We start from the raw sequence: 268,772 nt of genomic DNA, 5'->3' as shown, positions 1-268,772 counted from the left end.
AAAAATCAACTGCCCTTTTTTTCTCTCTCTCTCTCTTCCCTCTCGAGTTAACTGATTTTTATTAATCTAATTGACTCAACTAATTTTAAATTAGTTTGACTGATAATTTGAATAGTAGAAAAATGACTTTAATTTTACTATGATCATTAGCTGCAGCAAAATGTATCAAATTCGTAGTAAAAAAGCTTTTGCTTCGCATTTGCTACGAATTTGCCCCGTAGCATATACGGGCGTGACAAAACTTTGCTACGGTAAATAGCCGTATCAAATACTTTTTTGCTACGGTAAATCCTAGTATTTACTACGACTTTAAAATTGTTCCGTAATAAAAAAGTACCTTTTATTACGGCTTTTTACCGTAGCAAACAATTTCGTAGTAAAAAGCAAAATTTCTACTAATGTAAATTGAGTTAACTGATCGATTCTACAAATGAACCTTGCCCTAACACGAATATGCCACTCAATAACCGAAACGACTGTTTTAAAGACGTGATTAGGGTTACTTAGACCGTTAGACATGACAGTTAGCTGAGAAATATCAACCAATTTGAAATTAAAGATATAAAATTAAGTGATGATAGCTGCATATATTTATATATGGAATGACAAATTAAGTTAAAACACTCATCTTCACGGCTCAAAGGGTGGTCGACATCGCGTTCATTTATGTTACCGTGATTATGAAGTCGATATATATAATGCATATTGTATATGATTTAAAGTTTAAAAAAAAAGAGCTCTTAAAGTTAGGCGTGTGAGTTAGAAATCGGACGAAATCGAAATTGGTCTTTTACGGAAAAGAAATAAAAATAGAAATTCAAATATGAACAGTTCAGTTGAGTTTTTTTATTTAATTCAGAAGTTTAAGAAGATAAAAATCTATTCCAATTCTGAATAAAACTTTAAAAGATTTGGAGTTAATGTAACTTTTCAACTTCTATAATTTTTGGAAATTTTTGAAAATGAAAGAACACTTGTTTCAGTAAGCATCAATAACCACTGGTATGATCAATTATAACATTAAAGTAAGGTTAAATATAAGAATTCCAAACGCATGCGACACTCGTTTTTTGATAACGAAGTATTGAAGAGTTTTTGTTTGACGAGAAATCACGAATAGTTCTTTGTGTGTTTACGAGTATTGAACAATTTAATTTGTGTGGCAGCCTGAAATCTAGTCTAAGAACAAGGTCTTGAGCCGTGGGATTCAAACTGTGTTTGGTTGAGCTTATAAGTTGTTAAAAAGAGCTTATAAGATGTTTAAGAGCTTACAAGTTTTTCGGAATTGTTTTTTTTTTTTTTTAAAGTATCTTAAAATTTTAAATATAAGCTACTTGGGGTTCATAAGCTCATTATCCAGACACTTTCAAAATCTTTATATATAAAAGAAAGAAACGCTATGGCAACTTAAGAAACCCTAATAACATATTTGTAAGAAGAAAAAAATAATTTATATATATATCTCCTATTTTCCAATCATTTTCTCTAATTATTTTCACATCAAATTTCGACTTGCACAATTATAATTAGTGTTGTTCATGGGTCGATCATACCCGACAACCGACCCATTATCTGCCCGACTATTCTGGCCGATAATTGCCCACCAACCGACTCATTTTGGTCAGGTTGATAATTTTAACCCACCCATATTGTATAGTTGAGTCCGATATAGTTTCTAATTATTGAACAGTCGGTTGGTCGATATTACCCCACCAACAAACTTTTTTTTTACCTCTCTTTGTGTTTTGACTGACCATTCAATTTAATATTTAATTTTTGACATTTCGGTGAAATGAATAAAAGTACATAACTAAAAAAGCTCTACTTTCATTTTTCCCTTCTCTTCGACTCTCGTCTTTCTCTCTATCAACCATAGTTGCCAATGTATCTCGTGTCTTTCTCTATCACCCCATCGCCGCTGACACGCCGTTGCTTCCTCCAAAGATTCACCTATAGCCCTCTCTAGTTCTTTCTGGACTCTAAGGTACATGCTTTTCTGTTTCTCTAATTAAAATTAAAAAAATCAGCATTTTGTATTGTGAAAGTGTGACTGGCCGAAAGTAATTCATTTTAGTATTTTGAATTATTTCTGGAATTTTAATTTGTAATATGTGATATTGTTGAAACTTAATTTTGGGCATGAAATATTGAAATGTCTATTGCTGAATTTTGATTAAGGAATAGCAGGAAATCTTTTTTTTTCTTTCTTTTTGAATGTGGCCGATATTGACCGATAATTTTCAACTGACTTGTTTCGACAACAGACAAAGTCGATTTCCAACCATTACTCGACTCACAATAGACTGGACAATGCATGATTTAAGTTTGGGGGTGAGTTTAGCTCATTTTGATTTGGTCTTTTGCATGCGTATAATACTATAATTTAGTTTCGTTTATGTATTTCGATTTCCGTAATTGTGTTATGTTTGTCACATGCATCTCATTTAAGATCGAGTGTAAGTTGCATTTCCGGATTCTATTGAAGCAAAGCAATTAATGAATTAGTAGACTGGCTAGTTGATTTTAAAATTGAAATTGTGCATAATTACCAGCTAATAGTAGATGAACCTTCCGACTGCGTTTTTGCAACTTGTGTGGATAGCCTTTCGAATCATTTTCGATTAAGTTTGAGCGCACTTTTCTGAGGGATATAATAGTCTGAGGTTTTGGGGGCGAGTTAAATTGAATTATGTGTTCACAATTCGAGTTGTTGGTTAAAAGTTCTATCAATGGTCTTTTCGTCTTTATGTTATGTTATTGTATTGTTAAATTATGTTAAAAAAAAAAAGAAATTATTTCATATTGTTGTGATTCACGCTCTGATTTCCCAGCCTTTCTGACTCGAGCTTAACCCGTTTGGTGCACCTTGTCGCCTAGTCTCTCGAGCTGTCAAGCTTGGGGGTTTCTTGGACTAAAGTTCGATACATGGGTCCAAGAGATAATACAATGGTATCGAGCCTTGCACGAGTCACGATTATTCCCGTTTCAAAAAAATTGGAAAAGAAAAAGTTGTGATGAAAATCACCAAAAAAATTGTTGTTGTCATTTTTTTTCTATTGAATAAATAGACCTACTTATGCCCAACTCGAGTTTCTGAATTTCAGAATCAAAACTTACTTTTCATCCACATTTCTACTCAAAACCCTCGATGATTGTGTTTATTGTTTAATTACGGATTCTTGAGTCTATCTTTCATTTTGGTGTAGAAACAACTAATTGCGTCGGTGGGAAAGTCGAATATCAGAAGCCGTATGCCATTTTGAGATTTTAGGTTATCTAGCTCGTTTTATCTTTGAAATTAATTGCAATGCTTTGACTAATCCGACAACTTTGTGGGCGTGTTGTCTGAAAACCCTCACGAGACACAACTAGTCCTTTGGCGGCTGACCGGCGGTCTCGGACGGTGGCGGGTCAAAATTGGATAATTGGTGAAATTGGGCTAAATTGGGGTGTAAATCATGAAATAGGAGTTGAATTAGAGTTTCAAGGAATTGAGCTAAAAGAGATCTGCTTATTTCCATATATGTTTGAATGAACTGGATTTATTTGGAAGAAACAAAAGTTTGAATTAAGTGCCCTTGTCATGACCATATATGCCATTTACCCTTAATATATATTCCAGTTCCAGTCCAAAAAAAAACCGAAAAATTGGAAATTGGAATTTTTGGAATTCAGAGTGAAAAGTTTTATCCAAAAAATGGGAAAATTTCAGACCCGAATCTGTGGAAATCAGATATCACGCTCCAATTTCCAACCCTAATCGGGTACTAAAGTAACACAATCACTTTCATAAATAAAATAAAACCCTCATTTATAAATGTGTCTAAGTATGTAACGATCGACTTACCCAAAGAAGGCCAACAATGGTGTCTTCACTGAGATCGTACTTATCTTTAAGCGTCAACAAAGCATCAAAAAAATGTTGCTTAGCGGCACCTCCACTTTTTTGGCGGGCAAGAGTGTGCTCTTCCATTATATCCCGTGTGAGACTGTCTCTACGGGCCCCGTGTTTGGCAAACGCCTCTTCGTCGAGCGGGAACATCCAACGGAGCCATGGGATATGCTCTGCCATGGCAAGAGATGCACCGAGCTTTAATCCATTTGCAACAATGGCCTTAAACTCTTGTCCTTGTTTGTCTATTACACCTTCGGAATTTACAAATCTTTTTTCCGAACGCAAGTCGAGTAATGTTGTTGAATGCTACAGCAAATCCAATTAATTTCAGTTCCAAAAAAATCGGAATTTCAAAATTCATTCCAATTTACGAAATATCTCGGAATCGACGAAATTTCGGAATTTTCAGAAATTGCATTAATTCTTAATTTTTTTGTTCCAGAATCAGAAATAATGGTAATTTTTAGATTTTTTCCCCAATATTTTCGTAATTTTCTAGGAAAATGCAAGAATAAAAAAAGGTCAATAAGATGAAATGTAAACAGGTAAAAATAGCATAATTAGTTTATAAAAGCAAACATAGTTCTTGCAAAACATAAATAGAAAAACAATTCAGCAATACAATATATATATATATATATATATATATATATATATATATATATATATATATATATATATATATATATATATATATATATCATAAAGTAAATTATAAAAATACACAATATCTATATTTATATATGATATGCCTAATACTACAAGTCATATTCTCTCAATTACTTCCACAATCTGCACGTCTGACTTGAGCGCCAGAGGGGTTTCCGTCGGGTCAACCCCCGGCCTAGTTCACGTGTGTGTTCTCTGTTTGTAGGTATCTCAAGGTCATCTAGCACGTGAGCAGTGATCCACTTTGCTCTCCCAGCTCCATCTATTTCAACTACTTAAGGTGATCTATTTCTAGCATCATCAATATACATTATATATTTCGGATATAAAATCGGATCGGAAATTGAAATGAGAAAAATGGTTCCAAATTCGAATATTTTCGGATCGGAATTGGTGGAATTCGGAAATTTCGATTTAATTTCCACCCCTAATTATAGGTGAAGAAAAAAAAAGCTGGAATTTACAATTTTCACAAATTCCGATCCGAAAAATTCTGATTTCGAAACATATTTTTTCGTTCAAATATCCATCCGATTTTACCGATTTATTTTGGAACGGAATCGGAATTACATTTTTCTACAAAAAAATAAAAAAGAAAATAAAAAATCCAAAAGGGCTAATTAGTAATTTCAATCCAATCCTTCCAATTTCCCCACTCCATAAAAAAACAATGTCATTTTCTCAAGCACTTGAAGTGCATTAATTTGCAGCCCAAATTTAAAAACATTAAAATAACAAACTAGAAGCTGCTAACAAACTCAAAATCAAACGGATCAAAAATATAAATTTAAAAAAAAACAAAAAAAAAAAAACAGCAAAAAACATACCTGCAGGATCAATGCAGTGTATGTAAATGGATTCCACCATGGCAGTAACTTCATCTTCCCTAATTGGCCTCAAAGATTCAAGCCTCTTCGCTGAGAAAAGCTCCACCGTACAAACTTTTCTCACCTTCACATAGTGGGGCCCGTAATCGGCCCATATCAGATCCTGCCCTTCTCTGCTGAACTTCGCCGTTGACCGGCTGCGGTGGCGGTCGGCGAGCTGCTGATCCTTCTCCTTCAGAACTTCCTTCGCTAATTCCGAGTTCGAAACGACGACGTTTAGCGTCGATCCGAACCACACCGAAATGATTGGGCCGTACGATTGGGCCCACTCTGCGAAGCACCGGAAACGAATGGGTTTGACTTGGTAGAGGTTTCCGACCACCGGCCATGGTCGCGGACCCGGTGGGAGGCGGAAGCGGAGGCGGTGGTAGAGGCTGTGGAGAAAGAAGATGAACGGAAAGAGGAGGAGGAAGGAGAGAGCCATGGCGGAATGGCGGTGGAGAGAATATGGAAGTGGAGGGAAGTTTACATACAGTAAGTTCGGGGAGTTGGGAAGGGTATTTTGGTCTTTAGCTATATATTTGATTCTCACATGTATATAAATATTATTATTATTATTTTATTTATTCTTTTTTTATATGCATTTTAAAGATAGTTGTTACGTTTAATTACTTCTTTACTATTTAATTCGTTCAAATTTCTGAATCTTCCGTTGGGATAGGAGTGATCGCAAGGACGAACTTAGGTGAGTGTGTGGGATGGACCTCTCGCTGCATTAAACAATCTCTGGATCCCACAGCAGCAGAAGCTCAAGCGGCATTCATGGCGGTCGAAATGGCTCGAACAAATAATTGGAGAAGAATTGTAATTGAAGGTGACTCGATGGAGGTTATTTGCGCAGTCTGTGAACCTGCAATTTCCGAAGCTCCGTACGTGAATATTATTGAGGATATTAAGCGGAAGAGGGAGTGGTTTGAGCATTTTCAGATACAACACATCTTCAGAGAGGCAAATCAAGTGGCTCATGAAATAGCAGCTTTGTCAAAGATGGAAAATTATGCTCTTGAGGATCTTCCTGTTACAATATGTAACATTATATCTGCTGAAAAGCACGTTGAATAAAATTGCAAGCTTTTTCTTCTAAAAAAAAAAATAATTTCTGAATCTTCCGTTGACGTAGCATTTGTTTTTTCTTTTTTATGCCTCGTGATCCACGATTCATAGCATTGAAAATTGATTAATTGTACCAAATTAATTATTATATTTGATAGTTACACTTAAGATATAAATTATGAAGCATAGTAAAATAACAAAAAAACTAAAATGGTAGTAAAATGTAGCTTATTTAACAACCGATGTATCTCTCATTTTTAGGTGTACTAGACAGGTGCACGTACGTTGCATGTTTCGTATTAATTTTTCTATGCATCTTTCTATGCATGATATTTATAGTACTTGGGTATAATATTGTTGTTAGTGTGATAATAGATATTTTTTTATTCTACTTTTTTTATATATGTTTAGCACTTATTGCTATAGAAGTTGAATATTTTATTTATTTATTTATATTTGATATGTATCGCATTAATAATGGAAATATATATTAAATTTAGGGTAATAGCACTTAGGCAATGTTTGGAAGCGTTTTGTAACTTATTTTGATTTCATTTTGAGGAAATGTGTTTTGGGGAAATAATTTGAGAATGAAAGTAATGTTTGTTTATGTTTTGGAAGGAGACAAAATACACTATAGCAGTCACATCATGTTTAAAGTATTAGAAAAATGTATTTTAGAATACAAAAATTGAAAGATGAAGTGATATTTATTTGTTTTTTAGTGAAGACATTTTTTTACTGTAGCAGTCAAATCATTTTACTGTAGCAGTCACATCATGCCTGAAGGAGAGATAAACTTTTGAGATTGTTTTGAAAAAATTATTTGAGAAGTGTAATAAATATAGTTTTATTTTGGGGAATCAACGAAAACAAAATAGAAATGTTACCAAACATTGCCTTAACCTCTTGTGGTTTCCGTATTTTACGCTTTACTCCCATGTGGTATTGATTCGATGGCTTAACCACTTGTGGTTGTCAATTGGCACACTATGTCTATTTTATTAGCATAAATATTAGAATAACTATGTTGTGTGTATGTTTTTCAATGACAACTATGTCCTGCAGGGGTTTTTTTAACTGAACTAAACTAATTTTAAATTTATCTTTGGTACTTGAACAATTATAAAGAATATTTCCATATTTACGAGCTATTCAATAATTGATCAATTTGGCTATCCCAAATTAATACGTGAAAGTTGGTGTATTTAATTTATTGATAATTTTATTCGGCATGTCACGGTTTTGCTCTATCTCCTCCCTCCATTTGCAAGAGATATAGAAACATAGCCGAGTGAGTAGTTGAACTAATTAAATATTTGTGCTCATGTTACAGAATAATTAAAATAACAATTAGTAGCCTCAATTATGGTGTTTTTCTATATATAATTCGGAAGAAAATGTCAAACGCTGGGATAAGTACAGGTAGAAAGTATGGGGAGTTATGGGGTGACATGGCTCCACGAATATTTCTTGAATCACCCATAACTCTTTGTTGTCTCCACCACTTCCTGAAACCAATAGTCCGTTAGAACTCTATCGTAATAGCGTATCAAATGCATTATCCCATTACAGTTTATAACTACGTTTCAAGGGGGTGAGTGTAATTATCGATACCACAGGGACCTTAAAGTTATTTAAGCATACCTCAGGGGTGTGCGTGTAATTTACCCTATTTTTTAATGTATGTTTTCTTTAAAAAGGAAAAAAAAAACTATAGATGCATCTTTCTTCCAAATTAGAACCCAAGAATAAGTTTACAGACAATAAAATAGGATATATATTTCTTGTATTTTTTTTTTAAATTTTACCTATAATTATAATCACTTGTCAATGATAGAAAAATAATTGTGTAAGTACAAATAATATAGTTAAGATATTGAACGTTAGAATAAATCTAAAAAATAATTGTATGAGTTCAATGGATGCATATTGTTGACAACACTAAACATTAAATTAAACCACATCCAATTAAAAAACACAATATACTTAACAAAAAAGGAAATACTTGAAGGTCACTTGAATTTAAAGGGCACTTATTACTTATTATGGGTGATGCAAAGAGCCTACACATTTAAACTACGTTACAAAGAAAGAAATGATATAAATGAAACAATTAAGTATGAAGAATGTAAATAAATGGAAACTATGCGGTAGGGTTCATATGTTTCAATTTAATGGTTTATGCATCTATTACTTAATTAGGATATGACTAATGACATCTGTGTGTACAAGAGTCTTGAAAGAATGCAAAGAATATGAATATGAAAATACTTGAACATAATTAATTAATTAATATCAAAGAATAATATGTAACGAATAACTACAACATATTAAATCAACTATTATATATTTATTTACACAAGTAACCTTCTAATACAACCAATTGAAGGGGCATTTTTGTAAGCACAAAAAAAGGAAGAAATCTTACCTAACATTTATACTTTTATAGACGGTATAGATAGATTGGACGGGAACACGTAAGTAGGTCCCTGTACATGGGTAGGTGATCTAAATTAGGTTGAAGCCTCTCAGCGAGCCTGGACATTAAACTTGCAAGATAAGAAAATGTGAGCTAAGCAGGGTGGTTCCGGTGGAAATCCATCTGACGCTCAAGTCAGCTGTGTAGGCAAAAAAAAAAGGATAGGTAACACGGATTCTAGAGAGCTCGTGTGAATAATCAAAGCGTACATTTTCCAATGGGTCGAGCGGTCTATATATAATTAGGTTGGAGGTAGAGCCTTAGTTAGAGTCTAACTCTAGTCCCCCCTTAGGGCATAATTCTAATAGAGGCGGGAGCTTGTATTGGGCTCAAAGCCCTCATGTTGGCGAGCTCGTGCTATCATTATAGTTCCCTTATCCGGGTTGGTTTTTCTTTTCTTTTGTTTTTTGAATTTTAACAATATTTTGTGTATTTCATTGCATGAAATATGGTTGGTCTAGGCTCAGTAGATATGTAGAGTGACGATAATTTTGATGGTGATGTGGTCCGAGGTAATGAATGACGGAATCGCGGGGGTGAGTGGGTAGGTGTGTCAAGGGAAAATGTCTGGATTCGATTTCGTGGTGGTAAGGTTGAGCGCAGCGGTGCACGCGAAGGTGGGGAGCCGTTAGGCAACGCGGCGATGCTAGATTAGGGGTGGTTGCGTCGGGATAGTAGGCTATGCGGCAACTTTGGGCAGGGGGTGGTTCCCATCGGTGGAGCGTGCGAGGCCGCCTGGATTGTGCCGCTGAAATAGCCAGGGGGTTAGGGTGCTGCTGAGATAGCCATGGGGTTTGGGTGGGGCTGCTAGGCCGAGTGGCCAGGGGGTTTAGGCTGGGTCTGCGCGGCCGATAAATGTGTGAGGCATTGGGATTGGAGTCCCGAAAGTCCCTGGCGCAGTTGACCTGATTGTGGATAGGGCCTATTGAGGTGACCCGCGATGATGAGACTTATTCGTCCTTATACATTTGAGTATCTATCCCATTTTGAGTCATATACACTTAACTTACTCTCGTTTTCTGACTTTGTTGAGTTAGTACTTAGTGGTTTCTCATTCTTCTTTTAGTTGGAGTTGATGGGTATACCCACTCCTGAGCATGTGTGGCTAGGATTTTATTATGATGTTTAGACTTATTTTGTTGACTTTTTAATCTTTCTTCGTGGTACGGAATCTATTGAAATTTCATACAAAACATGATTGCATTAGTCAATTGTTTATCCATACTTAGCGAGGTTTTTGATGTACTTGAGGAGGTGGTCAATCTCCCAAGATTTTGTTTTTTTGGTAGTCATGCACTTAAGTTTAGTCTTTATAGGCTAATCCTTTTATGAGACTAGGCACCCATTATTTCGACGCCTTTGACCTGCTTGAGTTAGTTGCATGGAGTATGAAGTTTTTCTTTTCATGCGCAAAGTAAAACTCGTTTGATTTGACTCTTTTTTTTTTGTATTTACTTGTTCTCGAATAAGTATGTGTGGTTGAATTGCTCATTTGGAGCATATGAGAGAGTTAAGTTTAGGGGAGTGCGAATACCCTTTGAGCAAGAAAACCCTTCCATTAATGTAGGAATAGTGCATTATATGCTCGGAGATAAAATTGCAAGGGGAAAAATATTCTACTTCTACCAGGTGAAACAAAAATCTAGTCTACTTGATGAGAAAGCTGTAGAAAAAAACCACTAAGTCCTTCAGATATAATTAGTTATTGTAGGAAAAACAACTAATCGCTTGAAGATAAATTGTCGTTTTAGGGCGTTGACTAACTTGAGGTAGAAATTTTTCCCATTCGTAGAACTTGAATTTTTTAGAAGGCTTCATCAAACCACGTGCATAATACTCGCGAGCTGTTTGATGGTCCCTATTGACCTCTCCCACTCCTAAGGAGGTAGGGAATTTAACCTTCGTATGGTAAGTTTAAGGGATGGCCTTGACAGTGTTTAAGCCTAGCCTTCCTAAGATGATGTTATATGGTGATGGTGCTCCAACTATCAAGATCTTTACCATTTTGGGGGCTCTCAATGGGCTAGACCCTAGTTATACAGCAAAGTGACTTCCCCGACAGCCGATACCACTTTGCCGCCGAAAGTGATTAAAGGTTCGTTGACATGTGCCATTTGCACATTATCAATGCCTAGTTGGGTGAAAGTGTTATAAAATATGATATTCGCAGAGCTTTTATTTCTCTCTAAAATTTTCTTGACAAAGAAGTTGGAGACTGATGTCGTGATAACTAAAACATCATTGTGGTTAACGCAAGATCCTTCTAGGTCATTCAGGTTGAAACTAGTTTCGTGTTCTATTTGTTGTATCTAGCAGACTTCTATGGCTAAGCAGTTGTGTACCTTATCCCCGAGCGGCCCTTGCTAAGTTACGACCCGCATTCTGGGTGTCTCCGCTTGAGGGTCCTCCAACTATCATGGAGATAATGTCATGGGTAGGTAAGTTGTCGTCGTCGTCGGGTTCTTCACCCAAGCAGGCCAGGGGTTATGGTTACGTGTAGTTTCTTCCTACTTCCTCCGTTGGGATTTGTCCACGAACTCACTCGGGTGTTCTTGTTTGATCAATTTTTTTATGGCCACCTGGTGTTCAATAGAATGTCCATTATCCTTGTGGAAACGACAATATTTGCCAGATTTATGTCTCTTAGGGTTGTTGTGCATTGGGCGAGACGGTTCCACTGAACCTTTCTGCTCAGCAACTTGAATCACTTCACTTAGGAGGGCGTTCAAGGGGGTAAGTTAAACATGACGCAGTGCGATTTTTTTTTATTTGTTTTTTTAATGTCTTGGCAACTTGTCCTCCCTCCTTGTTCTATGGGTTCAAAGCCCCAAGGTCTCTTAAATGGGCAAATACTTCTCTTCACGTTGTAGTAACTCTTCTAAACTTGTTGGTGGTCTACATGCTATTGATTCTTTGAACTGAAAATGTTTCAAATTCTATTGGATTCTATTGATTCTTTGAACCAAACGTGTTTCAGATTCTATTGGATTATTTCAGTTGCGACTTCGTGGCCAATAATGTGTACATCTTGAACTGCCTGCACGGAGCGTTGAACATAACGACGTAAGAACTCTCATTCCTTCTGAATGATAGTGAATAAGTACGCCATAGTCTTAGCATACTTTTGTTTATGGCGAACTGGTCAATCAAACACTAGCCATCAGATTCGAGATCATAAACACCCTACAATGTTTAAGATTCTTAAAAAATGTTTGTATTCCAATACAAAACATCAGATCGGGACATCTTTGAAAAAATAACTTAAATTAGTCTATTTAAGTAAAATTTTATGAAAACTATAGTTTGTTATAAAACAATATTTTTTTTTTTGATAAAATGAAAATTACTATTTCAATATGATTATAACTCAAATTAGGCATATGATGAAATTGCAATTCATGGGAAAGTAAAATAGCAAAAATAAACACTTAATTCGTCTTCACGAAAAATAAACAAAATTACATATCGACCGCCACACGCTTGTATAGAAACTCGGGCAATCGAGGAGTAGCCACAGCCTCCAACGGAGTCCTCATATACGTCACTAGACCAGGATTCTCACCCATATCAATCTCCTCCGCAAGCATACCCTCATGCGGGGCCCACTCGAAGTGGTGCAAAAGATGCCCGATCATAGATGTCACCAAATTAATTCCCAATTGCGCACCAGGGCAAACTCTTCTCCCAGCACCAAACGGGAGTAGTCGAAAATCGTGGCCCTTCATATCAACATCTTCCTCAATAAATCTTTCGGGCCTAAATTCCAAAGCATTCTTCCATATTTTCGGGTCCCGCCCTATGGCCCACACGTTGACATGGACGTTGGATCCCTTGGGAATATCGTATCCGTTGATTTTGACGTTTGCGTTGGATCGGTGAGGGAGCATGAGAGGAGTTGGTGGGTGCAATCGCATTGCTTCTTTGGCGATGTATTGGAGATATGGAAGGTTTGGGAAGTCGAGTTCGGTTATTATGCGTTGGGTTCCAATCACACGGTCGAGCTCCTCGTGGGCCTTATGTTGGACCCGCGGGTTCTTAATTAGTTCCACCATGGCCCACTCCACTGATACTGTTGTTGTGTCCATTCCAGCAGTGATCATGTCCTGTAATTTCAGGAATCCAATTAGTTGACAAAATTGAAAGTAGTAAATTAGTTTGGGAAAGCATACTGTCAAAGAAAATTGATAATATGGAAGCACATTTTACACTATCAGGGCTAGGGGTGGAAAACGGACGAAAATTAACACTTCCGAAAAAAAAAATTCTTTTTTCGGGATGAAAACCCAAATCTAATCTCGTACCGAAACAAACATTCAAATAAATAAGAAATTGGAATGAAAAACTTGTTCCGAAACTGGAATCTTTTGGATCAGAAGGAATTCGGAAAATTACAATTTTTAGTTACCTAAAATATAGAATACGTAATAATATTTATATAATAAGTGTAGGATTCAGAAAAATAAAATGAAATTTTCGTAATTATTTGCAAAAGTTAAAATCGGATCAGAAATCGGAATTTAATATATGGGCGAATGGTAAAGATGCCATGACAGGAGACTTAAAATGCACATATGTTCAGACAAAAATTAGCATTGCAAATAAACTCATACCCATGTATTTTGTCTAAAATACCCTCCATCATATAATTTTTATCAATTCCATCCATTATATTCTAACTTCCTTAATATTACACATTGACCCCGAATTTGAACAAATATATCACATTAACCCCCATTTTCATAATTTTTTAAAATCTGTTTTTTCAGAAGATAATTTTTTTTGCCGGCCAGATTCCGGCGTTGACTATTTTTATAACACAACTTTTTTTTTCCTATATTTTTTTCCAGCCGGTCAACGACATTGACTTTTTTTTCCTTAATTTTTTTATCTCTCTAAATTACTATGTTAACAACAAAATTATTGTCAGAAATAGTAATATTGAATAACAAACAGTAATATTACTAATCTTGCTGTCCGAAACAATAATATTTCTAATCTTACTATCACAAACAGTAATATTATTGCATGAGACAGTAATATTACGGCCGGAGACAGTAATATTACAATCGAAGACAACAAAATTGCAGGTCAAGACGATAAAATTAATTAATAAAGTAAAATTACTGTCTCAAATTTACTCTCTCCAACAATAATATTAATTAAAAAAAATTCAAAAAAAAAATTTCAAAAAATGAAAAAGAAAAAATTATGTCTCCGACAGGACAGTAATTTAGCAGCCAACAAAGTATTATTAGTTAAAATAATTTTTTTAAGAAAGAAAATTCAAAAGAAAAAAAAAATCAACGGCGGTTGACCTGCCGAAAAAAAAAATTCAGAAAAAAAAAAAGCCAACGTTGGAGACCGGCGGTTGACCTGCCGGAAAAAATTAAGGAAAAAAATCAAAAAAAAAAAAAAGTCAACGCCGGAGACCGGCGGTGGCGGGTCAAAATTAGAAAAATAGTCAAAATTGGAAAATTAGTGAAATTTGGCTAGATTGGGGTGTAAATCATGAAATTGGAGTTGAATTAGGATTTTAAGAAATTGAGGGAAATTTTGGTATATATAAAAGGGTTTTCTTTATTTGCAAATAAGTTTTAATAAACTGGATTTATTTGAAAGACAAAAAAGTTGAATGTGCTTTTTTTAATTAAGTGCCATTGTTATGACCCTATTTGCCATTTACCCTTAATATATATTCCAGGTCCACTCCAAAAAAAAGAGAAAATTAGAAATTGGAATTTTTGGAATTCAAGGTGAAAAGTTTTGTCCAAAAATGGGAAAATTTTAGACCCGAATCTGTGGAAATCAGATATCCCGCTCCAATTTCCAATCCTAATCGGGGCCATTACATACACACTCACTTTCAGAAACGAAATAAAACCCTCATTTATAAACGTGTCCAAGTATAACGATCGACTTACCCAAAGAAGGCCGATGATTGTGTCCTCGCTGAGATCGTACTTATCTTTAAGAGTTAACAAAGCATCGAAAAAATGTTGCTTAGAGGCACCTCCACTTTTCTTGCTAGCAAGTGTGTGCTCTTCCATTATATCCCGTGTGAGATTGTCTCTGCGGGCCCCGTGTTTGGCGAACGCCTCCTCGTCGAGTGGGAACATCCAACGGAGCCATGGGATATGCTCTGCCATGGTAAGAGATGCACCGCGCTTCAATCCATTCGCAACAATGGCCTTAAACTCTTGTCCTTGCTTGTCTATTACACCTTCGGAATTCACAAATCTTTTACCGAATGCAAGTCGAGTAATGTTGTTGAATGCAACAGCTCCCAAGTATTTCTTCACTAGCAGGCTCTTTCCCGAGTTAGCTGCAAAGATTCAAATCCAATTAAACTCTGGTTGTTAAAAGTCGATTTTTCATTATTTATTGACATAGTATCTAAGGTCAATAGTATTTCACATTCATACAAGAAGAGAAGTTCATATCTAAATATCCCAACTTAAAGTGTTTTGTAAACTTCTTTCCCACACAAATATGTGCTTGATATGAACATACTATTCTTCAAGAACCGAGATTCCTTTCCGAGTATCCTAGAAAGAGGTGGAAATTTGAATAAAACTTTAATATTCTACCGATTCCGATCCGATTTTTTCAATTTTGAAACAATGTTTTCCATTCCAATTTTCGATCCAATTTTAATTTTCAAAAATAATTCCGATTTTTTTTTTTTTTGTAAATTATTATTATTATTATTATTATTATTATTTATTATTATTATTATTATTATTATTATTATTATTATTATTATTATTATTATTATTATTATTATTATTATTATTATTATTATTATTATTATTATTATTATTATTATTATTATTATTATTATTATTATTATTATTATTATTATTATTATTATTATTATTATTATTATTATTATTATTATTATTATTATTATTATTATTATTATTATTATTATTATTATTATTATTATTATTATTATTATTATTATTATTATTATTTTATATTAAGGGTTTTTATGCATAAGTCTCTAATCAACCATCGTTATTTTTCTTGGTTCAGGGACTATTTTTCTTTCCCCAATAACCTCATCCGTTTAATATGTATTATAGCAAAATTACCCCAACCTTTTAAACTCAATTCATAACTGTAACCACAATTTAATTCCGATTTTATCAATTTTGACCTTTTGTTTTTAAAAAAAAATATTTCTCTTTTACCGCGGTTTCCGGCGTTGACTTTTTTTTCTTTTTTTCCGCCGCCAGTTTCTAGTTGATCATCGGTCTCCGGCGTTGACAATTTATTTTCGTAAAATTTGTATTTTTTGGCTCTTTTTATTTTGTTTAATTTTGTTGAGCAGTAAATGTAATAATATTACTGTCGTTGACTGTAAAATTAGTGTAAACACAATATTATTACTGTCAACCACATCAATATTTTTTTTGGCATTTTTATTTTGTTTGATTTGTCGATCCATTAACGTAATAATATTACTTTCTATTATAGTAATATTACTGTAAAAACAATAATTTTACTTTGGTTCACGATAATATTACTGTAAATACAATAATATTACTTTAGTTAACGGTAATATTACTATCGTTCGAGAGCTTTCAGAAATTGAATAAGATCATATACATAGCCAATGTTCTTGGTTAAAATGTTGTGTATCTATAAAGATCGTGTTTCTATAATTTTATATCTTCAAAGTATAACAAATTAAAATTAACGGTAGAGTACCATGTACCGATATATCGTACCGAAAGTAACGATATACCACAATTGTTGGTACTAGGGTGGTAAACGAGCCGAGCCGTCTCGCAAACTCAACAAACCAGCTCGGACTCGAACTGCTCGAGCTCGAGCCCAATTTTAATTGTTCGACAGCTCACGAGCTGTTTTTTTTCAATATATATATGTTATATTTTTTATTATAATTATTAACTAGATAGTAATAGGCTATAATAATAAATATTTATAGTATTTAAATAGAAACATATATCTATATAACTTAAATAATTCATAATAATATAAAAATTAAAAAATATATCTAGAGTTCATTATTTTATAGTTTTTTTCATTTTACTATAGATAATTTTTAATAAAAAAAATTAATAATTAAAAAAAATCTAAATGAGCTCGAGCTCGAGCCAAAAAAACTAAGTTAATGAGCTTGAACTCGGCAAAATGGACTCAAGTTCGAGCTCGAGTCGGCCAAAACAGTCGAGCTCGATTCGTTCACACCCCTAGTTGGTAACGGTATCAATTTTTTCAATACTATATAATTCAATTCAGTAGGTACACGGTATTGATCAAAATATTCAACAACCGTACCGCCGCGCCTCCCCCATAGTCGCCGCCACCATTGCCATCCCCCACCCCCTTATGCCACCACCAGAGCCATAGTCGATTCCATCACCATAGCCACCAACTCCGTCAACCACGGAATAGAGTGGAGTTGTGGAGAGAGAGAGAAGAATTAAAAGGAAAAGTAGATCCGAAAGAGAACCCAGAGTTATAAGATTTTTTTCAATAACAAAAAAAATAGCATAAAACATATACCTGCAGGATGAGTACAGTCATTGTAAATGGATTCCACCATGGCCGTAACTTCATCTTCCCTAATTGGCCTCAGAGCTTCAAGCCTCTTTGGGGAAAAAAGCTCCACAGTACAAACTTTTCTCACCTTCACATAGTGGGGCCCGTAATCGGCCCATATTAGATCCTGCCCGTCTCTGCTGAACTTCGCCGTTGACCGGCTGCGGTGGCGGTCGGCGAGCTGCTGATCCTTCTCCTTCAGAACTTCCTTCGCTAATTCCGAGTTCGAAACGACGACGTTTAGCGTCGATCCGAACCAGACCGAAATGATTGGGCCGTACGATTGGGCCCACTCTGCGAAGCACCGGAAACGAATGGGTTTGACTTGGTAGAGGTTTCCGACCACCGGCCATGGTCGCGGACCCGGTGGGAGGCGGAAGCGGAGGCGGTGGTAGAGGCTGTGGAGAAGGAGGAATGTGAACGGAAAGAGGAGGAGGAAGGAGAGAGCCATGGCGGAATGGCGGTGGAGGGAATATGGAAGTGGAGGGAAGTTTACATATAAAGACTAGAGTAGTTTGTGGAGTTAGTGAAGGGTAATTTGGTCTTTTTTTATATCTGATTCTGACCTTTATATAAATAAATTATATTATTATAATTATTATTATTTTATTTATTTATTTTTTGTTGGCATTATACGTTTCATTGTATCATGACATCACACAACTTTTTTATATGCATTTTAAAGATAGTTGTTTACGTTTAATTACTTATTTACTATTTAATTAGTTCAAATTTCTGAATCTTCCGTTGATTTAGCATTTTTTTTCTGGCTCGTGATCGACGATTTATAGCATTGAAAATTGATTAATTTTGGTTTCAATTTAATAATATGTCTCCATCCATGTTTCTACAATTTATTATATTTGATAGTTACACTCAAGATATTAATTACGAAGTATAAGTAAACTAACAAAAAACTAATATGGTCGTAAAATATAGCTTATTCAACTGATTCATATCACTCACCTTGGGTGTATTCGACGGGAACACGTAAGTATGTTACTGTACGCAGGTAGGTGATCTAGATTAGGTTGAAGCCTCTTAACGAGCAGTGGGATGCATGGGCATTAAACCTGCAAAATAAGGATAAATAAACTAAGTTGGGTGGCTCCGGCAGAAACCCTTCCGACGCTCAAGTCGGGTGTCTAGGCAAAAGAAAGGGTACGTAAAGAGAACTCATGTGAATAATCAAAGCGTACTTTTTCCAATGGGTCGAGGGGTCTATTTATAATTAGGTTAGAGGTAGAGCGTTAGTTAGAGTCCAACTCTAGTTCCGCCTTAGGGCATAATTCTAGTTGAGGCGGGAGCTTGTATTGAGCTCATAGCCCTTATGTTGGCGGACTCGGGCTATCATTATAGTTCCCATGTATCCGGTTTAGAGGTTCAGGCCCAAGGTGGATAGTATCTATGTGGCTAATAGGGTCAATCCACTTAGCAATATCATTAAACCCCTACTCGAGTCAAACTGATGAAATTGAATCGTGTCGAGAGTCGTACTTGTCCGGTTTTGTTTTTTTGTTTTTATTTTATTTTATTTTTTTTATTTCTTTTGAATTTTATCAATATTTTGTGTATTTGATTGCTTGAAATATGGTGGGTCTAGGCTTGATAAATATGTCGAGTGAAGATGATTTTGATGGCAGTGCGGCGATGCTAGGTCATGGGTGGTTTGCGCCGGCATAGTGGGCGAGGGTGGCATGGGCTAGCTATGCGGCAACGTTGGTCAGGGGGCAATTCCCATCGGTGGAGCGGGTGAGGGCCGCCTAGGCTGTATGGCGGAGATGGCCAGGGTGTTAGGGTCGGGGTGCTTGGCCGAGGTGGCCATAGGGTTTAGGCTGGGCTGCGCTGCGATGGTGTCGTGCGGTAGGGGTGGTGCACCTAGCGGTCCCGCAGAGGGTGTGCTAGGGCGGGCGTCGAGATAGTTGTTGCTGTTGAGGTGGCCCGTGATGATGAGACTTAGTCCTTATACATTTGAGTATCTACCCCATGTTGGGTCCTATGCACCTAATTTACTCTCGTTTTCTAACTTTGTTAAGTTAGTACTTAGTGGTTTCTCCTTCTTTTTTTATTTGGAGTTGATAGGTATGCTCACTTCTCTGCACGTGTCATCTAGGATTTTATTTTCGTGCATGGTACGGAATCTATTGAAATTTTAGACAAAACGTGATTGCCTTAGTCGATTGTTCCTCTATACTTAGTGATGTTTTTTGATGTACTTGAGAAGGTGATCAATCTCCCAAAATTTTGTTTTTTTGGTCGTCATGCTCTTAAGTTTAGTCTTTGTAGGCTAATTCTTTTATGAGGCTAGGCACCCATTATTTCGACGCCTTTAACTGCTTGAGTTAGTTACATGGCGTATGAAGTTGAGTTGTCTAGGCTCTTTTATTTTCATGTGCAAAGTAAACCTTCTTAGGTTTGACGGTTGTTTTTTTTTTTTTTTTTTTTGTATTTGCTTGTTCTCGACTAAGTATGTGTGGTTGAATTTCTCATTTGAAGCATATGTGAGAATTAAGTGTGGGGGAGTGCGAATACCGTGTGAGCAAGAAAACACTTTAATGTAGGAATAGTGCATTATATTGCTCGGAGATAAAGTTGCGAAAAGAAAAATATTCCACTTCTACAAGGTGAAACAAAAATCTAGTCTACTTGATGTGAAAGCCGTAGAAAAAACCACTAAGTCCTGCAGAAGTAATTAGTTGTCGTAGGGAAAGCGATTAAGTGCTTGTAGAGAAATTGTCGTTTTAAGGCGTCGACTAACTTGAGGTAGAAATTCTCCTCGTGCATAGAATTTGGATTTTTTGGAAGGCTTTCTCAAACCACGTGCGTAACACTCGCGAGCTGTTTGTTGGTCCCCATTGACCTCTCCCACTCTTAAGGAGGAGGGAACTTAACCTTTATACGGTAAGTTGAAGGGATGGCCTTAAAAGTGTTCAAGCATGGCCTTCCTAGGATGATGTTATATGATGATGGCGCTCCAACTATCAAGATCATTACCATTTTGGTGGCTCCAAATGGGCTAAACCCTAGTGATACATGCAAATTGACTTACCCGACAGCCGATACCTCTGTGCCGCCGAAACCGGCTAAAGGTGAGTTGACATGTGCCATTTGCATTTTATCAATGCCTAGTTAGTTGAAAGCATTATAGAACATGATATGGGCAGAGCTTCTGTTGCTCACCAAGATTTTCGTGATCAAGAAGTTGAAGACTAATGCCGTGATTGTAGTTATCGGAGGATCCTTCCAGGTCTCGTGTTCTACCTGCTGTATCTGGCATGTTTTTGTGACCGAGTAGTTGTGCGCTTTAGCCCCCAATCGACCCTTGCTAGGCTGCGACGCACATTCTGGATGTCTCCATCTAAGGGTCCTCTGACTATCATGGAGATAACGCTATGGGTAGATAAGTTGTCGTCGTTGTCGTGATCTTTCTTGCGACCTCCTCCGCCACCAAGGTGGCCAGAGGGCTATGGTCCTGCGTAGTTTCTTCCTACTTCCTACTTCCTATTTCTTGTTTGATCAATTTTTTGATGGCCACCTGAAGTTGAAAACAATCTTCAGTAGAATGTCCCTTATCCTTGTGAAAACGACAATATTTGTCAAATTTATGTCTCTTAGGGTTGTTGTGCATTGGACAAGGCGGTTCCACTTAACCTTTCTGCTCAGCAACTTGAAGAACTTCACCTCCGCCGGCGTTCAAGGGGGTAAAACGGGAGTAAGTTGAAGATGACGCATGGCGATTTTTTTCTTTTTTTTTTCTTTTTTTCCCTGATGTCCTTGGCGTTCATCCTTCCTCCTTCTTTTATGGGCTCAAAGCCCCGAGGTCTCTTCAATGCGAACATACTTCTCATCACACTGTAGTAACTCTTCTAAGCTCGCAGGCAGTCTACATGCTATTGATTCTTTGAACCGAATGTGTTACAAATTCTATTGGATTATTCATGTTGCGGCTTCATGGCCGATATTGAGTACTTCTTGAACTGCCTGCACAAAGTGTTGAATGTATCGACATAAGACCTCTTATTCCTTCTAAATGATAGTGAATAAGTACGCCATAGTCTTGGTATACTTTTTGTTTATGGGTGAACTGATCAATCCAACACTAGCCATCAAATTTGAGATCACAAACAACCTACATTGTTTAAGATTCCTTAAAATTATTTTTATTCCAATACAAACATCAAATCTGGACATCTTTGTAAAAAATAATTTAAATTAGTCTATTTAAGTAAAATTTTATGAAAACTATAGTTAGTTGGGGTTGTCTAGGGTCCGAGAGGGTTGTACTTCTCGGACCGTAAACTATTTAATCTGGTGCATATAAAATAATTAAAATTGAATCTCAACCATCAATTTTATGTACAACCTATGTACAACCTAGTACGATACTAAAGATTTGAAAATTAATGTACGACCCAGTAAAAACACACCGTACCCCTATTGTACACACATTGTACTTTATATAAATTACTTAATTAGCCTTCATATTCAAATGAATTAATTAAAATCCCCATTAAAAAATATTATAATAATCATAAGCAATTAATTGTTCTTCCCAAAAATTAAAATGTCTGTTGATCGAGATTAAGCAAAATCGAAGGTTTCTTCGCTGTTTCATCGTCTCGCCGGCCCTCTGAATCTTTTTTTCGATGGCCAAGAGAACCAAGAAAGTTGGAATCGTCGGGAATATGGTGTGATTTAGGGTCGTGTTCTTGCGATTTTGTATATTCAAGCTGAGATTTAGGGATTCCCCTCCCACTATCCATGGGGCAGTCGGGTCTTCTTCACTTGTAACTACTAGTTTGAATTTGAAAGATTCCAAAGAAAACATCGAGGGAACCCTACAATGGCGGGCGGATTCAGGTTACTTCCTAGGTTATATGAACTTAAAAATAATGAATCATCTCGTAGGACTTTGGGTTGTTCTGATACTGGTTGAATTTTAAAAAATGTGTGGAGGAAGGTGAAATATCGGTAGTCAAAGTGTTCGAATATATGTCTCACAGAAAATGAGGTCCATAAGGGAGGAAGTACAACCAAAATTCATTGCCTTTTAAACCGAGCCTAGCTTTGCCCATTATAATGATTCGGGAATTTTAATGATAGCAACAACAATTTTAACCGAGCCTAGCTTTGCCTAGTTATTGATATGATCTCTGTTCATTTTGTTTTTTCAATTTCTTAGTCGTATGGTACCAGTTGATTTATGGGATGTTTTCACATCGGTTAGTCGAGTCTACCTTAACGCTTCTTTAGGTTTGTAAATTTTTCTTATACATCTCTGCATAAATTCCTAGCTGCGCTAGAGGCGATATGATACGTGAAAATGTATCGCCATTCTTCTAGTGGCACACATGCGAGTTTCTAAATTAGTTATTGGTTTCAGTTTTTCAGCATCAGTGATCTTCTACAAGTTTTGTCCTCTTGTCCTAGAAAGGAATTTTTCAGCTGCAAATACGGGAACCGCTTAAGGGTATGAATTACTTGGTCAGACTGCATATATGGTTACCGACTTACTGTGTGCAGTTTACTCAAACTTAATCTTTTTTGTACGTTACATATGAACAGACTTATTAGTATGGCTTGAAGCTGTGTAATCGTGACTTTGGCAAAGCAAGTTGAACATCTGTTTTTTTTTTTTTCTTTCTAAAAGATGTTTCTCTGTCATTGTTATTTCATACATCATCATTGAATTTTGATTGAATTTGTAAATTAAAAGTTCATATAAATGCAGGAAATGTCATTTAAAGTTGTGAAGCTGCTAATGACAAAGTTGGGCAGACTTATGAGTCGGCAAAAGACACTATCTTCGAAAACCTTGAAGCGGCCAAGGATAAGTCACTCGATATTAAAGACAATATGACTGGCTCGAATAATAATCGGAGTCATGATGAGAAGCTGTGAATTTATAATTGCATGGATGATGAGTGATATATATAGTACAAATCGATGTAATCAACAACTTTTAGTCCCAGTAATTGTTTTTAATATTTATACTCATCATCACGTAGTTGACTTTTTTTTTTATGATGGTTGTTATGGCTATTCCCAATAGTCTTATAGTGCTGGATTTGAATTCATTTTTTCATCAAAAAAGAAAAAAAAAACAAAACAAAAACAAAAACCAGATAAAGAGAATTTTGTGAAAAAAATGGCAAATGACTAAAAGCTCTGACTTCTCTCATACAAAGCTTTTATCTTCATTTGAATGGAACACTTTGACTATAACTCATCATACTTCTAAAACTTGAAAGAATAAGGAAAATTCATCTTTAACCAAGTTTTAACACATATAACAATATGTTATCCTTCTATTCTTTTGTAACAAATTGTATCCCCATCAAGAAAAGAGTCGTAACATTATGAAAACAGAGGACATTGATTTAACTGAAATCCCCTCTGAATTTTCACTCCATATTTCTCTCTGGTTTTTGCCATGGTAGTATCAATACTTTAGAACCCCATCGCCATGGCCTTGTTATCAGTCCCTTCAAACTTCTTATCCTCTTCAACAAGCATTTATCCATCAAAAACTTCATTAGTGCTTGAATTTTCTCCACAAACTCATTCTTTAAACAACTTCAGAGCTTGACAAGTGACATGCTGTCAGCAACCCGTTCAACTTGACAACAAAACCGACCACAAGATTACTCTTGTAAAGAAGAAGAGAAATCCCTGATTAAGTATTCTCGAACAAGTTCAGAACAAATTGTCAGAACACTCGAGGCAATTATTTCCTCAACTCTATCACAGTATCCTCAATGAAATAGTTACTCAAACGATATCTGTTGCAAAACCATTAAGCAATATAGACAGCTCTAATATTTGCATTGACTCAAGAATTTGGCAGAAGGGCTAGAACTGTAGAACATAAAATTCTATCAAATATCTAATATTATTTCTGCTTAAAAAAAAGTATTAAATAACATCTCCATAACCCAACAATAGTGGTAACAAAGAAACTTTTAATTATAGAGTAATTTTATCAAACACCTTGACTGGCGACACCCACAATTGGATTTTTGTTTTTCGTATGCATACAAGAGTAGATTGACTGACCATTCTCTTACAACGAATGTCAAATGCCTAACAGAAAAATCACATGCTGATTTATTACCCCAAATAAGTTTGCAAGAAAAGGAGTTAACAATGGATGATGATTTTTCTAAACAAATGATCGATGATTAATATTGGAGGAAAAGATCGAACAAAAGAATCACAGGATGATTTCTTGCACCAAAAAAGTTTGCCACAAAGAAAGTTACGAATCGATGATGAGTTTTCCAAAAAATAAAATGATCGATGATTAATATTGGAGGAAAAGACCGATGATGAATCCTGGTAGTTTTTTCTTAGAGGAACGATTTTAATGAATAAAGGGGATTAATGGAATTAGATTTATAGTTTAAGAAGAAGAATAATTAGTTTTGACGTAATGTTGTATCTTATTTGATATAATTTAAAATTTGTTGATTTATAATTAACTTTTAGATTATTAATTTTTCCATTATGTTTTAAGTTTAATTGAAAGGGAGTTTTATGTAATTTTAATTGTAACCCATGGATCGTACATTTGTTTGCTAGGTACGTTGATAAGGAACGTCAAATTGGATTCGTGTTGCAAAATAACTATTTAATTCGGAGAAGAGTTATTAATGGGCATTGGTGGAAATATCGAAAGAAATTATGGGAAAATAAGGGTTTTCGACGAACTTAAATCGTAGTTGAGTATGAAACGAATTCTATCTCAAGTAAAACGGCGTAAGGAACAAAACTCATGAGCAAAGCTCATGAATCACGTCAAATTTCAGCAATCCGTCAAATTTCAGCAATCCAAGGTCGTTTAGACTCCCAAAAGTTCGTTTTTGCTATTTTAGGTAAGTTTTAGAAAATTAATATCAAATCATAGAAAAATCGGATTAGGATTCCGTAAATTGGGTTGTTCCCAAAATTACGAGATCTACTAGAATCAGACTCTAACTCGTTTTTGCCGTTTTTGGTAATTTTTAGTATTTTCTTAGTTTTATTAGGGTTTTTAGTTTTTTAGTATAAATAGCTGCCTTAGGACTTTTATTTTTGAAGAATTTCGAATTTTAATAAAATATTTAGAGTTTTCTCTATTTTTCTGGTGGATTCCAGAGTTTTCGGTGGATTCCGAATGTTATTTTGTTCTATAGGATTAATTCGTAGAAATTAATTCTTTACCGTGCTTCCGTTCTGCGTCAGTTGGCATCAGTAGCGAGGTTTTTCCTGGTTAGATGGCGAAAGGTGCGAGACATGGAGACAACAACTACGTTGGCGATGACCGCGGGGTTGAGAAACTGCAAAATCTGCGGTTGGTGCGCGAGGGATTTGCCCTTGACAACAACAACAGAAGGACTGAATCTAACACGATGATTGCCGACGGTGTAGCCCGAGGTGCATATGTTAGACACAATTATCATGGACCTGTTCAACTTCAATCAAGGTATGAAGACTATTCAAAGGGAAGCGACAACTCTGATTTTGAAGAAAATCCGCCTAGAAGGAGGCAAAAAGATCGTGATAAATATTGGGTAAGAGCTGAAATTCCTTCTTTTAGTGGAAATTTTCTTGAAGTTGAGGATTTTATCGATTGGGTGTCAGAAGTCGAAAATTATTTTGAATTGATGGGTATTTTGCCGAATAAGATGGTAAAATTGGTTAGGTGTGAGTTAAAGGGTTGTGCAGCCGCATGGTGGGATGAAATACAGAGGAAGAGAGCTAGACAAGAAAAATTTCCAATCCAATCATGGAGGAGGATGAGAAAAATGTTGATGGATCGTTTTTTACCCCTAGGTTATGAGCAACGTCTATTCCAACTATATCGTAATTGTTCGCAAGGGAGTAGATCTGTTAACAAGTATACTGCTGAGTTATGAGACTAGCAAACTTAAATAACCTGCAAGAATCCGAAAGTATGGAAATTTCAAGGTACTTGCAAGGATTGAATATTTCAATCCGTCTTAGGATAGGGTGGCGCGCAATCGACTCCCTTGAAGAGGCTGAGGAGTTAGCATGGAGCGAGGAATATTATCAGAAGCGAAATAGTTCTTCTAGAAAAATCAAAGATGTTCTACCCGTTGCCAAAGTTAAGGAGGTACAAGATACTTCGTTCGTTATTCAAGCATCCAGTTTGGTGGAGGATCATGGCGTACGAGTTAACAAAGTTGAAGAAGAAATTGTTGATGCAAAAGTTAAAATTAGCGTAGCTATGATTAACGATGACATTAACAAAATCAAGGTGAAAGTCAATGAAGTTGAAGGGGGAGTCAACGAGGTTGAAGAGAGCATCAACAAAGTCGAAGATAGCGTCAACGGGGTAGAAGAGAACGTTAGCAAGGTTGAAGAGGGAGTCGATGAGTTTCGAGAGGGTGTTAAAAATAAATTTGAGGAAGAATTTGAAGTTGTAAAAGAAGAGGAAGGTGCACGTGAAGAGAAGGAACAAGTGGATTGCGTTGAGGTATGTGATCTAATTGTAGATAATGTTTGCTGTGAAGTTCCTGCATCGGCGAAATTGGTGGAGCCATTGAGATTTTCGATTAAGAAGCCAATTTTTCCAACGCCTCGTTTGGATAAAGATTTTGTAAGCGAGATTTTTGTGCCGGGAATATTGGTGCAGCACTTGAAGTTGTTTCGAAAGAAATATGCATCGCTATATTTTGATCATAGCTCGAGGTCGAGCTCTTTTGAAGAAGAGGAGATTGATAAGGAACGTCAAATTGGATTCGTGTTGCAAAATAACTATTTAATTCGGAGAAGAGTTATTAATGGGCATTGGTGGAAATATCGAAAGAAATTATGGGAAAATAAGGGTTTTCGACGAACTTAAATCGTAGTTGAGTATGAAACGAATTCTATCTCAAGTAAAACGGCGTAAGGAACAAAACTCATGAGCAAAGCTCATGAATCACGTCAAATTTCAGCAATCCGTCAAATTTCAGCAATCCAAGGTCGTTTAGACTCCCAAAAGTTCGTTTTTGCTATTTTAGGTAAGTTTTAGAAAATTAATATCAAATCATAGAAAAATCGGATTAGGATTCCGTAAATTGGGTTGTTCCCAAAATTACGAGATCTACTAGAATCAGACTCTAACTCGTTTTTGCCGTTTTTGGTAATTTTTAGTATTTTCTTAGTTTTATTAGGGTTTTTAGTTTTTTAGTATAAATAGCTGCCTTAGGACTTTTATTTTTGAAGAATTTCGAATTTTAATAAAATATTTAGAGTTTTCTCTATTTTTCTGGTGGATTCCGAATGTTATTTTGTTCTATAGGATTAATTCGTAGAAATTAATTCTTTACCGTGCTTCCGTTCTGCGTCATACGTACTAATCTTATGTGTCATGTTTTTATTGGCTCATAGTGGTCCAAAAAGTACAACCCTCTCGGACCCTAGACAACCCCTGGTTTGTTAGTTATAAAATAATATATTTTTTTTCATAATTGGAAATTACCATTTCAATAGGATTATAACTCAAACCGGGCAGATGACGAAATTGATATTCATATGGGCAAGTAAAACAGCAAAAATAAACACTTTTTTCGTCTTCCCGAAAATCAACAAAATTACATATCAACCGCCACACGCTTGTACAGAAACTCAGGCAATCGAGGAGTAGCCACCGCCTCCAACGGAGTCCTCATATACGTCACCAGACCAGGATTCTCACCCATATCAATCTCCTCCGCAAGCACACCCTCACGCGGGGCCCACTCGAAGTGGTGCAAAAGATGCCCAATCATAGAAGTCACCAAATTAATCCCCAATTGCGCACCGGGGCAAACTCTTCTCCCCGCACCAAACGGGAGCAGTCGAAAATCGTGGCCCTTCATATCAACATCTTCCTCAATAAACCTCTCGGGCCTAAATTCCGAAGCATTCTTCCACACTTGTGGGTCCCGCCCTATGGCCCACACGTTGACGTGGACGTTCGACCCCTTGGGAATGTCGTATCCGTTGATTTTGACGTTTGCATTGGATCGGTGAGGGAGCATGAGAGGAGTTGGTGGGTGCAATCGCATTGCTTCTTTGGCTATGTATTGGAGATATGGGAGATTTGGGAAGTCGAGTTCGGTTATTATGCGTTGGGTTCCGATCACACGGTCGAGCTCCTCGTGGGCCTTATGTTGGACCCTCGGGTTCTTGATTAGTTCCGCCATGGCCCACTCCACGGATATTGCGGTTGTGTCCATTCCTGCCGTGATCATGTCCTGCAATTTTTCCCCAAAACGGAAGTTAGCACAAAAACTTTCACAACAATGCTCAAGATATCTTCATCAATAACATAAAGCTAACAAAATAGAATATAGCAAATTTAGTTTGCCGAAACATATGATACATATTACACTATCGGGGCTAGGAGTGAAAATCGGACGGATCAAAACGAAATTAGCACTTTCGGCATTTTTTTGGAAGTGAAAAACCAAACCCAATCCCGTTTATTAGAAGAAAAGAATTCGAAAAATCGGAAATTAAAAAATTGAATCGGACATTTTTTGATCCGAATTGACGAAATTCAAAAAATTCCAATATATAGTTGCCTAAAATATAAAATACATTATTAGATTATAAGTGTAATTTTCGGAAATTAAAATTGGATTGATAATGGAAATCTCGTATATGATCCAATCCCAAACCCAAAAAAAGATCCAAAAAAAATGAAACTTGGAACTTTCGGAATTCAGAATGAAAAAAATTATTGTTCCAAAATCGGAAAATTTCGGGTTGGAATCTGCGGAAATCGAATATTTCATTCCAATTTTGAATCCTAAACGGGGCCCATTACAGTTCATCAAATCTTTATAGTAACACACACACACACACACACACACACACACACACACACACACACACACACACACACACACACACACACACACACACTCACACACACACACACACTCAATTTCATAAACGAATGAAAACCCTCATTTATAAATATGTCAAAGTATAACGATTGACTTACCCAAAGAAGGCCGATGATTGTGTCCTCACTGAGATCGTACTTATCTTTAAGAGTCAACAAAGCATCGAAAAAGTGTTGCTTAGCGGCACCTCCACTTTTCTGGCGGGCAAGAGTGTGCTCTTCCATTATATCCCGTGTGAGACTGTCTCTGCGGGCCCCGTGTTTGGCGAACGCCTCTTCGTCGAGTGGGAACATCCAACGGAGCCATGGGATATGCTCCGCCATTGCAAGAGATGCACCGAGCTTTAATCCATTCGCAACAATGGCTTTAAACTCTTGTCCTTGCTTGTCTATTACACCTTCGGAATTTACAAATCTTTTTCCGAATGCAAGTCGAGTAATGTTGTTGAATGCTACAGCGCCCAAGTATTTCTTCACTAGCAGGCTCTTTCCCGAGTTGGCTGCAAAGATTCAAATCCAATCAAGTCGGGTTCTTAAAAGTCGATTTTTCATTATTTAAAGCCTCATTTTTAGGAACACAGATCATTTTCCGGGTTTCCTGGATAGTGGTGGAAATTGGAATAGAACTTCAATATTCTACCGATTCCGATCCGATTTTTTTCATTTTCGAAACAATGTTTTTCCATTCTGATTTCCAACCCGATTTCAATTTTCAAAAATAATTCCGATTTTTTTCTTTTTTGAAATTACGCTTACATTATCAATATCATTATGTATTTTATATTATAGGTGATCCGAAAACTTCTGATTTTGAAACATGTTTTTTCATTCCAATATCCAAATATCCGATTTCCGATTTTACCGATTTATTTCGGAACCGAATTGGAATTACTTTTTCCTTCAAAAAATTAAAAGTAAAAGCCGAAAGGGCTAATTAGTAATTTCGATCCAATCCTTCAGATTTCCACTCTTGGACAAAAGATTTCCCCAACTTAGGGGAGCCCACTCCACTCCAAAAAGCAATGTCATTTTCTCAAGCACTTCAAGTGCATCAATTTGCATCCCAAATTTAAACATTAAAATGACAAACTAGAAGCTGCTAATATAAATTCAAAATATAAATTAAAAATATGGATTCTCCATTTTTATTCAATGACAAAAAAAAAAATAATAAACATACCAGGATTAGTACAGTCTTTGTAAATAGATTCCACCATAGCCGTAACTTCATCTTCCCTAATTGGCCTCAGAGCTTCAAGCCTCTTCGGCGAGAAAAGCTCCACCGTACAAACTTTTCTCACCTTCACATAGTGAGGCCCGTAATCGGCCCATATAAGATCCTGACCGTTTCTGCTGAAATTGGCGGCTGATCGGCTGCGGTGGCGGTCGGCGAGCTGCTGATCCTTCTCCTTCAGGACTTCCTTCGCTAATTCGGTGTTCGAAACCACGACGTTCAGCGTCGATCCGAACCACACCGAAATGACTGGCCCGTATATTTGGGCCCACTCCGCGAAGCACCGGAACCGAACGGGTTTGATGTGGTAGAGGTTTCCGACCACCGGCCACGGACGCGGACCCGGTGGGAGGCGGAAGCGGAGGCGGTGGTAGAGGCTGTGGAGAAAGAAGATGAACGGAAAGAAGAGGAGGAGGAGGAAGGAGAGAGCCATGGCGGAATGGCGGTGGAGAGAAAATGAAAGTGGGAGGGAAGTTTACATATAGAAAGTTCGGGGAGTTGGTAAAGGGTACTTTGGTCTTTTGTCTTATCGATTTGCTAGTTTTGGAATACTACCATATATATCCTATTATTATTATTATTATTATTATTATTATTATTGAAAATAATGCAATTACTGCTTCATCGAAAATTTAAAATGACAAATAATTTTGGACATAAGAAAACTCGGTAGAAAGACAAATAATTTGAGTGAAATGGAGTATTTAATTAGTTCAAATTTATGAATCTTCCATTGACTTAGGACATCGTCCATTTCTTCTTCTTTTTTTCTACTTCGAGATCCACGTTTTTTAGCATTGAAAATTGATTAATTTTGGTTTAATTTAATTATAATTTATCCATCGTCGGTATTTTATTATATTTGATCGTTGCACTTAAGATATAAATTCTGAAGCATAATAACGAAACTATGCTCGTAAACTGTGATGTCGTACATTGTTGCGTAACACAATGTAGCTTATTTAACGTTTTGCAGGAAACAATTTATTATCGAAACTACGATTTTCTCAATTTATCCTAAAGAATAAATTGAATCTCCAAAATAGACATAGGTTAAAAGAAATGTTAAATTAAAGGTTGTGGATACATGTACAATTAACAACCATGGAATGTAAGTAGAGTAGAATTCTTTTTGGTTGATCTTCATTCAAAAAATAAATAAATAATTATAATAATAAGGTTTGGTTGACCAAGAGTGCATGTTTGGTATAGTAGTTGGTCAAAAGTGGAAAATGGATTGTCGAGGTGGCCATAGCATATTATGGAGTTAATTGCATAGACCCCCCTGTGTTATTTCTCGGAAGCAAAAAACCCCCCCGGAAAAAAAAATTAGCATATGACCCCCTATGTTGTGTTTTAGTCAGCCCACCGCCCCTTTGTGTGCACTGACTCGTTGACTTACGCGAAATGACAAAAATGCCCTTCAGATAAATATATCCAACCTCTAGAATTTTATGACTCAAATGAAATTTTCAAAATTTTCAATTCAGTCCCTAGCACTTTCAATTTAGCCCTCTTCTCCAATTGAAAAAAAAAAAACAACGCACACTTCAATTTCAATTTCTCAGCTCATAGCTCAACGGCAGCTGTGTTTGAGAGGATTTTGCGATGGGCTTTGCTATTCGTCGGAGAATTCGGCGAAGTGTAGCTCGCCGGACCTCGATTGGCGACGACTTTAGAGAAGATCTGAACTCGCGGCGGCGGCAGCGGCGGCAGCGGCGGCGGCAGCAGCGGCGGCAGCGGCGGCGGCAGCAGCGGCGGCGGCAGCAGCGGCGGCAGCGGCGGCGGCAGCAGCGGCGGCAGCAGCGGCGGCGGCGGGGATATTTCATTTTTCTGATTATTACCGCGTCAAAATAAAACCAGTATTCAATTCATATTAACTCCGATTGAATGCAATACCGTTGCCGAATTTCTCTCTCTTCTCCGTCGGAACAAACTGTAGTTGATTTCTTACTGTTTCAAATCTCCGTTGCTATCGGAAGCGAGTTTTGATTCTCTGTTTTGAATCTGCTTTTTCGTTTTTTTTTTCCGGCGAATATTTCGCCGTTTTCCTTATAATCCAGCTGAATCGGCAGTTTTCATATGCCGATAAACATTGTTCTTCACCGGCGTGTCGATTGAAACGTACTGCTTGTGACGAGCACGTGGTTTTTATTTTTTTGATTTTTTATTTTATTTTCAGTGAAGTGTTTGTGTTTTTGAATTTCCTAATTTCGTGTTTCTATTGGCTGGTTTGTTTGAGGAGGTGATTTACTGTTTACAGTTTTCAATTTGAAATATCCAAAATTTAGTTGTGAGTTGGATGGGTGGAGTGGTTCGGTGGTGGGTTGGGGTAGGGGGAGGCGGCGATGGAGGAAGGGGGTGGGGATGGAGGAAGGCGAGTGGTTCAATTATTTGGGGAAGAAGACGATTTATTCTTTTTTTTTTTCCTGTATTCTTTATATTTGTTTTGACAATTTTGATAATTACAATTTAGTCCTATAACTTTAGATTATTTATAATTAAATAAATCTGGGTTTTTTTCCTCTTACAAAGGGTTTTTATGTCTTTTCCTGTCCTAAAATGTCCTAAAACGCACGCCCAGCTGCATGAACCGCGAGTGTATCCCACGATTCGCTCGTAGGGTCCTTATTGTCATTGACTTCCTTTCATAGGGGGGTATTTGCTAATTGTTTTATCCGAGGGGTTTTTTTGCCAATTAGAGATTTCACAGGGGAGCCGAGTGCAAATACCCCCATATTATGGTATGAGCAAATGAAAGAGTAGGTAAAATAGACCCACTAAAGTTGGTGGGATAGTTGGTGAGAGAGACAAAAGGTTTTTATTTAACATATTAAATATTTATATTTTTCATTTGTTTAATCATTTTAAATATGTTATGTTGTATTAGAAGACGAAATCCCTCGCTCATAGGACCTACATCCGAGTCAGTATTGATGAAGGATGTAAATTATGTAACTCGACGATCTGTTAGGGTAGCGGATTTAGATCCCATAAGGAATCAACATCTATTAGAGGTGAAATTTCTACACTGGGGCTGCCAGTACTCGATTATAGGACCTTGTACCAAGTTACTACCCGCGGAACCAATCGAGCTACCCATGCGGGCACTCAAATATGTTATCTTGTTTGCAAAGGCATTAGAATATCCTTAAATGTATGTCTTTAAGAAATCCCTATTTTTTTTTCTTTATAATTATCGTATTTGAGCATTATTTAAATCAGTCCCCTTACGAAACTTTCGCTATTGGATTAGCCATACAATTCACATATTTCTAGCGATTCACATGACATCAGCAAATGATATAAGTCTTGGATAAGAATCTACAACGCACTAGAATGCCCTCGTTGATGATCCCTTACTCCGACAGCATCTAGAATTCCTCGAACAACGTGATATCTTACACCGGGTAAATCCTTAACCCTTCCCTCTTTTATTAGAAGAATGTTCTTGTAAATTATGACAATATCATATATATATATATATATATATATATATATATATATATATATATATATATATATATATAAAAGCAGTGATTTCAAATCCAGAGGTTCATCGTACTCTGGTAAGTTTACGTAAGGCAGAGTTTGTTTTTTTAGGGGTGATAGGGGAAAAGTTGACAGATAAGTCGCCTTTACTGCAACTATACAAAACCGTATATCAAAGAGCAAGAAACGTAGCCATTTTTTGGGGGTGATAGGGGAAAAGTTGACAGATAAGTCGCCCTTACTGCAACTATACAAAACTGTATATCAATTTCTAAGAGCAAGAAACGCAGCCACTTGAACGAAAAAACTATAACACACAGCACCTTCAACTGTTTTAGTACCAACATTACTTGTATGTCAACTAATATACATACATTTTACTTACAAACATCGTAACTCTCATTAACGAGAGAAAAAAGAAAACGAAAAAAAGGAGGTATTACAATTTTCACAACATGGAAAGACAACAAAAAGGGCTCGATTGCAGTGGGTCCCACGCTTCAAAACTAATTAAAGTTTTACAGCCGAAGCTGGTTCCACATAAAAACGACCGAAGGCAAAAAAAAAAAAAAATGTCTCCTCATCCCTCGGCTTGACTGCTAACAGAGCCCCAAAAATTGCATAACCCCACATTGCTCGAAACGTGAATAAAAGAGAGAGCTCCTAATTTTTTTAACTCTTCTACTTTCTTTTGATAAAAACTATCTTTGGACTCGGAAGAAGCTCTAGAATATAGTTATTCATCGTAGGTTTCGGGTTGCTTTCAGATCCTGATTGAAGCCTTATCTGCACGAACAAGTCAAATAAGTGTGGGAGAAAATCCGAAAATCGTAATTTCGGAAATTGAAATAAAAAAAAACATAATAATTTCGATATTAAAAATTTGGAACTCTCGGAAATTAAAATTGGATCGAAAATTGGGCTTTTAATATGTAATCCAATTCTGTTCCAAAATTAATCAGAAATCGGAACATTTAGAATTCGGAATGAAACATTTTTTTTTTCTTCCAAAATCGGAAATATCGTTCCAATTTCCAACCCTAGAGATTCATATATTAGCAGATATAACAGGAGAAATTTAGAAACCTCGTATTGTCCTAAGAGAGCAGCAAACAAGGATGAAATTCCACGGACAGCTAACTTTTGTCCAATACATGCACGTGCACCATATCCAAAAGGAAGAAATGCTTCGAATTCATCCGGCTCTTTCATAGCACACGAATCGAATCCTGACATAAATAACAACTTAAGTTTATATTACCTGAAGATGTGTAAAACATTGCTCAAATCACAATACTTAACAACTATTAAAAACTGAGTGATGAAGCTTCTATATCAATTTAAAAACATGGCATAGAAAAATATACCTTCTAAAGATTCTTTTACGTCGGAAACTGGTTCAGTTGGCAAAACAAATCGATATGGATTGAACTTGTCAGCATCTTTCCCCCAAGTTTCAGTGTTCGATTGAACCAATTGAACTGGCACAACAATAATTGCACCAGCAGGTATCACTGTCCCATTCTTTAGATTCAAATCTTCAAACGAGCACCAAAAATGAAGAACACAAAATTAGCCGCGACTTTTGAAAGAAAAATTTATAAGTAAAAAGATATTCTAAAAGAGGCTAATATCATTTATAGGTGATGAAACCACAGTCAAACTTCACATTTCTTTATCATTTACTAATTGCTACTCATTTTCAGTAAATAAATCTCGGGGCAAATTACGGCCACCCCCTGAGGTATGGTAAATTACGAAAAACTCCCTCCTGTTTGGGTAATTACAGCCACTCCACTCAACTATGTATTATCTTACAAAAAAACCCCTCCAGAGGTAAATTTAGGGATGTTAAATCGGTAAAACCGCACCGAAATTTCGGTACGCCAACATCACCATATACCGTACTGAATATATGATTTGGTTCACTAAATAACCGAATTACATAAACTTTTATGTAAAAATATTTAAAAGGAGGGGTGGCTGTAATTACCCAAACAAGAAGGGTTTTTTTCTATTTTGGCCATACCTCAGGGGGTGGCCGTAATTTGGCCATAAATATCCAATACCATCCGAACTTAAAGAAGCACTTTTGAGTTTTAAGCAATAAATACATTGGTTTTTAGATTACCATGATGGAGAGAGCATCTTTGCAATAAAGGTCCAGCTGGAAGAAGACGAGCTGATTCATATACAGTTGCCAAGAGTTTGGGCATCCCGTCGACATTCTGTTCATATGTTTTTCTCCTAACTTTTTGTGCCATAACTACCTCTGAGTAAATCTGTCAATTTTATTACAACAAAAGAAAAGGTTCATAGTGATATCAAAATAAACCAACTTGAAATTAATTCTCGCAGTTGAATCATAAAAAAGAGTAGCAAATAAGTATTTCTTCTCATATCAATAATAAATCATTAAAGTCGAAATCTTGAGGCTGTCACGTAATTACAGAAGCATAGACTAAGTAAGAGATAGCGTAAAACCTTCAAATGAAACATTCATGCATCGTATTACAATACACTGGAATATAAATCTACCACAAATTAAGAATTCGTGTCAAATCATGATTAATTTTCAATCTACGAAAACAATATTTAATAACTGCTGAGCAAGAAAACAAAAAACCGAACCTCGTCCTGTATGTCTAGATGTGTAACAAGCCTCGTCAAAATATTTGCAACGAGCGCAGCCATTGTCAAAGAACCGTGAAACATCAGACTTATTAGTTCTCCACACGGTTCAAAAGCCCACAAGAATTCCGTGTTGCAATTTTGTCTGCATTCTTTTGCAAGCTCTTCGGTTAAGAACTTCAACCGAGTGCACGAATCTTGATACTTCCAAAATTCTTGTTTCCAGAAAGGGGTAACACTATAAGATCCCCAAAAGCATGCATCTTTAGCAATCTTCATTAGCAACTCCTTGTAGACAATTGCCTTAGGCCAGGACAAAAATACGTCTCCAAATAATGTGAACCCTAGGATAGAAAAAGCTAGGCTCAGCGAAAAAAATTCACATTCGATACCTCCTTTGGTCATTTCAGTTTGAGCTCTTTCTATGATGGAACAAAATATTTTGTCGGGAATCGAACTTGCTCTCTCAAGCAATTTGCCTCCAAGTTTCACTTCCAACAATTTCCTTTGGTGTTCCACCTGCAGAGAAAAGATTAAAACAAGTACTCGAAAACTTAGAATAATATAAGTGGGCTTACCTTCGGTTTATTTAGATACAGACAATAGGATTATTAAATTCCTCAAGATGCTTTACTTATCAGAAAATTTCACAATCCATACCTCTTAAAGTGCATATCACACTCTCACTAGCATATACTTCTTTCATGCAATTTCGGGAATTTAAAGTTCTGTGTCGAGAATTTATATCAAACAAATGAACCTTATTAAAGAATCTTCCCCTTTCAATGCAATTACTTAACACGAGCAAAGAGAAACTTTGAGCAAAAAATATTTGATAAATAACGAAAACGAAAAGAATCCCTGTGAGCATAGCAAACCTTGTCAAAAGATGAGATAAAAAGGCTTGATTTCCCAAAAGCTAGACGAAATGCCCTCCCTGTCAAAGGCAACTTATCTTCAGCCTTCCATAATACCTCTTTGATAAGTTCTGAATCCTCTATCGAGACCAAAAGTTGAGTGGGTCCCAGCCAGAGTTTCACCACCCTTCCATATTTCATGTGACACTTGTAAAGGATATCTGAAATCACACAAACGCGAAAATAGAACAATCATAATTTTTTTCCTAGCATTTGCAAATCCAAATAATTATACAGTTAACCAATGCGAAAATGATTAAAATAGTATGCAAAATATTATTACAAATTCAAAAAATGTAATATTAAGTTATTACTATTATGTAAAATATGCTTTGCCTCGATTCTTGATTTATTTAAAGAAAAATTATAAAAATTGGAAATTGGCGAAACACTTACACAGCAGTGCCACATATTATTGAATATTCAACTTTGTAATATCCAAATATTCCATTTTCCACAAAGCTAACATAATAATTTAAAATTAAAGGGAAATGAGCAAGCAGTCGGTGAAGAAAAAGAAAAAAAAAATCAGATCTAAACAGATAAAATTGTGGACATAAGATTAATCCATTGACCTAATCATAAGATGGGAGTCAAAAGTTCTTAGTGTTTTCCTAGCTAAACATGTAAATATCGTCCAAGATTTACAATTATTTTTTTCTTTAATTTAAAGCTAGTTTCATGCTATACTATCAGCACAGGCAATTGATCAAACACTTGTTAGGCAAAACTGGAAGTTCCCAATAAACAGAGTAAGAAAAAAAAATTGAAGGAAGTTACAGACCGGTGAGATTGGAGCGGGTGATGAGGTGGCCGTGGCCGTAGAAGGAAGGGCAAGGAGGGCCGGGTATGGGTCGGGCTTTGATCCACAGCCCGAATATATTTGCTAATTTGACAAGCAAAAAAGCGGTGACGGTTATCAGAGATACCCATGAGATTGCATTCAGTTGGCGTTCAAAGCAGGATGCCGCCATACTTGCAGCTGAAGAGCATCTATTTAGAGAGAGAGAGAGAGAGAGAGAGAGAGAGAGAGAGAGAGAGAATTGATTGTAGAGAGAGAACTGATTTTTTTCTGATTCGAAGAGACAAGTGCAGTGAATGAATGATTGGAAATTTTGACATTTTCTGTGCTATTTATGGAGTCGTCAAAAGTTGACTCTCAATTTGTCAACTATCTCAATTTTACCGTTTCAGTCCTTTATATTCCAAGTTCCAACTGTAATCGTTAATAAAATAGGGTAAATAACACTTAACCCCATGTGGTTTGAGTTTTGTGCACATTAGCCCTTTATATTTTCAATATAAACACGTGACCTCTCCTGTAGTTTGAATTATGTGTGCATAACTCCATTGTACGTTAAATATAAACACATAACCCTCGTATGGTATTCTACTTCACAAATAGGCAAAATGAGTTTTTAGTCATGTAAGTTTATTAGTTGAGAGAAAGTCCATCATATTTAATTTAAAATCATAATTTTAGTCATGTAAGTTGCAAAAGTTAAGAATTTTGGTCCTATTAGTTAGAGATTAGTTAGTCTTATTTCCTTCATAAACACATAAGTCTTCTATGGTATTTTACTTAATCATGCTCATTAGGAAGAAGAAAATTTAGAAAGTACAAGGGGATTATGTGATTATATTAAAATATATATAGAGGTTATGTGCACAAAGTTCAATCTACATGAGTAAGTGCTATTTACCTTATTATTAATTAATGAAACTTCGAATGTCTTTAAAAAATAATTAAATGATGAATTTTAGGGGTAATTGTAATATAGATTGGAGTTATGACATGTTATAATTAGAAAATTTGAAAGAGTAAAAATAAAAATATTAAAAAAGTAAGTACACACAAAGTTTTCTCTAAAGCATATAGAAATAGTTAGGTGTACAAATCAGACGAATCTGATCGAAATAAGCACTTTCGAACAAATTTTTTTTTTTTTTAGGCAAATTATGGCCCCCCACTGGATATGGCCAAATTACGATAAAAAAACTCTATTTTTTGGGTAATTACAGTCACCCCCTCCTTTTAAATATTCTTTCATAAATTTTATGTAATTCGGTTATTTACCGAATCAAATCGTATTCAGTTCGGTAAACGGTATGAAATGCTGCGTACCGAAATTTTGGTTTGATTTTACTGATTTAACATCCATAAATTTACATGTGGAGGGGTATTTTTGTAAGATAATGCATAGTTGAGGGGTGGCTGTAATTACCCAAACATGAAGGGGGTTTTCGTAGTTTGACCATAACTCAGGGGTGGCCGTAATTTGCCATTTTTTTAAAGTGAAAAACGAATTTCTATTCCGTTAAAAAACTTCAAAAAATCGTTACTTTAGAAATCGGAACGAAAAGACTCATTCAAAAATTGGAAAGTTCCGATTTCGTGATCACCTAAAATATAAAATGCATAATAATATTGAAATTATAAGAGTAATTTTCCGAGATAATATTTTTGGAAAATTAAAATCGAATCGAAAATCAGAATCTTATTTATATTTCAATTTTGATAAAAACAACAATTATAAAAAAAGCTCGGAATCAGATTTTTTGACATTCAGAATAAAAAATATTGTTAACAAATCGAAAAAATTCGGTTCAAAATCGACAGAAATCGAAAATTTCGTTCTAGAGCTTCCGTAAATTCCCCCCTTACTGCCAGTGGTCCATATTCAACACCGGTGAATGTCTAGTAAAATATAGACATATTGAGAAGCCAAATTCCTAGGAATCCATGTAATTTTTAATTTTTTTAATTTTTAAAAATAATTTTATCGATATTTTAAGCATTTATTAACTTCATAGTGTACATGGTCCAACCCTCAATAAATATTGTCCCCCTATACTTAACTTCTCTTAAAGACAAAGAAATGAATCTCACCTCATTCTTCCTTCATATATTTCTCTCCAAACTCAAACAAAATTCACATTTCCTCAAAAAAAATAAAAAAAAAAAAAATCTCATACATCTTCTTCTCATGTCTTCGATTAGTGCTCCGAATTCCATTAACTGCGTTAGCCTCGGCTACGGCATAGCCGTTGCGGTTAGTGTTTTCCTTCTCATTTTCATAATCGTACTTGCTTCTTACATTTGCGTCCGATTCAAAACTTCTTCTGACGACGAAGAAGAAGAAGGGCGGGATGACTTGGGGCAATTTCAAGAGCCCGTAATCAAGATGGTGTTGGGCTTGGAAAAGCCCGTTATAGAAACGTACCCCGTTATTGAATTGGGCCGGAGCAGGAGACTGCCCCGGCCCAATAACGGCCCGTGTTCGATCTGCTTGTCTGATTATTGTGTGAAGGAGAAAATTAGGTGTTTGCCGGAATGCAACCACTGCTTCCATGCAAGATGCATTGATGAGTGGTTGTTAGTTAACGGGTCGTGCCCTCTCTGTCGGAATTCTCCGGCCGTCACTCCGTTATCGAAGTTTGTACCGCTAGCTAATTATCATTCTAGATGACACTTTTTATTTAATTTTATTATAATTTATCGTATATTAATTAATTAAAATTTTCATTCTGGTAGATATATCACATATAATTGCATTTGCAAAAGTGAAAATTTGTGTTGGTAATAGGACTTAGGTCAATGCATGTTCAATCATATTTCTTGGCGCAATAAATATTGTGTATGTGACAACCTAACATATTCTTCGTTGTAACAACTTATTCCATGGTTGGCATGAATGTAATGGAGATGAATGGCCACGTAATTTCCACGTCACACATTATTATTATTATTATTATTATTATTATTATTATTATTATTATTATTATTATTATTATTATTATTATTATTATTATTATTATTATTATTGTTGTTGTTAGAGAAAATTACGATCACCCCTGGGTTATGGTCAAATTACGAAACCCCCCTCATGTTTGGTTAATTACAGCCACCCCCTCAACTATGTATTATCTTACGAAAAACCCATCCACCAGAGGTAAATTTAGGGATGTTAAATCGGTAAAATCGAACCGAAATTTCGGTACGCCAACAGTTCATACCGCTTACCGAACTGAATATACGATTTGGTTCGATAAATAACCGAATTACATAAATTTTATGTGAAAATATTTAAAAGGATGGGGTGGTTGCATTGTAATTACCAAAACAAGAGGGATTTTTTCGTAATTTGATCACACCTCAGGGGTATATATATATATATATATATATATATATATATATATATATATATATATATATATATATATATATATATATATATATATATATATATATATATATCTTGTACGGTAAATTGTACCTCTAGAATAAATAAATGAACTTAGGTTCATAAAGATCATCAATATGATAAATTATAGTCTTTACTCCACCTCTAGTCACAATTTAAAACAATTACCCAAAACAATAAATCCATATATATATATATATATATATATATATATATATATATATATATATATATATATATATATATATATAAATGTAATATAAAAGTTCAAACCCTAACAAAGAAGATGCTGAGTTCCGGGCCACTATTCCCATCCGGGTTCATCATATAATACGTTTCCGAGTCTTTGGACCCCACCACCTTCTCAAAGTGGGCCCGCATATAAGTCAGCTCCCCCTCTGCCACCTCCCCTGCCGCCCCGCCGCCGCTTTCCCCGGCCGGCAGCACTCCGGCCCCCATCGACACGGCATGCAGTACTTGCATGACCTTCAAGTCGTCGTCGGTGGGATCCCTCTTGACCGCGTACCCGACTTTCCTCCCGTTGCAGTACATCGTCCATATGGGCTCGTCGATGAGCTTGATCTTCTCCGAGGGGTTCTTCTCGCACTCGAGCGCGATCCTGACGAGTCCGAGCCCCATGTCCTGGAGGAGCTTCCCCGTCTGGATCGACAGCTCCAGCACGAGGAGCGGCAGGCACCGCGAGTTCTCCTGGATGGCCAGGTTCACCCGGGACTTGCGGTGCCCGAACAGCGTCCCCGTCATCTGCTTCCCGCCGTGGATGTGCCCACCCTCGTGCATGCGTCCCCCCGTGTGCATCGAGACCGCGGGCATCTTGCACGGCGGGCTGATGACGGGGAACGACCTGAAGACGGACTTCATCCGGCGGAACAGCTTCGTGGACTTCGACGGGTTCCCCCCGCCGCTCTTCTTGTGGGGGGATTGCTGGAGGGACGCGTGGGCCCGGGTGGTCGGGGAGTTGTCCGGGGCCACCGCGTTCGAGGAGGGGGGCGGCGGCGGCGGGGGTGGGCGTTTGGGGGTTAGAGGTTTGTGCTTGGGTGTTGGCATTTTTTAATTTGTATTTGAGGAATTCCTTTGTGTTGAGGGTATTCTATTTATGTGTCTTGTTAATCAATTGTTTGTGGAGGGAGTGTATTAGAAGATTGAGTTATGGAAACCACGTTTTTGAGTTGAATTTGGTTATTTTTATTTTATTTTATTTGTTTCAATGTTTGGTAAGTTTTGTTCATGTTGTTATATTTAATTGAATTTTCAAGTGGTTTTGTAGTAGTAGTGTTTGACAAAATGTTTTGGTGGTTAGCTAATATTTGGGCAGATAAATTCGTGTAATTGACCTTTGCACACGCACGCCTAAATACATTGTCGGTTGTTGGTGCTTTGTAGACATGCATTTGGCGAATAAAAAGAAACAAGTAAAAATTTTAGCATGAAGTTCTAATTAGTTGAGTTGATTAATATAAAATCAACGGCGACAGTTCGTCGGAGCTTTGATTTGTTGACTTTGATTTTGTTGTTCGGAAGTGCAAGATGATATCAACTTTTCCGGGGTTCTGTAATTTGTAATTTGTTGTACGTAACTTACTCGATTGTGATTTTGTGAGTGGATTGCGATTATCATATTTTGTAGCAAAAGTTACTCATGATGTTCCACGCTTCCATAATATTTGTCTCTTTTATATATTACTTTACAATTTCAATGCTAAATTAATTACATATTTTTCAATTATAGCATTATTAACCCTCCAACATTATTTTTGCATTAGTTAGTAAATAAGGGTATTTTGGCCTATCACTACCTATTTTCCTAAAATCAAGACATATTTATTGAAATTCTTATAATGTATGTTAATGTGAAAAACACACATATTTAGAAGCGGAGGTAATATTTTGTAACTTAAATTTCACATATAAATATTTCAAGATTGGTGTAATGTTGTGTAGCAGGAACACGGAAACAACAATACAGAAAACTGGGAATGTATTTGCTTCCACACAAATATATTCAACATAATATTATTATCAACTATCGATTTGCAAGTGATCACTAAATCATGTAATTAATTATGGAAGCAACAATTTTTTTTTTAATTTCTTATTCAAACATGTTTCTAACTTGTAAGAAATTGTAAAATGACCTATAAAGTGTCCAGCATGAGTCCTCGATGGACACAAAACGTGTCCGAAAAATAGAAACGTTAAGAAATTGAAGTTTTTCGTGCCACATAGATGTAATATATTTCGTATTGCAATTTATTTATTTTCCTTTTGGAATGCAATAGATAACAACTTTGGGTGTGATCGTGCAATAATACCTTTTTTTTGTATATTCGCCAGAATATTCATCTTAAATGGTTAAGTGAGTCAAAATAACGAATTTAGCAAATTATTTTTGTTAAAATGATAAAGTGCAAAAAGGGCAAAATACAAATGGCAAACTGTAATTAAACCTAATTCTTATTGTTTGGTGATTAAAGAGTAAATTGCAAATACCACCCCATTGTAATACTTAATTGTCAAATAACCCCTGTAAAAAGCAATTCACTCATACCTCCCTGTATAATATTTATCAAGCACACTGCTGACTGCACCAATTGATAGTTTAATTGTTGACCAAGGGTGAAAGGACAAAAGGAGGTCTGAGTGAATTTTTATTTGACAAGGGGGTATTTGAGAATTAAGTATTCCACAAGGGTGGTATTTGCAATTTACTCGGTGATTAAATAGTAAATACTGTCACGATCATCACAAATTTTCCCGCCGATTTTGCTCGAAGAATCAAGCGCACAGATTCTCAATGAATATATTTGTTTCCATAACTATTCTTCCCCAGTTCTCGTGCATATTAATTACTTTATTCACATTTTTGATTCTTCCAACCCACGAAACTCGGTGGGTGGGGGAAATTAATTACAGAAAAAAGAAAAAAAAAAAAAAAAAAAGTTCCATTTTTAGGTCTAGATTGAATCACGAATCACGTGCTGCGCGAAATGGAAAAAATCCCCAATATCTTTTACTGCGATGCAATTAGCTGTCGTCAGCCCACCGCTGAAGAAGGTAAAGTGAAATTGATTTTTTTTTTCTCCCCCAATTAAATTAGTCCAAACCCTCGTGTAAATCAGTTACCGATTGATTTGTAATTTTTTTTTTTTTTGTTTTTCATTAGGGCGGAGAAAAATCGACAATGGCGGAGCGAGAGATTGAGGTGATTCACTTGTGGTGTACGCGAAGGTCTGCGAGTACCAGTCTCATGTATTCTTTTGCTCAGGTACTGTGTGAATTCTCTCCACTGTGTGTGTGGTTTCTCAGTTTCTACTTTCTGCTAATTTTTAGTGGTGGTGGAAAAAGGTGTTGATTGAATTGGAATTAACACTTTTGGTGAAGTTACAGTTTTTGTTTTTGGAAGTGGATAACTTATCCCAATTCGAAAATCGGAATTTGGAATTTCTGAAATTGGAACAAATAAACTTGTTTCACAGTCGATTTTTTTTTATAGGAGTTGGTGGAATTTGGAAAAATTCTTATAAAATACATCATATTTTGATACTACAAGTGTAATTTTTCGGTGAAAAAAAATTGGAAATTAAAATTGGATTGGAAATCGGAATTTCGTAGGTATTCTAATTCAAATCCAAAAAAATCGGAAAAATCGGAATTGGGAGTTTTCGGAATTTGGAACGAAAAAATGTTGTTCCGAAATCGGAATTTTTTTTATCGAAATCGGCGGAAATTGGAAATTCGGTTCCAATTCCCACCCCTATCCGTGTTGGTATTTTTATTTACTTTTATTGTTTTAGGACATGAACACCAATGCGTGTGCTTAACTCCTTATGTAATAATTAATATGATACTTGCATGTATGTCAATGCTACGATGTTCAATGATGTTTTCAATTTATGCAGAATTTAATTCATACCACCTTAATTTTCTTGGTTTTAGCCATTAATGAATGTTGCGAGTCTGAATTCCTATCGAATGATGAACATAAAAGTGAATATATAAATATGCAGGAAATCGTAATCTTTAATTTTTCTTGCAGAGAGATGATACGGAAGTGCTAGACGAACCCCTTTATGCAAATTATTTGCGTGTGACGGGAGCTCAAAGACCTTACCGAGAAAAACTCCTGTCAAAAATGGTGAGTCGGAATGTAATACTAATATCCACCCATTGAATTTTAACGTTTGTTTTTCCGGAAAATAGGTATATAACGTTTCTTGTATATTATGTTTCTTAAATGTTATTTTATGTCATGAATAGGAATCTGATGGAGATAAGGTTGTGAAAGACATCATTTTCGGACCCGGACAGAAGAAATACAGATTCTGCAAGGTAATTGGTAGTTTTTGGTCAACTCTTAGTCAGAGGGGTTTTTTGGTGATTAACCGAATATATAAATATCAGTTCACGGTTTTTTTGGTAACTTACCCTCAATTGTATAATTTAGCAAATATAATAACTAGGCTTAAGACTTATAATTTTTCGCCTTTTTTCTTCATACAGCACATGGCTACTCAGCGTCTGCATGGTCTACCAGACGACTTAATGGAAAGAGGAAAGCACTGCATTCTGATAAGAAATCCCCTCGACGTATTGGTAAAACGAGCACATTATGCATATATATATATATATATATATATATATATATATATATATATATATATATATATATATATATATATATTTCGTTGACATGTGTTGCATGTGTCTCAGACATCATATGACAAGGAGACTCCACCATCGTTAAGTGATTTGGGGTACGATAGCTTGGTCACCATTTTCAGTGACCTTCATAGTCGAGGAAATACCCCTTATGTCATTGATTCAGATTTACTCAGAGAAGATCCAAAGGTTTCGAACACTTTTCAAACTTTTTACTTACTTGCATGCATGACATGGCGAATCCAACATTTTAGTTAATTTATTACGAAAAACAATAGGTAAACATTTAATAGGAAAAAAATGTAAAAAAATTAAAGTTTACGGTTTCTTTTATACGAATATAATGTTTAGAATATCTTTCAATGTAGTTTCATTTCTTGAAAAATATCCATCCTTTTTCGTGAAAAAAGTGGTATTGAAGAAGATAAATTATTGGCTGGACTGTATATCTTGATTGGACATTTTTTCGTGCATGCAGGCTACGTTACGTGGTCTATGCGATGATCTTGGTATACCTTTCCAGGATGAAATGGTCAAGTAAGTTCGAGTATATAATATATATAATTATATATATATATATATATATATATATATATATATATATATATATATATATATATATATATATATATATATACAATGTTTTACTTGATTGTTTTGCAATTTATTTCAGATGGGAGTCTGGACCGAAACCTTTTGAGGGCGTGTGGGCCTCCTATTGGTATAAAAATGCTCACGAGTCTACAGGTTTCGAACCACCAAGAAAGTATACTTCGGTAATTAAATGATCTCTGCATGCGAAAAATAATTGATTTTAATATATATATATATGTGTGTGTGTGTGTGTGGTGCCCAATTATGTTTACAAACCCTCTTTATACAATATTTCTTCAGGCATTTCCATCGTCTTTGTACGAATTATTGGAGCAAAGTATGCCCTTTTACGATTTTCTAAAGCGCTATGTGATAATGAACACTACAAAAGCTCTCAATCCAAAACTTCCCGTTTTCGCTAATGCCAAATTGCTTGCTTGGGTCGGTGATGAGATTGTGCCACGCGAAAGTGCAAAGGTAGGATATGACTTGATTGACTATATAATCAAGGGTTTGTCAAAATTGTTTTAGTTTTCCGAATTTTAATCAAGCATATGAAGAATATTTAATCTTTGTATTGCATTATTGTATTATGGACAGTGTAATAATCCTAACTAATTACTAACTGTCACTTCCTTTTTTTTTTACGCAAAGAAAATGTTTATGATGTTCGTGCAACATATTTTTCAGGTCTCTGTTTTCGACTCAGTTGTGCAAGGTGGCGATGCAGTTTGGGAGGGCCTACGAATTTATAACGGGAAGGTATTTAAACTCGAGGAACATTTGGACAGGTAATTCTTGAAATGAAATATTATTTGTGCAAGTAATTAGTGAAGTTTTATATATATATATATATATATATATATATATATATATATATATATATATATATATATATATATATATATATATATATATATATATATATATATATATATATATATATATTATCAGTGTAAATATCTGCGTTTGTCTAATTTCCAGGTTGTTCGACTCGGCAAAAGCTCTGGCTTTCAATAATTTACCAACTCGAGAATATGTAAGCTGTTAGCTAAAATCATTCACTCTGCAATTCATTTTAGTGTATATTCTTTCGAGCGACGTATAAATATATAAAATGACGTGTTGCAGGTGAAAGAAGCTATCTTCAAAACACTAATAAGGAATGGAATGTTCCATAATGCCCACATTAGACTAACATTGACTCGCGGAAAGAAGGTATTTCCAATTTTTTTTTTTTTTGTTCCTTAGCTTTTACTTTCGATTTTTGTTTATAATGAAAATAAATACTATTTACTCGTCCCAATTCTTAGGTGACCTCGGGAATGAGTCCAACATTCAACCTCTATGGATGCACTTTGATTGGTACAATGCATTTTTGCATCTTTTAGTCATTAAATACGCTATTCGTATAGTATATGTATTATATATATGTATAGTATTTATAAAAACCAAGCAATATAGAATAACATAAATATGTATTAAATATTTGTTGTATATATATATTTCCGGACAGTCCTTGCTGAATGGAAGCCGCCAGTCTACGACAATGAAAGCGGTATAACTTTGGTTACAGCAACCACGCGCCGTAATTCACCTAACGTAAGTTCTTAAATAATTGTAGCTACTTGGTTTATTTAAATTCATTTAATTATTTTATTTTGTTTTTACACTTGACCTATTCGTTCTTGAGGTGTTATTAATTATATGGATGTTGGTATTATTATTCCTTCGTTTTAGTATTCCAGTACCGAAACTTGAAACCCGTTCTTGATATATATTATCAATTGTATTATATGAAATATAATTCTTATTTAACATTGGATGAGTATGGCATTTTTGTAATTTGTGCAGAATTTGGATTCGAAAATTCACCACAACAACCTTCTTAACAATATTCTTGCCAAGGTACAATCATCGTAATCAGTTTATTCCGTTACCTTTCAAAAAAGTTAATGATAGAAGTGATTTCTCGAAGAATTGTCATATTTAGGCAGTTCTATTTAATTGTGAAAATAAATTAATAAATAAATTGACTTAGTGCAGATTGAAGGGAATAATTCATACGCGGATGATGCAATCATGCTCGACAAGGATGGCTATGTATCGGAAACGAATGCCACAAATATAGTAAGTTCTTTTGGATTGTGATAAATTATAAATCATGCTCATGCATTAAATATTATATTTATTACAATTATTGCTCATGGAAATATAATAGCAAACTGCTTTTTTTTTTTTTTAATTATTCACCCACCCGAAATTGCAGTTTTTGGTGAAGAAAGGCTGCGTTGCAACACCTCACGCCGATTACTGTCTTCCAGGAATAACACGAGCAACCGTAAGTTTTTCTTGTGCACATCACTTCGAAAATTGAACTTAAACCTGTATTTATTATATTATTATTATAAAAAATTAATTAATTTTTTTTTGGTAGGTGATGGAACTTGTGGTGAAGCAAAATTTGGTTTTACGAGAGCGACGAATTAGTTTATCGGAGTTCCATACAGCAGACGAGGTCTAGTTTTTCTTATTATTCTTCATTTTCATCTCAAATTTACTGCATCATGAGTCCGATGTCGTTTAAGGTTTCGGCACATATATTATAAAAATATGACTAGGAGAAAACTATATAATATGACTAAAATACCCTTCACTCGACGAAATTAGGATAATATTTCTAAAGTAACAACGGAGAACCAATTTTTCTCATTATGCCATTGTTCGACTATTTTCGCTACAGGTGTTCACAACCGGATCCATGGGCGAACTCAGTCCGGTAAGTAATCTATTTATCAAATAAATATCGATTAATTAATTGATTTTGATAATTAATTGTAAAGTAATGGAAATAAATTTGTAATACATGAAAAAATAAATAAATAAATAAAAATAAGATGCTGCTAATTTTGAAATGTTTTTTAGGTAATAAAAATTGATGGACGCACAGTTGGGGATGGTGGAGTGGGACCCATTACTAACAGATTGCAATATGCTTACAAAAAACTCACTGAGGAGTTAGGTGTTCATATACCCACTTATCAACAGTTGTGAAAAATTAGCTAACTATTTTTCATATTTAATTCTGGATTGTTTTGTTTATTTATTTCTTTAGAATTTTATTAGTTTTTGTATTAGATATAATTGTTAAATTAATCTAGATATAATTGTTAAATTAATCAGAGAAAGGTTTTTTTTTTCATTTTCATCTTTGCAGCAAGAAAGAAAATTCTTTTTTTTTTATAGTAATTAATTACCACTCCCGTAAGAAAAATATTTTTGTTCTAGAAATGGAAAATTAATTCGGTATCCGTTCCAAAAAATAGGGATTTTTTTGAAATTTTTCGGTTCGGAATTGGCGGAAATTGACCTCTTTTATTTAACTATAGTCTAAAATGCATATTATTATGATATATAAGAGCAGGTTTTTTTATAAAATGGAATTCATAAAATTATTTTTTAACTTTAAATTTAGAATGGAAATCGCCATGTATTCCAATTCCGATAGAAAAAAATGAAATGTCAGAATTCAGAATTTTTAGAATTTTAAATGCAAATAACTTTTAAAATTTAAAATTATCCGATCGAACTAGTCGAAATTGAAATTTTCATTCTAGTTTCCGATCTTACTCGAGACGATTGACATATGCCTGGATGAAGACAATGGTTAGGTTTTTAATAAGAACGTCTACCCAATATTTAGTTTTTCAATTTGATATCCTTCTTCTTAGATAAGTTTAAGTTGTATTTCTTCCTTGGTATTTAATTTCCTAGGCCTGTCAAAGTTACTGCCAATTTTTACATGTTTTCAACTTTTAAGTCAATTTGACAAGTTCTTTGTCATCAATCAGCCAAATTTGAGTTGTTCATTGCCATTATTTATTAAAATACTCGATGTTGAAAAGTTCACGACCAATTTTAAGTCAATACTCATAATACATAAGTTCACTGCCAATTTTCAAAAACTCACTACCAATTTCCATAAGTACGCTCTCAATTTTCAGCCAATTTTCAAAATTTTACTGTCAATTTCAGGAAATTTCATAAGTTTGCAACTATATTTTATTTAAATACTTAATGGTTAAAAGTCCCAATTTTCACCGTTTTTTCTTTTTTTTTTTCTTTTTTGTGCAAGTTCGTTGTCAATACTCATAAGTTCATTGCCAATTTTCAGGCAATTTCGTAAGTTCGTAGCTATAATTTATTTACATGCTTATAAGTTTATTGCCGTGTTTTGGAAATTCACTGTCAAATTCGTTTTTATCACAACAATTAACAGTAACACATACTGAAAACCACGTTTTATACTACTTGGTAATGTAAAATTTTCTTATTGTTTTCGCACATGTAAAAGTGAATGAACAATCGATCTTGCCTCTAGTATTTTAGGGTAAATTACGGCCACCCCTGAAGTACAGTTAAATTGCATAAAAAAAAAAGGCCGCGACTATATGCAATCCAAAATTTACTTAGGGCAAGACCAAATAAAATTTTATATCAAATTAAATGTAAAAAGACTATAGTGACCTTAGTAAAACATAAACAAAATAAAACATAATTACACCAATTACTCTTGCAAGACCAAATTAGAAAAAAGAAAAGAAAAAAGAAAAGAAAAAGAAACCCAACGCAATTGAAGAACGGGAAGGAGAGAAGAAGAGAACCATTTGCAGATTCGCCGGCGCGCCGTCGCCGATGAAGTCGACCACCACCGCCGTCGTCGTTGCAGTCGACAGTCGCCACAAGTCCATTTAGAACATAGGGTATGATTTTAGGGTTAGATTCCACCACCACTGTTGAAGGAATTGTGTTTTTTAAAATATCGACCTGTACTTGTCGATTTTTTTGTAAAATTTCGACATATTAGTGTCAAAATTTTCACTAAATTTCGACAATAAGTTGTTGTCGATTATTTGCATTTTTTCGACATTTGTGTGTCGATATTTTGTTCAAAATTCGACATCAGTGTGTCGATTTTTAGCACTTAAAACGACATGCTGGCGTCGATTTTTATGAAACTGAGAAAATCGACGTTGTAATGTCGTTTTTATTGCTAAATATCGACCTGTAAACGTCGAATTTTTGTGTACGCGAAATTATTTTCGAAAAATGAAAAAACGATCACAATGCTAACTAAAGTACAACATTTCTTATCTCGTTGTGTTCTTCGACCTTAGAATCATCGATATTAATGTTTCGTGTGTCCATAATGTCGTTCTTTTCAAGTTTTAGTAAGATTTGAGGGTTTTGTTTGATGAGGGTTTTTGGAGAATATGAAAGAGTTTTTTTGTGAAGAAGAAGAGGTTGGGTTTTGTTGGTGAAGAAGAATGGTCATTTTTATTTTTTTATTTTTTTGGTCTTGCAATAGCAATTAGGCATTTTTTGAATTAATAATATTAAAATTAATATTGGAGTCATATTTGTAATTTCCAGTCTTGCTCTTAGTAAATTTATATATATTTTGGTCTTGCATGAAGTAAGGTCTTGCGCTTAGAAATTTTGAGATTGCAAAGTGCAGCAAAAAAAAAACCTCAGTTTTTAGAAATTACAAACAACCATTCCCTTCAACTATGTATTATCTTACACTCCTCCCTTACGGTGTCAAATTTACCTATTGAATGAGGGGTTTTTTCATACATAGTTGAGAAGGGTAATTGTTGTAATTACCAAAAAAATATGGAATTTTTTTATAATTTGATCTTAGATCTGCGGTGATCGTAATTTTATCCAATATTTTATTTCTCACACAATAATATGCTATAGCAATAACTCCAGGTAACAATTGACTAACTTCCCAGTTCAACTCTGAATCAAAAAAAAAAATATTCGAACGCCGAAAATACATACTATATAAGCATCATGCCGATATAGCGCAATAATTTGAAATCATTCAGTCACATAATTAATAGCTTGTCCAAATCAAGTCCCATTGCATGACTAAAAAAGCAGAGCATAGATTGACCTATATAACACAACCACCCTAACAGCAAACCTAAGTTTGCCTCCAATTAAGAAAATAAAATTAAAAATAAAAATCCAGAGTCCAATAAAATTCTTTATACAAGATTGGCAATAAATTAATATATCACCAAAGAGATTCCCTGTTTTCCCTTATAAGTAAAAAGGTCACTGAGAATCCCATTCAAAGTATTGGCAAAGAGCACCTCTAGCAGCAGTCCAATTTCCACACCCGAAGAAGACGCTCCCCTGTTTCGGGCCCGGTTTTCTAATCATTCCTTTCCCACTTTTCACCCCACAGTAGCAGAAACGGGTGTGCTCCGTTTTCTGGGCTTGTTGTGTCGGGACGAAAATCGGGCTTTCTTGGCTCGGTTTACGCGTTGAGTCATTCTCACTCGATTGAGAAACGAGCGAGTTTGTTATGGAGAATTTAAACCCTCTGTGCATGAGCAGAGCGAGCAGTCGGGCCGTGTTTTTGGCGTCGTCGAGTCCACAGTGGGCCCGGCCTTGCCACGTCAGCCCGGACTTCTCGACCGCCTCTTTCAAGTTGCATCTCTCGCTGCCAAAGACTTCTTGAAATGGGAGTTTCAAATTGATCCATCTGGGCGAAAAAGGTGTTGAAAATATATCATGTTAAAGATTTTTTTAATTTTTTTTTTTTAAATGTGGGATTATTGTTTACAAGGTTTTCCAGTATGTACCTATTGAAATATGGGGGTTTTCTGATCTTTTTGATACGGCATTCTGTTTCCAGCATCACACGGCAATCCCAATCCGACCAAGTTACGACCGCAAAGTTGGCGTTTTTTATTCCCTTCATTTCGAGCCATTTGTCATGTCTAAGAAGAGCTTCACTTAGTAGAATTCCCCTGTCAACCTATAAAAGACAAAAGATATCTATATCAGGTACCTCCAAAGAACAAAACGCAAGTTTAAGATATTAACAAGCATATATACGGCTGTGTTTTGGATCATTTTCATCCGTCAAAATGCAATTTAACTCACTAATTAGCATTCTAATTACATTCACCATTTACCAGTCTTATCAGCAATTGAACTCTCTGATAATTTTCTGTTCAGTTTATCAGCAATTTGAACAGGCTTTTGAAAACTAAATTTTTAACAAATTCTACAAGAGATGGACAGTGGGAATTTTTCTTAAAGCACCGCATATAGTTAAAAGCTTGTCCGTTTATGGAATAAAAGTACTATTCATCCACAGATCAAGAAATGCATATTACAACTTTTTTTTCCTGCAACGACTCTGTAATAATAACTAAATCAATATATTGAAATCTACACATCATAGAAACATCCACATATGCATAAAAACAAGGGGTGAACGGATGCACAAACCTGAGTTTGCTCTATTCCAGTAAGATCTTTACAGAAATCAGTTAGAAGTTGGTTGCATGTGGGCTTTACGTACGTCTGAAAACAAGCCTCTAACTGCCCAGTAATGCTGCTGACAATGACAGACGGGAATTCGATGATTTCTTGAGGATAAGGAGGTTTCCCCTTGTCACAAGTCGCCTCGAAATCGATCACAACAAAATACTGAAAATCTTGAAACTGATAATCGTACGGATAAGCTTGAGCCACCATGTGTACAGGCGCACACTGGATTCTATGTTTCACCGCATAAGGGTTGAAGAGGCCATGAAAAGGGTTTGCTTGGCAAAGAGGGGTCTGATTAGAGTCAGAGTAGAGAGACCATGTTCCAGAGTTGATTTGATAAACGGGCCTTTGTGGAGATTCTCCGGAACATTCTAGAAGCTCGCTGTTTAATGGGCGCTCTGGTTCTAGAACATTCCCAACCGATTGAGAAGCATGTGAGGTGTCTTGAAAATCGGGGAAGCATTTAGAGTAGGTTATGTTATGTTGTGGTGTGAAGGGGCGAGCTTTTGTTTGGAGGCTTATTATGGATGCCTCGTGGTTCCTCTGCATAGTAACTGCATATCAAAGAATTCAACTTTTGAGACGTGTATTTTATAGCAATATATAAGTATTCACCAATTAGACTGAATTACACAAATGTAGCAATGTAAGAATAACAAGATGAGTTATTTGATACAAAATTAAAAAAAAAAAAAAAAAAAAAAAAACCGATGACAAGTTCTGGAGACAATAATTTATCTATTATATGGACGAATCAGCTACCCTATAGACTAAAGAAAAGGCCTCAAGTAGCAGGCATATGATGTTGCATTAACTGAAAAAACTAAAAATATTGTCGTGTGTGACAGACATATTTCATCGAACAATGGTGGCAAGCGGCAAGCATAGGACTAATCGAAATCTAATATTCCCATCTCAGGACAAACAACAAGCCTTTACTGATATTTTCTAATTTCAAGTTTTGTGTTCCATTAAAAGACACATGAAAGTTGTTTCCGTTTACTTCTATCACAAGTCTCTTATGATTCTAACACGAAAAAAGATCTGCTGCAAGTAAATATATAAATCAGCATTGTCCTCGACTATCTCAATTCACACCTTTTCAGACAATATATCATACGAACCAGGGAGAAACCGAGCAAACAAATACCCGTTGTGCAACTTCAACCATCCACAAAAAATCGAAAAGTAATTATTTAATTGCCAACACCCAAACACAAACACTTGATCAAACTCACAAAATATATGTTTTTCCGTGAGAATTTCACAAGTGTTTTGATTACTGACTACTCATACGCACATTAGTTTCGGATTATACTTACAAATTAGATACAGACAAGTCTACCAGAAACACAAGCCCCATGATTTCAAGCCGAAAACCTAACCCTAAATCCCACTCCCCAAAATCGCCAGTAAAAAAAAAATCGTAGAAATTCATAATTCCCCTAATTCCCAATTTAACACAAATCGAAGAAGAAATTCAATTCAATTCAATTCAATTCACTCAAACGATGAACAGTAATGTACGGAAAAAGAAAAAAACTAACAGAGAAAAACAAAATTACCTTTTTGCTCCAAAGAAATCATCATCAACGTAAAGATCGGCAAACAAGTACATCAAAATTCCCCTCTTCGAATCCCTTCGCCTCTAGTTAAAGTAAAAACACAGCACAAAATCGAACTGTATTAGTACACAATATACACCGACAATTAATATATATGTGTGTATCTATGTGTGTGTGTATATGTGCGTGTAAATATAACCTGTGGTGCGCCGGTGGGTAAGAAGTTACCTCTGCTGCGATTTGGGTTAGAGAGAGAGAGAGAGAGAGAGAGAAGTTATGAAAGGAGAGTTTTTTTATTTTCGAAAAAGGTAAAATATGCAGTTATATATTTTTTTTGGCATTAATAGATTGTAATTGGATTCATATTGGATTCTTTCCATATAATAATAACAATTTAATAATATATAAAATAATAATATAATAATTAAATTGTGTGTGAATTAAATTGATTTTGACTAAAATTCAAACAATCACGACACCCAAGAGAAAATCTGAAAATAATCTGCCGATAAATTTTAGATTTTATTTATTATTAGTAATTTTATTTATTATTTATTACAAAAATTAATGGAAAAACTCTTCAAAAATCAAAACTATTATGAGTGATCGGTTATTGAGATGATACACCAGGTCATATACATCGGATGATTTTTAAACATTATATGCAGATCAACGATTATTTAATCATCCGCGTTCTCTAACTGAGTGTAGCATCAAATAAAATGAGAAATTTACTAACTATTTTCTTTTTATTTTTTTTAGAAAAGAAGTTTTTTTTATTTGAATTCTTCGAAATAATTTTATTTTGCCGATTATAATTCAAATACGTGAAGAACACAAAATCTTATTTATTTTATTAGTATTATTTTATTTCGAATGAATTTATCCCTTATTTTATTTTATTAGTATTTATTATATTTTTTAAGGCTATGGTGATAATCCCTAATTCCCTATAAAGGTGCAAAAATAAATTCTGATTTTTCTTAATGGGCGTTTTAATAGTTATTATCTTTCTCTTTCATTTGCACATTGATTAAATAAATGACACATTCAATGGATTTTGTAATTATGATAGCTACTCTTAAGTTAGTTTAAATCTTATTTTCTATTTTTTTTTATTTGTAATCTCTATATAAAACAATTAATATGTACACACTTTTTTATATTTCACTAATCAAATAATTTATTTTAAAGATTAAATTTATTGATATATGTGGCTCACTCAATTAAAGAAACTCATTTGATCAATAATTCATATGATGAGAAGAGAAAAATAATATTATTCATACACATTGAGCAGCTTGATAATATTATTTTATTGGCAAAAACTAGGGATGGCCATGGGGCGGGTATGGGGCGGGTATCGCAATCCCCGCACCCGCCCCGTTTGGAAAATCAAGCAACCCTCACCCACCCCATACTCGTTGCGGGTTGGAATTGTCGAACCCGCCCCCGCCCCATTTTGCACCCGCGGGTACCCGCCCCGTTTGACGACCCGTTTTTTTCTCTCTTCCATTTTGGCTTTTCCTTCTTACTTTGAATATTAAAATCAATTTTAGTTATGTTCCTTAAATATATATACTTGCTAATTTCTAAATACGATTAAAATATAAATGCAAATCAACAATCATTTTATAAAAATATAATATACATTATATTAAATATGCATATAGGGGTATTATACGTAAATAAAAAATATGGATGGTAAACGGGTCGGGTACGGGGAAAATTTTACTACACCCGTACCCGCCCCTTACCCGTTGCGGGTATAAATTGTAATACCCTTACCCGCCCCAATCCTTAACGGGACGGGTATTACCCGTCGAAAACGGGGCGGGGAGGGGCGGGTACCCACCGGGTCGGGTAATATTGCCATCCCTAGCAAAAACTGCGCTATAACTTAAAAACATGGGGTAGTTTTTTTAACAATTTAATATAATGCATGAGTTTATAATTAATGAATCTAAAATGTTAAATATCGTATTCGATTTTACTAATATTGTTTTGACTTCGAACGTGATTTTGATCCGCTATGTCTTATTGTGCTAAAATTAGAAAAGGCAAAAACTGTAGTTATTTGAGTTAGCTCTCTAATCTAACTTGAATCAACAAGATTTAATATCGTATGGCAAAGTTACATATCAATGAATTACGATAACTCAAAACATCAAAGTTGTGAACACGGTTCATTGATTCTTCAGTATCTTTCTCATTCAACATACAATCTTTATGACTGAAGTTGAATTAGAAATTCAACTTAGAGAACTACAGATTTCGTGCTTTAACTTTTGTCAAATTCAAACTCGAAAATGGTCAAACTCACTTTTGAAATTGAAACGTTATTATTAAAACTGAAACAACATTTATCACATACCAGATATCAGCCGTCACTCTTATAACTTATTAGATCACCTCAGTATATAGATATGCCTACTTTTGCTTTTCTTTAATGTGATTCCTTTTCTTTTGAATATTCTTATCCTAAAAGAAATTGGAAGAAAGGGTCAATCTCAAATCCAATGTTGCCGGAACCAGATCAGACAAGCCGGCTGAACCGAGACCCGGTCTTCCGATTCATCAACATTAAGAAGGGAAAAAAAAAAGTGAAAAATCTAAACGAAGTGTTGAAAATTGGACTGAATCGAGTATGACCAGACATAAAATCGGGTTTTTAACCTAATAAACTCAAACAACCAACTCTTACAAAGCAAATATCAATAATATTCTCGTATTTCGGATCATCGAGTTAGACTCGGAAGTTATTTCACATCATCATCGAGTTCATGAACTATGTACTCTTATTCTCATAAAAAAAAACTAAAAATATCGATTTTTCGTTTCTTAACTGATTGGATCAGGCTGCAAAGCTTTCTGGACAAGTTCGGTTTGCTCTTTGCCGTGAACTTGGTAAAAGCCAGTAGCTGTGGCGGCAGAAGGAGCACGACCGGCATACTTGATGTCGTCAAATGTTCCTCTACCGAGTGCCTTCATTGCAGTTCCCAGTCGAACTGAAATGTAGTTGTATGCACCCATGTTCATCGGTTCTTCTTGACACCACACTATCTCTGCATCTGAATATTTTACAACAAAAAAGAATATATTAATTAATTGATCAGTTAATTTGAGGACCTTGTTTATAGTCTTAGACCTCGCTTGGTTGCCTAGATAAGATTATGCAATTTTATTACTAGGGCCCAAATTGAATAATTGGAACTAGGGAAGTCCAATATACGTACAGTTCAGCTCGTTTGGTTGCAAAGATGAGATTAACCAAGATAAGATAAAATAAGACATCATAACATAATATTTCCGGGTCGACCCCAGGAATTATTGTGTTTACCAAACATCAAACAAAGTCCGATTATTTAGTTAATCATGGCTAATCTCCCCAACCAAACGAGACCACAGACCACAGACATCAAATGAATCATTGTCTTAAAAGTAATTATGTGGCTGGAGTTTCAAGTGCCACATGTCAGGTCCTGAGAGGATATTGTTGTAATTGAATTTTTCGAGAATATTTGTTTATGGCTAGTAAGTATCCATTTTGAGCAAAAGAGAACAGTCTTTCGTGTTCGACTATTTTATTTTAATAGCATAATCGTATATTTGCAAAATTGAAAGAGACATACTTGGATATCTCTTCAGTTCACGCTGGATGAGATCGTAAGGGAAGGGAGAGAGCTGCTCAACCCTACAGATTGCAACGTCGTTTCCGTTGACTTTTTTCCTCTCTTCGTCAAGCTCGTAATAAACCTGCAAAACAGACCGCAAAAAATGATGACCTTAACAACTATATCTAAATTGAATCCATGATAAGAAGTTCGAAAATAAATAACATTTCTTAGAACATTAAAACCATTAGGAATATATTTCACACCTTTCCTGAGCAAAGAACCAAACGTCTAATACCCTCTTCAAGATCTGAGTGAGCATTTTGATCCTTAATGAGGCGTTTGAATCTCGTTCCTTGTTTGTCAAAACCTTGGTGGCCTTGAACATCGTCAAACTCCGACAGATTCGATTTGCATTCCTTGTGACGAAGCAGATTCTTTGGTGACATCACTATGAGAGGCTTACGGAATTCCCTATGTATCTGTACCATAAAAAATTGCAACACAGTGAGATAATAATGGAGGCAGCTGTGAGAATAGCAGCTTAAGTGAAGTCAAGTCCGCTTACTTGGCGCCGCAAAACGTGGAAATAATTTGCAGGGGTCGTGACATTCACCACCTGCCAATTGCATTCTTGAATCTGTGTCCTGAGGGTGGGGTCCATCTCAGGAATAACATAGGGGTTATCATCATTCATCTGCAAACACAACATGAATGTCGAATTCACTCTCCTTGATGAAAAAATAAACGAAAACGAGACATATTTTAAACAGAACAAGAAAAGAATGAAAAAATAAACCAAGACATATTTCATTAGTAGATGCATATACAATGGACAAAATGAAGGATACCTGAAGAAAACGTTCCATACGAGCACTTGAGTGCTCAGGGCCTTGACCGTCATATCCATGAGGTAGAAGGACCACCAAACCAGTTTGACGCAACCATTTTGCCTCCCCACTGCTTAGAAATTGGTCAAATATCACCTGAGCTCCATTGGCGAAATCGCCAAATTGGGCTTCCCAGAGTACAAGAGAATTGGGGTTTTCCATCGAGTAACCTAATTCAAAGCCCAAAACTCCAAACTCTGAAAGCGAGCTGGATACAAGCAAAGAGTAATTGTTAGAACAAACATACAATCCATATAGAAGTTTCCAAGAGATTAGAAAGGAGTTGAAGAACCCGAATTATTTATGGTGTCAAATAAGAAGCAAAGAATAGGGGGGTAGAGGTTGGCTACTCCATATCGGTAATGCAAATAAGTGTAAACGAAAAAAATAAAATCAAACTTTTAAATGCAAACAAATAGAAAATTATCAAGCCCAGAGCATAAGACAAACAGTACTACGGAAACGATAAGCAGCAGATATCATCTTAATCAGCTTACAATCTTGACAACCAATGCAGTAACATAAAAGTTCAAAAATGTATTTAAGCCTTCTCTATCGATGTTTCAAGAGAAAAACTGAAAATTTATGGATCGTAAATCATAAATCATAATTCATACCCCTGAATGAAGAAAACAAGTTATTATTACTAAAACATCCAAGTCATTCGACAAACAAAATCTTTAATCGATCCTCCAATATTCAGAAGTCAGCATTCCATTTGCACAAAAATGCACTCGCATAGAATTGATCGAGAGCTTTTGCATCTGGAAATGCAGGATAATTATTCATTGTTCTCAGGATTACAAGTTAAAACCCTTGCAAAGCACATTAAGTACTAACATCCCTTCTTTGGATCAGTTGTTGAAAAATCTGAGGAAAATCGAAGAGTGTGCGATAGAACAAGAAGTATTTGACATGACGTGGTTCGGATACAGAAATTAAAACACACAAAGATATTCTCACAGGCATATCCAATCATACAAAATTTGCACAAAGCAATTATCAGAATTATCTCCATTTCAAAACAAATATCCAAATGTGTGCTTGTGCGTGTGTGTGTGTGTGTGTGTGTGTGTGTGTGTGTGTGTGTGTGTGTGTGTGTGTGTGTGTGTGTGTGTGTATATATATATATATATGTGTGTGTGTGTGTGTGTGTGTGTGTCGGAGATAAGGAAAAGAAAATACCTATTACTCACTGTGAACATCTCCTCGTTTTGGTTCATCATAACATGATCCAAGGGGCAGTATTGTTCCCCTGTTTCCTGGTCATGAATAACAGAATGTCTATGACTGAAAGTACCTCTCTCGACATCCTGCCCACTCAACCGTACATGATTTCCTTCTACCAGCAAGGTTGCAAAAGCGAGTGCTTCTCCCACCGCCCAGTCAATGCCCTCACCTGTCTCAATCATCTTTGCACGATCCTCAAAAATCCTCTTCACTGCTCTATGTGGTTTAAAATTTTCTGGCAGAACTGTGATAGCCTTGCCAACATTTTTTAAGATCTCCGGCTTGACTCTGAAAAATAGAAAGTGTTCAATGCCCCCGAACAAAGTTATAAAGAGAACTTCACATTATGATGAATAATAATTTTACCCAGTGTTACGAATACGTGAAAGCTGTTCAGGAGATTTGAAACCAGACCAGTAAGCTGAAAGCCAGTCCCTTCTTTGAGGCACGTAATCTTTGCTGGCCAGAAATTCTTCGTTGAGAATTGAAAGGACTTTGCTGTTTATCTGATCAATGCCTTCTTTTGTAACCTGGCCGGATTCCAGAAGTTTGTTTTGGTAAATCTGAAGCGCCGAAGGATGGTTCCTGATAACCTACAAAAACCATTCAAGTAAACAATATAAGAAGCTTCTATATACTATAAACGAAACAGTACGTGGTGAAGCAACTAAACAGCACCAACCTTATACATCTTAGGTTGAGTGAACGACGGCTCATCAATTTCATTGTGTCCGAATCGACGATAGCACACGATATCAACCACAACATCCGTATGGAATGTCTGACGCCACTCAGCTGCAAGCTCACAGACATGAACAACCGCTTCCACATCATCACCATTAACATGGAAAATCGGAGCACTCAGCGCTTTCGCAACATCTGTACAGTACTGAGAAGATCTACCCGATCTTGGGTCAGTAGTAAATGCGACTTGATTGTTCACCACAATGTGAATAGTGCCACCAGTAGTGTAGTTTGGAAGAGCACTAAGATGCAACGTCTCATACACAACGCCTTGCCCAGCGAAACTGCCATCACCATGAATCAAAATACCCATATTCTTTGTTCTATCGACATCATTAGAGTAGTACTGTTTGGCTCGAGTTTTCCCAATCACAACGGGGTCCACAGCTTCCAAGTGGCTAGGATTTGCAACCAACGACAAATGAATTCTCTTACCCCCTCTTGTCGGCCGGTCATAAGAAGTTCCCAAATGATATTTAACATCACCAGTTCCAGTGTAAAGCCCAACCTCATCCACAGGTTTTGTGCCGCCACTAAATTCACTAAAAATCTGCCTGAGAGGTTTCCGGACAACGTTACCAAGAACATTCAGTCTTCCTCTATGAGACATTCCGATCACTATATTCTCTACCCCAAGATCTGCTGACCTGTCAAACATCTCCTTCATACCAGGAATTAACGTCTCACAACCTTCAAGCCCAAACCTCTTTGCTGCAGTCCATTTCGCCGCCAAAAAATTCTCGAACTGAGTACTCCAAATAAGCCGATCAAGAATCACCTCACGCCGCTGTGGACTGTACTGAGTTGGCGTCGGAGTCTCGATTTTGTCCCTCAACCAGTTACACTTCTCACGGTCGGCGATATGCATGTACTCGTACCCAATATTCCCACAATAAGCCTGTTCGAGTCTTTTCAATATCGCCCTCAATGTTTGCACCGGACGATTCTCGGACAAGAACCCGTGAATTCTCCAAACACCAACGAAGAACTCTCTATCAAGATCAGCTTCTGAAAACCCGTAAAGGCCAGGATCAAGATCATCGGGTATAGTCCTCTCTTCCAAATCTAACGGATCCAACTTGGCCTTCAAGTGACCGTACACCTGGTAAGCTCTCACGAGCAACAACAGACGCATACTTTCCTGAATTGTTTGCCCCGAAATTCCGGGTGAGGTGGCAGCCTGACCAACGAAGTTTCGGAAGAAATTATCCCATGATTCATCCACACTACTAGGATCCTGCTCCCACGCTCTCTGGAGCTCTTCGATGTAAACACTGCTGGTTCCATCCAAGAAGTTATCAGTCAATCTAGAGAGCGGAACGGCACGAGGTACAGGTGCAGATTGTGCCTTTGATCTAAAAACTGTGGTGTGGAAATAGCGATTCTGTGAGGGAGCGATTCTCGTCCGTGTAACGTACGAACAATTTTGCAATAAATTTCTCCTAACAGCAAGCTTTGCCACGTTGGACCCAGCCCTGAACCAGGCCATTGTTCTGTGACAAAATCAAAGAAAATAATCCTTCATATCCAAAATTCAACACTTGATCAACAAAAAAATTATGCACTATGAGCTTCCATTCCGTCTCCAAACCACCATAATCAACAAACGAACACCAATAAATCCACGGAAACATCAAATACATAAAAACAAATTCCAATTTCATGAAAAAATCATTTATATCCGAACAAAAAAAAAATACTCAGTAGCGATTAACATGCTGCTATCGAAACTGTCTGTAAACAACATGAAACAAAACAAAAAAATTGAAATCGACGAAGGAAAAATAAAATCCGATCCCTAACAGAAGATACGAGAAAATTACTGGAAACGATCACAGAAACTTTTGCAGGCAATTATTACTACAAAAAAAAAAAAGGAAAAAATCGAGCATCGACGATCAGATTCATACCTGAAGTGAAAGAAAAATGATGAAGACGAAGAAGAGATTGGAGCGACCGTATATGAGCGAAGAGTTTGCTGTTTCTCCGATTATTTTGGGGTTTCAATTGCCATTTTATTTGACTGAAGTTTCCATACTTGGCCTTTTCCAAAACCTTCTGGAGATACAGTTACTTTATTTACATTATTTTTCCTTATTTTATATTTTCAGATTATTATATTATTATTCAAAAATTAAAAAGACAAAGTCCAACAATATTATATGGTACAAAGCAAATATATATAAAAAAAAAAAAAAAAAGTATGCTTGATTAATGATTGACAATATATTGTGTAAACAATGATAAGTTGATAACTTTTATGAAATTTTTGTACTTAGAATCAGTGGCGAGGCCAGAAAGTATGGTGAGGGGGGGCTTAAACACACGGGGGTTCGGGGGCAGCGCCCCCGAAAAAATTTTGCTACGAAAGAAATTTGATATGAATTTTTTTTTTCCTTCACTTTCAGAATATAATACCAAAACGAATCGCGAAAGCTAAATTGCTATGAAAATTTTAAAAAAATGAATATCAAGTCGATTATCAAATTGACACAGAGAAGTTGTCAACTGCTAAAACGATCGTCGGTGGGTGGCAATTTAATCGCTATTAGTGTGACGGTGGGAGGGAACAAAGTTTTTTTTTTTTTTTCTTCTTTCAAGAAACGTAATGATAGTTGAGAAATAGAAGATGGGGGCTTTGAGTAAGTGGACTAAAAATAAGTGGGCTTAAATAATATAATTAAATAGACTAAAATATTAAATAGAATATATATATATATATATATATATATATATATATATATATATATATATATATATATATATATATATATATATATATATGGGGGCTTTGAGTAAGTGAACTAAAAATAAATGGGCTTAAATAATATAATTGAATTGACTAAAAAATTATATATATATATATATATATATATATATATATATATATATATATATATATATATATATATATATAATAGAAAAAAATTGGGAAGTGAGGGGGGGCTTGAGTCCACCTTAGCCCTTGGGTGGACTCGCCCCTGCTTAGAATGTGTTATGAATTAATACCACGTGCATGTTTTCAGTTTAAACAATAAAAAATAAAAAATTCTTGCAAAGAAGAAAGTGCAACAAATCATATAAATCCAATTGATAAATCTCGAGTCCTTGACTATTGTTTTTTTTTTAAATGAAGGAACTCGCTCGACCTAGTAATTGTTGTTAGGAGGATTCGAACTTGAGTTGATTGACATAAATTCACTTGCGCCAATCGCTAGATCGGACCTTACGGGACATAAATATCTTTTGTTGCTGCAACAACAATTAAATGGTGTTTTGCAAAATTGTTTATTAAATAAATCAATTAGTTATTTATAATACTTATTTATTTATACAAATTGGTGGTTTTTGCAAAAGACAACTTCAAATAATTAATTTAGAAGTTAATTTGATTGTGTTTTTTTTTTTTTTTGTTTTTCGGCTTGTTTTCGCAATATCTCAAATATCCTTATAAAATAGATTTGGATTAAAAAATTTGAAAAAGTTGGTCAAAACTCCTTAAAAAATATTTTATATAGCTACCAATGGATTAAAAAATTTGAGAAAGTTGGTCAAAACTCCTTAAAAAATATTTTATATAGCTAACAATCTTCGTCTACATATTTTGGCCACTTTTTCAAGTAAATAAAGCTCATTGGTTTTCCGAAATTATAATATGTAAATTGAATATATTTTAATTCGTGTATAAAAATAATTCAAACTTTTAAACTAAATAAAATATGGTAGAACAATCGTGTATGTCAATTTTGGTAAAATAAATAAAAACGACTTGACTTTGTCTATGATATAGTGTGCATAAACTACAATTATAAATAAATATATTTTTTTCAAGAAATAATGCTTCAGCCATCATTTTTCCCAGGAACAGAACAGAAAACAGACAAAATTTCAGTTCAACCACCACAAGATGATAAATAAACAAATCAATTCAAATTAAAAATCTGCGCCGGCCAATTACGTTTTTGCCCCTCAGCCCCAAATCCCGTCAGCTCCATCGAAATGTCAATGCTGCGATGCTTCGAAGCCCGTACGACACTAATACGAGCATGTATTCTGACAGCTGGACAATCGCTCGTACCAACTTCACCCGATTTTTCTCCGTCACTAATTGACGCCATTGCAATTGGTTCGCGGAAAGTGAGGACGGTTTGCGACCAGTGTGTGCTCGGTTCATAGGGAGACGTGGACAAATTAACGGGATTTTCGCGACAAAATCGGTTGGTAAATCCAGTCTCGAACCAGACAACGACTCCGTAACACCAAGTGGGTTCTGGTTTAGAATTTGTGGGATTGTTCGATGTAGAAACGAGTTTTGGCTCTAAGTCGATTTCTGCTGTGAAATCCATTTGTTTAGGCTGCATCGATACTAGGTCAAAGTTCTGAAAAAGAAAAAAAGTAGACTTCAATCAGATTGCAAAATTGGTAACATAAATCATAAATCGAATCAAGAATTGTTTGCTAAATATAAAAATCGGAAATCGGAAATTTTAAGAGTTATATATTTGTTTCAAAATCACTTAAACAACAGTATAAAAAACGTAATAAATCATGGAATTAACTAATGTGGTCTGAAAAAATCAAGATTTATTTATGATTTGAATCGAAAAGTTTAAAACTCGAAACAAAAAATAAAATTGAAAATACCAAAGACAAACCTGGAGAACTTTAGTGGTCGTAACAATATGACAACTGTCGATGACATCAACGATAGGAAAACGAGCAGCATCCTCGACAACCTCACGACCAATAGAAGACATATTGAAACCGTAAACATTCTCCCAAAACGGGATACTGGTAGCTCCTCTTCCAAATCCCGCTGCAAACTGAACAAGGAAATATCAACAACCATTAGCTCTTAGTAGTGGAAATTGGAACAGAATATCCAATTTTCCGACCATTCCAATCAGAAATTTTCAGATTTTGAAACAATATTCTTCATTCCCAATTCCAAAATCTGATTCCAATAATTCCGATTTCAATTTTCGAAAATAATTCCGTAAATTCTGTTTTTTTTCTCTCCGAAGATTACACTTATAATATAGTTATTATTATGCATTTTATAACTTAAGTGACTAAAAAGTTGGAATTTTGCCAATTTCACCATTTCGGATCAAAAAAATTCCTATTAGTTTTTGGAATGGAACTGGAATTAGTTTTTCACTTCCGGAAAAATCGGATTTTTTTCGAAAGTGCTTATTCTCTGTTCTAGAAAAAAAAAATCGGAAATCAAAATTTCTGATCTTGGAACGAGTTTTTTCTTTCTAAATCCTGAATTTCCGATTTCCAATTTTCCATTTTTTTGGAACGGAATTGGAATTAGTTTTCACTTCCAAAAAAAATTGGGATTTTTCCGAAAGTACTTCTCCCGATCCATTTGATTTTCACCCCTAGATAGCTCTACTATAAAATAAATGAAATTCAAGTAGAAAACTAGGAAACAAAAGTAAGGGTAGTGGGGCCCACCATAGTAGCTGTGTCGGGGAGCATGGCACCTCCGATCTTCAACCACTTATCTCTTGCAAAGAGTACAGAGGTGAGCATTGACTCGTAAAGCAGGCAATAGCCCATCCATTCGCTCACTAATACATCGACGCTATGTGGTTGGATATGGTCAGCATTTTCGAGCTCTTCAACCATGCCTTGAACCACTTCAATAACCCCGTTTCTTTCACTAGAAATTCCGTTCTGCAGAAGGTTGTTATCTTTTGCAATCTGCAGGAAATTTAAATCATAGATGATTAAAAAATACTTCTCAATAAACTATGAAGAAAGTTAATAGCCGATCCGAAGTTATACCTGGGTAGCCACTGCAGCCATCTTGTCGCTAGCTTCAATTGCAATAACTCGAGAAGCTCCTGCTCGAGCTGCAAATAGGCTAGTAAAAAGACCAAAAATAAATCAGGCGAAAAAGGCTATAAACATCTGCAAATAATGGGAGCAGAATAGGAAATCGAGGAAATGATTGATAGTTTACTAACTACATAAAAAGAGTTTGAGGAAATATAATCAACGAATTTCCATGAAATCAGACATAAAATGAAGTGTATCTACCCACCTTAGAATCCCAGTTCCACAACCAACATCCATAACGACTGCATTTCTTACAAGAGAAGGATTTTCTGTAATAGCTTGTTTGTAAGCATCGGTTCTAACCTGCATAACGACATAATATAACATCCTTCAGACCACCATAGTAATATGACCAGGACTTAAATGAACGAATATGGTATAAATAAAATTATGTTACAAAAGGGTACCTTGTCACTGATCATGTCTCTGTGGATGCCGAATGAACTGTACGCGCCAAAATAATTCTTATTGATATCCTTGATCTCATTTGCTGCTATTTTCAGTGACGAACTTTTACACACCCCGTTTTCTGAGTGAACTCTGGCGTCGACATCTATTGGAGTTTTTGAAGTGTTTGCGGTATTCGTATCCTTATTAGAAGATAAGTCAGCATCTTTTCCTCCATTTCGAAAACCATTAGAAGAAGCACCTTCATCATGTATATCTATACGCTCAAACTGGGACAAATAAGACGCCAGTTCCTTTGTGTCGACAGACATGGCATCGGCCTCGTCGTTTTCTTCTTCTTCATCCTCGTCAAAACTGTATAACAGTGAATCATCTTGCAGAAAAGGGTGGAGGTACCGATCGTCATCCCACGGAAAGCTGCTTCCATCAAAATTAACCGCCGCGTGCAAGTGTTTTTGCATGTCTTCATTGGACGAACATTTGACCCCACAGCTCCAACATTTGTTTACTGCCACCTGATAATTGAAAGCAAAAAATATGAAATAACCTACATAGTAACTTAAGTTTAATAATAATGTTGATGAAATAATCAAATGGTAATATTATCCCACTGATGGCTTCAATTGAGACCTCGTTTTAATCAAAGAGTAGGTAAACACACATAGAAATCAGGGAACCTCTCTATACACCAAATACTACTCGTTTTCCATTCTCTACCACAAACTTTTGTCTTAACGAACTTTTTACTGCCAAAACGACAATCATCTATTTCGGAAAAAGACAATTGCATATTAATTCAAGATGTGGTAATGTCCGCATCAATTTTCTTCACCTCTAACAGGGCAAAGAACTCTACTGAAAAGGGGAAGCAAGTTTCAACCCGAGACACGAAAACAAATCGTGAATAAGAATCCACTGAATATACCCATGAAGCAAAAAAAACCACGTTTTTTCTCCTGTAAAATCCCAACATAAATTAAAATGATAACAAGACATTATATAAATAACTACATATACTATATACTACCAAGAAACGACTATTTGTAGTCCAAGCTAAAATACAATCAACAAAACACCCTTGTTCCTCAGAAACACACACATTATACTTTCAGAAAGAAAAATTAGTTCAATCAATTCAACATAAGTACCTACGAAATCAATTAAGCTGGGCACAGAGCAAAATAGTGTTACTGAGGGAGAATTAGCAGCATAAACTTTCACAAAATGAACAACAAATGAAACCAATTAACACATACTTGCTAAAACCTACACAACACAAACAAAACAAATAAAAAAAAAGTATATTTTATGTATAATACCTGAGACCTAATGTAATTTATGAGCTTGAAACACTTGTAGAATTCCAAGCTATAAGCTTTCTTGATTCCGCCATAATCGAACAAGTGGGCCGAAGCACAGTGCTCGAAAAGGCAACTGCTGGAATCGTAGTGAGAGTCGCAGAACAGACAAAGCAATTTAGGGTTTAGGTTTTGGTCCTCAACGGCGTCGTTTTCGTCTTCCCAATCGTCCCAATTTTGATCGTCAATTTCTTCTTCTTCTGAGTCGGAGTCGGAGTGATGTCGTTTTGAGTTTACTTGTCCGCCGTATTGATTGTCTTCTTCTACACGGTGAGTCGCCATTGGCAATTGCAGCTTGAAGAAAAAATGGCGGAATTTTTTTTTTTTGTGAGGGTTCGATTTTCTTAAACCCTAAACCCCTCTTTTGAATATTACGGGTTTGGACTCAAACCGGTTCGGTTTAGGACAAATACCATCCAACCGGACAACTTGCAGCATTCCTTGTTCGATTAATTTAATTGGTAAATTACAATTTACAAATTTAAAAGAAAAATCGATGGGTAATTACAACTATCTCTTCAGCTACGAATTTTCTTATATGTTCCCCATATGGTGTCAAATTCAACATAGTCTTGTAGATTCCGTGGAATGTTCTCTAGTTTGCACTCGTTTTATGCCAAAATGCATTTTTTGATGCACCATATATATATATATATATATATATATATATATATATATATATACAAGCCGAAAAACGCATCATATGATCATCTTGCTTTTAAATATGGAGCTCGAATGAGATAAAATGGATACAAACTTGAGAGTATTCTATAAAATTTAAAAGATTCCACTATATTTGACACCGCAAGGGTAAACATGTAAGAAGATTCATAGTTGATGGGTGGTTGTAATTACCCAAACATTCGCATTTTTTTCGTAATTTGACTTTACTCCGGATGTGGTCGTAGGTTACCTTAATATAATTTTTTAAAAATAATTTAGAAAATTTCATATTTTTTTTTACCGATAAATGTCATGTAAATTAAATTAAAATGTCAAAAGTTTAATATTTTATGTATGAATGTATATATTTTTTATTTTTTTTTTGACTAATTATGAATGTATATATAAGTTTATACTATTTAGATGCATTTTAAGTGTTTGATGAGGTAATCATTATTCATTAATTTAATCTAAAATGTCACATGTTGTTTCGATTTTACGGATATTATTTAGACTTCGAACGTAATTTTGACATTTTTCCTAATTGAATATTGGCAAAGTTCAAAATACATAAATTGTTGGCCTTTAGGATAACTTTCTCCACAACTTAAATCAACTAGATTGTCGCGTGACAGAGTTATGCATCAATAAATTTATTTTGAATTTTAGATAAATTAAAACATTAAAATTATGGAAAGTGTTCATTGATTCATGCATATATTTCTCATCGAACATCCAATTTTGACGATTCATGTTCGATTAGAAAATTAACTCAAAGAACTAAAATTTTGTTTTTTGAGTTTTGCCAAATTCAGCATGAAAAATTTGTCAAAATCATACTTGAAGTCAAACCGACATTATTAAAATTGAAACAACATTTATCGCATCCCAAAAATTAAAATATTATACATTGTTCAAATTTTATCTAATCCCACCTATCATTTATCTTCTAAAATCAATTCAAGAGTTGTAATTAAATTGAATAAGTATACTTTCCCTTCTCTTTTTTTTTTTGAAGAATATAATTTCCCTTCTCATTTCGTTAAAAAAAAAAAAAAAGTGTCTGGTTTAGTTCAATAAGCTTAACCTCGTAGGTAGAAAAACAATTATTTTTTTTACAATTAATTGTTGTCCAAAAGGAATATGCACGATAAATCAATTTCAAATGTAATTTTGATTATAATTAAGTCTGAATTTGATAAAGTTCAAAACATCAAAATTTTAATATTTTTTGTTGATTTTGTAATCCAATTTCGATCAATTATATTAGATGTTGGATAAAAGCACTGAAAATACATAGCCCCAATCAACAATCACTCGACTTCAAACTTAATTTTAACCATTTTACAAATTCAGACATCAGAAAACTTAGCACATCAAAATTGTATGCTTTATATATAATTTTCAAATCAATCTGAATTAGCTAAATCGGAGTTTGGATAAGAGAGTTATGTAAATTTTAGAGGTTTTTTATTTTTTTTATAAACCATATTGATTAAATTGAAACGAAATTTAGCACCCAAAATATGGTATCAATTTGTTTTTTTTAAATCATCTTTCCAAGGGGCAAATTAGTGAATATAGCACCAAATATGGGTGAAATGACATTTCTACCCATAGCCAAGTGAATAACGAGGAAGAAAGAGGAGAGAAAGCCCCATTCTCCAGTTGCCCCACTCCCTCCCCGCATACCCTTCATTTCTGAGTCATAGACGGAGGCGCGTGAGCGCGTGACAGAAATTAAAACCAAATTTCCCCCAAAAAATGGCGTCGTCGTTGAAGTTTGTGCGCGTGCCGCCGAACTCGGCGAACATAGCGGAGGCGCGTCAGCGCGTGTTCGAGTTCTTCAAGACGGCGTGCAGATCCATCCCCACCATCATGGATATCTACAATCTGGACGACGTCTCCTCCCCTTCGCAGCTCCGCTCCACCATCTCCGCCGAGATCCGCAAAAACGCCCACGTCACCAACACCCAGGTGTTGCTCCATTTTACTCTCTTCCGTTCTCATTATTGCCATTTTTTTTTTCAGCTATTCAATTGAGGATATTTTGCGTATTTACCCGGTGTTTGGTATTGAGGAAATTGATATCTTTGATTTGGAATTAGAATTTGATTTGGAATTATTGATATTGAAATTGCGATGATTTGTTTTCGTCGATTCCTATTCGAAGAGGTCAATTATGTGGAAGGGATAGTATTTGTTACCATACATTGGATGTGTGCGAATAATATTTGCCGATTAGTTTGCGATTGAGCTTGTATTTGGTTAGATGGATCGACTATAAATAACTTTAACGAGATGCGACGTTTTGCTCTGGGATCGTTCCGTAATATTATTTTTAACAATTGTTGTTTTGGTTGTGTGATTCCATCCGATATAATTCGACTGTTAGGGAAAATTAGCTTGACCCTGCAACGATGGCAGGCAGAAGTTGAGGATACTCTAAATGCGCAAAGTTTAAAGCAAACGAGAATGTTTTCGACATGTATGGGTCGAAAAAGTATAATTTGGTAAATATTGATATGATAGTAGAATTACATTTGTACAGTTGTTCGAATTAAACATTAGAGTCAGCCCAGGTTCAGTAGTGGATGTATACTTAAACATAAAGAAATAAGAAGAATTACTAGAAAACAAAGAGGTGACGAGATGTCTGCACCCAGCTTCTATCGTTACTAAAATAAGAAATTAGTGTTCTACTTTTTCGGGTCTTATGGTTTCAGAAAAAAATAAAAGAAAACAATCATGAACTCTAGAAGTTTGGATGATGTTTAAACTGGTATTCTTGCTGCTGGACTCATCTTCATATTGGTCGTCAATTCGACTAGTTATAACTGAACACAGCAGTGCAATCATTTCTGATTCTTTTCCATTTCTCGATAGAATTAGTGCATATTGATATACTTTTTTGATACATACATGCTAGTCACAATGCAGCTATAGGAAATGTAGTATAGTAGCAGATACAGCTTTATCCAATTCATGGTTAGAATGTATACTGCCACATACATTGTGTTGGTTCAAAAGCGATGCAAACCGGATTAAATAATTTGTATGTTATTGGCAATTCTAAGTGATGCTGAAAGTGATCTTTGGATCCTCGTACATATATTTATTGGGTAATTACAACCACCCCTGAGGTATGGTCAACTTACGAAAACTCCCCTCCTGTTTGGGTAATTACAACCACCCCTCAACTATGAATCTTCTTACACGTCCACCCTTGCGGTTTCAAATTTAGTGGAATCTTCGAGATTATATGGAATATTATCACTTTTGTACCCGTTTTATCCCATTCGAACTCTACATTTTGAAGAAGATGATCATAATATGTGTTTTTTGCCTTGTATATATTAGATTGTGGTGCATTAGAAATTGTATTTTTACACAAAACGAGTACAAACTAGAGCACATTCCACGAAATCTAGATGATTATGTTGAATTTGACACCATAAGGGTGGAGATGTAAGAAAAAATCATAGTTGAGGGGTAGATGTAATTATCCAAACAAGAGGGATTTTTTCGTAAATTGACCATACCTTGGGGGGCGGTTGTAATTTACCCTATATTTATATAATATATGCGTGTATAATGTACGTGTACTTTTTTGGGCCTGTCTTGATTTGGTTGAAAAATGATATGACGGTAGTATCAAGAACCTTTAGTTTCTTCATATTGAATTACTGAATGTAGCCTAAAATTAATATCACAAACCAAACAGTTTTTTCTCTTTATAACCACCTTGTGTAGAACAAAGATTTTTTTTTTTTTTATGGAAAGTAGAAAAAATAATTAAAGTGTCTACAAAAGTGGCTTCTTTGACTGGAATAGAACTTAGAAATAAGTGCCCCTAGACTTTGCTATCATAACGGCATAACCGAGGAAAAGCGTTGAGGATAACCTACTAACATTGTCTTTTTTGGAAGATAGCACATAAAAGAACCAAATTGTAGTTGTTAAATCTTTAACAACCTAGTTAAACATACGTATTTCCTTATTCAAGAAATTACTATACTCACTATTTTGGAAGGACATCCCTCTATGTTTCTGTTTAGCCACATAGAGTGCGATTTTGAAGAAGTTCAATACGGATAACCTTGTACCTGATACAAATGATGCAAGTTTAATGTGTTGAGTTCTTAATCTTCTAAAAGTAATTTACTTCCGAATTTTAAAAGAACTACCCCGGGAAGAGTTAGAAACAGGAACAAGGGGAAGCAAGAACCACTGAAACGGAGTAATCTATAATATCAGTGTTGAAATTTTTAATTTCCTAACGAGTAAATTTTTGTTCCGAAACAAAGATTTACAACTTGTGTGATGTGAATTCACCAAGTAATCAACTAGGGACGAATCTGTATTATTGATCGTTGATACTGCTCCACGAGACGAAGCGAAATTTGGAACAAAATTCAATTTTTCTAATACTTCTCGCTGACTGTGCGTGCAGGTGATCGATATGCTGCTCTTCAAGGGAACAGAGGAGCTGAGTAATATCGTGGAGCATGCAAAGCAGAGACACCACATCCTCGGTCAGTATATTTTACCTCATGAAGAAAGTCAAGATGTAGGAACCAAAGACCAGGGCGCATCCGATTTCTTGAAAAACTTCTACAAAGGCAACTACTTCTGAGTTCTTTCGTTTCCATGTGGATCTGCCTTTTAGTGTTGCTGCCTAGTTCATCGATCGGGTAATAAAGAAAACTTTGGCTTGTATTTTGTCATTGCTACAATTGTTGGACAAGTATTTTTCCTTGTTTTTCATTAAAAATTCATGTTGTGAATCGGTGTGATTTAACTAAAGAGAACCGGGAGTTCGATTTATTTTAGTTTTGGGCGCTTAATTACATGTGTGTTGAACTCAACTAAAGAGAACCGAAAGTTGATTTATTTTCTTTTTGGGCGCTTGAATACACACTGTAGGACTAGGTTGGAGTATGCGCCTTTCCAGTGTATTAATTTGAAATGTGATACTAGAGGATGATGACACGTAAAAACATTTGTTAGCATCTATGATGCACGGAAACTTCTACCCACACACGTTTACATGTTTCGGAAATTGAAACTCCATGACACCTTGCAGAAACGTTTTGGGGCTATTTCCGTAAAGATTTAAAAGTTTTGGGGACATTTTTTGTAATAAGGAAAGAATGAAGCGTTTCCAAAAAAAAATTCTAAACCCATTTTAAATAAAAATTCGGAATCACATACACTTAAAAAATTCTTTAATGTTATGTCTATTTTTTACTTCTAGTGGTTATTCTAAGATTCTTTTTGTAAATGCTAATTCCATACCAAAAAAATTTATACGAGGTGAATGTAATTTGTGGAATGATAATTCGGAACGATAAATATATAAGTGTAAACATTATAATACTTTTTAGAAATTATGAATCTATCCATATATTTTTAAAATATTTATACATTTTCCCACCGTTTCTATATCCAACTTTTTGGAAAATGCAGTTTTCCCATTTCACCGTGTCCGTGTTCCCGTGTTCGTGCTACATAGGTTTGCATATGTAAAGTAAAGTGTATTTTATAATTTATTATATTTCATAAATTTAAAATATATATTGTGAAAAAAGGTCAAACATCAAAGGGTAATTTCAAGAATTTACTCAATATCACATATATATAAATATATAATCACGAATTGAATTAAAGTTGTTCTAGAAAAAGTTGAACCAAAAACAAAACATGTTTACCCAAAGACGAAATTATATAAATAAATAGAATTATCCATTAAGCATTAAGGGTCCAATTATTGAGCAATATAATAATAAATAAATAAAAAATACAATAGTCCAAAAAAATATATATTATTATATCATCCAACCAATAATATTGCGCCACGTATTTTTTCTGCATAGATTTTTTCCCCAAGTCCCGAAAGGCTGCGCACGTGGGAATTAAAATATCAACAATTTCTTCAAGTAATGTCCGTTGGAGTCAATTTTTACCTTATTCATGGTCAAAGGACAAAAGGTATCACTGTCTACTCCAAATCATATGATTTTGCCTACAAGTTTTAATATTAAAGCTAACTTATTTCATAACTATTGTTTTTTTTTTTCTAATTTATTTTTTACTGATTGATAGTTTGACAGATATATTGTATAATTATAAGCAATAATACAGAGTTTTTCTTTTTTTTTTTTTTTCTAAAAAAAAGGGTAAATTGCCCTTTGCCCCCCCCCCCCCGAAAAACGACTCTTTTGCACTTTACCCCCTCAAAATACAGAAAAACTAGATTGTTCCCCTTGGAAATATACAACTCGGTGCATTTTGCACCAAATGTGTATCTCCGGTCGAATTCTGGCCGGATTAAGATTAAAGGTGTATGAGTCATTTTTACTTCTCATGCTTCTTTAAAATCCTCCTTTCATACTCAGTTACTTAGGGTTCCAAAATTTAACAAACCTCATTTCCCAAATCCGACGAAATCCTCTCCAAATTCGATATAATTTGTTCTCTATTCTTTGCACCATCATATCCCATAAAAGCATCTTTGATAATTTGCATGATTTTCTTTCCCAATTACTCAAATCCGGCAAGAATTAGATTGGAAATACATAAATTTGGGGAAAAGTGCATCGAGTTGTACATTTCAAGGGAAGCTAAAAAGTAGTCTAGTTATTGTATTTTCTTTTAGGGGAGAAAGTGCAAAAAAAACATTTTTAAGGGTGCAAAGTGCAATTTTCCCTAAAAAATTGAGGTTGCGGGTCATCCAAGTACTTTTTAGAAACTTCTATTTATCCCTATTTCCTCCACCCTTCCCATTTCCCAATCAATCAATTCTTTTTTTTCCAAATTTTGTTCATTATATTCAATATTATCTCCTTCCAAGAAACACCCTTTATTGCATTACCTAAGTATGTCCACATATATACCTATATATACCATTCATCAACTTATGAATTTATTACAAACTTCTGTTCTCCTTTTTCTTCAACAATCAATTACCAAACAAAAAAAAAAAAAAAAAAACCTCACTAAAATGGATCAAAGAAAGAGCCAAAAGAAGAGTGTGAAGAGAAAGAACAACAACTCTCTCAAAGTGGTGTACATCTCCAGCCCGATGAAGGTTAAAACTAGCGCCTCGAAATTCCGGTCGCTAGTGCAACAACTCACCGGTAAGAATTCCGACATATCGCAGTACATGGAGGAGAGCAACAATATCAACAATGAAGTGTTTAGAGATTTCTGCGAAATTGATCGGTCTTTGACGAACGACAGCGATCGAATGTTCTCGTCGATTTCTCCGTCGGACGAGACCACAACTAGTTCGGAATCTTTATTGGGGCCTTTTGAAGATGTTTTCACCTCTCAAATGAAGGAGCAATTCGAAGGGATTTTTTCTTCGGATTCGTTTTACGATCCTTCTCAGATAGATTTATTAGGAAGTTACGAAGAGTTATTGTGATTTTTAATCCAAATTGTGCCTTTGTCAATTTGGTTCTTACATGTTTGTATCATATTTTGTTTAATATATATAAGGAGAATTTTTAGTATGTACTATGTTTTGGTGGTTATTTCTCTGCCATATCTGGTGATTCTTTGACCGTCGATCTACACACACCAATATGGGTGTGTGTGTTTGAATCTCTGAATGGTAAAGCTCTACGCGGTGTATCATAAAATAGACCATATTTTGGTATGGCTAGGAAATTAGAATTAAGTAGGTGTTCTTACATTTATGTTTTGAAGCCTTTTTTTTCCCAAGAATTAAATCAAGATATTAGGCGCAGCCATTGGAAAATAGAATTATTAGTTATAAAACTTTACTTAAATATCTTTTGTAATTAAAATAATGTAACCGTCAAACGACCTACGACACAAATGCAGACACTAGGTTAATGACTCGTTGGATTTGTTTCGACAATTATTCTTCGACGTTCAAGTCATATATCGTTTTTTTTTTCGGAAGAAAAAAAAATGTAGAGAGCTTGTCGAATGCAAGTTAAACTTGCCTTCAAATGATGGAAATAATGTAGAGTTTACAATTTAATCATTTAATGATTATGAATTTTTTTTATGTGGAGATATTTATGAGAACATGGTTTTATTTTAGTGTGTTTTGTTAAAAAAAATGAAAATTAAATTAAATTAATATAGGAGCAGAATTGCTTATTTTCAGCCTTTTCGTTTTAAATAAATGAGTACACATTTTGGATTTCTTGAGAGGTTCGGTCCAGAACTCTATTGGGCTCGTCCCATACATATATATTATATATTTGTTTTTCGCTCTTGGCCTTTTGGCTGTCAACCCTGATGTAAGGTTAAATTACGAAAAAAATCACTTACGTTTTGTAATTACAACTACCTCCTTCAAATATGTACTTTCTTACGAAAAAAACTCCTCCTTATATAGGGGTGCAAGTTGAATGGAAGTTCCAATCTCCGCCGGTTACGATCCGAAAAGTTCCGGTTTTGGAATATTTTTTTCATTTCGACTTCCTAAACTCCGATTTGCGAATTTTTTGATAGGGATGAAAGTCGGACGGAATTAGTTTTTTCGGAAAACTTCCAAAAAAAATCGGAAGTGCAAAATCAATTCTAATTCCAATTTCAAAATTTTCGGAATCTAAAAATTTATTTCAATTCCAAAAGGTCAGGAAATTTTGGAATTTCGAAAAAAAATCGGAAATCAAATAAGTTTTAAAAATTCAAAACTTAACGGATATTTTATGAAAATCTCTTAATTTTCAAAAAAAAAAAAAAAAAAAAAAAACATCCACGTGGATAAAAGTAAAACTAATAACTACTGAATTTCAGTTTTAAAAAATAAAATAAAAATAAACCACATCATAATATCCAATAAAACTTCTGACAACAATTCATTGTGTCAAAATCCTAAAACAAAACATAAATCGAATTACCGTTTCACAAAACAATTTTTTTTAAATAAGTATGATATAGTATACATTTATATGTGTTTTAATTTGACATCGTAAGAGTTGATGTGTAAAATAATACATATTTGAAGGGCGATTGTAATTACCCAAACATGGGTGCTCTTTTTTTCATAATTTGACATTGCCTTAAGGGGTTGGCCGTAATTTGCACAAAATTATATTGAGAGTATAATTTGTGTGCAAAAACTGTTTTTTTTTTTAACTGGAAAAATCAATAATAATAATAATAATAATAATAATAATAATAATAATAATAATAATAATAATAATAATAATAATAATAATAATAATAATAATAATAATAATAATAATAACTAAAAAAAAAAAACTTTTATATGACAGCAAAAGTTTGTATTCATTTATTTTTATCGTCATGGGATTTAGAAACAATATAATCAATAACATTATGCTTGTGTTAAAAAAAAAAGAAAAAAAAAAGAAAAAAAATAGCGTTATGCTTTATTTATTCCATAAAATTACTTCATTGGGCACAATATATAATTAATATTATTTACACCGGGTGATTATTAGCTATAGACGAGGTTAAATAATCATCTACTAATCATACATAAACACGAGTGTGTGTAATTATATACAGATCGACGGTTAACATTCACCCAGTACAAATAATCAGATGTAACATCTGATTACCCATAATTAGATGGAGCAGTGTGAGTTGACCATTGATTAGACTAATTTAAATTTATTTAGAACGACTATAGTTGTTGGTTCGATACATCATTAATCCAGAGAATAATAATGTACACTATATATTAATCTATAATTAAGATATAAAAATTGCACTTATGCACCTAATTAGCTGCTGGGGGACCTCAAAGTTAGTAGACGCTACCAAACCTAAGCAAAAGATGAAAAAAGTTACAATCAGCCCCGAGGTATGATCAATTTATAAAAAAAAACCCTTATTGTTTGGATAATTACATCTACCCTCCTCAATTATGTTTTTTCTTACACCTCCACCCTTATGGTGGCAAATTCAACATAACCATCTAGATTTCGTGGAATGTGCTCTAGTTTGTACTCGTTTTGTGTAAAAATGTAGTTTCTCATGCACCACAATCTGATATATACAAGCCAAAAAACACATATTATGATCATCTTGCTTTAAAATGTGGAGATCGCATGAGATAAAACAGGTACAAAAGTGATAATATTCCATATAATCTCGAAGATTCCACTAAATTTGAGGAATTGAGGGGTGGTTGTAATTATCCAAACAAGAGGGGGGTTTTCGTAATTTGACCATACCTCAGGGGTGGTTGTAATTTGCCCAAAAAAAATAATTATAAATTTGCAAAGAAGTGATCCCCTGTATAGGTGCACTATGCGATGGTTAAACCTACACTCTAGTATAATAGCTTGCAAGTCATACGAGAGACATAAATTGCAATAGGCTAATCATGCGTGACAAGCTCCACCTAATGACCTTTGGCAAGAGAATTCGAACTAGGGTCGATTGACAAAAGTTCACTTGCTCCAACTGCTAGATCATCTCTGAATTAAAACTATTTATTTTTTGCTTTTTAACTAAAACTAATTTACATGTGGTAAATTACGAAGAATAATTTACAAAAAAAAATAGAAAAATATATCACATATTTATAATACAAAAAGACCCTGAAGTTTGTTACCGACTTACATCGTCTCGCTACAATATTAATTTTGACGGGATATTTTTGATTTTATTCATACATAAAATACCAATTTTACCCTCAAGAGACTAATTGTAATAATATAATTATCCTACGAGGTCGTAATTGTAATTTTTGTATTTTGGTATAAAAATGACTGTTTTGTACTATCGGTCGCATATGAGAAGTTTTGTTGCAATGCTCGTTATTCGAAGGAGAGTGTTGATTGCAATTTTTGAGTGTTCGATCGTATGTATAATATATCAAAAGTATTTACAACACACAATGTATAGTTCAATTTCGTTACTTGTATGAATGTTCGAGTTGGTAGAGCGCGACATTTAAAAGACCCGAAATACCGAACATTCTTTTAATCTAACTCGTTACACAAAAGCAAGACTTCAATACTAAGGTTACCTTTTTTTTCTATAATGCACTAAAAGGCCCTTTCATTGCAACAACAAAGTTAGTGCTTCATAAAGTTTTTGGCCTTCATAAAAGAAATAGCAAAAAATAAAATATTAATATTGGAAGAATGTGCTAAAAAGATGCCTTTCATTATCAAACAACTACATTAAAAAAAAAAAAAGGAATAAAATTGAATGTTTGCTTATGATTGGCTTGAAATTGAACGTGTCAATTTCAATCACATTTTATATAAATTACTAAATATTGAGATTATGTTATTAAATTCCTAAATAGTTTTGACCCTCTCTCTCCTTTATATGTAGGAAATAAAATCAAGGGTAAATTACAACCGTCTACTTAAAATAAAATCTAAACAAAAAAATCCCTAATATTTTTATAATTATATCCAGTTCGGCAATCCGTATAATTTGTAGAAAATTCTTACGTTAACAACTCTTTGCAGGGATGGATACAAGAAATTTACAAACTATAAGGAGTTGGATGTAATTTTGCAAAAAATATGGGTATTTTCGTAAATAGACCATCATTGTATTTCTTTGGTGAAACAAGATTGTGTTGAACACGAGCAATTATAAAATTAAAGTTACCAATATGATAAGATTCTATTGAATGATGTGAGCGAATTTGATATAACTATTATTAGTCAAAGTAAAAAAAGTTATTTGGTTAGTTAGGGGTGGAAATTGATAGAATTTGCAAATTCTGCATAAAAAACTTTATTTAATATTATTCATTTTTTATCCAAATGATTGGGATCCAAATTGAATTATCAAAAAATGAAATTTCGATTTCCAAATCCGTTTTAGTTTCCGAAAATTTCTGAATATTGTTACAATATTACAAATTTCATATGATATATTTTGAATATAATTTGTATAAATAAATAATATGTAATTTCATGTATTAAGTACTCAAGTGGTATAACGATCTACCGCTTGTTAATAGTTTATAAATTTTACATGGCTAGAGTAAATAAATAATATTTTATTAAAAGAAAATATTTGACAAAAAAAATGTAAGTATAGAAGTAACATGTTTTCTAAAAACTTTGAACTTTTTCAAAATTCGAAACAATTTTCAGTTTATGAAGTTTTTGGAATCAAAATTAGAATTGACACTTCATAAAAATTAAATTTTTCAATCCGATTTTCACAACTATGTAACTTAGGGGCTCGTTTGGCTAACCTTATTTTAAACAAACTGATAAACTCTTACATTTGATAAGTTATTTTTTGAGCTGTTAAGTTGTTACGTCTTATGTTTAAAATTAATTTTTAAAGTGTTTGGATAATAATATTATAAGCTATTTAATATTTGTTCATTATAAAATCTTAAATAAAAACTTGGGGGTATATATACTTTTTAAAAAGATCTTATTTGTCCTTCATGAATTTATTTTTTGAATTTTTAAGATCTTTAAAAAAATACCAAACATTTTAAAAGAGCTTATAAGCTCTTAAACATCTTATAATTTTTTTTTGCAACTTATAAACTGAGCCAAACACCTTCTTAATTCCGAGCTCAATATTGGATAAAAGAAGTAAAGAACCATTTACTATCCAATTCTTTTTTTTTTTAATATTCTTTTAGGCAAATTACGGTCACCCTTGAGTTATGGTTCAATTGTGAAAGTCCATTCTTGTTTGGGTAATTACAGCCACCTGTCTCAACTATGTATTATCTTACGAAAAGATCCCTCCAAATGTAAATTTGCGGAATTCGGAAATTCCATTCCGATTGTCACCACTACTGAATAAAAGTAAATATAATTTATTAGAGTAATAGGACTTAAAAAAGATTAGGGCAAATTACGGCCACCCGGAGTTATGGTCAAATTATGAAAACCTCCCTCATTTTAGGTAATTGCAGCCACACATCAACTATTTTTATCTTACGAAAATACCCATTAAGTGGTAAATTTAGGGATGTTAAATTGGTAAAACCGAACCGACATTTCGGAACGCCAACATTTTATACCGTTTACCGAACTAAATATACTAAATTACATAAATTTGGTTTCGGTAAATAACCAAATTACATAAATTTTATATAAAAATATTTAAAAGGAGGGGGTTACTGTAATTACTCAAACAAGATGAATTTTTTCGTAATTTAGCCATACCTCGGGTGGCCGTAATTTTCCCTTTTTTTTATAAGAATTTACCTATCCAATTGTTACTTGATAATTTTATTCAAATATTTCATATAATATATTATAAAATCACATTTCTACCGGATTGGGTGCACAAATAATTCTATATTTTAAGTCAAATAGAAACCATGCTATATAATCATTTCGGGTATAAAATAATATTAGAATGTGTTAAATATTCTCAAACAATTAAAAATGTCACAAACAACAAATATATATATAATAGTAATAATAATAATAATATAATAAAGCAAATAAAAAATCCGAAAACAAATCCAAAGCTATTAATTAATTATAATAATTAATTACGTTAAACAAAAGTCAGGAGAAAAAGAAAAAGAGACAAAAGTGAAAAATCAAAAAAGATAATTAAAGAGAGAGAAAAAAAAATGAAATTGTAAAAAAGACAACAAACCAGTCTTGGGTTCTCTGCTCATTTGTTCCATTTTCTCTGCTTCTCCTACCCACCCCCACCCACCCACCTCCGATCTCCGCCGCCCGCCGCCGCCGCCTCCATCTCCGAGGGACAATTTTCCGCTCTCTGTCGAAAACAATTAGGTGAGTAATTTTTTCTTCCTCAACACACACTGTTACTCAACATCTGGTCACACGATTCGGCGATTATACTCCAATGTTGGTGTGGTTTATTAGGGTTTTCTGTAATTTTGTGTCTGGGTTTTTGTTACTCGGTGTTGATCGGATTATTCCCGATGTGGATTTGGGCTGAATTTCAGTCGTAGTATTTAATTATGGCTTGTATTTCTAAAAATCTCAATTGGGGTTTCTTTTATTGCTTGGCTAGGATTTATTTTTTTAGGTGATTTAATTGAGATTTTTACTTTTGTGGCTCTAAAAATTGAAAATTCGGCGAAAAAAAGAAAATGATTAATCTTCTGGTCAGCTATTACAGAAAGTGTGCCTCCTTATTGTGATGGAATGATCAGCTCTATTCGACAAGATTACGGCCTTTTGTGTTTAAATTTAATTTCTTGTGTTTTTGTTAATTGATTGTGCAGAATTTTATGGTTTGCACTTTACTTTTAAGAGCTTTTAGATTGTTGATAATATTGTGCGACTGGGTAGTGGTTTTGATTTTCGATACTGAAACAAGGTGGTTATAATACTTAAACTAGCTTAAACTGCGCATCATTTTTAGGTGAATAAAGTCTTGTACACAACACAATTAGTCATAAAAGAGAATCGAACGAACTACCTTGCAATAGCTACATATTAAACTCCAAAAGAATAACAAGTAGTTAGCCACTATCACTACCACTACCACTTGACAGTTTGGACTGCTTTCTTCACTACGTATTTTGATGATGATTAAATGTTTTTTTTTAAATAATGCAGGTTTAGTTGTTATGGTGAATTTTTATTTGGACCCTGGATTATCTGCCCCTTGGATCGTATAACTTTTAGATTGTTAGTCACCCCTTCTCTTCCACTATCCCACATTTTGTGCTTAAAAGTCGATATGCAGAAGAGTGGAAGTCTATCCAAGAACAGTTCTTTGAGGTTGTCAACTCAACAGTCTCTTCGTCGTTTGGGCATTTGCTCTCAAGTAACAACAGGACAACAGACTTCTCCAGTTGTCTTTCCAGAAAAACGTAATAGCAGAGGAAAGGCTGCAAAATCTGGCGATCTAAGTATCAATAATAATAATGGTCCTAATGAGGCCAAGGGGGAGGAACACAGGATCGATGTCGGAGATGAACAGTCTGATTTACTTGGATACGAAGTTTTGTCGGGAAAACTTTCCTTAGACAAAAGAAAATCGAGTAAGAATTCTGAGATACAAACCTCGGAGAATGCAAAGTTGGATGCGATCGATGCTAAACTCACTAGCAAGGCTTTGATTTGGGGTTCTAACATATTGCGTCTCGATGATGTCGTTTCGGTAAATTTGATTGCTTTGGATGCATAGGTTACATTTTCTTGAATTTATGCTAATGACTACTTGTTCTTTTCGTTTGGCAGCTGTCCTGCTGTGTTGGTCTTAGGCATTTTACGGTGCATGCATATCCGTTAAAGAAAGGTGGCGTTTTTGTAAAAAGTGGGAGAAGTCGTAAAGATTTACGGTTCTTCGCTTCAACATCAGAAGATGCAGTTCTGTGGGTCAATGCGTTTGCAGATCAACAGTGCTATGTGAATTGCTTGCCTCACCCTATGGCTTCCAAGAAGCAGAGTACGGAATTGATTTTCAATGAATTTCCTCTCGAGTCGTATATAAGATGTAAAACCCCACCCAAAATGCTTGTCATTTTAAACCCCCGATCTGGGCGTGGCCGCTCGAGCAAAGTATTTCATGTAATGGTTGAGCCTATATTCAAAGTAAGTTTTCTTCTGGTGCCTTTAAATATATATATATATACTGCTACATGGCCAACAACAGCACAATTGGAACGAACAAATGCTTGTAATTGACCAACGGGAGATTTTTTGCATAACAAAGATCGTGTAGATGACAAAAACTTCCAAGTGTGCTATCTCTGATCCGTGGCAAAAGAATTCAAAAACATATAAAAGTGGGCTATCTCTGGATTTCGTTATTTATATTAAAAAATGAAAACACATAAAAATGTGACGTAGTTCTCTATAAAGGCTGTGGTAATGCTTCCACTTCTAGTGTGACAAAAGAAAATTATAGCGTTTTCATAATTGGGGAAATACATGCCCATTTGGACTATATGTTAGCTGCATTCATGTTAGAGATGACACCCAAACTCATTATTATAAGTTTCTATGCGCATAAGCCGAAAATGGCGAAGGTAGTTATTAAGATTTTCATTTGTCTTTTTCCCCTTGTTTTGAAAGGCATTTTTTTTTGCTCTATAGGCTGTTAGGCTACATGGTGGTTGGCCATAGTTTCTTTTATTTTGACTAAATATTAAATTAACGAATAATTACATGAAAGTACTTATCTTTAAACTTCTAGGGATATTTTGCTATTACCTAATTGACTGGCTGACGTATCTTTATTGCTGTGGTAGGGTCTAATAATTACTTTTCTCTTCATGCAATGAATTACAGCTTGCAGGATTTGAATTAGAGGTTGTCAAAACAACATCCGCTGGTCATGCTAGGAAACTTGCAGCAAGTGTCGATTTCAGCACATGTCCTGATGGTACATTTATATATATCTTTTATACTTTTTTGCAACCAATGTATATAATTGTGCTCGTTCATTTGACTATTTACGCCTCCGTCTACTGTCCTTGCAGGTATTATATGCGTAGGAGGTGATGGAATCATAAATGAGGTTTATACGAGACTACGAGTCACTTTTTTCTCCTTGTTGATTTGCTGTGCAGTAGTTGCTTATATTTTATCATTGCTCAAAAGTTTCATATAAATTTAGGTTGTTACGACTGCTCTAGAAGATTCCAGAACTTTATCACCTTTATTGGGTTGTTAAAACGTGTAGCTTCTGAGCATCTATGCGTTTTCTTTTCAGCAATCAATATGCTCTTTTTACTTTTTTTAATGTCTTTCAAAATGTCACGAATTTGATTTTGACGATCAGCATAACCTGTATGATTTTATTATAAGCAACATGGTTTTATGAGAAAATTGACTAATTGTCATTCAGAAGTATGATGGAGTTCGAATTATAACGTTAACACTGCTAATAAATCTCTAACTCATTCATTAATCAGTGGAATTCTCATCTCCAAAAAATGCAGGTTTTGAATGGTTTACTTAGCAGAGAGAACCAAAAAGAAGCAATTTCAATCCCGATTGGAATAATTCCTGCTGGTTCGGATAATTCGTTGGTCTGGACTGTTCTTGGTGTTAGAGATCCAATATCTGCAGCTATAGCAATTGTTAAGGTAGCTGTTTTAACCCTCTTCACATTTTATTGCTTTGTTATAAAAGTACATTGAAGGACTCAATAGAGAATGTTCTGAGTCTTAAGTCTTAAGTCTTCTTTTTGTTAACCTACTTAGATTTTGTGTCGTTCAATTGATTCCATGCTTAAGTTGCCTTTTCTTAATTCAATATATGGCTCCTCTATATAGAGGTTCGCCTGATATCTTGGACATGAGTTTGCCACACAGAATCTTGGTCCAGAAATCCCTTCGTTACACATTATCTAATGAACTCCCATTTCAATGATATCTTCTCGGTTATAGTGTGTGAATAAGTTGAAATTCATAAATTTCAAATCTTGAACTTATAAAATGTCTGCTGCATTTTTGTGGGTTTTTTTTTCAGGGTGGTCTTACTGCCACCGATGTTTTTGCCGTGGAGTGGCTCCACACCGGAGCTATTCATTTTGGCATGACAGTTACATATTTTGGCTTTATAAGCGACGGTAATTCATTCGCACCTTTCAGTTAGAAACAGTTTGTCTCAAAGCTAATGTTCGGAAAAAAAAATTATTTTAAGTACTATTCATCTTCTCTACTTTGCTGCAGTACTCGAACTCTCCGAGAAATACCAGTCACGATTTGGCCCCTTACGCTACTTTGTAGCCGGTGTTTTAAAATTCCTCTGCCTGCCCAAATACAACTACGAAGTCGAATACCTTCCAGCAAAAACAGAATCCAACGAAGGAAAACTCTCGCCCGATCAACAAGTCATAGACATGTCAGAGCTCTACACAGATATCATGCGTAGGTCAAACAAAGAAGGCCTCCCTCGAGCCTCCAGCCTGTCAAGCATCGACTCGATAATGACACCTAGTCGAAACTCCGGTGCGGATTTCGACACCACATGCAGCAGCACCGAGCCTTCGGATTACGTTCGAGCCATCGATTCGAAATCGAAACGGTTATCGATTGGAAGAAACAATAATGTGAATGCAGAAACGGAAGTTGTACACCATTCGGTTAATACTCCTAATTGGCCAAGAACTCGATCCAAATCAAGAACTGATAAGGGGTGGAGTGGCTTGACTAATGATTCCTCCACTAGGAGTTCTTGGGGAAATAATAATAATAATAATATTAATAATACGATGACGGCGTACGATAAGGAGGATATATCATCTACTTTATCGGATCCGGGGCCCATTTGGGATGCGGAGCCCCGTTGGGATTCGGAGCCGAAGTGGGATTTGGAGGGCCAACCGGAGGGCGGTGAAGGTGGCGGTGGTGGTGGTGTGGAGAAGGAGGAGGTGGTAGAGAATTGGGTGGTGGCGAAAGGGCAATTCTTGGGGGTTTTGGTGTGCAATCACTCTTGCAAGACGGTGCAGAGTTTGAGTTCTCAAGTGGTGGCTCCTAAGGCGGAGCATGATGATAATAGCTTGGATTTGTTGCTTGTTCGTGGCTGTGGGCGGCTCAAGCTTTTGAGATTCTTCTTACGTCTTCAGATGGGGCGACACCTGTCCTTGCCGTACGTCGAGTATATTAAGGTAAAGAGCTTCTCCCATTTATTTGCATACACTCACACATGAACAACCAAAAAAATATATCAATTGAAATGTTCAGTGTGATTAATCTAGACCCCTCGGGTTCGGAAAATTGAACAAACCTCAATCGAGGTTTGATTTAGATTGCATTTGACCATTGACTTGTTGGAAAGTTCAATTTAACCTTGATTAATATTAGTAAATTTGTAACCAAGTCAAATACGTAATATTTCAAACTTGAAGGGTGTTTAGATGTAAATCCGAGACGTAACTTGGAGACGAGACAGGGTGGTGTAATTTACATTAAAATCAAATAGTTTGGTAAGGGTAAAAATGTCATTTACTAAAATTAGGTTGGATTTGTAATCTTTATTCAATTTCAGTTTGAAGAATACGAAACGAAATTCCTACTGAAAATAAATGCAGGTTAAATCAGTCAAAATTAAACCCGGAAAGCACACGCACAACGGATGTGGAATCGACGGGGAATTATTTCCCGTAAATGGGCAAGTGATGTGTTCATTGCTTCCGGAACAATGCAGACTCATCGGTCGTTCTCCATCTTCGAACAAGTAATGCTCTGCTCTGCTTTTGCTTACACTTCTCCTATGTTTGCTGCAAAAAGTCAAAAAGAGGCAATAGTTTACTCGGAAATTTCTGTCGGTCCTTGTAAATTTTTTATCGGTGTTTTTTTTTTGGTTGTTTCCGACGGAATTCGAGGGTCCTTGTAAATTTTTGTCGCCTTTTATTCTTTCTAAATTAACTCTTGTGAAAATACATATATATCATATATATGTATCCTTTTGCCAGTTGATGTTTTACTATGTTATGTCCAAACTGGCTTTTGTATGATGGGAGTGTAGTACTCTGAAACCTATATTATCTGATATGTATTTTATACCAATTTAATGCTTTTTTTTTTTTTTTTTAAAAATCCTTTTTGTGTATCTTTTTTTTTTTTTTTCATTTGGAAAGTTGATTGATACAATGTAATGTACTAAAGAAGCCTTGATACTTGGTGTTTTTATATTGGGTTTATTTGTATGTACATCTATGGTGAAGTTCTATGGTAATATATGCATATTTGATATACATTAATGTGTATATATATAAAGTTGGGTAAAATTACGGCCTTACCCCTGAGGTAAGATCAAATTACAAAAATCTCTGATGTTTGGATAATTACAATCACCCTTTCAACTATAAATTTTCTTATACGTACACTTTTATGGTGTCAAATTCAACAAAATCTTCTAGATTCTGCTGCATGTTCTTTAGTTTGTACTTGTTTTTTACAAAAACACAGATTCTGATGCATCACAATCTGATATTTACAAGTCAAAAGGTACAACTTATGATTATCTTGTTTTAAAATGTGGAGCTCGAACGGGATCAAACGGGTATAAATTGGAGAATATTCCATATAATCTAGAAAATTCCACTAATTACTCAAAGATGAGAAATTATTTTTCGTAATTTGACCTTACCTTATGATGGTCGTGATTTACAATTACCCTATAAAGTTTTACGGTTATATATTATAAGTTCGCTGAGTAGTTTTCCACCTTTAATTTTACATACAAATTTTCACAATGTGTATGAATCTATACACGTGTCTTCAATTACCTAGAAAAAAATTGAGTTAATTTGTTGTCCAAAAAATATGATCAATTATTGTGTGATTGTTTATTTAGAGCTCTATAGCATCTTTTCTTTTCTTTATAATTGCTTTTATCTAAAACTCATTATCCAAAAAACTGTATATTCTAATTTAGGGGTTGTTTGGTGTTCCAACCATTATCTAATCTAATGTGTCTATTTCATTTATTCTATTTTTTAATTACACTTGTTTCACATATTTTAAAAGGGGATGAATGTTGATTTGAGATAAAATGGATGTCGCAATCAGCTGGAATTATATTTAATATATTTATTTAAATTAACAAAGGATAAAAAATATTTAAGAAGTTGTATGGAAACTAGGACTGAAAATCATAATAACGGAATTTTCAAATTCCGCCAATTTTGATCTCAAAACATCAAAATTTGGAGCCGTATTTTTATATGATTTTCAAAGTTTCGATTTCCGATTTTTCTGAATTTATTTGGAACGAAATCAGAATTGTATCTAAAATTATTAGAAATTTCGATTTCCAATATGATTTTAGTTTTGTATATTTCGACTTTTTTCTTAAAATATATAATATAATTTTATGATATATTTTGTAATTCCATAATATAATTTATATTATTTTAGGAAAAATTACGGCCAACCCATGAGGTAAGGTCATATTACGAAAAAACTCTTCTTGTTTGCATAATTACAGTCATCACTCATCACCCTCAACTATGTATTACTCGTCCACCCTTACAGTGTCAAATTTACCTAGGGTTGTTCATCCGGCCGGTAACCAACCGAATTGAACCGAACGAAAATTCGGTACATGTCGATTACTGAACTGATTATTAAAAAAATTCAAAGTAATTTATATTTTTAATAAAATTTTGGTAATTCAGTTATTTACCGAACCAACGCTAAACTGTATGAAATTTTGGCGTACCAAAATTTCAGTAGAATTTTGACCGATTGAACGCTCTTAAATATACCAACTAGAGGGATTTTTTCATAAGGTAATATATAGTCGAGGGGCTGTAGTTATGTAAACAAAATGAGTTTTTTCGTAATTTGACTTTTTTAACTCAGGGGTGACCGCTATTTACTCTATATTTTATATGAAAAATATAAATATTAAAAAGGCAAGTTAATGTGATTTTGGCATCAAAGACTCTTTGTTGCATTTTTTTCTTATTAAAAAAATATTTGTTCCAATTTGTTGTTGTACATGTAGTTTTATTTATTGCATTTTGTTGAATTCTTTTTAGATTTTCTTGCATTTTACTGTAAAATTTGAAAAAAAAAAGAAGAATTATGAAAATTATATTATATTCGAATTTGATACAAGAGATTATCAATGTAATGTTTCGAAATTCTACCGATTCAAAAACTTCCAAAATCAGAATGAATTTTTGCATTCAGAATTTTCTGGAACGAAAATTGGAATCCACATTTTACTTTTGAAAAAATTAAATTTTTTTTCTAATGGAAACAAATTTCATTTTTTTCAACCAAAATTGTGTATGGAATAGAATAGATAGTCAACAAAGTGGGCTTTGCGATTTGACTATTTAAAACTTTGATTGCTGCATAGAGAAACTGAGAAAGAGACATGTAATACTATTTTTGTTTTATTAATTCAATTTCGAAGCATAATATATTTATTTATTTCTTATTTTAAACAAAAATAAATTTGGTGTTCGAAATAGAAAGGGATCAAGTTAATATTATTTGGTTGACGAAATTAATATTATATAAAAAATAAAATATCTTGTTGTTGTTTAGATATGTATAGTATTGCATAGAAACTAAAACATTTAATAACATTACATTTAAAAATTTGGCAATAATTATACAATCATACAAATAAGTAAATATAAAAATTTAATGGGAAAATTAAGTCTTTACTCCTCATCTCTCAAGTTTGCATCAATTTCACATTTGATCCCCTATATTCACAAAAATACACATTTGATCCCCTATGTTTCGATAATTTAACATCGTTGATCAATTCTGTCAATTTGCCGTTACTCCGTCAGTTAAGACAGTGTAGACACATCCTTGATTCCGTTAGTAGTAATGTAAAATTGACGGAAATGACTAAACATATTGAATTTTGGAAATATGAGGGACCAAATGTGTTTTTTTTTTATAAACACGAGGAGGGACCAAATATGAAATCATTGCAAATTTGAGGGATGAAAACTATATCTTTCCCAATTTTTAATTTTGACTTATTTATATATTAGTTTAAAACTTTTAAATGTTGAATTTTTTTTTTTATATAAAGTACATTATCATAGTTTTATCAAAATAAGTACAATTAAATATTTATAATTAAATTTATTATTAACAAAATCAATTAGTCGGATAATTGAAAGTTACGACCCATTCATACATGGATCGATTAAAATTATTGGTCCGACGCTGTGTGGTCCGTTAATCATCGACCGCCGGCAATCAGTGCAAGACAAGATTTTGTATCACCATTTATTGAAATAATATCAAACTAATATATTGTTTTTCACGAAGCTACATAGAACAGGAGCACAATTTAGATATGCATTGATGATACACATGATATAATAAAAATTACTATTGTATGTATCATGTTTCATAACCATAGTTTCTAAGCTCCAATTATCTAATACACAATTTCAATTTGTATGTACAATAATATATGTATTATATATTATTAATCATTATACTATATATATATATATTTGAAATCATGTTACATCTCAAGATCTGATATAATTAAAGGTCCGTTTGGCTAAGGTTTTTTTAAATAGGTGGTACGCTCTTATGTCTGATAAGATGTTTTAAGAGCTGTTAACTTTTACATCTTATTTTTAGAATTAATTTTTAAAGTAATTTGGATAATAAGCTTATTTGATATTTTTATTCTCCAATAATTTATTTACAAAAAAAAATTAAGATATTTAAAAAAAATTGTCAAACACTTTAGAATAGCTTATAAGCTCTTAAACATCTTATAAGCTCTTTTTAACATTTTATAAGTCATAGTATGTATACTTCTTAATAATTTTAGAAGTCATAGTATGTAACTATGTATAGTTCTCAATAATTTGTAAATAACATAGAGTTAATATTTTTTAATCACAATCTATATAGATATGCCTTAGTATTGTTACTTTATTTATTAAATGCATTTAATCAATTCTATTACCAAATTTTATATTATATTCAAGTATTTATAACATTTATAAAAAAAAAACAACCTTAGATTCATCTAAAGAAAATCAAAAAAAATAAATAAAAAAATATTAAATCTTTTTACCCTATTAAAAGTTGAAACCACTGTACTGTAGAATCTCATGCCTAAAGGGCAAAAAGAAAAAATAAAAATAAAAAAGAAAAAAAAAGAAGAGAGAGAGAGTAGAGAGTAGAGAGAGAAAGAGTTAAGAGAGAGGAGAGAGAAAGGTACACAGTGAGTCTGGAATCAACGACGGCAAAACCCCTCAATCAAGCTTTTTTTCTTTTTTCCAATTTCACCTCCGAGCTCACCCTACTTCTCCAACCGCCTCTTACTTTCTCTCTCTAAAACCCTCGTCCTCCATGGATCTACCACTTTCTCTCTCCGCCATTTCCTGATTCCGCCACAATTTCTCATTTCACCGCAAGCTTTTCATTTTTCTCACCTCTTCCGCTTGAAAACCAAAAAAAAATTCAATCGGCGCAGATTTTGGCGGAAGGAGGAAGAAGACGAAAGGATGAGGGTTCCGTTGTGCTCGGTCTGCCAGAACAAGTACAGCGAGGAGGAGCGGTGCCCGCTCCTCCTGCAATGCGGCCACGGCTTCTGCCGCGACTGCCTCTCCAAGATGTTCGCCGCCTCGCCGGACTCGTCGCTCTCCTGCCCCCGCTGCCGCCACGTCTCCACCGTCGGGAACTCCATCTCCGCCCTGAAGAAGAACTACGCCGTCCTGTCGTTGATCCAGGGCGGCGACGAGGATGACGACGAGGACGACGAGGAGGACGATGCTGACGGTAGTGAAGCCGGCGGCGGTGGCAGGAATTTCGCTGCTGGTAGTAGTAATAGTTGTGGAAATAATAGTCATGTTAATAGTAGCACTAGTGGTGGTTGTGTTTATAGCAACGGTAGTAGGAGAGTGGAGGATGCTGTTAAAGGTGGGATGATAGATATGGCGGTGCACAGAGAGGTCAAGATGGTGAGGAAGATTGGAGAAGGAACCAGTCGGCGGGCGGGTGTGGAGATGTGGGCGGCGGTGGTTTCCGGTAGAGGGTGTAAGCATAAGGTGGCGGTGAAGAAAGTCGCTTTTGGGGAGGAGACTGATGTGGTGTGGATGCAAGGACAAATGGAGGATTTGAGGAGGAAATCGATGTGGTGCCGGAATGTTTGCACTTTCCATGGAATAACAAGGATGGATAGCAGTCTTTGTTTGGTGATGGACAGGTGTCACGGGTCTGTGCAGACCGCAATGCAGCGGAATGAAGGGCGCCTCACCCTTGAGCAGATCCTCAGGTTTCATTTTTTCTTTCCTCTACGTTTTGAAAATTATGCTAAAGTAAGATTTTCTTGCTTCGTTGTTTATGTTCTTAAGATGCTGAAATGGTGATTTATTTTTCTATGTATAGTGGATTCTCATGATAACTGGAGACAGATATAGGAATTAGTGATTGGGTTATACTTAAGAAATCATGGATATCACATGATTATTAAATGTTTAGATTTGGTGTCGATTCATTGTATATAGACATGGAAACTGGAAAGTATAGTTCTTTGTTCATCTTTATGGCGTCCAAGTTTTGGCCTTTACTTCGGTGCGACATAATTCACTGTTTGTCCGGTTCCTCTGATCAATGAGACCTTCATTGCAAAATGGGCCTCTCCAGAATTATAAGGTCTTCATGTAGTGGCTGACTCGTGTTAAATAGTTGTATGACAATTTGCTTGCGTGCTGTAATGTGTGATGAGCCTATTGGGGAATGTGGGCCCACATCGTTTTGCTGGATGCTAGAACACGTGGAGTTACAAAAGATATTTTGGAGGCTTATAGTCATCTCATTGCCATTTGTTCAATTACGGAGATAAGAAATACTCGTGTTAAATGAGAGACTTTGGTACCTCGATTCCTTAGCCTGCGACAATTATTTTTCTCCTTTACAATTCAAATCTTGTTCCAAGGGGAAAATAGGAAAGGGGCAAGGTTTGAACCCTAAACTTAGCGTCTAATAGCGAAGGCTAGTACCAATTCTCTTAGTGACGGTTGGTTTAGCTTAGTATAATTATGTAACACGTGTCCTTATCTAACCAGGTAAAAAAGCTGTAACTTTTTCTGTCGTGTTGCCTGTAAAAACAATTTCGTAGTTAAAAAGATCTTTAGCAATTAGCTAGGTTGTTAGGGATTATTACTTTATCAAAGAATCCATCTCTAACCTCCCACAATATCTTTCATATCCTCATTATCATACCCTTCACAAATATATATAACCTCTTGTAGACAAATTGATATTGTAATATATATCTTTTTTTATTTTTTTTTGGCAATTGACCCACCTCTTTGAAAAATATTTATACTGCTCATCATTATTAGTACTCCTATTTGCAGTTAAAAAATGATTTTCAATGAGACAAATTATATATATGTATATAATACACCGACAAATGGAGAGCGAAGTTATGCGTAAAAATATTCTGGTCGGAAGCTACAAATAGGAAACAATGTAGCGTGTGTCTAAAACAAATATTTAATAAGAATGTAAATGCTGAAGAGGTCGAGGGAACATCTAGTTGTGGAATACAGGGAAAGTTAAAAACCAAAAAGAAACTGAAAACCTGGTGTTGGTTCTTCTGGCACCTTAATAAATCTCTACCACTCTCTTTCTGTTTGTAGTGTTCTTAATTTAATTTATTGTTTATTGTACTTGTGAAATATTAATTCTGTGTGTGTGTTTGTGTGAGAGAGGTAGAGAGGGATAAATGGCAACCTTATTTTGTTCGACATGCATTGCGGTTTAAGGATGATTTGTTCGGATTGAGCGAGAGAGAGTTCGCCCCTTCATATTTTTAGGCTGATTTTGGAAATAGATCTGTCAAGAGATGCTTGTTTAATGTATATTCTGTGCCCCATTTAGCAGTTCTACTCGTGAAATAGAATTTTCACAGGTCTTGTAACTTCTAATTCTGTAAATTAATTGATGTTCCCAAGTTGGATATAAAATACTTGGGGGTAGATTTACTAGATTCTTGTAGAAGAGCAGAGATTGGAGTATATGTTTTGTTTCATTTTGGGGATTGATATTCATTTCATTTTGGGAAAAATGTGCGCGTGTATGTGTTAAAAAAAGTTGGCTTTATGATGTGGCCTTATAACACATGCACCCAAAGGAATTTGACCCCCAACCTCTCACCAAACCCCACCAAAGCCTAGTGTGGGAGTGGCTCGGATACTACTTTGGCTAAGCCTTAGTCATTTGGAAAAAAAGAGCTGTTTTAGGAAAATTATTTAAGAATGCATTACAGATTATATTTCTGTATCCTATTTGAATATTAAATTTTCTGTTTTTGCTTACATGACATAGGTGAGGCGTCCTAGGGAGAAAATCGCACCTACCCAGCTCAAATATAATTTGTCTCAAGCACTTACCCAAATATAATAATTTTTTTTATGCTGTCTAGAATTTTCCTGTGCCTTAGATAGATAAGACCTATTAATCTCAAATGTGAAATTACCTAGCAGAGTCTAGTTTCTTGGGGTTTTCTGCAATATGAATTCCTAATTTGATATTCAATCACAGCCCCAACTGTTTAAATCGCCTACATTGAAGAATTGAGGTGAAGTACAACTTCTTTAATAGGTGAATATACCATGGTGTCCTCAGCATAAAAAAAGTTCTACATTTCTACTACAATATCCATGTGTCAAAAATGTACATGAACATCAAGTTGCTACAACACATGAGTAAAATAATATTTTGTGATCCAATAATATGCACAATTTTTATTGTTTTATCCATGAACTGCAAATTACTGTAGCTTTAACTGAATCTGCACTATCATTTTGATTTATCGTTCAAACCTTAAATGCAGATATGGAGCAGATGTTGCCCGTGGAGTTGCTGAACTTCATGCAGCTGGTGTTGTTTGTATGAACATCAAGCCATCCAACCTTTTATTGGATGAAAGTGGTCATGCTGTGGTTTCTGATTATGGGTTTCCATCAATTTTAAAGAAGCCTGACTGCAGAAAATCTGGAAATGAGGTGGAATCTTCAAAGATCCATTCGTGTATGGATTGCACAATGCTGAGCCCAAATTATACTGCTCCAGAAGCATGGGAACCAGTAAAAAAGTCGCTACATCTTTTCTGGGATGATGCTATTGGCATATCCCCAGAGTCTGATGCATGGAGCTTTGGTTGTACATTGGTAGAAATGTGCACAGGATCTATCCCGTATGTGAAATTATTTCTATATTTTGTCCTGGATAACTTCCCCATTATTATCTCTTATTTTCTTGAAGTAGAATCAATGAAAAAACAAGTAGGTTTCTTTTTATGCAGGTGGGCTGGCCTAAGTGCGGAGGAAATTTATCAAGCTGTTGTCAAAGCTAAACGGCAACCTCCTCAGTATGCAAGCGTGGTCGGTGTTGGAATACCTAGGGAATTGTGGAAGATGATTGGTGACTGCCTTCAGTTCAAGGCATCAAAAAGGCCAACTTTTCATTCGATGTTAGCAATATTTCTTCGACACTTGCAGGAGATTCCTAGGAGCCCTCCCACAAGCCCAGACAAGTAAGAAGCTGAATTATGTGTTCGCTTATGATATAAAAGTTCGTATATTGTTGTTTTTTGCACAGTGACATCATGTCATTTGATTATTTGATTTAAGCATAAAGAACTTTTCTTTGTAGATCTTGTCATGTCACATTCCTTAGTGTCATTTTTGGTGTTTATTTTATAGGATATTCCTATATTTTGTACTTCATTACTTTTTTAATGATTTGGTTGTCCATCTTTGCACCATCTTGTAATCAGTGACTTGCCTTTGAGCCCTGTAATAAATGGGATAGCACCCTCCCCATCAGCTGAGCTGGAGCTACCGCGTGCAGATCCCAACTTTCTACACCGACTCGTCTCTGAAGGCAATGTCAATGGAGTTCGGTTGGGCCTCGTTGCTTTAGTCATTTCTAATACTCCTAGATTCTCTTCTCTTTAAGATTTACATTTCACTACCTTGTTCTACAGAGAGTTGCTTGCAAAGATTTCTTCAAGATATGGTCAAAGTTTGTTACACTCTCTACTAGAATCACAAAATGCTGAAGGCCAAACTGCTCTTCACTTGGCTTGTAGACGGGGCAGTGCTGAACTTGTTGAAGTTATTTTGGAGTGCAAAGAGGCAAATGTTGATGTCCTTGACAAAGACGGCGATCCTCCTCTTGTTTTTGCTCTAGCAGCTGGATCACCTGAATGTGTTCGGGCACTCATTAAACGAAATGCTAATGTCAGGTCCAGGTTAAGGGAAGGTCTTGGTCCATCAGTTGCTCACGTCTGTGCCTACCATGGCCAACCAGACTGCATGCGAGTATGTATCTGGCCCTTGTTTAAATTTTCATAGGTTTACTGAATATTGAAAACATATGGAAACGTGAAGCAGGATGCACCTGGTTCGATTTCATAATTCTATTTCCATGAAACCGCATGGATACAAAATATATTGTATTATTTATTCAAGCTATTCAGTTTTGATTTTTCATGTACTTATTCTTTATTTCTTATTCTTGAATGTCTATAGGAGTTATTATTGGCAGGTGCTGATCCAAATGCAGTGGATGATGAAGGTGAATCTGTGCTTCACAGAGCTGTTGCGAAGAAATACACCGACTGTGCTATTGTCATATTGGAAAATGGAGGGTGTGAATCTATGAATATCCTGAACTCGAAATATTTGACGTAAGTGTAAATGCGTCATGTAGTAAAGTAACTAGAGAGTTTTTCTTTGTCACATGCTCTAAGCCTTTTTATTTGGCAGGCCACTTCATTTGTGTATAATGACATGGAATGTAGCTGTTGTCAGTAGATGGATAGAGCTTGCATCTACGGAAGATATTTCTGAAGCTATTAATATTCAGAGCCCCGGGGGAACAGCTTTGTGCATGGCTGCTGCCTCGAAGAAAGATCATGAATCTGGTAGAATATTGGGTCATACTGCTCAGAAGTTGTTCAAATTATGATGCTAATAGCCTTTTGAAACGAAATATGCCTTTTTTCGTCTAGAATGTTTTGTGCTTATGTTGATCTTTCTAATGGTGTAATGATTTAGAGGGTAGAGAACTTGTGAGGATACTGCTAGCTGCTGGAGCAGATCCAACAGCTCAAGACACCCAACACGCGCAAACTGCTTTGCATACTGCTTCTATGGCTAATGATGTCGAGTTAGTCAAGGTAGGCTGAATGAGTACTTCATGTGTACCTGACTGTTCTTTCTGGAGTTAAAATTACTTTCGAATACCATTTAAGTTCAATGTAAGATATTTGAATATTTTGTTGAATTTTTTTCTTTTGTAGATCATATTGGAAGCAGGTGTTGATGTAAACATCAGGAATGTGCAGAATACCATACCTCTGCATGTGGCATTGGCCAGAGGTGCAAAATCTTGCGTTGAATTGCTTCTATCAGCTGGGGCAAATTGCAACATGCAGGTCTCTTTTTTAACTTCCGATCTTCATCAGAATATCTCACCAATGCAGATCCTTGATAACTTCTTGCGAGGATTCTATGATTTCAATATGTCAAACCATATTAACAAAAGCTGGGATACAAGGGAGATACTTGATTTTTGGCTAATAAAAGGCGGATCTGAGTAGTTAGATCTTGTGGACATGTTTAGGAAATACCCATTCATGGTTTTGTAAGAAGCATTAGATAGTATTTTGTTGGTGATAATTGACTCGAGATTTAGATTTATTCTACTCTACTTTACCCCTATGAACCCCTTTTTGATGGATATATTCTGATACTAAATTGATGTTTCTGGGACTTTTTACCCAAAGATGGTCGGACATACTTCTGACTTTTAAGATCTTTTTGTCTTAATTTTCTTCAGGATGATGACGGTGACAATGCTTTTCATATAGCAGCTGATACATCAAAGATGATACGTGAAAATTTGGAGTGGATCCTTGTTATGCTTAAATATCCTGATGCTGCAGTTGATGTTAGGAACCACAGGCTAGTTCTTGATAACTGCGTTTTTTTGTTTTATATATATATATATATATATATATATATATATATATATATATATATATATATATCTGATATTATTAACGCCTATTTGAATTAGATGGACTTCTGTTTCCATGTGTAACAAATAAATGTAATAAGTGCTGCTAAATGTGATAGATAAGTGTCATGATGCTTTGCAGTGGTAAGACATTACGAGACTTCTTGGAGGCTCTTCCACGGGAATGGATTTCTGAAGATTTGATGGAGGCACTGGCAGAGAAGGAGGTCAATTTGTCTCCTACAGTGTGCGTAACACCACTACTACTATGTCCTTTTCTGCTGTCGAAGTTTTTTCTCGTAATATCTTTGTTCAACAACTTTGCTGTGGCTGGTTGTGTATTTTGGACTTTCATGTTGTCAAATACTTTTCAGATATCAAGTTGGTGACTGGGTGAAATACATAAGAAGCATTAAGGAACCAACTTATGGGTGGCAAGGTGCAACGCATAAGAGTGTTGGCTTTGTGCAAAGTGTACCAGATAATGACAATCTCATTGTATCGTTTTGCTCTGGAGAAGCTCAAGTACTAGCAAACGAAGTCATAAAAGTGATTCCTCTTGACAGAGGACATCATGTTCAACTTAAGGCTGATGTCGTAGAGCCAAGGTATGATTTCTCTGACATCAACACAAAATAGTACATCGTTTTTTGAATCATAAGATTTTACTATTAATTAATTCTTGCGTTTATATTGACATGATCTTGCATATCTGGCGATTAATTTGCGCTTTAGCGAAATCTACAAAAATTCAATCTATTTTAAACGTGAGCTTACATTCGTAGGAAAATAATTACATGTCTTGGTTTGACGATGCACATAGCCCACTTGAGGATTTTCTAATCTTAATATGTGCAAGTCTTGATGAATGGGAATATTTATTCAAGAACGATTGACATTTTAACATCTCTGATTGCACACATTTATCATTGTGCTTGAAATTTCCATTCGACTGTTTTTTATCTGCTTACATCTTTCAGTTATGCTGCTAGCCCTTTGCAAGGGAACCTTTTGGAAGATATATAAAACTGCATACCGTTATCTTTAATAGTAGTTAGTAACTAGTAAAGGATGTCTGTTATAATACGAACCAAACTGCTTATAACTTCCTCAACATCCACATGCCATGCACTAACTAATCATTTTCTACTATTGCAGATTTGGGTGGCGTGGCCAGTCCCGTGACAGCATTGGAACTGTTCTATGTGTTGATGACGATGGAATCTTGCGTGTTGGGTTTCCTGGTGCATCTAGAGGATGGAAAGCAGATCCCGCCGAAATGGAAAGAGTTGAAGAATTCAAAGTCGGGGACTGGGTTCGTATACGTCCCACCCTCACCACAGCTAAACATGGCCTCGGATCTGTAACTCCTGGTAGTATCGGTACAGTTTACTGTATTAGACCAGATAATAGTCTATTATTGGAACTTAGCTATCTTCCTGCTCCATGGCATTGTGAACCTGAAGAGGTTGAGCATGTCGAACCCTTTAGGGTAAGAGCATTCAGTTGAAATCAATGCACTTAATTCTGTAACGAGGTTTCTTCAATTTTTTAATTTTTTAATTTTTTTTCTTTTCAAGATTGGTGATCGTGTTTGTGTAAAGCGTTCTGTTGCGGAACCTAGATATGCTTGGGGTGGCGAAACTCACCATAGTGTTGGAAGAGTCAGCGAGATAGAGAATGACGGCCTTTTGATAATCGAAATACCGAATCGGCCTATTCCATGGCAGGCTGATCCTTCCGACATGGAAAAGGTGGATGATTTCAAGGTAATAAATACTATTACCCGTGTAAGTTACGAGTTATGCCTCTTCACTATTCTAATTTATTCCACAAATTGCACAGGTAGGAGATTGGGTTAGAGTAAAAGCTTCTGTTCCCTCTCCAATATATGGGTGGGAAGATGTTACGAGAAACAGTATAGGTATCATTCACAGTTTGGAGGAGGACGGTGATATGGGAATCGCGTTTTGCTTCCGTAGTAAACTTTTCCGCTGTTCGGTCACAGATGTTGAGAAGCTCCCGCCTTTCGAAGTGGGAAAGGACATTCGCGTAATTTCATCCGTCACTCAGCCTCGGCTCGGATGGTCAAACGAGACACCAGCTTCTGTTGGAAGAATTGTGAGGATTGATATGGACGGTGCCTTAAATGTAAAAGCTTCATCTTATCTTCTATCCTTTGTGTCCCTAAAATGTTCTTATTCAAGATCGTTCCCAACGTTGACTTGCGAATTTTCTATATTTTTAGGTCAAAGTTGCTGGAAGACGTAGTTTGTGGAAAGTTTCACCAGGCGATGCAGAAAGGCTTCCCGATTTCGAAGTAGGCGACTGGGTGCGTTCGAAACCAAGCCTGGGCGCAAGACCAAGTTACGATTGGAGCAACATCGGTAAAGAAGGCCTAGCAATCGTGCACAGCGTACAAGACACCGGTTATCTAGAACTCGCTTGCTGCTTCCGCAAGGGACGGTGGAGCACTCACCACACTGACGTCGAAAAAGTCCCCGCATTTAAAGTCGGTCAACACGTCAAATTCCGAACCGGACTAGCCGAGCCAAGGTGGGGCTGGAGAGGAGCACAGAGCAATTCCCGCGGCATAATTATCAGCGTCACAGCCAATGGTGAGGTGAGACTATCATTCCCCGGCATACAAGGGTTGTGGAAAGCGGACCCCGCAAATCTAGAAATCGAGCAAATGTACGATGTGGGAGAGTGGGTCAGATTGAGATCGAACGGTAGGGTGGGCATTGTGCAAGGAAATGCTTACGAGGAAAACGAGCACGACGTGGCGGTTGTTGGATTCTGCGGCGAGCAAGATCCATGGGTAGGGAGTATAGCCGATCTCGAGAGAGTCGACAAACTCACGGTTGGAGAAAAAGTCAAAGTCAAGAACTCGGTCAAACAGCCGAGGTTTGGATGGTCGGGGCACACACATACGAGCATTGGCACAATCTCGGCCGTTGATGCGGATGGCAAGCTTAGAATCTACACACCGTCCGGTTCGAAATCTTGGATGCTCGATCCCTCGGAGGTCGAAATCGTGGAGGAGAGAGAAATTCGGATAAAAGATTGGGTTAGAGTGAAGGGGAGTGTGACGAACCCTATACATCAATGGGGGGAAGTTTCTAGTTCGAGTATAGGAGTTGTGCATCGGATAGAAGAGGAAGATGTGTGGGTGGCTTTCTGCTTTATGGATCGATTGTGGCTTTGTAAAGTGTGGGAGATTGAGAGAGTGAGGCCGTTTGGTAACGGAGATAAGGTTAGGATTAAGGAGGGTTTGGTGGGGCCCAGGTGGGGGTGGGGTATGGAGACGCACACTAGCAGAGGTGAGGTCGTCGGAGTTGATGCGAACGGTAAGTTGAGGATTAAGTTTAGGTGGAGAGAAGGGAGGCCGTGGGTCGGAGATCCTGCTGACATCATGCTCGACGAGAGCTGACATCATCGACCCGAAAACCTAACTTAACCGGTGTAAATAGAGCGTCGGAAAAAAATGGGACGAGGGAGTGTGGTCGGTTTGCGCGTTGGAATTATCAAATTAATCGTCTAGAAAGTTGTGACCGTTGTGGTGTAAGAAGTTTACTTGGGGGTCTAGAGTATATATACAAATAAATCTGGGGAATAGTTTTGGTATTTATTCAATTTATATTTGTATGTATGATATAGAACACTTTCACTGGATTAGTTGAATTGTTTTTTTTTTTCTTTTATTTTTTAATTTAATTTTATAGTTTTTGTGGATTCTTAGATGTACGAGTTTTGAGTAAAGTATTCTTATGAAGTTTATAGAGATTTATTTTTATTATGTAAATGATAACTATTGAGAGGTCTAATGATGCAATAGTCTAAACATATCTGTGTTTTGGATAGGTTTTGTGTGCGATATTCGAAATACTTATTGGACACCTTATGGGCTATTTTGCAATTTCTAAAAATTCAAAACATTTTTCAACATTAAATTATCAATTTTTTTTTTCTTCCTTAATTGTTTACATGTTTAATGATATTGCAAATTGATAGTTGATAGAAAATTTTATTTTGAATATGTTTGTATGAAAATATATAAGAAGAATTTATATATAAATAAAAGCTTATATATGTTTATATAGCTTATTATAAATATACTTCCATACTTTTAATGTTTACATGTTTTTCTAAGCTCCCATATCCCCATTTTTGGGACATGCCATTATACCGTATTCGTTTTGCCGTTCTCCATATCGTTGTTTCCATGTGCGTGCTACATAGGTCTAATCATACGAAACCATACTCCTCAGCTTAACAATAATTGTCTCCATGTCCGTGCTACATAGGCCTAATCATACGAAACCCTACTCCTCCGCTTAACAATAACTGTCAGTTTAAAGAAATATGTTTGTTTCATATTATCTATTACTTTAGATTTCCAATACTGTAGTAAATGTATTTTTTTTTCCTTGTTTTACCCATATTTATTCAACTTCAAGTATTAATTATCTCTTATCACATTATTAAATGTTCAAGGTTATTTTAGTCTTTTTAATACGTTTTTTCCCCCATAAAATCAACGTGTTTATTAAGATTCTTAATACACGTGCAAGTGTGCATAGATGAAAAACAACAATTATTGAGAAATGGAGGAAGAAGTAGGCAATTATCCGTGTTTAGAATGCTATCCACACCAATCGGTTGTTCCTTTGTCTTCATCATATTCATCATTTTGTTTCTTGATTTTTTCTTAAATTCAGATGCCACGATAACTTTAGGTTACACTCCTTAATCACCGAAGCTCCGATTTACGTTTCTCGTATTTTTATTTTTGTAAAAACAAAATAACTTCAAAAAAATAAAATAACATTGATTTTACAATGTGGATCAACCTCAACAATCTCTTCCATTGAAGCATTCAATAGAAAAATAGAACCAAAGAAAATGGAATCATTGGAAAGATTCTTTTTTCTTTTTTTTACCATTTCGAAATCCAAGAATGCTTGGGCAGAATCATGAAAAAGCATGGTCATATGTTAGGATTAGATGTCCCAATTCAATGCATTATTCTTTGATGCAGAAGATATATTACAACTATATCCCATATTTATGCTAAAATAACTTTAAGATCCCTATAGTATTGGTAATTACAGCCACGCCTCTAAAACAATAATCGGAGCCAAGATTTCATGTTCTGAGGACTGATATGCACTATATTTGTTTTTTGCGGGTCCATTAATGCTACCATAGACGAAAACTTATAAACTTCATTTTAAATAATGAGGAATTAAGAAATACTGGGGGAGCCATGTCACCCCCATAGCTCGACGTTGTCTCCACCACTATCTGAAACTAATAATCCGTTAAAAACCTAACAGAACAACTTATCCAATGCATTATTCCGTTAGGGTTTCTAACAATATTTCAGGGGTGATTGTAATTACCGATACCACGTGACCTTAAAGTTATTTTAGCATTCCTCAGGGGTGTAAGTGTAATTTACCTTTTATATATATATATATATATATATATATATATATATATATATATATATATATATATATATATACCCATCCAAAGAAGAAAAAGAAGAAAAGTCCAAGTGACAGAAGTATTGTGATTGCTTTGTGTATGGAGAAAAGAATATTATGGCAGGTTGGGTGAAATATAAGACTCCCACATCCTAAGTTTCAGCTAAGATTCATTGCATTTGAACCTTTTTTTTTTTTAATGAAATTAAAACATATTATTATATTCTAAAGTTTTATTTTCCCAACACCATATACACATAGTTGTAGGTGTAGATATGTTTTAATTTGGTACCCTTCTAATATTATTATTTTAATGGTTACCACTTCAAAGATGATTTTCTTGCTACCAAAACCTTTTTGGGACTTCAGTCCATTTGACTAGTACTATTTTTTTTTTCTTTCTTGGGATTTTGTTTTTATTTATTTGATTAGTGTTCTTAATTTGTGTGCTTTGTGATTGTTTTATATAACTTTCCAGGACTATGGGCCATTTAATTATTTTTTTTTGAAGAAAGTGATGAATATATATATATATATATATATATATATATATATATATATATATATATATATATATATATCTTTTTATAAATGAATTGTTCAGTCTTTAATTGATTAATTTTGGATCAGTGTTCCTCCTGATCGCCGTCGAGGCACAACAGTCTGGACATTAAATACTTTCATCGGTGTTGAGGCGCAACCGTCAGCATATCCGCCGACATCGAAAAGTCTGGACATCAAGACACCTTCACTGCAGTCGAGACACTACCGTATGGACATCAAACACCTCCACCGTCGGAATTGAAACAACACTCCTCTCATGTACTGGCAACTTCCTCCTCTACGGCCCCGACCAACGCATCGCATGGCGCAACTTCTCCCATCCATTTGATACGCTCTAGTTTTTCTGCCATTAATTTTAGTATTTTTATGTGACGGTTTACGTAATCGACTATAGTTAATTAATGCATCAACTATGTTTTTTTTTACAGTCAATTTATTGTTTTTGTTTCTAATATACGCTTTAATATTTTAGTTAACTATAGTCGAAGAATAAATCAACTACACAAACAACGTAGTTGATTTACGTCCACTTTAATCTATAATTTTGCAAAAATACATAAGGAGGGAATTTTCACTAATTATTTTCAAAAAATAGACCGATCTCAATGCAATTTCAAAACGGACAACTTTTCACTAATTTTCCCTAATTCTTATTCCGAAATCAAGAATTCCGATTTTTGATTTTGACAATAGAATAAATGTAGTCAATTGTCAATATAAAAGAAAAACAAATTAATTTTTTCTTAGAGTTTTAGGTGTATAACATAAGCTTGGCATACAATATAATCATTGGGATTAGGCAAATCCTGATTCTGTCAGATTGTGAATTATTATTATCATATTTCAATTTAAAGATTTCCCGACAATAATCAATTTCATTTCATTATCACACTCCCCAACTCTCTCTCTCTCTCTCTCTCTCTCTCTCTCTCTCTCTCTCTCTCTCTCTCTCTCTCTCTCTCTCTCTCTCTTATCTTGTGTTTATTTTTTCTCTTAAAATATAAATATATAAATATATAATAATAATTAAAAACCCGAAATTCATTCTTCTACTATATATATATATATATATGTACACATGCCATAAAACAAGTCAATTTACTTCCTCATATATTCTTTCACAACGTGACTAAAAAACCAAACAAGATATATATTCTCAACGTAAAAGAAGAGAGAGAGAGTTTAGAGAGAGAGAGAGAGAGAGAGAGAGAGAGAGAGATGATAAATAAAGGCGGGGCGGCGAAATGGAGAGGAGGAGTGGAAAGAGGGAACTTGACAATGGTAACAACAACAACAACGACGACGAGGTGGTGGGTAGTGGTGGTTCTGGCGGTGTTCACGGCGTCGCTGCTGCTTCTGCCGCTAATGCTGCCGCCGCTGCCGCCGCCTCCGATGATGCTGATGCTGTTTCCGGTGGGGATAATGGCTCTTCTAATGGCTTTGGCTTTCTCTCCAACTACTACTAATGCGGCCGCTGCTGCTAACATTGTTATTTCTTCCTCCTTCTCTAATTGATTAATATAATTAATTAATATTTCTTAATTAATTTTACTCTAGTGTTCCATTTATATATGCAGTCTAGTTTTTACTAATTACACATAAGGAAATTTCTAGGATAGTTCAACATAGTGCAATTTTTACTTTCAAACAGATTTTGTTGAAATACTATGTTGTAATGAATTGCAGATAAATAATATTTGGTATTTATAATTTCAAATATATATATATATATATATATATATATATATATATATATATATATATATATATATATATATATATATATATATATATATATATATATATCTTATGAGGAAAGTCATATTAATTACTATGAGTAAACTTCAAAGAATACCCCTGTATAATCTCTAAATAGCAAAAACCCCTATGTGATAAATAAACTAGGAAAAACCCCTATGAAATTATTTATATAGCACACTCACCCCATTATTCATATGAGTCTTGACTTGATATATAAAATGACACAAATACCCGGGGTTTTACAATTAATAAATTCTTATATTTTTTAAACATTTTAATTATTTTATTTTATTTATTAATATCTTAATTAGATAATTTATTATTCTATTTTTATTATTAGATAATTTATGTATATATTTTAAATTATCCCTATATTAAAAGAAAACTTAAATTCCATTATTATGTATTTCTTTATTTTGTATTTAAAATATCCTATACTTATTTGATTACCAAATTTTTAATAACTTTTCAATTTAATTATTTACTATTTAAAAAAAAAATTAATTTCTAAACAATCAAATTAAAAAGAACATATATATCCATATAAATACATTTTGAGGGTCAGTTTTGTCATTTCTCATCTAAAAACCAACTCCTAGTCGTGTATCCTGTGAGTGAACCACACGAAAGTCAACCAGGAGTTTCTATCTTTGACTAAATTTCTTATTTATTACACAGGGGTTTTTGCTATTTAGAGATTACACAGGGGTTCTTCTTACAATTTACTCTAATTACTACATGTATTATTATTTAATATAAATAATTTTAAAATTTCTATCTCTATTGAAAGACTTCAAAGTATTCTCTCTCTATACATAGATCTTTGTTTCTCCACCAAAAGATAACTTTGTTGTCCGGTCATCTAACTTGAGTGTCAGAGTGTACGTTTTCATTGAACTCAGCCCGCGGTGTTGTAGGTGTTCTGAGCTCTTCCGATGATCGAGGAAGCGTGTTCGAGAAAAAATCTTGAGTGAAACCAATTGCATTAAACGTAATATATTAGCGATCAATTGAGTTAAATTGCATTTAAAACTCCACAAAAAGAAAAAAAAAATTACAACTATTATGTTTTACAATTTGTGATATTCATTCTATATCATTGTAAAATTAAAATTGAATTAATTTTTGTTGGATTTTTGAGCCTATTATTGAATCCGGCCCATTAACCTACTCTTCTTTGAGGCGGCCCAATACTCAAAGCCCAAAAACATAAAAGCCCAAGTAACCGGTCAAATCCCGATAACTCTTTATATCCTTCAATTGTCACCGTTGGTTCTCTCTACTTTGATCTTCACCATCCATTCGAAGGTATTTTAGTCACACTATATATATATATATATATATATATATATATATATATATATATATTTTTCCAAAATCGATGCATATTTATTAAATTTCTTAATATGTCCCAACAACCTGAAACAACATTTATTTCGAAATGGAGGAAATATTATTTCTAGATTTTTTTTTTTGCATAAAACTACATTATATAGAGTACTCAAATTGAATATTTTAAAATCGATGAAAGTACAATACTACAGAATAAATCAACATATCTCATAATCATAATAATCATAATACAGTAGAACCTCGATAAATTAATACTATCACGAATTCACCGTCAAATTCATAACCCAAAATTAACCGAAGACTTGAAAAAGAAAAAAAAGAAAAGCAAATAAATTAAATCAATCAGCCAAGCTAACTGCAAACACATCTAGCTGCACGCCTCACGCGCCACGCCGAGCTTGGAGTTGGGGAGGTCGATGAGAACGCGGTGGTTCTGCTGCTGGAAACTGGCGATGACGTTGAGGACGGAGTTGACTCCGGCGTCGGGGGCCGCCGCCATCGCCAGGCAGGAGGTGGTCCCGGCGCTGCTTCGGATGAGGAAGTTGTCCTGAGGGATGCTCATGTTCAACCCCGTGAACATGAATGTTATGGTTGGAACGGTGATCGGGACCGTGTAGCACGTGTCGAAGCCTCCGAGCGTCGACACGACGGCGGTCCCCATCTGGCGCCGGACCTCGTCTCTCATGGCGGTGTAGGCTGACTTCACGAGGACGCTGAACACCGTGCCTGTTTATAATTAGCCGTATATTATTTATTTATTTATTCTTAGTGAAATGTATCATTTAATAGTAGTATCTACAATGCTTGCACCAAGGTGAAATCTACAATGCTTTTCAATCAAAGTGAGGGGTGCGGTGTAAATAAATAGAATGTCGGGGGCATTTAATAAAATTGTGGAAAAAAGACATACAACAAAACCTCGATAAATTAATAACCTCGTTTAATTAATACATTTTCTCGGTCCCAATTTGAGGACGTGTTAAAAATTACTCCCTATGTTCCACAATAAGTGTCTCTTTTTAAAAAGAAATTATTTCATATTATCTGTCACTTTAGATTTTCGATATTGCATTAAATGCATTTTTACTGTTTTAACCTTATTAATGCATCTCTAAATATTAATTTTCTCTTGTAAATATTAAATGATAAAGGTTGTTTTAGTCATTTTTATGTGATTTTCCTAAAATCAAGCTACATTTATTGAATTTCTTAATCCTTATGAAAAGTGAAAAGAGACACTTATTTAAGAACGGAGAGAGTATATCATTAAATTAATTCAATTTAGTTGATCCCGACTGTATTAATTTATAAAGGCTTAAATGTACCTGAATCGAAAACGGTTCCAGCTCCAGAAGCGGGATCAAAAGCAAAAGCGCTAGGAGGGATAGTGACAACTCTTCGGCCGACCCGAATACCCACAAGATTGACATAGTAGAAAGACGATCGTCTCGGGTTTTTCAACAACTGGGTGGTTCGGATCTTCTTGGGCTGGGAAACGGGTCCCAGTCTCAACGACCCGGTAAAGTTGAGCGATTTATAACCCGGCAGGCAATAAGAGAATATGGATTGGTAGAGGGTTGATGTTTGTGACAATAGAGACGATGGGCCTCGGCCCAAGCCCAATAACCCTTGTGCCGGAATAGATGAACCGGTCGCTTTTTGGATGCAGCCGAAGGTGTACGCGGCGATCGAGTCGGTGGCTAAGGTGATGTTGTCCTGGACCAGGGTGGCGGAGATGGCTGAGCCGCCGTATGTTAAGTTGAAGCCACATGTGGTGCCTCCGCAGCTTGGATTCGGTACCTTTTATTTCAAATTCATTGTCGAGTGTTAGAATTTTCGGAGGAATTTTTTTTTTTTGAAAGTTCAAAACTAATTATTCCAATTCCGTTACGAAAAAAATTCGGACGAAAAAACTCTTTCCAAAATCGGAAATTTTCGAATCTGAACGGGCGGGATTCAGAACTTCAAAAGTTTTTAGTCAAATTAATTATAATTAAATGCGTAAAAAATATTAATATTGTAAGTGTAATTTTGGGAAAAAAAATTCAGAATTTTTGAATTATTTTTGAAAATCGAAATCTCATATTTATATTTCAGTTCCCATAAAAAAATGGAAAAATTAGAATCGGAACTTTTGGCATTCGTAGTGAAAAATACTGTCTAAAATCAGAAAATTGAGATCGAAGGCGGCGGAAATCAGAAATTCCGTTCCAATTTCTACTTGGAGTCAAGTATAATCTTTTATTTATCTTATATATGATTTATGTTTACTTTTTTCATATACATTTTAAACACTCTTAGAAAACTCGAAAGGCCGATATGTCTCGCCCTTAATTTCATGAAAAATCGAATCACAATTCCGAAAAATCATGGCCCCGCCACTGATTCTAAAACGTTATATTTTCATTTTCAATAATGTAATTATTATTATTTTTTTTTTAATTTTGTATCTAATAAAAATTATAAATATTAGTGGTTTTGTATTTTTTATTTTTAAGATCTACATTTATTAAAATAATATACATAATTACATAATGAATTATGACATAATGTACTAAAAAGTGTATATATATATATATATATATATATATATATATATATATATATATATATATATATATATATATATATATATATATATATATATATATTGCTGAATAATTCATATTATTCCCTTTCAAGTACTGTTGTACTCGTGAAACCAAAAGCTAATAACCACCGTCAATATTGTTCTCTTCACGGGTCTATATATATATATATATATATTAATGGAGCTCCAGAAATGGACAAACACAAGAAGCAGAGGATAAAGAGACAATGAAACACACACACACACAGCAGTAGCATGTGAAAAAGCGCACACACACACACACAAATACACACACTGTACGTATAACGCGTATATAAATATATACCTGGCTGCACTGCGACGCGCCGCAGGCGACGGGCTTGAAGGTGGCGGACTTGGAGGGGTTGAAGGCGGCGGCGGAGGAGCAGCCGACGCAGCCGGCGCATGGGACCCAGGCGGCGTCGTTGCTGGTGTCGACGGCCATGAGCAGCGTCTGCGCCGGCGTGCCGATCTTGGCCCTGACAATGTACGTCGGGTTCTGCGTCACCGCCCTGCCGGAGGCAATCGGCACTATTGTCCGTGCGGCGGCGCCGACGACGAGGCTGGACAGGAACTGGAGGCGGGCCTGGTCGGCGGACTGCATTTGGAGGACGGAATCCTCCCACGATAGCGGCGGCGCGTTACGGCGGAAGGGGGAGATGGGGCTGTTGGCATGGATGAGCTGGAGGTTCGAGCCCTGGTTAGGGTTAGGGTTAGGGTTAGGGTTAGGGTTAGGGTTGTGTAACCCTTGGGTTAGTGTGAAGAAGAAGAAGATGGTGGAGAGTGAGAAGAGAATTGTAGCCATTGTGTAATTATTATGTGGTGGGATATTTTGTATGAGTGTGTTGTTATATATTTATAGTTGCAAGTGTGTGTCAATGTGTGTAATTGTGTGTATATATTAATATAATTGTTGTATTTTTTTTTTTTAAATTAATAAATATATGTAAGACTGAAGAGGCCGACAACACTACACTACTCGAAAAATAACAAATATAACATATCAGACGATATTATTCACATTTTTCACTTTGCGAAAATTCAATATTGTTGTGTGGGCCAAACGAGGCTAAATAAAAGAATCTAATTATGTGTAGATCTACGATTAACAATTACTCGAGATTAATAACCAGGTGTAGCATAGAATTTCGGATCGTACACACTTGAATAATGTTGTATGGAGTTATTTGATAACAGACTGTATTCCATTTGCTTTTGTGGTATATGATATGATAGCAATTATTTCAGTGGTATGTAGTCTTTTCTCCATTAATATTATTATTATATAAATAATTGAGTGAGAGAAAACTTAATATATATAATGCTAATTGTTCCCCCTCATTTGCAATATTTTATTGCACATCAATTTTGAAACAAAAGAATTTAGATTTGGAATATGGGGAACTAATTAATTATTTAGATTGTCGACAAAATAAATAATTAAAAAAAAAAAACAAGGTCATTTAAGTAGCATGTTGGTGTTGTCGAACGTATTGTGCTAATTATTTATTTTAGACAATTACTGGGTGAATTTGGTCGGATATTTCTTTTTTCCAATATCTTAATTATATTATGATATATATATTTAATTTTTTTTGGATTGTGTTTTGTTAAATGGCTTTTTATTCTGGAATTTGACATCCGTGCATCGGATGAATGAGATACTAGTTCGTTCTAACGACAACATCTTCAAAATTGACAACCGGGAATAATAATTAGAGTACATATAAAAAAAAAATTAGAGTACATATATATGTCAAATGAAAAAATACCAACCAATTAAATTTCCTAAATAAGGGGAAAATATGATTTATGATGACCAAAAAATGTAGGTGAAATTATATCAATTAATGCAGTAATATTGTAAAGGGTAAAAATATATTTAAATAAAAAAATAAATAAAACATCAATATAATATGTAATGTGAAAAAAGAAGAAGCTAATTAATTATGAATATAATATAGATGTATAATTGTGTTCGGTACTTCTGTGACCTTTGTTAATTATAACCGAAAATAGTTCTCATATATTAAATTTAGCATATAGTTCATGTGATATAAAATGAAGGGCAACAAATAAAATGAATGTAGTAATTAACTCTTGGAAATATGTATATATGAATATCTTCACATGGGTCTGAAAACCATTTCATATTGTGCAAAACTGAAATTTGTGGCATGGATACAATTTTCTTTTTCTTTTTCTTTTTTTTTTTTTTGTTTTTTGTTTTTTTTGATAAATTAGCATGGGATTGAACTTTGTGCAACAATAAAGAAAGAATATTGTGAAGAGGAATTAACACAAAGAAAAAAGAAAAAAAAAAGTAAAAAACCCATTACCTTGTTTGGGTGATGTTTCAAATTAGGGGCCGAGCTGGCTCGACAAAAGCTCGAGCATTCCGACGAGCTCGATCCCATTTTTAGTTGTTCATAAGCACACGAGCAAACTCACGAGCTTTATATATATATAAACAAAATATAAGATGAGCTGAGCTCGAGAGGCTCGGCTCGACTTGAGCTTCATCATATGAAATCATTTCAAGCTCGAGCACGAAACAAATGGTGAGCTCGGCTTATTCACACCCTTATTTCAAATTGTTTTGCGAAATAAGAGTTATTGATTGTGTGTAAAAGTGAAATAATTGTTTATTTTTTAAAACAAGAAAGATGAAAACAAATGTACTAAAAAATAAATAACAAGCCAATTAAAAAGCTCATAATAATCTATTTTGAAAAAACTCTTACAAAAACCACCTTAACATCGTTAAACTATTTAACTACATTCAAAATAATTAACTAAACTTACATATTTGATTGCAAATCAGCATTTCCTCCCAAGATTAATTATTACTTTCATCACTAATGAAACTCTTTTTTTTTTTTTTTTTTTTTAATAATAATTCAAATCATGTTACAAATAATTTGAAAAACACTATAGAAATTAATAATTCTATGTCAATATTACGTAGGGATGATATCATTTGTTTAATTATGTTTATTAAAAAGAAATTCAGTTCTTAATGGGGAGCAGATTTTAGAGTATGAAGTGAGAGAAAGAGAAAAAGTAAATCCACTTTACAGCACCTTTCCCTGATAAGCATGTTATTGAATTTTATTCCATCCCACATCGAAATGTTGTACCACATTAAAAAAATAATTAAAATAAAAGAATATGGTATTTTTTTTTTAAATTAATTATTTTAGAAATATATATAAAAATATCTAGAGAGAGAAAGAGGAGAGAGAGAAAGAGAGGGGTCAAGATCAGATCTGACTTTGTGGTAGAGTTTTGGCAAATAGTACGAAACACAATGTGGCACTACAGAAATAATTGCATGTGACTATTTTTATCTAATTAACGAGTGTGACACTACAAAGAACGTCACTCCAAATATCATTTAATATAATGTTTTCGTACATCTATCTATTTCTCAAATTCTTTTTTTATATATGTATATAATTTAAGATCCGATTCAACACTTTGGTTTATTATTTTGTAGTTTTTCAATTGGGTAAATTGCAATCACCCCTGAAACGTAGTCAAATTATAAAAAAAAACCCATCATGTTTGGTTAATTATATATACTCCCATCAACTATGAATCTTCTTACATCTCCACTTTTATGGTGTCGAATTCAGCATAATTATCTAGATTCCGTCGAATGTTCTCTAGTTGGTACTCGTTTTGTGCAAAAATACAGTTTCTGATGCACCACAATCTGATATATACAAGCCAAAAAACACATTTTATGATCATCTAACTTCAAAATGTGGAGCTCGAATGAGATAAAACGGGTCCAAAATTCAGAGTATTCCACTAAATTTGAAACTGCGAGGGTGGACGTGTAAGAATATTTATAGTTGTGGGTGATTGTAATTACCCAAACAGGAGGGGGTTTTCGTAATTTTACCATGCCTCAGGAGGTGGTTGCAATTTACCCTTTTCAGTTTGATTCTTGGATAAAAAAATTGGTATTGTATGAAAAATATCATTTTTCAACTTTTTTTTTTTTTTAACGATTCAATCGATTTTTAATGGTATCAATTTTAGCATCTTATTAGAACAATTCGGAAGAGTTAATTTTACTTGAACCCCCTGTTAGATAGTTAAAATTGCAGATTCACCCTCTCATAGTAAAAAAAATACCCATACTTCATGTTACATGTCTCCGCTTAGTGGCATAAGGGAGCATGCAAAAAAATCTTTTTTACCATCACTTTTACAAAATTATCTTTCAGGCTTAAAAAAATCAAATTATCTTATTAGCGTTTTTTCTTCTCCTTTCTCTTCTTCTATTCCACCGTCGGCAATTCATTGCAATTTCTCTCTGGGCTTGAAGAATCTAATCGATTCTTCTGAGTTAAAGTTAACTTCGGTTATTTCTTGTGTGTGAGTTAGATAATTTCGTCGTTTTTCTGTCACTGCAGCTTTCAATCGATTTATTTAACATGGTCCATTTTGTGTTTCATATGTTCTTTATTTTTCATACTGAGCTCGTTTTCAAAGAATTTTGTTGTTCCGACTACATATGGAAGTACACAATGAAATATATGACATTTTGGTGCACTACAAAATTTTAGTTAGGACATGGTTCAAATGTTTGATTAATAACCCTGAAATTGAAATCGATGGGTATAAATTTGACACCCCTTATATATTTATTTAATTACTTTGATACCCCTCTACGATAAATTAACTGTAGGGGTATTTATATTCATAAAAAATTGTCAGAGTAGTCAACTTCGCTGAAAAGGGTAAAATTGGAAGTTCACTTATTTTTCTTAACGACTTCATCAATTTCCGTCCAAAAATTGGACAGAGGGACCAATGGAGTAAACAAAAACATCTAACATGGGTTGTATTGACAATTTTTTGACTAGAAGAGGGCGAGTCTACAATTTCATTATCTAGCAGGGGGTCCTAGATAATTTAAACAAAATAAATTATAATTCTTCTGTGATAGAAAGAATAGGTGAACTTACAGCAAAAAAAACTGCACATTTTACCTCTCAAATTAGTCTACATACAAACTCTTGAAAAGCAAAATTTCTTTCTTCTTTTCTTCCTATAATATATATTTTATAAGCCCTTTTCAAGAATCCATATCGTCATCACGAAACGTTCGTTGTAAGATTAGCAACTTCGCCTAATGTGTCCCAGTTCGGAATATTCGCGGTAGCCTCGTTGATCAACTTTATTAGATTCACCTGAAAAACGGAAAAAAAAAATCTAGTTTGAGTAGCCACAAGAGTTACTAGAAACCGAGACGCAATTAAAGAAATTACAATATCGATCACTGATCTATCCGATGTTCGTAAAAAACGGGATAAACTTTTTTTTTAGAACATGCCACAAATTTACAACGAGAAAAATTCGAAAAAACGTAGTTAAGAAAATAAAATACAATAAAAATTGCGAATGTACCACATCTTGAGGAGCTCCTTGAGGGGGTAAGGACAAATTTCGCGGTGGGGGGTTATCGAGATACAATCTCTTATCGAAACGCCACTCTCCGCTTCCATCGTACATTAGCTTACCCTAATGGCGAACGATATATCAAGATTAAAAAAAAAAAAATCAATATATCAAGAAACTCAAGTTTTCTAATTCTTGATCAACTTACCTTTGAGTTGTAGTTACACTCGTAAGTATAATGAAGAATATATTTTCCGGGTTCGAAGTCCCACGGGGGCTGAAATCATGGCAAAATTCAATTTAATTCGCTTCGATTTTTATATACAAAAAAAATAAAATAAAAAAATAAAAGTGTGACTTAGTTATCAAATTGAGAAACAAAAAAAACCTGCAACATAAAATCTTTCCGGAGAATATGCTGAACACCGTGAAGAGCCGAGGCCACAGCGTATCCATACCTACGACCAAAAAATAAATAAAAAAATATTAGAGATCGATAAATAAACGAACGTAAATATGAAATATGAGATATTCGCTCACATTTCTAGCACCCAACCGAACTTCTTATCGGTCTCAGGGTCTTTTTTCATTGCCAACGAGACATTCATCCACGTAGGCGCAATTTTTTGCAGCACATCCTGAATATCAAATTCAAAGTAAATAAAATTAATATATATACATCATTTATATTAAAACAAAGCAGAAACAAAATTAAATAGATGCACCTTTTTAATTATAACCGGAGAATTTCCGATCGGGTCAACATTGACAATGGGGCCCATCTCCTTCGAGAAATACTTGCGTATGATCTTCTCGTATTTTACGGGCTTTATGTAGAAAAACGGAAAAGCAGCCGGATATCCTTCAAATGCTAAATTCGGTAGTGGATGTATGAATATGTGATCAGGCTCTGCCATCAATATGTATCTGGTAAATTAAAAAAAAAAACTAAATATTAAAAATAAAAAAAAAAATTCGGGTATTGCTAATACGAAAAAACCGTGTTAACATATGAAGCGAGCTTAATTACTCTTCTTCGATTTTCGCCTTTTCAAGCCATTGCACGAAAGCCCACGGTCGATTAAGAACGACGTAGCCCTGTTTATATCTTCGCAAATTACATTAATCAACGAATAAAAGAAAATTGTTTTAACTTATTTAAAACAAACATTTAGCTTAACACGAGTTCCCGTAATAATTTGGCGAATAATGATTTCAAATGACTCGCTCGAGTCATTTGAAAACATAATATAACCACTAATTCTCATTAGTGACAAATTTTTGATTGAATGTGACAACTTCTATTGTTGAATGAAACAATCGAAACAAGATCATAGGATTTGTTATCGTAAATTTGAATTTTTTTTTTTTCCAAATAATTCCATCCAAACGCAACATAAAGAAATGTAGGAAAAAATAAACGAAGGAAGAAATTTCGAACCTGATCGACACCTTCGGGCAGAGGATCAACGACGAAAGTAGGAATCTCGTCCATTAAATTATCGGGATTTCCGGAATGAAGTATCCTAGTGAATTTTCCCATATCCGATTCCGGCAAATCTTTTTTCTTCTTATAAAAATAGTACATTATTCGGCACTGCCATTGGCTATAAGCGTAATCCGTGGCTGTAACTGCAATATGAAAGAGCGACCGTTCTTTCTTCGTTGCTCGTTTCGCATTCTCGGGCATTTTGATCACTGGATCGATAAGAAATTGGCTGTGGCGTTTATGTAAATAAGTCCGTCTTCTATGAGCGACGATTAGATTTCGTTTGTGATGGTTGTGTTGTTGTACATTCATTGAGATGAAGTTACCGAACACCACAAAGAGCAATAGTGCCGCGAAAAACGATATTGCTCGTCTCATATTTTTTTTTTCCTTCAAAAAAACGAAAAACGGATTAAAACGAAGTGATTAGTCTTTGTTTCACTAGAATACAAAAATCACAATGGATATATAATGTAGAAACCCGAATTTCGACAAACTAAGTTACGATTCACTAACACGATGCGAACTGTAATAAATTATTAACCAACGAAAACCCCCATTAAATCAACTTGATCTAAACGAAAAACTAGAAACTAATCATATATTAATAATTGCATATATATTAGCTAAAAGTCAATCCAACGATTCGTTTGATCAGTGGCTGAGACAGAATTTTGTATTCAACGGAACCAAATATATACTAAAAGTTCTTTAGACGCCCACTATTCGAAAAACAATAAAATATTTTACATAAAATAATAGGCTCTATGCTGGCTTCGTCACTCAATTTAAATTAATCATCATCAAGAAAGATACATTGTAAAGAATCCTCATGAAATATATATATATATATATATATATATATATATATATATATATATATATATATAACAACAGAAACGTATGATGAGAATCAAACCTTGGATTCCGAAATTGAGACGAAGAGCAGAAAATAAACCTAAGATCAGAAAGTTAAGACGAATGAGAAAAGTGTGGTTAATTACTGCATAGTAATTAATATGAACACAATCAATAATTAAACAACGCGCGCGCGTGATTTTTGTCAATCTTTCTTTGTATTGTTTGATTGGAAGAAGAATGCATCGAGGGTTTTACTTTTTATAAGAAATATATATATATATAATACAAGTATTTGCCAAAAGGAATTTGAAGTTTAGGAATTAATCGAAAAAAAGAGAGGGGCCGATCCACTTCTCCAAGGAAGGGATTTGAATATAATGGGATTGTAATTATTTGCAATGCATAAAAAAGGAAAGGACTATTTTGCCCATATAATACTACAAGTTAGAATATGATTAGTGCTACACTAGGAATATAATGAAAAATCATATTTAATCCAATCTAATTTTATTCAAATTCATCTAATGTAAGGCATATATATATATATATATATATATATATATATATATATATATATATATATATATATATATATATATAATTTTGGTGTATAGACAATCCAAAATGTGATTGATATAAGAGCCACAGGAGGAATGACCTAGTTGGTGGAATAAGATATTATGGTGTATGGAGCACAATTAAATTACTTAAGTTAACCTTGTCAATGTGTTTTTAAAGTCGAGTTTGTCACGTATATTTTTGTCATAAATTACTTGTCACTTTACAATTTGAATAAAAGATTAACTATACTATTTTCAGTATTATCATTTACCACTCTTAATTAATTCAATGAAAATTAATTAATCATAAGATATTTTAGTGATTTCCTATGTATTTTGCTGTAATCTATGCATATTTATTGATTTTTTTAATATATTGATAATAAAAAAATGACATAAAATGGGACGGAGGGAGTAGCATGCTATGCATGTTCATTATAAAGAAAGGTGATATAAGAATCTTTTAAATTGAAATGTTATGGATAAATTATGACTCAGGCTCGAGCTCAAAAAAAAATACTCGAAGAGCTCGAATTCGTCAGAATGATTTCGAACTCGAGTTAGAGCTCGCCAAAACAGCCAAGCACGACTCGTTACACCCCTAATTTATATTAGCAAAGGTAATAAAAGCCGACAATTTCATTATTATAAACTATGACTTTTGTCTTAGTTAATAATTTAATGTTGAAATTTAAATCCAGATCTATTTTGAATGAATATTTTACTTTGAAATATTCAGTTTTATACATTTATAGTATTGTTATTATATGATAAATATTTTGCAATGTTTTTATTAGTTAGTCAAATATATTATCTTACAATACGATAAATGAAAACGATTCGATAGGATATTTTTCACCATAATTTTTGGGCCCCATTTGATGAAAATCAAAATTAAAACCCACTAATCAATGTTTCCCGTAGATTTAATTAATTAATTAATAATTGATTCTTTAATTATCGCAACATGCCTTTTTGCTTCCCACGTAAAAAGGGACAAAAACCGGTGAAAATGCCTTTATTACTATATTTTTTTCTTTTTTGCCCACTACCTGTTTGACTTATTGCTCCAGAGAGAAGAGAATAGCATCCATGGCGGCAATTGCACCTACTCCGGTGATCAAAGTCGCCGCCCTCTGCGGTTCCCTTCGCAAAGGCTCCTACAACGGCGGCCTCCTCCGCGCCGGTAATCTCTCTCTCTCTCTCTCTCTCTCTCTCTCTCTCTCTCTCTCTCTCTCTCTCTCTCTTTGTTGTTGTACATTGCACGTTGTTTGGTTGTACCCAATTCCGAATCAAACACAATTGAAGTTTTCAGCTTTGATCATGGTTCGCTAAGAAAAAAAAATTATATTTTACATTTTTTGTTATGTAATTTGAATTAATTTGTTGATGAAATTGTAATTCAGTATGTGGATATTTCTGAGGTGAATTTTTTTTCTTTCTTCTTGTTTTAGCTATTGAATTATCGAAATCGATTAACGGATTGGAGATGGAGTATGTGGACATATCACCATTACCGTTTCTGAACACGGATCTTGAGGTAAACGGGACGTACCCGCTCGTTGTGGAGGCTTTTAGGCAGAAGATTCTTGCTGCTGATAGCATACTATTCGCTTCACCCGAGTATAACTACTCCATCACCGGTACGAAATCATAACCTTTAATTTATCTCATCGAAAATTTTATTTTTATTTTTTCGACTTGAAATTATGTATTCAATGTTATGCTCTGTGAGTTGCTACTGAATTTCTTCTAATAGAACTTTATCGTATTTACTTTTACTATGGTTAATGTTTCGTTGTGTTGGTTGGGAAGGATTTAGACGAACCTATTCGATTTGGGAGATTGCATTTTAGTTCGGTAAATCACGAAAAAAAACTCTCATGTTTGGTTAATTACAATCACCCCTCTACTATGAATCTTTTTACATGTCCATCGTTGCAGAGTCAAATTTAGTGAAATTTTTTAGATTATGTGGAATATTCTCCAGTTTATACCCGTTTTACCCAATTCGAGCTCCACATTTTGAAACAATTTGAAACAAGATGATTATAAGATGTGTTTGGCTTGTAAATATCAGATTGTGGTGCGAAACTGCATTTTTAATGCACAAAACGAGTACAAACTAGAGAACATTCAATAAGAATGAACACGTAAGAAAATTCATAGTTGAAGGGGTGGTTGTAATTACTGAGTTTTTTTCGTAATTTGATTCTACCTCAGTGAGTGGCCGTAATTTACACTTTTGTTCCAACGGTTATGTAGAGTGATCCCGAAAAGTGGTTAACAAAAAGAAAGAAAGAAAGAAAGAAAGAAAGAAAACAGACCGACGACCGGTAATTTGGTAGTGATCTGCTGCTACTCTTCCCCACTATTAATTAAAATCTCCTATAAAGTTGATGACAATAAAACAAAACTTAGTGGAAGCGCCTTTTTCTTTTCGTTTTAAACAACTCTAAAGTAGCCACTGCAGCTGTATGCATAATGATTACCGAAATTATCGAGGGTAATTTGCTTACGAGTATCTAGAAGTTTCCGGAAGACATGATTAGTTTGCTCCAGTATATATGATCTGAAAGAATCCGGTCAAGCCTTACATCTTTCGTTTTCTGGATAGTTTGATGTAATTAGTTGAAGATAGATAAAAACAAGCAATCATCGTTATATGTGTACAGTTGCCGGACCCTGTATCGTAATATTGCTTTTCAAATACTATATTTTTTTTCCGGCAGAGGTTCATTCAAGAAAAGAATTGAACCCGAATAGAAAGACAAATTATATTTCTTTGAGAAATCTTGTCGGACGAGTTCTGTAACAAGCTCAAAATATTTTATGACGAAACTATTACGTAAATGATGCCAATTTTCGGTAGTTGCATAAGCAGATCTATGCTTATGTATTAGTTCTGTTAATGTGGATTTGATTTTATTAGAAAAGCATCCGTTCGAAACTTTTAAGGATAAAATACAACCACCTCCCTGAAGTATGATTAAATTACAAAAAAACCCCTCATGTTTGGATAATTACAACTATCCCCAACTATGTATCTTCTTACACGTTCACCCTTATGGTGTCAAAATTCAACATAATCTTCTAGATTCTATGGAATTTTTCGTAGTTTTTACTCATTTTGTGCAAAAATGCAGTTTCTGATGCACCACAATCTGATATATGTACAAGCCAAAAAACACATCTTATGATCATCTTGCTTCAAAATGTGGAGCTCAGATGTGATAAAACGGGTACAAAATTGAGAAAATTCCATATAATCTAGAAGATTCCACTATATTTGACACCGCAAAAGCGGACGTGTAAGAAGATTTATAGTTGATGGCAGGTTGTAATTACCCAAACAAGAGGGGTTGTTTCGTAATTTAACAATACCTTAGGGATGGTTGTAATTTACCCAAACTTTAATACAAATTTGACTTCACTTTTTTTTTCGCCCTTCTTTTATAGGACCTCTGAAAAATGCAATTGATTGGGCATCAAGGCCCCCGAACCTTTGGGCCGATAAAACGGCGGCAATTGTGAGCGCCGGAGGAGGTTTTGGTGGGGGCCGCTCTCACTACCATCTCCGCCAGATCGGAGTTTACATCGACCTCCATTTCATAAATAAACCGGAGTTTTTCCTAAATGCATTTCAACCTCCGGCGAAATTTGACAGCGATGGTGAATTGATAGATGATGCAACCAAGGAGAAGTTGAAAGCCGTTCTCTTGTCCTTGTACGCGTTCACACTGCGTCTCCAAGGTAAGTCGTAAGTCTTGGTAGTATATAAGTTCGACTGTATTTGTGCAAACTTATTGAAGAGTGTTCGTATACTACTGCTGTATTGAATGTTCAATAAATTTGATGACAATGTTAATTCTATTGGTGTGGGGTTTGGATTTTGTTGGTGAAATTTTATAAATATTGAAATTTGACAGAGGTTTGTTTTCATGTGAATTTGCATGCACATGTTTGAATATTAAATCGAAAAATAATTAATTGCCAAAATTGAAACAAATTTGGTGTATCCCACAACAATGGGTTTGTTTAGGGTCAATTTTATGCTGCACCGAGTAAAATACATCAGGTAGATCTTTACCATTCATATACATACAATGCACACACTCACATTGGTGTGTGTAGATCAACAGTAAAAAATCAAACGGTGTAGTCTTCATCGGTGTAGCATAGAAATAATTGCTTTGTTTGCAATTATTAAATTTCTCTGATCTACAAAAATGAATGGAGAAAAAGAATCACGCAAAACAATGAAATTAACAATAATATTGATATTTTAAGTGTGACTTTTTTAAAGAAAACAATGAAATTTTTGGAATTATATTCAAAAGATTTAGTAAAAAAAAACACACAATTTAGGAAACATGTGTATTTTCAGAAATGAAAGAATGATTAAGATTTAAGAATTTAGATGATTATGGAAATTGGGGGCTTTTGAAATTAATGTAAAAGTGTGGGGTAGAATTTCATCAATTAGCTAAAGCTTATTTATGGAAATATTTAAATAAAATATCTTAATGGGTTAAATACACTATCCACCCCTGAAGTATAGACTATGTAACACTTAGCCCCTTAAAGTATCATTTGTAACACTTACCCCCTCAACATCAATTATTTTATATTCTAAAATTTAAAACATAACAAACATAACAATCTAAAAGTTATTGGATCATAAAAAAAATAAAAGTAACTAAAATTAAATTATTGGAAAATAATTAAAAAGTAATATATATTGTTTATAATGAATGAAAATATATTTTAAGAAATTAATGAACTAAAATAAATTTAAATACTTAAGATTACTTTTAGGTATGTATTCATTTCTTAAAATATATCGATATGAATATATTCAATTAATTGGTCGAACAACAATTAGTTTTTATTTATTGAATAAGTACTGAATGCAAGATAATATTTTAAAATTTTAAATATTGCATTTTTTTCAATATATACTATTAGTTATATAATTTAATTATTATTATTTTAGTTATTATTTTCAATAAAAGAGAAAATTTTAAGGTATTAGAAATTAAAATGGAAATTAAATTGTGCTTGAGGGGTGTAAGTATTACAAATAATACTTTAGGAGATAAGTGATACAAATAGTATAATTTAGAGGTGTAAACTGTATTTAACCCTATTTTAACTATTAATCTGGAGGTCACGTGGTAGCAACCAATTAAAATGCATATATTGTCCGGATAATTGGCATTTTGTACCCTTCAATTATGCTCATTTGACACTTGGCACCCTTAAATTAAAAATATGGCAGATAACACCTTCAAATAAGATTTACTAGGCACATTGCACCCAAGACACTTTTCTGCTAAAAGTTGCGTAGGAAAAAAATGATTTTACCATAATTCAATGGTCAATTATTGTTAATTAGATTTGTGAACGAGGAAGAATATAAATATTTTCTGTAATTAAAAAGGTTGGTAGTGAATTTATTCACAATTTGACCCTTTCAATTCCCTTCCCCCAAAGTCATTTTATTCTACTACTTTTAGGTTCTGGGGTGCATTCCGCCAAGTAAATCTGAATTTGAGGGTGCAATATGCCATATTTTTAATTTAAGGGTGTAAAATGACAAATATGTAGAATTAAAGGGTGCAAAATGCCAATTACCCTATATTGTCCATGTGTGAAATTGAAGGCAACCAAAAGGGTGAAAAACGTCGGCGCGACGAGGGTTGAGAGAGAGAGAGAGAGAGAGAGAGAGAGAGAGAGAGAGAGAGAGAGAGAGAGAGAGAGAGAGAGATGGCAAGAGGGAGACCCTATATTCCGAAAAATAGAGATGGCAAGAGGGAGACCCTATCTTCCGAAAAATTAGAAACCCTATATTCCGAAGAAAACTAAAAACTTATGAGAACGCAGACACGGTGAAACGAGGAAACCCTATATTCCGAAAAATTAGATACGAGAACGTGGGGAAACATGTAAATTAATAGTATCCACTTTGAACCAAATCTTCTATCAACATTGGTTGTCTGCTTGTATCAACATTGGAGGCGGAAATAGCACTACTCTAATTTATTAGGCAAAATAAGATAGATTGCAATGCAAGTTATTAATTTGTTAGGCAATTTCTTTTTAGAAAGTGTATTAACCGAAATAAGTCAACGTCCCTATTTCAGTGATGTAGTTCTACTTTGCAGTTTGCATCCTTGAAATAAAGTATTTTTTGTACTCGATAAAATTAGTTAATGATATTTTGTACCATTGAAAAATAAAAACTCATTCACATTGCACCCCAGATCATTTTCTTTAAGTTTAGGGGGTAATCTTGTCTTGGTACCATTTTTTCATGGTGCAAAATACCAAATCAGTATTTTGTTTTCCTGCTCATTCAACCTATTTCTTACAAGTTGAGTGGTAAAAAAACACGAAAACAAATATCGTCTCAAGTTACTTGAAAATTATTTTTTTTCAAAATAATGTTTTCACGATTTTTTTTCCCAAACTTTTCGTTTGGTATGTCTTTTTATCACATTTGATGAAACTAATAGGTGGAATGTGTATATATTGTGTTTGAGGGTGCAAAATTCAATATCACAAAGTACGGGTTGGTAGACCGACCGTATTAAGCCTAAAGTTTGATAGCCTCACCGTACATACCCCTAAATAGTAATCTTGCCGAAATACATATTATTCTTTTCTATTTTTTGAAATCGAGTCAAAAAAATATTTGATTTTCTAGTTATAAAGTATGAGCTACTCCTCGACTGCTGCAACATCTCATAAAAAGAGTTTCCCTTAGACTACGAACGGGAAGGATGAAAGAGAGGCGGTGTGCTAATTCCTCATCTGCAAACCACCCCTTCCCGTAGCTTATTTTCTCAACAAATAAAGAATTGTAGGAGTGAAATTTTGATCTAATTTGAAAAGCAAACAACGATTCGAAGACAATAAAATAGGAAAAATATGTATTTTTCTTATTTCGTAGATTAAACAAAACGATTCTCAAATAAAAATGCTAATGCTACAACCAATCCATAAATTGTTAAAGCTTCCATAAAAGCTAGACTAAGCAATAGAGTACCGCGTATTTTTCCTTCTGCCTCGGGTTGTCTCGTGATACCTTCGGCTTGGCCCGCTGGTATTCAAATTAGTACTCCTATGTTATATCGTATTGCTAAAATACAACTACATATTATTTTATTGGAAAAATACCCCTATCATTTATCTTTTTTAGCAATTAGTACCCCTAATTAAAAGGTGGTGTGCGAAAAAAACTTAAACACAGGGGTTTTTATGCCAATAAAATAACAAATGGTGGGTTTTTAGCAATTCGATCAAACACAAGGATACTAATTTTGAATAAGCCCTCCATTATTTATGTTAATACAAAACAATAATTCGAATTCAAAAACAAAAACTATAGTATCTATACTCACACTTATGGAACAAGAAACGACGAGGATGGCGAAGCAATGGACTTAAAATGGTGATTATTGCGAAAAATTGAACGGAATTTGATATAAAATTTTTATTAATGAAAAATTATACGAAAGTTTTCTGTTTATAGTAGATGCAAATTAGACAAAAAATTTCCATTTATATAATAAAGGGTAAATTCCACTTCACCCTCTTGTACTTTGGCTGGATATCACTTTGCCCCCTTTACTCTCAATTGCATCGATTTGCCCCCTTGTACTCTCAATTGCATCGATTTGCCCCCTTGTACTTTGGTTCGATATCACTTTACCCCTTCTACTCCCAATTCATCGATTTGCCCCCTTGTACTTTGGTTTGATATCACTTTACCCCATTTTACTCTCAATTGCATCGATTTGCCCCATGTACTTGAAAAATTGTCTCAATGTGCCCGTCGTCGTTGGTTTTCAGACCTTTGACCTTATCACCGTGTGATCTAAGTTTGAAAATCAAAAAAAAAAAAACCACTCCTCCTAGTTTAAATAATTATTAATAAAATAAATAAATAAAATTGTGGCTAGCGTCGTGGACTATGTTTTCTGATTTTTCGTTGTCTTGATTTTTTTTTTTTTTGTTTTTTTTAATTTTTTTTTGTTTTTTTAATAATTATTTAAACTTGAAAGGGTGACATTTTAGTAATTTTCAGACTTAAATCAAACGGTGTTAAGGTCAAAGGTCTGAAAATGGTGATTACTGCGAAAAATTAAACGGAATTTTATACAAAATTTTTATTTATGAAAAATTATACGAAAGTTTTCTGTTAATATATGCGGAATTAGACAAAACATTTCCATTTATAAAATAAAAGAACCAAGATATAAATGTCGCAAGTACATATAAAAAATTGTTTGAATTGATTTTCATAAGAAAAAAAATTCTTGCTCCCAAAATCATGCATGTACTTGATTGGGCAGTTTAATAATTACTTCAAAGTTTAGGGGTCAACAACAATATTATCCAACCTCCTAACAACTACAAAAGAACGTCCCTCTTAGTCTTAGCTCATTTCCCTGCTTCTGAAAAAAAAGGTGATATTTCAATTTTTCTTTCTAGAGTTTACAAAATTTCTCGTTTACATCCTTTGCTTTAATCACACACAATTTATGTGTGTTTGTGTGTGTATGGAGAAGTAAGAAATGTATTAGGCAACCCTGTTTCTCCCTATTTTCACATTTTAACTTTATTGACACACGTTGATGCGTGTTTGTGTGTGTGGGGTGCATACATTTGTGTTCACAATGGGGTTTTGCAGTTGAAGGGTTTTACCCAAGGACGATTTTGATGTGTTAGTATATATTTTGTATGTATAGTTGATTTTTAAGGGTTTTCCCCAAATTAAACAGGGTATAGATTTTTGGTTTCCAATTCGATGTGTGTGTGTTTTGTGTGTGTGTGTGTGTGTGTTTTTTTTTTCTTTTTTGTGTTTGCGTGTGCGTGTTTGTGTGTGTGGGGTGCATACATTTGTGTCTACAGTGGGGTTTTGAAGTTGAAGGATTTTACCCATGGACGATTTTGATGTGTTTGTATATATTTTGTATGTATAGTTGATTTTTAAGGGTTTTCCCCAAATTAAACAGGGTATAGATTTGTAGTTTCCAATTTGATGTGTGTGTTTTGTCTGTGTTTGTGTGTGTTTTGCGTGTGTGTGTGTGTTTTGTGTGTTTGCATGTGCGTGTACGTGTGTGTGTTTTGTGTGTTTGCGTGGATTTATTCATCCATTTTTTTTTCCTTTTTTCAGATTGTCCAAGATGCTTAGGAGGCCCATTCCGCCGTGTTTTTGTTGGAGATCGCTTACGAGCGTCAAAAGTCGTAGTCAAGACGACTACGGTACGTTCTTTCATTCTAATTTTTCTTTTTCCCAACCTTAGAATCTATAACAAGCATCTACATGAATATAATATACACATACATATGGTTGTTGGGCAAACGCACCAGGCTTGTTGCTCACGTATCAATATAAAATCGAAAATTGGCAAGTGGCAAAGTATATGACTGATGAAGAAGTGGTAGCGTCGGCCCAAGAATTGATTGATCAAATTCCAAATCACTCCAGGAATGTTGTGAAGTATGATCCCACGATTCCAACCGGCGAAGATTCCGGTCATGTTGAGTACTTGCACACCATGCCCTAATTGAGGTACATAAAAAACTTCGGCCTATCTTTGGTTTCCAATTTGATGTGTGTGTGTGTGTGTGTGTTGTGTGTATTGTATGTATCTCAATGGTTATCATCATCTGGTTAATGTGATTTCTATTTTAGTTCATCACTTCTCAATTTGATGTGTGTGTGTGTGTGTGTGTGTGTGTTTTGTGTGTATTGTATGTATCAATGTTTATCATCCTCTGGTTAATGTGATTTCTAATTTATTTCACCACTTCTCAATTTGATATGTGTGTTTTGTGAGTATTGTATGTATGTATTTCAATGGTTATCATCATCTGATTAATGTGATTTCTAATTTATTTCACCACTTCTCAATTTGATGTGTGTATTATATGTATCTCAATTGTTGTCATCCTCTGGTTAATGCGATTTTTATTTTAGTTCATCACTTATCATTTGTTTCACCTATACTCAAAGCATATAATGAGCAAATTCCTTTCAGTTGTGATTTCTTGAGTAATGCAAATCTCGATATTATGTAAATCGATTAATGTCTCTATAGGTACAAGATATACAACATATTAGTTATGATTGTATCATATGGATGATGGCAGTATGTGTATACATACTAGTTTTGATTGTTCATATAGTTAAACTTGCCTAATTTATGATGTGTACCACTTAATCAAACAATCTATTAATATTTAATCGCCTCACGTTATTCGTAATTTTCATCGAATAATTGCTTTATTCATCTATTCATTTTCCTTTTTATTCATTCATCGAGTAATTTTCATCGAATAATCGCCCAACCACACGACATGTGTGAATCCTTGCAAGACAAAAGAGAACATAATCGCTCTTGCTTTCGTAATGTGTCTTCTTTACAACATCTTCTAGTAGCTTTTAGAAAGGTTTAAATGACACTCAAGCATACACACTACGTAGTGTGAAGACGGTGACAGATTTGAGATAAGGTTCATGACTCATTTCACTTAAAAACGTTACCAGGCTTGTAAAGTAACAACTGAGAACCTAACATAGATAGATGATGCTGGTAGCATGTAAATTTTATAGAAAAGTAATTACACATTGCTTACATAGTAAAATCTAACATCGATCAAGAAAATTTAAATCATGATGTGAACCCAATCAATAGAACTTGAGATATTCCATCGGCAATGCAAATGAGCATCATTTTTAGTTCTAGATTATTTTAGGTTATTCACACTTCAAAACTAAGCATACCCTGTTGGAGAGTGAGTATTAAACATCAATTACATAATATAAGTTCAAAAAATATCAACTACCTACCAGGTGCAGTTTTTGAACATCATTTGCATTGAGCAAAATAAATTGACAAATATAAATAATAATAGAAAACGCCCGCAAATCATGAGTTTGAAATAGCAATTTAGCAAATAGTCTAATTAGGTTCATGACTCATTTCATTGAAAAACGTTACCAGGCTTGTAAAGGAACAAACGAGGACCTGACATAGATAAATGATGTTGGTAGCATGTAAGTTTTATAGCAAAGTAATTACACATTGCTTACACAGTGAAACCTAACATCGATCAAGAAATTTAAATCATGGTGTGAACCCAATCAATAGAACTTGAGATGTTCCATCAGCAATGCAAATAGAGCATCATTTTTAGTTCTAAATTATTTTAGGTTATTCACACTTCAAAACTAAGCATACCCAGTTGGAGAGTGAGTATTAAACATCAATTACATAATATAAGTTCAAAAACTATCAACTACCTACCAGGTGCAGTTTTTTGAACATCATTTGCATTGAGCAAAATAAATTGACAAACATAAATAATAATAGAAAACACCCGCAAATCAGGAGTTTGGAATAGCGATTTAGCGAATAGTCTAATTAGCATCTATGTAGTTAAATATTAGGAACTCACCTTTAGGTGTATCCTGAACATGAAGATACAAAATTAATGGTGTTTCTTAATGATATAATCAAAGCATGCATGTTCGAGTTGGGCAAAAAGGCCTAACCAAATCAAACTTATGATAACTTAATTCAACAACAGTAATAATTATTGTTTACAAATATTTCATGACAAATTTGAAGTATGATACCAGCAAGAAGAAATAGGCCTAACTTTTGAGTTCACGAGAGTCCGTCAAGAAACACGTGGGTGTCAGTTGGAGTAACGCATTTTTCTATAAAAAAATCGTTATGTCTTCAAGAGATTTCTTAATAATCATTTCGAGCTAATGGTTTCTATATATGTTATGTTACATACAGATTAAAATTTTGTAGAGCGGAACTAAATATTATTTAGAGATACTACCTTCCAACATATATATAGGGTCAATTGCACCATTTCTGGAAGTTGAAAATTAAAACAACAGTCCAACAATTGTTAAACATTCGTTGATCCCATTTTAAAGAAAAATATATTCCATCAAAGATGCTAACATATATTGATATAAAATGGAGTATTCCGCCAAAGATGTTAAAATTTAAAATATATCTAGTAATTAGTAACACACAGAAGATGCTAAAAAATAGTTGAAGTACTTAAGTAGCTAAATGCATGTTTTCCAAGTATGTTATGGAGTAAAGAGTAAAGACATTCTATAGAATGAATATTTGAAAAATAAAAAGAATTAACAGAGGAAATTTAGAAAGTAAATAAAAAGAAAGGATTAAATACAAAAACCCCCTACCGTTATATTTTTCCAGAATATGACGAATACACCCCTGCTAAAGCATATATATATATATATATATATATATATATATATATATATATATATATATATATATATATATATATATATATATATATATATATATATATATATATATATATATATATATATATATATATATATATATATATATATGGGTTTGTTCGAGCCATTTTCTAATATATTTTTTTACCATTTTCAGTCAATTTTACTTGGGAAATTTTGATATTTATATTTTTTTTCTCCAAAACATCTAATTGTTTAGATTTTTTTTAATTTTCTGAACAAAACCTTTTATTTTCTTCATTTTGAATTTCTTCATTTTTTTTCTTAAATATCCGGTCGTTCAAACATCCTAAGATTACAAACATCTTTAGAATCCTATGATTGTTGAGAATTTGAACTACCGCAAGAAATTTAAGAAAAAAATGAAGAAATTCAAAATGACAAAAATTCATAAATTAATAAATTATTAATTAATATAAATAATGAATTATTCATTTATCGATAAGTTAATATTTTGCTAAATTAATAGAATTTTGATGGTCTCAACTGTATTAATTTATAGAGGTTTAATTGTGTGGATATATACAAAGTTAAACTGTGTATATAAATAAAATATGTATATATATTTATCATTATTAGTGTATATTTTAAAGAAAAAAAATTCCGAATTTTTGGACTAACTTCGAAAATTAAACCGTACCGGGAATCGAAAATTCCAAATATTTTATATCTGATTCAAATGCCAATCCAAAAAAGTCGAAAATATCAAAATTGAGAATTTTGGAAATCAAATGAAAACAGTTGTTCTAAAAGCGGAACTTTTCAAATCGAAACCGGCGGAAATTGAAATTTTTGTTGAAACTTTCACCTCTAAAACAAATGAAGAGCACCCATCCACGATGTGTAGTGAGTGAATGGCAAATTTTGTGTATCACATCTCAATCCACATTAAATACATCTCCAATTAATTATTATGTTATAAATAGCACAACCAATTGTCTCTTAGAGAGCTAACAATTTGAATAGACAATACAATGTGACAAATTGAGTTTTATTGGGACATACAATAATGGGACTTGTTAGCAATTATTAATGTTCTTGTGATCTAAAAAAATGAATAGAAAATTGAAAGAATTAATTAGTACAATTTTGCATAATGCCAAATAGAGATGTCCATTCAATTTAGAGTCCATTTGGGATTGAAATCGGACTTATCGTATCGGAATAAACGCTTCTGAAAAATCAAATCGAAAGTGGAAAAACTAATTTCACTCATGTTCCAGAACAATCGAAAAAGTCAGAATTTCAGAAATTTGAATGAATTAATTTTTTTTACATACTACTAACCTACCGGCCGGAATTGATATAAGCAAAAAAAGGAAAAAAAAAAATGAATTTTATTTTGTTCAATTTATTACTTACAAAAAAATAATATGTCGATATTATAAGCGTAATTTTTTTAAAGAAAGCAATCCAAAATCAGATCGAAAAGCAAATCTTATATATATTTCCTAATATCGAATTACATAATGAAAACGGTATTCCAAAATCAAAAGATGTTAGAGAAATTCCAATCAGATTTTCACCACTTGTTCCCATCCAATTGGTTCTATACATGCTTGATTCTTTTACCGTTACTCCGTCAGTTAATGAAGTAATAGGCACACGCTTGATCCTGTTAGTACTAACGAAAAATTGACGAAAATGACTAGAATTGTTGAATTTTTTGAAACATAAGGAATTAAATGTGTTTTTTGGTGAATTTGGGAGACCAAATGTGAAATCGATACTAATATAAGTGACCAAAACTGTATTTTGCCCATAAATAAAATTCATATAAATTTAATGGATTTGAAATTCTCACATCCAAATTCGTTAATTCAAATGGATAATCGTAATGAGGGTTGTGGGCTGTACCTAAAAGAGCTTCTAAAGTAATTAAGATGAATTTCGTCATATTTATGAAATTGGAAATTAGTTAGGGAAAATTATAAGGGTGTTCATTTGATAATACAGTACCGGAATTTTGGTAAACCGAAATTTTGGTACTTCAAAAAATTGTATTGTTTACCATACTGAACGATTCGATTCGATACTTTTTTCAACAAATTAATTAAAAAAAATTAGTTCGATACTGGTAAAATTGAGATTATATTTTAATAATTTAGACAATGTAAAAGTATATTTAAACAAATTAATTATTGAATTAGACATTCAAATTTCGATAATTGGCACTAATAACAAAAATTGATTACCAATAGAGGCTAATCCATAGACAATTGAAAAATGTATCATTCTAAAAGTAGCTTATAGTTTGTTACAACGTTAAAAAATTTAAAATAAAAGAAAAATAAATATTTATTAAATATTCCGGCATTCAGTACGATATATATATATATATATATATATATATATATATATATATATATATATATATATATATATATATATATATATATATATATATATATATATATATATATATATATATATATATATATATATACTGAACATCAATACGGTACACCACGCCGAATATGAACCAAAATATTTGTTTGGTATTTAACACGTATCGAATTTTCTTTTCAGTTAATTTACCGACCAAGTGAACACCCCTAGAAAATTATCTTACAGTTCACTTTTTTTCCGGAAGCTAAAACCTTTCACGTGGAGTGCCATTTCTTGTATTAATTAAATAAAGTGATACTAATACTTACTTACCACCTAAGGAAATCAAAACTAAAGTGATCAAATATATTAAATAAATTAAATGTAATTAGGAACATACTAAAGTGGGGTCACCACTATTATTGTCCTAATCAAATCCAAAGTAAAGAACAATGCTACTTTTAAGCTTTGTTTGGTTCAATAAAGAGATATAATCACATGTCCTCTTTGTTTTTATGTGAAATTTAGGTGCATTACTTTTAGGTATATTATATTATAAGGGTTTAATTTGTTCTATATTACTAATATTCTCTAAAGTTTACTAGATGTGTAAATATCTACATACGTATGTTAACTAACACGAGTCAGAATTTTAAGTTTTGGGGACCGAAATATTAAAAATATTCCAGAGGAGGTCGTTAGTGCTATTTATTATACATTATCTTTTTTTATTTTTATCTATATAAAATAATAGATATTTGAGAAATACCGAGAGGAGGGTGATGGTCCGGCCACTGTGTATATTTGTTAAGTAATTAGATAAAAATAATTTGATTTTAATATTGAATTTTATGTCTATGTTTAGTTTAATATATTAAGAAATAAACCTCGAACAAAATTTTGACAGTCGCTTTCAAATTAAGTACTAAGGAATTTAATTTCTTTTGAGTCCTAATCATGACACGATCTACCATTTAAAAACACAATCGATTTGATTTTTTTTGGCCAATTTTTTCTTTTTTATAAACAATCGTATATCATAATTAATTAATTATGTAGTAAGTGTGAGTGTGTTCCCTATAGAACAAGTGTCACCTTTTCATTCAAGATTCCAACCTAAATAAGTCCCTCGTTTATTTTATTTATTTAAATATTTATTTAATTATGTATTTTAAAAAAAAAAAAAATTGGTTTATCAATTCCACAAGGTCAATGGTAAGGCTAGCACGATTAGCTTCTTTAGACGCGTTTACACCAAATTATTTTTTTTTTCTTTCAATTTTTCGATTATTACTATGATTAATAATGTTCTCTCAAATTTAGATTATTTTATTTTGTGTAATAATTATTTGTAATGGAATATAATTTATTTCACTCATACATTCTACGTTTCAAATTAATTGTTATTTTTTATGTTTGTTCTATACCACTATCGGAGCAAGAACTTTAAGTCTAAGGAGGGCTATTAATACTACTGCACAAAAAGAATTACAATTCTATATTATTTGTTCATATTTTAAGTTATCATGATTTCTTTTTAAAACATTTTTTTAATTTGTGACATTATCAATTATATAAGAAATAACATTGAGGATAATACGAGGAGGTTAAGATATATCATTAAAATCATACTATGAAATAGCAACTCGATAAAAGTGGTGTTTGCAAAAACTTTTAGAAATAGCTTATGAGTTTCTTTTTTGTTTATAATCTGTTTTTAAATGTTTGTTAAATCAACTTTTATTTTTACTTCTATTTTAGTTGTTTTAAGTTTCTTTTCTTTTTACAACAGCCCTAAACTTTCTTTTTCTATTTTAGTTTATTTTTCAGAATATTTGCAAACAACTCTAACTTAAAAATAAACAATTAATAGATACTTAATTCACAATTATTAACTTTTGATTTTAAATAAGTTTTTGCAAACACTGCCATTATCTATGTAGACGATGTAACAAAAACAAATAGAAAAGAAAAAAGAAAGGCATTAAAATTGCTAGTGCAGATGAAATTAATCAATAGTAGATTGGATTAATTTAAATTAATGGTTTAAAGTGAAAACAATTTAAAATAACAATCCAAAAAGATAGTGGACATAATTGCACCTTTAGTTGGTCATAAATGTAGAAGGAATGTTTTGAGAGTTCGGAGGAGACAGTGGCCCAGATGTTTGTTAGGAATATTAGAAAAATTAATAAAAACAATAAATATATATATATATATATATATATATATATATATATATATATATATATATATATATATATATATATATATATATATATATATGTGTGTGTGTGTGTGTGTGTGTGATATCATTGGAGCTCCTTAGTTATTAGGGTTATGTGCTCACAAAATATGTGTGGATTTTTTTTAATGGAATACATTAAGCATTGGATGGCGAAAAATGAGATAAATTGAATAGGTTATGCAGACATAAATACTTATTTATACAAATTAAACAAATGAAAGTATATAACAAACAAACATCTCGTACGAGATAAGAGTGACCTAATTAGTTGGTAATTATAACGACTCGAGTTCAGTTCCACATAGTTTGTCTAATGCAATTTGCAAGCTATACAGTATATGAGAGCGATGTTGCACTTGTTGGTTCATTTATAAAAAGAAATAAATACAAAAACAACAACACTATCTAAATCATTTTCTGTATAAGGGTAAATTACGGACACCCCGTGAGGTGAGGTTAAATTATAAAAAAAAAATAAAAAAAAATTGTTTGGGTAATTATAACCACCCCTTCAACTATGAGTCGTCTTATACGACCATTCTTATGGCGTTAAATTCAACATAGATTTCGTGGAATGTTCTCTAGTTTGATTGCACCACAATCTAATATTTATAAGGCATGAGACACATTTTATGATCATCTTGTCTCATAATGTGGAGCTCGAATGGGGAATAAAACAGGTACAAAGGGAGACTTTTCACTTAATCTATAAGATTCCACTAAATTTAATACTACAATGGTGGACGTGTAAGAAGATTCACAGTTGGGGGTGGTTGTAATTATCCAAATATGAGGAATTTTTTCGTAATTCAACATTACCTCAGAGGTAGCCGTAATTTACCCCTTATATATGTTTTGCGAAAACCCGAAAACCCGAAAACCCAGCACCTAAAAAACCTGAAACCCAACCCCGAAAACCCAAAACCCAACCGCCCAAAAACCCGAAAACCTGAAAAACCCGAAAACACAAAAACCCGAATAAAAAAAAAGGACAAAAAAGTTGGTGGAATATTGAAGCAAAAGTTTGAAAATGGTAAAATAACAAATAAAGGTAAGTGTGTGTGTGTGTGTGTGTGTGTATATATATATATATATATATATTAGCAATTAAATAAATGTTGTGTGTGGCGGGTACACAAGAATGTGCAAACACATCAACCCACCATGTCTTTCCCACCATCCTCATTTCTTACCCAATTCTGGAAACCAGGAACTATGTATTGTCCGATCTCTCTTTTTTCCTTTTTCCACCCAATCACTATTTTTTATTAAAGAATAATAATTCTTTTAGAGAGAGAGAGGGAGAGAATAATTCTTAGAGAGAGAAGAAAAACCCTGTTAGAGAAACAAGAAGATATCTTTTTGTTTTGACAGGAAATATATCAACAGTATAGAGACAGACAGGCCAAACTATTTTCTTTCAAGAAATTCAAACAAACAAATCAAGAAATCAAGACTAGAAGGTTCTTGTTTTCTTCTTCTTTTTATTTTTTTGGCGGGTATTTTTTCTTCATCAATCCAACGGTCACCTTCTTATATCCTGTCTGGAAAAAAAAATGGTCGCAAATCTTATCTTAGAGCTCATATCCATGGTGCAAAGGAACATGGATCTGGGCTAATTTTTAAAGCTCCCGATAAAAAAAAAAAATATATATATATATATATATATATCAAAAAAAAAATAGAGTCTTTGAAAAGAATATGAGCAGAGATTTTAGCAACAAAACAGAGGCGACGAAATCGAAACCGAAACAGAAACCGAGTCATCCAAAGAGATACATCTTCGGATCAATGTCTGTAGCCCACGTGGACGACGAATATGACAATAATACCCCCGCCGGCGAACCCTACCACGTCGAAAAACTCTTCCCCAACGGCGACATCTACATGGGCCAGTGGGCCCACACCCGCCCCCACGGCCACGGCAAGTGCCTATGGGAGGACGGATGTATGTACGTTGGCGACTGGCTTGCCGGAAAAGCCACCGGAAAGGGCAAGTTCAGCTGGCCCTCCGGCGCCACCTACGAGGGCCAGTTCAATAACAACTACATGGAAGGCGAGGGCACGTACACCGGGTCCCACAACGACACCTACATCGGTAAATGGCGCCGGAACACGCGCCATGGGAAAGGTGTCAGGACGTACGACAACGGCGACTTCTACGACGGGAGTTGGAAGATGGGCCGCCCCCACGGCAGGGGGCGGTACCACTGGGCGGCCACCGGGCACCAGTACGACGGGTACTGGCGTCAGGGGGCCATGAGTGGTGCCGGAACGATGGCGTGGGCCAACGGGACCCAGTACGAGGGCTCCTGGGCGGACGGGTTCCCCAGAGGTAACGGGACTTTCCGGTGGGGCGACGGGAGTTGCTACGTGGGTGTCTGGAGCGAAGACCCGTCGGAGCAAAGCGGGACCTACTACCCGTCGAGTTCGAACACCGGCGGCGGGTTCGAGTGGGACCCGCAAGAAGTGTATTTGGTGAACTTGAGTGATTGTCGGATAAGCCCCGGCGAGAAGATTCCAATTTTTCCGTCGGAGAAAGCGGTGAATTGGGATTGCGAAGAGAAGGTTTACGGAGCGAGGAGGGCGACTTTGAGGAGGCTTGGCAATGGTGGGGCCCACAGCTTTGGTTCGGAATCGTCGGATTCGAGCGACGAAGGGGGTGGGATTAGTACTAGTACCGAAAGAGAAGTGGAAAACGGGGGCGAACAACAATTGTCGTTGGATGTTTTACGAGGGTATAGGCGGCCCCGTTTGAAGATAAAGCCCGCGAAACGACAAGGACTTACTATATCGAGAGGTCATAAGAATTACGAACTCATGCTCAATTTGCAGCTAGGAATAAGGTAATCTAATTTTTTATTTGATTCGGACGATTTTATTTTTGAGTTTATGATCGAAATAATTTGTTGGATGAAAAATCAGACATTCGGTAGGAAGACCCGCTCCGGCTACGTCGCTCGATTTCAAAGCGGCGGCATTCGATCCGAGGGATAAAGTATGGACGAAATTTCCGCCGCTAGGATCGAAGCATACGCCACCTCATCAATCGTGTGAATTCAAGTGGAAGGATTATTGCCCATTGGTTTTCAGGTTATGTACATTTTGATTTGTTGACTAATTTCAGTTTATGTACATTTTGATTTGTCACTAATTTTTCAGAATTTTTTTGTTTTTTTAATTTTTCAGGACACTTAGGAAGCTGTTTAAGGTGGATCCCGGAGATTACATGATGTCGATATGCGGAAACGATGCCCTACGCGAGCTCTCGTCGCCCGGAAAAAGCGGAAGCTTCTTCTACTTGACCAACGACGATAAATACATGATTAAAACAATGAAGAAATCCGAAGTCAAAGTGAGTTTCATTTTCGATAGATTCAATATAAATACATTTCTTTTTCGATTTTTTTTTAATAAGAAACTTCATTATTCGATAGCAGGTGCTTAAAAGAATGCTTCCGGCTTACTATAACCACGTCCAGGCCTTTGAAAACACGCTCGTAACCAAATTTTTCGGCCTACATTGCGTGAAGATGACCGGTACTGCACAAAAGAAGGTACGAAAAAATCGAAAAAAGAAAAAAAAAATAATTCTATTATCGATTTGAATATTGATCGTAAGAAAATCAAGGCCTCTAAACTATTACAACACTAATAAGCAGGTTCGGTTTGTGATTATGGGCAATTTATTTTGTACGGAATATGCCATCCACAGACGCTTCGATTTGAAAGGCTCGTCGCACGGTCGATTAACCGTGAGGCCCGAATCCGAGATTGATTCGGCAACCACACTCAAGGATCTTGATTTGAATTTTATCTTCCGGTCGCACAAATCTTGGTTTCAAGAGTTTTGCAGGTAAAGCCCTATGTTCGCTCCGCCATTGTATATAATTGTCCTTGTATGTATATTTTGAGGGGTAATTTGTAAAATGTTTTAATTCCGCAGGCAAGTGGATCGAGATTGTGAATTTCTCGAGCAAGAGAGGATTATGGATTACAGTCTTTTGGTTGGCATTCACTTCAGAGAAGTATCGCGATCTGGGGAACCACTAATCGCTGAAACCAGTTTATCTAGAGGTGGATGACCTAATCGTACATTAATTTTTTCTTCATATTTTTTTTTTCGTTGATTTTTTTCCGTATCTTACATGAGAAAGTTTGTGATGAAAACTTGTGTAGGGAACGGAGACCAAACTAGTGAAGGAGTACCTCCTCGACTCTCCACCACAGATTTGAGTCTTCACTTCGATAGTAATCGGTAATGAGTTGCTTATATTTAATGGTGAAGTTGTTACAAAACTCGTGCTTTATTATAACTCGAAATTGCTACTAAGGTTGTGTTTGAAAAATTTTATGAGCTTATTTTGGCTCATAATTTGTTTTTGGATGTTTGCAAATGCAGTTTTTGTTTTGCAAACATGTCAACTTATAAAGTTGACTGTTTATAGTTTATTCGACATCTGCAAACACCTTCAACTTTTAAAAATAAACATGTTTTTCAAATTTTAGTCACAACCACCATTGCTTTTTGCGAACACCACTTAAGTCAATCTAATTTTTTTTTCAGGTTGGCTTCGATCAAACTAGGTTCAAACATGCCCGCACGAGCCGAACTAACCATGAGAAAGAACGGTGGAGAGGCTCAGCTAATAGGGGAGCCAACGGGGGAGTACTATGACGTCATCCTAGTATTCGGAATAATAGACATACTACAAGAATACGACATCGGAAAGAAGCTCGAACATACAATCAAGTCCTTCCAATACGATTCGACGTCAATATCTTCTGTGGACCCCAGACAGTACTCCAAGCGTTTCCGTGATTTCGTATTCAGAATCTTCAGAGACGACGTTTGAAAAGACCGGTAAAAAAACATTTCCACTTTTGCCCCTAGCAAGGCCCACATTGTACAGTTTGGGTTCGGGCCTAGACGACCGTTGCTCATCGGGCCATGAAAGAAGGCCTTGTCCGATGATGGTGCCTACATGCTATAGTTTGTAGATAGCTTTTTTTTTTCTTTTTTTGTATTAATTGTATTTATAGATCAAAATAGGTTACGAAAACGAGTAATCTACCGTATAACAATGAGAACGGTGAAAGCTGAATCGGGGTCCATTTTTTTATACCGATTTTTTGTCCCGGAAGGTGAGAGAGTCTCCGGGGTTCGGACACGGAATAAGCTTGTATAGAAAGAATTAGAACTAAATCAAATTGATTCCTCTTACATATATATATAGTTTATGTTCAAGTTGAGATTTTTACACTCATTCAAAACCTCAACATTGCAATGTGTACACACAAATGGACAAAATCATAGTCAACCAAGGTTCCAGCCAGTCAAATCTATGTCTCTCACCTACTTCGAGTATATCGTAAGTCGTAACTATACACGTCACACGCCGATACGAATGTTTGTTCTTTTTTTCGTCAACGATTGATTATGATATGATATATTCGGTGTAGATTAGAATAAACCGTATCACAACAAAAATAGAATTAAAGTAAATCCACCATATATATATATATATATATATATATATATATATATATATATATATATATATATATATATATATATATATATATATATATATATATATATATATATATATATCCAAGTAGGCAGAGTTGCTAAGTCAAAATATGCAGGTGAGTATATTGTTTCGTGCCTGCATGTCTTAAAGCTAGTAATAAGCCCCATCTCCATTTGGTCGGCCGAAAGATCAATTTGTGATTTACAAGAAAAAAAAAAAAAAACAAATGACTGCTCAGCACGTTTGGTTTGGTTTTGTTGTGTTTAAATTATGGTACTTTTGTAATTTAATATATAAAATATGTTTATTTAATAGTTCCCACATAAAAAGATTGTTAATATTTGATAAATTTAAAGGAGAAACAATAATAATACAAAATATGTTTAAGAAAGTCAAAGTTTTAAATATTTATAAAATTGAAGAGTATGGTATAAAATTGAAAAGGGTAAACTACGGACACCCATGAGGTAGGGTCAAATTACGAAAAACCCCTTATGTTCGGATAATTATAATCACCCCTCAACTATAAATCTTTTTACATATTCATTCTTGCGGTGTCAAATTTAGTGTAATCTTCCAAACTATGTAGAATATTCTCCAATTTGTACCCGTTTTACCCCATTCGAGTTCCACGTTTTGAAACAAGATAATTATAAGATGTGTCTTTTAGCTTCTAAATATCAGATCATGGTGCATTAATGCACAAAACGAGTACAAACTAGAGAACATTCCACGGAATCCAAAAGATTCTGATGAATTTGACACCATAAGGGTGGACACGTTAAGAAGATTCATAGTTGAGGGGTGTTTATAATTACTCAAACATGAGGGGGGTTTTCGTAATTTGATCTTACCAGAGGGGTGGACGTAATTTACCCAATTGAAAACAAATGGACACTAGTATTTTCCACATGTCTGTATCTGTATTTGTCTGTGCCCGTGTGATGCAAGATCATTTATAAGGCCAATTTTCTTTCTAAGATTTTAATTCAGGTATCTTGAAAGCATATTTACAAGTGAATAACATTTTTTCTAACACCAAACTTGAATAAATACATATTTAGACCTAAGTGCAGTAGACATAGTTAAGAAGGTGACCTGTTTGTTCGACTTCACCCGACCATTTTTTTTGTTGTCTCGTCCGAGACATCTTTCAAGAGACACCAACCCCATGAAAACTGCATAACATAAAACACGTGAAAAAAAATCACGAAAAAAAAACATGGCTTTACCAATTACCAGTATACGTGAAAATATGTAACGTACATTTACAGTTGATATTAGAATGAATCGTGATTAGAAGCACGAGATACGATAGTGAAATCCAACAACAGCAAGCTCGTTCGTACTAGGCAAAAATATCAACTTTCCACAACTTCAAACGGATCGATTACGAGATCGATAATATCAATCTTGATCGATTGGCACATTAGCTTCAAGTTGAAACGTTCGATCATTTACACCACCCAAATCGTTCGAGTCGGCATTTTCTTGATTAATAGCCCTACTATTACTCCCCCTCTTACTCCTCAAAATAACAACCGATTCCTTCATCAGATCAATATACTTCTTCCTCACATTCGACAGCGGATGCGGCTCAACAGCCACCTCATCGCAGTACGCTTCTTTCAAAATAGCCGTACACGTATTATTCTTCATCGACAGATAAAAAATATGAGGGTGCCTCTCAAAACATTTGTGAACCTTTTGAGGCAAACCCAAGTATTTTTTCAGACAAATAAAGGACTTTCTCTCAGAAGCATGCTCCACAAACAGCGACAACACCTCGTGCAGCAAACCCACTAACCGTTTCTCCGATACATCACTGTCTGGATTCAAACACGAGGAATCTTCATAAGGGGACATATAAGGAAGCTTTTGAAATTCAACCAGCCAATCTTTTATCTTCTGCTTTAATCTCAGCCCCTTAGACGGAAACAGAGGAAACGCAATCGCCTCGTTTTCACCCCCACTATATACTCCACTATTCATCGCATTCTTCTGTATAGTTGAAAATATTTTACGTTTATTTCCATTATTAGACTCTTCGAAAACAGACAACCCTTTCAACCCATCTTCTATATCCACAATTTCGAAACGCCCGCATCCTTTAACATAATCCAACGGGTCCTTGAAAAACTCATCGGGCAAGCCTAGATACCAACGAAAGCCCTTGATTATCTTCAAAGGAAGCATCTTTCTTGTGCCACTCATCAATATAAACTTCTTTAACCTAGTGACTATATCGTCTCTAAATTGTTCGGAGACCAATCTTTCCTCTTTATCGAGCTCGACCGCTTTTTGGGTCAGTCTAAACCAGGGTAAATTGTAAAGTGGGCCCTCGAACTCCTCGAAGAAGGAAGGGTAGTTCCTCAAGAACCGTAAAACTCTGATGCTTAAGCCGAATTCCGGTCCTTTTTTGGAGACGGACGAGATTGGAATAGAATAATTATCGTGCGGAGAAGAGGAGGACGATATGAAGAAGTTTTTGAGAGCAATGACGGGCTTCAGTTCGAGGGACTTATGAATGGAATCGATAGAGTCGAAGTATGGATCTTTTTTCCGTTTCATGTACACCTCGACATAAGTTCGTATATGACAATTGGAGTGAGGAGGGGAGATTGTTTTTCGAGTAGAGTGAAGGAGTTTACATAGAAGGATGTTGGAGTTTCTTCGTAGCTCGGTAATCATCGATGACGTGGCGGTGATAGTGCCTCAGGTCGGGTACTCAGCAGCTCGTAATCCTGTTCAGATCACTTAATGTAACTGCAAATACGAAGCGCAAAAAAACGGAAACGATCACAAGACTGAAATTAATTTCAACATGTAATTGAAAAAAAAAAAAATAGTACAATCGGTCGGAAAATTTATCTCTAATTCCAAAGAATGAAATTCATTCGTCAAAAAAATAAAAAGCAACTTACATATTTTTTTGAACATGAACGGTGGGCTATGGCCTATGTACAACAACAGCATCCAATGAACAGAAACAAATTTATTTTTACTTCAACACTGTGTAATCAGATATTACAAAGAGAGAATACAAAAACATAATTCAGATAAATTTATTTAAATAAATACACACCTTGCACTGAGCTTGCAGCTCGAAATCAGTTGAAACGGAGTAATCTGTGGAGCGGAAACGCTGCAATGTAGTGGAGTTTTAAACACGATGATGATTGTAGAGCAGGAGTTTTGAGAATTTTCAAGGATTTGTAAAGAATTTGGGTTAATTTGAGTGTTAAATTAGGGTTTTAAGCCGGGGTTTTGGGGATTCATTTGGGTGAGAAGGAAACAAACTAATAAATGAAAGGGTAAATTACAAACACCCCCCTGAGGTATGGTCAAATTAAAAAAACACCCCTCTTGTTTGTATAATTACATCTATCCCCCTCAGCTATGATTTTTTCTTACACCTCCACCCTTATGGTGCCAAATTCAACATAATCATCTAGATTCTATGGAATGTGCTCTAGTTTGTACTCATTTTGTGTAAAGATACAGTTTCCGATGCACCACAAACTGATATTACAAGCTAAAAAACACATATTATGATCATCTTGCTTCATAATGTAGAGTTCGAATAGGATAAAACGGGTACAAAAGTGATAATATTCCATATAATCTCGAAGATTCCACTAAATTTGAGGAGTTGAGGGGTTGGTTGTAATTATCCAAACAAGAGGGGTGTTTTTGTAATTTGATCATACCTCAGGGGGTGTTTGTAATTTATCCATTACAAAAACCCCTGAACTTGGGCTAAATAACAGAAAATACCCCACATATTCGTAATTCCAAAAACCCCCTTAGGTTTGTTTCCGTCGTACACCAACCCCTACAGTGTGACTTTTCAGGAATTTTTTTTTATTCCAGGAATATAGACATTACACAATTTCAGCAATTTTCTTTTATTTCTCACATATTTAACATAAGGTATAATAGATTGTACATCTTTTCTGTTAAAAAAATCAATCAACAATTAATCAGAGGGGGGTTTTAGTTATTATGGATAGGTAGGAGTATTTTTCATTATTTAGTCTAAGTTCAGGGGATTTTCGTTATTTACACTAAATGAAATGCGACTTTAACACTCAAGGTGGGGGGTTTTGGGGAATTACATAAACACCCTTAACCCCTAAAGTCTGCATTTGGTTCAACAAAAGTTCAAACTTGAGCTTGAGCTCAAGCTTGAGATTTTTTCATATTTGTTCATCCTCTCGCCATCTTTTATTTTTATTATAAATATTTTAAAAAAAACATATAAAAAATATAAACAATAAACTACAATTCGTTAATTAATTTGTAATACTTTATTATAATATAATATTTTTTTAAATATTAATTAAAAAAAATGAGTTTGGCTCGAGCTCGGACTCCTCAAAATCAACTTAAGCTCAAGCTCACAAAAACACTCTAGCTCGAATTTGACTTGTTAACAGTTTAACATCCCTAATTTTATATATCTCAATTCTCACGTGGTCAGTGGTTTGCAAGGTATTGCATGAGACTACAAGAGTAAAGATTAATTCACTATACCTTTATATTTGGCTACATTGATATAATTAATAATTAGTTTAATTTATTAACGAATTAATACAAATATGCGCGAAACAAGCAAAGCAAAATGCGAAATTATATGTTACATCTGGTTATTTGCATCGTATGAATTTGAACCGTAGATTTAATTAAATAACTATATACTAAACACATATATAGGTGTGTGTGTGTGTGATTATATGTAGATTTACGATTCAAATTCATCCAATGTAAATAACCACGTGTAGCATCTGATTTCTCAAGTAAAATATAGTTCCTAAAATAAGCAAAACTCTATGGTCCTCCTATTTTCATTCATAACCAAAAAATCAGGATCCTATTTTTATTTTTTTCTTGCCACAATTTCCAGAGCTAATCTCATCATCTTCCAGAAACCTCCTCTCTCCTTCTCATTTCATCATTTTTTTATTTTTTTATTTATTTTTTTATTTATTTGGCTGAGGAAAGAAACAATGGAGGACTCAAGGAGGCCATTAGCCTACTTGATAAGGATGATGATGGTTTGATCTCTCTTTCCTTTCTTTTTCTTTTTTTCTTTTTCTTTCCTTTGTATTGTCTTAGTATAATTTTTAGGATAAATTACTGTCAATCCTGAGGTAAGGTTAAATTAAGAAAAAATTGTTCATGTATGTTTGGGTAATTACAACCATTCGTCAGCTATGAATCTTCTTAGAAGTCCACCCTTGCGGTGTCAAATTTAGTGGACTCTTCTAGATTATATGGAATATTCTCTAGTTTGTACCAGTTTTACCCTATTCGAACTCCACATTTTGAAACAAAATGATCATAAGATGTGTCTTGGCTTGTAAATATCAGATTGTGGTGCATCATAAACTGCAGTTTTGCGCAAAACGAATACGAACTAGAGAACATCCCACGGAATCTAGAAGATTATGCTGAATTTGACATCATAAGGGTGGACGTGTAAGAAGATTCATAGTTGAGGAGGTGGTTATAATTACCCAAATATAAGATGGGGTTTTGTAATTTAACTTTACCTCATGAGGTGGCCGTAATTTACCCTAATTTTTATTATATGTGCATGAATATTATCTCCAAAATGTATTTTCTGATAAAATGAGAATAAGTCCCAAGAGTTTTCAAACATTGCATATAATTTCAATACAAAATGATTTGATACTTCTTATTACCGGTTTTGATTTTGTTTTTATCTGAATTTTATTACATTATTGATGTGACAGGTTTGAAGAGGAAATCGCAATATTTTTTGTTTTGAGAAGAAATGGGAGTTGAATTATTAAAGATTGAAACTAAAATGAAGAAATTTCCAATCAAAGTTTGTTTCAGATCAGTTTGCAGCCATCCATTCCTTGTGTGCATGCTCTGTTTCTTGATCTTTATCCACCGATCGTTCCCTTTCGTGTTTTCGTTGTTCGTATCCGCCTCCCCTGTTCTAATATGCACCGCTATCTTACTCGGGACCCTCTTAAGTTTCGGGCAGCTTAACGTACATAAACTCGAAAGAGACGAGACAACAACAGCGGACGAGGTTGTCCCGTTAGAGACGGGGTTGTCGAAATCGGACGCCGTTGTAGTTGAGGAGAATAATAACAATTATTACGTCGATAAAACGGAGGAGGAGGAGGAAGAGGATTCGAGTAAGGGTGGTGTTAAGAGTAATTCGGACGATACCCCTCCGTTTGTCGAGGTAACTCCACCGGTGGGCGAACTGGAAGGCGTCGAGATTTTAACGACGAAAATTAGTGACGGAAATCTTGAAACGGACGACGATGAGAAATCGGTTGCGGATTCGTTTGATTCTGAGAGGGTGAATGTGGATTGTCTCGATTCTCCACCACACGAGGAGGATGGGGAAGAGGAGGTGGAAGAAGAAGAAGGTGATGCTTTAGACTCTGGTTCCGATGGGGCCGAGAGTTCCTCACCCGACGCATCGATGGCCGACATAATGCCGATGCTCGATGAGCTCCATCCCCTACTAGACGAAGAAGCCGCGCAGAATGCTCAAATATCCTCCCGCGACAACTCCGACGACGCAATGTCGCAGCATTCTTCTGAATCCACCACCACCGCCAGCACCGTCAGCAGTCATCAATCGGGCGACGAAACCGAGAATTGCGACGATTTCGACGACGACGAAGAAGAAGAGGAGGTAAAAGAAGACAAGGAAGAGGAGACAAAGTCCGCCATTACGTGGACGGAGGAGGACCAGAAGAATCTCATGGATCTCGGGAGTTCCGAGATCGAACGGAACCAACGGTTGGAGAATTTGATCCTGAGGAGACGGACACGGAAATTCAATAGCATGGTTCCGGAAATAAACTTGATCGACTTGGAAAGTTCCGATCCTCCATTCAACGTGGGCCCGATTTCCACATCGAGGCAAAATCCGTTCGACTTCCCCCACGATTCATACGATAACTACTCGGGACTACCTCCGATTCCCGGTTCGGCTCCTTCTATTCTATTGCCGAGGCGTAACCCTTTCGATATCCCTTTCGACTACAACGCAACAACCGAAGAGAAGACGGGAGACGGATTTCGAGAGGAACCTTTCTTTAGAAGGCACGAGAGTTTCAACGTGGGGCCTTCGATTTTCGGACAGCCGCCACCGAACAAGAACGACGCTAAGTTGATGAGGCCCTATTTTGTTCCGGAGCGGATGGTCCCGGAAGAAGAATCGAGCTATTCGAGCGAAAAGAGCGACTCCAAGGTGAGTTCCGTTCATGAGATGGAATCGGTTTGCTCGGTTGAGGATCTCGAGTACCGGAACCTTCTAGAAGAAGAAGATGCGCCTCACGAACCGGAGCTAATCTCGGAGATGGAGCATGTTTCCGAGCATATTGGACATGGAAGCCAATCTTCGGAAGAAGAAGAGGAAGAGGACGCGGAAGAAGATTCTGTGGAGGTGGGCCCGGTCGAAAAGAGAGATATTGAAGATCATTCCGAAAAAGAAAGTACCGGAAATCCGTCAGTTGACGAAATTCCACACAAGGAACCTGTTTACGATTCTAGCCCAACTTCACGAAAGAATTTCTCGTCCTCGTCTAGTTCTTCCGACGTGCATGCAGACTCTGATTCAAGATTGCCACATGTGAATGTCAAGAGGACAATAATCGAGATCCTACCTAAGCAAAAGACACTTTGTCGATCGGATGGAAAGGAATCTCTAGAGAATCTGAATCCCGATTCTTGTGGAGGTGATAAGATATCGGTAGAGGAAGCTATTGTGGATAAACACGAGCACGGTCAAGATCCTAGTTCCAGTTCCGATTTCGATACTCGTGCTCAATCAGAGAAGGAAAAGTGTTTGTTAATTCCGAAACTCGAAAAAGATGATACGATCGACAAGGGCAAGAATGTTGGTTCGCCGAATTCCGAAGATGAGTTTCAAGAAGCGAATGAGAAGTTAATTACTACACCTTCGGCCGGAGGAAGTACGCCTCTCTTTTACGATATCCGAATGCATGATAATACGGAGTATGAACATCTCGATGAAGTGCAGGTAACTAAAACGATAGGTTTATATATGATTTTATTGCATTCAGCTTCTTGTGTTATATCGAATTGCTAAAAACCTCCTCATGTTATGAGTATCGGCAAAAAAAACCCTGCATTTTTAGGTGTAGTTGCTAATAATTATATAGGGAAAATTTACCCCCGAGGTGTCGCCAAATTACGAAAAAACCCCTCTTGTTTGGGTAATTACAACAATCCCTCCTTTTAAATATTTTTACATAAAATTTATGTAATTCGGTTATTTACCGAACCAAATCGTATATTCAGTTCGGTAAACGGTATGAAATGTTGGCGTACCGAAATTTCGGTTCGGTTTTACTGATTTAACATCTCTAAATTTACCTCTGGATTCTAGAGGGGTATTTTCGTAGGATAATACATAGTTGGGGGGAGTGGCTATAATTACCCAAACAGGAGGGAAGTTTTCGTAATTTAACCATAACTCAGGGGCGCCCGTAATTTTCCCTCATTATATATACATAGGTTTTCTTGATTTTTTCCCTTATTTCTTTTAACTTAAAACTAATCTTGCCTCACACAATGCAGGTGCCAAATACACCGGTTGAGTCATTCGAGAGTGTCCGAATAATACCAAATTTGAATATCCAAGAGGTCCACGAGCTCAATCACGGAATCTCTAGAAATGTTAACTCTCCGTTTAGTCTCGAGTTTATTCCCACGCCGTCAAGTACTACTTCCGAAGAATCTACTTCACCCGCCGAAATGGAGACGATTCTTGAAGACGATGACGAGATTAAGGAAATCGATGCACCTTTATCGGATCTAGATAGTGTCGGGGAGTTCAGCTCAAACGAGTCCGAAAAGCACATAGATTATGTCGGAGGAGAAGAGTTGTCTTCATCAACTAGCAATGATGTAGCTGCTAACTCCGTCGAGGGTGCCGATTCTTTTCCTAAGAAAGACGAATCGGCACCTCTAGAAAGTAACGGTCGTGTTGTAGCGAAAACTACGGTCGAGTGAAAATCGAGGAAGCATGTTGTGTTGGAGCCGCCCCCAAGCTGAGGTGGCAATACACACACGCTAGATACAAATGTGGTGATGGGCCCCACTCGATAAACGCTGGTTTCTTGAAGTTAGATCAGTTGAAGACGCTACTTTAGGATTATAATTAAGCGAGCCCCGATGAATTGAGAAACATCCGTGGGGAGTTTTTTTCGTAAGACAATACATAATTGAAGGAATGATTGTAATTACACGAACAAGAGGGGTGCTTTCGTAATTTGACTTTACCTCAAGGGTAGCCGTAATTTGGCCATTTATTTAACTAGCAAGATAGTTGCACTCTTCAAGAATGAGTTTTGAATGTAAAATGATAATCTATGTGAATTGTTTTAATTTTTTTTTTATCAATATAATTGATCATTCAACATTATGAAAAGAAAAGGATTATGGGCTAAATCCATCACCAAGTCTAAGTTGTTTTTTTTACAATTGGATTGTATAAGCTTCTCAACATTTATTTTTAATTAACAAATTCCACTTCATAAAATTAACCTTCGTTGAGCTTCTTCGAATATGCTTCTAATCCACCAACATAAGTAGCATCGACAGAAGCAGAAGCTTCGGAAGCAAACGTCTCCCATGTATTCACCGATAGAACCACAAAATCTGCCATCTTACCAGGAGAGAGTGACCCCACATCCTCATCGAGGAAGCACGCACGAGCAGCTGTAATGGTGTACCTGCACCAAGTCGTCATATTCGATAATTTCATCAACTTGTCACTATAATAACTCCCAAAAAGAAAAAGAAAAAAATCTTTAGTTCAAGTTAGTGCACTTTTAATTTTCAAAAAACGAAATTCTTAATTTATGAAGCGCTTATATTTCTTGGACTATTCGCAAACGGTATTCAGGAAGTTTTTACTTGATTTTGCTGTTTTAACTGTCTGATTAAAGAGTTCTGTTAATATTACGCAACAGCTACGCTTCATCGGTGAGGGATTTTATAGAAAGATCACATAAATCTGAAATATTATGGTCGATTTTCTTTCAATTACTTGGGCCAGAAAATTACTTACCCATTCAATGCATCATTCAGGCTGATGCATTCAGATGAAATCCACGCGTTATCCCAACCAGGTGGCACTCTTTTCAGTGCTGTCTTTATGCTTCCTAAAGGATTGATTTCTGCAACCTTAAGTGAGACAATATATATATAAGCCATGGATTATTAGTTCATAAAAAAAATTAAAAAAATAATAAAAATTATGTATTATCGAAACAAAGATTAATAGGGAAAAATGTTCTCACTGGCCAATCAGAGCCAAGAGCCAACTGTGCATTGCCAGCAAGGAGTGAATTAAATAAATACGATCCTCCATGTGCCCTCTCGATCCCAAGTTTTTTTGTCGCGGAACCAGCATCGTCTAATAAGTGATCAGGCTGTCATTATCGAATTCGAATTGCAGTTAGAACTTAGTAGAAGAATCCTATGCCAACTAAGCAAAGTAATGACAAGGAATTAAACCATTGAGTTACACTAATCATAATTAAATGCTTTCAAATCTTGCCTAGAAATTCATCCACTACACTTGGAAACAGCTATACTGAAAATGCAGTACGAGTACACGATCGATTAGCTCTTGAAATTTCTATAGGCATTTGAACGTTGAAATTGGAGACTTTGTTCGGGAATGTTTCAATTATATTTTGCAAACATGGCCCTTAAGACAATGAGTTTCGATGATCAAACAATTCGAATTATACATAGGAATCAGCGAGAAAAACGAACCTGCACTGAAGCAATAACTTGTTGTTCACCGAATCTAGCTGCTGTACCAGGAGCCAAATGCTGAGCATGCTCAATCTGCGAATTATTGCACCGTCACTATAAGGAACAAACAGAAAGGAAAATTGAGGATTAATTGTGAAAATGCTTTAGACGTAAAAGTTGAATTTACCCTAAATCTCCGGTCCCTCATTCCATTTTCGGAAGCCACTGATTTGTATAAGTCCAGGATCAAGTCATTGGCCCTGTCTCCTATCGCATGAACAGCTACCTGAAACAAACTAAAAATGCTACCAATGTACTCATGCAAATAGTTTATGTACAAGAAATAGAGAGAGAAAAAAAAAGGGAAAAAAGAAAAAAAAAAAACCTGAAGCCCAGCTTTATCAGAAGAGAGACTCATGTTGTATAGCATATCTATATCTGCAACTTGCAGGCCACGATTGAGTGGTTCGTCAGCATATGGCTACAGAAACATGAGATGGTTGTTGTTACTATTAAATGATACAAAGTTTTGAATTTGGAATGACTGAACATGGGAAAAAACAAAACAAATTATTAGACCAAGAAGACACAGAATGCCGCCAAAAGAAAAAAAAAAAAAAGAGACTTTCTGATTCAGAAGATGGCTTTTGACAAATGAACAAAAAATATTTGAATCTCACCTCATGGAACAGTGCACTGTTAGAACCCAAAGATCCATCTGCGAAAGACTTCATGCCACCTAAGTAAATCCATTGGCTCAATTTGCGACCTGATTTTTTTATGAGATTCTACACAAGGAACAATTAAGTATAAGAAACGCGATGTTCATATATCCGATCTTTAGGGTCTACTCTCATAAGCTTGTTAGGTTATATATCCCAGGAATGCAACATAGTAGATTAAATAATCAAATACATGTTTAATGACATGTAAGTTTTTAGAAGGAAAAAGTATTGATGATTGATGAACTGAATTACCTGTAATCGTGTCCATGTCTCCATTGGAAAGTACAAACAAACCCTAATCTTCATTTTTCCTGATAAATCAGCCCATCTGTAGACATCTGCAAGTACCATGATAACAGAAATTAACACATCTGTATAAATATATTTCTTTACATGAATCAATATGCTGGAAAATGTTTGCAATTCTCTTTCGTTTGTAAGTTGTTTCTGTTGCATTTTTCCTTGTTTGAAAGCTCTGAAGGATTCAAAACAAAGGCACAAGTATCATTCTTTTGTCTTTTGTTTTGAATTTTTGATAGTCTCACATAAATGAACCATTCCCGAATGCTGCTATAAGACAAAAAAGTACTTCTACTCCACTTAAAATTAATAAATTATATGTGGAACCTGACAAATCTTCCCATGAGAATTCGGGTGATACTCCAGGAAAATATCGGCCAAAATCAACAACTGTTGTAACACCTTTCTTCAGAGCATGATTGCTAGCTCTTAAAAGAGCTTCCCTTCTCTCATCCACAGAGACCTCCGGGATGTCGGAAAGAACAAGTTTCATTGCAGAATCAATCAACAAACCAGAAGGTTCTGCATGTTAATAAGTGATAAGAGAATCTGTCAAAATATTTTTCATTCTATAGTCCATAAAAACAAAAAGAATTACAGGATAAAATAGAAAGAAAAGATGCTCCGAAAAGACTCTCATGATTCACCACTTATGTTACTACAAATCTTTCCTATAGGAACACTGATGTGGTACATGCCCATTGGTAAACATTATCGTTAAAAAGTTAACACTCAGCCATATTTTTCCAATATGAATAACCAGATAACACTCAAACGTCAAGTGCTCGTATGTACAAAGTATTGTAAGCTTCAAGAGTGTTATAGGTAGTGTTCATCTAGTAGAGAAATAATTGCCATTATATCATAAAAATTGGCAAAACAAACTAAGTGGACTAGTGCAGCAGATAGCAACAAATGGAGCCATATGTTATTCTTTAGAAAGGCTGAGCAGAAGCTTTACATCAGTTTTCTTAACTAAGCTCACGACGTGTACCCTCTACTTTATCCAATCAAAATAGCGCCAAGGTTATAATACAGACCACCAATATTTGGTTAAGATTCAGCAGCTTAAAAGGGTTAGTTTAATTGACTGAAGATTTCATTATCATCTGAATAAAATCAACTTGATTAAGAAAGAGTAGAGCAAGAATAGAAACAATACCTCCAATACTGTTTCTCACTACAGATCCACCATCTGGATCCACTGTGTTAGTAGATATTCCAGCAAGTTTTAGTGCTACAGAGTTAGCCAAGCCCATATGGCCATCCATCCTTGTCAGCCAAACCTGTGCAGTAACTTACCTATAGAATTCAGTGATGCGATGTGTTAAATGCCAAAGCAAATTGAGAATACAATCCATACTTACAGGATTATGCGGAGTTATATCATCAATCCAGGATGCCATCGGAAGTTCGCCTCCCCATAAATCATTGTTCCAACCACCACCTAGCAACCACGAGCCAGGTTGCATATCTAGCAAATTTTACAAGCACATTAGAAAATTAATCCTATCTAAACACAAAACATAAAAGCAATAAACTTCCATGGTATGACCCCTCTTGCCTCGTGATATATTCAATCGGAAGAAGGGGGAGGGATCGAAATGCATATCTCATGCCAAATCAGTTGCAACAGGAAAAAGCAACCATATGTACATATGCAGAGGTTGAATAACAAGGAGAAAGAAAAAGAAAAAGAAAAATGGTGAAAATGGAATCTAAAAGAAGGGAAAATTCGACTGCTGTCGTTATTCAAGGACAGGAGTTATATTGATGTCGGAGAAAAGTTAAAAAAAATGCCAGATTAAGATAGGACTTACTTGATACTGCCTCTCTGACGTTGTTCACAAAGTGATCTTTTCGGCTGACACCACGGAGTTTAACTCGAGCCATCTGTTTCAATTTTCTAACTCAAATCCATCATTGAAGACATGATTACCAACAACACAATGTATTGCAATACTGCTGCTATTTACTATAACTCCCCGCAGTTTAAAGACATCATATATATATATATATATATATATATATATATATATATATATATATATATATATATATATATATATATATATATATATATATATATTTTTGTACTCTAGAGCTCCTGATCGAAAAAAATATAAAGACCGCTATTGAATATTAACTTCCAATGAAGAATAAAGAACGAAAAATTAAGATGGTTTTTCGGGAACCTGTAATCCTCCAAAGATCAAGTGCACATGCGAGTCGATAAATCCAGGAACCACCACTCTCCCCTGTAGATTCAGCGTCCTGGTCTCAGATCCAACCAAGTCCTGCATTTACCCTCATCACTTATAACAAATGGTGGCTGACAAAAAGTACAAGCAAGTTTCATTAAGCGGGAATAATTTTTAAAAAATGCAGTCCGACGACGAATACCTGCACAGAAGAACGGTTGCCGATTCGAACAATCCGACCACCGCGAACGGCCATCGAATCAGCAAAGAGGAAAGCGGCGTCGCTGGTGTATATAGTCCCATTTGTCACCACCAAATCCGCCAATTCTTCTCCGCGCAGCCAAATCACTTCCAAATGGAACAATAATTACAATCGACAACGAAATGAACGGGAAAACAAATGTTTCATCGCAAAATGCTTAGGGTTCCCCCAATTAAAAGAAACAGAGCGATGAATTAAGAAAAATGAGAGCGGTTGTGTACTTACGGTTAAGCGACGGGAAAAAATAGGGGTGGAATTTGTTGCGTAAGGGGGATAAGGCGGCGGCGAGGAGAACCACCGCCGTGGCTGAGAGTAGCAGCCGGAACTTGTTCATTTAGAGCGCGAATTAGATTCTCTCGCTCAGTGCAGAGATGAGATACTGAAGGAATCTAGTATCTTTTTTATTTGGGTAAAATTATGAAAATACCCCCAAATATAGGTTAAATTACGAAAATCACCTTCACCTATTCGTAAATCGTAATTAGTAATTACCAAACCCACTCCCTAATTAGTAATTACCAAAACTACAGACTTTTCATGAAATCTTTTTTATTTCACCTTACACAATTTCGTATATTTTCTTTTGTTTTCCACATATTTAACAGAAGGTATAATAGACTATACACATTTTCTTTTAAACACTTTTGTGCATATAAATTGACTAAGTAGTCGACTAGGTCATGACTAATGTTTCTTATCTAGTCGACTAAATTTGTATGCACATTCTTACATATCAATTGACGAAATAGACAACCAAAGTTTTCTAGCAAGTCGAATAAATTTGAATACACATTCGTACTATGATTGACGAACTGATGCCATCTATAAAATATTTCGTGGAACATTCTATGTTCCACGAAATGCACCTAACGATTAGCCGACTTAAAAAGATTAGTCGACTAATCTTTTTAAGTCAACTAAAATTACTCATCTAATCTTAAAACGGCATCATTTGGTGCATATATTTGTAATAGTATATTTTGATGCAGTTGTACGGTTTACCCCACAAATCATATGAGCTATATTCAATTAGAGTCTACTGAGTGAGCCAAAGAGCCAATAAAAGAAAAATTAATAATAAATTTGGAAAATGACTTTTTGTGACATGAGCTTGCAATATTATTGGTATACAACTTAATTCCACTTTGCACCCTTGAAATATAATATTTTCGCACTTTGAATGCTTGAAAAATAATTATAGCACTTTGCAACCTCGAAACATAATAAATCAATCACAATGCACCCTGAATTGATTATTTAAAACTTAACAAAGGTAATTTCAATTTTTTGTTTATTTATTTACTTTTATTTTCAAGTGAAAAATACAAAAATAAATAGTTATTTTTTTATACCACCAATTTAAATTCGAGCATACAAAAAAAAAAATCACAACGAATTACGGAGGAAAACTATAATTTATTACAAAATAAATAATTAAATTTTCTCACTAAATTATTCGATTGATAGATCTTATACTGTGATTAGTGAAAATATTTGAAAGAAAATATAATTTTCAAATAACTCGATAACAAAATAGCTGAAGGACTTTTGTTCATTTTGTTTTTTTGTAAAATATTCTTTTGTGATTTGCAATTTTTTACAAAAATAAAATAAAAATATTGAAACAAAATAACTAGAATACACACACACACACACACACACACACACACACATATATATATATATATATATATATATATATATATATATATATATATATATATTTGCAATTCTAGTTTTTTGATAAATATAATGATTTGACATTTAATATCCTAAACAAATACCACTAAAAATATTAAACTACCTTCATAATGATTTGCAATTCTAGTTTTTTGATAAATATAATGATTTGACATTTAATATCCTAAACAAATACCACTAAAAATATTAAACTACCTTCATAAGCTTTAAAAATTTATTGGTGATGCATTATGCATGATTTATTGTTTTTTTATTTTTAATCAACATTTTTTTGTGTTTTAACGGTGCTAAGTGCTATAAATATTTTTTGAGGGTGCAAAATGACAAAAAACTATCTTTGGAGGATGCAAAGTGAAATTAAGCGAATTTGTAAATTATTGTAGCGTCACAGAGGCTTATAAATTTATAATTTCCCCAAAGACTTCCATAAAGCTTGACCGTCAACGGCCGCCCCCACTTGTACTTTAATTAATTTTTAAATTATAATTAAACGAATATTTTGGGTCCCGCCAAAGTCTTATTTTACTACCTTTTTCTTTTCCCGCTCCTCCATCATTCGTCAGTTGCCAGTGCCACTTTCTCTCTCTAGAAACAAAAATGTACGGATACCAGTGGGGGGGAGGAGGCGGCGATTCGGGATCGGAGTTGCCTCCAACACTTGATCGGATCGAGAAGGCGGTGGTGGAAGCTCGGGCCGAGCTTGTGGCGAGTGGAGAAAACGTGTCGGCTTGGAAAGTGTCGAAGGCGGCGCTGCGGGATCTTCAAGTCAGTTCGTGGGAATTTTTGGGGTTTTCGATGCAAAAATTTCCCACGCTCAGGAGGATCATGGATATTGAAGGAAAGGTAAACAATTTTTCTTAATTTTTTTCGTTATTTTATTTTTGATGGTATTTACTTTTCCTGTTTGGATCCGAGAAAATTAATGTGTACGGAAGCTGTATACTTCCTTCATCTTCCATTTCAAATTGATTTTCGTTTATGATATATCACTTAATTGCCATTCCCACTAATTATCTCTCCGTTAATTATTATCATTATTTTTTTTCGCGTTTGTGAGAATCCATGTTTGGAAAAAATTATGAGTAATAATGTTAAAATTGGAAAACCTGTAATTAATCTAGAAATTCTGAAGGATATATAAAACAATTTTTTTTTCTTTCCGAAAATCGACACTTAATTTGAAATCTAGGGAGTAGTAGTTTACAAATTTCAAATGTATGATGATTTTTCAAGCTGGAACTCATGAGAACCCTTGGAGTGGAATGGGTGCTCAGTTGGAGAAGAAGGAAATTAGAAATAACTGGGGATCATGAGTATTTAATTAACTTACCGGAAAGTTCAGTTGCATTGAGCTTTGATATATGAATATTATTTAAAGAAGGAAACATGAGAAAATGCAGTTGTTGAAAAAGTCAACCTTTTGAAATGTTTCACACTCGAAGAACTCATTAATACACAGAGGAATGTTTCCTATACGTGGGGGAGGAGTTCGATGAAATTCTTTCCTCTCAATAGGTGCTTAATAAGTGCGCCACAGACCAGCATTTTCTATGTTGGTGTAAATATTTCCTGGCAGCGTACCAAAAGTGTTCTGTTCTATTGAGTTTTCTGAATTTATAGTGTTTCCTTTTGTTTTCTCCAGGTTAATTTATTTATCCACTGCTTTGTTCGGGTTCAAAGTATAACATCATTATACGATTTGGAGCTGGCAATATGTGAGAGCGAGGGTATTCAGCGGTTTGAAGAACTAGAGTTGGGACCTTTGTTGCAGCATCCACTAGTCCGGCTTTATTTTTCTGTTGGATCTGATGTCAAAGAAGTGTTCAGAATAAAAACCCAAACAGTTATTTCTTTCCTCAGTTTTCTCATTTGGAAAAAGAAAAAGATAACACCTGATGATTTATTGGATTTTATTTCGAAGAAGAAGAAGCAAGAAAAAGAAACCCTTTGTCTACGCATACAAAATATAGGGTATGCGTTTTTTTACTCGAGTCAATATCATGAAGTAATCGTATTACAAAGTGAACTACCTCACCAAGTCATTTTATAATCCCACCACATGATATTCTATTGAAGTAAGTTGGAATTTATAGATGACAGCGAACATATGATGTTCTTCATATCTGGTTCCTGCAGATGTTGAGGTAAACGATCTGAGGCAAAAACTCTATAATTGTCCTCTTCTTTTTTTTTTTTTGGATTGTGATAGCAACCATTCTTTATCTGCGCTTGATATTGTATTGTTATTTGCAGTATTGCTATATATACACCTACATGTTATGACTTGCATAATGGCTGCACTGGCTTTTCACTTGAGTGGGTACTGAGTATAGAACCTAGTTTTTAGTACCCACTAATGCATCTTTGACCATATATAGAAGTTTAGTTTTATTAAACAACCCCCTCCCTCTTCTTATCTGTTTGTATGACGGCACAAAATTGAAGCTTAGCCGATGCTTTTTTTTGCCTTAAGTAATTGAAGCTTTGTCTAACAGGATGTATATCAGACATATGAGGGATGCTAAGCGATCTGAAGATTCCTTATTAAAGAAATGTCTTGACGGGAACGAACATGCTATCAATAATAAAGATAGGGATGATGATGAAAATGAAGACAGTAAGGATGTGCCGATTTCTAGCAAGACCTCATCGAAGAACATGGAGACCGATAAAAACAATGCACAGTGTTCTGATCCAACAACAGCTGAAGAAGATGAACGAGTCAGTTCTTTATCTTCTCGTGGCAACATTGGTATCAATGACAATTACGTGACTGCAAAAAAATCCAAACGTATACAGTGCACCGTCACATCATTTCACGAGACGCCTATTACAATGCCTGATGGACGCGAGATTCCACTCGAATTTTTCGGTGAAGGTATGGACTCAGGGATCAGATATATGAATGACGTTGATCGTTTTACGAGGATGTTCATAAAGATCTGGACAGATACATGTAGGGACAAGAATGTTGATGAGGTACACTGACACTCTTTCATTATATTAAAGAGCAATATAATGATCTATAATATTTGACATTCGTTAGATTCTTATTTAAAACTCTTACAAAAAAATATTACCAATAATATTTGGCCATTTGAAGTGAAATCTGATACAATTCCACCTCTACCAACTCATTTCCAGGAAGAAATGGAAGTTAATTAAGGATAATATATCAATAAACTGACTTTTATGAAGTCAATTATTATATTTCAGTTATTCCCTGTGTTTAGGAGCCATAAACTGACTTTTATTAAGTCAGTTATTAGATTTCAGTTATTCCTTATGTTTAGGAGATTAGTTTTGTGTTAGTTTAGTATAAATAGTTAGTATTTGTTCAGTTTTTAGGACCTTGGAATAAATAACTTGTATGAATTTCTGGAGCCTTGTCCTCTCCATACGGACAAATATATATATGGTATATTATTGTGTTTAAGATTCTTGCACATAATCTGCCATTGTTATTTATTATTCTCTTGGATTGTTCTCGATTCCTATCAATCCATCTTTATCACCCCATATATGTGTACATCACGAGCGTCCAACAATTATTAGAGAAGTATAGTTGGCTAGCTTGTTGCATTATGTTGTTAATATCTTTGAGCTTCTTAGTCAGTCACTAGCACACACTATTATTAAATGTTATTGCTGAAAATTTTGTCTATTTGACTGGTCATTCTTGTGTATGTCAGCCCTTTTAGGGCCAGTGTTTGTTTATTTCCTGAATCTTTGCATGGTAAAAGATCTTACTCTTGAGTGCAGTAATCTTTCTTTGTCTTATTCCACAAAGTGGTTGTTCTTTATGTACATATGTTTGAAATCTTTCTCTCTCTCTTTCTGATCTTCTGCTGCATCCGATGCTGAACCTCAACTGTTTTTTTTCTTAAAACTCTAGGTTTTCAGGCAAATGTTTGATTATTATGCGAAGGAAAAGAACAAGAAGAAGACGAAGGGGATTTTAAAAAAGAATTCAGAGTTTTCGAAGTACCCGTTTGTTGGATTGCTAAATGTTGCTGTAAGTTGAGTGTCTGAAGTTTCTGTTTCATACTCGTTCCATTTGACATTGTTAATGCTTCCTTAAATGCGGTAGAAAGAGCAAAATGTTCTATAATAGTTAATGTTTTGCCTGTGTAAAATGACAAGATAATAGAAGAATGTTATATGTTAATAATTCCAATGGACTTGTATTTGTACATATGACAAAAGCTATAACAAAGGAAATAAATCACCTAAACAAATCCTGTAAATCCGTTTTACAATTCAGTGGCTAATTGATTCCTGTAATCATCTACATCTATTGGAAGATCAACTACTCCCCTCAAGTTTGAGCATAGATGTTAATCATGCCCAACTTGTTACAAGATACTCAACTCGAGATCCATTCAAGGCCTTTGTGAAATGATCACCTAGTTGGTCTCTCATTTTTACATATCCTACAGATATCAACTTTTATTGATACTTGGCAGACAAAGTGACAATCAACCTTAATGTCTTTAGTTCTTGTGACTGGTCTGTTTGGAGATGAACAAGGTGATGAAGAGGAAGGTTTGCGGGTTAAGAAATTTAAATCGAAAAACTGAATCGTGGCTGACTTAGCTCAGTTTCTTCCACTATTTGGGCAGTATATTTAATTTTCTTATTTCTATAAACAAACAATGTGATTTTCTTTCCTCTGTCTTTTGTCCCAATTTTTCCTTTTATGGCTTCTGGCTCCTATGCCTAACCCTCTGCATATCCTTTAGTGGATTTTGGTCCCATTTAAGTGTCAATGAAATCCTCTTTCCATGCCTTCTCTCCCTTCTCTACAGATCTAAGATCTTCATCATAGTTTTTTATTCATATTTAGATGCCATTTGTACAAATTAACTTGGTTCCCACTGTTTCATGATATGAACAACAATTTTCTGCAGGTTACATCTATTAAATATGGGCTGTGGGAAAGTATGTATGGAGCTTCTCAAGTTTCCAGCCTACAAGGGGTAGAAAACACAACACCAGAGGCTGAGGCTGCTGAGGAGGATTTCTCAGTTGCTGCTCAGCACGCCTCTATCGGTCAGAATGGTGAGTTACATCATGCATATCTTCAATAATCACACAAGGATGAACTGTGTTAATTTGCTACTTCTGTTGCGGATTGCTGTGCTTTAATACCCCACCCCCCCCCCCCCCCCCCCCCCACCCCCTGTCTCCCTCTGTCTTAAAATATAAAACACATTTTTCTTGCATAGCTACCTACATATTAGTTGGTATACTAGATTAGTTCTTCCTTGAAGTTTGCGGTACACATTTGAGGCTATTGTTTTCTATTAATAGATCTGAATGCATACCCATCACTATTTTGTTTTTGTTTGTTACCTAGGTGTTTTTGTGGAAGATATATTGAAGAACATTTCTGCACACTTGGAGACTGTTGATAATTTCCCAGACAATGAAAATCCTGCTCTTCAAAAATTGATCTTCTTTCGCAAGCTTTGCAAGTGTGAGTGTTGGCTAGCTGAACATTTTTCTGTTAAGGACTTCGAATCCCTTGGTTTTGGGGATTTTTGTACGTTTTTAGCAAAACATGTAACCCAACTACCTCATGCATGTCAGAAATATTTATTGACTGATGGCACTAATGGGAAGCCTCCTTTCGAAGCCTGCATGCGCCAACATCATCTGGATATATTCTTATCACAAGCTTCAGCTAGCTTAAGCGAAAATGAGTATTTAAGCAAGCAGAAAGTATCTGAGTTGCTTATGATGCAGTTCCCTTCAGTCTGTTTTACTTTATTGGGAAATGGTTCTGAAAAAAATATTCTGGACATCGTTAGAGAGAGCAAAATCGGCACAAGCTTCTGCAGCGTCTTATTTTCTGCAACCTTAACTGCCTCTCAAGAAGAGAAATATTTCTCTGATTCTCATCTCACTGCCAAAGATGCTGATACAAACCATGCACTTGAAGTCTTACGTAATGCTCCAATGTTGATAGACCTAAATTCGTGGTCATTTTGGGACTTAAAGTTTGCTCCTTCTCTAGGTCCACTACTAAACTGGTTATTGAACGAGGTCAAGACAAACGAGCTTCTGTGTTTGATAACTAAAGGTGGGAAAGTTATGCGTCTTGATCATTCTGCTACTGTGGAGTCATTCTTAGAAGTTTTTGTTAAAGGATCCTCCTTCCAAACAGCAGTGAAGCTTTTGTCATTGCTTGCGCTGTATGGGGGTGAACACAAAGTTCCCACTTCTCTTTTGAAATACCATGCAAAGAACGCTTTAGAAATTCTAGTTACAAGTTCTAACAACTGGGAAGCAGATTTTGGTAATAAATATATTCTCAATGACCTAAAGAAAAGCAAAAGTGAATTTAACAAAGCAATTCCTCTTGTATCAAGATTTATCCTCGAGTGTCTTGGTTATCTACCTGAGGAATTCCGTACCTTTGCTGCAAACTTATTGCTTCCAGGGTTTCGAGCTTTTGCACCTGATGCTTCTTCAGCAATTTTGGCTGAATGCAAACATAAAGAAGACCGTTTGATGCTTCATGAATTAGGATCATCACTAGGTATACTTGAGTGGATCGGGGATTGCAGTAACTTTTGTTTGTCCCCATTCAATGAGTCATCTGAATTTCATAGAGAGAAGGATATGTCATGCAGTTTTACTTGTTCCGAAGATGAAGTTATATTATCCGTCGAGGCAGACTTGCATAATGTAGAATTTAAGCAAGACCAAGCTGTAGCCAATAGAGTTCCGGTTTCTGGTTATAGTTCCAGTAGTGACTGCACTCAGCAATTTGTTGGGATACAGAGAGAGAAGGATGCAAAAATTGTAATTGAGTCTATTAGGCGTGAAGAATTTGGTCTGGACCCAAATAATTCGGCCTCAGAAAGTAGCATTCTACAGAAGCAACATGCTCGCTTAGGTAGAGCACTTCATTGTCTTTCACAAGAGTTATATTCTCAAGACTCACATTTTCTTCTCGAGCTTGTAAGTTTGCAACCCTTTTTCCTTCCCTTGCTCATGCTATCATTTCTTCTGCTTGTTTTTATATTGAGGCCATTGCAAAACTTATACGACATTACCATTTTCATATCTCTACAGGTTCAGAATGCTGATGATAATGTTTACCCAAGAAATGTGGAACCTACTCTAGTTTTCATTTTTCAAGTGGAAGGCATTGTTGTTCTGAATAATGAAGAAGGTTTTTCAACTGAGAACATCAGAGCGCTTTGTGATGTTGGAAATTCAACAAAGAAGGGATCCAATGCTGGATACATTGGGAAGAAAGGGATCGGCTTTAAATCAGTTTTCCGGGTATGTTAAAGGCACACTACCTACCAGACTTTTGTTTTTCTTGTCTTCTCTTAGTTTTCTGTATAACCAAAAGTCACATCAATATTTTTGTTTGTTTACACAACTGGGCCCTGAGCTTAGGACCATTATAGAGTATTGTACTTAAATTTTACGTTTATCTAATTTTTTGAGTTGGAATCATTCTAGTGAATCCTTCTATATCCTTGTTTACGAACCTCAAAATATCAGTCAGATGCCATTGCTCGAAATATCTCCTCGCATATGATTGTCTTTTTCTTTGTTTTTCTACTACTCTACGAGAATAACATTTTGTGCTATACTGCATCGAAATCCCGTAACTATTGGAATAGATCGAGTATTCTTAATCTTTCCTCTCAAATAGTGATCTTTTTATTACATTCTTGCAAGTTGATATGATTCAAGTGTTTGTTTATTTTCTAACTCATTACTAAAGTTGTTAAACTGGAGTCAGGATTTCTTGAAACAGCTTCGGTATATTACTATTCTTCTTAGCAAATTCCTCTTTATTTTGAATTTCTTGTAGGTCACAGATGCTCCAGAAATTCATTCTAATGGATTTCATATCAAGTTTGATAAAAGTGAGGGCCAGATCGGTTTTGTTTTGCCAACAATAGTGCCTGCCTGTGATGTTGACTTGTTTAGCAATCTGGTGACCAACGATACTGATCAAAATGATAGGCACTTTTGGAATACATGCATTGTGCTTCCTTTTAGATCAAAGTTTACAGAAGCTTCTGCCATTGACAGCATCGTTTCTATGTTTTCTGATCTTCATCCCTCTTTGCTACTTTTCCTTCATCGCCTTGAATGTATCATATTTAGAAACATGCTCACAAATTCATGTAACATCATGAGGAAAGAAGTTATTGGAGATGGTATTATAAATATTTCCTTCGGGAAGGAGAGATTGACGTGGTTTGTGGAATCTCGGAAGTTACAAACTGAGCTCACTGGCCAAATGACTGAAATCTCGATAGCATTTTCACTGGAGGAATCGGCTGATGGGAATTATATCCCGAAGTTGGAGCAACAGTGCGTTTTTGCATTTCTTCCACTACGGACATACGGTCTAAAATTTATCGTCCAAGGTGATTTTATACTTCCTTCTTCAAGAGAAGAAGTTGATGGAGATAGCCCATGGAATCAGTGGCTATTATCAGAGTTCCCAAACTTGTTTATTAGTGCAGAGAAATCTTTCTGTAGCCTCCCTTGTTTTGAAAATAATCCAGGAAAAGGTGTTTCAGCTTTTATGAGTTTCGTTCCTCTCGTAGGAGAAGTGCATGGGTTTTTTGCTAGTCTCCCTCGGATTATCATATCTAAGTTATGTACATCAAACTGCCTGCTTTTAGAAGGAGACAACAACACATGGGTTCCTCCACGCAAGGTTCTTAGAAGCTGGAACGAACAAGTTCGGGCTCTTTTGCCAGATAGTTTGATTTCAGAACTCCTTGGCCTTGGATACTTGCATAAGGATATAGTTCTATCAGACTCTTTAGCAAGGGCACTTGGAATTGAGGAATATGGACCAAAAGTCTTGCTTCAGGTAATTTCTTCCTTGTGCCGTACAGATGGAGGCATCAAATCAATGGGCCTCACTTGGTTATCTTCTTTGCTTAGTGCCTTGTATGAAATGTCATTTCAAGATTCTAGGCAAAGTTCTGTAGATTTTGGGACTGACTCTGATGCTATAAATAGGCTCAGGAAAATTCCATTTATTCCTCTTTTGAATGGTAAATATGGGTCGATTAGTGAGGGTACAATTTGGTTGAACATTGATGCTATGAGCAATGAAATTGATAATGAGTATGGCCTTGAAGCTTTTCCAAATTTGTTTGCCAAACTTCGAATTGTTAACCCCGCCCTTTTCAGTTGTTCTACAGTTGAAAACTTATGTCAGATGCTTTACAAAATTGGCGTCCAACGTTTATCTGCCCATGAAATTGTAACGGTACATGTTTTGCCAGCTATTTCTGATGAAAAATCTATCAGCGAGGATAAGGGTTTAATGTGTGAGTACCTTTCTTACATAATGGTTCACTTGCAATCAAGTTGCCCCAAGTGTTCTGTTGAGCGGCAGCAGATAATCTCAGAGGTTCGCAATAAAGCTCTTATTTTAACAAATCATGGCTACAAACGACCTGCTGAAGTGCCAATCCATTTGAATAAGAAGTTTGGCAATCCCATCGATGTAGAAAAGTTGATAAATGGCTTTGACATGAAATGGTCTGAGGTTGATATCGTTTATTTGAATAATTCAGTTCACAAATCCTCATCTGGGGGAATGTTGAAGTGGAGGGAATTTTTGAAAGAAGTAGGCGTCAGTGATTTTGTGCAAGCAACTCAAATTGAGAAGGAAGTTGGCAATATTTCCCAAGATTGGGAATCTCAAGAGTTAGTTGATTTGCTATCTCGAGTGTCCTCAAGTGGTGATCCGAAAAGGTGCAAGCAACTTTTGGAGGTTATTGATACGTTGTGGGATGATTATTTCGGTGATAAGGTTACTGCTCTTTGCAATATTAGTGGGACATTCGAACCTGTCAAGTCTTCCCTAGTAAGAATCCTAAATGAGGTTAAGTGGGTAGCTTCGAGTGTGGATGATGAACTTCACTACACTGGAGACTTGTTCCATGATTGTGAAGCAGTGCGCTCAATTTTGGGTGATTGTGCACCATATGCTGTTCCAAAGGTTAGATCAATAATCTATCATGCGCTTTTTTTATATGCCTATAAACAAAATTACGATCTTATTGTTGTGGGTAATCATCATCTTCTGAACATTCAAAGTTATCAGTATTGTAGTAAATAAGTTCATAGAAAAATGTTTTGTAGTTCGAACGACTTGGTGGTTTGCTACTAACGTTAATTTTTTTCTTGTTTCTTTTGCAATGATGTCAATGCCTTTTTATATCACAGTTAGTAACCAATCTAAGGTCTATTGTACTTCTTAACATTGATATGATGTTAAATGTTGGTGTTCTTTGTAGCGATATCTGTTTATCTTCTCATCTCTTTGGGCATTTCGTCCAACTGACATAGTTTTTCTGATTGAAACAGGTGCAAAACGAGAAGCTGCCAAATCATATTGGTTTCAAAACTTGTGTCACACTCGGTGATACTTTGTCAGTTCTTGAAGTTTGGAGGAGAGCTGAAACCCCTTTCAAAGCTAGGTATTGTTTGTCTTCTTATATCTTAATTGAAATGATGTTATGGTGGTAGTTGAACCTCAATCTCTCTCTGTAATAATCGTTTCACGAGTCTATAGAAAAAAAAAAGATCATCTTTTGGCAAGACTACTTCGGGTTTCAGACATACTTCCCTAAGGTGGTGAACCTCATTTATTTCTTATTCAGCTAATAGTCTAATACACATTCTCTTTGTACACAAATATGAATTTTGTTTTATTTCTTCTATTTATTCCGAAATTGGAACATATGTTGAACAAGCCCTGGATTTCTCCTTTTGTCTAAAAAGAATTGGGTTTCAACTTGTGTTCTGGCTCCTTCATAAGTTATTCACTGGCTAATAGTTTTCCGTGACGGTGTTTGCTAACTCTTGTGTTTCTTTAGCCATTTGAATGATTCATTACCGTATGATTCAATGGCAGCTTATCACAAATGTCCAAATTCTACACAATCATTTGGAACGGGGTGACTACTAAAAATCAGGAGATCGTGGAGAACTTACGCAACGGAGCTTTCATATTCGTTCCATTTTCATCTGCTTCTACTAATGAACAAGTTGTACCGGGTATGCTCTTATCTCCTGAAGAAGTGTATTGGCAGGATCATACCGGTTCTGTGGAACAAATTAACTTTGACGCGGGCCATCAGCCTCTAACAAAAACGTTAAGCAACATTTATCCGGGCCTTCATCACTTCTTTGTGAATGATTGTGGAGTAAAGGAGAATCCTTCCCTTCTTAGCTACTTTCATGTTTTGCTTCAGTTATCAACTGTAACTGCTACATCGCAGGCAGCTAAAAGAGTGAGTAAATTAAATCTAGGCATCTATACCGATTATATGTTTAGTTTGAATATATTTGTTTTATTTACGTTGAGGTCCTCGTTCATTTCTCAGGTTTTTCAAGTTTTCTTAGAATGGTCTGATGGACTCGATTCTGGAACATTAAATTTCAAAGATGTTGAATACTTGAAAGCCGGTCTTGAGAGAAAAGAGTCCACGATTTTGCCCACAGCACAAGGCAAATGGGTTTCTCTACATCCTTCCTTCGGTATCGTGTGTTGGTGTAATGATGAGAAGATGGCAAATGAGTTTGAGAGTTTGAACATTATTGACTTTCTTCATTTATGTGAGCTATCTGATGAAGAAAAAGAGGCGACCAATGCAAAGGTGTCTGTCTTCATGCAAAGGCTAGGGATCCCTTCCCTTTCAGAGGTACCCTCTCTCTCTCTCTACATACATACATATATATAACAACGGGGTCACGCTACCCAACAGGGCCAGATAGTTCGTTGAACAACGGCGAGATTATTCTTTGGCTTACATTCTGATTTCTTCAGTGTGTGCATCTTTTCAGTTATACTTTACACAATTTACGTCAGAAATTGAAGCAGTTTACATTTTCAATAATTTGCTATGTTTTTGCAGCTTATTACTCGTGAAGCAATATGTTATGGGTCAGCTGATAGTAGTTATGAAACTTCATTGGTCAGCTGGGCTCTTCCTTATGCTAAGCGGTACATTTACAACACGTATCCTGATAGGTATTTTCAACTCAAACACTCGGGATTTGAAAACCTGAATCGTCTGCGTACTGTTGTTGTTGAGAAGTTGTTCTTTAGGAAGGTCATAAGGAGATCTAAAATTGCATCTAAGCATCAATTTGAATGCAACTGTCTTTTACAGGTACATATTCTCATATATCTTATATGCTTGTGCTTGTTTCGCCACAAAATCTCTCTCTCTCTCTCTCTCTCTCTCTCTCTCTCTCTCTCTCTCTCTCTCTCTCTCTCTATATATATATATATATATATATAATATATATATATATATATATTATATATATAGATAGATAGATAGATAGTAGGGGAGGGGGTAATATTTGAACCCTAGACCTCAACCCTAACAGTAGATGTTATTCCTGGTAACAATTTCCAGAGAATGCATGGCTTTGTCCAACATGTTGCTCTGTGTTTGATGAAACCCTCTTTAATACAGGGTGACATCTTGTACACAACCCCAGAATCCGATTCGCACTCGATATTCATGGAGCTTTCTTCTTTCCTGCTTGATGGAATTCCTCAACTGCCCTTGGCAAATTTTCTTCACATGATCGCAACTATGGTAGAATCAGGTTCCTCCGATAAGAATATCGAATCTTTCATTTCGAATAGCCAGAAACTGCCTAAACACCCCGGCGAAGAATCGGGTATTCAAATTTTTCAGTATGAACTTCAAATGGGAACTCTAACACCCGCTCTCGGGTTGAGTTCTTCAAACGTTACAAACAGAGAGAAGCTCCGTTTTGGCAAAGCAAATCCTAGGCGGGCATTTTCGACTGGGAGAAGAGGAGAGCTGTTCGCTTTCAATTATTTATGTTCGAAGAATGGTGAGAAAAAAAGCGTGAAATGGGTGAACGAAGGGAAGGAGAGTGGGTTGCCGTACGACATTATTGTAGGAGGCGAGGAGTACATTGAAGTTAAATCAACCACCTCCAGGAATAAAGACTGGTTTGAAATATCGGTGGGCGAGTGGCAGTTTGCAGTTGAAAAAGGCGAATCTTTCAGCATCGCACATGTTGCTCTAATGGATGAACGTAATAATACGGGGAGGGTCACAATGTACAAAGACCCAGTAAGCTTATGCAGGCTACGCGACCTCCAGTTGGCTGTTTTGATGACACAGCAGCAATCTATTGATATGCCGTAATTATTATTCTTTTTTTTTTTTTTTTTCGATTTTGTGTTTAGTTTTGAGGTGTGTGATTTCTGTTATGCTATGGCTGTTGTGAGTTTTGTATAGTGTATTGATTGGCTCAGGGAATGAGTTGTGAGAGAACTGTTGAAAATTCTGTGGGAGCTTTTGTAAATTGTGTATTATATATGTATGTATATGCAAAATGTACATGTTTGTTGATTGTTCGTAAACTTGCGTTGTTAGCCGGGCTTTTCGCATTTCCTACTAGCAATTTACCTTCAAATTTGACCTTAATGATCATCATGTATTCCAACTTATGGATTCGATTTAGGGGTGGGCATTCGGGTCGGGTCGGGTTATTCGGGTTATTCGGGTCGGGTTATTCGGGTTTTTTGCAAAAAAAAATTACCCGAACCCGACCCGAGATAACCGGGTACCCGGCAACCGGGTACCCGGTTATTTCGGGTCGGGTTCGGGTCGGTTCCGGTTTTGCTATTTTCCTCTTTTTTTTTTTTTTTTTTTTTTTTTTTTTTTTTTTTTTTTTTTAATACATATATATATATAGAAATATACATATACATATACTGATTTTCTTATATATATATATATATATATATATATATATATATATATATATATATATATATATATATATATATATATATATATATATATATATATATAGGGCATATTACAAATAAGCCCATCAGTGGGAACTTATTCATAAAGAGATCCAGACAATATTCTCCTTTACCAATAAGTCCACACATGGTCCAGATTTATGTAAAGGACTAAAATAACCCCTCTTACTTTAATATGCTCCAATTTCATCCTTAACTTACTTTAACTTCAATTTGACCCCAACTTTCACAAATTATTCAATTTTGACCCAAAACTTTTTTTTTTTCACAAATTTTTTTTTTTTCAAAAACTTTTTTTTCCCGCCGGATTCCGGCGTTGACCGGCGGTCAACGCCGGTCTCCGGCGTTGACTTTTTAATTATTATTTTTTTTTTTTTTTTTTTTTTTTTTCCGGATTCCGGCGTTGACCGGCGGTCAACGCCGGTCTCCGGCGTTGACTTTTTAATTTTTTTTTTTTTTTCTTCCGGATTTTTTTTCCGGATTCCGGCGGTCAACGCCGATCTCCGGCGTTGACTTTTTAATTTTTTTTTTTTTTTTTTTTTTTTTTTCTGTAACTTTTTTTTCCGTTTAAACAGCAATATTGCTGTGAATGACAGTAATATTAACTATATTACTGTTAAACACAGTAAAATTAACTAAACTATAGTTTAACACATTGATATTGCTATATTAATCTCTAGCACATTAATATTAACACAACAAAATTCATTATTATTGTATAATAAAGTAATATTACTATGTTGTCCGTTCAACAAATGTAAACAAAATAAAAAAAACCAAAAGAATTAATATTACTGTGAGTGACAGTAATATTACTATAGCAACAGTAATATTACAATAGTAGACAGTAATATTATTACGTTACTTCGTGAATAACTCGAACAAAACAAACACCCCAAAAAAATAATAATATTGATGTTGTTGACAGTAATATTATTGTGTTTACAGTTATTTTACTGTCAACGACAGTAATATAATTACGTTGACTTGTCAACAAATCAAAAAAAATAAAAAAAAATAATAATAAATAAAAAAATATAATATTGCATTAATTTACTGTCAACGGCAGCACAATTACATAAATGTAATGTCAACGGCAGTACAATTACGTTAATTAACTATCATTGACAGTATAATTACGCTAAATTACTGTAAGTGACAGCACAATTACGGTCAACGTGTAGCGGCGGGCGTGGAAAAACAAAACAAACCAAACAAAAAAAAAAAAACTTAAAAAAACACTAAAGAAAGAGACCGCCGGAAACCGGCGAAAAAATCCGGAAGAAAAGAAAAGAAAAAAAAAAGAAAAAAGAAAAAAAAAAAAAAAAAAAAAGTCAACGCCGGAGACCGGCGTTGACCGCCGGTCAACGCCGGAATCCGGAAAAAAAATCCGGAAAAAAAAAAAAAAAAAAAAAGTTTAAAAAGTCAACGCCGGAATCCGGCGGCAAAAAAAAGTTTTTGAAAAAAAAAATTTTTTTGAAAAAAAAAAAAATTTTGGGTCAAAATTTAATAATTTGTGAAATTTGGGGTCAAATTGAGATTAAATTAAGTTAAGGATGAAATTGGAGCATATTAAATTATACTCCAAAAAAAAGTCAAAATTGAATTTTTGTGGTCAAAATTGAACTTTTATGGACAAAATTGATTAATTTGGATTACAATTAAGAATTGGGTATAAATGATTGAGGGTAATATTGGGATATACATGAATGTTTCCTTTAGTTATAATAAATATTAAAGGGATGGGCTTATTGGTGAAAGAGATATGTCCCCTATACCTAGAATAATAAACATGCTTGGTTGGGGACTTTTGCATAAAAATCCCATATATATATATATATATATATATATACAGATACATATACTGATATACATATATATATTTATATTTTATATATATATATAGACATATACATATACATATACATATACTGATATACATATATATATATATATATATATATATATATATATATATATATATATATATATATATATATATATATATATATATATCTTTATATATATATATAAAAAAAATTTTTTTTTTTTTTTTAAACCGGGTACCCGATCGGGTACCCGGGTAGAATTTCTATTACCCGGACCCGACCCGGTTTGGGATCACCGGGTACCCGAACCCGGGAAAAACCCGGCTACGTAAAAAATTACCCGATCCGGTCGGGTAATACCCGACCGGGTCGGGTTATACCCGAATAACCCGACCCGAATGCCCACCCCTAATTCGATTAGTGGGACTGACGTACATGTTCGGATGGAAATTAGACAGATCGGATCTGGGAAAATGTATTTACGGAAATTAACAATATGTTTCGATTTTGATTTTTCCAAAAAGAAAATCGTGTCGTCGCTATCTTTATGCCGCCAATAACTGTCACGCGCAAGCCTATCCGCCACCATTTTGGTGCCAAATTCCGCCGGCGATGTAATTATGAACACTATAGACCAACCCGAAGGGTAATCTCATTTAGAGGTACTCGTGTGTGTACGTGAGAATGAAAAGCACAAAACAATATGACTTGAAACGACTAAAACAACTAAACGAAAAAGCATAATCGTCTTCTCCATTTATAGTTGAATATCTCAACTTATGTGGTTCAAAATTTAGTATACTCAACTTTCGCACTTACACATACATATTCATGCTCACACACTCCAACACATTTTTCACATGCGAGCTCACACTTTTGACACACACACTTATACACACATAGACTCACACTCTTAACACAAACATATACACAAATACAGCCACACTTTTAACACAAACATATACACAAATACAGCCACACACTCAAACACACTTTTCAAGCGCGCGCGCACACACCTTTGATACACTCTTAACACACTTTTCACCCACACACTTTTGAGTTTTTGACACACACACACACACACACGTATACACACACTTTTAACACACACGTATACACACATACAATAATTACGTATTATAGACATACTATTTTTTTTTAAATCATTTTTATTTTGCTTCCTTATCTGTTTGATCAAAATTCAAATATGGTTTTATATTCCTTATGTTAGTTTCTTATTTTGAAATATACAAGGGTAAATTACACCCACACCCCTTAAGGTATGCTGAAATAATATTAAAGTCCATGTGGTATCGGTAACTACACTCACCCCTGAAACATAGTTAGAAACTCTAAGGGAATAATGCATTAGATACGTTGTTCCGATAGAGTTCTAACAGACTATTACTTTTAGTAAGTGGTGGAGACAACATAGAGCTAGGGGGTGACATGACTCTCCCAACATTTCTTAAATCACCTATAGCGTTATGTTATGTTGTCTCTGTCACTTCCTGAAACTAATTGTCCGTTAGAAACCTATCGGAATAACAATAACGTATCTAATGCATTATCCCATTAGAGTTTCTAACTATGAATCAAGGGGTGAGTGTAATTACCGATAACACAAGGACCTTAAAGTTATTTCATCATATCTAAGGGGTGTGGGTGTAATTTACCCAATATACAAATATATTGCCCACCTATCATTATTTTACTACTAAATTAATATTATGTGAATAATAACCAATAAAATTTGGATATATGTGAGTCAACAATATTAAAAGTCTTTAATATATATATATATATATATATATATATTTGGGAATTGCTATTTGTGGTTTGAAAATTGCTATTTGCGGTTTATAACAAAAAATACTTTCTCTCTCTAAAACCTCAAAACTTCCCAAAAAAATCCAAAAACCCCCCCAAAACGCGTAAAAGCCCAACTTGGGCGCCCATTCATGCAGTGCACGCCCAAGTTGGGCGTGCAAGCTGCATTTGGGCGCCCGAGTTGGGCGTCCAGTGCAAATTTTTTTTTTCCGGGCGTTCGTACACGCCTTGAGCGCCCATCTTGGGCGTTTGAACATTTTTTTTGCGAAAAAAAAGCCCTACAAATCGATTTGTAGGGCTTTTTAACATGAAATTTGTTCCGTAATCGACCTACCCAATGCATATTACACATAAAAGAGTCGAAATTACATCAAAAAATAGAAGCCCAACCCTTCTTCAAGCTTGATTTCGAATTTTCGAATTTTAGTGAGAGCAATTACATCGCCTTGTAGAGATTTTTTTTCTGCGCAAAAACCCAAGATGGGCGCCCAAGGCGTTCGTACACGCCTTGGGCGTTCAATTAATTTTTTTTATTTTTTTTTGCAATGCACGCCCAACTCGGGCGCCCAAATGCAGCTTGCACGCCCAACTTGGGCTTGCACTGCATGAATGGGCGCCCAAGTTGGGCTTTTACTCGTTTAGGGAGGTTTTTGGATTTTTTTGGAAAATTTTGGGGTTTTAGAGAGATAAAGTATTTTTCATTATAAACCATAAATAACAATTTTCAAACCATAAATAGCAAGTCCATTTTTTTTATCAAGGCCTATGTAAAAAATTGAAATTAAATTAGTACTAATTCACCAAAGACTTCCGTACAGCTAGTTGACCGTCGGTCAACGTCCACTACTGGGCCCCACCTCTATTTCCTTTTCCCGCTCCTCCCAACGTTCAGTTGTGATTTGCCAGTGCTCCCTTTCTCTTTCTCTTTCTCTCTCTAGAAAAAAAAATGTACGGTCACACTTGGCGACCCCAGCGCGGCGGCGTTGGTGGTTGGGGATCGGAGTCGGCGCGAGCACTTGAGAGAATCGAGCGGGCGGTGGTGAAATCTCAGACCGATATTCTGGCGAAGGGGGAAAACGTGTCGGCTTGGAAAGTGTCGCAGGCGGCGCTGTTGACTCTTCAAGCCTATTCGTGGGACTCTCTGGGGTTTCCGATGCAGCAAGTTCCGTCGCTCTTCAGAATTATGGTCATCGAAGGAAAGGTTGAAAAATAAATTAATTAATTGTTAATAACGGAAGTTAATTTACTTTAAAAAAAATCAGATATATGATTAATTTTTTTTTTTCTTTTCAAGTTGAGCTTTGATTTATGAATATTATTTAAAGAAGGAAACATTTTGAAGTGTTAATAGAGTGTTCTGTTCAATGCAGTTTTTTTTTTAATTTATAGTGTTTATTTTTGTTTTCTCTAGGTTAATTCATTCATCCATTGCTTTGTTGGGGTTCAACGAATTACAACATTGTACGATTTGGAGGTGGCGATCTGTGATAGCGAGGGTGTTCGGCGGTTTGAAGAACTAGAGTTGGGACCTTTGTTGCAGCATCCTCTAGTCCAGCATTACTTTTCTGTTGGATCTGATGTCGCTGAAGTATTCAAGATTACAACCCAAGAAGTTATTTCTTACCTCGGTTTACTCATTTGGAGAAATAAAAAGATAACTCCTGATGATTTATTGGATTTTATTTCCAAGAGGAAGAAGCAAGGAAAAGAAACCCTCTGTCTACGCATCCAGAGTTTAGGGTATGCATATTATTTTTCGATTGTACTATTTTTTTTTTTTTTTTACTGGAGGTCAATTTCATGAAGTAAGGGCATTACTGCGAGGAGTTGCTCACCGAGTCATTTTATGATCTCACCAAAGGCTTTTAAAATTGAAGTAATTAGGAATTTATAGAATATAGGTATAGCAATTACTAAAACGGCCTACATTGATCACGCTTCTTAAAAGTAAATCTGAACATTTGTTGAGCATGCTTTTGAGGTTGCTTTAAGTCTCGACTAATATATACGTGAGCAAGATTTAAGATTCTTCGGTCATGATTCTTAAAAGGAAGTTGCACAAACTTCAAATGAGACGACATAAAAGCTACAAATATAAAATTTAACTCAAACAAGTAACCCATGCCACCCGTGTGGAATGCTTGACAATTGACAAGAAGAATAGTGACTATGAATGAAGGAACATATTTTTTTGTATACCTGTTCGTTAATTGTCATATTGCTCTATATGCACCTACACTTTATGACTTGCCTAATGTGTTGCACTAACTGAATATGGAACCGAGTCTTTAATACTCACTAATAAATTATTGACCATCTATAGGAGTTTAATCCTATCTGCTAAATTCTCTTAAGAAAATTCTAAGTTCATATTCTGAAATGATCATTTGTTTTTCCAGTATCCTCCCCTCCTTGTTATCTGTTTATATCACGACATAAATTTGAAGCTTAGCCGAAGGATCTTTTTGCCTGAAGTAATTGAATCTTTATCTAACAGGATGCATATCGGACATATCATGAATGTTAGACGATCTGAAAAAGCCTCAATTATGAAATGTCTTGACGGATTGGAAGTGAAATATGAGAACAAAGATTTTGTCCGTGACGAAAATGGGAATGACGATGAACATGAAGACAGTATGGATGTGCGGGGTTCTGGCAAGACCTCACCGGAGAATCTAAATATGGATAAAAGCAATGTACAATGTTCTGGTCTAATAACAGCTGAAGAAAATGCGTGTGGCAGTTCTTTATCTTCTCGTGGCAGCATTAGTACCAATGACAATAATGTGACAGCAAAAAAACCTGAAAGTTTAAGGTTCACCATCGCATCATTCCACGAGACACCTATAACAATGCCTGATGGAAGCAGGGTTCTACCCGGATTTTTTTGTGAGAATATGGACTCAGGGTTCAGATATAAGAAGGAAGTTGATGGTTTTACGAGAATGTTCATAAAGATCTGGACAGATACATGTAGGGACAAGAATGTTGATGAGGTACATTGACTCTCTTTATATTAAGCAGCAATTGTGGCTATGACACCATCTATTGATATATAATCTTTGACATGCATTAGATTCTATTCTCCTCCGTAAATGTGTCGTTCTAGTACTTATTATCGTCAAAGCTTAATTGATAGTCATAATCTTTCCTCTAATGCTACTAACATTAAACCATTCTTAGGAAACAATGGTTGGGGGAGGCGAAGCAGGGTGAGGAGAGGATAGAAACTGAGTAAAAAGAATATACAAAATGGCTAGAACGAGCAATTAATAACTTGCTATATTCTGAAGGTTCTTCATCTTCAAAAGTTTGTGGCGTGATTTATTTCCTTAGTTTGGCTTCTTACACTTTCTTATTGCCACATTTGCCCCTGAGACAAACTCTCACTCCTAACAGTTGCACAGTGGCATCCTGTTCTTACTTTAGCAAACACCAAAGCTGTCTTAATAGATAATGTTTGCCTTGCAGTTTGTAGCTCTTCCAAGTATCTAGATTCACATTTGCAAACTTATCTCTAATAATTAAACTTAGGTATTTTAGAAATTTTCTTCTAGATAAAGGAGTATAAACATTTGCCTATTTTTTTCCCTTCTGCAGTCATACTTGAACTTGATTAATTCTAGATATTACGAGTTTATCTTGTACCATTTGTCAGTTAACCCATTCTTATTTTAAAACTCGTACAAATATATTCGGCCGTCTGAAGTGAATCCCTTCTTTATCCCCATACACATATGCATCACATGCGCTCACAACTATTAGAGAAGTGTGGTTGGCCAGGTTGTTGCATTATGTTGTTAGTTTGTTTGAAATCAAATCACTAGCATTAAATTTTATTGCTGAAGCGAATTCATTAATCCAACTTGTCATTCTTGTGCATGTTAGATCTTTTAAGGTCACTGTCTTCTTTATTTTCTGAATCTTTGCATGGTAAAAGATCTTGCTCTAGAGTACAATAATATTTATTTGTCTTACTGCGGAAGTGGTTGTTCTTCATTTACATATACTTGATAGCACTCTATCTCTGTCTTGCTGCATCCAATGCCGAATCTCAACTGATTTTACTTGAACTCTAGGTTTTCGAGGAGATGGTTGACTATTATTCGAAGAAGAAGAAGAAGAATACGAAAAAAAAGAAGGGGAATTCAAAGTTTTCAAAGTACCCATACGTTGGATTGCTAAATGTTGCTGTGAGTTTGTCTGAAATTTCTATTTCATACTCGTTTTATTGAATATTGTTAATGCTTCCTTAAATGCGTGTAGGAGCAAAACTTTCTATAATAGTTAGTGTTTTGCCTGGAAAGTATAGTCAACGATATCTTTTTATATGTTTAGGGTATTTCCCTTTACCATTTACCAGACCCGTTTTTCTTTTTTGATACTCAAGTTATAATCTCGGATTTTTCTTTTCAACAATTTTAAACCAAATACGTGTTTGATTATCAACTTTGATTTCTAACATTGTAATGATCACACCATATTTTGCCGATCATAAGAACGAGAGCATAAAATAGTTCTAAAAATGCAAAACAGACCCACATAGTCTAAAGAAATCTCTGACTGGAATCCTGCAGTATCAAAGTACAAGGCCAAACTGACACCTCCTGTGAGGTGATCTTGAGATTTAGGAGTTATTGCTTTCTAGGGAGTACCTTCACTTTAGTCACTTTTGCGTTCTTAGCTTTTCCCTTTACGACCCTTTAACTGATACCTCAAGTCTTTGAGAGGACACTTAGAGACTTTTCATGGCGGGGGTTCGGGATGAGATCAGAAACTATTTTTTCTGTTTGGTTGGGGTTGAATGCTGATTTTAGTTTTTTTGGTTTGTTTGGTTTGAATGTATGTTGCATTTTTTGCTGCAGATTGCATCTATTAAGTTTGGGATGTGGAATAGTACATCTGAAGCTTCTCAAGCTTCCAGCCGACAAGGGTTAGAAAACACAACTCCAGAGAAGCATGCAGGTTATGCATCAAAAGAGGTTGAGGCTGCTAAGCACACCTCCTTGGGTCAGAATGGTGAGTTACATCATACATATATTCAATAATTATACAATGCTGAGCTGTGGTAGTTTGTTAGTTCTTTTGTGGATTAATGCGCTTTTATGCAGCTCCCCCGACCCCCACTCTCTCAACATATGTAACACATTTTTCTTACATTCGCATATTAGTTGGTGTACTGGAGTTACGTTAATTCTTCCTTGAAGTTTGGGGTACATGTTTGAGGTTATTTTTTTCTATTAATGTATCTGAGTTAATACCCATCAATATTTTGTTTTTGTTTGTTCCCTAGGTGTTTTTGTGGAAGATATATTGAAAAACATTTCTGCACACTTGGCGACTGTTGATGATTTCCTAGACAATGAAAATCCCGCTCTTCAAAAGTTGATCTTCTTTCGGAAGCTTTACAAGTGCGAATGTTTGCTAATCGAACAATTTTCTGTTAAGGACTTTGAATCCCTTGGTTTTGGGGATTTTTGTACGTTTTTAGCCAAACATGCAACCCTACTACCTCATGCATGTCAGAAATACTTATTGACTGATGGCACTAATGGGAAGTCTTCTTTCGAAGCCTGCATGAGCCAACATCATTTGGGTATATTCTTATCACAAGCTTCAGCTAGCTTAAGCGAAAATGAGTGTTTAAGCAAGAAGAAAGTTTCCGAGTTGCTTATGATGCAATTCCCTTCAGTATGTTTTACGTTATTGGGAAATGGTTCTGCTCAAAATACTCTGGATATCATGAGAGATAGCAAAACCAACACAGGATCCAGCACCGTCTTATTTTCTGCAACTTTAACTGCGCCTCATGACGAGAAATGTCTCTCTGATTCTCATCTAACTGCCAAAGATGCCCTTGAAGTCTTACGTAATGCTCCAATGTTGATAGACCTAAATTCGTGGTCATTTTGGGACTTCAAGTTTGCTCCTTCTCTAGGTCCACTAGTAAACTGGTTATTGAACGAGGTCAAGACAAAAGAGCTTCTGTGTTTGATAACTAAAGGTGGAAAAGTTATGCGTCTTGATCATTCTGCTACTGTGGAGTCATTCTTAGAAGTTTTTGTTAAAGGATCCTCCTTCCAAACAGCAGTGAAACTTTTGTCGTTGCTTGCGCTGTATGGGGGTGAACACAAAGTTCCCACTTCTCTTTTGAAATGCCATGCAGATAAAGCCTTAGAAATCCTTGTTAACAGTTCTACCAAATGGGATGTTGGGAACAAGTATCTTCTCAGTGAGATAAAGAAAAGCAAAAGTGAATTTAACAAAGCAACTCCTCTTGTATCAAGATTTATCCTCGAGTGTCTTGGTTATCTACCTGAGGAATTCCGTACCTGTGCTGCAAACTTATTGCTTCCAGGGTTTCGAGCTATTGCACCTGATGCTTCTTCAGCAATTTTGGCTGAATGCAAACACAAAGAGGACCGTCTGATGCTTCATGAATTAGGATCATCACTAGGTATACTTGAGTGGATTGGTGATTGCAGTAACTTTTGTTTGTCCCCATTCAATGAGTCATCTGAATTTCATAGAGAGAATGATATGTCATGCAGTTTTACTTGTTCCAAAGATGAAGTTATATTATCCGTCGAGGCAGACTTGCATAATGCAGAATTTAAGCAAGACCAAGCTGTAGCCAATAGAGTTCCGGTTTCTGGTTATAGTTCCAGTAGTGACTGCACTCAGCAATTTGTTGGGCTACAGAGAGAGAAGGATGCAAAAATTGTAATTGAGTCTATTAGGCGTGAAGAATTTGGTCTGGACCCAAATAATTCGGCCTCAGAAAGTAGCATTCTACAGAAGCAACATGCTCGCTTAGGTAGAGCACTCCATTGTCTTTCACAAGAGTTATATTCTCAAGACTCGCATTTTCTTCTCGAGCTTGTAAGTTTGCAACTTTTTTTTTCTTTCTTTGCACATGCTTTCGTTTCTTCTGCCAGTTTTTATTTTTGTTGAGGCGATTGAAAAACTTAAACAACATTACGATGTTCAAATCTCTGTAGGTTCAGAATGCTGATGATAATGTTTACCCAAGAAATGTGGAACCAACTCTGTCTTTCATTCTTCTAGAGGAAGGCATTGTTGTTTTGAATAATGAACAAGGTTTTTCAACTGAGAACATCAGAGCACTTTGTGATGTTGGAAATTCAACAAAGAAGGGATCTAATGCTGGATACATTGGGAAGAAAGGCATCGGCTTTAAATCAGTTTTTCGGGTATAATAAGATACTTTACCTGACCAGGCCTTTATTTTTCTTGTCTTCTCTTAATTTTCTGTTTAAGTGAAAGTTGCATCAAAATGCTTTGTATACATGACTGGGCTCCGATTATTGTACTTAACTTTCAAGTTATACAGTTTTGAGTTTGAATCATTCTCGTCCTTTTAAACCCCTGTTAGAGAACCTCAAAATTGTCAGTCAGATGCAATTGCTTGAAATATCTTGTTGCATACGATTGTCTTTTTCTTTGTTTTTCTTACTCTCAGGCAAATGAAATTTTGCATATACCCTTGTGCTGCATCAAAACCCCATAAATATTTAAACGGATTAAATATTCTTGAGTAATTGTCTCATCAATATAGAGATTCCACTGTTACATTCTTGCAAGTTGATCATATATATGGTTCAAATTGTTTGTTTATTTTCTAACTCTTTACTAAGTTATTTGTTATCCCAGTCAGGCTATTCCCCCATATTTATTTAAATAGCTTTGTTATATTATTATTCTACTTAGTAAATTTCTTTCTTGAATTTCTTATAGGTTACAGATGCTCCAGAAATTCATTCTAATGGATTTCATATCAAGTTTGATAAAAGTGAGGGCGAGATTGGTTTTGTTTTGCCAACAATAGTGCCTGCCTGTGATGTTGACTTGTTTAGCAATCTGGTAACCAAAGATACTGATCAAAATGATAGGCACTTTTGGAATACATGCATAGTACTTCCTTTTAGATCAAAGTTTACAGAAGCTTCTGCCACTGACAACATCGTTTCTATGTTTTCTGATCTTCATCCCTCTTTGCTACTTTTCCTCCATCGCCTTAAATGTATCATGTTCAGAAACATGCTCACAAATTCATGTAACATCATGAGGAAAGAAGTTATTGGAGATGGAATTATAAATATTTCCTTTGGGAAGGAGAGGTTGACGTGGTTCGTGGAATCTCGAAAATTACAAGCTGAGCTCACTCGCCATGATGCTCAAATGACTGAAATCTCGATAGCATTTGCATTGGAGGAATCGACTGATGGGAATTACATTCCGAAGATGGAGCAGCAATGCGTCTTTGCATTTCTTTCACTACGGACGTATGGTCTAAAGTTTATCATCCAAGGTGATTTTATACTTCCGTCTTCAAGAGAAGAAGTTGATGGAGATAGCCCATGGAATCAGTGGCTATTATCAGAGTTCCCAAACTTGTTTATTAGTGCAGAGAAATCTTTCTGTAGCCTCCCTTGTTTTGAAAAGAATCCAGGAAAAGGTGTTTCAGCTTTTATGAGTTTCGTTCCTCTCGTAGGAGAAGTGCATGGGTTTTTTGCTAGTCTCCCTCGGATTATCATATCTAAGTTATGTACATCAAACTGCCTGCTTTTAGAAGGAGACAACAACACATGGGTTCCTCCACGCAAGGTTCTTAGAAGCTGGAACGAACAAGTTCGGGCTCTTTTGCCAGATAGTTTGATTTCAGAACTCCTTGGCCTTGGATACTTGCATAAGGATATAGTTCTATCAGACTCTTTAGCAAGGGCACTTGGAATTGAGGAATATGGACCAAAAATCTTGCTTCAGGTAATTTCTTCCTTGTGCTATACAGATGGAGGCATCAAATCGATGGGCCTCACTTGGTTATCTTCTTTCCTTAGTGCCTTGTATGAAATGTCATTTCAAGATTCCAGGCAAAGTTCTGTAGATTTTGGGACTGACTCTGATGCTATAAATAGGCTCAGGAAAATTCCATTTATTCCTCTTTTGAATGGTAAATATGGGTCGATTAGTGAGGGTACAATTTGGTTGAACATTGATGCAATGAGCAGTAAAATGGATAATGAGTATGGCCTTGAAGCTTTTCCAAATTTGTTTGCCGAACTTCGAATTGTTGACCCTGCCCTTTTCAGTTGTTCTATAGTTGGGAACTTATGTCAGATGCTTTACAAAGTTGGTGTCCAACGTTTATCTGCACATGAAATTGTAACAGTACATGTTTTGCCAGCTATTTCTGATGAAAAACTTATCAGCGAGAATAAAGGTTTAATGTGTGAGTACCTTTCTTACATAATGGTTCACTTACAATCAAGTTGCCCAAAGTGTTCTGTTGAGCGGCAGCAGATAATCTCAGAGGTTCACAATAAAGCTCTTATTTTAACAAATCATGGCTACAAACGACTGTCTGAGGTGCCAATCCATTTCAATAAGAAGTTTGGTAATCCCATTGATGTAGAAAAGTTGATAAACGGCATTGACGTGAAATGGTTCGAGGTTGACATAATTTATTTGAAATATCCAGTTCACAAAGCCAGGGGAATGCTGAAGTGGAGGAAATTCTTGAAAGAAGTAGGCGTCACTGATTTTGTGCAAGCAATTCAAGTTGAGAAGACAGTTGTCAATATTTCCAATGTGTCGGAGAAAGAGATGTTTTCTCCAGAGTCAACTATCAAAGATTGGGAATCTCAAGAGTTAGTTGATTTGCTATCTCGAGTGTCCTCAAGTGGTGATCGGGAAAGGTGCAAGCATCTTTTGCAGGTTATTGATACACTTTGGGATGATTATTTCAGTGATAAGGTTACTGCTCTTTGCAATATGAAAGGGAAACTCAAACCTTTCAAGTCGTCCTCACTAGTTAGCATCCTAAATGATTTTAAGTGGGTAGCTTCGAGTGTGGATGATGAACTTCACTACCCTGGAGACTTGTTCCATGATTGTGAAGCAGTGCGTTCAGTTTTGGGTGATTGTGCACCATATGCTGTTCCAAAGGTTAGATCAATCATCATATCTGTCATCATCTCTTGCACTTTTTTCATGTGCCTGTGAACAAAATGATCATGATTTTTTTTATTGTTTATTCTTGTTCTTTTGCAATGATGCCAATTCCTTTTAATTATCGCAGTTAGTAGCCATTTTAACGTCTACTGTAGTTCTTAACCCTGATATGATGTTAAATGTTGGTGTTCTTCGTAACCGATATCTGTTTATGTTCTCATTACTTTTGCAGTTTCAGACTATAATAGAGGTCGGCATTTCATCCCATTGACAAAGATAATTCAATTTTCTTTCTTCTGATTGAAACAGGTGCAAAATGAGAAGCTGCCAAATCATATTGGTTTCAAAACTTGTGTTACACATGGTGACACTTTATCAGTTCTTGAAGTTTGGAGACGATCTGGAACCCCTTTCAAGGCTAGGTATTGCTTGTCTTCTTATATCTCAATTGTCCCAATGCTTATTTGTCAGGCGGTCTCTGCCTATTGTTCTTTTATTTTATTTATTTAATTTTAATGTTATTATGTCTATTGAGTCTAGGGGTGGAATTTGAAACGGAACTTTTTGAATTTTGCAGAAAAAGAAATTACAATTCTGGATAAATTTTTTTTATTCCAATTTTCATTTTTTCTGAAACAAATCAGATAAGAATCCGAAATATATATATATATATATATATAATAACCAGAAGTTCTGCTTTTCAATCTGATTTTATCTTTTTAGTCGAAATTTTCTTATGGTTGGAGTAGATAAATGATATTTAAAAAAAAATAGAATTTTCCCAATTCACAAAAGTTTCTGAACATTTTTTATTTAATTTCAGATGTAACATGATTTGTGAAAAAAAATTAAATTTCCAAAAAATACTAAATTTCCAGAATCAGAGTGGCTTTCTGAATTTTTTGAAATTGGAATCAATTTTTCACTTCCCGAAATTAAGTTTTCAAGTTTGATCCATACGATTTCCACCCTAACTCAATTTATTTACAGTTAAAGTTTCCCCGATGTTGAGATTGTCCCCCGTCACATTAAAGACGTGTAATTGGTTAGTCACTTGAATGATTCATTAGATTGATTTCTTTTGCAGCATATCACAAATTTCCAACTTCTATACAATCATTTGGAAAGGAATGGCAACTAAAAAGCAGGAAATTGTGGAGAATCTGAGCTCTGGAGCTTTTGTATTTGTTCCATTTTCATCTCCTTCTACTACTGAACAAGTTGTACCTGGTGTGCTCTTATCCCCTAAAGAAGTGTATTGGCATGACAATACTGGTTCTGTGGACCAAATTAAGATCATCCATCCTCAGAAAGACTTCGATGCGGTTCATCAGCCTCTAACGAAAATGTTAAGCAATATTTATCCCGATCTTCACGACTTCTTTGTGAACGATTGTGGAGTAAATGAGAACCCTTCCCTTCTTGGCTACGTTCAGATTTTGCTTCAGTTATCAACTGTAACCACTCCATCACAGGCAGCTAAAAGCGTGAGTAGTTTAAATGCAGACATGTATGCCTATTGTATGTTTACCTTGCATGTATTTGTATTTACATTGAAGTCTTCTTTCATAGGTTTTTCGAGTTTTCTTGGAATGGTCTGATGGACTCAAATCTGGAATATTAAATTCCAGCGATGTTGAGTGCTTGAAAGTCACTCTTGAGAGAAAAGATTCCACGATTCTGCCCACATCACAAGACAAATGGGTTTCTCTACATTCTTCCTTTGGCATTGTGTGTTGGTGTAATGATGAGGAGATGGCAAATGAGTTTGAGGGTTTGAACATTATTGACTTTCTTCGTTTATGTGAGCTATCTGATGAAGAAAAAGAGACAATTCATGCAAAGGTGTCTGTCTTCATGCAGAGGCTAGGGATCCCTTCCCTTTCAGAGGTACCCTCTCTCTCTATATATATATAAAATGTATGTAATTTCATCACTTAATGCACTTAGTCTGCAACCATGTACTTTTGTGTTAGACAACTAAGGGTCACTCTAACCGCCACAGGGCCAGATAGGTTAATATACAACATCGAGGTTTACTTTTAATGTCCAATAACTAATTGCGGAGTGAACAATTATTCAATGCCTGTATCTTTTTGGTTATACATGAGATAATAGACGTTGGAAATTGAAGCAGTTTCCATTATCTATAATTGACGTCGGCAATTGAAGCAGTTTCCATTATCTCAATATTTGCTATCTTTATTGCAGATTATTACTCGGGAAGCAATTTGTTATGGTGCAGCAGATAGTAGTTCCAAAACTTCATTGGTCAGCTGGGCTCTTCCTTATGCTCAGCGGTACATTTACAACGCGCATCCTGATAGATATTTTCAACTGAAGCTCTCTGGATTTGAAAACCTGAATCATCTGCGTATTGTTGTCGTTGAGAAGTTGTTTTTTAGGAAGGTCATAAAGAAATCTAAAATTGCGTCTAAGCAGCGATTTGAATGCAACTGTCTTCTACAGGTATGTATTCTCGTATATCTTATACGCTTGCGGATGTGCAAATTAAACGTGCTTGGGCTTGTAACTCACTTCTTTGTTATTCTTGATGACAATTTCTAAAGAACACATGGCTTCTTCCTATAGAATTCAATTATATTATCTATCATGTTGCTCTGTGTTTAATGAAACTCTTTCTTCACTGGCCTTAATGTAGGGTGACATCTTGTATACAACCCCAGAATCAGATTCACACTCGGTATTCATGGAGCTTTCTTGCTTCCTGCTTGAGGGTATTCCTCAACTGCACTTGGCAAATTTTCTTCACATGATCACAACTATGGTAGAATCAGGTTCCTCGAATGAGAAGATCGAAATTTTCATTTCGAATAGCCAGAAGGTGCCGAAACTCCCAAGCGAAGAATCAGTCTGGTCACTTCAATCCACGCTCGCCCCCACAGATAATGAGGCCACCCCAACCCCACCCCGTGTTTCGAGAATGACTGATGAGCAAAGAAGCGGGTCGAAATCCAGAAGAAAATCAGGAACCAATCAAAATTGGCCACCTGTCAATTGGACAACCGCTCCTAAGTTGGGTTCCTCCACTGCAAATGTGTCGAACATCCAAACATTACGTTGGCAGCAAAAGGGACATGGGTCTAACGCTGAAAATACTGCAACGCAAACAAATGTTAGCTCATCTAATTGTGAAAGCAATATGGATGCTGTAGAGAGTGAAAACGCCGATGTAGTTACCGAATCTGATGACCTAAATTGTGAGTTATCGAACGTTACCATAAGAGAGAAACTATTTTTTGGCACGACAAATGGTCGACAGGCATTTTCGACTGGGAGAAAAGGAGAGATGGTAGCATTCAAGCATCTCTCTTCGAAAGTTGGTGACAAAGAAGTCGTAAAATGGGTGAATGAAGTGAAGGAGAGTGGACTGCCATACGACATTGTTGTAGGTGGAGATGAAGAAGGTGGTGGGGAATACATTGAAGTTAAAGCAACGGACTCTACGAAGAAAGACTGGTTTGAAATATCGGTGGGCGAGTGGCAGTTTGCAGTCGAAAAAGGCGAATCTTTTAGTATTGCGCATGTTGCTCTATTGGGTGAAGGTAAGGCCAAGATTACTATGTACAAAAATCCAGTAAGATTGTGCAGGCTAGGCCAGCTCCAGTTGGCTATTGTGATGGCACATCAGCAAAAGGATGCATCCATTACCCATGCATAATAAATACACTGATTATGTGTCTTTGGCTGATCTGTAATTACACCGGACGACTATTGATGTTTCGAGTTTTGTACAGTTAATTGCCTCGGGAAAATGTTTTATAACAAAACTCTATGGAAAATGTCGAAGCGTAAAGATTTTGTGGTTGTATATTTATTATGTTTATATGTATGTACATGTATATTGATTTCCTTATGTGTGATGAAGACTTTACATAATGTGTCAGCAGTAGCACAAATGCTTTAGACAATGTTATAATTGAGGAATGTATACTATGGAAGATATTTACCTTTACGCGTAACTAATTATCGTCCGTTTCTTACGAATTTAGAACTATTTTTCCCTATTAAAAAGCCAAGCATTCAAATAAGTAGCAAAAATTCATTCCTCTTCCACCATAGGCATTCTAGCAAAACGATTTTGGGAAGAGGGAGTGGCAATTTCCTTGAGAAAAAAATTATACGATGCATGTTGACAAATATTTCAAGCCGTCTAATATCGTACATTCTCATTTAGATTTTCATTTCATAGACAACAAAAAATCTACACTCAAACTTGCATTTGCAACAATCAATATGCCTACATAATGATCGACTACGAGAACATATATAAGGCAAAGGAAACTATAATTGGTGAGAAAATTCCAACGGTAATTCTTCTCCATAAAAATAACCAAACAAGTTTCCATTTTGAATTTATTTAATCTTGTTTACCTTTGTTGTAACATTTCTTCCCATATCGTAATTTGAATATAAGAAGTCTTAATCGTCATTAATTCCAAATGCAAAATTGTGATAAGATCAACTCATTTGCAATTAAACAGTTACAGAAACTGAGACAAGAAACAAAACTAGCAGTTGTTTGAAATTTAAGACACAAATATGAAACGTAGCACCTCCTCTCTTCTAAGAGCATATAACATGCACATGTCATTGAGCATGTTTGCTTCCACTCCTCATCATTTCGTTGTTTTGAAACTCTGCATTAAATATGACCAAATAATGAGAAATCAGTGGTTACAAGAAACGTGATACTATCTAATATTGCACTCTAAAATGACCAAAAGGCTTGGTAAAAGCAGCGACGACAATGCATTGTTAGGATATATATACACGGTAAATATATATTAACACAAAATTCAAAAGTTTTAGAATATAACATTAGCATGATCTTTACAGTAAGTTTTCTAACCACTAGAAACATATTGAATCTCAATAAACTATCCATTAGTGCTCTTTGATCAAACATTCACGTAACCGAGTGTCACAATGTAAGTACACAATAATAAGCTCTTAAACAATTCAAATCCATCAATGTGTTTGTCAATTAGTTCAATACAATTCAAAGTAGAGACAGAAGTCAAGAAGAATACATACCCGAACCCTTTTCACTAGCTCCTTAGCTTTGGGATCATTGTTGAAATGATCACGCACCGGCTGCGCATAACAGATACGGCCAAGTAAATAGACATAAAATAGAGGAAAAGGCAAGAATGGAGAAAAGATAAGGCCTCAGGAATTTGATAATTACACGAAGAAGCCCTGACTCTCACTGATAGCCTACTAAATATTATTTGTACAGAAAAAACAATGACGTAAAGCAATAATAGTAGCACGACAGGATAATCGGATTATCAAAGTAAGATTAACCTGTAGTATCTGATTTATCGCTTTTGCTAGAGCAGGTTTCAGATCCGCAGGGTGGAGTTCCCCACTGACATAATCAGCAACTAAATCTTCGAAACTCTTAAATGTCCTAAAGGAGAAAGAGAGTGATCGATATTATTTGCAAAACGAAAAAAAAAAACAAAAAAACTAGCACTAAACTAAATGAATAAAAGTAAAATACATAATCGGAAACCAGGTAAGTAGTATCCGGGCCACGGAAACAAGAAAGGATATGAAGTACATAACAAATACTATGTCAGCAAGACTTACTTGGCACCTCCATTCTCTGGTTTACGCTCAACTGTGAACTCATTGAACCATGGGAAAACAATGTACTTCATGTACTCTAAGCATGGATTCTTTTCCACAACCTTCGGAGGGCAGAATGCTTTCTTTATCTTCACATTCACATCAGCCTGTGAAATTAATTTTATCATAAAATTGAACAGTTACAAGAAATATTACAAGTTGAAGGACCATTATATCAAAAGTTGCAGGTCATTACCTCTTCATCCTCCATGTAGATGGAAGATGATGGATCACTCTTTGACATCTTCTCCTGTCCTTCTTGGAGCCCAGGAAGCATATCTGCAGTGAAAATAACAAACCGTAACAGATAAAGCCGCTTGAAGAAAACGTAAAGAAAAAAAGGGGCAGCAATTTTTAAGTCAACTAGTAGATATGCTTACGATGCGATAATATTATGGGCTTATTTTTTCTTTTGATATCATCGCAGTACTCCCTTGCGAGCATGTTCACTTTGCGTTGGTCCATGCCCAACTGGCAGATGTCAGCCTGTTTGGACACGAAAACACCAACGCAAAGTTAACAAATTGAATGGTACTTTATTTCCAAAACAATAAATGCATAATGATATTGTCCGGTGCTTATATAAGCAGTCGACTACCTTAAGAAAGAAGATATCAGCACATTGCATGCACGGATAGAAAATTTGGGATGCTGACAGTTCATCTTGGTCGGAACGGCCCATAATTTGACAACACCTAGTATTTCCCAGAAACGGGAAGACAGACGACTTTAATAACCGTACATTCATCTTAGGAAAATAAAAAAAAAGTTAAAAAAGGGGGAAATTACCTTAGTATCCTAGGAAGATTGTTCCGTATGCCTATGTCCATTACAAGAGGCCAGTACTCATGGGCACGTTTGTTGATCTCTTCGGAAGACCACAGAAACTCTACCTGACCTCCTTCAATATTCATTCCAGCAGCCTTCCATATCTCAATGAAGTACTGTCCTACAACTTGAATTTTCTTAAGGTCACCACCCATTTTCTTGTTTAGCTGTGCAAACCAATCTGCGATCCAGATTTTTGCTTTGCAGCCAGCGGAAGTAAGCTTGTTGACATTGATTACCTTCATCACTCCCTATTAAAAGAGATAGGCAGGAAGAGATTATCACAAACATGCATTTAAAACAATCCTTCTTAATTTCGACCAATTATTTCCAATATTTCTTTGGCAGTATCTAATCTCTATAATGAAGTGGGAAACAAAAGTATTTATCTTAGAATAAAGCAAATATCCCACACAATGTAAGTTTCCCATGCTTATACATCTAAATGAAAATAACCAAAATAGGTATTAAGGACAGTGATACAAAGGATCAGGTGATATTCAAATGTAAATCGCCAGCACATGCATAATCAGATACAAGCCAAATCCATATAACAAGATATGTTATTATATATCCAAGTCGCTTAACAGAGCAAACGAAAGCCTAAATAACAGATCATATAAATAAAGTACCATTTTATCTAGATCTCCAATCCCCGCAATACTAATCAATATGCATCGTTAGCAAAACATCAAGATTTAACACTTCAATTCTATAGCTATGCCTATAATTTTTTTAAACAATGAAAAAATTTGTATTCCTCCACACACAAAAAAAAAACCCAAATTTGAACTCATCCACTTTCGAGCTCAAATTATGAACCACATCTCCATGAAAAAAATTGTGAATTATTTCATAATTAGTAAAGAGGCAAATAGGATTAGCATTTGTCATCGACTTGTATTCGCGTTAAGAGCCTATAGAGCAGAACCATATGCCCCAAGTTTGATATGAAGCAGCAGTATTAAAATTCCTCGTGTCAAATCAGATTTCTTTAAATCAATTCAACGTCATTTGCGTTAAGAGTTGCATAATTGAAATTAAAAAATAAAAATAAAAAATGACACGAGTAGTTGACCCAAATTCCTTTTACCCATCTATGTCACATAAATTCACTCAGTTCCAACTAATAAAATAACCAGCTTGTTCCCGATTTCATCGCCTAAATTTTCCCCCAAAAACACACACACACATTGCCGTAAATTATACGCAATTACAAAAACAAATTAAAACTAACTGATTCTACCAGGGGAAAAAAAAGAAAAAAAGGAAACCTGAGCGATGTGCATTCTGCCAGAGGGTTCAAAGCCATCATAGCAAATGGGGTGAGGTTTGTTAGCCAATAGTCTCTCCAATTCATCCTCTTGTATGCACTCCTCCCCTATGCTCCTTATTATCTCGAACCTCTCTCTCACGCTTAACCTTTATTTATTTTAAAATTCAATCCACCAATTCAACTTCCACAATTTTTCCCCCAAAATTAAAAACAAAAATACAGAGGAAACAAAATCGTCAGAGAGAGAGAGAGATTTACTGGTTTTGTTCAGAAATGGAGAGAGACTGTAAGGATTCGGCGGGAGCATTTTCATCACCGGCGCTGCTGCTCGCGTTCGAGTTCTCCATTGTGTAGAAGCTGAATTAGGGTATTGAATTTTATGAACGAATAGTTGAAATGCAGACACTTTGGGTTCAAAGGGGGTTTTTAGTTGATATAATAATAATAATTATTATTATTATTATTATTATTAAATAATAATATATAAATTTCTCTTTTATATAGGTTTAATTAATTCCATCAGATTGGGCTTTCATTTATTAAGAAATTTGGGCTTGAGTTTTATATTTGTTTGTGACCCATTCATTAAGTTTCTTGGTAATTTATATTGGGTAATTACAATTTTCATCCTTTAAACTTGCACCGATTTCATATTTGGTTGGCCATGTTCACGAAAAATACATTTAGTGCCCCATGTTTCATTAGTTTTAACATTTTTTTTTTCATTTTCATCAATTTACTGTTACACATTCAGTTAAGACAGTGATGTACACATGCTTGATTATGTTACTTCTAACGATAAATCGGTGTAAGAGAAGATTCACAATAGAGGGGGTGAATGTAATCACCCAAATATGAGAGGTTTTTTCTTAATTTTACCCGGATATAGAATAACTGGAAACTAATATAAATTGGGAAACATATAGTTTTTTACCCTTGTGGTGTCAAATTTAGTGAAATATTCTAGGATTATGTGTAAGATTCTCCACACCCGTTTTACCCCATTCGAACTCATATTTTGAAACAAGATAATCATATGATGTGTCTATTGGCTTGTAAATATTAGGTTTGTGGTGCATCAAAAACTGCATTTTTGCACAAAACGAGTACAAACTAGGGAACATTCCTTTGAATCTTGAAGATTATGTTGAATTTGACACCGTAAAGGTCGACGTGTAAGAAGATTCATAGGTGAGTGGTGGTTTTAATTACCCAAACAAGAGGAAATTTTCGTAATTTAACCTTACCTACAGGGTGTCCATAATTTACCCTATATATTTTTTTTACACATTAAAATAATCACTTGCTTTAGAGTTAATTAAAAATTTTTTCTCCTAATTTGATTTTGAAATCTTTGATAATACCGTTACGACTTCAAACGTGATTTTGATATTTTTAATTCTAAATTTTGCAAAACCCGAAAAATAAATTGTTGTATTCTGAGTTAGTTTTCTAATCTAATGAATCACCAAAATTGGATATCGGACGATAAAGATATACATGAACGGTAAACCAATGGATACTGCCCACAACTTTGATTTATTGAGATATCTAAAATTCAAAATGTGACTCATACATCCATAACTTTCTCACACGGCATCCAATCTATTGGATTTAAATTGGATTAGAAAGCTAACCCAAATGACTACAGTTTTCGTGTTTCGAAGTTTGCCAAAATCAAAATAGAAATATGTCAAAATCAGGTTCGAAGTCAAAACGACATTTAACATTTCAGTTTAAGAATTAATATAGCTAAGTAATTAAGATAAATATAATTCAATTATTAAGGTTATTTCTACAATTATTACTGTATTACGTTTCCTGCAAAAGAATACAATGGCTGTAGACAATAGAGGGAAAAATACATTTTTCACCTCTCTAGTTTGTACTAATTTCAAATTTGGTCCTCCATGTTCACAAAAAAACACATTTGGTCTCTTATATTTTAAAAATTCAATATTTTTAATCCTTTCTGTCAATTTTCTATTAGTACTAACGGAATCAGGCATGTGCCTATCACTGTCTTAACTGACGGACTTAACGGTACAATTGACGGAAATGACCAAATGTGTTAAATTATTAAAACATGAGGACCAAATGTATTAAATTATTAAAGGGAATTGCTTTTTGCGGTTTGAAAATTGCTATTTGCGGTTTTCAACAAAACCCCCCAAAAAAATATTTTATTACACTAAAACCCCCAAAACTTTCCAAAACAATCCAAAAACCCCCCCAAAACGCGTAAAAGCCCAACTTGGGCGCCCATTTATGCAGTGCACGCCCAAGTTTGGCGTGCAAGCTGCATTTGGGCGCCCGAGTTGGGCGTCCAGTGCAAAAAAAATTTTTTTTTTTTTTTTTTTTTTAAATGGTCGAACGCCCATCTTGGGCGTTCGACCATTTTTTTGCGAAAAAAAAAAGCCCTACAAATCGATTTGTAGGGCTTTTTAACATGAAATTGGTCCCGTAATCGACCTACCCAATGCATATTACACATATAAGAGTCGAAATTACATCAAAAAATCGAAGCCCAACCCTTCTTCAAGCTTGATTTCGAATTTTCGAATTTTTTTTTTCTTTTTTTTTTGCTATTTGCAGTTTTGAGGGGGTTTTTGATATTTTTAAAAGTTTTGGGGAGTTTTGTTAGAAACCGCGAATAGCAATTTTGTGACCGCAAATAGCATTTTCTTTATTAAAACATGAGGACCAAATGTGAAATTGGTGCAAACTTAAGGGATGAAAACTGTAATTTTCCCCACACTAAATATATAGCTCGTTGAGTACAATTTGCATTTTCTTGATTTTGGATATTATATATATTTTCCTTTTTGCTTTATCATTTAATTTTCAAATATAAAATATTCTTGTAATATCACTAGCATATTATTTCTTAAACATCAAAGTATGAGTGTAAGTAATATATTTCATTACAGTAATCTATGAAATCTAGCTTTAGTAATTTTATTGATTTCCTTAATATGATATTTCATTTTTGACTTAATTCATAAGCATTAATTAAATATTTATTTATAAAAAAATAAAAAATAAAAATTACGGCGGTCGATTTTCACACGAAAAAAAAAATTCTATATAAAGAGCCATTTCTCTTGCAATATTTACCATATTCGAAATTTCAAATATTTCAATTGCATTTCTCCCAAACATGGCACATAAGATTCATGTGTTACTTGTTGAGCATGATGTTAAAGATCTTGATAAAACTATCAACATGTTGAATTACTTCTCTTATGAAGGTATATATATTATCAATTCGAATCTTTGTTTCGCGTCGTTTTGTTAATTAACGAGGTTTTTACACTTCTATACATCACATAAACCGAAAAAAAATAAATACAATAGTTGTCGATATTTATGATTCGTTGCATATAGTTTATTGCATGTTTTAATTTCTTATTTTATACTAAACATAAAGTTTTGTTCGTGTTGTTTAATCGAGTCCCCGTCTTTTATTTGTAAATGATGATCTATATGTAATATTATATCATTGAAGATTTTACTAAAAAGTTTTCGATTTTTCCCTTCTCAGTTACGCAGGTGAATCTTGCATCCGCAGCTTTATCAATTTTATCGAAATCGAAAATCAAAATCGATCTCGTCATGATGAATATCAACTCACCCGATTCATGCGGTTTCCAACTTTTACAAGATGCTACTAAAAGGAACTTGCTCGTGATTCGTGAGTTTTTAATTTCTCGAAATTTTATCGCTTTACGGACACTTGTTATAAATTTACATTTATTTTATTTATTATAATTAATTGTGCATCAAAATTATATACTTACGGCAAAAATACAAATTTCATCCCTCAAGTTTGCGGCCATTTCACATTTGGTCCCTCATGTTTTAGAAATTCAACTTTTTAGTCATTTCCGTCAATTTTCCGTTAGTAATAACGGAATCAAACACGTTCCCAAAACTGCCTAACTGGCGGACTAACGGTAAATTGACGGAAAAGACCAAAAGTGTAAAATTACTGAAATATGAGGATCAAATGTGTTTTTCGTGAACATGGGGGACCAAATGTGAAATGGCCGCAAACTTGAGGGATGAAATTTGTAATTTTCCCATATACTTACTCTATTTTGATTTTTTTATAATTAGTGATGTCAAATGACGACGATTGTGAAACGACGACGAGGGCCCTACATCAAGGAGCCTTTCTTCGTATCAAAAAGCCCGTTACAATGCAAATGACGGGGTACCTATGGCAACACGTGCTTAGAGAGAAAACGCGTAGACGATTAAGGGAGTCGACTACCGGTTACAATAGTACTCAAGATTTTCGAGATCAAGAAGAAGGTAACCGAAACAACTATAAAAATGTTGGAGGTAGAAAGACAAAAACGAACTCGGGGAATAATACTTCGCAAAATGATGATAAAGATATGTTGAATAAGAAGGTTTGGATCGAATGGACCGAGGAGCTTCACTATAAATTTGTCGATGCCGTTATTCAACTCGGAGAAGGAAGTATATTCTTTTCTTCCCTTTAAATTAATTCTCAACATTATATATAATTTCGCGATCCCAAAAAATAGAGTTAATTACTTATATGCTTCGTCTTTCTTGATAATTAGGATGCTATCCGAAAGAGATCCTCGAACTAATGAACGAACCGAGACTTACGCGAATGCAAGTGGCAAGTCATCTCCAGGTTCGTGTTGATCAATTAATTAATATTAACATGAAATTAACTGATCGGGCGCAGTTTAACTCGGCTAGTTTCATCTACTCATATATATACAAAATCGAGTCGATACTAACTTTTAGTAGAAATTAGTTATACAATGGATTTAGGGTTTTCTATACGCTTGCGTGATAGTATTAATTAGTTGATACGTAGAAGAATAATTTGAATTTACTCGGTATATTTTCACAATTCTATTTTTTTCTTTTATAATAGAAATGTCGCAAAGCTAATTGGCTACCTCCGGGCGCGAGAAAATCCAAGTCAACTAATATGGAGTCAACACCACCGAAAAACAAAGCCCGAAGGTCAAAAACCGAGAGATTTGGATCGATGCCTTTTATCGACAACGACGAATTCAACCCTAGAAGCCGAAAGTATAATCACGGAGCCAATATCGATACACCGGTAAAACCTAATCCGAACGAAGCGTATTATTATCCTCAACTTGTTCTTGATGATGAAAATTATTATTCCTTTGCTAATCACCAGAGCAGTGAAGTATTCAACATGGGACGATTTTTTGGCGCGGGAGAACCGTCAATTGCGTACGGTTCCCAAAATGCCCCTCCTAGTGACTTGACCGATGACACCTTTGATGTTTCGGACACGGATTCCATGGTCCAAATCCTATCGGAGTTCGATCAAGATTTAGAAATGGATCACAAGCTTAACGAGGTTAATTATATTATTCGTTTTAAGACATTATTTTTAATTCATTTACTATAACACTTTTTTATATTATTATTATTATTTATTTATTTGTATCTCAATATATATTTGCAGATGACTACTGTGACTAATGCAACTAGTGACTGGAGCCAGGAAGAAGAAGAATCGGTGAACGACGAAGAAATTGAAGGCTAAATCGGGGAGGGATAATATTCGGATTGCGCGTTTAATTACTTTAATTTACTAGTAATAATAATAATAATAATAATAATAATAATATTGGATAGATTATATATTATGTAGTAAGCTTAATTATGTAAGAAGGAATTAAAATTTCCTCATGCTATCTTATCTAATATAATTCGTGCAATTAATAAATTAAACTATTTATATATAGTACAAGTAATTTGCCCAATCGCGTGCATGCAATTCGTATTCGTAAATGAAATAATCGAAGGACGATGAAGGAATTTTAGTCGATAATAAAACTTTATCTCAAATGTCTGAAGAATAAGCAGTGGCAACCAACATACAGCTAGGGGGGTCATCGCCCCCATGACTTTTTAAATAATCCCTACTAATATGATATGAATTAAATAAATTTACTTTTATTCTATATTAATGATTTAAAATATGTTTAGGTCACTTCTCGAACGGCCATCCGAAGTTCTTGATGTTTTTTGGTCGGTTTTTCCATTCTCGCCCGTTTTCACTCCGTTTTTGACCATTTTACCCTCCCAATGTTCGATTCTTCGATTTGCAACTAAAACACAAAAAACAAATCTTTAAACCCCATTTAATCAATAAAAATCCTCGTAAGAGAATATAAATCGAGTGTGAAACCTACGCTCAATTAACAGGTTTCATATACACCACACAATACACTAAAACATTTTTTAGTCTATACTTAATCAGCTTCTAATCAATTATACTTATATTCAATCAAGAATTCACTATTGATCCGCCGATAGAATCGAATGTGCATGGAAAATTCCAATTCGGGCGAAGGGTATAATCGTCAACTTGTTCTCGGTCATGATCATAGTTACCCTTTTACTCAGGACAATTAATGAAATGTTCAACATGGGACAAACATTTGGCGTTGACCATAATTTGACTTATGGTGCAAATCTTCTCTAAATTGGAACAAGAAATATAGGAATGAACTACAATGGAAGCTTGCAATCACTTATCCTTGATGAAGATGCGAACCTTAACCGGGTATCGATTATATTATTCACTTCTTATGTATATATTGGAGTACTTTTAAAACATTTTTTTTTCAGTTATATAAGTTTTTTACTAAGTTTTTGTCTCGATTTTTTTAGATGCTTATTGTCGCTAATGCAATTAGCGCGGGTGCAGTCGAGAGGAACCAAATTCATTGTCACAAAAAACACATGCATTTTGATGTCCCTTATATTTCAGAAATTCAACATGTTTAGTTCCAACGGAATCAAGCGCGTGTGTGTTCATCACTGTCTTAACGGACGGACTAACGGTATATTAACAAATAGGACCGAAAGTGTTAAAATATTGAAACGTGAGGGACCAATATTGTTTTTAGTGAATATGAGGACCAAATATGAAATCAGTGCAAACTTGAGGGATTAAAATTAAACAGTAATTTTTCCTAATAATAATAATAATTAATAATATTGGATTAAGAATGAAATAGTAACTTTAAGATGTCAACTTATATTATTATATAAGTTAAAAAATTGATTTTTATATCAATTCAAAGATTTCACCAATATTGATTTTGTAAGTACGAGGGCTAGTTTGGAATAAAATCACAAAGATTTTGAATCACGTTACCTCTGCAGCCACCAACTCATACTTAGCAAAAAAATAAATAAAATACAAGCAAATCTTCGTGAAAAATAGTGCCATTTCTTTCTTAATTATATTATTTTGAATAATCAAATCCTCACATAATATTCCATTGTGTTTTCAGTATATTATATTCCATATATTTTTTTAAATTTTAATAGTGAAGATACAAATCCGAGGAAATTCCCTCCCAAATTTATAGAATATTTTAAATACAATATTTTCAAATCTTCTCTATAAATTAGTCATTTTGATTTTGTAACTAAATATGTAATTTTGTTTTTATTTTTTTACTATTTGAACTCGGTTATTTATTATATATGATATAATTTTAATATTTTTATAAATTTATCAATACCACTTAACGACTATTTTAAAAAGTGATATTAAAGAAAATATAATACCACATTAATTTTAATTACTATTTTTAAATTTGTTCAAGAAAACAATATCTTCAATAAAAATGGCCGATTTTACTACCCTTTGACTGTGGAAACACTTTCAAGTTTCGATTCATATATACAATTCACTCGTTAAGTAAATGATTTTAATTACACGAAACTCAATCTGGAACGAAATTTTCATAAAATTATATATGTGCGCGCGCGCACGCGCACGTGCATGATAAATTGAGAATAGTAACTTTAAGCATATACTCCATATTATGTATCTTAACAATGTAGTTAAATAAAGTACATATATAGTACCATTTGGCCATGTCACATTTTTCTATTATTAGATCCAAAGTACAAATTTAGAAAAATTAAATTCAAGAAAAGCATATATAATTAGAAAGTACATTTGTACAATTATTGAAATATCAAAATAGAAGATTAATTTTGATCTTATGATATCTGGTGGGATCTTTATTAATCTTTCCAAACTGTCCAAATATCTTCTGGATTTCTTCAAACCCTAATATAAATATACACACACACATACATATAACATTGCATTCAACCATTCTTGATTTCTCTCAACACTCAAATTTAAATTTAAATTCAAATTTGTCACAATCAAGCAATGAATGGAATTATAACAAACGCGGAGACGACGACGATGCAGTTCCACGTGTTAGCTGTCGACGACAGCGTAATCGACAGAAAGTTGATCGAGAGGCTTCTCAAAACTTCTTCTTATCAAGGTACATTATAATTTGTATATTTTCCACAAATTTCATAATTAATATATTTTTTTGTAATAGTGAAATTATTTTCTTTAAATTATTTTTTTATTCATTATTATTTTATTATGGTGTGTTTTGCAGTTACTGTTGTGGATTCTGGTGTGAAGGCTCTAGAGTATTTAGGGTTAGTGGATGATGAAATTGCAAATACAAACACAGATTCAAACCCTATTTCTACCATCAAGAATCATCATGTATATTTCTATTTAAACCCTAATTAGTTATATTATCTCAATTATTTTATTATAATTGTAAGCGCAAATTACGGCCAACCATCTAAGGTATGGCGAAATTACAAAAACCCCCTCCTGTTTGGGCGATTTACAATGACACCCCTCAACTATGTAATGTCTACTAAATGAGGGATTTTTTCGTAAGAAAAAATACATAGTTGAGGGGTAGTTGTAATTATCCAAACAAGAAGGATTTTTTTGTAATTTGGTCTTACCTCAGGGAGTGACTGTAATTTTCCGTAATTGTAATTACTTAACAATTTTTTTTCACATGCAGGAAGTGGAAGTGAACTTGATTATCACCGATTACTGCATGCCGGGAATAAATGGTTACGATCTTCTCCGAAAAATTAAGGTATAGTTAGGATTCTTTACAGCAACCATTTTAATTTTGTTTATTTATTTTTTCTTGTGCAAAAAATTGGCATATTTACTTTTTGCAATTAACTTTTTTCCAGGAATCGACAACATTAAAGAATATTCCGGTAGTAATAATGTCGTCGGAGAATATTCCGTCGAGGATAAACAATTGTTTGGAGCAAGGAGCAGAAGAATTCTTCCTAAAACCAGTTAAACAATCTGATGTGAATAAACTGAAGCCACATTTAATGAGAGGAAAAGGGAAAGAAAATCAGCCTAATTTTGTTGTTAACAAGAGAAAGCCAATGGCAGAATGCCTCTCACCTGATAGAATAAGAACAAAATACAACTATATATAGCTATATATATATTATCTGTATTGCAATTTTAATAATATTATTGTAGTTTGTATTTAATTTATCCTTTTTTATGAATTATTTCATGATGGGTGTATTTTATATTTTTTTATGTTAATGAATATTTATATTCTATAGTTTTTTCGAGTTTTGGGGGTAAGATATGTTACAAGCTTTTTTGGAGGACAGGATAATTAATTTTTAAGGCAAATTACGACGTATGGTCAACTTACAAAAAATAAATAAAAAAATATTATGTTTTTATAATTATAAGCACTCCTCAATTGTGTATTATTTATAAAAACTCCCTCTAGTTGATAAATTTAGGAGCGGTCATTGGTAAAATTGTACGTAAATTGTTTTTAAAATTGTACATAAATTGTTTTACCCCAAAATTTCGTATCGTTTAGTGTTTGGTTCGACAAATAAGCGAATTACCAAAATTCTACTAAAAATATTTAATTTTTTTAATTTTTTTAAATCAATTTTAGTTTAAATACGAATATTACATATATAAATATATATACACCTACACTCCCGTGATATGCTAAAATAACTTTCATGCGGTATTGTTAATTACAGTCACCCTCTGAAACAGTGTAGAAATTCTAATGGAATACGTTATCCAGATACAGTTCTAACGGACTATTAGTTTCTCGAAGTGATGGAGACAACATAGAGCTAGATGGTGACATGGCTCCCCAAACATTTCTTAAATCACTCCGTAGTTGTATGTTATTTCCACCACTTTCTGAAATTAATAGTCTGTTAGAACCTTTACGGGATAACTTATCCAATAAATTATCGCATTAGAGTTTCTAAAAATGTTTCAAGGGGTGATTATAATTATCGATACCACGGGGCCTTAATGTTATTTTAGCATACCTCATGGGTGTATGTGTGATTTACCCTAAATATAGGGGTGGGAACGAGCCGAGCTCGGCTCTTTTGGCCAGCTCGAGCTCGAGCTCGAGCTCATCGAGCCAATTTTTTTTGGCTCGAGCTTATTTTTTTTTTATTTTTTTTTTATTAAAATCATTTTATTTTTTATTAAAAATTATTCATAGAAACATAAAAAAAATTATAAAATAAATAATGAACTCTAGTTATATATATTTTTTATTTTTTCTATTATTATTATTATTATTATTATTATTATTATTATTATTATTATTATTATTATTATTATTATTATTATTATTATTATTATTATATTTTATATTATTATGAATTATTTAAGTAATATAGATTTGTTTCTATTTAAATACTAGATATATTTATTATTATAGACTATTTACTATTTAGTTAATAATAATAATAATAATAATAATAATAATAATAATAATAATAATAATAATAAGAAGAAGAAGACTATTTACTATTTAGGCTCGAGCTCGAGCTTGTCCGAAGCTCGAGTTCGTGCTTTTTTCGAGCCGGCTCGTCGAGTTCGCGAGCCGGCTCGGCTCGTTTACCACCCCTACCTAAATATATATATATATATATATATATATATATATATATATATATATATATATATATATATATATATATATAAAATAAGGTAAATTCTAGCTACACCCCTGAGGTATGTTTAAATAACTTTAAGGTCCCTGTGGTATCGATAATTACACTCACGCCCCTGAAACATAGTTAGAAACTATAATGAGATAATAACAGACTATTACTTTTAGCTAGTGGTGGAGCCGGCATATAGGCTTAAATAAATAATAAATAAATCAATCAATCAATAAATAAAAATAAGGGTAAATTACAACCACCCCTGAGGTATGATAAAATTACGAAAATCCCCCTATTGTTTGGTAACTACAACAACCCCTCAACTATAAATTTTTTTACACATCCACCCTTGCGGTTTCAAATTTAGTGGAATCTTCTTGATTGTATGGAATATTATCACTTTTGTACCCGTTTTATATCATTCGAACTCCACATTTTAAAGAAAGATGATCATAAGATGCGTTTGTCAGATTGTGGTGCATCAAAAGCTGTAGACAAAAACAAGTACAAACTATAGCACATTCTATGAAATCTAGATGGTTATGTTGAATTTGACCCCATAAGGGTGGAGGTGTAAGAAGATTCATAATTGTGGGGTAGATGTAATTATCCAAACAATAGGAGAATTTTCGTAATTTGATCATACCTCAGGGATGGTTGTAATTTACCCTAAAAATAAAATAAATAAAATATAATTTAATGATGACCAATGGGCCAATTGAGCTGAATTTGATGGGCTGAAGCCACAAACTGAGCCCGTAACTGATTACTCGTGACTCGACTCATTGGACTCAGCATCATACAAAATTCTTCAGCCGAACCAGGAATTGAGGCGGCCGAAGGCGATCTTCCTCCACCGCGGCCAGCCGAGAGTCTACCGCCGCCGATCCACCGGTGTCTAGCTCTGGTTCACGAACGAGCTGGTTAATTAAGCTCTAATTTCCTTAAGGTACATTGACTCAATTTTGCCCTAATCAGTAAATTTTTGTTTGTCAAGATTCGATTTTGAGTTTTGATTCCTGATTTCGTGTAAAAAACTATGGAGAATTCGAGATTGATGAAGAAGAAAAGAAGAATCTGAAAATGAATTAGGGTTTCAATGTTTAATGAATTTAATTAAATAGCAATTAGAAAATGTTGTCATTTGTTTCAATTAAACATTCCTTTAATCTGAGAGAAACTCATTGTTGTTTGTTTGTTAGAAGAATATAAGAGCTGTGCAAGAACAATGGCTGCTTCTGCAGAAGTAATCGCCCCCGAAAAATCGAATCCGACCGAAGAATGGACCGTCGTACTGCCACGTCGTCGCGGCAAAAAGAACGAACTCGTAATCCCGAAACGAGAAAAAGAAGTGCAACTATGGAAGCCGCTAGACCTCGAAACGGATCCCGAACGAGAGTCGAAGCTTTTGCAGAAGATGCGTATTTGTATCGAGAAACTCGAGAACTCCGAATTTTGCAATTCCTTATTCGCCCAAATGCAGGATCCCGAAGTTTCGGATAAATTTCTCAAACTTTCGGGCACCGGAAAAAAGATGGAGATGGTAATTTACGGTATTGGCAGCATTGAATCGTTCGAATCCCCTCGATTGCAGCTCGGTCTCGCCGTTTTAATAAAGAGGAAACTCAATTGGATTGGAGAAATACAAGTGTTCGATCCAATAATTTCCATGACAGAATCGAAGGTTTTGACTTCACTAGGTTGCTCTGTTCTATCGATAAACGAGCAAGGTCGAAGAAAAGCTATTGAGCCAACTCTGTTCTTTATGCCGCATTGCGAGGCGGAATTGTACGACAACTTATTGGAAGCGAATTGGGGAGCGGATAATTTGAATCGGGTTGTGATTTTCGGGAATAGTTTCGGTGAATATGAGCGGATTGTGTCGCTTAGTCAGAGGTCGATTCGGAAACATTCGTGGAGGCATATTTTGGCTGTTAAGGGAATTACTGAAGAGTTCGGAATCGATACTTCGTTTTCCGATGAATTTTTTCGAGCATTTAATGGTTCGAGTTGGCATTTTTTCTGCTCTGGTAATGGGGCTCATTTGGAGAAGATATAAATCATGATAGGTTTTTTTATTTGCGTAATTTGTTTGATACAAATCATATTTGTATTTGTGTACCAGATCTTATATCTGGTGTCTGGTGAAATACATTATTGCGGTTTTAAACCATAGATTCATCATAAATAACTACTCACGAAGCACACATACACATGGGTGTGTGTGTCATTATGTGTAGATCAATGTCCTAAAGCCACATAGTATATTTCACTGGATGCAGGTTCTACAAAATTATTATGTTACATATATCCAATTTTTGCAAAAAATTACACTTTGCTACTTCATTATGAATTTATAAAAAAGTAAATGGGTAAATTACACCCACCCCTTGAGATATGATAAAATTACGAAAACCCCCTTAACTATACATTTTCTTACACATCTACCCTTGCAGTTTCAAATTTAGTGGAATTTTCTTGATTGTATGAAATATTCTCAATTTTGTACCGGTTTTATTCCATCCGACCTCCACATTTTGAAGCAAGGTGATCATAAGATGTATTTTTTGGCTTGTATATATCAGATTGTGGTGCATCAGAAACTGTATTTTTGTTGGTATAATTAATAACAATCTGCGTAAACGAAAAATACTTACTTATTTGTCGAAAAGAGGAATTGTGAAAAACACAAAGAACGATCGAGGCTTGCCAAATCAATTCCCTTAAGACAATATTTCCGGGCTGTCAACGGTGCACAGTCTCTTCCCGGTAGTCTCCTAAGGTACAACGATCGGTTGTCGAATATTTGCACGAATATTAGACCCACGGTGAACTTGAACAACAAACGAAACTTTGACGAAGAGAAAGAAGAATGTGAAGAACTATCTCATAATTGCCGATTAAATTCAGTACAGAATTGGCCATATTCTGCCTTTATTTATAGGCGGTGGAGATCCATTCATGGAGGGTCGCAATGGTTGAAGAAGAAACAGAAGGTTGTGTCTGTTCTTTTTACGAGTTCAAAAAACGTAAGAAAATTAATTGGTCATGGGCCAATTAATTAAATATTTGGTTTGAGCCAAATATTTTATTATTTAGATTTTGGGTCAATTAATTTGACTAATTACTAAATGTCCCCACAAGTAATATTTGTGGACATCTAAACCCAAACTAGTCCTATCACTCGATCACATCGAGCGCACATCTTTTTGAACTTTAACCATTTACTCAACACAATTTTCATTCACTTTACTTCATGATTATGATCAAGTAAATAAATGAAATTAATCTTTACATAATTTAATTAATATTACTCAATATTAATTATTGAAAATCATGAAAATACCAACAATTTTAACGTGTACAAACTAGAGCACATTCCACGGAATCTAGATGATTATGTTGAATTTGACACCATAAGGATGGAGGTGTAAGAAGATTCATAGTCAAAGGATAAATGTAATTATCCAAACAAGAGAGAGCTTTTCATAATTTGACCATACCCAAACGTGGTGGTTGTAATTTACCCAAAAGTAAATATTTGTATGTATGAAGTTCTCTCTTTTTCTATAATTGTTCAAAAACTATTTTTTTAATTAGTAAGTATTATAATTAAAATATGTACATTCATTTGTAACTCCATTGTTTTTTTTTCTTGGTAAATAATATTTGTTTATTTATTTAAATAAATGGATTTTGAGAAAATAAATAAATTATGCGTATGAATTATCTTATATATAAAAGAAAGAAATGTTGGGCAACCCTAAAAACCCTAATGGTATTTCTGTAATTATTTATTTTTAATATTTTTTCTCTACTAATTTCTAACCACAATTTTCAACAATTATCAAAATCAAAACTAAACCGTGAAGAATCCTTCTCCTATTTTTCATCGATATATCTCAAAGATCTTAAAGATAGAAATTCGATTTGTTAAATCTTAATATGTAACATTTATAATACTACATTATTAAATTTTTCTATGTTAGTGTACTGTATTTTCTCATTATATATTAAATTGATTATTCTCTTTTCACTTTTAAAATAATATCCCGTGCATCGCACGGGGAAAAAATGCTAGTATTCTATACAAGTAGGAAAAACACAATACATAAAAAGTAAAAACACATGCTTGCTTGAAAGTATAATAATATATTTACGTTCCTTTGTTTTTATTTTATTTGAGTTTAGACAAATGATTTTTGAAAATTCTTATGTTCATATTTAAACAAGTAATTATCACTAATAATATCAGTCTAGTGCAAGTTGACTTATGATGTTTACATTTTTTTTTCTTCACATTTTGTTGGTTATACTTACAAGTCTACAACTAATATATTTTAACAACTAGTACATAGCTGACTAAAGATGAGAAAATCTATTTCAAAAGGAAATTTGAAAAACTAATAAAAGTAATTTTATTGTTTACATATATTTTTATTATAACAAGTAAGATTAGATTTTTTTTAAAGTATTAATTAATAAAAGATAAATGAATGCATATACACATGTTTTTCTTAAACGAAACTTAACGAAGTGGCAAATAACGTCTTTTATATAATTTGGGTTATTAAAAGTACGATAACTTTTATAACTTTCAATCATTTGCCAATTTTACTTTTCAGTAGAACATCGATAAATTAATAATCTCGCTTAAATAATAACTTTTCTGATTCCGATTCATTTATAATGTGAAGTTATTAATTAAATAATTTAATATTTTGCTGAATTAATAGACTTTTATTAGTCCCAACTCTATTAATTTATAAAGGTTTAATTAAAGTTTGTTTATTTGTTCCTTCAACGGTAAACAACAAAAAAGTTAAATAGGCAATCAAATATAAATTGGAATAATTGAGTATACTTTTTTTTATTATGTTTTACCCATGCTTTCTTGGTTCCATGGTTTAAGTTACAATATGAAAAGTTTATTATTTATATAGTTTAAACTTTAATATATAATATTAACTACAATATTTTATTTGAATCATGTTTCTTAGATAGTATTTGTTGGAATATATACTATCTATATATTTTCCTCTTTTTGCTTTATCTTTTTAATAGATATGAAAAATAAATCTTCACTTTTCATTATTATATTATTTTCTAAGCATTAGAGTGCAAGGGTGTGCATAATACAATATTTCATTTATTCTAATAATCAAGAAATCTAATTTTAGTAATTTTACATGCATTGTGACACATAAAATAAATCTCATATATCTAATTCTAGTAATATTCTAAGAAATCTTGCTTTAATACATAATACATACATGATGTGATGATTTCGTCAACATGATATATTGACTTTTTGACCTCATAATCATTTATTGCTTAGCTTAATTATCTACCATTAGTCAACTTATATACAAAAAAAAAAAAAAAAAAAAAAAGATTAAATGTAAAAAGGATTATATTTTTAGCATTTTTATTGCTAAACGTTACGAGTTGAATTCACCGTCCAAAAAGTTGAATATCTATTAAATGAAAAGTAAAAATTGGGCACGAAATTTCACATGAAGAAATTCTATATAAACCCTAATTTTATATTATTTTTTTCACTACCATGCAAATACATTTCTAAATTATTTTAAATTCCATATACATTATAATTGAATTTTTCAATTATTTCAATTGCGTTTTTGCCAAACATGGCACAAAAGATTCATGTGTTACTTGTTGAGCCAGATAGTAAAGATCATGATAAAACTTTGAATATGTTGCATTACTACTCTTATGAAGGTATATTAATCAAACTTAATTATCCTTTTAATCTTTTAATTTATGTATAATAATTAATAATTAGTAGCAAAAATAATGAAATTAATTGGAGTTGTATTGCATCATCAAAATTAAATTTGATTGTTATTATGAAGTCGTCTTCGTAACGACTATATTTTTAATTTAAATTTTTATTTCGCGCCAAAATTTTAATCGACGTCATCTTTACGTTTTAATTTTTATTATATCACATAAACAGAAAACCGTTAAATACATTTTGATGAAAAATCGCTCTTTATATTGACAAGATCGCCAAAATTTTATGATCCGTTCTGTCGTTTATTGCATGTTTTCGTACGTTAAACTAGTATTTTATAATTAAGATTTTGTTTATGCATGTTTTATTTTTAATCTGTCCTAATTTTGTTTGATTAATTACACTAATGACATGTTTCTTGTTCATTTATACAGATCGAATATATAATTAATATCTCTTGAACTTTTTTTTTCTTTTCTAAAATTGTCGAGATAATTAATTACTTTATCGATTTTTTTTTTCTTCTCTTTCAGTTACTCCGGTTAAGCTTGCATCCAGCGCGCTATCGATTTTATCGAAAGATAAGGTTAAATTCGATCTCGTGATGGCGAATCTGAATTCACCCGACTCGTGTGGCCTCCAACTTCTACAAGATGTTGTCAAAAGGGATTTGCTTTTGATTCGTGAGTTTTTAATTTCTTGATTTTTTTAGTTATAACTTTTACGAACTCGAGCTTGATAATTATATATATTTACTCCAATTTTTTTTATTCATTTATTTATAAATAGTGATGTCGAACGACGATGATCCCGTGATAATTACGAGGGCTATCGAGCAAGGAGCATTTCTATGCATCAAAAAGCCGGTTACGATGCAGATAGCCGGATACCTATGGCAACATGCGTTGAGCCAGAAAGTGAGTCGACTCAAAGAGAACGAACGAGTCGGAGATTTCATAATCGAGTTCGGAAATCAACTAGGCAATGCTCAAGAAATACAAGAATCGAAGAATAATAATGTGATTAATTTTATTCATGGAAGCACTTCACAAAACGACAACGTTTTGGTGAAAAAGAAGGTTTGGGCTGAGTGGAGTGATGAACTTCACCAAAAATTTATGGTTGCAGCCATTGAACTTGGTGATGGAAGTATGTTTCTCAAATTCATTTTTTTTTTCTCAATTTTAATTATTTCACATTAATTAATTAATTAATAATTATTACAAATTCAATATTTTTTTTTGGTGGAAATATATTTATTTATTTAAAATTAATTAGGATGTTATCCGAAGGAGATTCTTGAAAGAATGAACGTACCAGAACTCACAAGAATGCAAGTGGCAAGTCATCTTCAGGTTGGTTTTTATTTATAATTAAGCATTGCATTAATTAAATGATTATGCTTTAATTTTTTCATTTCCTAGTTAAGATTGATTAGTGTTTTAATTAATTAATTAGGATTTAGACTAAGATTCTAGGTATTTAATTTAGATAATTATTATCTTTCTTGTTGGAGATGAATACTAGAGTTTTTGTTTATTTATAAACATTTAAATAGCTTTCTTTTGTTAGGGTTTCATTATCAAGAAAATTACCGTTGAAAAGATCTTACGTCGTCGTATGCAATATTACGAGTAGTTACCAAAAGTTGATTCGTATAACGAGAATTTGAAAACTTCCGTACGTAAATTAGAAAATAACGAAACATCTTCATTAATTAATGTTCGTCCGACTTTATTACAGAAATGCCGCAATGCCAAGTGGCTACCTCCCGGCAAGAGAAAATCGAAGCAAGATAATCATAATACGGAGACAGAGACAGTAACAGCGGCCCCAAAACCCAAAGTCGGAAGGTCAAGAACCGAGAGATTCGGATCGATGCCTCGTTTGGACGACTACACCAAGTCCCATTTGGCCCAAAAATACCAGCAAGAGATGAACAATCAAGAATTCGCCATCGACAATCCACCGATGATAGAATCCAACAATATGCATGGAAATTTCAATCCCGACGTCGTCGAAGGATATAACGGTCAACTTCTTCTCGGTCACGACAATACTAATTACCCTTTTGCTCTAGACAACAACGATGCATTCAACATGGGACAAATCGGAGAAACCTTCGGCTTCGACGACGAGCAATTGATCATGTACGGTTTCCAAAACGCGACTCCTAATAGTGATGACGTCACTAACTCCATGGGATTAGGAATGGACTACAATGGAAGCTTCCAATCACTTGTTCTTGATGCAGATGTGAACTTCAACCAAGTAATTAATTAATTAGCATTATTATTTTCTATTTTTTAATTCTATTACATTCTTTTTAATTAATTAGTTATTTAATTTATTAATTTTGTTTCATATTTGTTTTGCAGATGTCTATTGTGGGTAATGCAATTAATGAGTGGGGTGAGGGGGAAGAATCAATGAAAGATGAAGAAATTGATGGCTAGATCTATGGGGAAGAATAATGTGGCATATTATATTATATATTTAATTAAGTTAAAGATAATAAATGATATTAATAAACAAATAAATAAATAAATAAATAAATAATTATGATGTATAAGTTAATCAGAGCTACTTAGATAGAGTAGCTCAATCATGTAATGAGGGATTTTAATTTCCTCTTACTGTATCTTATTCTTATGTAATAAAACTAATGTAGACTTATAATATAAAGTATTTTATTTTATTTTATTTTTATGCCTTCATTAGTTAAATTTTAGCAAAGTTAGACGCGGTTTTGTAGATTTTACACCAGATGAAGTACACAGGGTAATTCTGCGTCATTGATCTACACATACCCATGTATATGTGCGTGTTCAATGATTAATTATTTATATAGATCTATGGTGCAAAATTACTCGGTGTCTTTCAACAGAATGGATAGTTATTTATATAGACCATGCATGCAATTAATTTGAACTGTAAATAGTAGTTAAACGTCCCATTGTTCGGGTGTACAGGTGGAAATTGGAACGGAATTTCCGATAACCGCCGACTCCGATCCGAAATTTTCCATTTTTGGAACAATTATTTTCAATCCAAATTTCCGACTTTCGTTTCTCCCAAAATTATTTGGATAAAAAATGGAATATATGTGAGATTCTAATTTTTTATCCGATTTAAGTTCAGAAAATAATTTCGAAAATTCGAATTTTTTTCCGCGAATATTACACTTAAAATACCAATATTATTATGTATATTATATTTTAGGTGACCAAAAAATTGAAATTTTCAAATTTCACTCCAAAACTTTCCAATCGTTGAACGATGTAGTTTTGATATTCTGATTTCTGATTTTTTCCGATTTTTTTGGAACGGAATTGGAACTAGTTTTTTACTTCGAAAAAAAACAAACACAAAATCGTATATAAGAAAAAAATCGACGAGATTCAGAAACTCCGTTTGTATTTTCATCCAAATACGTGACAAGTATTGAATTATTAACATCCAACCAACCATTTTTCTTTTAAGAAAACAAAAAAATAAAATAATAATATGACAAGCAATGATTAATGAAGTAATTAATTAACATCCAACCAAAAAAATTCTCAAAAGAAAACAAAAATACATACACAAAATACAATACATATATTCTCACCCCCCTCGCCCCCCTCGTTCCAAAAGGTGATATCATCACCTCTGCATTTTCATTTCATTCAAAAAAAACTTTATACAAAAAGAAAATAACAAATTCCATCTCTCTCTCTCTCTAGAAAGTTTTCTCTTTCTACCAACGTCTCCATTTCCGGCCAAAGGAAACCAGCTCCGATCACCCACCGCCGCCGCCGCTTCCGCCTTAAAACCCCTGCGATTCTCTCGACCTGTGATTAATTCGATGGCTGATCGTAAGAATCAAGGAGCGGGGACGAAACCCCAAACCAACACCAAAATCAACAACCCTAATTCGCTTTTCAATCGGTCGATGACGGTTAATTACTCGTCGTCGGAGGCGGCGGCGGCGGCGGCGTCGGTGAACAAGCCGCTGTACAACCTCTCCACGTCGGCGGCGTTCCAGCGCAACGGCTCGATCAAAAGCCTGTACAGCTCCCCGTTCGGCTCCATGGTCTCCGCCGGAAATTCGTTCAGGGGAAAGGTCAGGAAACTCTGCTCTATTTTCGAATCCCCAAAACACCCCTCCTCCACCGCGAATTCACAAACCTCGCCATTGCCCTCCCCCAAATCCACACCGGACGCAATTTCCCAAAATACCCCCGATCCCTCAATCCGCCTCCCCGGCTCGGAGGACAGGATCGTAATTTACTTCACCAGCCTCCGCGGCATCAGGAGAACGTTCCAGGATTGCCACAGCATACGCATGATCTTCCGAGGGTTTCGCGTAAACGTAGACGAGAGAGATATCTCGATGGACATCGCATACAAGAAGGAATTGCAGAAAGTGCTCGGCCAGAGCAGCTTCACATTGCCGCAGGTGTTCGTAAAGGGGAAGCACATCGGAGGAGCCGACGTCGTCAAGCAGTTTCTCGAGACCGGCGAGCTGGCGAAGATGGTCAAGGGTATCCCTCTGCGCGCCATGGGCCCGTGTGAAGGTTGCGACGACATGAGGTTTCTGCCGTGTGCGAACTGCAGCGGCAGCCGCAAGGTGTTCGATGAAGACGACGAGCTCATCAAGAGGTGCTCCGACTGCAACGAAAACGGGCTCGTTCGATGCCCGCTCTGCTGTTCTTGACCGGCGAAAATACGTGAGTTGGGCTATATTTTTTTTTCTTTCTGTGGATAGTATTTAGTTGAATATTGTGATGCAAGGATTAAAAAAAAAAAAAAAGAATGCTGTTTCTTTGATGAGAGAGGAAAAATCGGGTTTTTGTACATAGTTCGTTTGTGTGCCGAACTTAGGTGAATTGAATTGTTCGTTCGTTCACCTTGGTGGTTGGTCGTTTTTTCTAATACCTTGTATTGTATTGAAAATGTAATGATAAACTATACCATACTGAATATTTAACAAGATCCACCAATTTGACTAAATACAATCTTGATATATTTACGTTTTTTTTTTGAATGGTTGCGTGTGACAACGTGTTTATCGGGCTTGTTCTTTTCCAGGCTACAAATTGAGTTTCATTTGTTTGCCTAATAGTTAAACTATTTGAAGCTGCTTGCTTCATTAATTAGGTAAAGATTGATGTCGGATACGAGACTCTGGTTATGCTGCTGCTGCATATATTATTAGTGATATATAATTTTGTGATCCCAATTGAATCGTTGCTCTAATCTAAAGTAGTTTCGAGTTTCGCTTTGTCTTTTTCCTTATTTTATTTTTCAGTGGTTGCTTCCCATTCTTGAATGTTTCGTGTTCGAATTTTGATCGTATACAATTTTCTGCTAGTAATATTTCTTTTGCATGACGACTTGTTTGCTTATTATTGTTTTAAGTAGATTCTTGATCTTGTAATTGTGGAATATTCAGTGACAAATCTTTATAGGTTAGATTCTGTTCTGGTGATCGATCTGTGCTTAATTGTATGCACCACCACTCGATCAGTCGATGCGAAAATTTTAATTGTTACCTATAAACTTACTAATTTTGATTAGTATTGTCAGGTGAGTTTGAGATCATATATATTTGAAAGTAAGGGCATATTTGAGTTTTATTAATTGCTGATAATAGCTGTTGTTTTTCTTGTGCTCTTAGTTACGAGATTTTAATTTAAATTTGTATCTATTTAGACCAATTGCAATTTGTATAGGGTTTCATCTACATTATTAGTTTCGGAAAAAGTTTTGATTTTTTTATTTACCAGCCACTTATTAGCATTTAAAAGGGTAAATTACAACTACCCTCCTGAGGTATAGTTAATTTACAAAAAAACTCTTCTTGTTTGGATAATTATATCAATCCCTCAACTATGATTTTTTCTTACACCTCCACCCTTATGGTGTCAAATTCAACATAATCATCTAAATTTCACGGAATGTGCTCTAGTTTATACTCACTTTGTGTAAAAATACAGTTTTTAATGCACCACAACCTGATATATACTAGCCAAAAAACACATATTATGATCATCTTGCTTCAAAATGTAGAGTTCGAATGTGATAAAACGAGTATGAAAGTGATAATATTCTATATAATCTCGAAGATTCCACTAAATTTAAAACCGTAAGGGTGAACGTGTAAGAGTATTTATAGTTGAGGGGTGGTTGTAATTAGGGGTGGGTTTTTTTTACCAAATTGCCCTACCAACCCGTTGCCCTACCGAGCCCTACCGATTCTCTACCGAAATATTTCTACCGAATTATTACCGTACCCTACCGTACCCTACCAAAATGTTTTGGTAGGGCAACGGCACTCAATATTATTAAAATGGTATATTGCCCTACCGTACCGAAATATTATTAATAAATAAAATTTTATTTTAATAATTCATATATCATATTTAAAAAGTTAATATAGTATCCTAATTAACTACTATTAGTTAAAATTAATTATACTCTTTAGATATGTCAAAACTATTTTAAGTTGCTTTCATTAATAATGATATAATTGATGTTAAAAAAATTATGTTATAATTTTATTTAAGAAATATTTTATATTGGGTAAATTAAGAACATATATTTAGAATACTTATATTTTAAAAAACTAGTTTTGTACATTTTAAACATGTATACCTTGAATTGCTTTGAAAAAATGATATTCAATTTAGACTTAAATAGTAGATAACATAAATTGGTAATTATCATTACCATACCCTACCGTACCGAACTTATGGTATACCGAATTTCGGTATACCGAACTTTTTGGCAGGGCAATGGTAATGGATTTTATAATACCGAAAGTTCGGTAGTGGTAGTGATTCGACGGGTTTGGTACGGTTGCCCTACCAAACCCACCCCTAGTTGTAATCACAAAAACATGAGAGAGATTTTCGTAATTTGACTATTTCTCAGGGGTGGTTGTAATTACCCAAATTAAAAAAAAACATTCAAGAACTATTAAGTGGAATAGTTCCAAGAGAATGTAATTGAGTTGCATTTCCATTTTGTACATGGATCGATTTCGACGGCATTTATGATCATGGCAAGAGTACCGGCTAAAACGCAATACGCAGGATCGGGTTGTGTCTGAAAATGAGTAATCAACTTGAAAAATCCTTCCGTATTTCCATTTATAATAAGGGCCTCGACCGGTAAATAGTTTCTGCATGCATTCGGGAAAAAAATGTAGAGGAAAGATCAATCACTTGAAAGTACATAATTGTAGATTTTTACGACGCAGAAAATTCACGAGCTTGTGGCATGCATATGTTATATACTACATGTTATTCTTTCTTGATCGGAAGATGAAGAACCAACCACCGACATCATCGCCAGACCAACGGTGCCAATCCCCTTGAATTCGTCGTCGTCGTCGTTGCTGTCTCCGTCGCCGCCGCTTTGGCCGTCGGAGTTAATCCATCTTCTCTGGCTTTCAATTCCCCTATTGAGACGTCTCCTCTACTCCTCCCACTTTCTACCCCTTTATGGAATTATAACTTTTACAGATCTGAACAGAAGCCATAAGGATGATGATGATTTTGATAGCGGTTCTGAATTCGAATGCCAGGATTGCTATATTGGCGGCGAAAAAGAGGTAAGATTGTCGATTTGTCGTCGGAGTCGAATTTTGATGGGTGGTGGTTCTGCTTTGGTTGGTGGTACGAGTTGTGATTTTATTTATTTATTTGTAATAAAAAACCGTCATAATATCAAAGTAAGGTGATGATGGTGTGTTGTGGAGGTGGTGATGAAAGAGAGCATATCTAGGGTTTTTGGTAGATTAGGCGGATAACGACGCGGATAGAGAAATTCGCGCATGCTGAAACCTTAATCGACGACGCACATGTTCAATAGTCGATTAAGCTAATCGACTATGCTCTGGTAGTCAACAATCGACTATGCTCTGGTAGTCAATTAAGGTTGATCGACTCCAGTTTTATATATATATATATATATATATATATATATATATATATATATATATATATATATATATATATATATATATATATATATATATATTTTTTTTTTTTTTGTTTATTGATTCAAATTGTATAGATCAATTATAATGTTTTTATATTTTTTGTTTTTGTAAAATATAGTGAATTTTGCATTTTTTTTGCAGTTATGATTTGTTATTTTTAGTAGCAGATTCTTAATGACTTCATCTTGTTTCATTAGGAGATTTTGATTTTTTGAAATAAGATCTCGAACTTCTTTTGAAGAGGACAAAACCAAAGGGTGTGCAAGTTGCACACCTTGGATCACATTGGCTACCCCACTGACTCCGGCGACCGTCGGCACTTTCATTCCGTGTACGAAGATTTTGCCGCCACCCTCAGCCGCTGCAGCGGAAGTCCGTTGTTCTATGAACAACTCTACTATCTTTGTGGTTACGAGGGTCCAAATGTTCTTGTCGCGGACTTGTTCCCTTTGCGGCCTTCACTTCTTTTCGCACATGATGGAAAATGAACAAATGACTTAAGAAGATAAATGAACAAATGACTTAAGAAGATAAACGAACTTTATAGGAAAGTACTTGTATTGTATTGCTTGAGTATTTACAATTGCTTGAATTTCTTGGATGCTTACAAATGAAGTCCCTGCTCCTTTTTATACTAGGCCACCTCCTCAATAGATGGTGGGGATCTGTTTGGTCTAATGGCTAGAAGTTGTTCACTAGAACACTCCAAAGAATTCCTACAAAATATCTACAAAGGGAAGAATTCCTACAAAATATCTACAAAGGGAGGGTTCTAGAAAGTTTTTTAGAATCCTTTAAGCTACGAATTGATTTTCGTTCGTTTGCCGAGTAGTTAAATCAGTTGAAGCTGCTCTCTTCGATAATTAGGTAACCATTGATTCTGGAAACGAGACTCTGATTATGTTGCTGCGTAAATTATTAGCGATTTATAATTTCGTGATCCCAAATGAATCGTTGCCCTAATCTAAACTAGTTTCGAGTTTCGCATTGTCTTTTTTTTTTTTTTTTTTTTTCAGTGGTTGCTTCGATTCTTGAATGTTTCGTGTTCGATACAATTTCTCGCTCGATAAATATACAACTTGAAAGTCAATAATGGGGCTTAGATTAGATTCATGTTTACGTTTTGAAGTGCAATACTTTCTCCAGTGAATCTTAGTCGTCTGCAAATGGTTCTCGTGATTATTCCGTAATATATAGTATGATTTAGTATTATACCTCCGTTTGCAAACTGAAACGAATTATTTTCTGTAAGTAATATTTCTCTAGCATGTTATTGTTTTAAATAGATTCTTGATCTTGAAATTGTGGAATATTCTGTGACAAATCTTTATAGGTAAGATTCTGTTCTGTTGATCGCTCTGTGCTTAATTGTATGCACTACTTGACCAGTCGATGCGAAGATTTTAATTATTACCTATAAACGTACTAATTTTGACTAGTCATGATAACATAATATTTGCAGGTCAACCCGGTAAATTATTCGAGAATATCAAACATTAAACAAAGTCCAATTTTTTAGTTGATAATGGCTAATCTCCCAAACCAAACGACGACTTTAGTCAACACACGATGTGGCTTCTCTATTTTCACAATCTTTATATTTTCTCCGAACGTTAGCATTTTTCTATACATTATCAAAGATTCAAATTCCGTGTATACAATTGTTTCGGTTACAGAGAAACTAGCATTGTCATCTATATTTGCATGTCGAAAATTAGAATTATAGGCCAAACAAAGCCTAATTGTCCAGGTCGCCATCTCGAAATAAATATCGCCATTTCGCGCACAATTTCTTCGATTGAATCACCATCTCCCGATATTGCACTTTTCTTTTCTTTTTTTTTTTTGTGGAGAAATCGAGGAAAACGGGGTTATGAATTTACCGTCTCGATTAGATTCCGTTCGCACCTACTATTGTGTGAGGGGCACGCATTCGAGCTCAATCTCCAAAACTCCCCTTTCGACATTTTGCAATTTAATGGAGATTTCTTGTTTGACCTTACCATCTTCTAAGGTGATAACACCGTCTTTGACGAGTGTGTTCTCGTGACTCGCTTTCCACTTTCCGAGCTGAGTCGACTCGTTAATCGAGGAGCTCTCCGAAGCCTTTGCAGCTGAAAGCAACGGCTGGATGTCGATCTCGGCATCTCCCATAAAATCATCCGTCGAGAATGTATCCTTGTCGTAAACTAGCTGTCATAAGGAGAAAAAGAAACCGCAAATTGATAGTACTTTGTCGCATAATTTTTTTTTGGGGGTGGTAATAAACTTATGGGAGTTGCTTAAACAAATACCGTTTATTTCTCACTTCAATACCACCAACATAAAAAAAAAATATAGAAAATAAATTGGTTATGACATTATTACCCTTAATGAAATTACCTATTTATTTTCTATTTTTTATATTGGTGGTATTGAAGTGAGAAATAAACGGTATTTGTTTTAGCCGTTCCCTAAAATTGTAGCTTAAAATTTTATCATCGCAAATATACTTACCAACTTAAGAGGAGGTATATTCTCCGGAATCGACAACATTAGACTCTCGTTCCAAACGGGGTTAAGGTTATTCTTGATGACCCTTGTCTTCATCGACTGGAATTTAAATAAATAATAATAATAAATAAATAAATAAAACTTAGAATCATTATAAACATGCAAATAATGGAAATTAGATTTACTTGATTTCCGAGCGAGAGGATTACGTAGGGGTCGCTTGTCACCATATCTCGAACCGCTAAGTTCGTCCCTCGTACTATGTTAACCTTAATAAGTCCTACAAATTCAACCATACCTGCCTATAACACGTAAATTCAAATTTGTAAGAAAATTACGCATCGAAAAAATTCAATAAAGATTTGAAGAAGTCGGATATATTTCATTCAATAATTCAATTGATTAAAATTAGCATTAGAAGCTATATTGTACAAACAAATATTTAATAAAAAACAATATATTTTAAGCAAGAATGTAAGTATTATTACCATAGAGTTGCTCTTTTTGGTTATTTTGGGCTCGGGTCTTCGCCAGCTGTTACGAAAAGCGTGGCCAAGGCCATGGCTTTTGTGGGCCGTGGTTTGTTTTTCGTAACTTTTCTTGTCGAGGGGCAATAGAGATAAAGGGCAGCTGCCCGAAGGACTGCACTGTGAGGAGGGCAGAGTTGGAAACGGGCAGTACAGCTGTAAATCGCAGTTCAAAAACTGATGCAGCTCGTATTTTCTCCTGATCAATAAAAAATAAAATTTACGAGGTCTATAAATTTATGTGTAATGGTGTTGGGAGAAAGGAAATTTTTTTATACGAAGAATTTGAAAATTAAAGTATTGTTTGTCTATATTTCGGTGAAGACATATTTGTTATTGTTCAAATAATGTGAGGATAGTTTTTTTTAACTACCTTATAAAATCGGTGCGCTCCTCTGCGGAAGAGTCGGGTCTTGGTTTTCTATAATGGTCGGGAATACGAGCTTCGTATTTCAAGTTGACTGCAACGTTTCCACCCATTTCTATTAAAGCATCTACTTGATCATTCGTCCATTCATCGAGCTTCACCGAGTAGACCTACATTCGTAAAAAAAAAATTACTACAAAGAATAAATCATCAATTAGATATAAAAAAAAAAAAAAAAAAATCGGGCTCAAATTAAAAAGTTGCATACCTTCGATATATGCACTCCTAAGCTTCTATGTACTCCGGAGCATTTTATACAAATGAAAGCCCCGATGCTTAAAGATCTGGTCACCGAAGATTGAAATAAAAGTTACTAATCATCCCGTTATTAAACAACCATTACAAAGAGAAAAAAATATGGATAAATTACGGCCACCCCCTAAGGTAAGGTCAAATTACGAAAAAACTCCTCCTATTTTGGTAATTACAACCACCCCTCAACTACGAATCTTCATACATGTCTACCATTTTGGTGTCAAATTTAGTGGAATTTTCTAGATTATGTGGAATATTCTCCAGTTTGTACTCGTTTTACCCCATTTGAGCTCCACATTTTGAAACAAGATGATCATAAGATGTGTCTCTTGGCTTGTAAACATCGGATTGTAGTGCATCAGAATCTGCAATTTTACACTTAACGAGTACAAACTAGAGAGCATTCCACGGAATCTAGAAGATTCTGTTGAATTTGATACCACAAGGATGGACGTGTAAAAAGATTCATAGTAGAGGGGTGGTTGCAATTACCAAAAAAGGAGGGATTTTTTCGTAATTTAACCTTACCTTAGGGGGTGACCGTAATTTACCCAAAAAATAAATAAAATTTTTAAATTAAGGAACAATATAAAAGACTTACACCCATTTAGGATCGGGTGATCCGCAATCAGCGCAAACTCGATTCCCGGATTCCGATAACAGACTCTCGAGCCTCCCTCTTGGACCTCATTCACATAAAGCACGAGAACAAAATAATAAAGAAATTTGTTGCAATTGCATATAAAAACATCAAGATTTAAAAATGCAATCTTTGTTGATAATACATAAATATATATTTACTTACTAGAAGAGGAAGAATGTTTCAATTCCCTTGAGCACTGACTCCATTTCGAAGATTTCTCCATTCGCAAGAGGTCGTATAAACTCGAACCTGGTTCAGTTTATGCATATATTAATTTCCTTAAAATAATACATAAATCATCGTAGTTTTGTGAAAGCTTCGCCTAGAAAGTGGTTCAATGTTGTACTATATAAACCAATATTTCAAAACAAATCCCGATATCTAATGGGTTTGGGTAGAACTCGTCCCCAAAAGCTAACTCGATGTGGCTCCCATATTCCACGTACAGTGAAACCTCTATGAATTAATACAGTCGGGACCAGCCAAATTCTATTAATTTAGCGAAATATTAATTTGACGAAATATTCTTTAGCACGCTGCCTTCGTGTCGGGACCGAGAAAACATATTATTCAAACGAGGTTATTAATTTATCGAGGTTCTGCTGTATATAAACATTGTAAGAACACGAAAAATTCAACTTCCAACAATACAGAAATTTCTATCATTCCCTTTCATGCAAATTAGGTTTTGGGCTGATAATTAATGTAAGGAAAAAAAAATTCAATTAAATCAACATTTCAACATCAAAACAACAAGAATCTCCAAACCCCAAAAGGCACTAAAAAAAACAATTATAATAATTAAAAAAAATAATAATAATTAAAAAAGAAAAATACCTGGAACATCTTTAGTTTCTGCTGCATTTCCTTGTTGAATAGACATTTTTAGCCTCGGAAATTCAAGGCCCCCCAAGATCAAGAAACAACCTTATGATCTTAAACAAACCATTTCATCACCCTTTTATTTATTTATTTTTCTGCATTATTAAAAAAAAAAGAAAAAAAATCAAACAAATATAGAGGGAAGAAAACAAAAGCCATAAAAAATCATTCTTACATGATGATACAAAGGTGGGTTCTTGAAGTACGGTCCAGATGAGAAAAAAATTGAGATTCATCGAAACATCTCAAAAGCTTTACATCAATTAGTTGCATGGATAAATTGCTCTTCCCGAATTGGGATTTTGTCAGCTTTTGAAGGAATTTTTTTTTTTTTAAATATAATTTTATTGGATTTATTATAGTAACAAAGAATTATTTTATATGATGAACGAAAAAAAGAAAAAAAAGAAAAGTCAAGAAGATGGATAATATTGAAAATCAGAAGATTTGGGGGAAGTTGGTGAAAAACTTTTTTGTTTTTTTTTTTTTTGTTTTTGTTTTGTCATTTGTTTTTGGTGGTCGGAAATAACCGGACATGTGAATTGTACTTGCCAGTTCTGTTATTCGGACGCGCACGTGCGGCGCGTGGAGTTAAAAATAAAATCATAATTACCATGTGATCCCTCAACCAGGTTTTAGGGATCCAATTTGGCCCAACAAGATGGTTAGTTTCGAAAATTACCAAATTAAGGGTAGTATTGAAAAATTACAAAATTAAGGTTATTATTGAAAAATTACAAAATTAAGATTAGTATTGAAAAATTACAAAACAATTGAGGTTAGTATTGAAAAATTACAAAATTGAGGTTAGTATTGGAAAATTAAAAAAAATTATGGTTAGTATTGAATTAAAAAAAATGAAGGTTAGTATTGAAAAATTAAAAATTAAATACATTTTAAAGATTCACCTCTACCAAATTTAGGCCAAGACCACAACTCTAGTATTCAAAAGAAGTTTATTTACAATACATTGAGAGGGTGTTTGGCTAAGTTTATTTTAAACAGCTGATAAGGTCTTACGTTTGATAAGATGTTTTAAGGCCGTTTACTCTCATAATTAGTCTGGTCAAACTCGGACATCAGGGTTATCAAAGAAAAAAAAAAGTTTACAACTCTCCGCAAAGAGTGAATTAGTTGTTGGCGCAAGAGAACGCGGCGTTATTTGATAGAATTCAAAACTCAAACCATATTGTAAATATTCTTTTAGGTAAAACTCGTCAAATATAGTTAGACTAGTCTAGTTTACATCATCTATAGAATAAACGAGTTATTACACAAGGATAGAGTTAGTGGTGTGCACGGGTCAGTACAGTTTGGTTTTTGAGAAAAATCAAACTCGTAGCGATAATTATGGTTTTTCAGATTTAAAAAACCAAATATGCCGGGGTTTTTTGCTTCTGTGCTAATTGGTTTTTCAGTTTTCTGTTTCTACGGTTTCGGCATCAATTCGATTTATTTTTGACATAAAATCGATATTTGATGAACTGTGCATTTTGGGTTTTCAACCCATTTGTTTGAGAATTAACAAGTAAATAACCCTCTGAAAATTCAAATATGGAAACATCTCTAAGGATTTTTTTACCACACATGCAGTTTTTAAGTCGGGACGGTTCATATCACCTCGATTTTTTCAGTTATCGATGCCAGTTTTCCGTATTTTTGCTCTCCCTCCCCTAAGTAAAGTTTACGTATTATCAAGTGTATTTTTTTTTTTTTTTTGAAAAAGAACCAAGTATACTTCGAGTGGTTGCAGATTCTCCTTTTGCAAAAAAAACAACCGAAATTGATTAATCAAATTGAGTTTAAATGGCCCAAAAGCATATATCGAAGGCCTATGGGCCTTGAGCACAAAAACAACCAATCACATTTATCCACGTGTTCTTTCTCCTCATCTCCTTCTAGTTTTGACTGAGTGAAGAAAATCCACATCTTCAACAAAAGCTCGTGGATAATTAAATCAATGGCCGCCGCCACACCATTGCTATTTTCAACAAATTGTTCTTCGGTTTCAATTTCCCGCCAAACCACTTATCCGTTTCTGCCTAAATCTGAAATTCATATTCATCCCGGAACGACGTCGTCTAAGAGAATATCTCTGGTGCGGGCTTCTTCCAACCCCGATTCCGCCAATGACAAGGCGCCACTTGTTTCTCAGGTAAACATCATTAAAAGCTTTTGGAAATTTTATAATTATTATGTTTAATTATTGAAATATTTAATTTAATCATTTGTATATATTGGTTTTGGTCATATTCTATCCTAAGTCCTAACTGTGAATTTTACCCGTTTGTTTAACGATGTAGCTAACAAACTCGTCGAAATTTATTTATGTACAGTATAACCTCAATAAATTAATATTCGATAAATTAATAACTTCTCTTAAATAATAGTTTTTGAAAATTCTGTTTACAATGATTAAGGATTTAGTCCTTTAAGTTGTCCTAAATTAACATTTCTTGTCATATTTTACCCAAACTATGAATTTTACCCGTTTGTTTAACGATGTTAGTTTATTTATATAGACGCTTGAAACTTATAGTTGATCCTCTAACCTGGTTTATAAGTTCGTCGTCTCACATAATGAAATTCTATCAAGCTTGTCGAATTTGTAATTTTTAAACGTCCATGTAAGTAAAATCCATCAAGTTTATTTGTCGCGTCATAAATTGAAAAATTGATACAAAATAAGACTAAAAGTACTATATTTGCAAAGTTATTTCGTGTAAGATTGAAACATGACAAGTTGGAGTAATAAATCCCTAAATATGCCAACATTCAGAGGAAGAAAAAAAAAACTCTCGAGCCAACTCGTAAACCGTTAAACAATCGGAAATGAATTATAGTTGGATCTCGAGCTCGAGCTCTTGTTTAGGCTTCCGAGGCAACTCGAGATTTTTTTTTTTGAAAATGTACATCACATAATCACGTAAATGGTCATGTTGGTTGACCAATAGATCTATACTTCTTTCTAAGAGGGCGTTTGGCTGATTTGATAAGCTGTTTTAAGAGCTTAAGATTATCGGAATTAATAACTAACAAAATATCATACTGCGAACATATAAAATTACAATTGAAAGAATGAAATAAAAATAAATAAATTGGTAATTTTAATTTTAATTTTTGTACAGGAGGATGTAAGCTATTTGGTGAAATTAGGGGGAGGTTCAATTGCAGGTGCAGCAGTAATAAAATATGGAAGCATTATATATCCAGAAATAACACAGCCAAATCTTGGCCAGGCCTTGTTTATGATTTTTGCTCCTGTTGTACTTGCTGTCTTCCTCTTGATCAAACAAAGTCGTCTCGATTGAGATATCATATAAAACGCGTTTTTTTTTAATAATTAATGTTACGAAATAGAGGGTTATATTTGTCATTCCGATTGTTGTGATATACCGAGTATTATTGTACTGACACAAATTGTTTAGTTATGTTGCGTGCCAAGTCCGATAAATATACAAAATTATTAGAGATCCAAATGCAATGGATTGAGTATAAGCTTAGCAATCGACTTTATCGATTGCAAACTAGGTTCGTTGTTTTCTTAATATCATTCATTCATTCAAACATTAACAATTCAAATCTAGTAGTTTATGTTATGTTAATATCCCCATAGTCTACATTCTTTTCTATTCAATAAGTCAAAAAAAAAAAAAAAAAGTTCTTATATCATAAACTAATTAAAATTTGAAGAAAATATGTATGATTGGTTACATATGAACCTCTACTTGCAGCTGTCCAAATATGCATCCCATCCTTGAAGCCGATAATGCCGAGCTGCCTCTGCAGGGTTTGCTGCCTTAATAATTCCACGCCCGACTATGATGATGTCACTACCTCTGTCTGATATTACCTGAAACCGTACGTTTTAATAAGGCTAAGAATAAAAAAAAAAAAAGTGGTGCTATTGGTGATGAAATTGCTAAATTTAAATACGACAAATATCAATTTTACAAGAAGCTAAGATGTTGGTCGGCTTTTCAGACCAGGTCGTGAGTCGACAAAAATGCAAAGAAATTTAAATGCTGAATGCCCATATTTATAAATTAAACAGAAAAAAAAAAAAAAAAAAAGTAGCATATGTTTAAGGGTGAATTACTGTCACTCCCCTGAGGTAAGGTCAAATTACGAAAAAAATCCCTCATGTTTGGGTAATTATAACGAATAAACTGCAAAAAGTACCCATGTGTAATCTCCAAATAGCAAAAAAACCCCTGTGATAAATAAACTAGCAAAAACCCCCCGGTTTGACTTAAGTGTGGCTCACTCGCGTTTGACTGGTAGTAGGTTTTTGGACGTGAAATGACGAAATTGACCATAAAAATGTATTTATATGTATATATATTATATGTATATATATTTTCCTTTTAATTCGATTGTTTAGAAATTAAAATATTGTTAAAAACTAGTAAATAATTAAATTTAAAAATTATTAAAAATTTGTTATCAAATTTAAATATAAATTTAAATTTTCTTTTGATGTAGCAATAATTTAAAATATATACAAAAATTATGTGATAATAAAAATAAAAATAAATTAAAGACCCCATTGTACCTTTATAATTAAGATATAACAAAAATAAAATAATTAAAATATTTTAAAAATAAAAGAATTTATTAATTGCAAAATCCCGGGGGTATTTGCGTCTTATGAAGTCAACACTCAAATGATAAATGGGCCGAGTGTGCTATTTAAATAATTTCTATTTAAATAATTTCACAGGGGGTTTTTTGCTAGTTTATTTATTATAGGGGGGTTTTCGCTATTTAGAGATTACACAGGGGTACTTTTTGCAGTTTACTCTAATTATAACCACCCCTCAACTGTGAATCTTCGTACACATCCACTTTTGTGGTGTCAAATTTAGTGAAATCTTCTATATTATGTGGAATATTCTCCAGTTTGTACCCGTTTTACTCCATTCGAGCTCCACATTTTGAAACAATATAATCATAATATGTGTATATTGGCTTGCAAATATCAGATTGTGTTGTTGCATCAGAAACTGTTTTTTACACAAAACGAGTACAAACTTGAGAAAAATTCCCCAGGATCTAGACGATTAAAGGATATAGACGATTATGTTGAATTTGACACTATAAGGGTGGACGTGTAAAGAATATTCATAGTTGAGAGAGTGATTGTAATTACCCAAACATGAGGGATTCTTTCGTAATTCGACCTTACCTCAAAGGTGGCCGTAGTTTACCTTTAAATTATTCTTTATTTAAGATAAACCAAAGAAGAGCATGACACAATAATGTAAATAAAACAAAAATGCAATACTTACAGAATTTGGAGTGTTATATTGTTGACCCAAAGCATCTCCGCCTATCACCATTTGAACACCAGGGGTTGCATGAATAAATGACGGATTTACCCCTCCATGCCACGAAGCAGGATTCACAGATATAAAGCCGATAACAAAATCCGAATTTTCTTCAGCAATTTTCACAGCTGCAGCCGTGTAGTCACCCTTTGCAAAACTGCCAGACGAACTCATTTCGGCGAGCAGAAACAAACCTCTGCCCTGAGGTAAACCCTATCGCAACGTAAAATTCGAAAAATTAAGAGACTGAATAATTTTTACAAACATATAATTTGATAATTTTTTCAAAAAATTATCAAATTCACACCTTGAGTTTTAGACCGTCCACTATTCCCGGACCAGAAATTATATGAGCGTTTGTTATATCTGCCCATTCCAATATATGGTAGATCCCTCTGCGTAGAATTAAACGAGTATTCTCAAGGAAAGCGACGAAGGAATCTTGTGTATGAAATGCAAAGTGAGAAAAGAATCTAACCCTTCATACTGCATGGTGACTGTATTACCAATGTCGGCAAATTTGCGGTCTTCGAAAATCAAGAAATTGTGTTTCTCTGCAATCTTGAATGGGTAAGCAAAATTAGTCACGACAAGATCTACATCACGCCAAACGATCAATTTTCTGTCATTATGTATCAAGAAATATCTTAGGATCGGGGCTCGTAAAATAAAAAGAGCGTTGTTCCTAGACGGTACTTTATTATGTATAAAATATTCCCCTTCACGAGTTTACTCATGACGACTCGCATAAAACTCGCATCACGTGTCGAAACGTAGAAGAATTTTACAAGAGTATATATCACTCGCTTAGGTATTCATAAGTATTCTAAGACAGCAACGAAGCTTAGGAAAATAGGATATACCGATCGAAGTTTAGATCCAAAATCAGGGGCGAAATCGGTCAATATATCCACATGGGTTTTCAACATGCATATCTCGGGTCCAACCTGCATTATCATCCAAAAAAAAAACGTGGTCAAGGAAAAATTAAATACGAGCCGTCTCATTGAACTATAAACATAAAACCAAAAAAACGAACATATTTTTTTAATCCTCACCTTGTCGGCTATGTCGAGCAGCTCAGCGACAGTCGCCACATCAGCAGCGACGCACAAATTTGTCTGCTTCTGCGCCATTATCTCAAACAATTTCTTTCCGGTTGGATTCTTTACCATATTTGCCCTCTCTTCGTAGGGGAGTCTAAATCGAGCCTTCTTAGGTGGTGCTCTCATCACTGGTGCAGGAATCTTTTGATTCTCCTCCAAGAATTTCGTAACCATTTTCTCGGTTTCCGTTGAAACTTTCCCCTTCTTCTTCAATATGCTCACCATTTCACTCAGCTTCACCATTGAGTGCAATTTTATCCCATTTTCTGCCAAATTCTCCCTTCCTCCCTGTTCCCTATCCTTCGATCGAACAGTTAGTAAGAAAAAATGAAGAAGTGATAATATAATCATTACAATAAGGCTATAATACGAGTACATAAGTATGTAGAAACAGAAATAAAACCAAGCTGAATAATTTAGCAAGTCGAACGCACATTCATAAGCACAATGAAAACTGCATATATAAATATTCTAATGCAAGAAGGTATGTATCAACAATATAGTAATAAACTTGTTTACACGCATTACAATCCGACCATTATAAGTATCTATATCCGATTTCTTTCGCTACAGATAAAATGTTTACCAATTCAAGAACACGTACAGCGAAAAAATAAATAGTATAAATTAAATAAATAGTGACAAGCAATGTTTGGTACAGTTAAGGGTGAAAGTTGGATGGATTGGATCGGATCAGAATTAGACTTCTTGGAGAATTTCCAAAAAACATCGGAAGTACAAAATCAATTCCAATTCCAAAATTTTCTAAATCTAAAAATTCATTCCAATTCCAAAATGCTCAGAAATTTCAGAATTTCGGAAAAAAATTGGAAAGCACATAAGTTTTGAAGTTTCAAAACATAGCGGAAATTTTCTAAAAATTTCATAATATTCCAAAAATAAGAACATCCACGTCGATAAAAGTAACACTAATAACTACTAAATTTCCGTTAAAAAAAATAAACACATCGTAAGACCCAATAGAACTTCTAACAACAATTCAATATGTCAAAATCCTAAAACAAAACTTAAATCAAATTACTATTTCAGAAAACAAAAGGAAACTTAAAATTAGTATTATATAATATATATTATTTATAGGTGTATTTTTTGGGAAAAAAAAAATCAGAATTTTTTCGGAATAATTTCGGAAATTTAATCGGGTATCCAAAAAAATCAGAAAAATTCGGAAATCGGAATTTCAGAAGTTGTAATGAAAAAAAAATCCAAAATCGGAACTTTTCAGATTGGAACCGGCGGAAATTGAAATTTCCGTTCCAACTTGCACCCCTAGGTACGGTTTTCATTGCTTTTCTCACTGTAATTTTGTTAAGCACTTCGGAAAAAAAAAAATGCCGAAAACAATTAGAAAAAAATATTTTTTTCCTTCAAACATGATTTGATAGTGCAAGTAAGAAATGTATTAAAGTAAGCACATCAACTACTACTACTTCATATTTCACCTATCAATCATGACAACCGCATCGGTAACTTCCAGCCCGGCGGCACGAAGCGGCGCCGCCGTCTCGAGCACGGAGGCGCCGCTGGTAACGAGATCTTCGATAATCAGGCAGATCTGATTCCGCTCGAACGCACCTTCGATGGCTTTCAATGTGCCGTAGTCCTTGACCTCCTTGCGGCGCATGACCATCGGAGTACCGGAGGAGACGGAGAAGCAGGTGGCGATGGGGAGGGCGGTGTAAGGGACCCCGCAGACGACGTCGTATCGGGCGGAGGGAGGGAGGGTGGCGACGATGGCGTGGGAGATTTGGCGGAGGAGGGATGGGTACGAGACGGCGAGGCGGAGGTCGATGTACATCGGAGAGGAGATGCCGGATTTCAGCTTGAAGTTCCCGAATTTCACGGCGGCGATGTCGTGCAGCTGCAGGATTAGTGACTCCATTGTTGATTGTGAAGTTTAGTCGAGGGCAAATTTCGTTTTTAGTCCATAATTAATCACTCTTTCAAATTTTAAATAAGGGTAAATTACACCAACACCCCTGAGGTATACTTAAATAACTTTAAGGTCCCTGTGGTATCGATAATTACACTCACCCCCTTGAAACGTAGTTATAAACTCTAGTGGTATAATGCATTGGATACGTTATTACGATGGAGTTCTAACGGACTATTGGTTTCAGGAAGTGGTGAAGACAACAAAGAGTTATGAGTGATTTAAGAAATATTGAGGGAGCCATGTCACCCTATAACTCCCCATAACTCTATGTTATCTCCACCACTAGCTAAAAGTAATAGTCCATTAGAACCCTATCGGAATAATGTATCCAATGCATTATCCCGTTAGAGTTTTTAACTACCTTTCAAGGGGGTGAGTGTAATTATCGATACCACAGGGATCTTAAAGTTATTTAAGCATACCTCAGGGGTGTGGGTGTAATTTACCCTTTAAATAATTATTATTATTTGTGATTTTAAAACTTGGAAAAAATATATTATTAATATAAGGGTGTATTACAACCAACCCCTGATGTATGGTCAAATTATAAAAATTTCTTTCTTGTTTGGGTAATTACAAACACCCGTCAACTATAAATCTGTTTACACGTCCATCCTTGCGATTTCAAATTTAGTAGAATTTTCGAGATTATATGAATATTATTACTTTTGTATCCGCTTTATCTAATTCGAACTCTACATTTTAAAGTAAGATGATCATAATATGTGTTTTGTGGCTTGTATATATCAGATTGTGGTGCATCAGAAACTGTATTTTTATACTAAACGAGTACAAACTAGAGCACATTTCACGAAACCTAGATGATTATGTTGAATTTGACACGATAAGGGTGGAGGTGTAAGAAAAAATCATAGTTGATGGGTAGATGTAATTATCCAAGCAAGAGGAGTTTTTTTCGTAATTTGACCATACCTCAGGGGGTGGTTGTAATTTACCCTTAATATAATAATTGATACGGTATAAAAATAGGATAAATTACCACAATCCATGAAGTATGGTCAAATTACAAAAAAACCACTCATGTTTGATAATTACAACTACCCATTAACTATGAATCTTCTTACACGTCATTCTTATGATATCAAATTCAACATAATCTTCTACATTCCGTGGAATGTTCTCTAGTTTGTTTCTCGTTTTGTGAAAAAAAATGCAGCTTATGATGCACCACAATCTCATATATACAAACAAAAAAACACATCTTATGATCATCTTGCTTCAAAATGTAGAGCTCGAATGGGAAAAAAAAAACAAGTGCAAACAGAAGGATTTATAGTTGAGGGGTGTTTATAATTACCCAAACATGAGGGGTTTTTCGTAATTTGACTATGCCTCAGGGGTGGTTGTAATTTACCCTTTTACTTATAAATATATTGTTTTTTAAGAAAACAGCAAAAGTTATATTCAATACGTTCGAACCTCGACAGATTAATAATCTCGTTTAAATAATAGTTTTTTTCTGATCCCCAACTCAAGAACAACGTGTTAAAAAAATATTTCGCTAAATTAAAGATGGATGGTCTTCGACTTGTATAAGGCAACCTTTGAACCTCACCTCAGCTGAAGCCAAAGCCGCTCTATTAATAGTGAAGTACCTACTGTTGGGATGTGAAGCCCAAGAGTCAATGAAAATTCGCAAGAGGTTCTAGATTAGCCGGTTTTAATTTTATTAAAATGCTTTGATTAGATTTGTTTAAAGCGGAATAAATCTAATCTAGCAACTTACATTTTTCACGAGCAGATTCGTTTCTATCTTCGGCGCACGAACGGGGATCCACACACAAGGCCTTCAATCCTCGAAAAACTATTGTCCAGGAATTTCCAGCCATCGTCCTTCACCAATATCTCCGTGATGGTTGATCTGATTGAGAAACCTTTCGGACAGATTATAATACTATGGGTTAGGAAACTACTATATAATTTTCAAGCATATCCGATGAACGGTTATTAATAGTGAAGTACCTACTGTTGGGATGTGAAGCCCAAGAGTCAATGAAAATTCGCAAGAGGTTCTAGATTAGCCGGTTTTAATTTTATTAAAATGCTTTGATTAGATTTGTTTAAAGCGGAATAAATCTAATCTAGCAACTTACATTTTTCACGAGCAGATTCGTTTCTATCTTCGGCGCACGAACGAGGATCCACACACAAGGCCTTCAATCCTCGAAAAACTATTGTCCAGGAATTTCCAGTCATCGTCCTTCACCAATATCTCCGTGATGGTTGATCTGAGTGAGAAACCTTTCGGACAGATTATAATACTATGGGTTAGGAAACTACTATATAATTTTCAAGCATATCAGATGAACGGTTATTAATAGTGAAGTACCTACTGTTGGGATGTGAAGCCCAAGAGTCAATGAAAATTCGCAAGAGGTTCTAGATTAGCCCGTTTTAATTTTATTAAAATGCTTTGATTAGATTTGTTTAAAGCGGAATAAATCTAATGTAGCAACTTACATTTTTCACGAGCAGATTTGTTTCTATCTTCGGCGCACGAATGAGGATCCACACACAAGGCCTTCAATCCTCGAAAAACTGCTGTCCAGAAATTTCCAGCCATCTTCCACCAATATCTCCGTGATGGTTGATCTGATTGAGAAACCTTTCGGACAGATTATAATACTATGGGTTAGGAAACTATTATATAAATTTCAAGCATATCCGATGAAAGGTTGATTTATGGTAAATTTTCTCGCAGGATTGCTCAGAAATTTCGGAATTATAGTTTGCTCTAAAAACCTATACTATGGGTTAGGAAACTACTATATAAATTTCAAGCATATCCGATGAACGGTTGATTTATGGTAAATTTTCTCGCAGGACTGCTCAGAAATTTCGGGAATTATAGTTTGCTCTAAAAACCTATAATCTTCTATTGTATATCCCGGATTAATAATTCTTCTACAGTGGTGGACTTGTACTTGAAGAAATCTAAAACTATAATCGAGAAAACTTAGAGAGAAAAGAGTAAGAGAAAAAAATTCTTCTCTCGAACGTGAATAGGCGTGTACTCATAATTATTATTCTCATCAACCTAATCTCTTATTTATATATAGCACAAGAATTAGAGTCACACATAGAAAGGATTACATGGAAACAAATCCCACTCATTGTATAACTCTATATGGTCGAAAATTGCAATCCAATGGGGACTTAATTTTCGGCTATATTAATTCTAATATATAATATTTGTTGAACTTTATTTTCTCGATTAATTAGAAAATCCACTGGGCTACAATAGGGACTATAGGAGAAAATATAAATCGGGCAACTAATAATTAATGAAATCCAAACTCTTAAAAGAATTCATTTAATTAATCATTAAATACATATCTATTTTCCACTACCAAATAATTATTGAACTCCTTTTTTATATTCTCAAATATTATATTCGAGCTCCGGTCGATCATTACTAAGATTATCCCCACATTAAGATATCTTATAACCACCAAATAATTTCACTGCTAAATAAATTAAATGGTTTCTTTTCATGAGTCTTATCTGCTTAACTTATTTAAGTATGCCGGATACGAAATCCACCTGGCCAGGACTTGGCATAAACAAATCTTATAAGCTACTCAAGGGTTATTATCAATCCCATATTTCAGAGATGTGGATTCCTTTCGATAATTAATTTCCACCTATTAATTCTTAATGTCTCTATCCAACGCACCGGGGGCCATTTGACTCAATATAGGAATCTCTCCCATCGTGACATCAAAGTAGAAATCATAAATTAAATGTGTACGTTAATTATCTAGGGATTAAGAGAGTAAGTAATATACTGTCAACCAGAAATAATACAGTTTCATTTATGAACAGTGATGAAACAATTATTTCACTTTGTCCGGTTCAACACATGCCGGGTGTGCTAGTACAATAAGTCAAAACAATAACTACAAAAGTTATTATCTGTTTACTGTGATCAAGACCAATCACTTATATATTGTGCTACAATCTTTTACCAATAGTTAGTCCATTTCCATCTAGATTGTGAACGTTTATCTTTATATTCTAAACGAACTTTCGAAATGATCTTTCTGTGCGCCGTAGCACACCATCTCGAATACTATTAGAATATTAGACTTATGATTTTAGTTATTTGACAAACAATCAATTAAATGAATTGAATACCCTATTGCAGATTCTCATAAAATGAAATAAACTATTTTATTAATTCAATAATAAAAATGTAGCTGAAAACGAGACTTTTAGTCTACTATCCTAACACCTACGAGAAAAATCATGGAACAGAGTGATTATTGAGTGAGATTTTAGTTGGATTATTACAACAATCTGCAGCCAGCAAAAGAAACGATCAACATATGGACATATTGATTTCTTTTTTATATAACAAATATAATTTTCAAGTAATTTAGTGAAAAAAAATAATAGTTTAATAGCGGAGATAAATAAACGAATTAACTTGAAACTTTCCACCGCAAAAATAAATGCTATTAGTGCAAAGTATTAAATTTAATTTTTCCATCCTTTAATCAACTTTTCACCATATTATATAAAAATATATATTTTCATAGAAGAAAAAAGACCAACTTTTTCTACCAATCCCAATAAATATACGGAAATGCTATTCGCGGTTGCGTTTTTGCTATTCGCGGTTCATAAAAAAAACCCTCTCTCTCTAAACCTCCAAAACCCAAAAACCGCAAATAGCAAAAAAAAAAAAAAAAAAAATCGAAAAAGAAGAAATCAAGCTCGAATAGCCATTGGGCTTCGATTTTTTGAGGTAATTTCGACTAATTTCCGTAAAATTTGCATTGCCCATGTCGTTTTTGCAACCAATTTCATGTTTAAAGCCCCTACAAATCGAATTGTAGGGGCTTTTTTATTTTCGGAAATAACAAACTGCACGCCCAAGTTGGGCGGCCAAAGGGTGTTCAAACGCCCGATTCGGGCGTTCGAACACCCCTTGGCCGCCCAACTTGGGCGTTGGATAGTGCAGCAGACGCCTGGTTTGGGCGTGAACCGGGCGAGTGAACGCCCGGTCCAGGCGTTCACTCGCCCGGTTCACGCCCAAACCGGGCGTTCGAATTAATATATATATATATATATATATATATATATATATATATATATATATATATATATATATATATATATATATATATATATTTTAAGGGGAAACTACAGATAAATCCCTAATCCAAAACTCAACTCACAGATCAGTCCCTAGGTAGTTTCCCCAAGCAATTCAGTCCCTACTCACGCGCCTAACATGCAGTTCAGTCCCTAATAAAATGTGCAAATACTAAAATACTCTTTACTTTATACTAATTTTACATAACTTATTTCCAACCTCCAACGCGCCGTTTGTGTTACACGCTCTTTGCCCGTTACATTTCAAAAATCAAACAACAAGAAAGAAGCTAAACAGAGAAGAAACGAAGAACAAAGAAACAACAAAGAAGAAGGAAACAACGAAGCACGAAGAATCAACAAAACGCAGAAAAATTATAAAACGAAAGGAAAAATAAAAATAAACAAACCCATTTCTCGATAATGGTGAAGCAGGGTAAACAACAAGGTTTGATTTTTTTTTCTTTCATTTTCTTGGAGACCCATTTGGGTGTTGCTTAAGCTTGCAAAAAGGTTTATTTGTTGTAGAATTGCATGATTTTGAACATATCCTCTCATGGGTATTATGCCTCGACTTTATTCGGTGTTTTCCCTAATCATTAAATCGATTCCAATATCTGTTTTTCTGTTGTTTGGGTTTGCAAAGATCATTTATTTGTTGTCGAATTTCATGATTTTGTAACAGTTTCCTCATGGGTATTATTCTTCGGTGACATTAGCATGTCCCCAAAGCATTTTGAGTCCTAACAAGGGTTTCATATAGGATATGGGAAATAGGCTTATTGTAGTTTTCGTACTGGGTATGTGTCATGCGCAGTAATGGTATTAATAGTGCATTTAGATGGTATTGACACAGGGTACTCGAAGTACTGTCCCGAAAGCATTTAGTCCCAACAAGGGATATGTCATATGTAATAATGGTATTGCTCTTGACTTCAGACGGTATTAACACAGGGTACTGGAAGTATAATCTTTGATGGTTCTGTAGTATGTGTCATATGCCACAATAGTATTACTAGTGCCTTTGAATGGTATTACTAGTGACTTTGGATGGTATTGACATGTGGTACTAGAAGTCTAATGTTTGATGGTCCTGTAGTATAAGTTATATGCCATAATAGTATTACTAGTGCCTTTGAATGGTATTACTAGTAACTTTGGATGGTATTGACATGTGGAACTTTATAGTACGTTGTATTTGTTATAATTGTAGTTTTATGTGTATGTAATTGCAGGAATTGATGTAAAAGAAGATTGCAGCAAGCTATCAATAGGCTGCAGGTGCTCACCGATCGCTTTTCAAACAACCATGGAAGGTGTGAAAAAAGTGATGAACAAACAACATTATGAATTACTGAAGAAAAATCCCTTCTATCACTACATGTACATGCGTAAAATAAACTACAGCTTCCATAGGGTTGTGTCTCTCATGCAAGCGTACAATGTAAAAGATCGGGCCTTCTGGTTTGGGGGAAATACTATACGCTTGGAAGTGTTTTGGGGTTTTTGTGTTTTTTTGTAATTAATGAACAGATGAATGTGTTTTTGTGCCATAAACAATCTGTCCTTTTGTTGTAGAGCTAATAATACTATTGATTAGCTCGCTTCGTACTTTTCCATTGTTTCCATTGTACTATATGTTTCTATGAAATGTACTTACCTTTTGAACACATGGTACTTTATTTTGCGATTAATTAGTTTGTATAAAGAATATAAGCGTACCATAAAAATGAGCAACAAATACTTTCTAGTCTATTCGAAGATACCTTGTTAACACTAGACTTGTACTTACTTGATGAACAAAGCGTACTTCACATGTGTATTCACGAAAAACTTACCATAAACTGAAGAATTGTGTCTATTCATTCTTAATAGTCTTAAAATGACGAGTTATGCCTTAAAATGCGATCATATGGATGCATTGGCCCCACAATAATATATAGATTGTAACAATACTATATGAATGGCAAACATATACTTTATCAGTGAACAAAGCGTATTATAGTCACGAATCACTTGTACTTCACGTGTGTATTCATTGTACTTACTTGATGAACAAAGCGTACCATATTTTTTGATGAACTGAATTGTACCAATTTCATTGACGCTTTAATGATCAATAAGTACGGGAGATGAATAAATTATGTTTTAGATGATTATTTTAAGGTAGGTGAGCATTATTGTTGCGTTTGGAATACAAGATCCCATAAATATGTTGAATTTCATACATGATACTCATATACTATACAATATATTCATACAAGTCTACAATGCTCAAGTGTAAAACTAATATTTTCCTCAATTGTTACCATAATCGATATTGATCGACTCCCACATTGTCTCCATTCATTCTTAATAGTCTTAAAATGAAGAGGTATACCTTAAAATGCGATCATATGGATGCATTGGCCCCACAATAATATATAGAGTGTAACAATACTATATGAATGGCAAACATATACTTTATCAGTGAACAAAGCGTACTATAGTCACGAATCACTTGTACTTCACATGTGTATTCATTGTACTTACTTGATGAACAAAGCGTACCATATTTTTTGATGAATTGAATTGTACCAATTTCATTGACGCTTTAATGATCAATAATTACGGGAGATGCATAAATTATGTTTTAGATGATTATTTTAATGTAGGTGAGCATTATTGTTGCGTTTGGAATACAAGATCCCATAAATATGTTGAATTTCATACATGATACTCATATACTATACAATATATTCATACAAGTATACAATGCTCAAGTGTAAAACTAATATTTTCCTCAATTGTTACCATAATCGATATTGATCGACTCCCACATTGTCTCCATTCATTCTTAATAGTCTTAAAATGAAGAGTTGTGTCTTAAAATGCGATCATATGGATGCATTGGCCCCACAATAATATATAGAGTGTAACAATACTATATGAATGGCAAACATATACTTCATCAGTGAACAAAGCGTACTATATTCACGAATAACCCGAACTTTACCAGCTTATACATTGTACTTATTTGGTGAACAAAGCGTACTATATTCACGAATAAACCGAACTTTACCAGCTTATACATTGTACTTATTTGGTGAACAAAGCGTAATATATTCACGAATAACCCTAACTTTACCAGCTTATACATTGTACTCTTATGTTCACTAATTAAACAACGGGACATAGGTTTTACATACATGTAGACTGCAAATATTACTAGATTCAACACTATTAAACTATGAACTACTCCACCTTCAGAATTGCAATTCTTCACTTCACTTTCTTGATGGACTTGGTTCATCGACGCACTTGTAGCTTCATTTTCATCACGATTTGAGTTGGAAAAAGTTTGCCCAACTTCAAATGGTTCACACCAATGGGAGTAGCCATGGTGTGGGCAACAGTAAAATAACCTTCCGGGATTCAAAATAGTTTCTGAAACCATGATTATTGTTTTCTTCCCACAATCAAGACACTTGCATTTCCCTTTTTTGTATTTTAACCCACTCATTTGAGTGGTGCTACTCGAAGAGTAGCATCACCACAAGTGTGCTCAAGATTGCATTTACGAATGCTAAATAACTTATCTGACTTGTACAATAATGCATAAACCCTCCATTTGCAGTTTTCGTCAATGCATACTGCTATGATCTTTTGTTGATCATTTTTCATGTACTTAAATGATCGATTATTAGCAATATAATAGTTTTTCAGCATATGCCTAAAATCATCAGGATCTTTAAAAAACTGATTCTCCCCACGGATGCAATGTCTCTATGCATCAATTGAATTTCTAAGCGGATTACCCTCGATTTCCATCGATTGATCGCCGCTTTTAGTTTTAAAAAAATTAAAAAATAGATTACAATAGAGTGGAATCCAAATAACAATGTACATGAAAATATCATAACAATGCACTGGTTCCATACTATCTTCTCCATTATATAATACTAAGTTTTCCCACAAATAGTACCAAGTTTACCTATCACCTATACTATCCGAATAATGGTTACGTACTGTCTTCCCCATTATATGATACTATGTTTTCCCACCAACAGTACCAAATTTACCTATCACCCATACTATTCAGATGAAGGTTACGTACTATCTTCCCCATTATATTATGTTTTCCCACCAACAGTACCAAATTTACCTATCACGCATACTATACGTATAACGATTACGTATTGTAAGTACCATACGTCCATACCATATTTATATTAGCATGGTACTATTGCGTGCCATATTTTATACTATGTATCACAATAATTAACAACCATAAAGAAATGCATTTCAGTAGTACAGAAAAATATGGAGATCTACCAGCCATCGGTGCGAACCCTCTTTCGTCGGAAAAAAGAGGAAACCAGAGGAGAGAAAGAGAGAAGAAATAGAGAAGAAAAAGAGCAGATAGAAATGAAGAAAGAGAAGAAAGAAAGAGAAGATGAAGAGAGAGAAAATGAAGAGAGAGAAAATGAGGAGAGAGAAAAGGGTGAGAGTGAAAAAGAAGAGAGAGAATATAATAAAATATATTAAATTTACATTAGGGACTGATCTGCATGTCAGACGCGTGAATAAGGACTGATTTGCTTGAAGAAACTACCTAGGGACTGATCTGTGATTTGAGTTTTGGATTAGGGATTTATCTGTAGTTTCCCCATATTTTAATTCAATTATATTAATATAATTAATTTAAAATATGTTTTATGTTTGTAGGATGTCTAACTGGATGAAAAAATTAGGAATGGGAAAAGGAAAGGGTCCCCTGCTTCGTCCTCCTGCAAATCCGGTGGAGGAGAGTACTGCGGAACGGGAGGGCAGAACGCACAACCGTAATGTTACCAGTTCTAAACGTCGTGGGGAACGGACTGGTGCTTTTGTACAACCACGTATGACAATTGAGGAGGAGGAGGAGTCAGAGGCAGAGCCCGAGCAGGAGATGGATACATATATGGATCCCCACGAGGACGAGTACGATCCAGGACTACGTTTTCAGCAGAAGTATCAGTTCTCGGTGCCTGATTTGCCATCCGATGATGATGACGAGGACGGTTTGACTCCGCCGCCGCCTCCGGCTTATACAATGGCTGGTACTTCCGGTGGTTCTACTCCTGCCCCAAACCCGAGGTCCCGGCCCGGTCCGAAAAAAACTCTTCCTACTCGACCGTGGAAGTTGATTGGTGAGACACCCGGTGGACCAAAATACCCTCATTTGATTCCGAGTTTTGGAGCCCATATTGCCTACGCATCTGGGAGGGAAAGGTAATACTTATTAATTTTAATAAATTTTGTTTAAAATGTTTATAGTTGATTTTTCTATTCTTAAATATCAATATATATTCTTAAATATCAATATATATTCAATAGGGCCGACATATGCTGAAGTTGCGGTCTCATGCGAAGTCTACTTGGTCGGGCCCGATGACTATTATAGTGTTTCACTACTGGAGAGTACCGGGTTGTATCACTTGCGTTATTGTTCGCTCCCTCAGCACAATAACCCGTTGATAGAGGCTTTTATCGAGAGGTGGCAGTCAGACACCAACAGCTTTCACATGCCGTTTGGAGAGATGACAATTACTCTCCACGGTGTGCACTATATCATGCATTTGTGAGTTAGTGGAAAGCGCCATAACGTTTGGATTGATAAGGCAGATGCGATTTATGCGGGTGCGAGAGCGTTCGGTGTCGAGCCCCGAGATATGGAGAAGTGGTATGGCGGCGGATCCCGGTTAGATGATTTGGATAGTATGTATGGCGACGATTCTTCATTTGCTTCCGAGTTTCGGGTACTAGCATATATTGCGTACTTGCTTGGAAAGCTATTGTTTGTCGATAAGAGTGGATCGAAGGTGAAAGCAGATTTTTTCCCACTTTTAGAGCATATCGATATGATTTCCGACTATTCCTGGGGTTCGGCTACATTGGCCTATTTGTATCGACAATTGGGCATGGCTACGCGAGCTGAGGCAGCGCAGATGGGTGGTTGTCTGACACTGTTAGAGGTAATTTCCGTTTTATTATGCCGTTTTATTATGTTATGTTTAATATGTCGTTTTATTATTTTTGTAGTGTTGGATATATGAGTATTTTCCGTGTTTCCGGCCTCCGATGGTTAACGCACATGTGAATGGAGAGCCCTGGTGTAAGAGGTGGCAGGTGATACATCATATCCCTAAAGACGAGGATATACTTGTTGATTATCGTCGACGTCTTGATTCTATGCGTGCGTCATATGTAAGTATCAAGTTTAAATAAATTAAGATTTATATATTTACTATGTTTATTAATACATTTCTATTATTAATACATACGCACAGGTGAATTGGACGCCATTTGGAGTGAATGTGTTACGTGAAGTTGAAAAGACGGTTCATCACGGGACTATTCGATGGATGGATACGGTCGAGCCTTACATGCCCGATAGAGTTTTGCGTCAGTTCGGATTTCGGCAGATTAAACCGTCGGACCCTATTCGTCCGCTAAAAGGTGCTAAGAGGGAGAGAAAATTAGCATCTTACAAAATTAGCTACGAGCCTGGCGATCAGATGTGGAATATCCCTCACACGCACATGCTTAGTGAAGATTATTATGGTCATTGGGCGCGTCCGGCTTGGGAGTCGACACCGGAGTATTTGCCGTGGTACCTCGACCACACACACGTCCGTATACATCCTAGTACCGAGCCGGTTGAGAGAGCGGAGCCATCTGCAGTTCCGTTTGTGTACGACATCACCCGGGTGTTGCATCCCTACTTCTACGATAACTTGTCACCGCCGACTATTCCAGGATTTCGACAGATTCCCGATGACTTTTTCAGGACGATCCAGGACATGTGCGCCCCATTCGCCGAGTATCTACAGTTGGATCGTCCTAATGCTTCTGACGAACAAGAAGCAGGATACTCACATATGCGACATTCTCAGCGCAGGCGTCGGACGAGAGATACGTAGGTGTTTATTTTTTATGTTTTTATTATTCGAACTTCTTTGGTGTTGATGTTTTTTGCTTTGATTTGGACTTGTTGATGTTTTGTGTTTTTTATTTGGACTTGTTGATGTTTTGTGTTTTTTATTTGGACTTGTTGATGTTTATTTGATTTGGACTTGTTGTTTGTTTATTTGGACTTGTTTATTTGATTTTGTGCTTTTTTAATTTGAACTTGTTCATGTTTTTTGTTTTTCGTTTAATAATAATAATAATAATAATAATAATAATAATAATAATAATAATAATAATAATAATAATAATAATAATAATAATAATAATAATAATAATAATAATAATAATAATAATAATAATAATAATAATAATAATAATAATAATAATAATAATAATAATAATAATAATAATAATAATAATAATATAATAATAATAATAATAATAATAATAATAATAATAATAATAATAATAATAATAATAATAATAATAATAATAATAATAATAATAATAATAATAATAATAATAATAATAATAATAATAATAATAATAATAATAATAATAATAATAACAATAACAACTAACAACAACAACAACATCAACAACATCAACAACAACAACAACAACAACAACAACAACAACAACAACAACAACAACAACAACAACAACAACAACAACAACAACAACAACAAAAACAACAACAACAACATCAACAGCAACAACGACAACAACAACAACAATATTACTAAATCAAACACTAGTTAGACTATCCCACGCTTCACGTCGCTCCCGCAATGCATCTGGCAAATATGCAACAGTATGATTGCTGTATCTCGCCCACTGCAGGTTAAACGGAGGAAGCGGACAGTTGTCATTCAGCTTCAGATACACAAAGTGGTTTCCTGCTTCAAGAAATAGTATAGTCATCTGGTAAGATAACTGTGAAACACCTTCGGGAGCCCAAAGTGGCAAATAAGTCTGATTTCCCAAACTACTAGCCGACAAGACCAACGCGTTGTAATATGTTGCTACAACCACGCCCACGTCCGTGATCGTCATCCACTTTTCCAGAGGTGCTGGGGCGTTATCCCAATAGCCGACACTCGCCAACACCCGATACACTGAATTACCACCTCCGAAATAATCATTGAAGAACGGCGCGTGCATTCTAATACAGGTATACACATCCAATCTAACATCCATCCAATCATCCTCACTGTTCTTGACTGCACACGCCACGCTCCGATAACCACAATTACCATCCCCTAGAACGTCCGTCCATGTCACAATCTCCGGAACGAGGCAAAAATGAAGTTCTCGCATCCAACTAGGTCGGGGCATTCGCTCATTTCGGGTCCACTCACAGTCGATGAACGACCACGAGATCTCTCAGAAGATGAACCACGGCCTCTATTGCCTCTTGATCGTCCTCGTCCTCGTCCTCGTCTCGAATTTTCTTCGCCCGGGTATAATGGCAACTCATGTGCTGAGTCATCCCTCTGTGTGGAGTTGTTCCGCGGTCTACCTCTCGGGTGGTCAAGTACTGGTGGCTCATTTATTTCCGTCGCCCCAGGATGCATTCGTTCAAAAACGACATATGCCACGTCCGTGATCTCAATTTTTGAACGTGCACGCAACTCATCAATTAACCCGTCTAGCCTGCCAATAGCCTGTGACATGTGATCGGGTACAGAACCAACACTTTCTTCTTGGCCAGGCCCGAATCCCGAAACAAATGTCCTCCAAAAAATGTGGACATCCTCCGCATAAAACACACCACGTCGTGCATTCATCTTTGCGTCAATTTCATGTTTGCATGGGAGGCCAAGACATTTCCTCATGTAACAGACGCAACTGTCTATATCTTCATCTTTCTCATCGTCCAACATCATTAGTGCAGAATGTGTTACAATTCCACTGGACAATATTTTAAATACGGGCACATTAATCGTCTGGGCTCGAATCCGCTTTGACTTCGCAAATTCGGCCAGAATCTCGTTAAGTTGATCTGCAATCTGTGTGTGATACTGTGCCCAAAATGTGTCAAAGCCACCTGTGGACGAAGCCAACCATCTCTTCAATGCTCTATGGTTGCTCTTCACCCTAATTTGATTAAAGTAGGTTATGTTTCAGTAAACAACATGACAGTGAGTTAAGTATATGTATTTAACCACTGATAAATAAATACCTGCTTGTCAATGTATTACCCAGATGAAAAACTCGATCCGTCCATGCTTTTACAAATTTCTCTTTGTATATCAGCCAAGTGTCTTGGAGGTACTCAATCAACTGTGGATGATTCGCGTAATCGTTCACTAAAACTCTATAATTCCGGTAGAAATCTTCTTCACACACTGATGTTACCAAAGTTTGCGACAGACCGACTACAAAAGCAAATCCTCGACGCCTACTATTGCCAAAACACTTTGAAGCACGACGCCCCACATTCATGTTAATGTGCCAAAGACATAATAGATGAGGCACAGTCAGAAATACATTCTCTATCGCCTTTAAAAGCCCTAACTCGCGATTAGTCACGAGTGCACTAGGTAGAGTATGTGGGGGGTAAAGTCTCTTCAACCTTTGCAACACCCATGTATAATGCTCTTCATTTTCATGGCGCATAAAAACCACTCCAACAGTAAATTTTTTTCCGACCGGAGTAACACCAACAATCTCCAACAAAGGCAATTTGTACTGATTGGTTTTGTAAGTACTGTCAAGTAGTATAACGTACAGAAACTTACTTAACAATTCAACAGATAGAGGGTGAGCCCACATCAAATCGATAACTGCATGTGTCGTTTCATCTGTACGGAACCACTTGTAATAGTTATGCTCCTCAAGCAACCCAATCAAATGTTGCATCACTGTACGGTCACCCCTAGCTAATCTTCTCAATTTCGCCTTTTCATTGTATATTTGTTTCGAATAAGCATCGAGACCCAAGCCATTTTGTCTCAAGTTAGCCAAAATCTTCTTGGGCGGCACATGACTTTGTGAAAGATCCTTGATAATCTTCGACTCTGCTTCATTCAATGCACTAAGCCCATGCCCAGACATGTATATCGGAAAATGATTATGCTTCCCATATACTATTCTGAGCTCCCATCTATCGTCCAACCGCCGGTCTCCGACGATTTGAAAACCACATTTTATTTTTTTGCTACCAGACCTTTTCGAGGACGGCTCTGCGTTACTTTCTCGAGGCCCTCCGAACAGGTCACAAGTCAGACACACTTTCTTTATTTTGGGGGTACTTTTTCTAATTAATTTCACGAAAAGAGCTCTTGCAACGGACCGAGCCCAAGCCACTAACTCGTCCCCCGAGTCAAACAATTCAGTTGTTGTAAAATAATCGGTATGATCAACTTCAACTCTAGACGTATTGTCCTGAAAAGAATATTAAAAATTTATTAAAAAAAAAAAAAAAAAAAAAAAAAAAAAAAAACCGGTTTGAACCGGACGCCCAACTCGGGCGCCCAAAGAAGCTGTGCACGCCCAAGTTGGGCGTGCAGTTGGCTGCCGGGCGCCCGCATTGGGCGTGGAGCTGCCAACTGCACGCCCAACTTGGGCGTGTACCGCTTCTTTGGGCGCCCAAGTTGGGCGTTTGGCCAATTTTTCGAGTTTTTTCGATCTAGAAGACGAAATTTTTACCTCGTTAGATCCGCTATCACGATCTTCATCCGATGAGCTCATTTGTGTTCGTATCACACCAACAAGAATGATTTTTAAGCAAATTCTCTTCAAAACCTTCTTTTTCTAGAGAGATAGAATATTTTAATAATAACCGCGAATAGCAATTTTGCAACCGCGAAAAGCAAGTCCCTAAATATATACCTATCTAATAATTTCGTAATTTTTTATGAGAATTTTTATTATTGAATTTACATATCTCACTAATGTCCTTCGAAAATACTACTAATAAATGAAATTATTCTCATTAACATTAAAATTCTAAAATTAAAATCCTTAAAATTAAATTTCAATTAGGGTGTAATGTGAAAGATTTATTATGGTGAAAATCATACTATTATTTTTTTCCAGAGGTGTGAAGTGCCAAATGCTATATTTTGAAGATCCAAAGTGGAATTTAGCCAAAAATATAAATAGAAAATTAGTATTACAGTTAAACATCTATAAATTATTAATTATTGAAATATTAAATTATTGAACTAATAATTTAATATGTTTTCATCGAGTCGGGACCGAAAGAAATTATTATTTAAACGGGGTTATTAATTTATCGAGTATTTTTTTATCGATGTTCAACTGTATTTGGTAGAGCAATTTGTTCGTAGGCCAATTTAGTAAGAAAAAAAACGAAGAAAAAAAAACGTGGTCCATGACGTCATAATTCATACGAAATTGTGTAGGAAAAATCATTGAATTGTGGAGAAACTTCAAAGATACTGCTAATAGATGAAATTATTCTCATTAACATTAAAATTAAAATTAAAAACCTTAAAATTTCAATTAGGGTGTAATGTGAAAGATTTATTATGGTGAAAAGCATACTATTATTTTTTTCTAGACGTGTGAAGTGCCAAATGCTATATTTTGAGGATCCAAAGTGGAATTTAGCCAAAAATATCAATACAGAATTAGAATTACAGTTAAACCTCTATAAATTATTAATTCAGTGAAATATTAAATTATTGAACTAATAATTTAATATGTTTTCATCGAGTCGGGACCGAAAGAAATTATTATTTAAACGGGGTTATTAATTTATCGAGTATTTTTTTATCGATGTTCAACTGTATTTGGTAGAGCAATTTGTTCGTAGGCCAATTTAGTAAGAAAAAAAAAACGAAGAAAAAAAAACGTGGTCCATGACGTCATAATTCATACGAAATTGTGTAGGAAAAATCATTGAAGTTGTGGAGAAACTTCAAAGATACTGCTAATAGATGAAATTATTCTCATTAACATTAAAATTCTAAAATTAAAAACCTTAAAATTTCAATTAGGGTGTAATGTGAAAGATTTATTATGGTGAAAAGCGTACTATTATTTTTTTCCAGAGGTGTGAAGTGCCAAATGCTATATTTTGAGGATCCAAAGTGGAATTTAGCCAAAAATATCAATACAGAATTAGAATTACAGTTAAACCTCTATAAATTATTAATTCAGTGAAATATTAAATTATTGAACTAATAATGTAATATGTTTTCATCGAGTCGGGACCGAAAAAAATTATTATTTAAACGGGGTTATTAATTTATCGAGTACTTTTTTATCGATGGTCAACTGTATTTGGTAGAGCAATTTGTTCGTAGGCCAATTTAGTAAGAAAAAAAAACGAAGAAAAAAAAACGTGGTCCATGACGTCATAAGTCATACGAAATTGTGTAGGAAAAATCATTGAAGTTGTGGAGAAACTTCAAAGATACTACTAATAGATGAGATTATTCTCATTAACATTAATATTCTAAAATTAAAAACCTTAAAATTTCAATTAGGGTGTAATGTGAAAGATTTATTATGGTGAAAAGCATACTATTAATTTTTTCTAGACGTGTGAAGTGCCAAATGCTATATTTTGAGGATCCAAAGTGGAATTTAGTCAAAAATATCAATACATAATTAGAATTACAGTTAAACCTCTATAAATTATTAATTCAGTGAAATATTAAATTATTGAACTAATAATTTAATATGTTTTCATCGAGTCGGGACCGAAATAAATTATTATTTAAACGGGGTTATTAATTTATCGAGTACTTTTTTACTGTATTTGGTAGAGCAATTTGTTCGTAGGGAAATTTAGTAAGAAAAACAAAACGAAGAAAAAAAAACGTGGTCCATGACGTCATAATTCATACGAAATTGTGTAGGAAAAATCATTGAAGTTGTGGAGAAACTTCAAAGATACTACTAATAGATGAGATTATTCTCATTAACATTAAAATTCTAAAATTAAAAACCTTAAAATTTCAATTAGGGTGTAATGTGAAAGATTTATTATGGTGAAAAGTATGCTATTAATTTTTTCTAGAGGTGTGAAGTGCCAAATGCTATATTTTGAGGATCCAAAGTGGAATTTAGCCAAAAATATCAATACAGAATTAGAATTACAGTTAAACCTCTATAAATTATTAATTCAGTGAAATATTAAATTATTGAACTAATAATTTAATATGTTTTCATCGAGTCGGGACCGAAAGAAATTATTATTTAAACGGGGTTATTAATTTATCGAGTACTTTTTTATCGATGTTCAACTGTATTTGGTAGAGCAATTTGTTCGTAGGCCAATTTATTAAGAAAAAAAAACGAAGAAAAAAAAACGTGGTCCATGACGTCATAATTCATACGAAATTGTGTAGGAAAAATCATTGAAGTTGTGGAGAAACTTCAAAGATATTGCTAATAGATGAAATTATTCTCATTAGTATTAAAATTCTAAAATTAAAAACCTTAAAATTTCAATTAGGGTGTTATGTGAAAGATTTATTATGGTGAAAAGCGTAGTACTATTATTTTTTTCCAGAGGTGTGAAGTGCCAAATGCTATATTTTGAGGATCCAAAGTGGAATTTAGCCAAAAATATCAATACAGAATTAGAATTACAGTTAAACCTCTATAAATTATTAATTCAGTGAAATATTAAATTATTGAACTAATAATGTAATATGTTTTCATCGAGTCGGGACCGAAAAAAATTATTATTTAAACGGGGTTATTAATTTATCGAGTACTTTTTTATCGATGTTCAACTGTATTTGGTAGAGCAATTTGTTCGTAGGCCAATTTAGTAAGAAAAAAAAAACGAAGAAAAAAAAACGTGGTCCATGACGTCATAATTCATACGAAATTGTGTAGGAAAAATCATTGAAGTTGTGGAGAAACTTCAAAGATACTACTAATAGATGAGATTATTCTCATTAACATTAAAATTCCTAAATTAAAAACATTAAAATTTCAATTAGGGTGTAATGTGAAAGATTTATTATGGTGAAAAGCATACTATTAATTTTTTCTAGAGGTGTGAAGTGCCAAATGCTATATTTTGAGGATCCAAAGTGGAATTTAGTCAAAAATATCAATACAGAATTAGAATTACAGTTAAATCTCTATAAATTATTAATTCAGTGAAATATTAAATTATTGAACTAATAATTTAATATGTTTTCATCGAGTTGGGACCGAAAAAAATTATTATTTAAACGGGGTTATTAATTTATCGAGTACTTTTTTATCGATGTTCAACTGTATTTGGTAGAGCAATTTGTTCGTAGGGCAATTTAGTAATAAAAAAACGAAGAAAAAAAAAACGCGGTCCATGACTTCATAATTCATACGAAATTGTGTAGGAAAAATCATTGAAGTTGTGGAGAAACTTCAAAGATACTTCAAAGAAACTTCAGGGACTACTATAAAAAGAAGATGAGAGGCAGCCCTTTAATTGTAAAATAATCTAAAAACAATTAAAGTATAATCAATTATTAATTATTGTTAAAGAAAAAATGTATTCAAGAAAGGCAATTACTCTCCACCTTATAGTTTTCTTCTTGTTTATATGCAGCTGCTACTTTGCCTCAACTGTGGAGGCTGCTAGGGCTGTGAGCAACACGCGCCTTTCCCCTGCAAATGGTATTTTATTAATTCTCTTCCTTTAATTTGTCTTATTAATAATTTCTTTTTCGTATTTTTATTTACTGGCCCCTCCTATTTTTATTTTCTTTTAATTTGATTTACTGTTAAAATTATTTCTATAATTTTTCTATTAAAATATAAAACTCTGATCTTGATTAAATCCCACGATTCAACAATTCGTTGAGCTAATCCCTAGGTGATATTATTTATCAATATAGGGGTGAAAATCAAACGGATCGGATCGTACTAAGCAGTTACATAAATTTATATAGTTTTTTTGAATCAAAAACTAATTCTAGAAAATTAGAGAAAATACGGTTGGAATTTTGAAAACTGCAACGGAAAACTTGTTTCAAATTTGGAATTTTTCGATTCGAAATTGTCGAAAATCTAAAATTCCATTTTATTATTGACCTATAATATAAAGACTAATATTCATAATTATAATGATGTTTTAAGTGTAATTTTTTGGAAAATTATTCAAAATTTTGGATATTGAAATTAGATCGGAAATTGGAATTACATACATATATTACAATTCTAAGCAAAATAAAGAAAAAATCTGAATTTTCGAAATGAAAAATGAAAAATCCGGATTATCCGGATTATACATATCCAGCTCCCACGCATTTTTCAACTTTACCCTTTATCCTTCTTAACCAGTTAGCCCAAAAAACAACGAATGACGAGGGTATTTTAGTATTTACTGTATTGTTTTACTATAATCTATGCATGTTTAATTAGTTTCTTAATATGTGCGCAACCACAAAAATCGACATGTAATATATGACGGAGGAAGTAATAATCTGCGATCATATCTTTTTTCAACAATTACTAATTTATTTGTTTATTTGTGGTTATCAATTAATTGCAGCCCCGATATATCCGGATTTTACAAATCCAGCTCCCAAACGTTATTCAACGCCACGAGCGCCGCCCAAAGTCAGCTGCCGGAGGATTTGTTTGAAGAGGATTTGGAGAATTCCTGTACGTTACTGCTACTGTGGCTAGCTGCATGCAAACTAAAAGCATATACTATATATATATATTTTATTGAAACTAGATTAATTATAGGGGAAACTACAGTTTGCACCCCTAAACTATAGGGTTTGTCGCAAACACCCCCCTGAACTACAAAACGTAACAAAATGACCCACGACTTTAACAGTCAAACTTCAGATTTTTAACACCGTTACTATTAGTGAGTATTTACATATTAACCCTCATTATGTTATGCTGCAATCTGACGTGGCATCATCACCGTGGATAATCATTTCCCTCTCAATAGAAACCAGACCCGTCTTTTTTCTTTCTTTTTTTTCTCCTTTTCTTTTTGGACAAAATCAAATTCCTCATTTGAAAAAACCAGCCCGTGCACCTAAAAATTGGAATTCACGCTGCAGTGTGACCTATGACAGAAAAGCTCTTGTAATCAAAGAAAGATTCTTTTTTTCTGGCTCCATTCACTATCTAAGAAGCTCACCTGATGTAAGTAAACAAAATCCCCATTTTTTTTTTCTTTTAAATTAATTTTATTTTTATTTATTTAAATTAAAGATAATATTTTCAAGAAATGCAGATGTGGGAGGGGCTTATACAAAAGGCTAAAGATGGAGGGTTAGATGCTATTGATACTTATGTATTTTGGGACCTTCATGAATCTTCACCTGGAAATGTACCTTTTTGTTTTCATATATTTATTTAATTTTTATTTTCTTGAATCCTTAAAATATGTTCAATTTTTGTGTGTTTTTTTTTTTTTTTTTTTTTTTCAGTATAATTTTGAGGGAAGATGTGATTTATTAAGGTTCATCAAGTTGGTACATGAAGCAGGGCTATATCTGCATCTTCGTATTGGGCCTTATATTTGTGCTGAATGGAATTTTGGGTAATTAATTTTCTAAAATCTATATAATATATAAAAGTTGAATTGCATGCCTAATTGATTGACATTTGTCAATTTCATTATGTGACATGTCCCCAATTTCATCCTATGTGTCAATTTGATTGGTGGAAATAAATATCAAAAAACATGTCATCAATTTCTATTATTTACATTCCACGTCATTTACATAATTAGGTAGTATTACCATTAATCCATCTCTCATTAATTATAAAAATGATCATCAAATCTTACCAATAAGGAAGTCATATGTCCATTTCTCATAATAGACTTTATTGACTTTTATTTACCATATTATTTTCCGGATTTTTTGTTCCATTTTATTCCTCTCTTTTTTTTTCACCGGATTTTTAATTATTTTCCAATAATTTCAAATTAAAAAATGTGTCCATATATATTTCTTTTAATGTTATTGATAGCATTACCATATTCAATTTGTAGTTTCTTTTTTCATCGTGCAAACAGGACTATATAAATAAACTGTACAATACCATCAATCATCACATTATTCTATTTTATTCAAAATAAATGTATGAGTGAGTGCTTCTTTTCTTTTTCTTACCTATTACCTATATCGTTTCATTGTTCTATTGCTTGAATTTTTTTTTTAATGATTATCGTAATTTGTTTTACTTATTTTTTCCAATTTCAGTTTTTACATTCATTCACATTTGATTCATAACATGTTTTTAATTTTTGTGTATCCTTTTGTATTTATAAATAGTAACATTCTGTGTTAATTTTGAATTATTTTATTTCACTTTATTTTAGTGAACGATGTTTTAATATGTCATTTTCGTCATTTGAATATATAAGTGTAATCCTTAAATTTATGTTTACTTGCATATATATATATATATATATATATATATATATATATATATATATATATATATATATATATATATATATATATATATATATATATATATATATAACACTTATTTAATTATCTACAATTAATATAAACAATGTTATGTGAATTGCATGACATGATTTGTGTCCATTATTACTGTTGTGATTCGTGAAATTTAAATTCACATTTCTTATATGGTCGTTGTCTATTTATTTTAAAATTTTAAATGGCAGTCATTATAATTGCATGACTGTGTTGTAACAGAAATTTTGTATGTTAATTCATAAAGTTGGATATGGATTTTAAAAAATATTGTAGGTTAAATAATTTGGTTTTATATATTTTATATATATGACCATGATGAAAGAATATGTCTTTTCTTTTTTCCTAATTTATTATATATTAGTATTATATGTATATAAAAAAAATACATGTTTGAATTTACTATATTGCGGTAATCCACACTGTCTTTTTCTCCCGCGGTGTGTACAATAAACTACCAATTTTTTTACCATATTGAAAATGAATTTCATGTTAATGTTTTAATTTTTCTATTCTATTCATTGATGCACTGACAAAAACTTTTATAACTGATTTGACACTTCTAATTATATACTAATTAAAAAAAAACTTCTCACAATACTAATAAATTGAATAATAAAAGTAATAAATTATAACTGTTTTGACACTTCTAATTATATACTAATTAAAAAAAAACTTCTCATAATACTAATAAATTGAATAATAAAAGTTAAGTTTAATCAACTGATAACAAATAAACAAACCTATTTTATATATTTCAAAACATAACAATGTTATTCTAAATTTTTGGTATTAAATTAGTTTATTCGCTTTATTTAATACCAAAGATTAAAAATATCAATTGGTATGTTTAAGATATATAATGATCGTATGTACTATATACTATATTCCACTATAACTATAACACCGATATATATTATTAGGTACATATTTAGAGCAATTTCATCCCCAAAAGTATCAAAATGAGTTTGCAAATATTTATTTGATATTTAATATTTAATTTTGATATTTATCTTTTCGGGGACTTTACACGAAATATTTATTCTTCTTAAATAACACATTCACAATTTTTTAGTATTACCATTACCTCCCATGTGGGTAGGGGCGTGCGCGGGACATAAACCCGCGGGTTCTATCAAAACCCGCCCTCGTCCCGTCAAACAACGGTTCTTAATTTTGAAGAACCAAACTTGTGGGTTTTTAACGGGTTTACGATAGACGGGTCCATGGTGGGTTTGTAGTAGGACCCAACCTTCAGGGGTCGAAACCCGTTATCGTCTAAACTATTTTTTTTTATATATATAATTTATAAGTTTTTTGAGAGAATAATTAGAAACTAAAATGAATAACCTAAAATCTTAAATTCAAACCAAACATAAATAATGTAAATGTCAAGAGAAAATAAAAAAATACTATAAAACTAAAAGTAACTAATTCATAACTTAAAAGATAAAATTTAATAAAATAAATACAGCCTTTTCAAGCATAACCAACGCTATTCAGCTCCATTCAACACCATTTTCTTCCTTTTTTTTTCTGCCGTGTGTTGACCGTTGTATATATCGTTTTTCCAACATTTTCTTAGGAATTTTCATAATTTTTAGGTTTTATCTATCCTACACCCGGTGAAGGTTACACCAGGTGATTTTTTACCGTTGATCTACACATACCAATGTGGGTGTGTGTGTGTGTGTTTGTGTGTATATGAATGGTAGAGATCTACCCGGTGTATTTCACCCGGTGTAGGATCTCAAAAGCCTAATCTTTAAAGCTATTACTTCCACAATTATAGTTTAGTTGATTTATGTATTTGATACACTAGAGATACTTTATTTATTCATTAATACTATTAATTTATTATACTATAAAATGTAAGCAAAACGACGTCGTTTTGTATGGCGGGGCGGGACGGGTTTCACGGGTATTAAAAAAATTGAACCCATCTAAGACCAAAACCCACGGTTCTTCACCATTTTAGGACCCAATCCTTTGGATGAATCTATCCGTCCGGTCCCAACGGGGCGGTTTTTCACGGGTTTGACGGGTGTAGCGGGTTGATGGGTTCGACTTGCTCACCCCTACATGTGGGTAATTTTTTTATTTAAACAATAGGATAAAAGAAATGTCACGTTGCAGGGGTAGAATCCACATTTTCTAGGATATTACATGGAATAAAAAAAATTCCATAAAAATCACACCATAAGGAGATCATGTAAGACATAAACAAACATTAGGGTGATCTCTGTAATTACCGACATGTGGGGGCTTTTCGTAATTTATCCTAAGTTTAGGGTGATTTTTGCAATTTATCCAAGATTATTGTTCTTTCTATGTGTTAATATTTGCTTATACACTGATAATATTGAAAAAAAAATATTAATGTCAATTTGATAACATAATTAAATATTAATTTCTAATATATTGAATATATGTTTTTGTATTAGTATTAATATTAGGACTCCGATTCAAATTATAATTATGATTAATATAAAATTAGAATTAGTATTAGTATTAGGATTAGGATTATGATTATGATTAATATTAGTATAGGATTGTATTAATATTATGATTAGTACTACTATTAGTATTAGTATTAGGATTATGATTAGTATTAGGATTAAGATTATGATTATAATTAAGATTAGGATAAGGATATAATTATGATTAGTGTTAGGAATAAGATTATGAATAAGATAAAAATTTGGATAATATTAGGATTACAATAATGATTAACATCAGCATTAGGATTATCATATTCATATTAGCATTAGCATTAGTATACATCAGAATATTAGGATTAGCATATTAACATAGTATTGGTAATAGCATTAATATTAATAGGAGTATCAGTATTAGTATGCGTATTAGTATTAGTATTAGTATTAGTATTAGTATTAATATTAGTATTAATATCAATATCAGTATCAGTATAAGTATCAGTATCAGTATCAGTATCAGTATCAGTATCAATATTATTATTAGTATTATTATTAGTACTATTATTAGTAGTATTATTGGTATTGGTATTAGTATTATTATTGGTATTGGTATTGGTATTAGTATTAATATTAGTATTAGTATTAGTATTAGTATTAGTATTAGTATTAGTATTAGTATTAGTATTAGTATTAGTATTGGTATTACTATTAGTATTAGTAATAGTATTAGTATTAGTATTAGTATTAGTATTAGTATTAGTATTAGTATTAGTATTAGTATTAGTATTAGTATTAGTATTAGTATTAGTATTAGTATTAGTATATTAGTATATTAGTATTAATATTAGTATTAGTATTAGTATTAGTATTAGTATTAGTATTAGTATTAGTATGGGTATAAGTATTAGTATTAGTATTAGTATAATATCACAGTATGAGTATGAGTATTAGTACGAGTATCAGTACGAATATCGGTATCAATATCAATATTAGTATTAGTATTAGCATTAGCATTGATATTAGTATGTATCATTATTAACATTAGTATTGATATTAGTATTAGTATTTGTATTAGTATTAGTATTAGAAATATTATTAGTATTAATATTAATATTAGTCTTATTGTTAGTATTAGCAGTAGTATCAGTATGGGTATGAGTATTGGTATTATATTAGTCGTAGTGTCAGTATTAGTATTAGTATTACTATTAATATTAATATCAGTATCAATATAAGTATGAGTATTAGTACGAGTATCAGTACGAATATCAGTATCAATATCAGTATTAATATTAATATTAATATTAGTATTAGTATTAGTATTAGTATTAGTATTAGTATTAGTATTAGTATTAGTATTAGTATTAGCATTAGCATTAGTATTAATATTAATATTAATATTGGTATCATTAGTATTGGTATTCGTATTAGTATTTGTAGGATTACGATTAGTAATAGTATTGGTATCAGTATATTAGTATTAGTATTAGTATTACTATTTGTATTAGTATTAGTATTAGTATCGATATTAATTAGTATCAGTATTAGTATCGATATTAGTATCAATATTGGTATCAATATTGGTATCCGTATTGGTATCAGCATTGGTATCAATAATGACGTATACATCGTATCTCTTTTGTAATATTTATAAGTTGTATTGTTGTTTGAGTAATGTGCATCACTAATTTAACGTCATTTGTAATAAACTTGCAGGTTATTTAATTTGAATATCTATTGTGTTACTTCTCTGCTACCGTGTTTGTTGTTAAGTTAGTTATTTTGTAGAAGATTGACATGGTGTAGTAGATTGCATTCCACGAAATAGATTTATACCATCTGTTTAAAATAATTTCACTTAATCTTCATATCGTGTTTTGCGCGCTCCGCGTTTTCTTCTTTGTAATATTTAATTAAATTTCACATGTTACAACTCAAAATTAAGGGATAAAGTTTATGTATTTTTTATTTCCTTCCATTTTGTTTTACTTGCATTCGTGTTTTATAAAGAGATAGTTGTTTTCGTATTATTATTATTGTCTCAATTCAAAACTGACATCCGTGCAACGCACGGGTGAAATACTAGTTAAATTAATTACTAAATATAAAAAATATATAATTTTTTTAAATATTTGATATAATTTTGCTGTATATTGAATTTCAGAGGGTTCCCTGTTTGGTTGAAGTATGTTCCTGGCATTGGCTTCAGAACTGACAATTCCTCGTTTGTTTTTTAATTTTTTCCAATTCTGATTTTCCATGTTCTTTTGGTAGAATTTGTTGAGAAGTGCTTCAAGCGAGGGTAAATATGTCCAAATAAATGCAAGTAATAGTTTAAGATGTAAAAAAGAAAAGGTCAACTCGCCACATCAGCAACAACTAACGGAATGGAAAACGGAGGGGTTATTTTGTTACGTTTTGTAGTTCAGGGAGGTGTTTGCGATCAACCCCATAGTTCAGGGGTGCAAACTGTACTTTCCCCTTATTATTATTATTATTTTCTTATTTTCTTTTTTTTTTTTCTTTTTCCTTTTTTTTTTAGGGACACGGACTTTTCTAATCCCATATTTACATTATGTGTCTGAATTTTGACACTTCACTAAAAAAAAAAAAAAAAAAAAAAAAAAAAACTTTTTTGAACCAGCAAACAGTTTCTTGATATATTTCTTTTTCTTGTCCTAAATCAAGATTTTAGCTCTTCAGAGCATTATGAACTTAAATCGAGGAATAAAAATGTTGGTGAAAAGAGGAAATGACGACGAACTCACTGTTTTAATCGACAAGATGGTCGACGACTTGTCTTCAACGTCGTCAAGGGCAATTCCGTCAATCCACAGGGTCGGAGACAATCTCCGAAGCATCAACGAGAAGGCCTACGATCCGATGACCGTGGCGATAGGCCCGATCCACCGCGACAAGCCCCACCTTAAGAGCATGGATAAAAGAGAAATATCCGATTTGTTCTGGCCTTTATCAATATCAACTAGTGCAAGTAATTTGTTACAAGACGGTGGTATTGATATACCTCCTCCACATCTCCTTGGCTTAGTGCATTATGCCGAAAGTTTGCAGTTTTCTCCAAATCTTTCCAACAGTACTTACGAAATGAAGAACATAAATTCCGCCTCGGAGCTGAAAGAAGCAGGTATTATCTTCAAGAACCGAAATGATATCGAAGAGGCTCATCTTTTGGACATCAAATTCGACAAGAAAATAATCTACATTCCGACTTTGCGAATTGAGCATTCAACCGAGTCTAAATTTAGAAACTTAATTGCGTACGAGCAATATCTCCCACACGGGAGCCAAAGGCAGTTCACGGATTACATGTTTTTCATGCATTGTTTGATCCACGACTCGAGGGACGCTAAGCTGCTGCGGCGGTGCGGGGTTATAAGCACGTGGGCCGGAGGGGATGAGATGGTGTACCATTTGATCAAACAAATGGGGAAAAATGTACAACCTTCGGACATGTTTTCGTACGGTGATGTTTTTGAGGGTGTAAATCGTCATTGTACGAAGCGGAAGAACACGTGGATGGCTGTACTGAGACGGGATTATTTCGATAGCCCGTGGAAAGTTATTTCACTTGTTGCCGGTTTTGTGTTGCTTGGAGTTGCTATAGTTCAAATGGTGTTTGCCATTCTCTCCCACTGTAAGCTCTTATTACCTAATTAACATGCAATTATTAATATTGTTATAATTGCTATTATTGATATTGATTTTACATATAAAGCATTATTATTAATTTTTTTAATCTTTGTTTTTTCCAGACCAGGATCCGGAAAAACACAAGTGATTGGTGCATGAAAACCAAGGCTGGAGCTAAAATTTAGTATGCTTTTCTCGGGTCGGGATCAGAATAAATTATTATTTATGCGAGATTATTTATTTATCGAGGTTTTACTGTATGTCGCGTCCTGAAAAATTGTACTTATTTACCAAGTGAAAATCCAACGGATTGGAATGAGCACTTTTGTAAGAATTCCATTTTTTTTTTCCAAAAGCGAAAAACTAATTCCTTTTGTCAGAACAAAAAAAAAAATAATCAGTAAAGTTAGACATTCGAATTTCGAAAAGGAACATACCCACTTTGCAACCCACACCATCAATATAATCCAGAGTACAATACTTAAAAGGGTAAATTACAACCATTCCTGATGTATGGTCAAATTACGAAAACCCCATTATGTTTGGATAATTACAACCACTCCTCAACTATAAATATATTTACACGTGCACTCTTGCGATTTCAAATTTAGTAGAATCTTCTAGATTATATGGAATATTCTCAATTTTGTATCCGTTTTATTCCATCGAGCTCCACATTTTGAAGCAAGATGATTATACGATGTGCTATTGGCTTGTAAATATCAGATCGTGGTGCATTAATACATAAAACGAGTACAAACTAGAGAACATTCAACAGATTCTAGAAGATTATGTTGAATTTGACACCATAAGGGTGGAGGTGTAAGAAAATTCATAGTTGAGGGGGTTTTGTTTTTGTAATTTGACCATACATTAGGGGAGGTTGTAATTTACCCTAAATATAATCCTAACTGTCAGTAGTAAGCTGATCGCAGACGAGTACTTAAATTTAAATTTAGTATGTCAATTTTATTTTTTTATTTTTGGTTTACGAGTTTCGTAACTAAATTTTTTTGATGAAAATAGAATGATAAGATATATTATTTAATATATCGTTTTACTATACAGTATGCGTATGCATTGAGCAAATGAAGATGGGCTTCATTAAAGTGACAACACCATGTATATAGTTGATGATGCTAAAGATAGATCACCTTAGAGTGTTGAAGTAGGATGAGCTGGAAGAGCAGAGTGGATCACTGGCTCACGAGCTTGATGACCTTGAGATACCTGCGATCATAGAACACGTGAACTAGGCCGGGGGTTGATCCGGCGGAAACCCCTCCGACGCTCAAGTCAGACGTGCTGATCATAGAAAATAGTCCATAGAATAAAATTGTAGTATTGCTCAGTTAATAGGACGTACCTTAAGGAATGAGTTCAAACATTTATTTATAGCTTAGTTGAGATTGTCGGGTCCAAACCTTACTTGAAGGTGATTGGGCCTCGGTGATACTGGTCTTCGATATTGGGCTCGTGGCCCAGTAGGTAAATAATTTGTAGGCCCATTGGGTTGGGCCAATTAGGCATATCATTAAGCCCCCCACTCTTGAGTCGATGTGGGGGCCATGTTGAAATGGGTGACATATCGTGTCGAGAGTAAAAATTGTAGTAGTCGATGGTGTGCGAAAATGCGTTGGAGCGTGTGTCGGAGGGGCGTGAAGGCGCGTTGGCGCGTAGCGCAACCAAGTTATCGCGATGTAAGTTACTTGTGTCGTAAATGTTGTCCCGCGACGATGTAGTAGCTCGGATCAAGTTATCTCCTCGTGGGAGTTGTCTCATCGCGGGGTAATAGAGTTGATCGAGTTATCTCCTCGTGGGAGTTGTCTCGCGATAATGTAGTAGCCCAGAGCGAGTATTCTCCTCGTGGGAGTTGTTATTTATCGACATTGTCAATGTTGTGACGCGTTGCTTGTATGTGTTCACATATAGCCTTGTGCGTGATGTACTTGAGGAGGGGATCATGCTCTCAAGATTTTTTATGGGGATCGTGCCCCTTGTTAGACCTCGTGGGTCGTAAGTGTGTTTGGACTGTGGCCACGTTTTAATGAATGACCCATCGAAAACAAGTAGATAAATTTGAGTAATCAAGCTGGCCAGGCTATATAGATTCCCATAATATCTCTACGTGTTTCTAGGGTTGTAGTCGTGCTAACTTGAGCTTGCGATTATATAGTGAATTTCGGGCGAGTTGTCTCCTCATGGGAGTTGTCTCGCTGCGAAGTTGTAGGAGCATTGGATGACGCACGACTGAGGAGCGTGCGGATTGAGGTCGCTCTGAGCGAGTTGCCTCCTCGTGGGAGTTGTGTCGCAGTGAGTCTTATTATCGAGCGAGGTGGCTGCACGTGGGAGTTGCCTTGCAACAAATTTGTAGTGCTGAGCGAGTTGTCTACTCGTGGGAGTTCTCTCGCTGTGGGTTCGTAGAACCGAGGGATTTGTCTCCTCGTGAGAGTTCTCTCGCTGCGGGTTCGTAGAACCGAGGGAGTTGACTCCTCGTGGGATTTTCCTTGCAAGGGGTTGTAGGACCGAGCGAATTGTCTCCTCTTGGGAGTTGTCTCGCTGCAGGTGCTGCTGGTAGTAGGACCGAGCGAGTTATCTCCTTGTGGGAGTTGTCTCGCTGTAGGATGTAGGACAGAACGAGTTTGCTCCTCGTGGGAGTTGTCTCGCTGCTGGTTGTAGGACCGAGCAAGTTTGCTCCTCGTGGGAGTTGTCTCGCAAGGGTTGTAGGACGGAGTGAGTTCTCTCCTTGTGGAAGTTATCTCGCTGTGATTTCGTAGACCCAAGGGAGTTGGCTCCTCGTGGGAGTTGCCTCACAACGGGTTATAGGACGGAGCGAGTGGTCTCCTCGTGGGAGTTATCTCGCTGTGGTTTCGTAGACCCGAGGGAGTTGGCTCCTCGTGAGAGTTGTCTCGCAACGGGTTATAGGACGGAGCGAGTGGTCTCCTCGTGGGAGTTATCTCGCTGTGGTTTCGTAAACCCAAGGGAGTTGGCTCCTCGTGGGAGTTGCCTCGCAACGGGTTATAAGACGGAGCGAGTGGTCTCCTCGTGGGAGTTATCTCGTTGTGGTTTAGTAGACCCGAGGGAGTTGGCTCCTCGTGGGAGTTGTCTCGCAACGGGTTATAGGACGGAGCGAGTGGTCTCCTCGTGGGAGTTATCTCGTTGTGGTACCATACCCCCATTTTGAAAACATATTCTTTCATATCACTATGACTCATCAATCATTCAAACATCATGGAGTACACGTAGCAAAAGTCACATTAAAGCACACATAATTAGGTTTTTATGATGAGCAAATGAAAGCTTCAACTTACCTCAAAATCAATATGGTTTATGAAGTGAAAGGATCAGTCTTAGATAAGGTGTGCTAGAAGCCTTGATTAGAGATGAATTCAAACTTCAAAACGTAGGATTTTCAGCTAGAAAAGGTGAAGAACTTGTTCTAGCTATACTTCTATGAGTGCTTAGGGTTTGATATTCTCTTATGTGAATATGGAAGTGAAGAAATAAGAAGAGAAACTTAATTGAATAGGTCTGGTCGGTTTTTGGAAGAAGACAAGTGAAATGAAAACCAAAACACAAAGTCTTCACTTATCTACCCATTCTCAACAAGGCCAAATGAAGGATGATGATTGGAAGGCTTGTATTTGTTGGACTCTTGTGGTTCCTCCACGTTTTTCTAGCTTGAGATAAGATAGGGGCTGATGCTTACTCATTATAATCAAGTGTAAACAAGTTGAGAATGGTCTTGTGCAACCTAGTAAACCAACCAATCAAATTGCACCATTTTGCATACTTTTGGTTTTAGTCTAATATGAGTTACTTCAAGTAATTATATATGTAATTAATCATATTAAAATGTAATTAAAATGAAGAAATGAAATTAAGACAAATCTATCACCGTTCAGCACATTGATCCCTTCTTAACCGAGAAACTGAGCTTTTCACTACAATAAATCACTTAAGTTCATGTTAAATCATAAAGTAGAAGTTCAATAATATGTATCATGTATTAGCACATTTTAAGAAAACTATTCGATCACGTATTAAAACACAATTAAGGCACATGTGTAGCTAGTAGTCGCGATCATGCATCATGAATAATGAATTCTAACTATATGCATTGATGCAATATGCTTATTATTGGCCATGTATGGATAATTGGGCATTACAACAGTGGCCCACATAATATTCTATTTTCAACCTTCTATCTAATATACAAGTCCATGCATGGGGGCATGGGTATCCATTAAGCTGAAACATACCACAAATACAGATCCTCTTATCAAGATGAACCACATATCTATCAGTATATGCTTCAACCTCAAACTCATCTCCCTCACACCATCTTGGGAAACAGTTTCTTGCATATTTCTCATACTTGTTGATCTTTTTAAGTATGTTTGGACAGATTTGGCCATCATACTTCTCCATTCCCTCATTTTTTACCTGAATTTTTGTTGTTAGTCTTGCTTTGATCCACTCAAACATACCAACAATTGGCTTCTCTCTTGTCTGAAGAATAAAGTTATTGAAAGACTCACACAGATTATTCACAACTACATCAGAGTTGCATCCTCTTCTGAAATAAGCTCTACACCAATGGTAAGGCTCTATCTCCCTCAACCATTTGGGTTCCCCTGCATCAATCCTCTCAATAGCCCTCAAATGTCCCTGAAGCAGCCCTCCACAACAACTGTTTTTAACTCTAATGAAATCCATTTTTGTTTAAAATTCTGGTATATGTGACTAACACAGAATCTGTGAGGACAACTGGGGCAATTTCCTTAATGGTCTCCAACAGCCCTTTCTGTCTATCTGAAATAAATGTCCACTTCCCATCCTCAGCACCACCAATGACATCCAACAATTCACAGAGAAACCATGTCCACACCTCCCTGTTTTCAATAGGAACCACAACAAGAGCATTTGGGAATAAGTTTTTGTTAGAGAATATTATATTATAGAACTCTCCTAATATTAGGATTCTAGTATGATTCGGTTACCTAGATTAGTTAGGATTTAGTTACCTAGTCAAACTCTATTACCTTGCAATATTTCTCTATATATATTCCATGTAATCAACCCATAACATAATGGGGGTTTCTATTACGTAATATTATTATTTCTCTCTTTCTCCTTCTTCTATTCTTCCTATATGGTATCAGAGCACCAGGTTTTTTTAACCTAGCCGCCTTTCTTCTCCATGGCGGTGACCACCCAATTTTCTCCCTCCCCCGGTGGTGGTACTCTAATATTTTTCTTTATTTTTTTTCTTCTATCTTTTTTATGAACACCACCCGAATTTTCTCCCTCCCAGGTGGTGCTTCTCTATCTTTTTCTATCTTCTTCTTCTTCTTCTTCTCCATGGCCTAAAACCTAGCCGCCGCTTCTCTTCTTCTCAATGGCCGGCGACCACCAAACCGAATCTTCTCCCTCTCTCGGTGGTGTATATCTTCTCTATCTTTTTCTTCTTCTTCATCTCCATGGCCTAAAACCTAGCCGCTGCCTCTCTTCTTCTCCATGGCCGGCGACCCCTCTCTCATCTCTTTTCTCTATCTCGATTAAAAGAAAAAAAAAAAAAAGTGTTTTTTTTCTCTCACCCGTTATTATTATTATATTTTTTTTTATCAATTGGACAGATATTTCCACAGAGGAATTCTCTAGCGATGTGTTTCGCGGTTTCTGTCCAGTCTTCACGTTTGAAGTTTCCAGTCTTCACGTTTGAAGTATATTCGTTCCGACTGCGGGAGCGTGCTAGCAAGTGATTGTCCAGTCTTCACGTTCGTCACGTTTCGACTGCGGGGGCGTGTTAGAGAATATTATATTATAGAACTCTCCTAATATTAGGATTCTAGTATGATTCGGTTACCTAGATTAGTTAGGATTTAGTTACCTAGTCAAACTCTATTACCTTGCAATATTTCTCTATATATATTCCATGTAATCAACCCATAACATAATGGGGGTTTCTATTACGTAATATTATTATTTCTCTCTTTCTCCTTCTTCTATTCTTCCTATAGTTTTCATTCTCATCCATACCAACTGCACATAACAATTGCCCCCCATGTGGTGTTTTGAGAAAACAACCATCTAAACCAATCAATGGTCTACAGCCTTCTAAAAATCCCATCCTCGTGCCTTTAAGACTGAAAAACATTCTTTCAAATACTGGGGGGTCAGAGAGATACAATTTCCTAAGCAATACCTTTGTTCCAGGATTAGTGCTTATGAGGGTCTCACAGTAATCCCATAATTGGGTGTATTCTTTCTCATCTTGGCCTCTTATCTTGGTCATTGCTACTCTTTTTGCCCTTAATGCTTTCCAATAACTAGATTCAACCCCAACCTTTCTCAGTATACTGTTTTGAAACTTTTGAATACCAATATCAGCATTGTCTTTAATTCCTTGTTCCATCCTCATTCCAAGATACTTGGCAGCGGCATGTTTGTTCTCCATTTTTCTTGAAAATGTGTGCTCACCTGTTAGGATCTTAACCTGCATACATAAAATATAAATTCATTAAAACCATTGTAAACAAAAGAAAACAATGAAGAAACATAAACCAAAACAAAACACAATACCTGAAACATTTGACTTCCCTGAACAACAGAGGCATGGATCCTCCATTTGCAAGCCTCTTCCTTACATGTTGCAGTCACTCTTGTTCTTTCATTCTTTAAGTACTCCAGTTCATATCCATTTCTAACAACCCAATCTATAAGTGCTTGCCTATAAATGTCTACATTTGGAAACTTCATACCAACTTCAAGATTTCTATTTTTCATTGATTCCCCTTCACTGAAAGTAGGAACTCTTCTCCTCTCATTGTCTAAGAAATTCAGATTTTCAATATCATCTTCATCATCCACATCACTATACCAATCAGTGGTCTGTTGAGATGGATTTACGCTATATTTTTTATACCTCTGGACTGACCTCTTTTCCTTGTTCAACATTTGCCTCAGTTTTCTAGC

At 34.5% G+C, this 268,772-nt stretch overlaps 32 protein-coding genes and 2 pseudogenes across 38 annotated transcripts; 17 read left to right on the top strand and 17 right to left on the bottom strand.

Annotated features, from left to right (window-relative positions):
- Window positions 1-3,759: 3,759 nt before the first annotated feature.
- On the bottom strand, window positions 3,760-4,186 carry LOC148765309 (cytochrome P450 98A3 pseudogene; annotated as a pseudogene).
- Window positions 4,187-5,220: 1,034 nt separating this feature from the next.
- On the bottom strand, window positions 5,221-5,951 carry LOC105951767 (cytochrome P450 98A2 pseudogene; annotated as a pseudogene).
- Window positions 5,952-12,271: 6,320 nt separating this feature from the next.
- Window positions 12,272-18,106, bottom strand: LOC105951768 (cytochrome P450 98A2). Its single transcript, XM_088813060.1, has 3 exons — window positions 17,522-18,106; window positions 14,908-15,308; window positions 12,272-13,089 (listed from the first exon to the last, which is right to left on the bottom strand). Exons 1-3 carry the CDS (start codon window positions 18,006-18,008, stop codon window positions 12,445-12,447), a joined length of 1,533 nt encoding a protein of 510 aa, XP_088669186.1. The 5' UTR covers window positions 18,009-18,106; the 3' UTR covers window positions 12,272-12,444.
- Window positions 18,107-28,038: 9,932 nt separating this feature from the next.
- Window positions 28,039-31,132, bottom strand: LOC105951769 (cytochrome P450 98A2). The gene is made up of 3 exons (XM_012975219.2): window positions 30,619-31,132; window positions 29,538-29,938; window positions 28,039-28,782 (listed from the first exon to the last, which is right to left on the bottom strand). The coding sequence occupies exons 1-3, from the start codon at window positions 31,103-31,105 to the stop codon at window positions 28,138-28,140; spliced, it is 1,533 nt and encodes a 510-aa protein (XP_012830673.2). The 5' UTR covers window positions 31,106-31,132; the 3' UTR covers window positions 28,039-28,137.
- A 3,334-nt stretch (window positions 31,133-34,466) lies between these two features.
- Window positions 34,467-38,814, bottom strand: LOC105951770 (uncharacterized). Its single transcript, XM_012975221.2, has 7 exons — window positions 38,497-38,814; window positions 37,674-37,873; window positions 36,796-37,314; window positions 36,296-36,446; window positions 35,532-35,702; window positions 35,251-35,393; window positions 34,467-34,950 (listed from the first exon to the last, which is right to left on the bottom strand). The coding sequence occupies exons 1-7, from the start codon at window positions 38,684-38,686 to the stop codon at window positions 34,846-34,848; spliced, it is 1,479 nt and encodes a 492-aa protein (XP_012830675.2). The 5' UTR covers window positions 38,687-38,814; the 3' UTR covers window positions 34,467-34,845.
- Window positions 38,815-40,699: 1,885 nt separating this feature from the next.
- LOC105951730 (putative RING-H2 finger protein ATL69) lies at window positions 40,700-41,182 on the top strand. The gene has a single exon (XM_012975181.2). The coding sequence runs from the start codon at window positions 40,700-40,702 to the stop codon at window positions 41,180-41,182; it is 483 nt and encodes a 160-aa protein (XP_012830635.2).
- An 852-nt stretch (window positions 41,183-42,034) lies between these two features.
- LOC105951709 (MIZU-KUSSEI-like protein (Protein of unknown function, DUF617)) lies at window positions 42,035-43,083 on the bottom strand. Its single transcript, XM_088813631.1, has one exon. It carries the CDS (start codon window positions 42,980-42,982, stop codon window positions 42,185-42,187), a length of 798 nt encoding a protein of 265 aa, XP_088669757.1. The 5' UTR covers window positions 42,983-43,083; the 3' UTR covers window positions 42,035-42,184.
- A 1,680-nt stretch (window positions 43,084-44,763) lies between these two features.
- Window positions 44,764-50,388, top strand: LOC105951711 (branched-chain-amino-acid aminotransferase-like protein 1). Its single transcript, XM_088813830.1, has 20 exons — window positions 44,764-44,989; window positions 45,099-45,200; window positions 45,972-46,070; window positions 46,193-46,264; window positions 46,436-46,528; window positions 46,646-46,783; window positions 47,073-47,131; window positions 47,268-47,370; window positions 47,489-47,665; window positions 47,879-47,979; window positions 48,173-48,227; window positions 48,320-48,406; window positions 48,502-48,553; window positions 48,705-48,790; window positions 49,043-49,096; window positions 49,235-49,318; window positions 49,458-49,529; window positions 49,626-49,706; window positions 49,932-49,967; window positions 50,114-50,388. The coding sequence occupies exons 1-20, from the start codon at window positions 44,954-44,956 to the stop codon at window positions 50,240-50,242; spliced, it is 1,716 nt and encodes a 571-aa protein (XP_088669956.1). The 5' UTR covers window positions 44,764-44,953; the 3' UTR covers window positions 50,243-50,388.
- A 2,679-nt stretch (window positions 50,389-53,067) lies between these two features.
- Window positions 53,068-56,465, bottom strand: LOC105951771 (uncharacterized). Of its 2 annotated transcripts, none has more exons than XM_012975222.2 (5): window positions 56,309-56,465; window positions 56,110-56,192; window positions 54,503-55,098; window positions 53,848-54,023; window positions 53,068-53,747 (listed from the first exon to the last, which is right to left on the bottom strand). In XM_012975222.2, exons 2-5 carry the CDS (start codon window positions 56,132-56,134, stop codon window positions 53,315-53,317), a joined length of 1,230 nt encoding a protein of 409 aa, XP_012830676.2. In that variant the 5' UTR covers window positions 56,135-56,192; window positions 56,309-56,465; the 3' UTR covers window positions 53,068-53,314. The 2 variants fall into 2 exon arrangements, with proteins under 2 accessions (XP_012830676.2, XP_012830677.2); XM_012975223.2 differs by having other exon boundaries at window positions 56,338-56,454.
- Window positions 56,466-58,713: 2,248 nt separating this feature from the next.
- LOC105951772 (uncharacterized) lies at window positions 58,714-64,826 on the bottom strand. The gene is made up of 9 exons (XM_012975224.2): window positions 64,498-64,826; window positions 62,526-64,080; window positions 62,210-62,436; window positions 61,799-62,131; window positions 60,575-60,821; window positions 60,292-60,420; window positions 59,990-60,205; window positions 59,742-59,865; window positions 58,714-59,180 (listed from the first exon to the last, which is right to left on the bottom strand). Exons 2-9 carry the CDS (start codon window positions 64,074-64,076, stop codon window positions 58,951-58,953), a joined length of 3,057 nt encoding a protein of 1,018 aa, XP_012830678.2. The 5' UTR covers window positions 64,077-64,080; window positions 64,498-64,826; the 3' UTR covers window positions 58,714-58,950.
- Window positions 64,827-66,323: 1,497 nt separating this feature from the next.
- PRMT3 (protein arginine methyltransferase 3) lies at window positions 66,324-70,743 on the bottom strand. Its single transcript, XM_012975225.2, has 7 exons — window positions 70,165-70,743; window positions 68,845-69,360; window positions 68,643-68,740; window positions 68,384-68,462; window positions 68,051-68,299; window positions 67,243-67,410; window positions 66,324-66,966 (listed from the first exon to the last, which is right to left on the bottom strand). The coding sequence occupies exons 1-7, from the start codon at window positions 70,483-70,485 to the stop codon at window positions 66,511-66,513; spliced, it is 1,887 nt and encodes a 628-aa protein (XP_012830679.2). The 5' UTR covers window positions 70,486-70,743; the 3' UTR covers window positions 66,324-66,510.
- A 1,735-nt stretch (window positions 70,744-72,478) lies between these two features.
- On the top strand, window positions 72,479-75,713 carry LOC105951774 (LYR family of Fe/S cluster biogenesis protein). The gene is made up of 2 exons (XM_012975226.2): window positions 72,479-72,843; window positions 75,320-75,713. Exons 1-2 carry the CDS (start codon window positions 72,631-72,633, stop codon window positions 75,500-75,502), a joined length of 396 nt encoding a protein of 131 aa, XP_012830680.1. The 5' UTR covers window positions 72,479-72,630; the 3' UTR covers window positions 75,503-75,713.
- Window positions 75,714-84,343: 8,630 nt separating this feature from the next.
- Window positions 84,344-90,285, top strand: LCBK1 (long-chain base (LCB) kinase 1). The gene is made up of 9 exons (XM_012975227.2): window positions 84,344-84,578; window positions 85,374-85,920; window positions 86,001-86,354; window positions 87,054-87,147; window positions 87,245-87,282; window positions 87,707-87,853; window positions 88,239-88,338; window positions 88,442-89,379; window positions 89,803-90,285. Exons 2-9 carry the CDS (start codon window positions 85,498-85,500, stop codon window positions 89,950-89,952), a joined length of 2,244 nt encoding a protein of 747 aa, XP_012830681.2. The 5' UTR covers window positions 84,344-84,578; window positions 85,374-85,497; the 3' UTR covers window positions 89,953-90,285.
- A 4,044-nt stretch (window positions 90,286-94,329) lies between these two features.
- Window positions 94,330-105,062, top strand: KEG (protein kinase KEG). Its single transcript, XM_012977442.2, has 16 exons — window positions 94,330-95,495; window positions 98,064-98,426; window positions 98,535-98,765; window positions 99,009-99,134; window positions 99,219-99,555; window positions 99,766-99,923; window positions 100,003-100,160; window positions 100,294-100,415; window positions 100,539-100,673; window positions 101,078-101,202; window positions 101,400-101,504; window positions 101,632-101,865; window positions 102,416-102,749; window positions 102,838-103,026; window positions 103,103-103,408; window positions 103,506-105,062. The coding sequence occupies exons 1-16, from the start codon at window positions 94,726-94,728 to the stop codon at window positions 104,688-104,690; spliced, it is 4,878 nt and encodes a 1,625-aa protein (XP_012832896.2). The 5' UTR covers window positions 94,330-94,725; the 3' UTR covers window positions 104,691-105,062.
- Window positions 105,063-110,567: 5,505 nt separating this feature from the next.
- On the bottom strand, window positions 110,568-113,950 carry LOC105951778 (aspartyl protease AED3). The gene is made up of 3 exons (XM_088813137.1): window positions 113,343-113,950; window positions 111,753-112,227; window positions 110,568-111,153 (listed from the first exon to the last, which is right to left on the bottom strand). The coding sequence occupies exons 1-3, from the start codon at window positions 113,838-113,840 to the stop codon at window positions 110,795-110,797; spliced, it is 1,332 nt and encodes a 443-aa protein (XP_088669263.1). The 5' UTR covers window positions 113,841-113,950; the 3' UTR covers window positions 110,568-110,794.
- A 3,941-nt stretch (window positions 113,951-117,891) lies between these two features.
- On the bottom strand, window positions 117,892-121,041 carry LOC105951712 (hydroxyproline O-arabinosyltransferase NOD3). The gene is made up of 9 exons (XM_012975163.2): window positions 120,859-121,041; window positions 119,892-120,329; window positions 119,481-119,548; window positions 119,176-119,377; window positions 118,991-119,088; window positions 118,839-118,908; window positions 118,659-118,727; window positions 118,460-118,573; window positions 117,892-118,242 (listed from the first exon to the last, which is right to left on the bottom strand). Exons 2-9 carry the CDS (start codon window positions 120,315-120,317, stop codon window positions 118,147-118,149), a joined length of 1,143 nt encoding a protein of 380 aa, XP_012830617.2. The 5' UTR covers window positions 120,318-120,329; window positions 120,859-121,041; the 3' UTR covers window positions 117,892-118,146.
- A 1,247-nt stretch (window positions 121,042-122,288) lies between these two features.
- LOC105951779 (NADPH:quinone oxidoreductase) lies at window positions 122,289-125,290 on the top strand. Its single transcript, XM_012975230.2, has 3 exons — window positions 122,289-122,546; window positions 122,815-123,003; window positions 124,820-125,290. The coding sequence occupies exons 1-3, from the start codon at window positions 122,453-122,455 to the stop codon at window positions 125,122-125,124; spliced, it is 588 nt and encodes a 195-aa protein (XP_012830684.2). The 5' UTR covers window positions 122,289-122,452; the 3' UTR covers window positions 125,125-125,290.
- Window positions 125,291-139,395: 14,105 nt separating this feature from the next.
- LOC105951780 (phosphatidylinositol 4-phosphate 5-kinase 6) lies at window positions 139,396-143,547 on the top strand. 2 transcript variants are annotated; one of them, XM_012975233.2, is made up of 8 exons: window positions 139,396-141,119; window positions 141,199-141,366; window positions 141,463-141,628; window positions 141,714-141,830; window positions 141,936-142,129; window positions 142,220-142,350; window positions 142,453-142,531; window positions 142,841-143,547. In XM_012975233.2, exons 1-8 carry the CDS (start codon window positions 139,975-139,977, stop codon window positions 143,127-143,129), a joined length of 2,289 nt encoding a protein of 762 aa, XP_012830687.1. In that variant the 5' UTR covers window positions 139,396-139,974; the 3' UTR covers window positions 143,130-143,547. The 2 variants fall into 2 exon arrangements, with proteins under 2 accessions (XP_012830687.1, XP_012830685.1); XM_012975231.2 differs by having other exon boundaries at window positions 139,415-141,119; window positions 141,711-141,830.
- A 1,163-nt stretch (window positions 143,548-144,710) lies between these two features.
- On the bottom strand, window positions 144,711-147,116 carry WTF9 (Ubiquitin carboxyl-terminal hydrolase family protein). 3 transcript variants are annotated; one of them, XM_088813987.1, is made up of 4 exons: window positions 146,893-147,116; window positions 146,732-146,764; window positions 145,074-146,573; window positions 144,711-144,985 (listed from the first exon to the last, which is right to left on the bottom strand). In XM_088813987.1, the coding sequence occupies exon 3, from the start codon at window positions 146,496-146,498 to the stop codon at window positions 145,215-145,217; it is 1,284 nt and encodes a 427-aa protein (XP_088670113.1). In that variant the 5' UTR covers window positions 146,499-146,573; window positions 146,732-146,764; window positions 146,893-147,116; the 3' UTR covers window positions 144,711-144,985; window positions 145,074-145,214. The 3 variants fall into 3 exon arrangements, with proteins under 3 accessions (XP_088670113.1, XP_088670112.1, XP_088670114.1); XM_088813986.1 differs by lacking the exon at window positions 146,732-146,764; XM_088813988.1 differs by lacking the exon at window positions 146,732-146,764 and having other exon boundaries at window positions 145,074-146,551.
- A 1,523-nt stretch (window positions 147,117-148,639) lies between these two features.
- LOC105951713 (uncharacterized) lies at window positions 148,640-153,266 on the top strand. Its single transcript, XM_088814378.1, has 3 exons — window positions 148,640-148,864; window positions 149,567-151,848; window positions 152,409-153,266. Exons 2-3 carry the CDS (start codon window positions 149,608-149,610, stop codon window positions 152,841-152,843), a joined length of 2,676 nt encoding a protein of 891 aa, XP_088670504.1. The 5' UTR covers window positions 148,640-148,864; window positions 149,567-149,607; the 3' UTR covers window positions 152,844-153,266.
- LAF3 (Amidohydrolase family) lies at window positions 153,210-158,472 on the bottom strand. Its single transcript, XM_012975235.2, has 15 exons — window positions 158,312-158,472; window positions 158,027-158,172; window positions 157,819-157,920; window positions 157,444-157,516; window positions 156,991-157,097; window positions 156,786-156,909; window positions 155,951-156,145; window positions 155,576-155,661; window positions 155,279-155,386; window positions 154,984-155,079; window positions 154,786-154,884; window positions 154,617-154,691; window positions 154,136-154,267; window positions 153,904-154,019; window positions 153,210-153,565 (listed from the first exon to the last, which is right to left on the bottom strand). Exons 1-15 carry the CDS (start codon window positions 158,418-158,420, stop codon window positions 153,373-153,375), a joined length of 1,761 nt encoding a protein of 586 aa, XP_012830689.1. The 5' UTR covers window positions 158,421-158,472; the 3' UTR covers window positions 153,210-153,372.
- A 1,834-nt stretch (window positions 158,473-160,306) lies between these two features.
- On the top strand, window positions 160,307-173,210 carry LOC105951784 (protein NO VEIN). 2 transcript variants are annotated; one of them, XM_012975237.2, is made up of 13 exons: window positions 160,307-160,630; window positions 161,430-161,758; window positions 162,283-162,766; window positions 163,683-163,802; window positions 164,698-164,848; window positions 165,147-166,756; window positions 166,871-167,083; window positions 167,628-169,790; window positions 170,159-170,271; window positions 170,709-171,087; window positions 171,181-171,498; window positions 171,712-171,969; window positions 172,282-173,210. In XM_012975237.2, exons 1-13 carry the CDS (start codon window positions 160,385-160,387, stop codon window positions 172,990-172,992), a joined length of 7,095 nt encoding a protein of 2,364 aa, XP_012830691.2. In that variant the 5' UTR covers window positions 160,307-160,384; the 3' UTR covers window positions 172,993-173,210. The 2 variants fall into 2 exon arrangements, with proteins under 2 accessions (XP_012830691.2, XP_088670503.1); XM_088814377.1 differs by having other exon boundaries at window positions 160,342-160,630; window positions 161,430-161,931.
- A 4,977-nt stretch (window positions 173,211-178,187) lies between these two features.
- Window positions 178,188-191,172, top strand: LOC105951783 (protein NO VEIN). Its single transcript, XM_012975236.2, has 13 exons — window positions 178,188-178,481; window positions 178,692-179,020; window positions 179,778-180,279; window positions 181,363-181,476; window positions 182,149-182,302; window positions 182,577-184,165; window positions 184,285-184,497; window positions 185,042-187,252; window positions 187,568-187,680; window positions 188,346-188,745; window positions 188,831-189,148; window positions 189,470-189,727; window positions 189,921-191,172. Exons 1-13 carry the CDS (start codon window positions 178,227-178,229, stop codon window positions 190,938-190,940), a joined length of 7,476 nt encoding a protein of 2,491 aa, XP_012830690.2. The 5' UTR covers window positions 178,188-178,226; the 3' UTR covers window positions 190,941-191,172.
- A 437-nt stretch (window positions 191,173-191,609) lies between these two features.
- On the bottom strand, window positions 191,610-195,469 carry LOC105951785 (Tyrosyl-tRNA synthetase, class Ib, bacterial/mitochondrial). The gene is made up of 10 exons (XM_012975238.2): window positions 195,279-195,469; window positions 195,019-195,166; window positions 193,706-193,995; window positions 193,515-193,611; window positions 193,297-193,402; window positions 193,113-193,195; window positions 192,878-193,023; window positions 192,590-192,695; window positions 192,317-192,376; window positions 191,610-191,919 (listed from the first exon to the last, which is right to left on the bottom strand). Exons 1-10 carry the CDS (start codon window positions 195,365-195,367, stop codon window positions 191,899-191,901), a joined length of 1,146 nt encoding a protein of 381 aa, XP_012830692.2. The 5' UTR covers window positions 195,368-195,469; the 3' UTR covers window positions 191,610-191,898.
- Window positions 195,470-198,125: 2,656 nt separating this feature from the next.
- Window positions 198,126-200,897, top strand: LOC105951714 (two-component response regulator ORR26). The gene is made up of 7 exons (XM_088813727.1): window positions 198,126-198,271; window positions 198,565-198,714; window positions 199,140-199,508; window positions 199,616-199,692; window positions 199,942-200,133; window positions 200,218-200,403; window positions 200,512-200,897. Exons 1-7 carry the CDS (start codon window positions 198,181-198,183, stop codon window positions 200,590-200,592), a joined length of 1,146 nt encoding a protein of 381 aa, XP_088669853.1. The 5' UTR covers window positions 198,126-198,180; the 3' UTR covers window positions 200,593-200,897.
- A 2,343-nt stretch (window positions 200,898-203,240) lies between these two features.
- LOC105951715 (two-component response regulator ORR9) lies at window positions 203,241-204,368 on the top strand. Its single transcript, XM_012975167.2, has 4 exons — window positions 203,241-203,374; window positions 203,498-203,610; window positions 203,927-204,004; window positions 204,108-204,368. The coding sequence occupies exons 1-4, from the start codon at window positions 203,254-203,256 to the stop codon at window positions 204,366-204,368; spliced, it is 573 nt and encodes a 190-aa protein (XP_012830621.1). The 5' UTR covers window positions 203,241-203,253.
- Window positions 204,369-206,617: 2,249 nt separating this feature from the next.
- SRR1 (sensitivity to red light reduced protein (SRR1)) lies at window positions 206,618-208,053 on the top strand. 2 transcript variants are annotated; one of them, XM_012975240.2, is made up of 2 exons: window positions 206,618-206,832; window positions 207,086-208,053. In XM_012975240.2, exon 2 carries the CDS (start codon window positions 207,112-207,114, stop codon window positions 207,940-207,942), a length of 831 nt encoding a protein of 276 aa, XP_012830694.2. In that variant the 5' UTR covers window positions 206,618-206,832; window positions 207,086-207,111; the 3' UTR covers window positions 207,943-208,053. The 2 variants fall into 2 exon arrangements, with proteins under 2 accessions (XP_012830694.2, XP_088670140.1); XM_088814014.1 differs by having other exon boundaries at window positions 206,652-206,832; window positions 207,089-208,053.
- A 3,393-nt stretch (window positions 208,054-211,446) lies between these two features.
- LOC105951716 (two-component response regulator ARR2) lies at window positions 211,447-214,344 on the top strand. Its single transcript, XM_012975168.2, has 6 exons — window positions 211,447-211,625; window positions 212,175-212,324; window positions 212,431-212,790; window positions 212,920-212,996; window positions 213,385-213,912; window positions 214,020-214,344. The coding sequence occupies exons 1-6, from the start codon at window positions 211,535-211,537 to the stop codon at window positions 214,095-214,097; spliced, it is 1,284 nt and encodes a 427-aa protein (XP_012830622.2). The 5' UTR covers window positions 211,447-211,534; the 3' UTR covers window positions 214,098-214,344.
- Window positions 214,345-215,209: 865 nt separating this feature from the next.
- LOC105951732 (Glutaredoxin family protein) lies at window positions 215,210-216,641 on the top strand. Its single transcript, XM_012975184.2, has one exon. The coding sequence runs from the start codon at window positions 215,489-215,491 to the stop codon at window positions 216,338-216,340; it is 852 nt and encodes a 283-aa protein (XP_012830638.2). The 5' UTR covers window positions 215,210-215,488; the 3' UTR covers window positions 216,341-216,641.
- Window positions 216,642-221,205: 4,564 nt separating this feature from the next.
- Window positions 221,206-225,389, bottom strand: LOC105951733 (putative ADP-ribosylation factor GTPase-activating protein AGD11). The gene is made up of 10 exons (XM_012975185.2): window positions 225,034-225,389; window positions 224,814-224,953; window positions 224,139-224,225; window positions 223,935-224,019; window positions 223,287-223,362; window positions 223,025-223,188; window positions 222,613-222,850; window positions 222,310-222,426; window positions 222,128-222,223; window positions 221,206-221,824 (listed from the first exon to the last, which is right to left on the bottom strand). Exons 2-10 carry the CDS (start codon window positions 224,857-224,859, stop codon window positions 221,543-221,545), a joined length of 1,191 nt encoding a protein of 396 aa, XP_012830639.2. The 5' UTR covers window positions 224,860-224,953; window positions 225,034-225,389; the 3' UTR covers window positions 221,206-221,542.
- A 1,364-nt stretch (window positions 225,390-226,753) lies between these two features.
- LOC105951787 (homoserine O-acetyltransferase) lies at window positions 226,754-228,337 on the top strand. The gene is made up of 2 exons (XM_012975241.2): window positions 226,754-227,013; window positions 227,987-228,337. Exons 1-2 carry the CDS (start codon window positions 226,819-226,821, stop codon window positions 228,167-228,169), a joined length of 378 nt encoding a protein of 125 aa, XP_012830695.2. The 5' UTR covers window positions 226,754-226,818; the 3' UTR covers window positions 228,170-228,337.
- Window positions 228,338-228,386: 49 nt separating this feature from the next.
- Window positions 228,387-233,247, bottom strand: LOC105951788 (uridine 5'-monophosphate synthase). Its single transcript, XM_012975242.2, has 7 exons — window positions 232,758-233,247; window positions 231,247-231,589; window positions 231,052-231,135; window positions 230,667-230,749; window positions 230,496-230,583; window positions 230,150-230,401; window positions 228,387-228,711 (listed from the first exon to the last, which is right to left on the bottom strand). The coding sequence occupies exons 1-7, from the start codon at window positions 233,195-233,197 to the stop codon at window positions 228,583-228,585; spliced, it is 1,419 nt and encodes a 472-aa protein (XP_012830696.2). The 5' UTR covers window positions 233,198-233,247; the 3' UTR covers window positions 228,387-228,582.
- Window positions 233,248-246,052: 12,805 nt separating this feature from the next.
- Window positions 246,053-249,001, bottom strand: LOC148765308 (PKS-NRPS hybrid synthetase cheA-like). Its single transcript, XM_088812743.1, has 4 exons — window positions 248,777-249,001; window positions 247,491-248,695; window positions 246,667-247,405; window positions 246,053-246,592 (listed from the first exon to the last, which is right to left on the bottom strand). The coding sequence occupies exons 1-4, from the start codon at window positions 248,999-249,001 to the stop codon at window positions 246,053-246,055; spliced, it is 2,709 nt and encodes a 902-aa protein (XP_088668869.1).
- An 11,708-nt stretch (window positions 249,002-260,709) lies between these two features.
- On the top strand, window positions 260,710-261,942 carry LOC105951734 (UPF0481 protein At3g47200-like). Its single transcript, XM_088812742.1, has 2 exons — window positions 260,710-261,798; window positions 261,917-261,942. Exons 1-2 carry the CDS (start codon window positions 260,877-260,879, stop codon window positions 261,940-261,942), a joined length of 948 nt encoding a protein of 315 aa, XP_088668868.1. The 5' UTR covers window positions 260,710-260,876.
- The last annotated feature ends 6,830 nt before the right edge of the window (window positions 261,943-268,772 follow it).

The sequence above is a fragment of the Erythranthe guttata genome, chromosome 14, assembly GCF_056151865.1.
Source record: "Erythranthe guttata isolate IM_541 chromosome 14, IM_541, whole genome shotgun sequence".
Classification (NCBI taxonomy): Eukaryota; Viridiplantae; Streptophyta; class Magnoliopsida; order Lamiales; family Phrymaceae; genus Erythranthe; species Erythranthe guttata.
The sequence above is the reverse complement of the archived record's forward strand: the minus strand, read 5'-3'. Positions and strand labels throughout refer to the sequence as shown.

What these genes read in the sequence shown, in the direction of transcription:
- LOC105951768 (XM_088813060.1), bottom strand. Translation starts at nt 18,008, where the DNA reads ATGGCTCTCTCCTTCCTCCTCCTCTTTCCGTTCACATTCCTCCTTCTC. An exon ending in TGACTGTACTCATCCTGCAG is followed by an intron (nt 15,309 to 17,521) that starts GTATATGTTTTA and finishes GAATCTTTGCAG; the next exon opens with CTAACTCGGGAAAGAGCCTG. An exon ending in CAATCATCGGCCTTCTTTGG is followed by an intron (nt 13,090 to 14,907) that starts GTAAGTCGATCG and finishes CTGAAATTACAG; the next exon opens with GACATGATCACTGCTGGAAT.
- LOC105951769 (XM_012975219.2), bottom strand. Translation starts at nt 31,105, where the DNA reads ATGGCTCTCTCCTTCCTCCTCCTCCTCTTCTTTCCGTTCATCTTCTTT. An exon ending in CAAAGACTGTACTAATCCTG is followed by an intron (nt 29,939 to 30,618) that starts GTATGTTTATTA and finishes GAATCTTTGCAG; the next exon opens with CCAACTCGGGAAAGAGCCTG. An exon ending in CAATCATCGGCCTTCTTTGG is followed by an intron (nt 28,783 to 29,537) that starts GTAAGTCAATCG and finishes GAAAAATTGCAG; the next exon opens with GACATGATCACGGCAGGAAT.
- LOC105951770 (XM_012975221.2), bottom strand. Translation starts at nt 38,686, where the DNA reads ATGGCGGCATCCTGCTTTGAACGCCAACTGAATGCAATCTCATGGGTA. An exon ending in CGTAAAAGAATCTTTAGAAG is followed by an intron (nt 35,394 to 35,531) that starts GTATATTTTTCT and finishes TATTTATGTCAG; the next exon opens with GATTCGATTCGTGTGCTATG. An exon ending in CTCTCTTAGGACAATACGAG is followed by an intron (nt 34,951 to 35,250) that starts GTTTCTAAATTT and finishes TTGTTCGTGCAG; the next exon opens with ATAAGGCTTCAATCAGGATC.
- LOC105951730 (XM_012975181.2), top strand. Translation starts at nt 40,700, where the DNA reads ATGTCTTCGATTAGTGCTCCGAATTCCATTAACTGCGTTAGCCTCGGC.
- LOC105951709 (XM_088813631.1), bottom strand. Translation starts at nt 42,982, where the DNA reads ATGCCAACACCCAAGCACAAACCTCTAACCCCCAAACGCCCACCCCCG.
- LOC105951711 (XM_088813830.1), top strand. Translation starts at nt 44,954, where the DNA reads ATGCAATTAGCTGTCGTCAGCCCACCGCTGAAGAAG. An exon ending in TACTCAGAGAAGATCCAAAG is followed by an intron (nt 46,784 to 47,072) that starts GTTTCGAACACT and finishes TCGTGCATGCAG; the next exon opens with GCTACGTTACGTGGTCTATG. An exon ending in CAGGAATAACACGAGCAACC is followed by an intron (nt 49,530 to 49,625) that starts GTAAGTTTTTCT and finishes TTTTTTTGGTAG; the next exon opens with GTGATGGAACTTGTGGTGAA.
- LOC105951771 (XM_012975222.2), bottom strand. Translation starts at nt 56,134, where the DNA reads ATGATGATTTCTTTGGAGCAAAAAG. An exon ending in CTGGAATAGAGCAAACTCAG is followed by an intron (nt 54,024 to 54,502) that starts GTTTGTGCATCC and finishes TGTCTTTTATAG; the next exon opens with GTTGACAGGGGAATTCTACT. An exon ending in AAACCCCCATATTTCAATAG is followed by an intron (nt 53,748 to 53,847) that starts GTACATACTGGA and finishes TTTTTCGCCCAG; the next exon opens with ATGGATCAATTTGAAACTCC.
- LOC105951772 (XM_012975224.2), bottom strand. Translation starts at nt 64,076, where the DNA reads ATGGCCTGGTTCAGGGCTGGGTCCAACGTGGCAAAGCTTGCTGTTAGG. An exon ending in GTATGGAACGTTTTCTTCAG is followed by an intron (nt 60,421 to 60,574) that starts GTATCCTTCATT and finishes TTGTGTTTGCAG; the next exon opens with ATGAATGATGATAACCCCTA. An exon ending in TGAACTGAAGAGATATCCAA is followed by an intron (nt 59,181 to 59,741) that starts GTATGTCTCTTT and finishes TAAAATATTCAG; the next exon opens with ATGCAGAGATAGTGTGGTGT.
- PRMT3 (XM_012975225.2), bottom strand. Translation starts at nt 70,485, where the DNA reads ATGGCGACTCACCGTGTAGAAGAAGACAATCAATACGGCGGACAAGTA. An exon ending in TGTGGAACTGGGATTCTAAG is followed by an intron (nt 68,463 to 68,642) that starts GTGGGTAGATAC and finishes TCTTTTTACTAG; the next exon opens with CCTATTTGCAGCTCGAGCAG. An exon ending in CGACCACTAAAGTTCTCCAG is followed by an intron (nt 66,967 to 67,242) that starts GTTTGTCTTTGG and finishes TTTCTTTTTCAG; the next exon opens with AACTTTGACCTAGTATCGAT.
- LOC105951774 (XM_012975226.2), top strand. Translation starts at nt 72,631, where the DNA reads ATGGCGTCGTCGTTGAAGTTTGTGCGCGTGCCGCCGAACTCGGCGAAC. An exon ending in CCCACGTCACCAACACCCAG is followed by an intron (nt 72,844 to 75,319) that starts GTGTTGCTCCAT and finishes CTGTGCGTGCAG; the next exon opens with GTGATCGATATGCTGCTCTT.
- LCBK1 (XM_012975227.2), top strand. Translation starts at nt 85,498, where the DNA reads ATGCAGAAGAGTGGAAGTCTATCCAAGAACAGTTCTTTGAGGTTGTCA. An exon ending in GTCTCGATGATGTCGTTTCG is followed by an intron (nt 85,921 to 86,000) that starts GTAAATTTGATT and finishes TTCGTTTGGCAG; the next exon opens with CTGTCCTGCTGTGTTGGTCT. An exon ending in CAGCTATAGCAATTGTTAAG is followed by an intron (nt 87,854 to 88,238) that starts GTAGCTGTTTTA and finishes TTTTTTTTTCAG; the next exon opens with GGTGGTCTTACTGCCACCGA.
- KEG (XM_012977442.2), top strand. Translation starts at nt 94,726, where the DNA reads ATGAGGGTTCCGTTGTGCTCGGTCTGCCAGAACAAGTACAGCGAGGAG. An exon ending in GGCAATGTCAATGGAGTTCG is followed by an intron (nt 99,135 to 99,218) that starts GTTGGGCCTCGT and finishes CTTGTTCTACAG; the next exon opens with AGAGTTGCTTGCAAAGATTT. An exon ending in ATGATGTCGAGTTAGTCAAG is followed by an intron (nt 100,416 to 100,538) that starts GTAGGCTGAATG and finishes TTTCTTTTGTAG; the next exon opens with ATCATATTGGAAGCAGGTGT.
- LOC105951778 (XM_088813137.1), bottom strand. Translation starts at nt 113,840, where the DNA reads ATGGCTACAATTCTCTTCTCACTCTCCACCATCTTCTTCTTCTTCACA. An exon ending in GCGCGTCGCAGTGCAGCCAG is followed by an intron (nt 112,228 to 113,342) that starts GTATATATTTAT and finishes TTGAAATAAAAG; the next exon opens with GTACCGAATCCAAGCTGCGG. An exon ending in TGGAACCGTTTTCGATTCAG is followed by an intron (nt 111,154 to 111,752) that starts GTACATTTAAGC and finishes AATTATAAACAG; the next exon opens with GCACGGTGTTCAGCGTCCTC.
- LOC105951712 (XM_012975163.2), bottom strand. Translation starts at nt 120,317, where the DNA reads ATGAGACGAGCAATATCGTTTTTCGCGGCACTATTGCTCTTTGTGGTG. An exon ending in TTCGGTTGGGTGCTAGAAAT is followed by an intron (nt 118,909 to 118,990) that starts GTGAGCGAATAT and finishes TTTTGGTCGTAG; the next exon opens with GTATGGATACGCTGTGGCCT. An exon ending in AAGGAGCTCCTCAAGATGTG is followed by an intron (nt 118,243 to 118,459) that starts GTACATTCGCAA and finishes TCCGTTTTTCAG; the next exon opens with GTGAATCTAATAAAGTTGAT.
- LOC105951779 (XM_012975230.2), top strand. Translation starts at nt 122,453, where the DNA reads ATGGCGGCAATTGCACCTACTCCGGTGATCAAAGTCGCCGCCCTCTGC. An exon ending in CGGCGGCCTCCTCCGCGCCG is followed by an intron (nt 122,547 to 122,814) that starts GTAATCTCTCTC and finishes TTCTTGTTTTAG; the next exon opens with CTATTGAATTATCGAAATCG. An exon ending in GTATAACTACTCCATCACCG is followed by an intron (nt 123,004 to 124,819) that starts GTACGAAATCAT and finishes CTTCTTTTATAG; the next exon opens with GACCTCTGAAAAATGCAATT.
- LOC105951780 (XM_012975231.2), top strand. Translation starts at nt 139,975, where the DNA reads ATGAGCAGAGATTTTAGCAACAAAACAGAGGCGACGAAATCGAAACCG. An exon ending in TGAAGAAATCCGAAGTCAAA is followed by an intron (nt 141,629 to 141,710) that starts GTGAGTTTCATT and finishes ATTATTCGATAG; the next exon opens with CAGGTGCTTAAAAGAATGCT. An exon ending in TGAAACCAGTTTATCTAGAG is followed by an intron (nt 142,351 to 142,452) that starts GTGGATGACCTA and finishes AAACTTGTGTAG; the next exon opens with GGAACGGAGACCAAACTAGT.
- WTF9 (XM_088813987.1), bottom strand. Translation starts at nt 146,498, where the DNA reads ATGATTACCGAGCTACGAAGAAACTCCAACATCCTTCTATGTAAACTC.
- LOC105951713 (XM_088814378.1), top strand. Translation starts at nt 149,608, where the DNA reads ATGGGAGTTGAATTATTAAAGATTGAAACTAAAATGAAGAAATTTCCA. An exon ending in AACATCTCGATGAAGTGCAG is followed by an intron (nt 151,849 to 152,408) that starts GTAACTAAAACG and finishes CACACAATGCAG; the next exon opens with GTGCCAAATACACCGGTTGA.
- LAF3 (XM_012975235.2), bottom strand. Translation starts at nt 158,420, where the DNA reads ATGAACAAGTTCCGGCTGCTACTCTCAGCCACGGCGGTGGTTCTCCTC. An exon ending in TGAGGGACCGGAGATTTAGG is followed by an intron (nt 154,692 to 154,785) that starts GTAAATTCAACT and finishes AATAATTCGCAG; the next exon opens with ATTGAGCATGCTCAGCATTT. An exon ending in CTGAATGATGCATTGAATGG is followed by an intron (nt 153,566 to 153,903) that starts GTAAGTAATTTT and finishes GACTTGGTGCAG; the next exon opens with GTACACCATTACAGCTGCTC.
- LOC105951784 (XM_012975237.2), top strand. Translation starts at nt 160,385, where the DNA reads ATGTACGGATACCAGTGGGGGGGAGGAGGCGGCGATTCGGGATCGGAG. An exon ending in TCATGGATATTGAAGGAAAG is followed by an intron (nt 160,631 to 161,429) that starts GTAAACAATTTT and finishes TGTTTTCTCCAG; the next exon opens with GTTAATTTATTTATCCACTG. An exon ending in CACATTTTCTTCTCGAGCTT is followed by an intron (nt 166,757 to 166,870) that starts GTAAGTTTGCAA and finishes ATATCTCTACAG; the next exon opens with GTTCAGAATGCTGATGATAA.
- LOC105951783 (XM_012975236.2), top strand. Translation starts at nt 178,227, where the DNA reads ATGTACGGTCACACTTGGCGACCCCAGCGCGGCGGCGTTGGTGGTTGG. An exon ending in GCTTTAAATCAGTTTTTCGG is followed by an intron (nt 184,498 to 185,041) that starts GTATAATAAGAT and finishes AATTTCTTATAG; the next exon opens with GTTACAGATGCTCCAGAAAT. An exon ending in AATGCAACTGTCTTCTACAG is followed by an intron (nt 189,728 to 189,920) that starts GTATGTATTCTC and finishes GCCTTAATGTAG; the next exon opens with GGTGACATCTTGTATACAAC.
- LOC105951785 (XM_012975238.2), bottom strand. Translation starts at nt 195,367, where the DNA reads ATGGAGAACTCGAACGCGAGCAGCAGCGCCGGTGATGAAAATGCTCCC. An exon ending in GCAGAATGCACATCGCTCAG is followed by an intron (nt 193,996 to 195,018) that starts GTTTCCTTTTTT and finishes CTCTTTTAATAG; the next exon opens with GGAGTGATGAAGGTAATCAA. An exon ending in CCAGAGAATGGAGGTGCCAA is followed by an intron (nt 192,696 to 192,877) that starts GTAAGTCTTGCT and finishes TTTCTCCTTTAG; the next exon opens with GACATTTAAGAGTTTCGAAG.
- LOC105951714 (XM_088813727.1), top strand. Translation starts at nt 198,181, where the DNA reads ATGGCACATAAGATTCATGTGTTACTTGTTGAGCATGATGTTAAAGAT. An exon ending in GAATTACTTCTCTTATGAAG is followed by an intron (nt 198,272 to 198,564) that starts GTATATATATTA and finishes TTCCCTTCTCAG; the next exon opens with TTACGCAGGTGAATCTTGCA. An exon ending in TATTCAACTCGGAGAAGGAA is followed by an intron (nt 199,509 to 199,615) that starts GTATATTCTTTT and finishes CTTGATAATTAG; the next exon opens with GATGCTATCCGAAAGAGATC.
- LOC105951715 (XM_012975167.2), top strand. Translation starts at nt 203,254, where the DNA reads ATGAATGGAATTATAACAAACGCGGAGACGACGACGATGCAGTTCCAC. An exon ending in CTACCATCAAGAATCATCAT is followed by an intron (nt 203,611 to 203,926) that starts GTATATTTCTAT and finishes TTTCACATGCAG; the next exon opens with GAAGTGGAAGTGAACTTGAT. An exon ending in ATCTTCTCCGAAAAATTAAG is followed by an intron (nt 204,005 to 204,107) that starts GTATAGTTAGGA and finishes ACTTTTTTCCAG; the next exon opens with GAATCGACAACATTAAAGAA.
- SRR1 (XM_012975240.2), top strand. Translation starts at nt 207,112, where the DNA reads ATGGCTGCTTCTGCAGAAGTAATCGCCCCCGAAAAATCGAATCCGACC.
- LOC105951716 (XM_012975168.2), top strand. Translation starts at nt 211,535, where the DNA reads ATGGCACAAAAGATTCATGTGTTACTTGTTGAGCCAGATAGTAAAGAT. An exon ending in GCATTACTACTCTTATGAAG is followed by an intron (nt 211,626 to 212,174) that starts GTATATTAATCA and finishes CTTCTCTTTCAG; the next exon opens with TTACTCCGGTTAAGCTTGCA. An exon ending in AAGTGGCAAGTCATCTTCAG is followed by an intron (nt 212,997 to 213,384) that starts GTTGGTTTTTAT and finishes ACTTTATTACAG; the next exon opens with AAATGCCGCAATGCCAAGTG.
- LOC105951732 (XM_012975184.2), top strand. Translation starts at nt 215,489, where the DNA reads ATGGCTGATCGTAAGAATCAAGGAGCGGGGACGAAACCCCAAACCAAC.
- LOC105951733 (XM_012975185.2), bottom strand. Translation starts at nt 224,859, where the DNA reads ATGTCTATTCAACAAGGAAATGCAGCAGAAACTAAAGATGTTCCAG. An exon ending in AGAAACTAAAGATGTTCCAG is followed by an intron (nt 224,226 to 224,813) that starts GTATTTTTCTTT and finishes AAACTGAACCAG; the next exon opens with GTTCGAGTTTATACGACCTC. An exon ending in CCAAAAAGAGCAACTCTATG is followed by an intron (nt 222,427 to 222,612) that starts GTAATAATACTT and finishes TACGTGTTATAG; the next exon opens with GCAGGTATGGTTGAATTTGT.
- LOC105951787 (XM_012975241.2), top strand. Translation starts at nt 226,819, where the DNA reads ATGGCCGCCGCCACACCATTGCTATTTTCAACAAATTGTTCTTCGGTT. An exon ending in AGGCGCCACTTGTTTCTCAG is followed by an intron (nt 227,014 to 227,986) that starts GTAAACATCATT and finishes ATTTTTGTACAG; the next exon opens with GAGGATGTAAGCTATTTGGT.
- LOC105951788 (XM_012975242.2), bottom strand. Translation starts at nt 233,197, where the DNA reads ATGGAGTCACTAATCCTGCAGCTGCACGACATCGCCGCCGTGAAATTC. An exon ending in GCGGTTGTCATGATTGATAG is followed by an intron (nt 231,590 to 232,757) that starts GTGAAATATGAA and finishes ATCGAAGGATAG; the next exon opens with GGAACAGGGAGGAAGGGAGA. An exon ending in TGCTCGACATAGCCGACAAG is followed by an intron (nt 231,136 to 231,246) that starts GTGAGGATTAAA and finishes ATGATAATGCAG; the next exon opens with GTTGGACCCGAGATATGCAT.
- LOC148765308 (XM_088812743.1), bottom strand. Translation starts at nt 249,001, where the DNA reads ATGAGCTCATCGGATGAAGATCGTGATAGCGGATCTAACGAGGTAAAA. An exon ending in GGTAATACATTGACAAGCAG is followed by an intron (nt 247,406 to 247,490) that starts GTATTTATTTAT and finishes TAATCAAATTAG; the next exon opens with GGTGAAGAGCAACCATAGAG. An exon ending in CTCGTGGTCGTTCATCGACT is followed by an intron (nt 246,593 to 246,666) that starts GTGAGTGGACCC and finishes CTCGTTCCGGAG; the next exon opens with ATTGTGACATGGACGGACGT.
- LOC105951734 (XM_088812742.1), top strand. Translation starts at nt 260,877, where the DNA reads ATGTTGGTGAAAAGAGGAAATGACGACGAACTCACTGTTTTAATCGAC. An exon ending in GTTTGCCATTCTCTCCCACT is followed by an intron (nt 261,799 to 261,916) that starts GTAAGCTCTTAT and finishes TGTTTTTTCCAG; the next exon opens with ACCAGGATCCGGAAAAACAC.